At 40.5% G+C, this 288358-nt stretch overlaps 3 protein-coding genes across 3 annotated transcripts; all 3 read left to right on the top strand.

The window, feature by feature from the left end:
- Positions 1-715: 715 nt before the first annotated feature.
- mtmr9 (myotubularin related protein 9) lies at positions 716-82718 on the top strand. Its single transcript, XM_060851597.1, has 10 exons — positions 716-935; positions 3414-3522; positions 11343-11468; positions 15615-15788; positions 42609-42826; positions 47597-47758; positions 58820-58961; positions 59728-59948; positions 68153-68304; positions 79850-82718. The coding sequence occupies exons 1-10, from the start codon at positions 754-756 to the stop codon at positions 79993-79995; spliced, it is 1632 nt and encodes a 543-aa protein (XP_060707580.1). The 5' UTR covers positions 716-753; the 3' UTR covers positions 79996-82718.
- A 9731-nt stretch (positions 82719-92449) lies between these two features.
- On the top strand, positions 92450-111262 carry tdh (L-threonine dehydrogenase). The gene is made up of 9 exons (XM_060821269.1): positions 92450-92482; positions 98489-98681; positions 100613-100655; positions 101313-101383; positions 101474-101623; positions 101948-102120; positions 102671-102761; positions 109132-109401; positions 110067-111262. The coding sequence occupies exons 2-9, from the start codon at positions 98498-98500 to the stop codon at positions 110204-110206; spliced, it is 1122 nt and encodes a 373-aa protein (XP_060677252.1). The 5' UTR covers positions 92450-92482; positions 98489-98497; the 3' UTR covers positions 110207-111262.
- Positions 111263-194843: 83581 nt separating this feature from the next.
- pinx1 (PIN2 (TERF1) interacting telomerase inhibitor 1) lies at positions 194844-285849 on the top strand. Its single transcript, XM_060821270.1, has 7 exons — positions 194844-194979; positions 197188-197297; positions 208284-208376; positions 209252-209324; positions 217835-217927; positions 222380-222480; positions 284939-285849. The coding sequence occupies exons 1-7, from the start codon at positions 194961-194963 to the stop codon at positions 285578-285580; spliced, it is 1131 nt and encodes a 376-aa protein (XP_060677253.1). The 5' UTR covers positions 194844-194960; the 3' UTR covers positions 285581-285849.
- Positions 285850-288358: the final 2509 nt, after the last annotated feature.

Here is a 288358-nt window from a genome sequence, read left to right on the forward strand (position 1 = left end):
TAGATTAGATTAGATTACTTGCAATGTGGAAACAGGCCCTTCGGCCCAAAAAGTCCACACCTACCTGCTGAGGCGCAATCCACCCAGACCCATTCCCCTACATTTACCCCTTCACCTAACACTACTGGCAATTTAGCATGGCCAGCATGTTAGGCCTAGAGATGATCAGACTGGAAAGACTAGACATCTCTGAGCAGAAATTTCGGGGGGGGGATGGTAAGTCATATGTGTGGTTTCTCTACCTCTTAATACCTGCAGGCATCAACCTGTCTCCTTGAGAGGAAGGGTCACTTGGAGTGAGCACAAATTTCCACATCCCCATCTTACCTTGCAATTGATGCTGAGTACCAATGGATAGAGCAATGGAGTGTAATCCATGCCAATACCTGACAAACACTGAACGTGCTGGACCTGGGTGTCCACGGCAGTCTGTTACTGCGACTAGACTGCCCATTTTCTCGAACACTTTGTGTGTTTTCTGTGGTGGGTATAAGGATGGGGGAGAGAGTGATGTAGAATGTGTTTGGCAGATTGGTTATAATTCGGCCTGCGGCAGTCTCAGTCCTTCTAACCAAACCCATTGCTAACCTTTCCCGGATGACCCAGCTCTCTGTGAGGCAGAAACGTCAATCAGAGAATTCTGACCGGAACCATGACTCGGGAAGCAGTTGTTCGGGGGTGAGACACTTCCGCCGGGTAGTTGGTCCGCGAGTTATTCTGGTCCGGGCGCTCTGTTTTCTGGGAGGGACGACGATGGAGTTCGCGGAATTGATTAAGACTCCGCGGGTGGACAATGTGGTTCTTCACCGGCCTTTCCTGCCGCGGGTGGAGGGCACTCTGTGTCTGACCGGGCACCACCTGATCCTCTCCTCCCGCCAGGATAACAGTGAGGAGCTTTGGCTGCTACACAGCAACATCGACGCCATCGAGAAAAGGTGAGTTAGCCTGGAGCTCGGGTTCGAGCAGCGGAGGCTGTGAGGGAGGGAAGCAACCGGACCTCGCCCCGAACAGACGGACGTCACCTCATTTGTACGGTTTATGTCTCAACAGATTTGACGACGAGCCCACAGACGTTTATAGCTTATAAATAAATTATTAAGTCAATCAAACTAGCGGGCATAAGGTTAGGGTGATAGGGGAAAGATATAAAAGAGAGCAACTTTTTCACGCAGAGGGTGGTGCATGTATGAACTGAGCTGCCAGAGGAAGTGGTGGAGGCTGGTACAATTACAACATTTTAAAAGGCATCTGGAAGAGTATATGAATAAGAAGGGTTTGGAGAGATATAGGCCAGGTGCTGGCAGGTGGGACTAGAGTGGGATATCTGCTAGAGTGGGATATCTGGTTGGTATGGACAAGTTGGACTGAAGGGTCCGTTTCCATGCTGTACATCTCTATGACTGTGACTGTATCCCCGTGTCCAGTTCTTTGGATCAGTTTAGGCGCTTGTCCTACTTCCTTGGGTTTTTCTAGAGGTTTCACCCTTATTACTAACATTCAGTTTTGCGCTCAGCTCCAATGAAAATGTTGTAACTCCTGTGTCTCCTTCAACTGTAATGTCCTGTTTTTTGAATATTGACCAGGAATCTGCCAGTGCAAGTTGTTTTTGAGGTTAAGCGACTTTCAAAAAGTCTCTCACATTACTTGCACACATTTGTCTTTTGTTTGAACTATGCACGTTTAAGAGTGGGAATCGTAGAATCCCTACACTCTGGAAGCATATTGTTCAGCCCATTGAGACCACACCAACCCTCCAAACAGCATCCCAAACCAGACCCATCCTTTCTATATAACCCTGCATTTCCCATGGCTAATCCACTTAGTCTGCACATCCCTGGACAACTTAGCATGGAGATCTTTAGACTGTGGGAGGAATTTGATTTGTGTATTTTCACCGGCAGATGTCTTTGTTCACTCCTTTCACATTCATTAATCCTCACCTGCTGCCTATATCAAGCAAAATTGCTATAGTTGTCAACTATGAGATTAATTAAATCCATTGTCAACTTCTAGAAGTTCAATAAATATTTGCCAATTTAAAAGGGAAGTTAAGGTGTAAATAGCTGATTGGAACTGCTCAAATTGGGATTAAGAGTGATGTGATTGTAGGTGCAATTTGTTAAAATAATGTAGAAAATCCTGTTTTATATCAGTGGAGGTTACTTTGCTTTTTGATTTTGCCATCTGTAGATAAATGGTGTTCACATCAACATGGCTGCTAGAAACAGTGGGAGCCGTATTTCAATTGATTTTGTTTCCATGTCTCTTTAGTCCTTACTTCCTAAAGTTGTTAAACTGTCACTTGTCTGATGAAAGGTCACTGGACTCAAAACCTGACTCTGCAATCTCTCCTTAGTTGCTGCCAGACCTGAGTTTCTCCTGTAATTTCTGTTTTTTCGTTCATTTCCAGCATCCATAGTTCTTGCTTTTATGTAGTATTACTAAGTTTATGTAGATTAATTTGAAAGCATAACACCTGTAGAAAGAAATAGGGACAATAGAAGTGACCAAGAGTTTGCAAAGATCATTGAGGCTGAAATTGGGTAATAGCATAGAAAACTCTAAGCAAAGAGAGTTGCAAGGTACATTCAGTGCAGATGGTTGTTGGACAAGGCACCCTTTTTAAACTTTTACGTGAGCTATGTCATGAAATGTCACTTAGTTAATTATACTTTTTAAAAAAAAAGTCAGTGTTGCAAAGCAATACTACACCAACATAGTCCATGGAGGAGGGCTCAGCAATTTGCAATGATCAGAAGGATTCTTCACCTTATGAATGACTAATCTTGAAATTTATGCAAGTGCATTTCAATAAGTGTTACCTTGAGATCTACTCCCCAGATGTTCCACAAGTCTCTTTTGGTGGCAGACCCATAGGTTTCTTTCTTGGATCAGTAAACTTGTCTCCAAAATAAAAGAAATAATTAAGCAGCCTAAATCTCAATCTTTCTGAATCTTAATTTAAACCATGATATTATGAAAGCAGCTTTGGGCAATCAGTTATTCGAGAAGGAGAAAATAAATCATAATTCTCTTCATTTGAGTTATTGCAAAAAAAGTAACTGCTAGCCTAACTTGTCATTTTGCAGGAAATGCTGCATCTCAGGACTGAACAATTAAAAATAACTTAAGCTCTGTCTCTGCAGTGTTAGACACCATCTGACAGTGAAATATTCCATCTTTGAAGAGAAATCAGCAACAGGACCCATTCTATTGTACACAGTGCAAACTCCTTTTGGTTACTATTGTGCGATGAACATTAGCTCTTGATAAACCTGACTGAAGCAATCTTGAATTCTAGGCAAGAGGAGGCATTAACACAAAAAAAGCCATTTTTCGAATGTGCAAAAAATATTTAAAACTTAGGCATAAATACCACTATTGTTAAATATGTTGTAATTCTTTAATTCCAGGTTTGTGGGAACATTGGGTACAATTACAATTAAATGTAAGGATCTGCGTATCATTCACTTGGACATTCCTGGCATGGAAGAATGTTTAAATATCGCAAGCTCAATTGAGGTGAGATTTTTTTTCTTGATCAGTCACTTTCCAAGTTATTATAGATTGGTTTTGGAAAACATTTGATTTAGTACTGAGGATCAGATGTGGAATGGATTAGATTCAAGGTGAATGAATTTTTTTTTGGCCGTGAATTGCTTCTGTTCTAACTTCACACACCCTTGCTGTAGCTTTGATTTGGCCTTCTGGGCAATAATAATTATAATGGCTAGTCCAAATTTATTTTGAACACATCAGAAAATTTATTGAGATGCTGAAACTTGTTTCTGTTGAATTGTTACAGCCTGTAGAGATAATTATGACTTTCAAATCTGGGTCCAAATTCAGCGAACCAATAACAACCTCTCGAACTTTAACTTTTTTAGTTGTTTTTTTTGTATAGTATTGAAGGTACTTATTCAATCCTATCACACAGCTGATTGTGTAATCTTACTCTTTTCCAGCTGTTTCTCTGCTGTTAGTCATTATAAGATGATCGTGCATGGTAGAACATAGAACATTACAGCGCAGTACAGGCCCTTCAGCCTTCAAGGTTGCGCTGACCTTTGAAATCAGTCTGAAGCCTATCTGTCCTACACTATTCCATTTTCATTCATATGTTTATCCAATATCCTTAAAGTGGGCGAGTCTACTACTGTTGCAGGCAGTGCATTCCACACTCCTACTCTGAGTAAAGAAATTGCCTCTGACATCTGTTCAATAGCTATTACCCCTCAATTTAAAGCTATGTCCCCTGCTGGCCATCACCATCCGAGGAAAAAGGCTCTCACTCTCCACCCTATCTAACCCTTTGCTTATCTTGTATGTCTCAATTAAGTCACCTGTCAACCTCCTTCTGTCTCATGAAAACAGCTTCAAGTCCCTCACCCTTTCCTCATAAGACCTTCCCTCCATACCAGGCAACATCCTAGTAAATCGCCTCTGAACCCTTTCTAAAGCTTCCACATCCTTCCTATAATGTAGCGACCAGAACTGTACGCAATACTCCCAAGTGTGGCCGCACCAGAGTTTTGTACAGCTGCAGCATGACCTCATGGTTCTGAAACTCAATCCCTCTATCAATTAAAGTTGACATGCTGCATGCCTTCTTAACAACTTTATCAACCTGGGTGATAGTTTTCAGGAATCTGTATTAATGCATGTGAGATCTCTCTGCTCATCTACACTACCAAGAATCTTACCATTAGCCCAGTACTCTTTGTTCCTGTTGCTCTTTCCAAAATGAATTACTTCATACTTTTCCGCATTAAACTCCATTTGCCACCTCTGAGCCTAGCTCTTCAGCTTATATATGTCCCTCTGTAACCTGCAACATCCTTCAGCACTATCGACAACTCAACCGACCTTAGTGTCACCCGCAAATTTACTAACCCATCCTTCTATGCCCTCATCTGGGTCACGTACAAAAATGACAACAGTAGTGGCCCCAAAACAGATCCTTGCAGTAGTCACTATTAACTGAACTCTAGGATGAACATTTCCCATCAACCACCACCCTCTATCATCTTTCAGCTAGCCAATTTCTGACCGTTAAATCACCCTCAATCCCATGCCTCTGTATTTTCTGCGATAGCCTACTGTGGGAACCTTAACAAATGCTGTACTGAAATCCAGATAGACCACATCAACCGCTTTATCCTCATCTTTGCTTGGTCACCATTTCAAAGAACTCGGTAAAGTTTGTGAGGCATGACCTACCCTTCACAAATCCATGTTGACTGTCTCTAGTCAACTTATTCCTCCCTAGATGATTATAAATCCGATCTCTTATAACCTTTTCCAACGCTTTACCCACAACTGAAGTTAGGCTCGGTGTCTATAATTACCAGGGATGTCTATACTCCCCCTTGTGAACAAAGGGACAATATTTGCTATCCTCCAGTCTTATATTCCTGTAGACAATGATGACATAAAGATCAAAGCCAAAGGCTGTACAATCTCCTCCCTGGTTTCCCAGAGAATCCTAGGATAAATCCCATCCAGCCCAGGGAACTTAGCAATTCTGTAAAGTGTGAAAATAGATAACATCTCCTCATTGTGAACCTCAAGCCAAAACCAGTGTAGTAGTCTGTATCTCAGTATTCTGCTTGGCAACATTGATTTTTTCCAGTGTGAATACTGATGACAAATCTTCATTTTGCACTTCCCTTATGTCCTCTGACTCCACACACAACTTCCCACTACTATCCTTGATTGGCCCTAATCTTTCTCTAGTCGTTCTTTTATTCCTGATGTACCTGTAGAAAGCTTTAGGGTTTTCCTTGATCCTATCTGCCAACGACTTCTCATGTCCCCTCCTGGCTCCTCTTAGCTGTCTCTTCAGGTCTTTCCTGGATAACCTGTAACTCTCAAGTGTCCTAACTGAGCCTTTGCATCTTATCCCAGCGTAAGCCGCCTCCTTCCACTTGACAAGTGATTCAACTTATTTAGTAATCCACAGCTCCCTCGCTCGACCCACTTCCTTCCTGTCTGACAGGCACATACTTATCAGGGACACGCAGTAGCTGTTCCTTGAATAAGCTCCATATTTCAATTGTTCCCATCCCCTGCAGTTTCCTTCCCAGTCCTATGCACCCTAAATTTTGCCTAATGGACATAATAATTGCCTTTTTGCCCTGCGTTATATACCTATCCCTTTGCATCGTTCCAAGTAAACATAACTGAATTGTGGTCACTATCACCAAAGTGTTCACCTGGCTGGGTTCATTACCTAGTACCAAATCCAATGTGGCCTCGCCCTTGTTGGCTTGATTACATACTGTCAGGAAACCATCCTGCATACATTGGCCAAGAGCTGACCCATCTAAAATACTTGAACTATAATATTTCCAGTCAATATTTGGAAAGTTGAAGTCTCCCATAACATCTACCCTGTTACTCTCGCTCCTATCTAGAATTATCTTTGCTATCCTTTCCACTACATCTCTGAAACTGGAGGCATACAGAAAACTCTTAACAGGGTCACCTCTCCTTTCCTGTTCTTATCTCAGTCCATACTACCTCAGTAGACGTGTCCTGAAACATCCTTTCTGCCACTGTAACAATGCCACACTTCCCCCTCTTTTACCATCTTCTTTCTTCCTACTGAACCATCTGAATCCCAGAACCCCTAACAACCATTCCTGTCTCTGCTCTCTATGTTTTTGGAATGGGCACAACATTGAAGTCCCAGGTATCAACCCATGCTGCATGTTCACCCACCTTATTCCGGATGCTCCTGGCATTGAAGTAGACACACTTCAAACCACCTTACTATTTGCCAGTGAACTCTTGCAACATTGAAACATCATTTCTGACCTCACTACACTCAACATGATGAACACTGGAACGACAATTTAAGTTCCCATCCACCTGCTGAATTAGTTTAAATCCTCCTGAAGAGCATTAGCAAATCCACCCCTCCGCCCTCCCCCAACCCAGCAGGATATTGGTACCCCTGTCGTTCAGGTGTAGACGAACCTGTTATTAGAGGCCACACCTACCCCAAAATGAGCACCAATTATCCAGGTATCTGAGATCCTCCCTCCTGCGATATCCCTGTAGCCACGTGTTCAACTCTTCTCTCTTCCTATTCCTTGCCTCACTAGCATGTGGCACGGCAACAAACCAGAGATAAGAACTCTGTTTGTTCGAGCACTAAGCTTCCACCCTAACTCCCTGAATTTCTGCCTTAAACCCACATCCCTTTTTCTACTTAGGTCATTGGTGCCTATGTGGACCACGACTTGGGGCTGCTCCCCCTCCCCCTCAAGCATTCCTAAAACACAGTCCAAGACATCATGAACCCTGGCACCGGGGAGGCAGCACACCAACCGTGAGAGACTCTTGTTCCCACAGAACCTCCTGTCTGTTCCCCTAACTACGGAGTCTCCAATGTCTAATCCTCTGCTCATCTCCCCCTTTCCCTTCTGAGCAACAGGGACAGACTGTGTGCCAGAGACATGCACCCCATGGGTTACTCCGGTAAGTCATCTCCCAATACCCACAACGATATATTTGTATTGAGGGGAATGGCCACAGGGGCTCCCTGCGCTACCTGCCGGTTCCCTTTCTGTCCCCTGACTGGAACCCATCTGCCTCTTTCTTGCTCCCTGTAACTCCTCTGAATAATTCCCTCTGCCTCCCAAATGATCTGAAGTTCATCTAGCTCTAGCTGAAGTTCCCTAGCATGTTTTTTGAGGAGGTGATGTTGGTTGCACTTCCTGCAGAGGAAGTCAGCAGGACACTCGTGGTGAATCTTGCCTCCCACATTCTGCAGGAGGAACGTTCAACTGCCCTAACTGCCATCAACCACTTTTAAATTCGGAAAGAGGCTGTATAAAAATACAAAATAGAAAAACTAGTTATCTTACCAATCCAGCGCATAGTGTTTTTTTTGGTTATAGGAGGAGGATGGTTGGAACACACTACCTAAGTAGTGTTTCGGGTAACACAACCACCCACATAGATGACTTCTCTTATTAAGCACTCCTGTGTCTGCTCCTGCTCGGTGTATGCTCCACCTATTCACGAGGTAAGTTTTTAAGTCAGTGATTCGCCTTCCCATCAGCCCCTGCTTGACATTCCTGCTCTTATCTAACCTTAATCTCATTTGAGATTTGACATTGGGCCACCATCTTGAATCATTGTTGCCCATCTGATCTGAAGGAACTTCCATTGTGATTAGACAGGAATTTCCAGCATATTGAACCAACACTGATGGAAGAATAATGTACGTCCAATTCACATGTGTTCCCTTACAGTTGCTGCCTTGTCTTTCTGTGTGGTGTAAATTGTTGGGTTTGGAGATAGTTTTAAGAGACTGTGACTTCCATGAGAGAGAAACTCCCATGTATATGAACTGAATTGCCAGAAGAAGTGATGCGGGCTGCAACATTTTAAAAGGCATCTGGATGGGTACATGAATAGGAAGTGTTTGGAGGGATATGGGCCAGGTGCTGGCAGGTTGGACTAGAGTGGGGTATCTGGTTGGTATGGACAAGTTGGACCGGAGGGTTTGTTTCCATGCTGTACATCTCTATGACTCTAAAGCAGAATTGTATTTGCCATTCTCGTGTTCAGGAAGAATTGAAATTTGTCACATCTGTTAAATTTAGAGGGTAGTTCTTGATCAGTGAAAAATCAATTAATGAAGATTTCATAACTTGCTGTTTTTTACTTGTTAAAATAAAATCCTTCTAAAGATGTTAGTTAAAGAATATCTAGAAGATAGCTAGAGAAGGGCAGCGTGTTGGCTTATAGGTTAGCACTGCTGTCTTGCAGCATTAAGGACCGGCATTCACTTCCAGTCTTGGGTCACTGTGTGGAGTTTGCACATGTTCACTGCGTTTGCATGGGTTAACTCCAGGTGCTCTGGTTTCCTCCCTCGATCAGAAGTGTCAAGTTGGGTGGATTGGCCTATCTAAAAATTGCCCTGAAGTGTTGAAGATGTGCAGTTTAGGTGGGTTGGCCATGGTAAAAATCCGATGTGGGATTATGGGTGGGGGTGGGCCCAGTTGGCATCCTCTTTGGAGTTTGGATGTAAACTCAATGGCTAAATGGCCTCTTTCTGCACTGTAAGGAATCCATGAAAAGCTAGAAATTTATCTTTTTAACCAGATGAGAGCTGGACCAAGCCTCATCCTGTGTAGTTTAATTTACTTTAAATTAATCAGTTTGGACAATGTACTAATAGAAGAACTCGTGATGTTGGCAGTGGCGCTCGGATTTGGGAACAAATATGGAGAGACTGAAGAACCGTGTAAAATACAGAATAATTGTGGAGGGTATCCTTTTAACTTTTAAATACTGTCAACTATACAGTTGCTTGCAACCTTTGCTATTTATAAAGTAAACCAAGTGCCTTTCACGCACAGCCATTGCAAAATTGGATGTCAGGTGCATTTGCAAAAAAACAACATTCATTAATTAAAATTTTGGTGAACATTTCCTGCTAAGTTATCTCTGCTTATAGAAATTCATGCAAGATACATTCACTTTTCTTTCGGAAAGAAAATCAATATTGCTTCTATATATTGATTGAAACTGAGAGGAAAATAACCTTCAGTCACTTCACAGGGATGATTGGACTGATGAACACGCACGGTGGACCATGAATACAGATTGCTTTATTTCAATGTTAAATACTATTCAGACTTGATTGAATTAAGTCATGATAGGTGCATTGTTTGCCCATTTTTCAGAACAGATCGCCACCTAGTGTAATTACTTTGACAGCTTATTCTACCGTGTATACTCGTGTATAGGTAGAGTTTTGAAGACGTTTTTTTAAACCTGAAATTAGGAGGTCAACATATACACGATGTATTATTTTTGAAGGGATGAATTTTCATCTACAAAATATGTAAAATGGGAAAGTTACCTTCCTGGCAGCTCCCAGTCCCTGGTTCTAAAACATTCCCTGTAATATGTTCAGGCAGCAGTTAACTGAAACCAACTCTGCGGATACAGTGGTCGCCCTGTACTGTCGTATCATTACAGTAATCCTGACGGCTGGCAGACTGGAAGACCCAGAACGGAGCGGTACGGCCATCAGATTAGAAAGCCAGAGCGGAGTGCAACGGCCAGGCACACTGACTCATAAATGTTTGTCTGTAATTGTGAAGAACGAGGATCAACTTATACAAGAGATATATGGAAAATACAAGATTTTTTGGTCAAAAATAAGGAGTTGACTTGTACATGAGATCGATCTATACAGGAGTATAAACAGTAAATCCTTTAAGGATTGGTTCAGGCTATCAAGAATTTCCAGTTTTGTGCATAGATTTAACTACTTCATTTGAGACAGTTTCAAAGTGTGTATGGACTTTATAATCACCACAAGTCAACTGTAAAGCTTTAACCAGTTTGGTCTCCAATTTTTAGCTGGTGTGCAAGTCACCTTCTGTGTTTGGGCCACCTTTTAAGATAATGAAGTGTCTGAATTTATTTTTCTCTAAATTGAGTTTTGGAAGATACATGCTCACTGTGGAAAGTTTATAAGGTTTGTGTTCATATTTCCTGTGTGAGTAAATTTCCTACTCATTTGAGGAGAGTGATGTATCTAAGTAACTGATGTATGGTGTATCTAACATAACACTCCAGAAATTATGGCATGCTTCATTAAGAACACATTGTTGAATAGGTTTCATGAATTTTATAGGATGTTTATTTGTGTTGGGCAGTGTCAAAACTTTTCCTGCTTGCTCATGTAGATAATCTGTTTAATATTGGTAAACTTGATTTCCTTAATATTGCCTCAACTTGGAGCTCAATAGAATTTGGTTTTGCTGTATTTTTAATGGGTTAGCAGTACCTGCAAAAGATTACAAGAATAGCTTTGGTTATTGAAGCATCAGAAGAAATCATTACACCTGTACTATTATTTTAACAGTCCCGCTTGGTGAGGAGAACACTTCTTTATTATCACGCAATGTTGTTGCATCATGTTACATTTAAGGACTTGGGCTGAAACTCATGCTGGTACTCAAGTACTAACAAAGCTGCAATATTTGACGTGCACACCTTTTGATAAGACATTAAACTTATCAGAATGTTCCATTTGGGGTGTTGGATACTACAAATGGCTCAAAAGAAATCATCACTCAGACCTTTTTCCTAATGGTTATCTTGTGACTGATTGTATGCACGTACAAGTTTGGTGCATTTTCAGTATGATGAAGATAGCCATTGGTACCATGTTACAACAGGAAGATTTGATGGTTTATCAGGGGAAATGAAGATTTTTTAAAAAAATAACTTGGCCTATAAGTTTGCTGTGATAATGGGACTGAATAATCTTGGAAGTGATCATGCTTTATTTGTTTTTCCTTGTTCAGGCTTTATCTACTTTGAATTCTACCACATTGATGTATCCTTTCTTTTATCGACCTATGTTTGAGGTCTTGGAAGATGGATGGCACTCCTTCCTTCCTGAGCATGAGTTTACTTTGCTTTCTGTGTCGGTGAGTCTAATTTTAACTATTTGCAAGTGTGGTGTCGAAATTTGTTCCAACTATTGGTATGGTTTTGAGTTCTGGCTATTTTGGCAAACGTGTAAGCAACTTGGAAAAAAAACGGAGTAATAATCTGGAATTTCAACCATCTTTATAACAGCTGAGGTAAATTAGTGTCAATTGCACTCAGGGTACAGAATTTCTAATTCATTTGGGGCAGTATATTTTTTCAGTATGTAGCAAGCCTAACAAGAAAGAGGGTGTTATTTCTGAAACAGGAGTTGAACTCAAACTTAGACTTGCGCACATGTCAGAAAATATACATTGTCAGATCAGGAACAAAGAACAGATTTGAAGATTTATTAGATTTGAAGAATTCAGTCTTGAAGAAAACCTAAAGGAGTATTGAAAGTACAGGGGTGAAATGAAAAAAGAAATTAGGAAAGCAAAAAAGTAGACATGAAAGGAGTACTAGCAGGTATTTCACAGTATTTTGCAATTGAAATGAGGTATTGAATTGGCTTGGCGGTATGGCAGCACAGTGGTTAGTACTGCTATCTCACAGCACCAGGGACCCGGGCTTGATTCCTTGGTTACCTGCCTGTGTGGATTTTGTTCATTTTGTGTCTGCATGGGTTTCCACCAGGTGCTCTGGTTTCTGGTCCAAAGATGTGCAGTTTAGGTGGATTGGCCATGCTAAATTAACCCGTAGTATCCAGGAGTGTGCAGGCTGGGTGGATTAGCCATGGTAAATGTGGAATTATGGAAATAGGGTGGGATGCTCTTCTCAATGAGGCCGATTGGCCTTTATCTGCACTGTAGGGATTCTGTGACTATGAATTAGAGACCAAAAAGGTAACTTGATTATGGATGTCATAGATGTGAACATGATTCATGATAAATATTTTCACCGAGCAATGGGAATTAGAAATTAAATGGGGTTTTATATGTGAAGACAGTAGACACTGTTGAAGTATTAAATTAATACTTTGAAATCTCTATTAGCTAGGAGAAAATGCTAAGCAGATCATGATAAAAGAGGAGATAATCCACATTTTTGAAGTTTAAAATTGATTAAACTGGAAGTTATTGGATTGACTGGAAGTTGATAAGGTTAAAAATCAAACTACACCAGGCTATAGTCTAACAGGTTTATTTGGCATTGCAAGCTTTTGGAGCTCAGCTCTTTCCTTCGGCATCGGAGGAGCTGAGCTCTGAAAGCTCGCAATTTCAAATAAACCTGTTGGACTATAACCTGTTATAGTTTGATTTTTGACCTCGTGCAACTCTAGTTCAACTCCGGCATCTCCTCATCATTGCTTAAAGTTGATGAACACAGGGATCGGATGCATTGCATCCAAGCATAAGAGTGGAAATTGCAGAGACACTCACCATAATTTTCCGGTCTTCCTTCAACTTTGGTGCCACAGGACTGGAGAATGCAAATGTTAACCCTTGTTCAATAAGAGGCATAAAGATAAGGCCAAAAACTATAGGGCAGTCAGTTTAACTTTAGTGCTGGGAAAGCTTCTCCAAACAATAATTTGAGATGAAATTAATAATCACTTGGGCAAATGTAAATTAAGAAAAGTCAGCATGGTTTGTTGAGGGCAAATTGTGTTTAATTGAATTGCTGGAATTCTTTTCAGGTGTTGATGTGGATTATGTACAATTCTGAAGGATTTTTAATCAAAGTGCTGCATTACAGACATATGAGCGAAGTTAAATTTGTGGAATAAAAGAAACATTAGCAACATTGATGCAGGAAACAAAGGGAGGGAGGTAATGGATGTTTTGGGACAAGCATAAAGTTCTTCAGGAATTAGTGTTGAGACGTTTTGCTTTTTGATAAATGCATTTATGACCTATATCTTGGTGTAAAGGGCATAATTTCAAAATTTGTGAGCTGTCTTTCACTTTAAGTATTGTGAGAAAGATTGGACAGAACCTCAAAAGGCTGCAGACAGGTTGGTGGAATAAATGCATAAGTGGCAGATAAATTTTAAAGGACTAAGGTGTGAAGTTATTTGAGTTTGTAGGAAAAACATGAAGGGGCAGTATAAAATAATTATGTGTAATTCTGAATATATTATTTTCAAGGCTGTGCAGGTAGGGAGGGACCTGGATGCATATGTGAATAAATAACAGAAGATGGCAGGATAGTTGAGAACTAAGTTTGTAAAGCATGCTGTATCCCAAGGATTTATTAATGGTGTGTGGAGTATAGAAACAATGACATTATGTTAAAGTTGTGTTGAACATTGGTTTGGCCTCAACTGGAGTATTATGTTCAGTTCTGGGTATCACAATTCAACTCAGGAAGAATAGGGAGCAATAGGTAGTGCAAGAATGTTTCCAGGAAAAAGGAACTTCAGTGAGGAAGATAATTTGGAAATGTAGGGATTGTTAGGAAAATTAAAGGTTGAAGGAAGGTTTTGATTTGACAGGTGATGAAAGTCATGAGGCATCTGACAGAGGGTTTTGGTAGAAACTTCTTTATCTGTAGAAAGGTTGAGAACCAGAAGAGACCGATTCAGATTCAGCGTTTGACAAAAAAAAAAGAAGCATGAGGTTTTTACACAATGAGCTTGATTAGATTGAATTAGATTCCCTACAGTATGGAAACAGGACCTTCAGCCCAACAAGTCCATACCGACCCTCTGAAGAGTAACCCACCCAGACCCATTCCCCAACCCTATATTTTACCCCTAACTAATGCACCCGACACCAGACAGACTCCACACAGACAGTCACCTGAGGGAATTGACCCCAGGTCCCTGGCACTGTGAGGCAGCAGTGCGAGACACTGTGCTGCTCCCTTTGTTAGGATCCGAAATGCACTGCCTCAGTGTAAGGTGACAGCTGATTCATTTGAGAGTTTCAAGAAAATTGAAATATTATCTGAAGAAAAAATTAACAGGGAGAAGGTTGGGGAATAGCATGAGGCAAATTGCTCCTTTGGAATGCCAACACAAACCCAACAGAGTGAATGTTCCACTCTGTATCTAATTTGTGATTTGCCTATTGGGTGTGATTGCAAGCATAAGGTTATAAAGGCCATTTCCTTTATTTTAAAGTATTCAATTTATAATAATTGCAGTTAAATTAAGGGAATAGGAAAATAGACCAAACAATGGTTTTAAAAAAAAGAAGTTGGTAAATTACTTGATGTATTATCAAGTTATGTAGTGTCGATTTGATTTTGAAATGTGAAGAATATTTTTGATAGATAGAACTTCTATTTTGAAAGGTAATTTGCCTTGGCTGATTTTTGTTTACCCTATATACTCAAGTGACAGTCAAATTTTTTGGACTACTTTTTAATGTTAAATTTATGGGGTCCACTATTACGTGGATACTGTTTTTGGGGGGCTGAAATTCATACCGTATCATTAGCAGAAGCGCAATTGATCTCTAAACAAATAAGGAGGGAAAAAAAGAATCATGGTAATTCTGAAAATCTGGAGCAGAACACAACTAATGGACTGGAAACAGAGTGAAACAACCAGCAGACTGGAAAGCTGGAGTGGGACGTGACAGTCAACACACTGACTCATGAATATTGATCTGTTATCTGTGAAGAACTCGAGGCAACTTTCACATGAGATATATGGAAAATTCCAGATCATTTGGCCAAAAATAGGGGATCGACCCTTATGTGAGATTGCCTATTACTTGAGTATGTATGGTACTTATTTACATCTGGTTTTAAAAATAATTTTCTTATGGAATTTGAATAGGAGCAAATGACAGGTTGGATTTTTCTATCATTTCATAAAAACACAGTGCCAAGTGTGTCAAACAAAAGTTCTACTTTAAGGGACACAACTTGTTGCTGTAGCATTTGACCAAAAGCTTGCCCAGATGGGTAGACTTGGAGGAACAAAGCAAGGTAAAGCCTCAGATTTAGGGAGGAAACCCTGGACCTTTAGGCCTTAGTGGCCATATAACATTAATTTGAAATCTAGAAATGATATTTGGTATGCATTCAATTTTGCAATTGCAAATATGGGCATTCCCCGAAATCTGGCTGGTGCATAAGTTGTCATAAAGGTCTGTTGGTAAGAATATTTTAAAAGTTGCAGGTTTTGTAACAAGTAAAGTTTAAACAGCAAGGAAGCATTTTGAATACAACAATATTTGTTTTTCTCTCAGACAGATGAATGGAGACTGAGCTATGTTAACAAAGATTTCACTGTTTGCCCCTCCTATCCTCCTATTGTCATGGTGCCAAAGTCAACTGATGATGAGATTTTGAAAAAAGTTGCTACGTTTCGTCAAGGTGGTCGCTTTCCTGTTCTCAGCTATTATCATAAAAAGAATGGAATGGTAAGCATAAAAGATGATTGCAGATTTTGGAAAGGTTAGTCTGATAATCTCCAGTTTACTATTAATTTTGTTTTATTTTTGTTGAGTTATTCTGGTTAAACCTTCCAGGTTTTGTAATGATGTGTATTATAAGGATATGTTTTAGCATTGATTTTCTACATACCTTTCATCAAGCAGGTGATAGCAGTTTTAAGTTCACATTGAAGTACATTGTTAAGTACCAGTAGATTTTCTGTTTCTACTCTTTCTCAGATTGAGATTTTCAGATCTGCACCATACTCTGGGTGAAATGTGCCTCCTAAAATCCCCTCTAAACCTCCAACATCTTATGCTAAATCTGTGCGTGCTGGTAATGGATCTCTAAACTAAGGGAAATGGGGCCTTCATAGTCATTCTATCTTATCCCCTTTATAATTTTATACAAGTTATCAGGTCCACTACCAATCCCCTCTGTTGCAAAGCAAGTAATTCTATCTGATTCAATCTTTACTCATTACTCAAAATCTCCATTCCAGCCAATATCTTTGTAAATCTCTCCTGCACCTTCATGTATGCAATCACTACTTTCCTATGATACAGCGATCACAATTCCATGCAGTTCTTCAAACTGTGGCCTACCCTGTTTCATAAAGTTCCAGCAAAACCTGCCATGTTTTGGATTCTGTTCCTGGACCAGTAAAGGCATGTCATAGAGATGTACAGCATGGAAACAGACCCTTCAGTCCAACTCATCCATGTCGACCAGATATCCCAATCCAATCAAGTCCTACCTGCAAGCATCCGGCCCATATCCCTCCAAACCCTTCCTATTCATATAGCCATCCAGATGCCTTTTAAATGTTGCAATTGTACTAGCCTCCACCAGTTCCTCTGGCAGCCCATTCCACACACATTTCCCTCTGTGTGAAAACGTTGCCCCTTTGGTCTGTTTTATATCTTTCCCCTCTCAGCCTAAATCTATGCCCTCTAGTTCTGAAGTCCCCCATACCAGGGAAAAGACCTTGTCTATTTACCCTATCCATGCCCCTCATGATTTTATAAACCTCTATAAGGTCACCCCTCAGCCTCCGACACTCCAGGGAAAACAGCCCTAGCCTATGAAAGATCTCCCTATATCTCAAATCCTCCAACCCTGACAACATCCTTGTAACTCTTTTCTGAACCCTTTCAAGTTTCACAACATCCTTCCGACCAGTATTGTACGCAATATTCCAAAAGTGGCCTAACCAATGTTCTTTACAGCTGCAACATGACCTCCCAATTCCTGTACTCAGTACTATGACCAATAAAGGAAAGCATATCAAATGCCTTCACTATGCTATCTACCTGTGACTACTTTCATGGAGCTATGAACCTGCATTCCAAAGTCTGTTTGTTCAGCAACACTCTCCAGGATCTTGCCATTATGTGTATAACCCCTACTAAGACTTGCTTTCTCAAAATGCAGCACCTCACATTTATCTAAATGCAACTCCATCTGCCGCTCCTCAGCCCATTGGCCCATCTGGTCAAGATCCTGTTGTAATCTGAGGTAATCCTTTTTGCTGTCCACTACGCCTCCAATTTAGTGTCGTCTGCAAACTTACCAACTATATTTCTTATGCTGACATCCAAATAATTTATAGAAATGACGAAATGTAGTGGACCCAGCACTAATTCTTGTGGCACTCCACTGGTCACAGGCCTCCAGTCTGAAAAACAACCCTCCACCATCGCCCTCTGTCTTCTACCTTTGATCCAGTTCTTCATCCAAATGGTGAGTTCTCCCTGTATTCCATGAGATCTAACTTTGCTAACCAGTCTCCCATGGGGTGCTTTGTCAAACACCTTACTGAAGTCCATATAGATCACATCTCTCACTCTGCCCTCATCAATCCTCTTTGTTACTTCAAAAAACTCAATCAAGTTTGTGAGACATAATTTCCCATGCACAAAGCCATGCTGACTATCCCTAATCAGTCCTTGCCTTTCCAAATACATGGAATCCTGAGAGACAGGATGTACCTGCAACAATTTGCCCACCACTGACCAGCTCACTGGTCTGTCATTCCCTGGCTTGTCCTTACCACACTTCTTAAAAGTGGCACCATGTTAGCCAACCTCCAGTCTTCAGGCACCTCACCTGTGACTATCGATGATACAAATATCTCATCAAGATACCCAGAATCGCTTCCCTAGCTTCCCACAAAGTTCTAGGGTACACCTGATGAGGTGCTGGGATTTATCCACTTTTATGTGTTTCAAGAAATCCAGCACTTCCTCCTGTGTAATATGGACGTTTTTCAAGATGTCACCATCCATTTCCCTATATTCTATATCTTCCATGTCCTTTTCCACAGTATATACTGATGCAAAATGCTCATAGAATCATAGAGATGTACAGCACGGAAATAGATCTTTCAGTCCAACTCGTCCGTGCCGACCAGGTATCCCAACCCAATCTAGTGCCACCTGCCAGCACCTGGCCCATATCTCTCCAAACCCTTCCTATTTATATACCACTCCGGATGCCTTTTAAATGTTGTAATTGTACCAGCCTCCACCACTTCCTCTGATAGCTCACTTCATATGTCTACCACCCTCGCATGAAAAAGTTGCTCCTTGAGTCTCCTTTTATCTTTCTCTTCTCCACTTATGTATTTACCATATTCAGGCTTTTCATGATTTTATAAACCTCTATAATGTTACCCCTCAGCCTCCAACGCTCCAGGGAAAACAGCCCTAGCCTATTCAACCTCTCCCTATAGCTCTAATCCTCCAACCCTGGCAACATCCTTGTAAGTCTTTTCTGAACCCTTTCAGGTTTCACAACATCTTTCCGATAGAAAGGAGAGCAGAATTGCACACAATACTCATTTAGTATCTCCCCCCATCTCCTGCAGCTCCACACAAAGGCCATCTTGCCGATCTTTGAGGGGCCTATTCTCCCCTAGTTACACTTTCGTCCTTTAATATATTTGTAAAAACCTTTTGGATTCTCCTTAACTCTATTTGCCAAAGTTATCTCATGTTTCCACGTATGGAGTCAGCTATTACGAGGGGGCATAGCTTTACATTAAGGGGTGGTAGGTATAAGACAAGAACTTAGGGGTAGATTCTTTACTCAGCGAGTCATGAGTTTATGGAATGCCCTGCCAGTAGCAGTGGTGGACTCTCCCTCTTTATGGGCATTGAAATGGGCATTGGATAGGCATATGGAGGATAGTGGGCTAGTGTAGGTTAGGTGGGCTTGGATCGGTTCAACATCAAGGGCCAAAGGGCCTGTTCTGCGCTGTATTTTTCTATGTTCTATGTCTCCTTTTTGCCCTCCTAATTTCCCTGTTAGGTATATTCCTGCTGCCTTTATACTCTTATAAGGATTCACTCGATCTATCCTGCATCTACCTGACATATACTTCCTTCTTTTTCTTAACCATACCCTTGATTTGTTTCATCATCCAGCATTCTCTATGCTCCCAGCCTTCCCTTTCACCCTAACGGGAATATACTTTCTCTGGATTCTCATTATCTCATTTCTGAAGGCTTCCCGTTTTCCAGCCGTCCCTTTACCTGTGAACATCTGCCCCCAATCAGCTTTTGAAAGTTCTTGTCTAATACTGTCAAAATTGGCCATTCTCCAATTTAGAACTTCAACTTTTAGATCTAGTCTATCCTTTTCCATCATTATTTTAAAACTATTAGAATTATGGTTGTTGGCCACAAAGTGCTTTCCCACTGACACCTCAGTCACCTGCTCTGCCTTATTTCCCAAGAGAAGGTCAAGTTTTGCACTTTTTCTAGTAGGTACACCGACATACTGAATCAGAAAATTTTCCTGTACATAGTCCAAATTCCTCACCATCTAAATCTGTAACACTATGGCAGTCCTAGGCTATGTTTGAAAAGTTAAAATCCCCTGCTATAACCACCCTATTATTCTTACAAGCTGAGATCTCCTTACAAGTTTGCTTCTCAATTTCCCTCTGACTATTAAAGGATCTACAATACAGTCCCAATAAGGTGATCATCCCTTTCTTATTTCTCAGTTTCACCCAAATAACTTCCCTGGATGTATTTCTGGGAATATCCCCCCCTCAGTACAGCTGTATTGCTATCCCTGATCAAAAAACATCTCACCCCCTCCTGTCTTGCCTCCCTTTCTGTCCTCTGTAGCATTTGTACCCTGGAACATTAAGCTGCCTGCCTCATCTATCTCTGAGCCATATTTCTGTAATTGCTATGATTTCCCAGTCCCATGTCCCTAACCATGCCTTGAGTTCATCTGTCTTTCCCGTTAGGCTCCTTGCATTGAAATAAATGCAGTTTAATTTATCAGTCCTACCTTGTTCTCTGCTTTGTCCCTGCCTGCCCTAACTGTTTGACTTGCTTCTTTTCTCATCCGTTCCAGTCTCAGATTGATTTTTTTTTCTCTCACCATCGCCTTAGGTCCCACCCACCCACCCCCCTCCAAACTCTACTAATTTAAATCCTCCCGACCCGCTCCAACAAATCTCCCTGCCAGTATATTAGTCCCCTTTCAATTTAGGTGCAATCCGTCCTCCTTGTACAGGTCACTTCTACCCCAAAATGGCTTCCAATGATCCAAAATGTGAATCCTTCTCCCATACACCAGCTCCTCAGCCATGCATTCATCTGCTCTGTCCTATTCCTGCCCTCACTAGCTTGTAGCACTGGGAGTAATCCAGATATTACTACTCTCTAGGATCTCCTTTTTAAATTCCTGCCTAACTCTCTCCAATCTCCCTTCAGAATCCCAACCGTTTCCCTTCCTATGTCATTGGTTCCAACGTGGACAATGACTTCTTGCTGGCCCCTTTCCCTCTTGAGAACATTCTGCACCCTCTCTGAGGCATCCTTGATCCTGGCACCAGGGAAGCAACACACCATTCTGATTTTTCGCTGCTGGCCACAGAAACATCTGTCTGTATCTCAGACTAGATAGTCCCCTAACACAATCAAACTGTTGGTACTTCTCATTGCATTAGAACCAGTCTCAATACCAGAAACTTGGCTGTTCGTGCTACGTTCCCATGAGAATCCATCACCTCCATACTTGTTTGAAATACGGATAGTCACAGAAGACTTCTACACTATCTGCCTACCTCTTACCTTTCCTTGAGTTAACCCATCTACGTGAGTGTAACTGCGACTTTTCTCCCTCCTATAACTGCCATTCATCACACCCCCTTGCTCTTGTCAATTCCTCATTGCCTCCAACTGTCACTCCAACCATTCCATTCGAATTAATAGCATTCGCAACCAACGGCATTTTTTGCAGATATAATCCTCAGTAACCCATAAACTCTCCCCAAGTTCCCACATCCGACAAGAAGAGCATATCACTCTACTGAGGACCATTTCTGCTTCTTCCAATCTGCTGACCCCTAGTGCAATCTTATTCCTCTGCCAAACACTGGCAGTGCAATCCAGGCACCCATCTCACTCTGTCTGAAAGATTTGGCCCCCACCTCCCCTCCAGTTTCCCCTGCTCACTTTGAACTGTGCCGTTTTTGTAGTTGATTTTTCCATCCTGGGAAAAAAACCTCTGACTATCCACCCTATCTTTGCCCCTCATAATTTTGAAGACCTCTATCAATTTGTCCCTCAGCCTCCATCTTTCCTCTGCTTTGGAATTCCCTCTGTAGATCTTTTTGCTTCTCTTTGTGCTTATGAGATGTTCCTTTTAAGCCTACCTTTCTCAGCATACACTTCGTCATATGTCCAATTATCTCCTTAAGTGGCATGTTGTCAGATTTTGTTTAGTCTTTATATGAAGTGCCATGAGATATGTTGCAGTAGGAAAGGCACAGAATAAACACAAGTTGATAGTGATGGATATCTACTGTTGTGCTGACAGCACAGATGGTGGGGTGGGGGTGGGGGGCGTGGAGAGAATGTATTTGCACAACTGAGACAAAGTTGCATGCCATATGATTGTGCCATTGCTATGATCAATCAATGTCAGGAGGAGTGTTCTGAACATTTTTAACAATTGTACCTATTGGTATTCGGAATTAGATTGGTAGTAGACTTGACGGCTAAATGAATATTTGGCCTACCTAATTGATTCTTTAACAAATGTAACTAAATGACTACTACCTGTGGAACACTGTCCCTGGAAGGCAGCAGCACAGTTGCAAAGCATTATGGTTGTATGCAATTCTTTGTTCTGCTCTGAGCAAATTGCTATCCAAGACTGAAATTTTCTTTCCTTTGCTGCCAAATCATTGCTGGGGTCAGCCATGTTAACTCAAGGAAACCTTTTTCTTTGGGTATTAATTCAGCATGTTGAAATAGGGTATGCAGAACGGGATCTTGATCAGATGGGCCACTGCGCTGAGAAGTGGCAGATGGAGTTTAATTTTGATAAATCAAGTGCTGCATTTTGGAAAGGCATATCAGGGCAGGACTTGTACATTTAGAGGTAAGGTCCTGGGGAATGTTGCTGAACAAAAATACCTTAGAGTGCAGGCTCATAGTTCCTTGAAAGTAGAGTCGCAGGTAGATAGGATAGTGAAGAATGCATTTGGTATATTTTCTTTCATTAGTCAAAGCATTGAGTGTAGGAGTTAGGAGATCATGTTGCGGCTGTACAGGACATTGGTTAGGCCACTATTGGAATATTGCATGCAATTCTGGTCTCCCAGCTGGAGGAAGGATGGTGTGAAACTTGAAAAGGTTCAGGAACGGTTTACAAAAATCTTGCCAGGATTGGAGGATTTGAGCTATAGGGAGGGGCAATTTTCCCTGAAGCATCGGAAGCTGAGGGGTGACCTTAGAGGTTTATAAAATCATAAATAGACAAGGTCTTCTCCCCAGAGTGGAGGAGTCCAAAGGGTGAGAAGGATGAGATTTGAAAGGGACCTGAATGGCAAATTTTTCCTGCAGAAGGTGGTCAGTGTATGAAATGAGGTCCTAGAGGAGGCTGGTGCAATTACAGCATTTAAAAGGCTTCTGGATTAGAATATGAATAGGAAGGGTTTAGAGGGATATGGGCCAAGTGCTGGGAAATGGGATTAGATTAATTTAGAATATCTGGTCAGCCATGAATGATTTGGACCAAAGGGTCTGTTTCCAAGCTGTATATCTCAATTAATATGAATGAAACTAAAGTAATTTAGGTATAGTAAAGGGTGTGAGCTGGATGGCTGCTGAAGTGCACAGTTATGCAACTTTACAAATTTCCTGTTGTTGCTGAGTATCTTTAATTGACTTGTCACTAAGAGTTAAACAGTTAACAGTTAAAGGGGAAAAACTGTTGTACCTTACTTGGCTAATCAGCAACTTCAAAAAGAAACAGAATGATTGTTATCTGCACCTCCAGTTGAACATTTGCACTTTTGTTCCTAGCTTGAGATAAATTGTCTGTCAGCTGTTTAGAGGCTCTTACATTTTGACAATGTAAGTCGTCACATTTCCAACCGAAAAGTCACAATTAAGTATTGTTATGAAAGTGAAAGGGGTACTGTACTTTGAGAGGCGAAGGACTTAGCAAGCACACAAAGTACTGGAGAATTACGATGTAACATTTGATCCATCAGCTAGAGTACCTAGGTTCCTATGAGACAAAAACACAATTCAAATTCGGCCAGTCAGTTTAAATTATGCCTCAAAATACCAAATTTCAATCAGGTTTGAATTTAGTATTTTGACACTATTAACACCAATGAAACAGCCTGGGGTATAAAACCAAAAATAATTGAATGGTTGGAGGAGAACTGCCAAAAGACCAACAGTTGTAGGCTCCTAGTAAGAACTCTGAGAGGTACCTGTCTAGAGAAGGAGTTTGCAAAGAGAAAAAACATCGACACCAACTTGGAGGGAAAACCTACAGAGGTAGATACACTGTAGGGCATCTGATCTAAGATTAGCCAGCTGGCTGTTTTGAATCTGAATTTTTCATTAAATATTAATTGGAGGTTTTATTGGACTAGTAGAGGGGAAGGTAAAAGATAGGTTAGAGAAAGGAGTTGTAAATAGTTATAAATTAATTATTCTCTGTTAGATTTTAAAAAGTCAAGTTGTTAATGTTAACTTTAAGTAGTGACATTTGGGAATAGTTCTTTGCCTGTCAAATTTTAGCAAATTTAAGCATGGGTTAAATTTCTTTTTCTGTGTTGTAGGTTTAAATTAGCAGGGGGAGTTTACCCCGTGTCATAAAAGTATTTCTCGAGTCATCCAGCATTAAAAACACAGACCCTTTGGTCCAACTCTTCTGTAATGACCAGACATTCCAATATACTTAGTCCCATTTGCCAACATATGCTCCATATATGTCTAAATCCTTCCTATCCATATACCCATACAGATGCCTTTCAAATGTTGCATTCTACCTGCCTGCACTTCTTTCCCTGGCAGTTCATTCCATACCCATACCATTCGCTGCATGAAAAAGTTACCCCTCAGGTCCTTTTTAAATCTTACACCTCTCAGATTAAACCTTTGGACTCCCCTACCCTGAGAAAGTGTTTGGCTATTCATCCTATCCATGCCCCCCATGATTTTGCATACTTCTGTAAGATCAACCCTCAGCCTCCAATGCCTCAGGGAGAAAAGCTCCAGCGTATTCAGCTTCTCCATATAACTCCAACCCTATATTCCCAGCAATATCCTTGTAAATCTTTTCTGCACCTTCTCAAGTTTAACAACATACTGTAGTAGAGCAATCAGAATTGTATGTAGTATTCTAAAAGTAGCCTCACCAATGTCCTTTACAGCTGCAACATGGCATTCCTATTCTCCAATAGTACGCTGACAAACATTGAGAAGTGTGTCATGCAATAGAAACCTTCTGATGTGCAGTAACTATTGAATAGCTGTTGTTCAGGAACAACATCCAATAGTTCATTTCACTGAAATGAATGGACAGCTAATCTGAGGGAATGTGATCAGCACAATGGGTCAACTCTCTATATTTCTTTGTATAGTGTCATGGATTTTAATGCCACTTGAAACTTGGCGCTCCGTTTAACAGCTTAGCCAAAGATATCTAAAGCCCTATTGGAGAATACAAATTTAATGGTTGAGCGACAGAGCAATGGGAGTATGTCAGAAGAGTAGGTGGGCCAGTTTTCCCATATTATTACACACTGATATATCACCTAAAAGTTAAAATCAGGGATTCAAAAAATGGCAACTGAAGGCTGCATCCTCTTTTGTAACTTTGACAAAGCTGCACTTTCATGCTGGATGACTCTATAAATAGGATTTCATCCATAAAATTATCGTTATTTTCCATATGTGAAAAATAAGCTGTTTAATGACTTTGTATTGTTAGCTAGTAAATTGGGAATGAATGAAGGATTTGGCATGTAAAAATGAGCAGAGATTAGCATAACAAATTGTGATAAAGATGCTTTTAATCAAATAAGTACCAATATTAATGTTACTGAGGTAAGGAAATCTATTTTCATGTCAGCTGTATAGTTCACATGGTTACTGAATGGGGAAGACCGGTTCACTGTGATGTCTGTAAATTATTAGGATTTTACATAATTTTTCTTCTCCATCAAATTTCAGGCAGAAGTTTGGATTGCACCGACTGAAGTGTTTTGAAGTAAAGGCAACAAAAAAAAAACTAGCCATAGTCATCTCAAAAACTTGCTGGCTATTGAATCATCTCTCATCTGAGTGCGTTATTATGTAGTATAATCAAATTGCAGAGTACTTGGAAGTGCTTGGTAAAATAGGGCTGAGTTAGCATGGCTTCATCAAGGGCAAGTCCATAAAATCCCTGCAGAATGGAAATGGGCCATTTGGCCCAATACATCCACGCCAAACCTCACAAGAGTATCCCATCCAGATGCATTCCCCTACCCTCTAATCTTACATTTCCCATGACTAATGCACCTAACCTACACATCCCTGAACACCATAGTCAATTTAGCATGGCCAGTTCACCTAAGCTGCACATCTTTGTGAAAATGGGAAGAAACCAGAGCACCCGGAGGAAACCCACGCAGACACTGTTAGCACAACTGCCACACAACCCAAGGCTGGCATCAAATGTAGTCCCTTGTGCTGTGAGGCAGTTGTGCTAACCACTAAGTCACTGTGCCACCCTGAAGTCATGCCTGACAAATCTATTAGAATTCTTTGAGGAGGTGACAAGCAAGTTGGATAAAGGAGAGCCAGTGGAAATGATCATTTTGAAATTCCCAGAAGACCTTTGACAAGATGTCGCACACAAGGCTGCTAAATAAGATAAGAGCCCATGGTGCTGGGGACAGGTACGTGGAAAGAGACTGGCTCACTAGCCAGGGCTTGGGTGAAGGGATCTTTTTCAGGATGTCAGCCAGTGACGAGTATAGTTCACCAAATGTTAGTGTTCAGACCTCACCAATTAATGTTGTACGTGAATGATCTAAATGAAAAAACTGGGCGTTGTCTGTAATGTTAAGGCACAGAGGCTGCAGAAGGATTTGAACAGGCTGGGAGTGTGGGCAAAGAAGTGGCAGATAAAATACAGTGTGGGAAAGTGTGAGGTGATGCACTTTGGTAGGAAGAATAGAGGAATGGATTGTTTTCAAAATTGGGAAAGGCTTTGGAAATCTGAATAACAAAGGGATTAGGATTCTCTTAAGGTTGACATGCAATTTAGCATTCATTTCAAAAAGGCTGAAATATAAAAGCAGGGATGTACAACTGAGGTCATGTAAGGCTCTGGTCAGACTAAGAAGTACTTGGAGGGACATGGGCCAAGCTCGGGGCAGATGGGTCTAGTTTCATTTTGGTATTATGGTCATCATGGATGAAGTGGACTGAAGGTTTGTTTCCATGCATTATAACTCTACGGATCTATGACTCTAATGGTGAGACGCCTTGATAAAATGGATATGGAGAAAGTATTCCCACCTGTAGGAGAGACTAGGTCCCAAGGGCACAGTCTACTAAGAGATGGCTCTTTAGAACAGAGAGGAAGAAGATCTTTAGCCAGATGGTAATGAATCTGTGGAACTCACTGCCACACAAGTCAAATCCTTAAGTATATTTGAAACAGAGGTTCTTGATCAGGAAGGATATTAAGAGTTATGAGGAGTAGGCCGGAATATGGGGTTGAGAAACATCAGTGATGATCAAACGGCAGAGCGGACTGCCACATGACCTAATTGTGCTCCTATTTCTTATGGTTTCTCTGTGCTGTGGAAACTGAGAAACGGTGTCAAGCAACTCTGGCATGCAAGGGTTCTGCAATTAATATTTTGACAGCATTGTATATATTTGTGAATATTTTTTCTGTATACTTGTTTCCTCTTTGCTCCAGTTGAAATGTTTCAAATCATTAGTTGTGAATAGTATTTTTTTCCCTTTGGTCTGAAGTGTTTTGTTCCTTTTTTAAACGGAAAAGTGGTATAGACTTTAAATTAGATAAATGTGAGATGTTGCATTTTGGAAAGGCAAATCACTGCAGAACTTCTACACTTTAGGGTAAGATCCTGGGGAACGTTGCTGAACGAAGAGACCTTGAGGTGCATGTTCCTTTCACCCTTAACCAGTGCCCTACAAGAGTGGATTTTCCATGAGGGGTAATGAGATATGTGTGAAATTATGCCTCTTTTATCCATTTGAATTTATGCCTGAACCTCATGGCAATCTCTTTAGCATATACTAGAATATAGAATTATTACATTTTCCAGAATTGGAGAAGCACTGAACAAGAGCCGTTTCCTTCCATGGGTTTTTCAACAATCATTTATATTCTTCAGGCACAGTGGGTTTAAGAATATAGAGTTGCAAAAGCAATTCAGTTTTTAGAACCATTGGAACTGAAGCCATAAAATGTAATTGAAGAAACAGAACATTGTGCCAATGGATGGATTTGTTCATAAACTAACTGAAAATGTCAAAACATGAGGAAAAATAACCCTTGCTGTTCACTAATTCATTGTTTAAACACCTGTTTTTAAATGTGTACAATGACAGAAAATGAGCATCTGTCTTTCCAGGTTGATAGCACAACCAAAATAAACCAGGAAAAAGCAGCAGGGATAAATTAGAATAAGTGCAGGATATTGAGCATAGCATAGCAGTGTATGACCTCCATGTGTTGTTTTGTTGCTTAATCTTTTATGGAGGGTTTTTGCTTCACAACTAGATTTTGTTTTTGGGAGCAAACCTCAAAAACGGTTCAAAATAAATTGAAATTAATAAGTAAATTAAAAATTCCTATGACATTACCAATTGATAAATCTGGACCTAGTTTCAGGTTTTTGATTTGCAGTTGGTCATTGAGTTATAGAGATGTACAGCACGGAAACAGACCCTTTAGTCCAATTCGTCCATGCCGACCTGATATCCTAAATTAATCTTGTCTCATTTGCTAGCACTAGGCCCATATCCTTTTAAACCCTTCCTATTCATATACCCATCCAGATGCCTTTTAAATGCTGTAATTGTACCAGCCTCAACCACTTCGACTTCCTCTGGGAGCTCATTCCATACATACACCACCCTCTGTGTGAAAACGTTTCTCCTTAGGTGCCTTTTAAATCTTTCCCCTCTCACCCTTAACCAGTGCCCTCTAGTTCTGGACTACCCCACCCCAGAGAAAATACTTTGTCTATTTATGTTACCCATGCCCCTCATAATTTTATAGACCTCTATAAGGTCACCCCTCAGTCTCTGATGCTCCACAAAAAACAGTCCCAGCCTGTTCAGCCCCTCCCTGTAGCTCAAACCCTCCAACCCTGGTAACATTTTCTGAATCCTTTCCAGTTTCTTCTGATAGGAGGGAAACCAGAATTGCACACAAGATTCCAAAAGTGGCCTAACCAATGTCCTGTACAGCTGCAACATGATCTCCCAACTCCTGTACTCGATGCTCTGACCAATCAAGGGAAGCATACCAAACACTGCCTTCATGCATCACAACTGTCTGTGACTCTATTTTCAAGGAACTACGAACGTGCACCTCAAGGTCTCTTTGTTCAGCAACGTTCCCCAGGATCTTACCCTAAAGTGTAGAAGTTCTGCCGTGATTTGCCTTTCCAAAATGCAACATCTCGCATTTGTCTAATTTAAAGTCTATGCCATTCCTCGAGTCTTTGGCCCATCTGATTATGCTCCCATTGTAGCCGCCTTCGATGTTCACTATACTTCCAAATTTGGTGTTATCTACAAACTTACTAACTATACCTCCTACATTCACATCCAAATCATATAAATATGAAAAGCAGTGGACCCAGCACTAATTCTTGTGGCACACCACTGTTACCCGGTCAGCAGTCTGAAAGGCAGCCCTCCACCATCACCCTCTGTCTACTACCGTTGAGCTAGTTCTGCATCCAAATGGCTAGTGCACACTGTATTCCATGCGATCTAACCTTGCTGACGAGTCTACCATGAGGAACTTTGTCAAATGCCTTATTGAAGTCTATGTCGATCACGTCCACTGCTCTGCCCTTATAGATCCTCTTTACTTCTTCAAAAAACCTCAGTCAAGTTTGTGAGACATAATTTCCCACATGCATCCCTAATCAGTCCTTGACTTTCCAAGTACATGTAAATCCTGTCCCTCCGGATTCCCTCCAACAATTTGCCCATCGCCGATATCAGGTTCTGGTTTATCATTCCCTGGCTTTTCCTTACCACCGTTCGCCAATGGCACAATGTTCGCCAATATCCAGTCTACCGGCACCTTACGTGTGACTATCGATGATATAAGTATCTGAGCAAAGGTCCCAGCAATCACCTCCCTAGCTTCACAGAGTTTTAGGGTAGACCTGATCAGGTCCTGGGGATTTATCCACCTTTGTGTTTTAAGACATCCAGCATCACCACCTCTGTAATATGGACATTTTTCAAGATGTCACCATTTATTTTCCCAAAGTCTATATCTTCCATGTCCTTCTCCACAGTGACACTGATGCAAAATACTCATTTAGTATCTCCCCATCTCCTGTGGTTCTACACATAAGCTGTGCTTAAACAAAGGAAACTTTGATAATTAATAATACGTCACCTTGTTTAATGGAGGTCAAATTGCACTATTTACTCACCACTTCACAAAAGATAGCATACAATCAACATTTTTGTTTCATTCTGTATGCAGGTTTGTGGGTGAAAAAAAGCTCGATATTGGAAAACAATGATCACATTCAGGAATTGTACATAGGGACTGAACACAATTCAATGTTTGGCTGGATCTGGAGAATATTGAGGCTTCAAGTTATGATTCTGGGATTTGGCACTTATGGTTTGTGTTGTTAGAGTAATCTATGTTTGTACAGCCAATGCATGATTTATTTTTTTTCATTCATGGAATTTGGCGTTACTGATTGCACCAGCATTTATTGCCCATCCTGTGAGGTGGTCGTGAGCTGCCTTCTTGATCTAGTGCAGTCCATTTAGTGTAGTTAGACCTGCAGTGCTAATGGGGAGGAAGTTCAATGATTTTAGCAGTGATAGCGAAGCAATGGTGATATATGTTCAAGTCAGAATGGTGTGTGGCTTGAATGTAAACTTTTAGGTGGTGGTGTTTCTCTCTTATTGCTACCTTTGAACTCCTCTGGTGGTTATAAGTTTGGAAGGTGGTTGAGGGTAGTCAGTGATGGCAAAGCAACTGAATATCAAGAGGCAATGGTTACATGTTCTCTGGATCGGAGTGGTCATTGTGGCACTTAACTGGTGTGAATGTTACTTGCTACTTGTCAGGTCAAACCTGAATATTGTCCAAGTCTTATTTCATTTGGACATGGGCTACTTCACCATCAGAGAAGAATGGTACTGAACTTGGCGCAACTATCAGCAGGGATCCCCATTTTTGTTCTTATGACAATGGAAATGTTATTGAAGTAGCAGAAAATGGTGACCTAATATGCTACTCTGAGGAACTCTTACACAGATGTCTGGAGCAGGGATGACTGACTTCAAACAACAACAACCATCTTTCTTTGTGTCAGGTATGACTCCAACCAGCATTGTGTCAGGTATGACTCCGATCCATTCCCATGGATTCCAGGTTTACTCATGCTTCTTGGTGCCACACTCTGATGCAACCTTAATGACCAGGACAGTCACTCTCTTCAGTTCTCTTGCCCATGTTTTAACCAAGGCACTGTTGAGATCAGGAGCTGAGTGGCATTGGCAGAACCCAAACTGAGTGTCAGTGAGCCGGTTATCGTTTGTACTTGATAGCACAATTGATGACTTCATTGCTTTGTTTTGATCAGAATTAGACTGATAAAGAATTAATTGGTTGGGTGTGTGTTGCTGGAAAAACACAACAGGTCAGGCAGCACCTGAGGAGCAGGACAATCAACATTTCGGGCCAGAGCCCTTCACTAGGAAGCCCTTTATCCAACCTCATTTTCTCCTAAGTAATTGGTCTTGTTGTTAGTGGACAGGACATAACCTGGGCAATTTGCCATATTCAAGTCAGTGTTATAACTGTGCTGAAGCAGCTAGGTTAGTGTGTAGTTCATTCAGATTCAGGGACTTAACAACTACTTTTGGAATTTTGTCAAGACCCATACCCTTCTTCATGATCAGTGCTTTCAACCTTTTAAGATTTAATATGCAGTGAATTGAATCCATTCAAGACTGACATCTGTGATGCAGGGATCTTCAAGAGGAGACAACGTTGAATCACCTACAGCACTTCTAGCTGAAAATGGAGATGGATACTTGACTTGTGCTGGCTGCCACACAGCTGAGATTGGGATATTTGTGCTGCCATCTCCTCCTGCTAGTCTAACTGTCCATCAGTCATTGTAACTAGATGTTGCAGGCGTGTAGAGCTTAAATCTGGTTGTGGAATTGCTTTGCTTTGGAAATTGTTCACTTCTTGCATTGTTTGTAATCCTATGTAGCCTCATTAAGTTTAAATCTCACTTTTTAGGCATGCTCTCCTGCTGTCTTTCAACGAGCATTGATTTCCTGCCTTGATGGTAATGGGGAATGATAGATAAGCTGTACCGAATTTATAAATTGCGATTTACTACAATTCCATTGCCATTGCTCACAGGGCCTCAGGAATGCCAGGTTTGAATCCTAGATCTGTTCAAAATTTTCCCCATGTATCGCAATGGTAGTACCATCCACAAGGACAGTGTAATGATTATCTTTTCTGATACTGTCATGCTGCTAGTTATTTTTTTCCCTCACGTTGGTTCCTTTCTCACCTGTAGCAGCTACATCCTTGGACTTGGGTAGCACAGGGCAGTATGTTACTACCAAGCCACTCTTGGAGATTTAATTCCTGCACCCAGGGTGTATATTGTGCCCTTGCCATCCTCCTGTGCTCCTGCTAGCTCTTCAGTGTGAAGAATACTAAATCTTACACAAAAATGTTGTGGATCTGACTGTAATGAGCACTGTCAGTTGTTAAATTTAAGCTAGAGACTGAGATCCAAGATGCAGTAAATAGGGTTCTTTCTGCCTAGCTAAAATGTTCCGGCTTTGTTTAATGGGCTGTATAATGGCAGTATATTAGCTGTAACTTTGCCAGTCTTCGGCGGATATGTTTAAGATATGTGGAAGTGTGTTTCAATTATTTTGGAGAAATACTTTTCTTAGCTTGTCTGTCTTGATTCAAAGTATATTGTCCATTAAAGTAATGTTTTCCTTTTATGTGTGGCTTTACAGTTCATGGAGAGTTAATGATAATTATTGTTGAATTATTCAAATTCTGTTCAATTGAGTCCAACTATCGCAGGTGTAGAAAAGGTATTATTAGTGCATTACAACATCTATTAAATGAGTCAGTGAAAATGAAAAAAGTAGCATGTGAGAAAATCTTGGAGTCCTCAAATGAAAAATTATTTTTATCTTGGCCGTGATTATTCTTTTGCCTTTTCTGTTTCTCTTTTCCTCTCAGTTCTTTCTTTAAATGTTGATGGAAAGCTTGGCAACATGGGCCTCTCATGACCTGCCCTTGTTCTTGCTCTTCATCAATTATGCCCTATCCTGTGGCTATCATTTGCACCTGCACACACGGTGAGCACTCCAGCCACACTTTGAAGCAGCAACTATGATCTAAAGTTCACAGTAAAATAAAACTTTCGGCCATGTGATAGATTGTCAAAGAGCATATGGACTAACACAGCCTCATGATTTTGCTCTGATTTTTTGAGTTTTTCACCTATCTATAGGGATTCAAGGAAGAATACAAGGAAAATAATAAAATCGATGGGAGCGTTTATTGTGTTCTGTGCACAAGGTTCCAAGTGTTTCATAAAATCTATGGTGCTAACTATCATCTCTCAGTTGAAAAACATTCAATCAATCAATCAATCAAAACAGTCCAGTTTTTATAGGTGATCCAATTTGTAACTATGCCATGTCATTCAGCAGGCTGAAACTCAATTGCTGAGCAAGACACTTACTACTGCACATGCTAAAATCATTATGGCTCCCCCTTGGTACATCTGTGATGAAGCATGACTGTGTGCACCTGCTTTAGGAGCTGGAGATGTCTTGCCTTTGACTTCAGGATGCAACATCCCTCACTGGTTATTTAGGCCAAGTCGTACAGGGTGGTGAGTGTCAATGAAATCATACAGGAGATTATTAATGTACTAAAGAAAGATCAAGCAGCTTATGTATAGTTATAGGAGAATGCAGATACCTGCAGCAGGCCAAATAATTTATGTCTGTCAAGCTTATGATGATTTAGATGGGATTTTTTATTCTGATAAGATTTTTTTAAAAAATTTGCTTGTGTGACATGGACATTGCTGGCTGCGCCAGCATTTATAGCCTTTTCCTAGTTGCCCTTGAGAAAGTGGTCCTTAGCTGCCTTCTATAACGGATGCATTCCATTTGCTGTAGGTAGGCACACAATGCTATTTGGTAGTGAATTCCAAGATTGTGACTTGGTGACAATGAAGACTGGTTGCCATGGATGAGTTAGCCCAAAGGGTCTGTTTCCCTGTTTCACATCTCTTTGACAATATGACTGTAAGAAAAGGTTATTTATTTCCAAGTCAGAATGTTGAGTAGCCTGGACGTGATCTTACAGGTGGATGTGTTCCCATTTATCTGCTGCCCTTGTCCTCCTTGATGGAAGTGGTTGTAGGAGTACAAGGTACAGTCTAATGAGCTTTAGTTAGTTTTCTGCAGTGCATCTTGTAGATAGGACACGCTACTGCCATTAAGTGTCGATGGTAGAGGGAATGGATATTTGTGGATGTGGTGCCAATCAAGCCGATTGCTTTGTCCTGATGGTATTAAGCTTCTTGTGTGCTGTAGAAGCTCAGTCATCCAGCCAAGTAAGCAATATTCCATCGGACTCCTGACTTGTGCCTTACAGATGGTTGACAGGCCCTGAGGAGTCAGGAAGCAAGTTACTTACTGCCGTATTCCAAGCCTCAGAGCTGCTTTGATAGCCACGGTATTTGTATGTTGTATCCTGTTGGTTTTCTGGTCAATGGCAAGCCCGGGCAGTTGATGGTGGGTGATTTCAGTGTTAACAATGTCATTGAATGTCATGGGCCAGTGGTTAGATTATCTCTTATTGGAAATGCTTTTTGCTTGGCATTTTTGTGGTATGAATGTTACTTGCCACTGTTGGCTCAAGACCTGTTCAGGGCTTGTTGCATTCAGATATGGACTGCTTCAGTACCTAAGGAATCATAAATCGTGATGATCATTGTGCAATCGTCAGTAAACATCTCCACATCTGACCTTATGATGGAAGGAAGCTCATTGTGGCTGAAGATGGTTGGTCTCGGGCACTGAGGAATTGCGGGCTGTTGTGGCACAGTCAGTGTATCTATCTCTGAGTCGGTAGGCCCAAGTTCCACCTACTTCAGACATGTGCCTGAACAGATGATTAAAAATATCTACCCTGAGGAGCTTCTGCAGAGATGTCCTTGAGCTGAGATGACAGACCTCCAACAACCACAACCAACTTGCTATGTGCCAGTTATGATTCCAACCAGCGGAGAGTTTTGTCCCTGATTCCACTTGACTCAAGTTTTGCTAGTGCTCCTTATCAAATGTGGATTTGATGTCAAGGGTTGTCACTGTCCCCCCTCCTGGAATTCAGCTTTTTTGTCCATGTTGAACCAAGGTGAAATGAGGTCAGGGAGGTCAGTGGCCTTGGCAGAACCCAAACTGAGTGTTAGTGACCACGCTGTCACTGAACAGATGATGCTGCTGCTTGACAGCAATGACAGTGGCACTTTTTTCGTCATTTTATGATGATCAAGGGTACACTGTCATTATCGGCTATCGAAAGCATTTTATTAGAATTGCTTTACCATGACAGTTGGCTGGCTTAATCCAACACATTTGATTGCATTTAGAAGTATGGCAACTGGCAGTTAGCTGATGGAAGCATCTGATTATTTTTATCAGATATAAGTGCTTTTTGTCTCCTTGGCAGCTGTTTTTTCAAGTACGAGTTACATAAAACAATACAGCACAGGAACAGCCCCTTCAGCCCTCCAAGCCTGCACCGCCATATTTTACCCTTCCATCTCTTACAGGATCCATATCCATCTATTCCCTTGTTAATCATATATTCGTCCAGGTGCTTCTTGAATGCTGCTATGTGTCTGCTTCCACCACCTTTTCTGGCATTGTGTTCCAGGCACTCACCACTCTCTTTCTTTGAATAAACTGCCTTCCACATCTCCGCTGCACCTTGAACCAGCGTCCCTTAGTAATTGACCCCTCCCCCCCTGGGAAAAAACCTTGTTTTCCACTCTGTCCATGTCATTCACAGTCTTATAAACTTCAATTAGCTCACCCCTCAACTTCCTGTGTTCCAGTGAAAACAAACCCAGTCCATCCGGCCTTTCTTCATAGCTTAAATCCCTCAGGCAACATACTGGTAAACCTTTTCTGTACCCTCTCCAAAACATTCACATCCTTCATGTAGTGTGGTGATCAGAAATGTATGCAATATTCCAAGTGAGGCCGAATTAAAGTTCTATAAAGCTGCAACATAACTTGTCTATCCTTATACTCAATAGCCCTTCTAATGAAGACAAGAGTGCCATTGGCCCGTTTTACTACTTTGTCTCCCTGTCCTGTCACCTTCAATGGTCTGTGGACCTGCACACCCAGAGTTCTCTGCATATCAATAGTCCGAAGAGTTCTGCTATTCACTGTATAATTTCCACCTGTACTTGACCTTCCAAAATGTATCACCTCTCGTTTATCCGGATTAAGCTCCATCTGTCATTTTTCTGCCTCCAATTGATCTGTATCCTGGTGTGTATATATATCCGTTATTACTATCTCAGTCAGAAATCAATGTAACATTCTGCAAAAAGAAACAACTTGAAATGTCTGACCTATTATCAGGCTCAGTTTGTTGTTCAGATTTTGTTCTCTCTTCTTTATAGCAATCCATACGTACAAAAATATCTTATTAAATTTCTATATAGTTGAGCATTTTTTATATATTTTTTTTAAAAAGGTTTTGTTTCCTGTGTACTTTCATCATTTTAGTGGGGTTATAGGCCCAGCTGAACAGAATGACAAATGGAAGTTTTCAGACCCAAGCTTCACTGGCACCTTTTTCTGAAGGTAAAACTAATATTAAGTGCTTTGGTCCAGCAGGTGGAGCTGTATAGTAGTAGCTGTGGCAGAAGATCGCAGGTTTCATGCGATGGTGAGATGGACCCTTTGCTACATCTTATTATTGACCAATAGTGGGACACCTGTTCAAGAGTTTCTATAATCACAAGAAAATATTGCCAGAAAGTACTAAAACTTAGTATTCCTGTTTCTGCAGGAATTGTCAATGGAGAGTACAACCACATTGGAATACATGGCTTTTGATCTTCTGTGACCTCAAAATAGCAGATTTTGAGTGTAGTGTACCATGACATTCCAGTGTAACTTGACTTCCATTTTAAAGCTGCACCTATGTTATCATTTTAATATCTCATTGATGCAAGTATTTGGGGAAGTATGATGGGGTGGGAGAGTTGACGTGATGAGGGCTGGAAGTGGAGAGGTGAGTTGAGAAGAATTGAAGGGGAAAGATCAGGAAGAATTGAAGTGGAGGGCAATGTGGTAAGTAGTTTGGCTACAAGAACAATGCATGAAATAGAAGCAGAGAGCAACTTGTGGTGGGGCTAGCTGTCTGTCTCTGCCTGTCTTAGTCAATCAGCCATCAGCATTTTGATGAGCTAATCTATCTCTCCTTTTACTGTCCTTTGCAGGAAAACACCTGACAGAATCTAAATTACAGCAAGAATAGGAGTTCAGTAAAAATGGGATTCTCATTCTGTACTTAAAGCTCAAGGTTATTCCAGGTAGCAAGACTAAGTATGCTTCTCAGATGTTATTTTTGAGTGGTTGAACAAACTCAATTGATCTGTGGTGAATTACATCTATTGTATTACTATGAGTAGGGACGTGTACCACGGATGAGTTGGTTTGGCCTCTGAGAAGCATAGACATTTATGGGTTGTGTGCCTTCCTTCTCAGTTCGGCCTGTCAAAAGCACAAGTTGTGCCTCCAAGTTTTGAACGATTTCATCTTGAGACCCTCAATTAGTCTCTCATCCAGCTGCATTTTACTGAAGTGTCAAGTTGCAGCCAAGTTCCTCGTGGTTATATTGCAATATATAATTTGAGTTGAAAAATAATATTAAACAGTTTCGGGCTTTAACAGATCGCCTTATTCTTGTCAGAGTACAGCTGAAAATTAATGATGGCAGCCACTGGGGCAATTTGAAATTATATTCATTTAGTCAGACAAGTCATAGCACCTGACTGCAGAATGGGAAACAATAACAAACCATATCAGAACTTAGGCAGGAATCAGCTGAGCAAAATGGAAACAGCTGACTAGCAGGGACTGCATACTGCAGGATAAAGGTGGGAGAGACTGGCAGAAATGACCTAGTCATCACTCACTGGAATCATGGTAACCGAAAACCAGTCTTGGAGCTAAGATGTGGAAGAACAACTGCTTGAAGGCCAGTAAGTGTAAGACAGTTTAATACATATTTTTCTTTTTGAGATTTGTGTCAATACTGTTCTATGTACTTCACCTATTTTTGAGTCTGGTCCAAAGCTGCCTTCTAATCTCTACAAGACAATGTCAATGAGACCAATAGTGCAAGCCATTTTATTAGCATGGATTTGATTTGATTTACTTGATTTTATTATTGTCACATGTACTTGGGTACAGTGAAAGGTTTTTTGTTTTGCATGCAGTACACGCAGATCATACAATGCAAAGTGCATTTGCATAATAGATCAGAGCGAGGGATGCAACATTGCTGCTGCACAAAGAGCAAGATCAACATTAAATTTAGAGGTCCATTCAGAAGTTTGTGAGATTTGTAGCTCGGGTGCTCGTTGTTGTGGTTCTGTTCGCCGAGCTGGGAATTTGTGAGGCTCCCAAGCACTGAGGATGTCACCGAGACAGGGGGCGAAACGTCTGCAACACAAATTCCCAGCTCGGCGAACAGAACCATAACAACGGGGAAGAAGCTGTTGTTGAACTTATTGGCATGTATGTTTAAGCTTTTGTATCCTCTGCCCAATGGAAGAAGCAGCAAGAAATATAGATGGAGTCAATGGATGAAAGGTTGGCTTGCTTGATGGACCCGGGCTGTGTAAAGGTTCCTAACTCTTTGTAGTTTATTATTGTCTTGGGCAGAGCAGTTACCATACCAAGCCATGTGAATTTTTAATTAAGGAGAATCCAAAGGGTTTTTACAAATACATTAAGGACAAAAGGATAAATGGGGGAGATACTAAACAAGTATTTTGCATGAGTATTTACTGTGGAAAAGGACATGGAAGGTATAGACTGTAGGGAAATAGATGGTGACATCTTGCAAAATGTTCATATTACAGAGCAGGAAATGCTGGATGTGTTGAAATGCATAAAAGTGGATAAATCCCCAGCACCTGATCAGGTGTACCCTAGAACTCTGTGGGAAGCCAGCGCAGTAATTGCTGGGCCTCTTGCAGAAATACTTGTATCATCGATAGTCACAGGTGAGGTGCAGGAAGACTGGAGGTTGGCTAACATGGTGCCACTGTTTAAGAAGAGTGGTAAGGACAAGCCAGTGAACGATAGACCAGTGAGTCTGACGTCAGTGGTGGGCAAGTTGTTGGAGGGAATCTTGAGGGACAGGATGTACATGTATTTGGAAAGGCAAGGACTGATCGGTATAATGAAGATGGCTTTGTATGTGGGAAATCATGTCTCACAAACTTGATTTGAATTTTTTGAAGAAGTAGCAAAGAATATTGATGAAAGCAGAGCGGTAGATGTGATCTATATGGACTTCAGTAAGGTATTCGACAACGTTTCCCCTTGGGAGACTGGTTAGCAAAGTTAGATCTCACGGAATACTGGGAGAACTAGCCATTTGGATACAGAACTGGATCAAAGGTAGAAGACAAAGCAAATCTTATCAGGACTTATGGTAATGGTAAGGTCCTAGGGAGTGTTGCTGAACAAAGAGACCTTGGCGTGCATGTTAATAGCTCCTTGAAAGCGGAGTCACAGGTAGATAGGACAGTGAAGAAGGCATTTGATATGCTTTTCTTTATCGGTCAGAGTATAGAATACAGGAGTTGGGAGGTCATGTTGTGGCTGGACAGGACATTGGTTAGAGCACTGTTGGAGTATTGCATGCAATTCTGGTCTCCTTCCTATTGGAAAGATGTTGTGAAACTTGAAAGTGTTCAGAAAAGATTTACAAGGATGTTGCCAGGGTTGGAGGATTTGAGCTATAGGGAGAGGCTGAACAGGCTAGGGCTGTTTTCCCTCAGCATTGGAGGCTGAGGTTTACAAAATTATAAGGGACATGGATAGGATAAGTAGACAAAGTCTTTTACCTGGGGTGGGGGAGTTCAAAACTGGAGGGCATAGGTTTAGGATGAGTGGGGAAAGATATGAGACCTGAGGGGCAACATTTTCACGCAGAGGGGTAGCACGTGTATGGAATGAGCTGCCAGAGGAAGTGGTGGAGGCTAGTACAATTGCAACATTAGAAAGGCATTTGGATGGGTAAATGAATTGGAAGGGTTTGGAGGGATATGGGCCAGAAGCTGGCAGGTGGGAGCGGATTGGGTTAGGATATCTGTTCGGCATGGACGGGTTGGACCAAAGACTCTGTTTCCATGCTGTACATCTCTATGATAGATGCACCATTCTATAAAAATGCTAAGTGTCTTTATGGACATGATGAATTTCTTTAGCCTCTTGAGGAAATAGAGGCATTGTGCTTTTTCAATGTCACATCAATGTGGATCACTAGAAATCTTACTATTCACCCAGTACTCTGCCTTCCTGTTCCTCCTTTCAAAGTGAATCACGTCACACCTTTCTGCATTAAACTCCATTCGCCACCTCTCAGTTCAGCTCTGCAGTTTACCTATATTCCTCTGTAACCTACAACACCTCTAGATAGGGTGGCACGGTGGCTCAGTGGTTAGCACTGCTGCTTCACAGCACCAGGGACCCAGGTTCAATTCCTGCCTTGGGCAACTGTGTGGAGTTTTGTACATTCTCCCAGTGTCTGCGTGGGTTTCCTCCACATGCTCCGGTTTCCTCCCACAATCCAAAGATGTGCAGATCAGGTGAATTGGTCATAGTGTTAGGTGCATGAGTCTGGGGTAAATATAGGCTAGGAGAATGTGTCTGGGTGGGTTGCTCTTTGGAGGGTCGGTGTGGACCTGTTGGGCCGAATGACCTGTTTCCACACTGTAGGGAATCTAAAAACCATTTGGCACTATCCACGATTGTACCGACCTTAGTGTTGTCTGCAAATTTACTAACCTGTCCTTCTGTGTCCTCAGCTAGGTCGTTTATAAAAATGATAAACAGCAGTGGACCCAAAACAGATCCTTGGGGTACTCCACTAGTAACTGAACCCCAAGATGAGCATTTCCCATCAATCACAACCCTGTATCTTTTTGCAGCTAGCCAATTTCTGCTCCAAATTGCTGAATTGCCTCAATCCCATGCCTCCATATTTTCTGCAATAGCCTACAATGGGGAACCTTATCAAACACCTTACTGAAATCCATGTACACCACATCAACAGTGTTACCCTCACCCGCCTGTCGGTCACCTTCGTAAATAACTCAACAAGGTTTGTGAGGCCTGACCTACACTTCACAAAACTGTGTTGACTATCCCTCATCAACTTGTTCCTTTCAAGATGATTATAAATCCTATCTCTTGAAACCTTTTCCAATACTTTGCCCACAACTGAAGTAAAGCTGAGTGGTCTATAGTTACCAGGGTTATCTGTACTCCCCTTCTTGAACAAGGGGACAACATTTCCTATCCTCCAGACTTCTGGCACTATTCATGTTGACAATGACGACATAAAGATCAAAGCTAAAGACTCTGCAATTTTCTCCCTGGCTTCCCAGAGAACCTTTGGATAAATTCCATCCAGCCCAGGGGCCTTATCTATTTTCATACTTTCCAGAATTGCTAACACCTCCTCCTTGTGAACCTCAATCCCAGCTAGTCGAGTAGGCTGTATCTCAGTGTTCCCCTCGACAATGCTGTCTTTTTCCAGTGTGGATACTGGCGGAAAATATTCATTTAGTGCTTCTCCTATCTTCTCTGACTCCACACACAACTTCCCACTACTATCCTTGATTGGCCCTTATCTTAATCTAATCCTTCTTTTATCCCTTATACCTATAGAAAGCTTTAGGGTTTTCCCTGATCTTATCTGCCACAACTTCTCATGTTCCCTCCTCGCTCACCTTAGCTCTCTCTCAGGTTTTTCCTGGCTACCTTATAACTCTTAATCACCCTTACTGAGCCTTCACATCTCATAAGTCGCCTTTTTCCTCTTGACAAAAGATTGAACTTCTTTAGTAAACAACAGCTCCTACGCTCAACAAGTTCCTCCCTGTGTGACCGGTATGTACTTATCAAGGACACACAATAGCTGTTCCTTGAATAAGCTCCACATTTCAATTGTGTCCATCATCTGCAGTTTCCTTCTGTATCCTATGCGTCCTAAATCTAGTCTAATTGGATCGTAATTGCCTTTTTCCCAGCTGTAACTCTTGCCCTGTGTTATATACCTATTTCTTTCCATCGCTAAAGTAAACATAACTGAATCATGGTCACCTACCTCAAAATCTAATTTGTTGGCCTGTCTACATACTGTGTTAGACAGTATGCACACAATGGACAAAAACTAGAGTACTTCAACTGTAGTATTCCCAGTCAATATTTGGAAAGTTGAAATCTCTAATAACAACTACCCTGACACTCTTGCTCCTATCGAGAATCACCTTTGCTATCCTTTCCTCTAAATCTTTGGAGCTATTTGAAGGCCAATAGAAATCTCCTGACAAGGTGACTTCTTTCCTGTTTCTAATCTCAGCCCATATTGCCTTAGTTGATGAGTCCTCGAACGTTATACAGTCCTTGACTAACAATGCCACACCTCCATCTCTTTTACCATCATCTCTGTTCTTACTGAAACATCAAAATCCCAAAATTTGCAGCACCATTCCTGTCCCTGCTTTTTACCCATGTCTGTGAAATGGCCACAACATTGAAATCCCAGGTACTGGCCCATGCTGTAAGTTCCCCCACCTTATTTCGAATGCTCCTGCCGTTGAAATCGACACACTTCAAACCAACCTTTTGCTTGTTGGTGCCCTTTTACAAACCTGAAACCTTATTTTACACTTCCCTATTCTCAACCTCCTCTACACTCGAACTATAATTTGGGTTCCCATTCTCCTGCTGAATTAGTTTAAACCCACCCGAAGTGCATTCCCAAATTCGTTTCTCCCCCCCAAGTTCGTTGCCATGTCGTAACACCCATCTTATATGGTACCTAGATTAAGGTTTTGTTTATGTCAGGGGATTGTCATTATTTGATTTCCCAATTTAATTATGAAACATTTTTAGGTAATGATGCGCAGTTCACAGCCATTGACTGGAACCAATGGAAGACGGTGTAAAGATGATGAAAAATTGATCAATGCCACGCTGTGGGCAGGAAAACGTGGGTATATCATTGACACTAGATCACTTAATGCTGCTCAACAAGCCAGAACCAAAGGAGGTGGTTTTGAACAGGAAGCACATTACCCTCAGTGGAGACGAATTCACAAGTCCATAGAGAGGTAAGCACAAACCACATGAGTGGCATTAACTTCTGATTTTTATACCCTTAATTCAGTCATAATTTGATGTGTTGCAAAGTCTTTATTTTTAAATTGCAATAGTTTTGATATCAGATTTACAGAATATTGACATTTTCAGTTAAAGCTTGAATCATGACAAGCTATTTCAGCATGATTCTCTAATATGCAAACATTCCCAAGATTTCCTTCACAACACATTGCCTTTTAGCTCTGGAATCTATTGAGGCTGTGTTCTTAGCTTTGTAACTCAAGCAGAGATCAAAGTTAATTCATTCATATACACACAGTATAAAGTCTGCCAGATAGCTTTCCCAGGTACTCTGTAATTGCAGAACACAGAAGCAAATGACCTTGCCGAAACCATAATTAGTTGCCCCTCTACATTTGCAACTACCTTCTTGAAACCTGTTTTTTCTGAATCATAGAATCTCTATTGTGCAGAAAGAGGCCACTTGGCCCATTGCATTTTCACCGACCCTCTAAAAAGCATCCTGCCCAGACCCCAGTGCCCAAACCTTTCCTGCATTTCTCATGACTGATCCACCTAACTGAGACATCCCTGGATACTACCAGACAATTCAGTATGGTCCAAACCACCTAACCTGTACATCTTTGGGAGGAAACCAGAGAACTCGGAGAAGATCCTTGCATACACTTGGAGAATGTCTTGGTGGAGTTTTAAGTCGTCCAAGGTGATATCGAACACATTCTCATAATTCAAGAGAAATGCTGACTCTCATCATCAAGACTCGAGAACAATTTGGCAAGGTACTTTAGACCACTAATATTGGGTAAAGAGGTGGGGTAAAATGATATCAAAGTCCAGGAAGCAGGAATATTTTGAATTGGTAGAAATGAAAAAGAAAGCCAAAAGATCCATGGCACATGGCACAGTATGCTGTGTTAAGTGGCTTTGTAATTGGTATCCAAATTTCTTAGCCTATTGCCAAAATGCCCCACATCAGATGGTTAGATTCTGTCTCGTTGAAGATGGCCATTGTCCAGCATGTGTATGGCAGTAATGTTACTTGCTGCTTAGCAACCCAGGTCTTGCTGCATAGAGTCATAGAGATGTACAGCATGGAAACAGACCCTTCGGTCCAACCTGTCCATGACGACCAGATATCCCAACCCAATCTAGTCCCACCTGCTACACCTGGCCCATATCCCTCCAAACCCTTCCTATTCAAATACCCATCCAAACACCTCTTAAATGTTGCAATTGTACCAGCCTCCACCACATCCTGTGGCAGCTCATTCCATACATGTATCACCCTCTGCGTGAAAATGTTGCCCCTTATGTCTCTTTTATATCTTTCCCCTCTTACCCTAAACCTATGCCCTCTAGTTCGGGACTCCCCGATCCCAGGGAAAAGACTTTGTGTATTTATCCTATCCATGCCCCTCCATAACTTTGTAAACCTCTATAAGGTCACCCCTCAGCCTTGGACGCTCCAGGGAAAACAGCCCCAGCCTCTTCAGCCTCTCCCTGTAGCTCCGATCCTCCAACCCTGGCAACATCCTTGTAAACCTTTTCTGAACCCTTTCAAGTTTCACAACATCTTTCCGATAGGAAGGAAACCAGAATTGCACGCAATATTCCAACAGTGGCCTAACCAATGTCCTGTACAGCCGCAACATGACCTCCCAACTCTTGTACTCAATACTCTGACCAATAAAGAAAAGCATACCACACGCCACCTTCACTATCCTATCTACCTGCGACTCCACTTTCGAGAAGCTATGAACCTGCACTCCAAAGTCTCTTTGTTCAGCAACACTCCCTAGGACCTTACCATAAAGTGTATAAGTCCTGCTAAGATTTGCTTTCCCAAAATGCAGGACCTCACATTTTTCTGAATTAAACTGCATCTGCCACTTCTCAGCCAATTGGCCCATCTAGTCCAGATCCTGTTGTAATCTGAGATAACCCTCTTCGCTGTCCACTACACCTCCAAATTTGGTGTCATCTGCAAACTTACTAACTGTGTACCTCTTATGCTCGCATCCAAATCATTTATGTAAATGACAAAACGTAGAGGGCCCAGCATCGATCCTTGTGGCACTCAACTGGTCACAGGCCTCCAGTCTGAAAAACAACACTCCACCACTACCCTTTGTCTTCTACCTTTGAGCACGTCTGTATCCAAATGGCTAGTTCTCCATGTATTCCATGAGATCTAACCTTTCTAATCAGTCTCCCATGGGGAACCTTGTTGAACGCCTTACTGAAGTCCATATAGATCACAACTGCTGCTCTGCCCTCATCGCACATTTTTGTTACTTCTTCAAAAAACTCAAATCAAGTTTGTGAGACATGATTTCCCACGCGCAAAGCCATGTTGACTATCCGGAATTCGTCCTTGCCTTTCCAAATACATGTACATCCTGTCCCTCAGGATTCCCTCCAACAACTTGCCCACCACTGAGGTCAGGCTCACCAATCTATAGTTCCTTCGCTTGTCTTTACCACCCTTCTTAAACAATGGCACCACATTTGCCAACCTCCAGTCTTCCAGTACCTCAACTGTGACTATCGATGATACAAATATCTCAGCAAGCAGCCCAGCAATAACTTCTCTAGCTTCCCACAGAGTTCTAGGGTACACCTGATCAGGTCCTGGGGATTTATCCACCTTTAACTGTTTCAAGACACCCAGCACTTCCTCCTCTGTAAAATGGGCATTTTGGTAGATGTCACCATCTATTTCCCTACAGTCTATATCTACCATATCCTTTTCCATATTCATTTCATTCAAAATATTCATTTAGTATCTCCCCCATTTTCTGTGGCTCCACACAAGGGCCGCCTTGCCCATTTTTGAGGGGCTCTATTCTCTCCCTAGTTACCCTTTTGTCCTTAACATATTTGTAAAAACCCTTTGGATTCTCCTTAATTCTGTTGCCAAAGCTATCTCATGTCCCCGTTTTGCCCTCCTGATTTCCCTCTTAAGTATACTCCTACTTTCTTTATACTCTTCTAAGGATTCACTCGATCTATCCTGTCTATACCTGACATATACTTCCTTCTTTTTCTTAACCAAACCCTCAATTTCTTTAGTCATCCAGCATTCCCTATACCTACCAGCCTTCCCTTTCACCCTGACAGGAATATACTTTCTCTGGATCCTTGTTATCTCATTTCTGAAGGCTTCCCATTTTCCAGCTGTCCCTTTACCTGCGAACATCTGCCTTCGATCAGCTTTCGAAAGTTCTTGCCTAATACCGTCAAAATTGGTCTTTCTCCAATTTAGAACTTCAACTTTTAGATCTGATCTATCCTTTTCCATCACTATTTTAAAATGAATAGAATTATGGTCGCTGGCCCCAAAGTGCTTCCCCCCCACTGACACCTCAGTCACCTGCCCTGCCTTATTTCCCAACAGTAGGTCAAGTTTTGCACCTTCTCTAGTAGGTACATCCACATACTGAATCAGAAAATTATCTTGTACACACGTAAGAAATTCCTCTCCATCTAAACCTTTAACACTATGGCAGTCCCAGTCGATGTTTGGAAAGTTAAAATCCCCTACCATAACTACTCTATTATTCTTACAGATAGCTGAGACCTCCTTACAAGTTTGTTTTTCAATTTCCCTCTGACTACTGGGGGGGGTCTATAATAGAATCCCAATAAGGTGATCATCCCTTTCTTATTTCTCAATTCCACCCAAATAACTTCTCTGGCTGTATTTCTGGGAATATCCTTCCTCAGCACAGCTGTAATGCTATCCTTTATCAAAAATACCACTCCCCCTCCTCTCTTATCTCCCTTTCTATCCTTCCAATATCATTTGTACGTTGGCAGAGGACACTAATTGTGCAAACAGTGTGAATCATCAGCCAGCCTCCTCACTTCTCACCTTTATAATTGAAAGAATGTAATTGTATTAACGTACTTTCTTTTTAATCACTTCTGTGTTCTTTCGGCTGTTCTGCCATTCACTATGATCATATATGCTCCTAAAGAGATTGTAAATTTAGTGGGAGCTGGGACTTGAAGACAAGGAATCTGTACAGGTACACTGTAATTCTTAATACTTTCCATCCTTGGCATTCTCCCTCTACCATGTGCCGTTCCTGTCTTTCCCAGTTCAAAATTACTTATAACTAATAAGTTGGCTCCAGTCAAAATGTTCCAAGCTTTTAAGAGGCGAAGGCTAGACTTGTGCTTATGAACTTGTGGTATCCTTTCTCGCATCCTGTGCTTAAGCATGCAGTCACTTAAAAGTGCATTTGGTGTTGGCTACCTACATTGGAAGCAGTCGGCACAAGCTAATGGCACATCACAATTCCTGTGCCTCTGTTTTCAGATCTTTATGAACTTTGTGATCCAAATCATGAAGAGTAAAGGGGGAAATTTGATTCCAGTCCTGTATAGAAACTGTATAAAGCCTGGGAAATCCAAGTGTGACTGAGGAAGATTTTTTTTCAAAAATGTGTGGTGTTCTTGGGGAGTGAGACTACAAATTCATGAAAGATGCATTTAAGGATCAGAGAAGTTGGTAAGAAGTAAGTATCATTCACTAAGCAAGAGATATGGGTTGAAGAGAGAAGAGGTGGTCGTGGTGGAGTACGTCATTTATTAGTGCCACAGTTATAACCTTTTTGGCTGTGGTTGATGAGGAAATTTGGACAAATACAGCAAGCGAATGGGGTTATTTCAATGCTTTCGAGAATCAAAGCCTAATAAAGGACTTTTTAGTAAGAAACAAGTATGCCTACTTATAATGGTTTTTTTTTGACCAGGTATCACATTCTTCAGGAAAGTTTAATTAAACTGGTAGAAGCTTCAAATGACCAATCCCACAACATGGATAGATGGCTCAGCAAATTGGAAGCTTCTAGCTGGCTGACCCATGTTAAAGAGATATTGACCACTGCTTGTCTGGCTGCACAGTGTATAGACAGGTAAGGAGTTGTACGAAATGGTTGGTCCTTTTCTGTTATCGTTCACAGCCTGCATCACTTCATTAGTCGAGCTATTTATTAACCTCATTCACCTGTTTCACAAAAAGTTTTGTGTAAATTTTTATGCCTCACTGGATAACACATTTGAAATCAAGCTATTCCTGAATCATCGCAAGTGAAAACATTTTAAAAGTATGAAGAATTTTCCATTTACCTGTCATCTGGGCCAGGTTGACAACACTGATCAGTACTCCACAAGAATTGCTATATATTACAAATAATTAGATTCTCAATACAGATGAACAGTTATGAACCATCAACAAATAATTCTGTTGATCTCTAACTCCTTTATAAAATCCACTTTACACAGAGACATGGCATTGGAAATCAAAACACTGGTGTTATAGGTGGTGGGAAAGACTTGGAAGGCAGTTCAAGGTTCCAATAGACAAGATTCACTTAGCTGGTGCTTCTGGCTTTTCAGGATACCTGATTCCATGATCATTATCCTCCTCCTTCTCTGCTAGATATTTTCACTTGCTTACAGGGCTGTATAGCAGGTTCATACTTGTAAATCCTCTGGTTTGCTAGTTTTGAGCCCAACTTATAAGCTGAAGGAAAAATAAACTGGCTATCTTCAGGTTTTAGTTATTTTTTACTACAGAAAACAGAGATGGCTCTGTCCTTTCAGAAGTGCTGTGGTTTCTCTGTAATCTCCCTAACCTCGAGCTGTTCAAGTAGCTGGGAGCAATTCACATAGTTGGTAGGCAGAAGGCATCTGGTCACCACTCCACAGACCAATCAGCTACTTGTTGCCAGTCAAAGTTCCATGTTGAGCATTTGGCTCCTGCTTGTCTGCAAACCAGATTTCCACCGCTGCTTAAATAAGCATCTTCACAAGCAGCACATAAAATGAGCACCAATTTAATTTTTGGAGGCGGGGGGAGGGAAGAGTTGCAGCAATCTTTGATTTTTAAAGGTCTTTTTTTCCCATCTTAGTCCACAGTCAAAAATACAGAAAATTAAAATGACACAGTCTACAACTTTTAGGGGCAGCACGGTGGCACAGTGGTTAGCACTGCTGCCTCACAGCGCCAGGGACCTGGGTTCAATTCCCGCCTCAGGCGACTGACTGTGTGGAGTTTGCACGTTCTCCCCGTGTCTGCGTGGGTTTCCTCCGGGTGCTCCGGTTTCCTCCCACAGTCCAAAGATGTGCGGGTCAGGTGAATTGGCCATGCTAAATTGCCCGTAGTGTTAGGTAGGGGGTATATGTAGGGGTATGGGTGGGTTGCGCTTCGGTGGGTCGGTGTGGACTTGTTGGGCCGAAGGGCCTGTTTCCACACTGTAAGTAATCTAATCTGTAAGTAATCTAATCTAAGTAATCTAATCTAAACTTTGTTTCCTTCAAACATTGTCTATATTGAAAACAGAGTTGGATCATTGATATGTTAGTGGAGCCATATTCAGGCAATGCACTCTTATTTGCAACAGTTTGCTACTTTTATTCAAGTTTTTTGTTAAACATGTTTTTGCCAATAACCTTACCTGTGTGGTAAAGACTTACTTCTACTGGAAATAGTAAATAAGAAAAAATGAACTCAGTTGTGATTTTGAGCCCCTCTACTGAAACTCCTCTCAACCTTCTTGCCTTTAAGGAAAGCAACTCCAGCTGGTCCAATTCTTCTCAATTTGTTCTGTTCCTTCTGTAAGGCTTTGGTGTCCTTCTTGAAGTATAATAAGCCAAATTGAATGCAGTACTTTAGTTGAAGCCTGTTGGGGCAGAATGACTAAATGAAGCCCAATTGTAACATTTTGATGTTACATTGGTGGGGAGGAAAAAGGCCTCTGAGGATCGAGAGGTTTCTTCACTGAACAAAGGAAAGACATTAATCTTTATATATCACTTTTCAGCTAGACTTAGTGTTTGAAAATGTGTTGCTGGTTAAAGCGCAGCAGGTCAGGCAGCATCCAAGGAACAGGAAATTCGACGTTTCGGGCACAAGCCCTTCATCAGGAATGTACTTAGTGTTTACAAGCCAATTGCAAACTGATAGAATGTGAATGTAATCAATCAATAACACTATCAGATCAATCATTTGACTGCATGATCAGTTGATATACAGTTATAGGTGTTGCCATAATCTGAGGATGTTGACCAGGCACCCTTATCACATGTGGTTTCCTCCCACAGTCCAAAAATGTGCAGGTCAGGTGAATTGGCCATGCTAAATTGCCCGTAGTGTTAAGTAAGTGGTAAATGTCGGGGTATGGGTGGGTTGCGCTTCGGCGGGTCGGTGTGGACTTGTTGGGCCGAAGGGCCTGTTTCCACACTGTAAGTAATCTAATCTAATCTAATATTAGATATGCACTTTCACAATGCATTTTATTCAACAGCATTCCAATGCTGACTTTTGCACCTGATATTTAATCCTCTCTGCTAACAGCTGGGGACTTCTCCCTACTGTCTAAGGCCATAATTCAATTAAATCCCTTCATGTCTTTTAGAACATAAAACAGTACAGCACAGTACAGGCCTTTTGGCCCCCGATGTTGTGCCGGACTTTTATCCTACTCTAAGATCAGACTTAATTACATTCCCTTCATTTAACCAATTTTCATGTGCCTATCCAAGAATCATTTAAATGTCCTTAATGTGTCTGATCCTCCTCCTATTGCTGACAGTGCATTCCACACACCCACCATTCTGTGTAAATAACCTACCTCTGACATCTCCCCTCCATGTTCTTCCACTTACCTTAAAATTATGTTCCCTCATGATGGACATTTCGATCATGGGAAAAAGTCTCTGTCTATCCACTTTATCATGTGTCTCAGCATCAAGTCACCTCTCATCCTTTACTCCAATGAGAAAGTCCCTAGCTCCCTCAACCTTTCTTCGTAAGACATGCCCCCCAGTCCAGGCAGCATTCTGGTAAATCTCCTCTACATCCTTTCTAAAGCTTCCACATATTTTCTATAATGAGCTGACCAGAACTGAACACAATATTCCAAGTGTGGTCTAACCAGAACTCTATAGGGCTGTAGCATAATCTCGTGGCTCGTAACTTTAATCTTCCTGCTAAAGAGAGCAAACACACCATATGTCATCTTAACAATCCTATCAACCTGGGTGACAACTTTGAAGGACCTATGGACGTAGATTCTAAGATCCCTCTATTCCTCCCCACTGCCTTTAATCCTATATTCTGCATTCAAATTTGACCTTCCAAGTTGAATGACTTCACACTTTTCTAGATTGAACTCCATCTGCCACTTATTAGCCCAGTTCTGCATCTTGTCCTAGAACCAATCCCTGCGGAACACCATTGGCCACTGAGCTCCAGGCTGAATACTTTCCATCAACTACACCCTCTATCGTTTATGGGCCAGCCAACTTTGTATTCAGGCAGGCAGGTTTCCCTGTATCCCATGCCTCCTCACTTTCTGAATGAGCCTACCATGGGGGGAACCTTATCAAACACCTTTCTAAAATCCGTTACACCACATCCACTGTTCTACCTTTATCAATGTTTTGTCACATCCTCAAATAAGGTTTGTGAGTCATGATCTGCCCCTCACAAAGTCATGCTGTGGTTTTCCAAATAATCATAAATCCCGTCTCTCAGAATCCTCTCCAGTACTTTGTCCACCACAGGCGGAAGACTTTTGCATCTAAACCTTCGTTGTTTATATATGTGTGTGTGATTACAATCTCCTGCAAGAGGGGCTTCTATCTGTGCTTTTCAAGGTGGTTCTAATGAAAACTGTCTCTCTGTGTAAGCAATGTCTACATCTTTCTTGCTTCTTAGTAAGATCCTGTGTGTTTTTTTTTTAACAAGATGCTTTGTTTTCTGGTTGCAGTAAATATGAACGCCACAATTTTCACTGGGTAAATGATTGCACCTGCTAATAATCTTTGACCATTTTTATGTCAACTAAAAACCACAGACTGCTATTATTTGTTAACTAAGAACAATAGACAGCCTTAACACTTGTCAAGGGAAGTGAAGAATAAGAGTGGAATATAAGAATAATGAAGGAAATGTTTATGCCTGGGAAGGAATGTAAAGTGGCTGTTATGATGGTAGTTTCCTTATTTAAATTTATTCTTTAGTTTCTTCATTTTTTTGCATGAATAATGCCTCGCCAACACCTGACAAAAACAAGTGTCGCAGACCTCCTTGCTTTTGTATCCTTTGCCTCTAAAGCAAAGGATCTCCTATGCTATTTTTAAGCAACCTCCTTAAATTGTCTTTCTATCTTTACATCTCTACATTGGCTTCTAATTGGCCATTTGGCTTACCTAATAGTTTAATACAAGTCTTTCACCACGAAATAAACCTTTTATTGTCTTTTTTCTAATGCATGTTATTAATGAAATGCCACAGTGATCCTTGCTGGAGCTCACTTAATTAGGATCTATATAAAATAGAACCATAGAATCATTACAGCACTGAAGTAGTCCATTAGACCCATCTTGTCTGTACTGCTCCTGCTAAGAACCAATTCACAATTTGTACCCTTTCCCCACATCCTGCACATTTTTCACTTCAGATATTTAAGGCAATTGCAAAACTTCGGACTAACTGTGGCATAGAAGGCACCCACTCTGCCCATCATGTCTATGCTGAGTGGAAAATGCATCATTTATCCTGATCTCAATTTTGAATACTTGATCCATATCAGTGGAGGTTAAAGGACTTCAGATGCAAAATCAGACACCTTTTAGAACAGTCAGAGGATGTTCCCTCAGCTGATACATAGGATGAAGGAAATGTTGGATGGGCACAAAAGACTTACAAGGATGTTGTCGGGACTGGAGGGTTTGAGTTATAGGGAGACGCTGAATTGGCTGGGGCTTTTTTTTTCCCCTGGAGTGTTGGAAACTGAGGGATGACTTTGTCGAAGTTCATAAAATCAGGAGAGGCACTGATAAAGTGAATAGCTGAGGCCTTTTTCCTAGGGTTGGGGAGTCAAAACTGGAGGGCATAAGTTGAAGGTAAGATGAGAAAGATTTGAAAGGATCTGAGGAGTAACTTCTTTTACACAGATGATAGTGTGAGGGAACGTGCTGCCAGAAGATGTGATGCAGGCAAGTATAATTACAACACTTAAAAACATTTGGATAGGTATGTGAATAGGAAAGGTTTAGAGGGAAATGGACCAAATGCTGGCAAACAGGGCTAGATCAGGTTGGGATGTCTGGTCAACATGAAAGAGTTGGTTCTAAGAGTTTGTTTTTGAGCTGTATGACTCTGTGACTGTACTTGTATTTGGAGTTTAGCAGATGTAGAGGTGATTTGATTAAAATATAAGTCCTGCGGATTTTATGGGGTAAATGCAGAGAATGTTTCCCCTTTTTGGAGAAACTAGAAGTAGGAAACATAATTTAAACATAGGACTCTCTCATTTAAGATGGAGGTGGACATTTGCTTTCTTTGACTGTTAATAATCTGGAATTCTCCTCTGTAGAGAGCTCTGAAAGTAGGACCATTGAATATTTTCAAGATTGAGTTGGATTCATCATTAACCAGACAGTGAAACATTATGTAAGGGATACCCAAGAAAGTGGAGTTGAATCTGCAGTCCCAGCTGCCAACATCTTATCAAATTGTGGAGCTTTCTGAAGAGGCTAAATTACCTATTCCTGCTTCTCATTTGTATTTCAATATAAGTGTACTATATTTAAAATGTAGCATTGTCATGGAAATCTGTCATTTACCTGGTATGTAAATATTTCTTATCATGGAATTGTTTCTTTCTTTCTTTCGTTAATTGTCACTGTGTCAAAATCCAGGGACTACTTTACTGTTAGCATGGTAAGTGTTCCGACATCAGGTGAACTGCAGGTAGTTCATCCGCAGCTTCGTAGAATTGTTGGGTAATTAAGAATGAGTAGCAAAAGCCAGCTTTGTCAGCAAAACTCGCATTTTGCACAGAGAAATAAAACAAAAGCTTTACTGATGTGTCCCAGATGATCTTGGAACTGCAGCTGTTTGGTGGGGGGGAGGGAGGAGAGGGGGCATGGCTAGAATACAGCCTACCTGTAAGGACAAAATATGTAAACCATTGTGCAGAAATACTGATGACTGTCCTGAAGTACTGTTGCACAACTGATTTTTAAAGTTGTGAATTGGATAAACAGTTGACATTGTTTATGACGAGCTCCTCAGTAGAGCTGCTTGAGTCACTCACTTTAACCACAAAGCTAAAAAGAGTGGCAAAAACAACATAACCAATGAAAATTATCTAGGAATTGGGGAAGCATAAGGAAGCATTTCTTATTCGTTCCTGGGATATAGATCATGATTAACAAAAACAGTAAATGTGAACGTCTCACCTGGACAGACAGCACTTGTTCAGATTGGATTGGAGCCCCAAAATCTTTCAGTCTTCCGAACCAGGAACCTTCATAACAGAAGCAGTCTAACAATTCTTACAGGTAGCAGCAGAGTGAAATGTTATGAAAACCACAATGGCAGCAACTGCCACATTGCATGTTTTAAAGGTCTCTATGCAACTTCTGTGCTCTGCATGCATAGGGTAAATAAGGTATTGGAGTTATAGGTAGCAGATGCGGATCTGGGATGTGAGAGCAGGGCTTGTTGGAGTGGAGATGGGACGCAGGTAATCTAGCAGCATGAGGGCAGGCATTCATCAGGTGGGGTGGAACGCAGCAGGTGGCTAGTGCTAGTTGGGTGGACATGGTGTAAGAGGGTGAACAAGGACTTAACAATGTGAGGCAAGCGGAAGGTCCCTTTGGATAAGGGCTTGTGTATCTGGGATTTGTTAACAGGACTTGTCCAAGGCGTATTTAGGCTGCCTATTGCTGCAAGGTTATTGGGAGGAAGTCAGATAACGGATGTTGGTGGCAGAGCTGGTGCACTTTGGGCAAGACCTTTGTGGATACATATTTAGCGTGATATAGCAAAGTTGTGGGGCATATGTTGAGGCTGAGGGATGGGAGTAGGCAAATGACCGTAAGACCTCTGTGGCCTTCATCTGGCATAATAGAGCAGAGCTTATTGGAAGAGGGAGGTTGAAGGTGTCACGCGTCGTGCAGGTTGTTGGGGACAGGGTGACATCCTATTCTTTAAGGGTCAAGGGCATTTGGCAAGAGCAGGTGAGGACTGGATAGCATGCATCAAAAGTAATGGGATGTGGCTGTGTCAGGTGCGTGCAGTCAGGGCAGGGGAATGGGTGTCTGATCTATGAGGGTGGGTCTAAGGTGAGGAAGAGGTTGGTGCATTTTGGACAAGGGGTATCTGGAGTGAGAGGTGTAGATGGAATACCAGCAGGCGTAAAGCTACAGAAATCATCTATGTGTCTGGTGTGAGAGACAGTGATGACAGAGGTACGTGGTGGCATGTTAAGTGAGGTTGTGTGACTAGAGATAGAGGCCAAGAGCTGGAGGTTGTGCAGTGAGACTCATTGGATAGTAAGGGTTGCATCTGGGGTATGAGTGGAGTCATTATGCATGGGGAGGAGCCAAAGGGTCAGGGTGTGGTGGTCAGGTGGATAAGTGTATGATTGTAAAGAAGCATATACAGATGTTAGGGGTTGGGTTTCATGGGGGAGCATGGAATGCCAATCTTTGGGGTGGGAGGATTGGTACAAGGGGCCAGGGCATGGCAAGGATTGGACATCAGTGGAAAAGTATCAGGTGAAGATAGAGGTGAAGACATAATATGGGCATTTGTTTGGCTTTGGAGTGGATAGATGGATAGAGGTAGGAAAAGGGGTCAGGTTTTGAGAGCAGGGAGAGATTATCAGGTGATGGAAGGGGCAACTGATTGAAGGATATTGTCAGGTGGAGATGGGATAGGAGTTGAACATCAGGAAGTAGGTGGGGGTTAATGGGATTGTTTGATTTTTTTTGGGAAGGTTGACAGTGAGATGAGGCAGGAAGTGTGTCGATTGTCAGGACATGCAGGTGTAGCAACAAGGCAGGGAGAGGGTGTGTTAAGTAATTTAGCAATAGCAGAGTTGGGATATGATGACCAAGGTTGTAGGGAAAGAGTGGTATCAGGGTGAGCAGTCAGACATTCAGGAATATTGGGCTGTGGGTTGGAGATGGAAGGACTGGATGTCATTTATGGGAGAGTGGTGGCAAGCAACAGTGGTCATTGGGCAAACATGGCAAGGGATCTTGGGATGGGGGTGATGTCAGGAGTTGGGGCGTGCAGCAATTTATGTCTGATGCGGAAGGAGATGTGTGATAGTTGGGTGGCTGATTCCAGTGAAGTGTGTGCTTGGTGCTGTCTACAAGGTGACAGGTTCGGGTGTCTGCACCCATGTAGAAAGAGGAATTTTTGGGTTTCGGCAAGGAGGTAATCGGTGTGAGTGATTGAGGAGGCTTCCTGATGCTGCATAATTACCTTTTGGAAATTTCAACTTAGTGTGAAATATTGCATTATCATTGTTGGGAGCTCACAATGTTTGGGCTTTGCACATTACTCTGAGGAACTCCTGCACCAATGTCTTTGGCAATCAAAAAACATCACCACCTCCATTGTACTTCTTTTTGAATCCCATGCAGCATTATGGAGAGTCTTCTCCTAATTCTCATTTAATTTTAATTTTGCTGGGACTGCTGGATATTCAAGAACAATCGCATTCATCTTGCCTCTTAAGTTTGGTTCTTTTGTCAATATTCGGACCAGGGCTGTCATGAGTTTTGGAACTGAGTGATCCTTTTAGATTTCAAACTGAGTATCAGTGAGCAAGTTGACTCTGAGCAAATGCCACTTGATAAAACTAATGACACTTCCTCCCTCATTTAGCTGATGACTGAGAGTAGGCTAATGGAGCAGTGTTTCGCCAGATTGGATTTGTCCTGCTTATTTTTGTTAGGACACAACCTGGGCAATTGCCACATTGGTTGGCTGCCATTGCTTTGGCTGTACTCAAACAACTGATTATTGGCTTACCTCGATCAGGAGCACAGATCATTCAGACTGTTGCTGAAAAGTTGATGGTTCTGTTGCTTTTATATTATCTAATGTTTTCAGCTCTTGATTGATATCATGTGGAGTGAATTGAGTTGGCTTAAATTTGGCCTCTGATACAGGGTACTTGTGAGGTTGGTTGAAATGTTTCAGCTTTGTGATTTACATTGATATGCTGGGCTCCTCCATCATTAAGGATAGGGATCTTTACGGAGCCTCCACCTCCTGATAGTTGTTTAATTGCCACTTCTTTGGTTGCGTGTTTCTTTGGTTATTTATCATATAAGCAGTCCTTTGTTATAGCTTCATTAGCTTAATACCTCAGTATTGGGTATGCCTGGTGCTGCTGTATATTCCTAATTGAAGTCGGGTTGATTCCCTGGCTTACTGGTAAAGGGAGAGTGAGGTATTTGATAAACTGTGATGTTACAAATTTTGGTTGAATACAGATCTGGTGGCCCAGAGTACTTCATGGATGCTGAATGTTTTGAATTGCTGGAACTGTTCTAAATTCATTCTATTTAACATGGTAATGCCATACAGCACAACAGAGGTTACCTCCAATTTTGCATTCTGGAAAATTGTTTTAGTAAAGAACCAAGGGTGTAGGAAGGCCAATTTCTAAAGAAGGCGATGGTGATGAAAATTGTGATGTATTTGGTGAGGTAACCTTTGGAGTACTGCATACAGTTCTGGGCATCCAGCTATAGGAAGGATATTATTAAACTGGAAAGAGTTCAAAAGTCATTTAGAAGGATGTTACCTGAACTGGAAGGTTTAAGTTGTAAGGAGAGGCGGGAGAGACCAGAGCTTTTTTTCCCTGGATCGTCAGAGGTTGATGAGTTTAAAAACCTTTTTAGAGGTTTCTAAGATCAGGAGAGACAGAGATAAGGTGAATAGCAAAGATCTTTTCCCCAAGGTAGGGGAATCCAAAACGAGAGGGCATAGGTGAGAGAGGAGCGATTTTTAAAACGAACGTTGAGCAACTTTTTCACACAGCGGGTGGTGCTTACATGGAACGAGCTGCCAGAGGAAGTGGTCAAGGCAGGTACAGTTACAACAGAGAACGGTATGTGAAGAGGGAAGGTTTAAAGGGATATGGGCCAAAAGTAACCAAATGAGACGAATTCAGTTTAGGAAACCTGATCAGTGTGGATGAGTTGGGCCACAAGGTCTGTTTTTGTGCTGTATGACACAACTCCATTTCCTGAATATGTGTTTTCTAAGCTGAACACTTGCCTTGATATTAAAACAAGCCAAAGAGCACAAGACATATAAAAATGAATCTTACTGCACTATATTTCACCCAGTTTTCTCAAGTATTGCAGCTGCTTAATACTGTAAGTTGATATCCAAACATGAAAAGGCTGAAATCTGCTGTGAGACAACGAAACAAAAATTATATAACTTGGTTGTTGGATTTAAATTCTTTGGGTTTAAATATTTGTATTATGCTTTAAAGGTTTGAAGTGTGCAACTATCCAACTATCCGTGCCCATCTCTCCCCTCCCAGGCGTGCTCAGTTCCAAAACCTGAGGGGATAGAATATGCTATGGGGTATTACCTTACACATACTTTGGCTATATAACAGTTAAATTTAGGTCAAGGAAAATGCATATTCACAGACTGTCAAATATTATTCTGCAGCTGGTCACTTGCCACATAAGCTGTTAGCACTGGGGTTCCTCCTGAATCAGTTACGAGTGGTTGATTTTTTTTTCCCAGAGACAGTTGTATAAATTCAGATTTCATCTATCAGAACCTTCCACTTAAAGTGATGCGGCCTTTTAATCTTTTCGAACATGCAATTTCAAGAGAGTCTTCAGAGGAAGAAAGAAAGACAACGATTGGTCTGTGGCAAATCATATTGTTGAGAACCAATGTTTTGTTCTACCTACAAACTGCATCATGAGATCTCTTTGATAATACTGCATTTCAGAAGAGATTAGTGCATTTGAAAAATGCACCACTGTTGCTACTTTTGCTTTTTGAAAAGAACCAAGTATATGCCTGTCCAATAGGTATTTTAGAAAACACATCTTTATACTAATAGTGCAAATTATACCTTTTCTAACATGTATTCACAGTGTTTATACTTTTGTTCCTGTTTCAGGGAAGGTGCATCTGTACTGGTTCATGGTGGTGAAGGGGTTGACTCCACTTTACAAGTCACTTCTCTTGCCCACATTATTCTAGATCCACAATGCAGAACAATTAATGGTTTTGAGGCCTTGATTGAACGTGAGTGGTTACAGGTTAGTAATTAAAACTAGATGACTTTCTTTTTGGCTAACAACATTATTCATTGTGAAAAGTGTTGATAAGAATCCTGAAATCATTTGTGAAATTATTTCTATTGATTGAGTTGTAATTCAGGAAATTTCAAAATAAAGCTTAAATGCAGCCATCATAAATCAGCTCTTAGGTTCAAGCTGATGTGGTCTAACTCCATGATTTTTTTTTTGGAAGAATTAAATTTGGAAGCCACATTAATATAGTCAAGTTGTCAGAGCTGTGTAAGTTAGCAACACTCGCTGATAATTTGGCTTCGGCTTTTCACCTCCAGGCAGAAATATAACACAACCCATGTTGCTGGGATTAGAGATGAAAATGAAAAGCTGGTCTATCTCCACATCAATAACTGTACATAACTGATCTCCCAATTGATTTGTTTTTTTTTGGTTTTGAAGTAGTTTACCCGTGATACAACAGTTAAAGTAAAATGATTGCAGTTGTTTCAGGTTGAGCCATTGTGCGGGAATCTTGTATCATAAAGATTTTGAAGTGAGATGATTTAGGAGATTCTGTGTAAGGCTAAATTTATTGTAGTTAATAATTTCATTTAAGACAAACTAGAATTCTGCTTGTTTTTGAGGCTAATGGTAAGTTCAATCAATTTTTAAAGTGGACACCAGTTGCTCCATATCATGGTCACTTCTGACTTTTTAAGATGTTTTTGCCTGTCACCCACTTACTCCTGTCTTGGTGAAACTTTATTTACGTTTGGTTTATTTGTTCCAGGCTGGTCATCCATTCCAGCAGCGATGTGCTCAGTCAGCCTATTCCAATTCTAAGCAGAAGAATGAAGCTCCTACATTTCTCCTCTTCCTGGATTGCTGTTGGCAGATCCAGCGCCAGTTCCCATGCTCTTTTGAATTTAATGAACAGTTTCTAATAGTGTTGTTTGAACATGCTTATGCCTCCCAATTTGGAACGTTCTTGGGCAACAATGAAAATGAAAGGTTTGTAATGCTGCCTAGATCATTAGAAAGAGATTTTTGTTTTGTTGCTCTTGTTGCTTGGGGATTCAATATTGAAGCCAGGATAATTACTTTTTATTCTGCATCATCTCTTGTTCTTTCCTGGAGTCACTTTTTCTTCTACTATGAAAGCCGGAAAGTCCATCTTTTTCCGTATTGATGATTAAACTATTAATATGTTTATTTAATTTGAGCTCATCTTTTTCTTGCAAGTCCTGTTGAAACTCATCGGTTATGTTTAGATTCACTAGTTATCATCCAGTGGTGAGATTGAATTTGTAATCATTCAGTAGGGCAGGCAGAGATTGATTATCTTTTAAAGTCTGAGACTGTAAGCAGTGTTGTGATGTTACTACTGGACAAGTCAAATCCCAAATTGAAATCTGGCTATAATAGATCATATTTTTCAGAATTTAATGTGGCAATCTTTCACTGAAGCATAAATACACAAGGCTTCACATTTAGTTTTAACAGTTAATCAGAAGATTATCACATTAGAAATAAAGATAAAGAAAGACAAACTATCCAAATACAAACTTGAAAGGGTTCAGAAAAGATTTACGAGGATTTTGCCAGGGTTGGAGGGTTTGAACTACAGGGAGAGGCTGTTTTCCTGGAGTGTTGAAGGTTGAGGGTTGACCTTAGAGAGATTTATAAAATCATGAGGGGCATGGAATGGATAAATAGAAAAGGTCTTTTTCCCTGAGTTGGGGGGAGTCTAGAACTAGAGGGCATATGTTTAGGGTGAGAGGGGAAAGTCTAAAAGGGATGTAAGGAGCAACTTTTTCATGCAAAGGGTCATGCCAGAGGAAGTGGTGGAGGCATTTAAAAGGCATCTGGATGGGTTTATGAATAGGAAGGGTTTAGAGGGATATGGGCCAAGTACTGGCAAATGAGATTAGATTAATTTGGGAAATCTGGTGTGCATTGACAAGTTGGACCAAAGGATCTGTTTCTGTGCTGTACCTCTCTATAACAGTTTGAAACATTTTGCAATAAAGTGCCAACTACTCTCAAGCACCACAACTCTAAGGTAACATAAAAATAAATTTTCCTTCCCTGCTTAATCTGTTGTTTTGACGTCACTGCTTTTTCCTCAGTTCCTGCCCTGTGAGCTGTAAAGTCTTTTCTTGAATCCTTGTACCTCCTATCTCATAAATCTTCATGAGATCTTAAACGTTCTCAGTTTGAGATAACCAGTGCAGATTTCTAACCAAACAATCTTGATCTGAAAGTTTTCACAAACTGAAACCCTTGGCAAGGTAACCTATTTCCTTAACTGCTCTGAGCAAGCTCCATTTTCTAGGGAGACACTATTCATGCATGGAGCTTCAGTGATGTCTCCTTCAAACTGAAGTCAGCATTTTTTAACTAAATGACTAAACAGACTTGTTCCTTGTAGTTTCTGCTAACCTGATGTCATAATTTTTGTTTCTCCTGCAATGTATTTAAACATTGGATGTAAGTTTGCTGTCTGAGTAGAAAGTTCATTTTGAGACATTTCGTATCATACTAGGTAACCTCATCAGTGAGCCTCCAGTGAAGCACTGGTGTTAGTGATCTGCTTTCTATTTATGTGTTTCAGTTTCCTTGGGTTGGTGATGTCATTTCCTCTTCTTTTTCTCAGAGGGTGGTAAATGTGTTGGTTGATAGCATTCTGGTTGCAATGCCATTCTCGTGGGTGTCTCTGTTTGGCTTGTCCTAGGATGGATGTGATGTCCCAGTTGAAGTGGTGTCCTTCCTCATCTTTATGTAAGGATACTAGTGAGAGTGGGTTGTGTCTTTTTGTGACTATTTGATGTTCAGATATCCTGGTGGCTAGTTTTCTGCCTATTTGTCCAATGTAGTGTTTGTTACAGTTCTTGCACAATATTTTGTAAATGACATTAGTTTTACTTGTCCACATAGGGTCTTTCAAGTTCATTAGCTGCTGTTTTAGTGTGTTGATGGTTGAGTGTCGAGGGTTTCTGGGCGTGTTTTGTCTGCTTATTCGGGTTTGTTGCTGAGAAATTGGCAGACTATGTTCATTGGGTATCAATTTTTGAATACGCTGTATAGATGATTCTGCTCTTCGTAGTTCCTCTGTGCACCTATACAGTGTATTCAAAAAGAATACGTACCCAATGAACACAGTCTGCCAATTTCACAGCAACAAACCCAAATAGGCAGACAAAACATGCCCAGAAACCCAAGCCACTCTCCCCTACATTAAAAACATCTCAGAAATAACTGCCAGACTACTCAGACCTCTTAGCACCATGGTAGCCCACAAACCCACCAACACATTAAAATAGCAGCTAATGAGTTTGAAAGACCCTGTACAGACAACAAGCAAAAGTAGTATTATTTGCAAATACCGTGCAAGAACTGTAACAAACTACATTGGACAAACAGGCAGAAAACTAACCACCAGGATACTTGAACATCAGCTAGCCACAAAAAGCCATGACCCACGCCCACTAGTATCTTTTCATACAGATGAGGAAGGACACCATTTTGACTGGGACAACACATTCATCCTAGGACAAGCCAACCAGAGACACACATGAGAATTCCTAGAAGCATGGCATTCCAACTGGAACTCTATCAACAAACACATTGACTTGGATCCCATTTACCACCCTCTGAGAAAATGACATCACCAACCCAAGGAAACCTAAACACATAAAGCGGGTCACCAACCCCAGTGCTTCACCGGAGACTCACTGATGATGCTACTCAATATGGTGACAAAACGTCTGCAAACAAACCTTCCAGCTCAGCGAGCAAACTTACACCCAGAACTTTAACCTGAGCTATAAATATTCTCAAAAGTCTTATTAAACATTCATGAATACTCCAGGAAACTTTCAGTCATATGCCTTCTGACACGTAATGGTTTAAAATCGTGGTTCCTCAAAACGTGGCCTAGTTAATTTTGAAACCCTTTCTCAAAAATAACTGAACTTGTTTACCATTGGTTTTAAAAAGTATACTTTTATACATATAATCTCACATACTTCTTCAAGTGACGTTCGTGAATTTCTAAAAATATCCAAGTTGAGATTTTTTATTACAGTTCTCTGCTTCATGTGTTATAAATGAGAGTGGTGATCAGTAGTTCTGAATTTGAAAAAAACACATTGCTCATTTCGAAGTGTGAGAGTCTCATTAATTGTTCTTGAAAGTGATGATAAGACAAGTTCTTGAGTTGCTGCACTCCATGTAGGGAAACTATTTCCATGGTGTTAAGTAGAGACTGTCAGAGTATTTTCCCAACAAGAGTGAAAGATTAAATCACAGTTTTGTGTAGCTTGAGAGAAAATTGATGTATTTCCATCTGCATATTGTATATATGATATATGTGCTTGCCTTTTATTGAGATGATTGAAGTTTAATGAGTTGGAATCAGTAGCACTGAACTACTGATTTCATTTTAGTAGCTCTCAGATTCAGAATCATTTAAAAGTTTATTGAGTGACCATTTTTCTGTAAAAGGATATATTGCGAAGATTGGGAGACCTCCAAATATAAGATCCAAAGAAAATCTGCACTTAATAGCAGTTAATTTGGGAAAAGATTGAGCAAATTCTACCATTTGGATATGTCTTATTTTGGAGTTCATTACAAATATATCGTACTATTTTAAAAGAAAGTGGTTTATTGGTTTCCAGCAGGGGGTGCAGTTTTCTTAAGATTTGAACCTGTCTGCAAAATGAATCTTTTACAAGGTCATGCCTTGCCTTTGAATTTCACATTTTTAAAACGTGTGTCATGAAATAAAATTACATTTGAAGTTAACAAATATGATCTGAGAAACATTGTCATTGTGCAGCCACATCACCGCAATGATTGGGTCACTTATTATGGCATGCAGGAGGAATAGGAAGCTGGATAAAGTTAGAGGGGTAATACAGCTAATCAAGGATAACATTGTTGCAATAGTTAGAGATGACCTTCGTCCAGGAGATAAGTATGTAGAAAAAAAATGGTGGAATAGGCACCCTATAAGTAGACGCATTGTAGGATGAAATACACTTATCTGATTCTTATCATTATATACAGTACTTACTCCTCCTTACCTGAGGAAGGATGTTCTGGCTTTGGAGGGAGTACAGCAAAGGTTTACCAGATTTGATTCCTGATATGGCAGGACTGATGTTTGAAGATAAGTGTATGAGGAGAGTTGAATTTATTAGGATTCTATTAATTGACATTCAGAATAATTGGAGTGATCTCCTATAAGTTCTGTTAGAATTTTCTAGGTTCCTAACAGAGTAAATGCAGGAAGGATGTTCCAATAACTAGAGAGTCCAGAGCCAAGGGTTGCAGTCTGAGTGTACAATGTATGCCATTTAGGACTGAAGTGAGGAGAAATTTCTTTGTCCAGAGTGGTGACCCTGTGGAGTTCTTCACAGCTGAAAACAGTTGAGGCCAAGACATTTAATGTTTTCAAGATGGAACTGGGATACTGGGTGAGCAAGTGATCAGTAGAATCACACTGAGATGTATCAGAATAGCCTGATCCTTAAAAGAAATTAATCCAGAATTAACTAAAATTCAGCAAACCATCAAAGTCATGAAAAAATAATTGCAAGAACATCTGTGAGCACAGCTCTTTTTCTTTTTGTCTGCACTCTGTTTTCATTCTGTGATTACGTTGTTGATTGAAAGGGAAAGAAAAATGAATCCAGGGAGAGTGCAGATTCTGGGAAGATGAACGAAAGATTAAGATCTGAGTTAAGGACGTTGGCATCCTTTCCTTCCTCAGATAGTCCTGAGCAAAGAGTAACATCTGGGCTAGTTTAAAAGCAAAACACCGTAGATGCTGGAAAGCTGACATAGAACAGTGCTGGAGAACCCGTTTATGGAGAAAGAAACAGGGTTCTCCTGAAGCAGATTCATTTCGGACTCTAAACGAATATTGCACCTGCACGAGGAGCGCCACTTTCTTGCATGGTTGAAACTAGGGTTCTGTTTCTGGCTCAACCCCCTGATACTCAGGCCCTCATCTCCCTGGTTTGACACTCTGGCTGTGCTCACCCTCATCAGCACTCCGGCCCTGTCCCACAGAGAGTCAGACCGAATGCTGATGGCCTGTCTGAATCGCTGCTGCTCCTGGCTGGGGCCACAACCAGACAGAGTCACTCTTCTAGCTTATCGCGACAGAGGTTTGCTGTCTCTAGCTGTTCCTCTAGTTACACATTCTATCTCAAGAAGAATGAGGGTGGACCTTCTAGTAACATGTGAAAATATGTAGGGAATAGATAAGATACAAGTAAAAAGGATGTTTCCACTAGCGGGTGAAACTCTGGCAAGACGGATTAGCCTCAAAATTAGGGGAAGCAGATTTAGGACTGAATTGAGAATGGACATCTTCTCCCAGAAGCTTCTAAATCTATGGAATTCCCTGCCCAGTGAAGTAGTTGAGGCTTTCTTAATAAATGTTTTTAAAGCTAAGATCATTTTTGTTTGAACAGCAAAGCTTTGGCTTTGATCTTTATGTAGTCATTCTGTGTAGAATAATGCCAGATGACTGGAGGATAGCAAATATTGTTCCCTTGTTCAAGAAGGGGAGTAGAGACAACCCTGGAAACTATAGACCTGTGAGCCTTACTTTAGTTGTGGGTGAAGTGTTGGAAAGGGTTACAAGAGATTGGATTTACCATAATGTAGAGAGGAATAAGTTTGGATCAGTAATTGGCTGGCTGAAAGAAGACAGAGGGTCGTAGTTGATGGGAAATATTTACCTGGAGTTCAGTTATTAGTAGGTTACAGCAAGGATCTGTTTTGGGTCCACTGGTGTTGGTCATTTATATAAATGACCTAGATGAGGGAATAGAAAGATGGGTTAGTAAATTTGTGAATGACATTAAGGTCAGTAGAGTTGTGAACAGTAATGAAGAATGTTGTAGGTTACAGAGAGACCTAGAAAAGCTGTAGAACTGGGCTGAGAGGTTTCAAATGGAGTTTAATGCAGACAAGTGTGAGGTGATTCAATTTGGAAGGAGTAACAGGAATGCAGAGTGCTTGGCTAATGGTAAGATTCTTGGCAGTGCCGATGAGCAGAGAGATTTTGGTGCCCAAGTACATAGATCATTGAAAATTCCCACCCAAGTTGAGAGGGTTGTTAAAAAGGCATTTGGTGTGTCAGCTTTTTTTGATAGAGGGATTGAGTTTCAGAACCATGAGATCATGCTGCAGCTGTATAATACTGGTGCAGTCACATTTGGATATTGCATACAGTTCTGGTCACCGCGTTATTGGGAGGATGTGGAAGCTTTGGAAAGGGTTCAGAGGAGATTTACCGGAATGTTGCCTCGTATGGAGGGAAGCTCTTATGAGGAAAGGCTGACAGACTTGAGGCTGTTTTCATTAAAGGGAAGGATGTTGAGAGGAGACTTAATAGAGACATACAAGATAATCGGAGGGTTAGATGGATTGAACAGTGAGAGCCTTTTTCCTCTGATGGTGCTGGCTAGCACAAGGGGACATAGCTTTAAATTGAGGGGTGATGGTTACAGGTCAAATGTCAGAGGTAATCTCTTTACTCAGAATAGTAGGGGTATGAAAAGCACTGCCTGCAACAGTCATAGACTCGCCAACTTTAAAGGCATTTAAATGGTCATTGGATAGGCAGATGGACAAGAGTGAAATATTGCCGGTTAGATGGACTTCAGATTGGTTCCACGGGTCGGCGCAACATTGAGGGCCAAAGGGCTTATACTGCACTGTAATGTTCTATGTTTTAAAGGAATTAAGGGTTATGGTGAGAGGGCAGGTAAGTGGAGCTGAGTTCACGAGAAAGATCAGCCATGATCTTACTGAATGAATGGCAGAGCAGGTCCGAGGGGCCAGATGGCCTACAGCTGTGATTATTATGTTTTTACAGTATGTTCTTCTGACAAGATTGCGAGAGAGGGAACTCAAGATTGGTGAGTTATTCCTGCTGTGAATTCTGGTCTCCTTCCTATCAGAAAGATGTTGTGAAACTTGAAAGAGTTCAGAAAAGATTTACAAGAATATTGTCAGGGTTGGAGGATTTGAGCAATAGGAAGAGTTTGAATAGGATAGGCTGTTTTCCCTGGAATGTCTGAGGCTGAGGGGTGACCTTTTAGAGGTTTACAAACTCACAAGGGGCATGGATAGGGTAACATGACAAAGTCTTTTCTCTGGGTTGGACCAGTCCAGAACTAGAGGGCATAGATTTAGGATGAGAGGGGAAAGATATAAAAGAAACCTAAGGGGCAACTTTTTCACTCAGAGGGTGGTGCATGTATGGAATGAGCTGCCAGAGGAAGTGGTGAAGGCTGGTCCATTTGCAACATTTAAAAGTTATCCGGATGGGTATATGAATAGGAAGGGTTTGGAGGCAAAAGGGCCAGGTGGGACTAGATTGGGTTGGGAAATCTAGTCGGCATGGACGAGTTGGATTGGAAGGGTCTGTTTCCATGCTGTACATCTCTATGACTCTAAGATTGCTGGAAGGTCTGATAATTGGACAGACTATAAAAAATGGCAGAGAAGGATTAGATGGTTAACTGTGCATGACTCAAACAGAATTTGGCTAAGCGTGACACCAAGAAGTTCTCATAACATTGGGATGAGTGAGAATGAAAGTTTCACTGTCTGAAATTGTACTGAGCTTAAAAGAAGATGCTTGTGTCCCAATCATATTCAGCTGCTTCATCAATTACAATCCCTCTATCATGGTTAGAAGTCAGGATATTGCAGAAACATGCAGTCAAGGCTAAATGCAGATTTAGACAACCTCAGGCTTAGGCTGATGAATGGCAAGTAATATTCATGCAACATCACTTCACAGCAATACCATCTTTAACAACTGAATCGCCTATCTTTACTATCTGGGGTTTGTCATTGACTAACTGGAACAACTGGAACATCCACTGATTGGAGTGGCCTCCAAAAAACTGAAGTTACAAAAATAGATTAGTTTGTTTATTCTGCAGTTATACCTGCAGTGCAACCAACACTCAAAGTTCAACATGCAGGAAAAAGTGTTCTTTCTTGATTGAAATGCCATCCTTTGAATTACACATTCATGTTCTGCACCCATTTGTCGTGACTGTACCGACGTTCCGTTGTTTTGAATATAATGAAACATTGGTAGGTTTATTTTTTCATGATAATTGTCTTGTTTTTTTGTGAACAATGGTAATCTAAAATTATTTTTCATTGTATTCTAGACGAAAACTGAAACTTCAACAGAAAACTGTATCTCTATGGTCCTGGATGAATAGACCAAAAGAACTGGAGAAGTACTTCAATCCACTATATGAAGCTAACAGCCTAGTTATTTGGCCTTCAGTGGCACCACAAAGTTTGCAGCTATGGGAAGGTGAGGAAAGGATTGTGTTCCTTTTTAACTAGAAATTCATTGATAGTTAACGTTTTTCTTTATTTCTTTTAAAAGCCCATCACTTCCATGAAAATATTCAGTGATTGTTTACCAACAAGCACTGTTTTGTTTCATAGAATTGTATCAATGTATTACTTAGATGATTATTTTTATGGAAATGCCTTATTATACTTCCAGTAGATTTGTTTTTAAGTTTACAACTATTATCCTAAATCTTGATTTAGTGGGGCAATGCACAGGATTCATCTGATTAGAGAGAGTTTCAAGTGAGAGACACTCCAGCAAACTGATAAATTTAAAAAAGTGTCAGATAAAATATAGTACTACAGCTAGAACAATATCTATTTTTATTAAATTCCCATGATTGAGTCCATTGGTTTTTAAAATGTATTTTTTTTTTGCTGTGGAACGTTGTATAGCTACATTCCATCTCCAAAACAAAAATATTTTCTTTGCTGAGGGCATTCTTCTGAAAAGTACACTGACAGCTTGAAGCATTTTATAAAGAAATAGCAGCAATGAGTTGTTATAATGCAGTTCTTCAATCTTAGAGGAGATCATAATGAGACATTTGGGAGTGTGTCCCTCAGCCAGTGTAATACCCATTTTTTTTTAATTCACTCATGGGATGTGAGCATTGCTGACGAGCAAGCATTTATTGCACATCCCTAGTTGGCCTTGAGAAGGTAGTGATGTGCAGCTTTCTTGAACTGCTGCAATGCATGGTCTGTAGGTAGACCCACTATGCCATCAAGGAGGAATTCTATGATTTTGACCTAGCAACAGAGAAGGAACAAGTCAAGATGGTGATTGGAGGAGAATGTGAAAATGGTAGTGTTCCCAAATATCTGCTGCCCTTGTCCAACTAGATGGAAGGAGTTGTGGGAAGGTCCTGTCTCAGGATTTTTGGCAGTTTTCTGCAGTGCATCCTGTAGGTGGTACACACTGCTGATATTGAGTGTTAGCTGTGGAGAAATTGGATGTTTGTGAATGTGATGCCAATCAGCAGACTGCTTTGTTCTGGATGGTGTTTCTTGAGTGTTGTTGGAGCTATTGGCAAATAGGGATTCTTCCATCTCATTCCTGCCTTGTGCTTTGTGGACAGGGTTTGGGGAGTTGGGAGGTGAAGTATTTGTTGCAGTATTCCTCGCTTCTGACCTGCTCATACAGACACTATTTATGTGGCAAGTCAGGTTGAGGTTTTGGTCAATGTTTACCCCCAGTATGTTGTTCGTGGAAGAATTCGGTGATGGTAATGCCAAGACGTGGTGGTTAGATTTTATTGTCTTTTATTGGAGATGGTCATTGCTTGACATTTATGTGCTGAAAATGTTACTTGTCAGCCCAAGCTTGGATATTGTCCAGGTCTTGTTGCACTTGATCATGGACTGCTTCAGTATCTGAAGAGTTGCAAATGGTGCTGAATATTTTACAATCGTCAGAGAACATTCCCACTGCTGACCTTATGATGAAGCAGCTGAAGATAGTTGGGCCTTGGACACTATTTGTAGCTTCTCCTGCAGAGATGTCCCGGACCTGACATGACTGACCTCCAATAACCACAAATATCTTGTTTGTCATGTGTGACTCCAACCAGTGAAGAATTTGCACCCTGATTCGCATTACTTCAGAGTTGCTACGGATCTTTGATGTTGCACTTAGTCAAATGTGGTCATGATATCAAAGGCTATTCCTCTCACCTCACCTGTGAAATTTCGCTCTTTTGCCCATGTTTGAACCAAGGTTGTAATGAGGTCAGGAGCTGAAACTTGGCAGAACCCAAACTGGGCCTCACTGAGGAGGTTATTGCTGAGCAGATGCAGCTTGGAAGCGCTATTGATGACACCTTCCATAACTTGATTGCTGATCGAGCGCATACTCTAGGTGCAGTAATTGGTCAAGATTGATTTGTCCTCATTTTTATGTCCAGGACATAACTGGAGAATGTTTCCACATTGTTGTCTATATGCCACTGTTGCACAGAATCAGCTTGGCTGGGGTGCAGCAGGTTCTGGAGCACAAGGCTTCAATGCTATTGTCAGAATGTTGTCAGGGCCCAAAGTTTTTGCATTATCCTGTGCTGCAAACTGTGTTTGTTATCATGTGGAGTGAATTGGCTGAAGAACTGCATCTTTTGATGCTAGAGTCAGTTGGAGGAGGATTGTTGCAAATGCTTCAACATTATCTTTTACACTGATGCGTTGGGCTCTTCCATCATTGAGGAAGGGGATATTTGTGGAACCACCTCTTGCAGTGAGTTGTTTGATTGTCCTCCACCGCTCACGACCAAAAATGACAGGACTGCAGAGCTTCGATCTACTTGTTTGATCACTTATGCTGTTTGGTCGACATGAGATCCTGTTTGGTAGCTTAACCATATTGACACGTCAGTTTTGGGAATGCCTGGTGCTAGGCTTCATTGAACTAGGGTTGATCCCCTAGCTTGATGGCAATGGTAGAAAGGGGAAAACTGCCAAGCCATGAGGTTAGAGTCCTACTCTGCTGCTGATGGTGGCCCACGGGTCTTATGGACGCCCAGTTTTGTGTTGCTACGTCAGATGTGAAGAGTTGAGAGGTGGAATTACACTTTTACAATATAAATCATAGGCTAACGAATTGGGTTTAGATTGTAAAGGTTAAAGGAAAGATAGGGTCAAAGAACAGCTAATTTCTGATGCTATGGATGAAAGAACAAGCAGCATCTATGATTGAGCATTTTTAATATAATTAATTTTGAAACTTGAGTTTAAATCATCAGCTGATTCACAGGAGCATTATAAAACCGTATAGCCATTAAGGCTTTCCAGGTGCCCAAATCTTAGTTGAGCAGTTGGTTTTAAAGCGTGACTGAAGTAAATAATGGATATAGGGTTGGAATTCTAGAGTTTTGAGCACAGAGCCACAGCTGAGTCCACCAAAGATGGAGTTATTAAAATTGGTGATTCTCAGGAGTCGAGAATTAGAGTGCAGATGTCTCTGAGCTTGCATGGTTGGAGAAGAGAGTTGTCAGGTAAAACTCAAGAGGATATGAATTGAGGTAAGTATTTGAATCATGTTTGAATCAGGTCTAAAAAAGGCACAAAGTATGTTGAGCATAGTTGGTGAAGTAGAAGCACAGATTGCTCTGAAGGTATGGTGCAATAACTGATCATCATCTCGAACTTGGTTATGTTGAGCATTCCAAATGACAAAATATTCAGGAAAATAAAGTAGGAAAAGGGTATATGCAGTGCAGTGTTGATCAAGGATTCTGTTATACCACTGAGACATAAGAATAATGTAAACATGGGGGCAAACTATCACCACCTCATTGGATTAGATTCTAAAATAAAGGGAACTCTATTCAATAAATAATAAATTTAAGATGACCAATTAATGGTAATGCCACAAAGATGAAGCATATTAAAAAGTTAAGTATAGGAAGGATAGGATCCAGGAAGTCAGGTGGTGAGCAGACAGTACCTAGCTTCTTTGCAACATCTGATGATACCCACATCGGGTGACCAGTTCTGAGGAAGGGTCAATGGATCCAAAACGTTAACTTCTGATTTCTCTTCACGAATGCTGTCAGACCTGCTGAGCTTTTCCAGCAGCCTCTGTTTTATTTCTGATTTACGGCATCTGCAGTTCTTTTGCTTTTCATTCAATATTTTCATGAACCTTTCTCAAACCTCCCAGCATACTATCACCAAGCAACAGATTCAATGAAGTGGTAATGATAGCTTGCCAGGAGCAGTACCAGACATGCTTACAAATAAGATGTCAACCTGGTGAAGCTACAATATAGAACTACTTGAGTGTCCAGCAGCATATGATAGACAAAGCCTGAAAACCAACTAATCCTATTTGAACTCTGCAGTCCTGCCACATCTCCTTATCTGTGCTGGTGGGCAATTAACCAATTCATTGGAGGATGAGGGCTCAAAAATTATCTCCATTCCAAATGATGGGATAAATAAGAACTTAGGTGCAAAAGGCAAGGCTAAAACATTCGTAGTCCCTCCAACTTAGAAGTGTTAAGTGCATGTCTCATCTTCACAGCTGCCAATATATCACTTCATATGATATCATGTAATAATTAAAGGTTGTAGGGCCTAGCAGCGTTCCAATAACCGCCTTGTGCAGCAGATCTGGCTGTGCATCTAGCCAAGCATTCCAGTGCATTTAAACTCAGCCAGATGGAAAATTACCCTGGTGTGTCCTATCCACAAAAGCAGAACAAATCCAACCGAGGTAAATTTTGCCAGGTGAGTTTACTTTGAATCATCAGCAAAGTGATGTCAGGTGGTATTGGCAGTGCTATCATCAGCACTTAACTCCAGAATAGCCTCCTTGCTGAGGCCCAGTTTGGATGCTGTTAGGTCAACTCTACCTGACTTCATTACAGTCTTGGTCCAAAGATGGATGACAAAGCTGAGCTTAAAGAACTCCTGCTTTGTGAAAGCAGGGCCTTTAGCCCATTGAGTCCACACAGACCCAACCCTGTAACCCGTTATTCCCCATGGCTCACTCATCTAGACTCCACATCCCTAGACACTATGGGCAATTTCGCATGATCAATCCACCTAACCTTGGCATCTATGGGCTGTGGGCGGAAACCGGAGCACCCGGTAGAAATCCACGCAGACACGGAACAATGTGCAAACTCCACACAGCCCAAGGCTGGAATTCAATTCGGGCCTCTGGAGTGTGAGGCAGCAGTGCTAACCACCAAACCTCTGTGCAGCCCTCAAGAGGAAGTGTGGGTGACTGCTTTTGAAATCGAGGGCAGCATTTGTCTTAGCATGCCATCAAGGAGCCTCAACAAAACTGGAGTGAACGGGAATTGAAAGGGACAGGTTCTGCTGGATGAATCCTATGTAGGTAGAGGGAAATTGACCTCCAACAGCCATACAAACTTGTCTGCTGCAGGATATCGCTGCAGGAGCACCTCAAGGTATCTATCTTTAATCACCCTGTTCAGACTTGTTTTGACACACGGCTGGAACTGGTGGAACTTGAACTCGGGCATTCTGGCTCGAATGTAGGAATGCTGCCACTGCACCACAAGTCCCTGATCAAGCAGCTGAACATATTTGTTCAGTGGTCAGGATGTGTCGTCACCAGCAAATACTGTTGAGTATCATTGGAGACTATTCAGATACCGAAACAGTCAGTATCCAAATGCAGCAAGATTTGGACAACAGTCAGGCTTGGTCTGATCATTGGGAATAACACTTGTGTCATGCAATGATCATTGCCAATAAAAGGGAAACCAGAAAAAATACAAGAGAGTAACTCACCGACTGACTCTCCAAAACCTGTCCACCATCTCCAGCGTGCAAATCAGGAGAATGATGGAATATTCTCTACTTGCTTGGATGATTGTGGCTTTAAACATGAGATTGTCCACAACAAAAAAGCCTCTCATCAGCAGTCCATCCTCAAACTTTATCATTCACTCCCTCCACCACTGACATGATAACAGCAGTCTGTACTCTCGACATGATGGTTAGAGATCTACAACAATTCACCAAGAGTCATAGAGATGTACAGCATGGAAACAGACCCTTCGGTCCAACCCGTCCATGCCGACCAGATATCCCAACCCAATCTAGTCCCACCTGCCAGCACCCGGCCCATATCCCTCCAAACCCTACCTATTCATATACCCATCCAAATGTCTCTTAACTGTTGCAATTGTACCAGCCTCAACCACATCCTCTGGCAGCTCATTCCAAACACGTACCATCCTTTGCGTGAAAACGTTGCCCTTAGGTCTCTTTTATCTTTCCCCTCTCACCCTAAACCTATGCCGTCTAGTTCTGGACTCCCCCTCACCAGGGAAAAGACTTTGTATATTTACCCTATCCATGCCCCTCCATAATTTTGTAAACCTCTATAAGGTCACCCCTCAGCCTTGGACGCTTCAGGGAAAACAGCCCCTCCCTGTAGCTCAGATCCTCCAACCCTGGCAACATCCTTCTAAATCTTTTTTGAACCCTTTCAAGTTTCACAACATCTTTCCAATAGTAAAGAGACCAGAATTGCATGCAATATTCCAACAGTGGCCTAACCAATGTCCTGGACAGCTGCAACATGACCTCCCAACTCATGTACTCAATACACTGACCAATAAAGGAAAGCATAACAAACGCTGCTTTCACTGCGACTCCACTTTCAAGGAGCTATGAACCTGCACTCCAAGGTCTCTTTGTTCAGGAGCACTCCATAGGACCTTACCATTAAGTGTATAAGTCCTGCTAAGGTTTGCTTTCCCAAAATGGAGCATCTCGCATTTATCTGAATTAAACTGCATCTGCCACTTCTCAGCCAATTGGCCCATCTGGTCCAGATCCTGTTGTAATCTGAGGTATCCCTCTTCGCTGTCCACTACACCTCCAATGTTGGTGTCATCTGCAAACTTAGCAACTGTACCTCTTGTGCTCGCATCCAAATCATTTATGTAAATGACAAAAAGTAGAGGACCCAGCACCGATCCTTGTGGCGCTCCATTGGTCACAGGCCTCCAATCTGAAAAACAACCCTCCACCACCACCCTCTGTCTTCTACCTTTGAGCAAGTTCTGTATCCAAATGGCTAGTTCTCCCTTCATTCCATGAGATCTAACCTTGCTGGTTAGTCTCCCATGGTGTTTTATTTTACCATATTATTTTGAAGTATTGTGCTTTTCTCTCAACATGTGTACATCTTTTTTTATTAAATTAATTTGGTGCACATAAAATATATGCATTAAGTTACTTCAAAGAACTTTTTAGTTTACTGCTTAAGTACATTCATACAACTCCGAGATGCTCATAGTAAATTATAAAATTGTTTGTTTGTTTGATCCAGACCACTAAATGCTTCTTAAATTCTAAAAATGAGAGTAAGTTACGATTGTAACTGCGCCTGTCCTTGTAGTACATTTGAAATAATTGATAAGAGTTGGCTGAAGGTGCTGTTTGCAGTATCCTGGTGGCTATTAAGACATATTTTTGTTTTGTTTCCCCGTTGTTGTAATGTTTTCTAAATTGCATAATCAATACAAAACTTGGTCTAAATCCTACCACTAAACCACACTGGAATCTCTAGCATTGTTCAGTTGTGATACTATTACAGCTGAATTTTATCTCTGAACGTTTGTTTGAGCTCTTAATTGACTATGGTACTTCGAAGCCTACTTTATCCAGATCCGAAAAGTGTGGCACTGGAAAAGAAGAGTAGGTCAGGCAGCATCCAAGGAGCAGGAGAATCGATGTTTCGAGCGTAAGCCCTTCAACAGGAATGTTGGGAAGAGATGGTGGTGGAAAGGGGACTTAGAGATAAATAGGAGAATGGGGGGGGGGGGAGCAGCTGGGAAGGCGATAGCTAGATGCAGGTAGGGGCTGATAGTGATAGGTTAGCATGAATAATTGAGAAGGAGGATGGGTCGGTCGGACAGTTGAAGAGAGCAGTGCTGAGTTGGAGAGATGGATCTGGGATGAGGTGGGGGTAGGGGAGACAAGGAAACTGGTGAAACCGATGTTGCCATGTGGTTGAAAGGTCCCAAGGTGGAAGATGAGGCATTCTTCCTCAGTCGTCGGGTGGCTTGGATTTGGCATTGTAGGTGGCCCAGGACTTGCATGTGCTTGACCGAGTGGGAGGGTGATTGAAAGTGGTCGGCCACAAGGCAGTGGGGTTTGGTGCATGTGTTCCAGAGATGTTCCCTGAAACATTCTGAGAGTTGGCATCCTCTTTCCCTGGTGTAAAGGAGACCACGTTGAGAGAGACATACACAGTAGATGAGGTATTTGAATGTGAAAAGATCCTTTGGGACCTTAGGGGGAAGATGTGGTTACAGGTTTTACACCTCTTGCAGTAGCAAGAGAAGGTGCCGGGATCAGAGGGCAAGTTGGTGGGGGGCATGGACCTAACAAGGGATTCACTGAGGGAATGGTCTCTACGGAATGCAGACCGATGACCGACTGCTTCAAATCTCCCTCCCACTCTGTCAAGGACATGCAAGTCCTGGGCCATCACCACTGCCAAATTCAAGCCACCCGATGACTTTAGGAAACAGGAAAAGAGAGGTCACCCTGTTGGGAGTTTGCTATCAGCTTCCGAATAGTTCCAGAGATGTAAAGGAAAGGATAGCAAAGATAATTCTGGATAGGAGCGAGAGTAACAGGGTAGTTGTTTTGGGGTTTTAACTTTCCAAATATTGACTGGAAATATTATAGTTTGAATACTCTAGATGGGTCAGTTTTTGTCCAATGGCTGCACAATGATTTCTGGACACAGTATGTAGACAGGCTGGCAAGGCCACATTGGATTTGGTACTGGGTAATGAACCTGGCCAGGTGTTAGAGTTGGGGGTAGGTGAGCACTTTGGTGATAATCACCATAATTTGATTATGTTTACTTTAGTATTGGAAAGGGATAGGTGTATAACACAAGGCATGAGTTTTATCTGGGGGAAAGGCAATTATGATGAGATAAGGCAAGATTTAGGATGCATGGAGTGGGAAGGAAACTGCAGATGATGGGCACAACTGAAACGTGGAGCTTATTCAAGGAACAGCTACTGCGTATCCTTGATAAGTATGTGCCTGTCAGGCAGGGAGGAAGTGGTTGAGCGCAGGAGCCGTGGTTTACTAAAGAAGTTGAATCTCTTGTCAAGAGGAAGAAGGCGGCTTATGTTCAGATGAAATGTATTGGCTCAGTTAGGGCACTTAAGAGTTACAGGTTAAACAGGAAAGACCTGAAGAGAGAGCTAAGAGGAGCCAGTAGGAGACATGAAAAGTCATGGGCAGATAGGATTAAGGAAAACCCTAAATCTTTCTATAGCTATATTAGAAATAAAAGAATGGCTAGAGGAAGATTCGGGCCAATCAAGAATAGTAGTGGGAAGTTGTGCACGGAGTCCGAGGACATAGGGGAAGCACTAAATGAAGATTTTTTTTGTCAGTATTCACACTGGAAAAAGACAATGTTGTTGAGGAGAATACTGAGGTACAAGCTATGAGACTAGACTGGATCCAGGTCCACAAGGAGGAGGTGTTAGCAATTCTGGCAAGTGTGAAAATAAATAGTCCACTGGACCACATGGGATTTATCCTGGAATTCTCTGGGAAGCCAGGAAGGAGATTAGAGCGCCTTTGGCTTTGATCTTTATGTCGTCATTGTCTACAGGATTAGTGCCAAAAGACTGGAGGATAGCAAATGTTGTCCCCTTGCTCAAGATAGGGAGTAGAGACGACCCTGGTAATTATAGACCAGTAAACCTTACTTTGGTTGTGGGTAAAGTTTTGGGAAAGGAAATAAAAATGAGAATTTATAATCATCTACAGAAGAATAAGTTGATTAGGGATAGTCAACATGGTTTGTGAAGGGTAGGTTGTGCCTCACAAACCTTTATTGAGTTCTTCGGGGAGGTAACCAAACAGGTGGATGATGGTAAAGTGGTTGATGTGGTCTATGTGGATTTCAGTAAGGTTTTTGATAAGGTTCCCCATGGTGGGATTTTGCAGAAAATACTGAGGCATGGGTTTGGGGGCAATTTTAGTGGTTTGGAACAGACATTGACAAGCTGGAAAAAGACAGAGTGGTGGTTGATGGAATTAGATTAGATTCCCTACAGTGTGGAAACAGGCCCTTCAGCCCAACCAGCCCACACCAACCCTCTGAAGAGTAACCCACCCAGACCCATTTCCCTCTGACTAATGCACCTAACACTATGGGCAATTTAGCATGGCCAATTCACCTGACCCCCACATCTTTGTGACTGTGGAAGGAAACCCATGCAGACACTGGGAGAATGTGCAAACTCCACACAGGCAGTTACCCGAGGCTGGAATCGAACCTGGGACCCTGGTGCTGTGAGGCAGCAGTGCTAACCACTGAACCACCATGCCACCCTCAACATGTTCATCCTGGAGTTCAGTTACTAGTAGTGTACTACAAGGATCTGTTTCGGGGCCATTGCTGTTTGACATTTTTATATAAGACCTGGATAAGGGTGTGGCAAAATGGTTTAGTAAATTTGTGGATGACGCTAAGATCAGTACAGTTGTGGATATTTCTGATGGATGTTGTCGGTTACAGAGGGACATAGATAAGCTGCAGAGCTGGGCTGAGAAGTGGCAAATGGTGTTTAATGCAGAAAAGTGTGTGGTGATCCCCTTTGGAAGGAGCAACAGGAACAAAGAGTACTGGGCTAATGGTAAGATTCTTGGTAGTGTAGATGAGCAGAGAGATGTCGCTGTCCATGTACATAGATCTCTGAAAATCGCCACCCAAGTTGATAGGGTTGTTAAGAAGGCACATGGTATGTTAGCTTTAATTGGTTGAGGGATTGAGTTTCAGAGCCACGAGGTAATGCTGCAGCTGTCCAAAACTTTGGTGCAGCAGCAGTTGGAATATTGCATTACAGGAAGGATGTGAAAGCTTTGGAAGAGGTGAAGTGGAGATTTACTTGAATGTTCCCTGGTATTGAGGGAACGTTACAAGGAAAGGCTGAGGGACTTTGAGGCTGTTTTCAATTGTGCGAAGAAGGTTGAGGAGTGACTTAATTGAGACATACAAGATAATCAGAGGGTTAGATAGAGTGGACAGTGAGATCCTTTCTCGTTGGATGGTGATAGCTAGCACAAGGGGACATGGCTTTAAATTGAGGAGTGGTGTATGTAGGACAGATGTCAGAGGTAGTTTCATTACTCGGTAATAGGAGTGTGGAATGCACTGCCTGCAACATTAGTAGACTCGCCAACTTTAAAGGCATTTTAATGGTCATAGGATAAACACATGAATGAAAGTGGAGTAGTGTACGAGAGATAGGCTTCAGATTGGTTCCCAAGGTCGGTGCAACATCGGGGTCTGAATGGCCTGTACTGCGCTGTTATGTTCTATGGTGGAAGAGCGCCTCATCTTCCGCCTTCGGACCCTTCAACCACATGGCATTAACGTCAACTTCATCAGTTTCCTTCATCTCCTGTTTCCCCCCACCTCATCGCAGATCCAACTGTCCAGTTCGGCACTGCCCGCTTGAACTGTTCTACCTGAACATCTTCCTTCCCACCTATCCGCTCCACCCTCCCCTAAAACCTATCACTATAACCCCCCCACCTCATCTAGCTATCGCCTACCCAGCCAAGTCCCCACACTCTTACTTATCTCTCATCCACTTTTCCTCCCCACGTTCCTGATGAAGGGCTTATGTCCGAAATGGCGACTCTCCTGCTCCTCATATGCTGCCTGACCTGTTGTGCTTTTCCAGCGCTACACATATTTCCAGCATCTGCAGTCCTCACTTCCTCCTACTTTATCCAGATACAGTGCAACCCATATGTATCATTAAAGCACATTCTCAAATCGTATTTCTTAGAAAAGATAAATAACTTATTGACTTGACCAGGATTTATCCCTTTCATATTTTATTGTATTTTCTATTTGTATTATATTTCAACAATTATATTTTCCCATTGAAAATACTGTAATACTTTAAACCAAAGGTTGGAAAGAATGCTTTATATGTCTTGAAAACTACTTTTTTTTTAATTAAAAGGTGTGTTTCTCCGATGGAACCGTTCCTTAAAATACTTAAATGAGGCCTGGGATGAAATAACTCACATCGTTGAATATAATAAGGATCTACAGGCAAAAGTAAATGCACTTCGACGACAGCTAGCTGAACTGCAAACAGAAGACTAAGATTTGAAAGCCCTTGACAGCAATCTTTGAATCATTACATTTACTACATTTAGAAGTAATAATTTGGATATGATGTGCATGTCTTAAACCCTGAGTACCTCTACAATAAGACCCTTTCGATGAATTCTGGTTATTGGTAACGTTCATAATGTAGATGATGTCTTGATTGATTTTTTGTAGAAGAGTATTTACAGGTATGGTTTTAAAGTAAAATCATTTGTGCAAACTTTGGAGCTGACCATCCTGTGGAGTAAATGTGGTTTGGCCTTTTTTTTGCTTAGGTTAAGTATTGCACAGATCATATGAAAATTTCTTTGAATTACCTTTCCTGTACACTTCACATCAGACTGTTCTGTTTGGCTTTTTAAGCATATGTCAACATATAGCTTTAACTGGTTAGACAATGACATCAAAATTGTTGATTGTGCAATTTAAAGCAATTATGAGTACTGTAAAGTCTGAATATTTGGGTAAGAAAATTATTGATTTTAGAATATACCTCATCAGTTATTAAACTGGTTGATGGTCCTGCACTTTGATAGAAATAACTTTCCTAAGAAGTTTCCTAATTTGACTAGTAGCAGTCGAAATTTTTTCATATGGAAATAATCCATCTCAACCTGTTACAAACAAAGGTCACTGCAAGCACAGCCAAATAGTTGTGTACGTCTACTCATGCCAAATTTCAAAATTTAAAGCCTTAGAACACTCAACTTAACAGTCCACTTCCTGAAATAAGAAAGAGCTCAAATTAAATTCTGATTCTGTTGAGATGTATTTTGCAAGTAAGATCTTTTATTGCTACATGTGTGAATTGTAAATGATTTGTAATTGGTTTCAGGTGAATTTATAACAAAGTTAAATTAAATGGTTCGATCATTTTCATATGTGAAGACAGTCAGCAGCCAAAATAGCTCCTAATCTGGAAAGCAGATAATGTTACATTTTTCTAGCGCACAGTTATTAGCAGTTTAAAAAAATACAGAAACTATGCCTCCTGAGAATATTAAACATGGTTCAGCAAATAAACAAGACCTCTATATGCATCTAATCTGAGATTTTGGACTTCTAGTATCATTGCCTGCACCTATTGAAGAATATACTTTACCTTTATCAACCTTTGTATTGTCTGGTTGTAACAGTGCTGTATGAAACCCATTTCTATATTTTCTTTAAATATATTCAAAGGAATTGTGACCATATCAAACAGAGTATATTTTCAAGATCTAACGGAGCTGGAGATTTATTTCATTTAAATGTTTCTGATTAGGAGGTTCAGTTTAAAATGTTGCCAATTTGTGGCTGGTAGCAAAATAGAACAGTTTCCAGTCTTCGTTTGAAGTAGCACTTTATATCATTGCATCAGAAGATATTCCTGTTGAAACTTGAGCTTGCTTGCTCCTCTTGTGTTCAAGGGCATTGTTTATGACGTACGCTAACATTTGAAGTGAGCTTAAGTAAATGTCACTGATGCTGCAGAGCAGTGTTAACAACAAGTTAATGTCACTCACGAATAATCTTCAGTTATGCAAATGCTTGTACAGCTATCCTAATACTAGATCTTTATATGATCATACCGACTTTTAAAAAGTATTTATATTTCACACTACATTTAATTCTTTTCTTTTCAAATGTAACAAATGAACAAAATTAATGAAATAAAAGTTTACCTTGATGGTTTTAAAGTTTGTATTGGATAACACGCAACCTACATACTTGAGGCCTTCTGAGTCAGTGAAGTAATTGAATGTTTCTATTGTGCTTAAAAGATGGATGTCATTATCTGGTTTAATCAAGTGAGTGCCTTTTACTCTTGTTCTTGCCCCCAAATCCCACTTCACCTTGCAGATGAGAAAAGATTTTATCCTCTTGTCAGCCATTCCATATGTCAGATTTTTGGGTATACGTATTTTTAACACCAGTCATCTGCTCTTTATTCCAGAGGTGGTTGTGATTGTTGCTGGCAGAATTTTGTGACACACCAAATTAATTCTTTTAACAAAGTAGGATCACATTCTTCAGCTAAGCTTCATCAAATCTAGGGTATAGTTTGCCAATGCTAAGGACACCTTTCTTTGAAGCAGATAGCATGAATGTTAGATTTCTGGCTTGTTGCAAAAAAATTCTCTTTGCATTCTACCAAGTTGTCCTTTTTTCTATTTTCTGTGTTGTTGGTAGGGTTAGCTTGGTGTCAATGGGATGTATATGGAAGCAAGGAATTACTTTTTCACTTTCCATGGACTGGAAAAAAAATTATATTAGAATGTTGCGCTGTCATAATGCTTTGAAAAATTATTCTAAGCTTGGTAATGGTGTTAAATCATTCTATATTGCAGTCATGTGCTGTCATTCCTTTGTGCTAAACTATACTGCCTTCAATCTATTCAATTATGTGAACCAAATGTTTTTGTGTATATTTAAAAACTAGTTAAAACTTTCCAAGATACTCAAGTGCATGTTTTCTTAATTACTATCAAAATTGTAAACTTCAGACAGTGAAGTTCAGGAATCATGAGAAGTGCTGTGAGCTGCTGTAATTCAGTATGTGCTGTAGAAGTAGTTTATTGCATATGTTGGCTTGAATTTTGTACTTGGAATGACACCAAACTGGAGATTACATGGAGCCTATCTGCTGCATTCATTAGCACTTGTATTTTGCAAAGGCACCATGCATTGTTCTAAATGACTTTTTGAAATAATAAATTTAAAATTATGTTCTTGAATTGTGTTTATATGTGATTACTTTTAAAGATTATACAGTTATAAAATAGACGCAGCTTAGAAGGAAAGTGTTCAACTGACCTAGTTGATGGAAACTCTTGCAAAAGCAACGAAGCTCAATCTACTTACCATCCTAACTAGACCATTCAGCCCATCAAGTCTCCTCTGCCATTCTGACAATTCATGGCTAATCTAGCAATTCTCAAGTCCACTTTCCAACCTTGTCCCCATAATCCTTCATTCCCAATTAAGTATCTGTTTATCTTAGCCTTGAATATACTTAACAACCCAGCCTTGTCTTTCCTCCATGGTAAAGAATTCCACAGATTCACTGTCCACAAAGAAGATATTCATCCTTGTCAGTTTTAAATAGGTAAGCCCTCATTCTGAGTTTGTGCTCTGCAATCTTAAGAGTACAAGTCCAATCTATTCAACATCTCATTAGACAGTCCCTCCATTCTCACAAAAAGCCTCATGAATCTTCTCTGGGCTGTCTCCAAAACCAGTAAATCTCCCTTTTCATAAGGAGCCCAAAGCTATACAGAGTATTCCTCTTGTGGTCCAACTAGTATGGATTTAATAGCTCCTCCATATTTTCATACTTCACTTCCTTTGCAATAAAGACAGATATTCCCTGCTGAAATTTTATATTTTTGAGGACTTCTGTGCTGTAACTTTATCAAATTTTCATATACCAATTTTTCTGTAATAACTTGAGCTGCCTATATCCTTTAGCAGGTTCTCTGAATTATCCTCACCCCTCACCTACTTATTCTTGTCATCCGCAAACTTACTTATATTAGATTTGCTTTACTCATCCAAATAATTGTTGCATATTATAAATCATTGTATCCCCAGAACTAACCTGTGTGGCACTCCACTAGTTGGAGGTTGCCATCCTGAAAATGCCCCACTTATCCCAACTCTATTTTCTATTAGGTAGCCAATCCTCTGTCCATGCTAACAGAATACCTATGACCCCATAAGCTCTTATCAAATAAGACCATAAGACTCGGCCCATCAAGTTCACTCTGCTATTCAATCATGGTTGATGGGCATTTCAACGCCACTTACCCGCACTCTCCCCGTAATCGTGAAATTAAGAATTTATCAATCCCTGCCTTGAAGACATTTCCTGGACTCTACTGCGCTCCATGGCAATGAATTCCACAGGCCCGCCACTCTCTAGCTGAAAAAATGTCTCCTCATTTCCATTTTAAATTGACACCCTCCAGTTCGAAGGCTGTGCCCATGGGTCCTAATATCCCCACCTGACAGAAACAAATTCCCAGCATCCATCATTTCTAAGCCCTGCATTACTTTGGAAGTTTCTATTGCATCTCCCCTCAACCTTCTAACCTTGAATAAATACAATATCGGAATCCTCAGCTGTTCATCATATGATCGGCCTATCATTCTAGGGATCATCTGTGCAAATCTCTGCTGGACACGCTCCAGTGTCAGTATGTCCTTCCTGACGTGTGGGACCCAAAACTGGACACAGCATTCTAAATGGGTCTAACCAGAGCTTTATAAAGTCTCAGTAGCACGTTGCTGCTTTTACATTAAATGACAACATTATGTTTGCTTTAACCACGGACTCAACCTGCAAGTCAACCTTTAGAGAATCCTGGACTAGCACTCCTAGATGGCTTTGTAATTTAGCTTTATGAATTTTCTCACTGTTTAGAAAGTAGTCCATGCCTGTATCCTTTTTTCCAAAGTGCAAGACCTCTTATTTGCTCACATTGAATTTCATCAGCCATTTCTTGGACCACTCTCCTAAACTGTCTAAATCTTTCTGCAGTCTCCCCACCACCTCAGAACTACCTGCCTGTCCACCCAACTTGGTATCATTGGAAAACTTTGCCAGAATGCCCCCAGTTCCTTTATCCAGATCATTAATATATAAAGTGAACAGATGCGGCCCCAACACTGAACCCAGCGGGACACCACTTGTCTCTAGCTGCCATTCCGAAAAAGAAATAGCTTAATGTGTGTACCATATCAAATACCTTATTAAAAAACCAAAAGACATTACATCTGCTGTCCTTAGTCTATCCAACCAGCTTTCTCCTCAAAGAGGTCTAAAAGATTTGTTGGGTATGGATTCCCCTTCAGGATCCTGATCATATTATGTATTTCTAAGTGCTCTTTTATTACATACTTTAAACTCTAATACTTTCCCATTTATTTCCACATGCTTCTCTAATTGCTTTCTAAAAGCTTCAATTCCATTGGCCTCCACTACAGCTTCAGGAAGTGCACTTGAGATCCGAACCACTTTGTTTCTTTTGAGACAAATCATCATGACGTTGTTTCCTGTTAATCACCTTAAATTGGTGTTTTCTGGTTCTGGTTGTGCCAATGGAGCCAGTCTTTCTGTCTGCTTTGTTTATACCCCTAATTTTGAACGCCGAATCCTTGTTTGAAGGATGTTACATCTTGCCTTGTTCTGACAGGACCATTCTTTTCTTTTAGGTGTACAGTAACATTCCTGAATTCCTTACAAATCATTTCACAAAGATAAGGTCAGATGAAGGCAAGTCAGACCATCAAGTTCAGGGTTGTCCATTGTGCAGTCCTGGGGCCACATGTCCTGAACCCTAGTCATCTGGCCTTCAAAATCAAGGTAACTGATTCCTATTTCTGTATTTATTGTGTGTTGGTCTATCGTATTTGAATTTTTAGAGCTAGCCTAACACTGTAGTCATATTCTTGAACAATTACAAGTCTTTTTTTTAGTTTATTTCGAAGCAATGGTTTTCTTTAATAAAGTCAAGCATTGAAATGTTTGTACTGTTAGCATATATATGTTTGCAGGTATGTAATGTGATCTTTTAGAGCTTCTACAAAGGGTTTTTCAGCTAAAAGTTGTTTTTGTTATTTGAGACATTGCTCACTTTGGAGAACATACAAGAACTAATTTTAGTTGAAAAGTAATTGTTTTAGTAAATGTTTAAAGTAATGTTTTTTGAAGAAATGAACAATGTTAATATAGTCAAACATGTGCAAATTATTGGGGAGATGGACAATGCTGGCCTGACTGCTAAGCCCATATCTTATGAATGAGTGGAAAAAAGAAATTATAGCATTGTTTAAACCCATCTTATTTAAAAATGAATATTGTAATAGAAGCATGTTAAGGTACTTGGATATCGCAGAGAGTGCTGCATATTGCAGACATGCCATTGAAGCTTTTCATCTCGATTGCAAATGTGCTAATCTCAAATGGAACAACGTTTTACGTCTGCATGAAAATTGGATGCTAATTGGTTGGGAAGTGGATTCTGATAGAGGCATTGCTACAGAGAAACATTAAATGCCAAGCTTTTGTTTAAATTGAAATCAGCAAGTTGTCTGGTCAAGGAACTGCTTTGGGAATGCTGACACCATCACAACCATACCCCCCACCCCCACCCCATACGTACACACACACTTTGAACGATTACCTTGGATTGGATATTAATGTAATTCTAAGAACAACTAGGTATTCTTAAAATTCTGTCCCAATGAGTGCAAGACAAAAAGCTCAGACACCATCTCCCCCTCTTCTTCAACAATACCCGAGAACTGTATTTCCAAGTGACTATTTGAAATCCGGCAGTCAGATGAAATCATTTTTTTTAAAGTGTAGAGGCTCATTAAATGCTTTGGTATGTGACAACATTCAGTGTATTATACATTTTTAAATAAACTGAAACATTATATAAATTAAGGAAATATTATTTGGACTATCTTAATCATTCTGCTTCCAAGTTGAAAGCATCCTATTTATGTAAGTGAGCAATTCTTTGTCCCATTTTTTCAATTCTGTTATATTTAACATTTTAAGTCTTCAGTTATTACTTTCATGAATAAAAGTAAACATTTAAGAGCTATAGGACAATAAAGTCCAATATTTTATGACAAATTATTACAGGAAAACAATTTTCTTTATCTATATTTTTTTCTTCTTGGGTTGTCCACATTAATCTGTGTAATTAATCTTTGCCCTGGTTTCCAGGAATTATTGTGAAAAGATTGCATTCCTTTCTGTGATTGAGAGTCAAGTGAATTTGGCTAAAGTTTGCTTGAATTTCAGATGGTCATTACTGAGTACATGGATACAAATGCTGCTGGCAATTTATTGACCCATCCTGGATATTACCTGTCTTCCTGTGAAGTGGCGGTTCTATACTTGGTTCAATATTACCTTGATATTGAGGGTAACAATTTCTAATGACCTTGTTTCCATTGAGAAGGATCATGTAGGTGTGGATAGTTTGTAATATACTTGAACAACTTAGCATTGACAGGGAGGTGATGGTGCTTTTTATCCACTCAAAAGTGGATAAATACCAAGGCCCAGATGAGATGTATCCTAGGCTACAATGGGTGGAAGGGAGGATTTGCAAGCTCTAGCATTCGTTTTTAAATCCTGTCTGGCCACAAGGAGGGATGGCAGAGGACTGGAGACTGGTTCATGTGGTATCATTATTAAAGAAGGGTGATAAGGATAAACTAGCAAACTATGGTGAGTGTAGCATCTGTGATAGGGAAGCTATTGGAATAAATTGTCAGCACAGCTTTGTGAGTATAAAAGATTGAGTCGAATTTTTTGATGAGGTGACTTAAGTGTGTGGATGAGGGTAGTGTAATTTGTATAGTAGTCCATTTGTACATTGGTAACTTTTTTTCATGGCAGACTTATCAAGATGTTAAGAGCCCATGGGATCCCGGGCAATTTGGCAAATTGGATTCAAAATAGCTTCATAGCAAGAAACACAATTGTAGGCTGTTTTTGTGACTGGAAACCTTTTGTTCAGTGTCATAGCATAGGATTCAGTGTTAGGTTTGTTGTGTACATGAATGATTTCAACTTGAATGGAGGATGTGGGATCAATAAGTTCATAGATGACATAAAAATTGGTGCTGTGGTAAATAATGAAGATGAAAGCCTGAGAGTACAGGATGGGTTGAAAGGATGGGCTGGTCAGTAGCAAATGGAATTTAATCCTGAGACATAAGAAGGGGGTGACATTACTTCGAGAGTACTAAGGGAGATAACCTCCTTGAATACCTCCAAGGAGGTTATCTGGTGGAAGGTGGAATTGAGAAATAAGAAAGGGATGATCACCTTATTGGGATTGTACTATAGATTCCCAATTGTCAGCAGAATATTGAGAAACATATTTGTCAGGAAATTTCATTTAACTGAAAGAATAATCAGGTAATTATGGTGGGGGATTTTAACTTTCCAAACACAACCTGGGACTGCCGTAGTTTTAAGGGCTTGAATAGAGAGGAATTTGTGTGTACAAGAACATTTTCTATTTCCATATGTGGATGCAAAACTTGACCTATTCTTGGGAAATAAGGTCAAGGTGTCAGTGGGAGAGAGCACTTTGGTGCCAGTGGCCATAATTCTATTAGTTTTAAAATAGTGATGGAAAAGGATAGACCAGAGCAAAGCCAATTTTGACATTATTAGGCAAGAACTTTCAAAGGTTGATTGGGGGCGAATGTTGACCAGTAAAGGGGCAGCTGGAAAACTGGAAGCTTTCAAAAATGAGATAATGATCCAGAGACAGCATGTTCCTGTTAAGGCGAAAGGCAAGGCTGATGGGCATATCGAATGCTGGATAAATAGAGAAATGAAGGTTTTGGTTAAGAAAAAGAAGGAAGCATATGTCAGGTATAGACAGCAGAGATCAAATGAATTCTTAAAGTATACAGGCAATAAGAGTATGGAGGAAATCAGGATGACAAAAAGCAGACATGAGATAACTTTGGCAAATAGGGTTAGGAGAATACGAAAAGATTTTATAAATACATTTAAGGACAAAAGGGTAACTAGGGAAACAATAGGGCCTCTCAAAGATCAACAAGGCACCCTATGTGTGGAAATGCAGGAGATGGGGCAGATGCTAAACAAGTATTTTGTATTAGTGTTCACTTTGGAGAAGGACACGGAACATAGAGAATGTGGGGAAATAGATAGTGACATCTTGAAAGCTGTCCATTTTACAGAGGTGATGCTGGATGTAAAGCATAAAACCGCAGGACCTGATCAGGTGTACCCTAGAACACTGTGGAAAGCTAGGGAAGTGATTGCTGAGTCCCTTGCTGAGATGTTTGTATTGTCAATGGTCACAATGAGGTGCCGGAAGGCTAGAGGTTGGCTAACGTGGTGCCACTATATAAGAAAGATGGTAAGGAAAAGCTAGGAAACTATAGACTGGTGAGCCTGACGTCAGTGGTGGGCAAGTTATTGGAAAGAATCCTGAGGGACAGGATTTACATGTATTTGGAAAGGCAAGGATTGATTAAGGATAGTCACCATGGCTTTGTATGTGGGAAATTGTGTCTCACTAACATAATTGAGATTTTTCACAAAGTAAAGAAGACAATTGATGAGGGCAGAGTGGTGGACGTGATCTATATGGACTTCAGTAAAACCTTTGACAAGGTTCCCCATGATAGACTGGTTAGCAAGGTTAAAACACACAATACAGGGAGAACTAGCCATTTGGATTCAGAACTGGGTTGAAGGTAGAAGGCAGAGGATGATGGTGGAGCATTATTTTTCAGATTGGAGGTCTATAACTAGTCGTGTGCCACAGGATCGGTGCTGGGTCCATTGGTTTTCATCATTTATATAAATGATTTGGATGTGAACATAGGAGGTATAGTTAATACATTTGCAGATGACACCAAAATTGGAGGTGTAGTGGATAGCGAAGAATAAGATGGGCTAATGGGCCAAGGAATGGCAGGTGGAGTTTAATTCCGATAAATGTGAGGTGCTGCATTTTGGAAAGGCAAAATGAGGGCAGGACTTATACACTTAATAGTAAGGTCCTGGGGAGTATTGCTGAACAAAGGGACCTTGGAGTGTGGGTGCATATCTCCTTGAAAGTAGAGTCACAGGTAGACAGGATAGTGAAGAAGGCATTTGGTATGCTTTCCATTATTGGTCAGAGCATTGAGTATAGGAATTGGGAGGTCATGTACAGGACATTGATTAGGCCACTTTTGGAATATTGTGTGCAATTCTGGTTTCCCCCCCCCCCGCCTTATCAGAAGCATGTTGTGAAACTTGAAAAGTTCAGAGAAGACTTATAAGGATGCTCCAGCATTGGAGGCTTTGAGCTGTAGGGAAGGCTGAATAGGCTGGGGCTGTTTTCCCTATAGCATCAGCAGCTGAGATGTGGCCTTTATTAAATAATGAGGGGTATGGATAGGGTTAATAGACAAGGTCATTTCCCTGGAGTGGAGGAGTCCAGAACTAGAGGGCATAGGTTTAGGGTGAGAGGAGAAATATTGAAAAGGGAGCTAAAGGGCAACTTTTTCATGCAAAAGGTGGTGGAATGCAAGTATGGAATGAGCTTCCAGAGGAAGTGGTGGAGGCTGGTACAATTGCAATATTTGAAAGGCATCTGGATGGGTGTATGAATAGGAAGGGTTGAGAGAGAGATGGGCCAAGTGCTGGCAAATGGGACTACATGAATTTAGGATATCTGGTCAGTATGGATGAGTTGGACCAAAGGGTCTGTTTCCGTGATGTACATCTCTATGATTTCATAACGCTATAATTAAAACCTTTAAACTAACAAAGATCAGAAAATTTTGAACTTGAGTGAACTAGACCCAGAACTACTGTGTTGACGTCTGTTCATGATCTTTTATATGTGTTTAAGATTAATTGGCTTGAATCAGACCACTACTGATGATCAATTATTATTGTTTTCTCATGTCTGCTTCTGGATTCAACCCAACATCAGGAATATCCTTCCTACATCTAACCTCTCGAGTTAGAACTGTATAGGCTCCTATGAAATTTCCCCCTCACTCTTCTAAACTCTGATTAAAAAAAAACCTGTCTGATTCAATCTCTCCTCATTCAAAGTCCTGTCAACTGAGGAATCAATTTGGTAAACTTTCACTCATTCCCACTATAACAAGAACATCTTCCTCAAATAAGGAGACCAAAACCGCATATTCTATGTATGGTCTCGCCAATGCCTTGTTTAACTACAATAAGACATCCTTCTTTCTGTACTCGACTCTTCTTGCTATAAAGACTAACATACAATGTGCCTTTTTCACTGTCTGCTGCACCCATTCACTTGTTTCAGCAACTGGTGCAGGAACTCACTCAGGGCTCATTGAACATTCCTCTTTCTCAATTTATATCTATTCAAATAATAATGTTTCCTATTTTCCTACCAAAGTGGATAACCTCTCATTTATCCACGTTATCCTGCATCTGGCATGCATTTGCCTACTGAAACATGTCCAAATCACACTGAAGCATCTCTGCCTCCTCCTCACAGGTCACTCTTCCATCATGTATGCAGTTTTGCCTGCCATTCAGAAAGAGAATAGTTTATTCCTACTCTGTTATCTGACTGCTAACTAATTTTCTATCCATCTCAATGCACTGCCCTCAATCCCATGCACTTTAATTTTACTTTATTTTATGTGGGACTTCATTGAAAACCTTGTAAAGTCAAAATAAACCACATCCACTGGCTTTCCCAATCAACTCCAATTACAGCCTCAAAGAATTCCAAAAAATTATTAAGCACAATTTTCCTAATTTGTAAATCTATTATGACTGTGTCTAATTCTACCTGTTTTCTTAGTGCTCTGCTGTAAAATCATTGATAATGAACTCTCGTATCTTTCTCACAGACTGATGTCAGACTCACTGGTCCATAGTTCCCTGTTTTCTCTCAACTTCCTCCTTTAAATAGTGTGTTAAATTAGCTACCCTCCAATCTGTAAGAACTTTTCCAGGTACTAAAGAATCTTGGGAAATGACCATCATTACGTCCATATTTCTCTGGCTCCTTCCTTCAGTACTTTGGATGCAGATTATCTGGACCTGGGGATTCATGAGCCTTCAGTCCTAATTTGTTCAACACAAGTTCTGTACTAATGTAGATTTGCTCCAGTTCCTTCCTCTTTCTAAACCCTGTTTTTCCACATTATTTCTGGTATATTATTTGAGCCTTACTTTGCTGTTTTCACAATGAAATATAAGTTTAATTCATAACTTTGTTCCCCATTATAAATTCCTGTGTGACTGCAAAGGTCCTACCTTGGGTAAAGATTGTAAAAGTTTTCTTTCTAGCTTTTATGATGTTTTAATCACTTCGTACGCCTACATACTAACTTTTGTGACCCACTGTACGTTGGAATTGTGTGTAAATTTTGTTGCTAGAAGGGCAGTTTTCTGGTGCGTTAGGTCAAGTTGATAAAGTTTGGGCATCCACAACCTCGCCGACAGCCAGAGCCTGGCCTCTGGCAGGGAAAGAGGAAGCCAAAGTGGCATTGCTCTGCCAGAGGGAGGATGGAGGCAATAAGTCATAATTAAACATGTTGTTTTAACTCGCCATCTGCTTTGAGTGACACTGATAACAGTAACGACGTGCTACAGTTTACCCTAGAAATGGAACTTCTTAGTTGTGTTTCAGACAAAGGGAAGAGAAGCATTTATCTCCGAAGTACCCATCTGTCTTTCGACCCCTACCCGGGAAAGCCGACGCCACGTGGGGGCCGGGAAGCCGGTCCGCGGTTCCTGCAAGCTGATTGGTGGTTGCGAGACAGAAACAGGCGAGGCTCTTCCCGATGGACCAATGGGCCGGGAGGCAGGGCACTACCAACCAATCGCGGGCAGGTGTTGGCCCCGCCTCCAAACCCGTCCTATAAAAGAGTAGCGCGGAGCGGCTGATGCAATCAGATTGGGGCCAGACAGTTCGTGGTCGAGGCGTCTAAGGTAGGGCTTGATGTTCCCGGGCACGGGCTGTAGGCCGCCCCGCCACCAACTGCTTTAAGCATGCGCTTAGCTAGGCCGGGCAGGGCAGTGCCACTGTGATTTCCTCTTTCCCTGCCAGAGGCCATTGCCACTGAGCGGGAGGTAATACCTTTCACGTCCCGTTGGCGGTGGGATCGGCTCTGGCTGCGGGCGGGGTGTGGACGCGCAAACTTTATGTCGCAGCCTCGCCTGCCCACAGGCGGGTGTCTGTCTCACTGTGGTAATCTCTCGCAGTGTTTTAGACATCTTACGTGCCTGTACGTAATGTACATTCAGGGTTATTTGCCTCTCAGTGTTCTGTAATTTGTGGGACCTTCTTCAGAATCTGTTTCTCCCCAGCTGAATGAGAACAGATGTGAAAGGGTACTGCAGCTTCAAGAACCCCTTCCGATTAATTTCATCCCCAATGTTATAGCTGTTGGGTTTTTAAAAGCGGAAACCCATGATGTGATTCTGCCCTTTCGTTAGTTGAACTACCTCAGTGAGAAGACAGGACAAACGTTGCTCTCTTTGTCATTGAGAATGATTTTTCTGTGAGTGTCCGTCAGTCTCTCCTTTCTAAGCGTAAGACAGGGAGCGCGCATCCGTTCCAGTGATCGAAGTGGAACAAGGAAGTAATAATGAAATTATGTTTGATCTGGATTTCAAAAACCTAAAATTTTAAGAGGAAGTAACTATTGTGCCCGAGGAAAGGAATTAAGTAGTATAAGTGGCTGAAGGTCATCCTCAACATAAATATGATTCAGAGAATTAAGAACAGAGAAGATTACCTGAAGTGACACTACAATGGCAAAGAAGGGGAAAAAAGTTTACATCTAGTTGTAATAATAAATGTGTGTACTGGCAAACAGTTTCGTTTTTATTCTGTAAATGTCAAAAAGGCGATTTCCAAACTTTCCCATTAACCCATGAATTTTACCATCTAATATTGAACACTTAAGAAATTTATAGAGATGTTTTCTCAAACAATCAAAATTAATTTGGTTCACAGCTGTTTATAAATATTTTAATTCTGCTGAATTGGTTTCTCGGTTTGACAGTACAAGGGCATCTGCACTAAGTTCCAGGGAATAACATTTAGTTTGTGTAATCTGTGTTTGCAATTTAAAAATTGGACTTTAGATATCATTCCACGAACTTGAATATTTCTGATATTGATTGTTTCATGACCAGAAATTATGCTGTTGGTTGTTTTGGTTCCCAAGTTCTGGAATTCCCCTCCCTAATCGCCCCTCTACCCTGTTTTCCTCCTTTAAACACTCCTTGAAAATGCTATGTATTTAACCAAGCTTTGGTCATCTGACCTATTAATGATGTTTTTAATTATCGGTGTATGTGAATGTCCAAGTTTTTTTTTGGACCATCACTGTTTCTGAATTTAAACTACTTTGGAAGTGATCTTTTGTTCTCTATCAATCTTCCCAATTTGATTGGGCAGACATTAAGATTTTTCCAGTTATGTTAGGACCAAGAATAAAAGTCGTACAATAATTGTCAAAAATCCAATAAAGGATTTAGGAGATTATATCTTTGCCCAGAAAGTGATTAGAATGTAGATTGCACGAACACACATGACTTTCTGAGGCCAACAACTGATGTCTTCAAAGTGAAGTTAATTAAATAGATGAGGAAGAAGGGTTGTATGGAGGATAGTTAAAAAGAAACCAAAAGAACTGCAGATCAACTGCTATAGGTCAAAAACAAAAACAAGAATTGCTGGAATAGCTCAGCAGGAGTGGCAGCACCTGTGATGAGAAATCAGACTTAGTGTTTCAACTCCAGCAATAGATGAACGGCTTTTGCCCGAAACATTGATTTTCCTGCTCCTCGGATGCTGCCTGAACCGCTGTGCTTTTCCAGCACCACTCTAATCCAGAATCTGGTTTCCAGCATCTGCAGTCATTGTTTTTAACCTAATAGTTAAACAGGGTAAGGTGTGGAAGAAACATTTACCCCAGTTAGCTTTTGTCAGTGTTAGTGGCATTTATTGTGTTAATTATGTGAAATTTGCAAATTATTTCCAAACAAAGTCACTTACTTTAGAGTTTCAATTAAGACTCTTATTTTCCTTTGCAGACTTAGATTCAGGTTTGCATTGATATTTTATGCACTCAACTGAGGTCTCCAAATAGTTGTTGTATTTAAAGAAGATCTTCAAATTAAGTAATAAATACCCAGTAGAGTAGTAATAGAAATATTTGGTGTACATTTGCAGAACTGACCCATCCTTTGTGTTCCTCCACTTAGAAGCTCTTCATCCCTCACGATCTTTTTTAACCATTTGATGGGAAGCCTAATTTGTGATCTAACTTCATATTTGCTCTGCTCCATCTCTGCTTTCTCTGCATAGAAGCTGTCAGAGCTGCTGAGTTTCTCCACCAATTTCTGTTATTGTTTCAGCTTTCCGGTCAATGCATTTCTTTGTTCAAAATTTTTTAACTCTGTATACCTTAAATATTTTGGCTAAGGAAAATTAATCACTCAGAATTAAAATTAACATTGATTCATCTATTGTGGAAGAATGTTCCACCTTTCAAATGTAGAAGTGGCTTGTCCTTGAAAGGGCTGAGTTAAATTATTGAACTCTTGACCCCTATTTTTAAGTTGCCTCACCAACAAAAATAGGGTAGATATTATTCATCAAATCAACTTCCTAAGTTCCAGGGAATAACATTTAGTTTGTGTAATCTATGTTTGCAATTTAAAAATTGGACTTTAGATATCATTCCACAAACTTGAATATTTCTGATACTGATTGTTTCATGACCAGAAATTATGCTGTTGGTTGTTTTGGTTCCCGAGTTCTGGAATTCCCCTCCCTAATCGCCCCTCTACCCTGTTTTCCTCCTTTAAACACTCCTTGAAAATGCTATGTATTTAACCAAGCTTTGGTCATCTGACCTATTAATGATGATGTTTTTAATTATCGGTGTATGTGAATGTCCAAGTTTTTTTTTGGACCATCACTGTTTCTGAATTTAAACTACTTTGGAAGTGATCTTTTGTTCTCTGTTTCAGTCCAGACGAGATGACCTCCCATTTCCCTACATTAAAATCCACGAGCATGAATTTGCGAATTTCTTTCATTTATGTTATTAATATGCTCTCAATAGCACTGCTCACAACACTTGGCAGTGGGCATGCGCAAGTAACTCCCAAATTCAAATTGTCTTGGGTAACTTGGCAGAGGCAATCAATGCTGCCCAGCCAGCACTGTACATATTCCAGGAGAGAAGTAAAGCACGGTGGGCGGCACGGTGGCACAGTGGTTAGCACTGCTGCCTCACAGCGCCTGTAGACCCGGGTTCAATTCCCGACTCAGGCGACTGACTGTGTGGAGTTTGCACGTTCTCCCCGTGTCTGCGTGGGTTTCCTCCGGGTGCTCCGGTTTCCTCACACAGTCACAAAGATGTGCGGGTCAGGTGAATTGGCCAAGCTAAATTGCCCATAGTGTTAGGTAAGGGGTAAATGTAGGGGTATGGGTGGGTTGCGCTTCGGCGGGTCGGTGTGGACTTGTTGGGCCGAAGGGCCTGTTTCCACACTGTAAGTCTAATCTAATCAATGAAAGTACTACAGGTGCCAACATCTCCACAGAGTAGAACATTTTATGGCATCGCTATAGGGGCAAGCATTTTACACAACTGGTGCTGTTTCTACAGGATAATTTGATTTACAACTGATGGGGGAATTCAAGAAGTGCAAAATGCACGCACATTTCTGAAACGTTATGTTGTAGATTTGTCCTTTTAGCTGATAAATGGAGCAGAGAGGGTACTGAATGGTGTTTGGAGTAGACAACTGGATAACAGCAAGTTTAATTTATCTGACCTCTTGCCTTGTAGTTTTTCCCTAGAGCAATGAATCTCTGGGGGAGAGGTTTTATGCTACTAAATGTTTACAAATTTGTGAAATCTGAATGTTTTATAAAATAGCTGTGTAATGGGTCCTCAGAAGAGAACTTGGTCTACATTGTCAAGTTCCAACTACATAACTGAAAAACTTTTAGCCTATCTTGTCTCAGTACCAAATTACTCCAATTAAATCTCAGTTTTTTGGCAGCAGATAAGACCTTTTATTATAGAGCAATGAAAAGTGTGACACTGTTTGCAGACTACTAATAAGGCAATAGTTGGTACAGCAGTTAGTATGATATGTTAACTTGGTAAAATTCAGAAATCTGTGCTTTCTGGTAGTGTCTTTTGGCATACCAACCCCTTAGTCACCAAAAATGTTTTACAATGGTAGGGATTGGGGATTAATCCTATTTTAGGTAATGGGTAGTAAGGAATATGTATGAGCATTGAATTTGTGGTGAATTGCCGGTCTTGGCCAAAAGTTCTTCCAGATCTTAGTGATTTGTGTGTTTTAGTCATATATGGGGAAAGCAAACTGCTATGTTTTTGAAGTCATTTTGTGATTGCTCGGATGTTCTTTGTGCGTTATTGGCTAAGATTACTTGCTTGAATTCTGATTCGTGAACCATACTTTATGATCGATACTTGATGTCACCAAAAGTGTTGACCAGCTTCCGATTGGATTTGTCTTGTGGATATTGTTGATCAGCTACCATTACAGCAAATAAAAACGAAGTAGTCCGGTGAGGAGCAACAGAATGTTTTGTGCACTTTGGTATAAGGTAATATTATTTGCGAGATTGGAATTTTTGGTCAGATTGGATTAGATTAGATTACTTACAGTGTGGAAACTGACCCTTTGGCCCAACAAGTCCACACCGACCCGCAACCCACCCAGACCCATTCCCCTAACACTATGGGCAATTTAACATGGCCAATTTACCTAACCTGCACATTTATGGACTGTGGGAGGAAACCAGAGCACCCGGAGGAAACCCACGCAGGCACGGAGAGAATGTGCAAACTCCACACAGTCAGTTGCCCGAGGCGGGAGTTGAACCCAGGTCTCTGGCGCTGTGAGGCAGCAGTGCTAACTACTGTGCCACCATGCCGCCCAATGTTGCACATAACTTGTTTTGTTTGTTCAGCTTATTTTAGGTACAGTGTGTTTCAGAGTAATTTGTTCCACAGACATCAGCATGCATAAGCAAATAACATCTGGAAGCATTTGCTGAAAGCATTGATGGTTAACAATTTTAAAATTTTAAAGAAAGAGGGCATCTTGCAGTGGTGCAGTCAGTGTCAGACAATTGATGTAGATGTTTTACTTGCCATCACAGTTTTAAAGGCATTGTTCTCTATATGCACCCTTTTTTGAATTGTTAGTTGGATATACATAGCATGCAGACAATATTGTTTCTATCTTTTGTTTTTGTTTTTTGCATTGTAATCAGTAATTTTCCTCAATCAGCATGAACTTACCAATGTTTTACCCTTTGTAATTTTTCTCAATCCAGCTGGCTATATCCTTTACACTGAATTTACTACTGGTAAAGATGTTGATATGACGTCAGTGTTGTACTTGTCAAGTGGTGGATTGTAAACACATCAACTAAGATATTTGTTTTTACATATTCATGAAGGAATGAGAATTGGATGGATTCCTGGAATAATCCAAGGAGCAATCAATAGTACCAACAAATAATGTGCATTGAAACTTGAAGGTCAAAGGACATAATTTGTTTTAAACCAAATGAGTATCTAAGTTTAGAAATTATAAACATTAAATATAATATATCCAATGGGAAATTCTTTAGCCAGGAGTGCTGAGAACGAGGAATATGCAAATATAACATAGCTGTGAAGATACATGCCACTCCTGAATTTCAGGGAAGATAAGTGAACAAAGTAAGTTTTATTGGAAGGATCTGCTGACCAAAGAAGAGGAATGGAGTAAGGCTGATGTGTGAAATGGCATGAGTTATTTCTAGAATGATCTCTTTCTCTTTTGTAGACTGTTTAAGCATGTCAATAAAGCTTCATTTAAAATTACTGAATATGTTTTGGAGTATTACTTTAACTGCCTACTTGAACTCGCATCTTTTATTCTCAGACGTGAAGAATGCCAGTTTTCAGGAATTTGGCCAAGACTGCTAAAAAAGTGCTACTGAGCAATGGTTGTAGTTGCCAGATTCCTGCTGTGTCAGTCAGACTGATGAGCTGCTCTCCAAGGCAAATAAATGCAGATGCAAGCTTTCACTCTGTATCTTTTGCTGAATCGGATCATCCCCGTGTTCTTATCACAGGTATGTGGTGTTTTAAATTTGATTTCATTTCAATACTTAGAATAAAGAAGCCTATATAAAATTAGACACTAGTATTACCTTAAATTTTAATCTTTGATTTGGAGGAGAAAGAAAACAACTTACTATCTTGCTAACTATTAAAACATGGTATGTGCAATAGGTACAGGTTTTCCAGCCCAGGTTTGTGTTTTACTTCATTTCTGTGCATTCTTTCTGTATTGCCCCTATGAAGCTAGTTATCATCTTTTGGATATGGTTTTATAGATAACCCCACTGCGCTTTCGTTCTGTCTCTCTTCCCAACCCACCGCATTCCAAACACCATGCTCAATTTTTGTTCTTGAAACACGAGTTGCAGCTGTGAATAATAACAGTGTATTTGATTACAATATTTAGCATGATCATATCTGATGTCCTCCTTTTAAATGCCAAACCACACGTGCTTGAGTCACTTTGAAATCAGAATCCAGCTAACATTTTTAACTCTATCCAAGAGTTAAAGAGGCCCATGTCAGCTACAGCTGAATACAACTAATACAATGTAGTCTGCATATCCAATATAAAATTCTCAATCATCAGAGGCGCTACTGTTGTCTCCAGTATTGGAAGACTTGAGATTTTAGATCCCAGATATTCAAGTTCATTCTAATAAATTGTATTCACACTACATTGTAAAATTATACAAAAAAAAAACAAATGAAGTAAATAGGTTACAGGAAATCACTCCAGATCAGAGAAATGAAATTTACTGCACAATAGTCTGTCTTATCTGATACAGCAAAATGATGAGGTTGTAGCTGTGTACATCTTTCTACATCGGTGAATTGTTTACAAAAATCTACCGATTGTCTTGGAACAATTCAGTTATGAATATATTTGTTCACATAAATACTTGTAGCTATATAATAAATCTCAAAAGTAAAAGCAGGAGTAAATAGTAAAACTCTTAGAATTTGCTCTGTCACTCAATATGATTGTGGCTAATTTTCACCCTCTTTGTTGCCCTTTCCCCAAACCAAAAAGTATTTCAGGTTTAAGTCTAAAAAATAATGAAGCTTCTGCAGCCTCTCAAGCAGAGAATTTCAAGAATTCTAACCAAATATCTCATACCCTGTATCCTGAGATTGTGTCCCCAAATTCTAGGTTTCTTAGCCAGAGAAACATTTTGTTTCCAATGTTCATGCTATCAAATCCCTTCAGAGATTTGTATTTAAGTAAAGTCACTTCTCATTCTTAACTCCAGTATGGGCCCAATTTGCTCAGCCTTGTAAAGAACAACTCTCATTTCAGGTACCAATCTAACAGGCCTCTCCTGCACCACCTCAAGTGCAAGTATATGAAAATTAAATATGCAATTTAGTTGTCAGAATTTAAATATCAAACCAAAACTGCATTTAGTTTTCCAGATAGTTCTCGCCAATGCCCTGCCCAGTTGTAGAAAGACTTCTGTATTCTTATTCCAATCTCGTTGCAATAATAAGGCTAACACACACTTATCTTCCGAATTGCTGCATGCACCTCTGCTAAATTGGTGTTCGTTGTGCGAGTGAGCAAACCTCTTCAGACATCAGTATTTGAGTGTCGTGCATCAAAGTAAATCAGCTTTCTATTCTCATGCCTAAATATGTTACGTCATGCAGCCTGTTGAATTGTATATTTTGTTTGTGTACTGTTTGTATAAATCAACTTTCATTTTGCACACTGTGCAACTAATGTCATATTAATCGTGCTTTATAGTCATTCTTGCGGTTTTCCAATCTATCAAGATTAACAATTGTTGTGCCTGACCTGTATTTTTTGAATTCTTACCTGAAGGATGAACTGATCTTGCCACAATAGCTGCATATGGATTTATTCCAAGCAAGCAAAACTGTTAGTGAAAGTTAAATGCGTTGTTTTAAATTTTGTGCTAATAAGCTTTCTGTGTTTCAGGTGGCTTAGGACAGCTTGGTGTAGGGCTTGCTAACTTGTTAAGGTATGTGAGTAAAGTTTGAAATATAGAAAGTTCACGCAATTCAAATGATAAATGTGCAGCAATTTATGTACTTGACAAGACTGCAAATAAGTTTCCCACTCAGATGGAATAGTCTGTACCTTTTCAGATGTTTGGAATCTGTCAAACCAACAGAAGATCAGAAAACGTTAAACTTAAATGAACTAGACCCAGAACCAGTTGTGTTGGTGTTTTTCCATGCTCTTTCAAGATTAATTAGCCTGAATCAGACCATTACTGATAATGAATAATCTTTATCTTTTCATACCAGTTGGTCTTGTAAACTGTCTAAAGCTTTCACATTAAGGAAAGCATGCCAAATTTTTATGATGCCTATTCAAATGGAACCTTTTACTTAATTTCTGTGGCTAATTTGTATAGATTCTAGATTTTATTGATGTGCCCATAAAGTGAGCAAGAAAAACATTTTGAGAAAGCGCAAGTTTTTTTTGGATTAGTCATGTATACATAGAATGGGCTGGGAGCAGAGCTTTTAGAAAATAGGTTACAAGGTTTAGATAAAGGATCTGGATCGGTGCAGGTTTGGAGGGCCGAAGGGCCTGTTCTTGGGCTGTAATTTTGTTTGTTCATATACCTCGGTTAAACATCTTAACAAGAATATATTGATTCTTTCAACAGAAATCGCTTTGGTAAAAACAACGTAATTCTCTCTGACATCAGGAAACCCCCAGATCATGTGTTCCACAGTGGTAAGTGCTCAGACTTTAAAAACAGAAACACGTTTTTTTTTTAAAGAGACATTCACATTATTTTTAACAAATCACATCTTGCTTATTTAGGACCATGTATATATTCTGACATCTTGGATTATAAGAATCTGCGTGAAATTGTCGTCAACAATCGTATCACTTGGCTAATTCACTACAGTGCTCTGCTGAGTGCAGTTGGGGAAGCAAATGTCCCTCTAGCACGCAATGTCAATATAACCGGTGAGGAATGTGCAACAATTATATTCCATTTATATATTTAGCTGAATTTGACCTCTGTTTGAAATTTTAACTTGGAAAATAATGCACCAAGGTGCATTTTAAATGTTTTGTTTGCAAGTATAAATTTGAGCTATACTTTTTCTACAAAAGCAAATCTATTTTTGCAAATGAAGGCTTTAGTTGGTCATTTTATAAGTGACATATTTAATTGAGGTGTTTTAAAGTTCTTCCAACATATTTTTGTTTTGTTTCATTCATGAATTGTACTGAACAAATCTCTCAATGTGTTTTTGAAGTTTTACATGTAACATTATCTATTAACAGGTCTGCATAATATTCTGGATATTGCTGCGGAACATAACCTTCGCCTGTTTGTTCCCAGCACAATTGGTGCATTTGGATCAACTTCTCCCAGAAACCCAACTCCTGATCTGTGTGTACAGAGACCTAGAACAATCTATGGCGTCTCCAAAGTGCATGCTGAGCTTATGGGTGAGGTATGTATCTCAGTGCTCTGTATCTTCAAAACTCTCTTCCCTATAAAATCCATTCCAGTTTAATAAGAATTTATTTTTCAAATATTTAAATCAAGAATATGCTTGATTTAATAAATGGCCTGAGAATGAACAAGTATTTGTTCAATTTTAATTATTCTGATGTGATTCACCATAAATCCTCCTTTGTTGACTTTTAAGTTATCTTTTTTTTGTAACTTCTTCCTCCAGAATATCTCTCACCTTCCATTTGATCCCTGTTCCAGGCAAATTGTTAATTCTATTTACAGAGTCTGCACAGCTGATGTATCATTGTGAATGCAACTTATTTTGTTTGGGAGCAATTATTTGCTACTGTGGCTACTCCAAAGAGAAGTATTGAGTCACTCCCTTTTATATTTGTATCTGCAGAGAACCAGCAAAATCAAAACAAGTTTGATTAAATCCTGTCAGCTTGCACTAAAAATTACTTATATAATTATGCAACAATATCAGTGGTAGAGCAGAATTTTTTTTCTGTGCTGAATTTAAATGTATACTGTTTGCTCAATAGTATTACCATCACAAGTACGGCATGGATTTTCGATGTCTGAGGTATCCTGGCATAATTTCTGCAGACACCCAACCAGGTGGCGGCACAACAGGTATATCAGCTTTCTTTTGTGATCTTTACACAATGAACAATATTGCTTTAATACAATACTTGTTATGCATCATGTAAAGACATATTTAGTGCAGGTTTATGAACATCTGACTTATGAATGCTCATATTTACAAATGTGATGCCATGCATGATTGTAATTTTAAAGATTTGGTGTACGAACATTTCCTGTACTTAGAAACAGCTGCCCTCCATTGGGTTCCAACTTCTGCACAATTCAAACGGATCCAGAACACAACCTGTTCACAATCCAGGAACTGCCTGTGGTGGAGAACTGTGGTGTGGAAAAAGCCATCGTATATCGGAATTCTCAGCCAATACAGTTTTAGCTGTCCTGCATTCTGCATTGCATTTAAATCTAGACTCCATTGTAGCAGCATATTTACGAGAATGCCTCCGCTGATCTCAATTGTTATAGCTGATGCTTTGTTATTTTAAGAAGGATTTGTGCTAAAACGTCAGATCAGGAGCAATCTTTGAAAAAAAAACATAAAGCATGTGGAGGACTTGTTCATTTAGGGAACTGCATGTGATTTCAAATAATTAGGAAACCTGATGTGGCTTTTTGTTTTTCAGTATCTGGTCATCAACTGTCCCTCTCATGTACTGCTTCATCTTATCTGAACACAACCAGTGTATCTTGAGCAATTCCTTCCTTGAATTGATAGCTCTGATGTATAACTTCTTGGCTCCTCCTATTTATCTTTTGTGCTGCTCTTTTTCAGGTCATTTATAGTGGTTGATTTGCATGTACTTTGTGGAGTTTAATGCTGGCTGAGTAACATCTTTCAGTTCAACGTCAGGAAAAACTAAAGCAACTATTTCAGCTAACACTACAAATATTTTGTGTCACTGAGTTCACCTAACTTCTATTCCAAGCTATGTACCTGAGCTGAAGCAAAACTGTTGCTTTCTTGAAATTCTTTCCTACCTTTTTTAAGGTGAAAATAGCATATTCTGTTCAGTAGTAAACATCTTCTCTAAATGTTTGTGTCAACCTGTCTGCTTCTAAAACATTTTGTATTTGCCATCGTTAATCAGAGATTCGACTACACTACAAAATGTAAGAACATAACAACAAGAAGCATTTATGTGGTGTATTTTAAAGTAACAGAACATCAGTGCATGTCACATTTAAAGCAAAACTGGACATTGAACCAAATAAAGTAACATTTGAGCAGATGACCAACAGGCTCGGCAGAGGCAGGTTTTGAGGACTCAAAGCAGAAAATGAATTGAGATGACATAAAGAGAGATTTCTAGAACTTAAAATTTGTTCAGCTGAGAGTGTGGCCACCAACAGTGGGAGAATTAAACTTGGGGTGCTCAATGCCAAAGTTAAGCATGCGTTTTTGGGGCTGAGGAATAAGACCATATAAATATTTGAAAACAAATATGTGGACTTTAAAATCAAGGTTTTGCTTATCAGGATCCCACTTTAGGACTGCAAACAAAGGCATGATGTGTGAACAAGACTTGATGTAAATAAGCACACAGCAGCAGACATTTGAATGACCACATTTACACAGGGTACATGATGGGACACTGGCCAAAAGTGCATTGGAATTTTCAAGAATAGATGTAACAGAAAGATTGTTCACGGATTTTAGCAGTGGATCGACTGAGACAGGCAGAGGCAGATTCTGACCAGGTTCAGAAGGTGGATGTGATCTTAATGCGTGGATATGTGGTTAGAGTCCCATATTGTTTGCAGTCTTGGTGTTACCAAGATCATTGAATCTCAAGTGACAGCGAAAGAGGTGGTGGGGTCAGTAGCTAGTTTGAAGTGGAGACCAAATCTTGACATCTTTGATCTTTTCAATATTTCATTGTAGGAATTTTTTAACTTAATCAGTACTGGTTATTGGGCAAGCAGTCTGACAGAGTTTAGTAATTGTGGAGAAGTACTAGTGAAGCAGAACTGGCTGTGATTAACAGATGTCTGAAAAGTATTACAAGCTCATTGGTGACATCGCTACGGGAAGAGGACTAAGAATTGGTTATTTTTTTGGCGACGCTTAAGGTAGCTGCAAGAGTGAAAATGAGCTATTTCAGTTGCTTCAATAATAATTGGATAAAACTGGAACTAGACAGAGTGCTTTCCCAACCAGCAGGATGATGATGATGGAGAGGTGCTGGAAACAAAAGGTGTGGTCATCCTTGTCAAAGTCTGCAGGCTGATCAAGGAGGGCTGAAAGGGAAAGGTTACTATGGTCACAATTGCATTGGATACCACTTGTGACTTTTTCATGAACTATTTCAGCACTGGGATAGGAACAAAAACTAGATGGAAGGAATTGAAACAAAGAAATCCAGGAAATGTGGGTATTTGAGAGGTGACAACACTCTCGCAAATGAAGATAGGGTACGGGATTGTAGTTTCTGTGATCGTTTTATTTCTGAAGAGATAATAACAACAACAATAATAACATCTAAATAAAGAAAAGGATAATATCTGAATAGTGAATTGTTGGCAAAATCAGCTAATGAGAGGACCAGCAAATAAGAAAGATGAAAAGCAGTTTAGTGGGAATCGAATCAAAGGAGTCAAAAATGGGCATGAAGAGCTGGGTATGAAAACTCCCAGATCACTGTTCCACGTGTTTTTGTGCATTTGACATAAAACTTGACATTTTATGTTTTCCTGAACTTTCTCTGCTGTCTCCCTAAAGTTCTGTTTCTCCCCATCGAATCCTGTTCTTATCTTTTGACTCCAGCTCTTTCTGCAAACATTGTGTTTCCTTTTTGCATTGTGACCATCAGGTAAATAGATTTAGAAACTGTATAAACTTTTGTGGAGTGGCAGGAAAGTCCTGTAACAATAAAGGCTCTGTATATAAATTAAAATAATGTAGCCAAAGTTTACAGTGGTCAGATTGTGTTGATTTGTACAGTATGGCATGGCAAAAAGAAACACAACATTTGAAACTTAAGGAAATAGGATCCTTTGCAATTAAGTCCCAAAATAAACCAGCACGTACACACTACCTCCTGAAACCGCTCTATTACCGTCAAGTAATTTTAGACTGTTTTCACTGTCTACATCGGACATAGTTGATAATCTGTACTTAGATAAATCAAACCCATGAGAGCTTTAGCAATTAACTAACTACAAACAAATAATGCAGTGTTTATGTTTTAAATTTTAATAGCACTAATAATTGATTTAACATTGAATTCAGCAGGGACCCTATAATTCTATGAAGTCCAGAAAATACATTCTGAAAATAGTCTGTTTAGTTTCTGTGATAAACTACGAAATGAATTTGCTTCAAATAAATATTGCAGATAAACATTCACAGTTATAAATGACTTGTACTTAGCACCTATAACTCGGAGAATCATCCAGGGCAATTCACTACCAGAATAAAGAATACTTCTGAGGAGACAGCACCTAACAAAAACTGAAAAATCAAGTAAAAAGCAGTAGTTACGATAATTGTATTCTGAAAGTGTTATTCTTCAGTATTTGCCTGAATTCCTTTGTGAAACTTGCATAAATTGTTAGGCTGTCAAAATGCTCTTGAGTATTAGAGCCAATCATGGTTGTTACTGAAATCTGCCTTAATTTACTTATGAGCAGTGTTTGTAGATTATTTGAGAGTTTCAGGAATCCTGATTGAGAACATTTGGTATTGTTTCCAGACTAAGATTAATTTGGCACAGATTGAAGGTTTTTTTCCTGATCTGTTGCTAAAAATTTAGTAACAACATCCAGTTGTTTGACATCCTTTTTATCACTCCTTAAGCATAAATCAGCAGGCCCTAAATGAGAGGATGGATTTGTAGGGCAAAGGCATGGACCAAAGCATCTGGGTGTAGATTTGCTCGCTGAGCTGCAAGGTTTGTTTTCAGACATTTTGTCACCATACTAGGTAAAATCTTCAGTGACCCTCCGGATGAAGCACTGGTGGTGTAGCCTGCTTTTTGTTTATATGTTTGGGTTTCCTTGGGTTGGTGATGTCATTTTCTGTTCTTTTTCTCAGTGATAAATGGGATCCAAGTCATTATGTTTATTGATTAGCGTTCCGGTTGGAATGCCATGCTTCTAGGAATTCTCATCTGTTTCACTGTTTGGCTTGTCCTAGGATGAATGTGTTGTCCCAGTCGAAATGGTGTTCTTCCTCATCTGTGTGTAAGGGTACTAGTAAGAGTGGGTCATGTCTTTTTGTGGCTGATTTAATGTTCATATTTCCTGGTGGCTAGTTTTCTGCCTGTTTGTCCAATATATTGTTTGTTACAGTTCTTGCAAGGTATTTTGTAAATGACACTAGTTTTGCTTGTTGTCTGTACAGGGTCATTTAAGTTCATTCGCTGCCTTTTTCATGTGTTGGTGGGTTTGTGGGCTACCATGATGCCAAGGGGTCTGAGTAGTCTGGCAGTCATTTCTGAGATGTTTTTGATGTAGGGGAGAACGGCTAGGGTTTCTGGGTGTGTTTTCTCTGCTTGTTTGGATTTGTTGCTGAGAAATCGGTGAATTGTGTTCGTTGGGTACCCATTCTTTTTTGAATACACTGTGTATAGGTGATTTTCCTCTGCTCTTCATAGTTCCTCTGCTCTGCAGTGTGTAGTGGCTTGTTGAAATAATGCAGCTTCATTTGTGGATGTTGGGATGATTGCTTCTGTAGTTCAATATTTGGTCTGCATGTGTTGTTTTCCTGTAGACACTGGTTTGAAGTTCCCCATTGGCTGGTTGCTCTACTGCAACATCTATGAATGGCAGTTTGTTGTTGTTTTCCTCCTCTTTAGTGAATTTTATGCCAGTAAGGGTATTATTGATGGTATTGAAGGTTCCCTCTAATTTGTTTTATTTAGTGATGACAAAGGTGTCATCCACGTAGTGGACCCAAGGATTGGGTTGGATGGTTGGCAGAGCTATTTGTTCGAGTCTCTGCATTACTGCTTCTGCTAAGAATCCATGGGTGTTCTGTTGGTTTTGTCTTGTAGGTTTTGTTGTTGAGGGTGAAGTGGGTAGTAAGGCACAGGTCCACTAGCTTGATGATATTCTCCTTGTTGATGAAGTGGGTGGTGTTTGGTGTATATGTCTTTGGTACTTCGAATAGTGTGGTCAGTGTTTCCTTGGCTACGTTGATGTTGATGGATGTGAATAAGGTGGTTTCGCCAAAGGAGACTATTATTTCATCCTTTTCTATCTTCGTGTCTTTGGTCTTCAGGAATTCTTGGGTGGAGTGAAAGGAGTGGCATGAGTCTTCTACTAAGTGTTTTAGTCTTTATTGCAGCTCCTTGGCCAGTCTGTAAGTTGGTGTTCCAAGTAGCGAGTCTGTGGGAGGGTCCTGGTTTATGAATTTTGGGGAAACACTTGTTATAAGAATTGTTAAAGCCAGCTACATCACCAGTGCTTTATTCAGAGGCTCACTGAAGATGTTACCCAGTATGGTGATGAAATGCCTGAAAACAAACCTTCCAGCTAAGCAAGCAAACCTACGTCCAGAACCTCAACCTGAGCTAGAAATTTTCTCAAAACTTGCTAACCAAAGCATTTTTACAAAGTTGTATGAAAGAAGAGGCAAAGTGAATTTGCTGGAAGGTAGAGGCATATTGGGGATGGAGAGGGGGAAATCTTTTGCAATATGACTTCTACCCATTCCATAATCCATATTTAGTGCACATGAAGGTGATTAGACAGCACAATGGAAAACGTTAAATTTAAATTCCTTCAAAATCTAACAAAAGCTGAGTAACATATTAAAATAATGGTGAATTGAAGCAATAGCAAACATTATTTAGTTCCAAGTTTACAAATTGACAAACGATGTCAAGAAGGCATATTAGAATTTATTTGTGGATAGCCACATTAGGTTGAGGGGTGACCTTATCGAGGTTTATAAAATCATGAGGGGCATGGATGGGTAAATAGACAAGGTCTTTTCCCTGGGGTGGGGAGTTCACAACTAGAGGTCATAGGTTTACGGTGAGAGGGGAAAGATTTAAAAGGGATCTGAGGGGCAACTTTTTCACGCAGAGTGTATGTGTATGGAATGAGCTATCGGAAGAAGTGGTGGAGGCTGGGACATTTTACAACATTTAAAAGGCATCTGGATAGGTATATGAATAGGAAGGGTTTAGATGCATATGGGCTAAGTGCTGGCAAATGGGACCAGATTAATTTAGGATATCTGGTTGGGATGGGCCAAAGGGTCTGTTTCCATGCTGTGCATCTCTGACCCTGCTAATTGTGAAGCTTCAAAGCTCAAATGTTTCTTCAGATTATATGTCCACGTAACCAAGATGACCAACTGCAATGGTAACACTGCAAATCTTTTCACAGTTTAACTGAAGAATGAAAGCTTTCATGCTACATTCGACCATTAGATGTTTGCTTTTTTTTTCAGATTATGCAGTCCAAATTTTCCATGACGCTGTAAAGACAGGAAAGTTTGAATGTTACCTGAAGCCTGATACAAGGCTTCCCATGATGTACATTGACGACTGCCTACGTGCAACATTGGAAATCCTGGAAGCACCAGCGGAACAGCTCACCATGAGAACCTATAATATCAGTGCTATGAGCTTCACTCCTGAAGAGCTGGTGGCTGAGGTTCGAAAGCACTTGACTGACCTTGAGATCACCTATAAAGTTGATGAAATGCGCCAGGCAATTGGTAAGTGATGTGTAACAATCAGTATTGTGTGGTGTAGAGTTTGCAGATCCAACTGGTACATAATTCTGATTACACTCTACATTTTGGTTGATTTGTATTCATCCCTGGAAGGTATATTTTGACCTTGTGATGCACTGTATTCAAAATGAACTTTATTCCGTTTAATTTATGAATGAATTAATAAGTCAGGCAACTGCCAGTGTGACTTTTCACTCAATCCATTTTGAAGAATCCTCACAGATCTAATCAACAGTAACTTTTGAAGAAATGAAACTACACCCTTATAAAATTAAAATTCAGAGCCAGAGAAAATGTTTTGCAGTGATTATGAATTATCATAAAATGTAAAAGTTTGCTGAGATATGAACGTGCCAGCTCCAACAATTTTTCAGCTATGTTTGTAGATGTAGATGTAGGTAGATGTAGATCTAGGTTCAGGTAGATGTAGCTACTGGATTTTAATGCTGAGTCTGTTATCAAGGTACAAGTTGATATGTAGTCTGACAGATACTCTGGATTTTGTCCATGAAGGTGACTTGTCATGTATTTAAGAATAATCATCTGCAATGATGGAAAACCTTGGACAAGCTTCCTTATCCACAATTGCGGCTCGTAGAAATGTTCAAAGCTTTTCTCAAGTTTACCATTTGTCTGTCTGTTTTTAGCTGATAGTTGGCCAATGGAATTCGATGACCACAACGCTCGTCAAGACTGGGGCTGGAAGCATGAATATGATCTTTCTGAGCTGGTCTGCACAATGCTAAATTTTTATACAACTGATAACCGGCTGATGCAAACAAATTAAAGAAAAATGAAAGATTTTTTGAAGGACCAGAATCTACAAGGGGATCCAATGTATATAAGAACATCATTAGATGACAAAATTTAGATCACTTTTGAATAAATAGTCATTTTTCTCTACTTGAACCAGGTTGACTACTATGGCTCGCTGTGTACCTTGTGCAGCAAGAATATAAAATGTAATGGTTGATGGTAACCTGAAGAAGTGTTTGGTCTAGATGAAGAGTGATGTTACAAAGGGCTGCCAACATACAGGGCAGAGTATTTCATTTGAACTATTATTTATTTATAAATTTTCAGTTCTGAATTTTATTCTTGATAAAATGTGTACTTTGTGCAAAGATGAGAAGGAAAGAGTAAATGTTCACTTCATCTTTTAAAAATTATTATTAGAGCCTTAAAATATTCTTCAGTACTCAAGTTAAAAATGGAGGTAGCTGAAGGTTATTTAATAATGTAGTTGAATAAGTTGTGTAATAAGCTGTATTCTACTTGCAGTTTATTTAATCTGAAGAATTTTGTTTTGTAGACTATTTCTGTTTCTGTAAAGAATTAATGCAGTTTATCTCAAAACATCCATCGTCTGATCAAACACTGTACGCTATGAAAGGTGATTAATCTTGGCGTAAATGTTTTTGGATATTGTGCAAACATTTGTTTTGCATTTCTGACTTCTTTTCATGCTATAGCACTTCATTAAAAGCTACATTTTCATAAGGTTAGAGCGGCCTCCAATGTTTTGGCATAATTGTGCAAATTCTATAATTTATAATAAGGAAAACCAAACTGATGTCAGTATAGTGATGGATGGTCAAAAGATGAAAAAGCAATTCCATTACTTTTATGCATTTTTTTTAAATGAGTATGTGTGTCTTTAAAAGTTCTTGATGGCTACTTTATTGCAAAACGTGTCTACTTTTTTTTATATATCGAGCAAAAATTTTGCTTTAAGTTTCAGATTTTTGCGTTTGAAGGTTTTATTGGACTTGATGTCTTGCAAATAATCTTTTTTCCTCAATTTGAGTATTTAAAAAAAATAAAAGAGCATTCAAAATCCAAATATATTTGCAAGTTTATTCTTTTGCCAAATCATGCTTTTCACTGTTTATTACCATCAAATTTGAAAGAGTTCGAGAAAGTGAAAGTGGAAAGTGTGATTTCAGTGAATCTCAACTGTAAGTGTAGCTCATTTATTGAGGTAATGGAGAAAAGCATCAAATTCAAGAATTGGTGAAAATGTTAGGTTTACACTGCAGTATTTTCTGATCTTACACTCTCAGTAACAGGACAATTTGTAGTTTCCCCACTCCAGTATTATCTGAGTTCCAACTACATGTACAGTCTTAACAGAAGTATCAATTAGAGAGTCTCTCTTGTGATTTAAGATCAAATTAAGGATGGGAAGGAAGTTCTTAAGGCAGCAGGTACACATCAAACACATTGTAACACATGGAAATACAAGAAACTTCCATTTGAAATCATATCTGCACCTACTTTATTCCACCATGCCATGATCAGATTTTGAGTAGATTGAAAGAAGTCCAGTGTTACCAAGATGATTGGTTGGTTCAGTTGTATACCTTAAGAATGCCGCTTTACTTTTTATATTAAGAAGAAATCAGGAAGGCAAAGAAGGAGTCTGAGATAGCATTGGCAGATACGGTTAAGGATAATCCAAAGAGATTCTACAAATACATTGAGAGCAAGAGGGTAACTACAGAGAAGGTAGGGCCTCTTAAAGATCAAGGAATTGTCTTTGTGTTGAACACCAGGAGATGGGAGAGATACTAAATGTTTTGCATCAATTTGTACTGTGGAGAAAGAAATGGAGTCTAGAGAATGCAGAGATATAAACCTTGATGTTTTAAAAACAGTTTACATTACAGAAGAGGATTTTTAGGGTGTCTTCGAGAATATAAAGGCACATAAATCTCCGGGAGCTGATCTAATCTATCCTAGAATGTTGTGGGAAGTAAGGGAGGAAGTTATGAGATCCCTTGCAGAAATATTTGCATAATCTGTAACTACGGGTGAGTTGCCTGATGAGGGGAGGGTGTCTAATGTGCCTTTGCTTAAGAAGGGTTGTAAGGAGAAACCGGGAACTGTAGACCTGTGAGTCTGACTTAGGTGTGGGTAAATTTTTTGAGGTGATTTTAAAAAGTAGGATTTATGCTCATTTAAAGAGGCAAAAAATGATTAGGGATAGTCAGCATGGTTCTTTGAGGAAGTTGCCAAAATGATCATTGATAGCAGAGCAGTAGGTGTTGATTTGGATTTTAGTAAAACCTTCTGCAAAGTTCTGCATGGTAGACTAATTAGTAAAGTTAGGTCACATGGGTTTCAGGGTGAGCTTACCAATTGAATACATAATTGAGTTAATGGCAGGAGACAGAGGTTGGTGGTGGACGGTTGCTTTCCGGACTGGAGGTCTGTCACCAATGGTGTTCCACAGGTGTCCTGCATCCACTTTTGTTTGTCATTTTATATAAATGATTTGGATGAGAATGTAGAAGGCATGGTTAGTATGTTTGCAGATGATACCAAAATCGGTGACCTAGTAGACCGTGAAGAAGGTTTTCTAAGGGTGCAAAGGGATTTTGATCAAATGGGTCAATGGGCTGGAAAATGACATCGAGTTCAATCTGGATAAATGCAAGGTATTGCATTTTGGTACAACAAACAAGAGTAGGGCTTATACAATTAATGGTAGGGCCTTGGGTAGTGTTGTAGAACAATGGGACTTCGGGTTACAGGTACATAATTCTTTGAAATTTGCATTACATATAGAGAGAGTTGTTAAAAGGTGTTTGGTACCCTTGCCTTCGTTGCTCAGTCCTTTGAGTATAGCAGTTGAGACGTCATGTTGAGATTGTACAGGCCTCTTCTGGAATATTGCGCCCAATTCTGGTTGCCCAGTTATGGAAAAGATTATTAAGCTGGAGATGGTTCAGAAGAGATTTACCAGGATGTTGTCAGGTGTGGAAGGTTTGAGTTATAAAGAAAGACTGGATAGACTAGACCTTTTTCACTGGAGAGTAGGAGGTTGAGAGGCAATCTGACAGAAGTTTATAAAATAATGAGAGATATAGATAGAGTTAATGGTAGTTGTCTTTACCCTAGTATGGAAGATTTCAAGACTAAGGGGCACATTAAGGTGAGAGGAAAGAGATTTTAAAAAAGGCATGAGAGGCAAATCTTTTACACAGGATGGTTGCCATGTAATGAACTTCCTGAGGTATTGGTGGATGTGGGTCCAATCATGACATTTAAAAGACATTTGGATGGATACATGAATAGGAAAGGTTTGGAGGAATGTGGGCCAGGACCAGGCAGGTAGGACTAGTTTGGGATTCTGCTCATCATGGACTGTTGAACTGAAAGATCTGTTTCCATTCTGTATGACCGTATGAGTTAGAGCGGCATGATCGCTCAAGTGGTTAGCACTGCTGCCTCACAGCACCAACGATCCGGGTTCAAATCCAGCCTCGGACGACTGTGTGGAGTTTGCATGTGCTCCCCGTGGCTGTGTGGGTTTCCTCCGGGTGTTCCGGTTTCCTCCTCGTCCAAAGATGTGCAGGTTAGGTGAATCGGCCATGCTAAATTGCCCGTAGTGTCCAGAGATGCGTGGATTAGGTGCAATAGTTATTGGTTAGGAGTATATATAGAATAATAGGGTTAGGGAATGCGTCTGGATGCGTTACTGTTCGGAGGGTTGGTGTGGATTTGTTGGGCTGATGGGACTGTTCCACACTGTAGGGATAATATATCCAAAAACAAAGGTGAATTTTAAAATCCTCCTATTAATATTTTGGCCATGCCTTTGATCTTAAGGGACTACAGAAGTCACTTTCAAAAGTAAAAATGATAACTGAGATACCAGCAGCTAGAAATGTAAACCAAACTATGATCATTTTTTGAGCTTGCTAAATTACTATGGTAGGTTTGACCCAAATTTTCCAACCATTCTCAAGTGATAATACATTTATTATGACAAAACAAGAATTAGAATTGGAAAGAACAATATGAAAGAGCCTTTACCCAAGACAAAGATGCTTTATTTAATTGAGAAATCCTAATTTATTTTGACCCGAAGTTACTGTTGTAACACTGTTTGGAGCGGGAACAGTCATTTCTCACTCATGGTGAAGAGAAGCCAATTTACGTCCAGATCATTAAAGCAGAACTGAACCAAACACAGATTGACAAAGAAATTCTAGGAACTATTTTTGGGCATTACACCATGCCAGTGATACCTAGATGGTCAGGAATTTACCCTTTTAACAGGTTGCATACCATTGACCACAATATTTGGGCCTCATACAGGGTACTTTCTCTAGCAAGCTACTCTTATACAGAGATGGGCAATATTATCAGCTCATACTTCCGTAATCAAGTATTGGCAGCCAAATTTTCTTGGGCATGCTGATGGACTTTTTAGATTACCTTTGCCAAATGAATGATGAGAAACAGTCCTTGTAGATGTTTTCTATCTCAGACAAGTAGAGAAGACTCTAGTAATGGCAGAACAAATTAAGACATACACAAGAGGTGATCCATTGGTATCAAAATTGAAATATTTTGTGGCAAGAAGATAGGAATAACCCAGAGCTGAAGTTATATGTCACGTGAATCTAGAACAATCCATACAAGCAGGATGTCTCCTATGGGAGTGATGGTCAACATTCCACCACAGCTCAGGAAACATGTTAAATAAAGTACAGAAAATTCACTGTAACATTGTCAGAATGAAGTTAAAGCCAATGGAAGAAACAAATCCCTGAGGTTCAAACAGAAATCAATTTCATCCAGAATATTTTATTGACTGTTGTGATGTCATGATATCTTGCTTCCTGTGGAGTGAATGCGTCCATAATAAATCTGCCATTCAAAACTGGCTTCCTGGTGCTTATTGAAACATAACTTACACCTGGTAAATGGTAGATAAGCTTTGGGAAAACAGGAAGCGAGTTACTGCAAAATTTCCAGCCTCTGGCCTGTTAGTCACAGTACATCTATGGCTGGTCTGGTTCAGTTTCTGGTCAACAGTAACCACCCAGGATATTGATATTGGAGGATTAAGAGATGTCAATGCAATTTATTATCAAGGGGAAATAGTTGGAATTCTCTCCAATAGAAATTGACCCTCCTCAAATTAATTAGATTACTCTAGATTGTGTCCTTTTCTATAACCAACCTAAACGTTATGATACTAGATCACTGCTTCTTCAATGGTCCCTTACTGACTCTAGACCCGCTTGACCAAACTTATTTCTCAGAAATCGATGCAACAGTAGGTCTCTTCCTCATGTAATTAGAAACATAATGACCTAGAAAATTCCTCTGCACATACTTCAGAAAAGTTTTCCCCTCTTAGTTGTTTATACTCGTAGCATATGTTAAGATGCAGAACCTGTTCTGAAGATTGGTCAGTGGATACGAAACATTAACTCTGCTTTCTCTGCACAAATCCTGCCAGACCTGATGAATTTCGCCTGTTATATTTGTTTTTGTTTCATATCTTCAGAATCCACAGTCCTTTGTTTTACTTTAGTGTTGAAGTCTCTGCCACGTCTCTTCCAGGTATGGCCACATTGAAGAACTTCTGCTCATCTCTCCAACAGGATTTCACTTCTCGTCTTTTTTCCTATTCACCATCATTACTTTCATTATCACTCCTTGTTTTTGACAAAGCATTTGCCAAAACTCGCTTTCACAGTCATATTTCGTTCCTCAGTGACTGATTCCAGCTCAGGTTCACCCCATTTGGATTCCAGCTGCAGTTTTGAATCACGGGTATCTCCTTGACATCAAACATTCCTCGGACAGACATTCTTGCCTCATCTTGAAATCCACACTCAGTGCCATGTGCCAAGATATGCACATTCTCAACCTCTCTCTCTCCATCCTCATGCTAATTCATAGTTGTTCTGCCCCCCAAGTTCTACTTCATTCTCTGACTCAATCGACAATCTAACAAGAAACATTTTCTCTTCCTTTCAGATATTTAGGAACAGTTCTGAAGAAGATTCACAAAACAGTTAACTCTCGTTATCTCCATAGATACTGCTGAGTTTTGGCAATGCTTTCTGTTGTACCCTATTGCATTCCCTCTTACTCTTATCTCATTTAATACTTGATTATTCCTTAATCTAGTGCTAACTAATCCTTGTGTTCTGCTTCCTCTTCCTCATGCTATACACTGGTTCTCATCCTTTTGCCAAGTTGGTTTAGACCCTCCCAACAGCACTAGGAAACTGTCCTGTGATATTAAACTTTGCTGTATTTAGGTGCAACCTGTCATGTCTAAACAGGTTCCATCTCTCAAAACCAGTCCTAATGCCTTGGGAATCTAAAGCCCAATTTTCTGCATCAGTACACTAGCAATGCATTCAATTGTCATATCCAATTTCATATGCCTGGGCATGTGTCTCCGGGACTGGATTGGAGATTATTATCTTTGAGATCCTGCTTGCTAATTTCTTTCTTCAAGCAAGATTTCACTATTTTTCTATTGTTGCCATTGGTACCTACATGGGCAACAATCATCAACTATGGAACTATTTTATGTCATAAAATTTTTCTTTCTCAAATTTCTGCATCCCAAACTCCCTGCCTTCACTAACCGCACCAGCCACACACCCCCCCCCCCACCCCAACCCTACCCTAACCTCCTACCCCACAAACTTAACTCTTGATCTGTGCCCTGAGGGATCTATAATGCTCAACAGTACCAGTTCGAGTGCAAGGTGCAGTCAAGGAACTTCTGCGATAGCAGCTTTCTCCTTCTTGATTGCCTGCTGATCACTCATTTCCTCCCTAGTTTCATGCCATTAAACTATTGATTTGTAATATCCAGAAATCTGTTATCTGTGAAACCTTCAGTTTTGAGAATGCACCATCATGACATTAGCTGCCAGTCAATGACACTTCATGCTCATCGCAAATTCCAATGTGGAGCAGGATGGGCCTGAGATTCTTTACCATTCCTCTGTTTAACAGACTATTAACTGATTAGATATAAAAATTGTAGCACTTGAATAAAGATTCAGGAGCTACTCACCAATCAGCTGATGTGACTTCATTTTATAGAAATTAACTGAGTATTTTACTCAACTCTTATTATCTGTATGTCTTATATTTTTAGTTCACTCAAAAATTCATAGTCCTTTAATCTCACAATTCCTTACAGAATCATAGAACCATTTTAATTGGAACCCCATGTGATTAATTAGTTTAATACAAATTGTATTTAAATGTGTTATCAAATGTATTTCTGGTAATTAATTGATCCAATCTCATTTTATAGTTTATTAACTTACCTTAAATGTAAATTTTACCAAATATTCATTTCAGAAGTTGCCTTGTCTTTCTGATACGTTTGTTCCTCTCACCACTTCTGTTCCATTCTCAAGCCTTGCTGTTCTTGACTATTTCACTCCTGGGCCTTGCTGTCTCTGACTATTTCACTCTTTCGTCTTGCTCCAAAATTTTACTTCCCATACTGTGGTTAGCATCTGGAATACAAACCAGTGGCAAATTGTCATTGTTTCCAAAAGGATAATTATCTGAAAATAAGCATTTACAGGGTTACTGGGAAAAGGTAGAAGAGTGCGACCAGATGAATGGCTTTGCAGAATGCTAATCGGACATGAGTTGAGGAGCAGTGAAATTCAGACTATAAGCACATCGGTCATGATCATTATTGTATGGCAGAGCAGGAACATTCCAGAAAGGTGCCCCAATGAAATGAATTCCACTGTATTATAAATTAGAAGGTAAACAAATTAGCCAGTGTTCCTTTTTCTGAATCTCCCTTGAACAGTGATTTGACTTATTTGTGTATAAGTTGTTGGTAATCAACTTAAGGCTGCTCAAAGCACTTGCAAAGAGTAGACACTTACAAAACAACTTTCACAATCTCAAGAGGGAACCTCAAGCCCGCATAGAGAATGGCTGGGAATATGGCTGGGAATCTCTTCATGCAGCGAAATATGGGTAAAATATTACTGGCAGCAAGCTTTTGCATTAAAATTGGTCTTCCTTAGCCACTGCAGAATCTCAATTTGCTTAAGTGCAGAGGTATCACTTTTGCCCATCAAGGGCAAAATTCAAGCAGAAAGGTGACAGGCATGCCACCTGTGTCACTCCATCCAATCTTTAGTAATGCTCCTGTTTAGAAGGCAGAAGCCTCCTGCAATTTTCTTGATTAACTCTTAAATACCGTATATACTCGAGTACTGGTCAAAGTTTTTTGACTACTTTTTAAGGTTAAATTTATGGGGTCGACGACTACATGGATAATACTTTTGAGTGGCTGAAATTCATGCCTTTCAATATATTACGGTAATCCTGAAAACTCAGAGCGGGGCGCAACAGCCAACACACTGACTCATAAATGTGATCTGTTTTCTGTGAAGAACTAGGGTTGACTTTTACATGAGATTTATGGAAAATTCCAGATTTTTTTGGCCAAAAATAGGGGGCGACTTTCACATGAGATCAGCCATTACTCGAGTATATACGGCATGCAAAATAGCCAAATCACATTTACACGTGGAATTTGTGAATGCCATCCAGCTGTATTATAGAAATAAAAATAAAAAGTTTGAGTTCACAGTGAAATAGTGGATTCTCCCATTGGTTCAACAAAAAAAAATCAATCCACAGTACAGATGATGTCATCTCATGTGACATTAGACTAAGTCTCACTTTTGTTACAACATGGGGTAAACCCTCCTGCTTAATTTAAACCAGCAACACAGAAAAGATTTATCCTATGCAGTAATCTGTGAAAATTCACGAGGCCAAGAACTATTTACAGTAAAAATTAACTATTTATTTCTTAAAGTATAACAGAGAATAATTAACTAACAACTATTTACACCTCCTTCCTCTAACCTATCTTTTATCTTTTCTTCTATAATTAAGATTGACCAAAATTTCAAGTTTTCCAAGCTAGCCAGACGTCAAATCTTCTCTTCCTCGATCTTTGTTTCTTCTTCTTAGGGATTTCTGTTTCACAGGTCACTGATCAATCGAAGTACCTTTAAGAGAGTTATTTTTCAGACAGTGTTTACAAATTGGTGGCTTGGTATTTCTCCTCCCAACTGTTCAATTTTCCCTGGCCTTATACCCCCCAAAGCACTGAATTGTGCTATTCACTTTTAAGATTGTCAATATACTAAATACAAACTTGATTGGAACTTGGTACTTTTTTGGGATATAATTTAAACTGATTGGTCTAATTCAAATCTCTTTTGTCATTTCCAGGCAACCAGCTAATCAAGTTGTTCGGCTAAATGTTACGTTATATCTTTGTTGATGTAATGGTGCTGTGAAGTAGTTCTGCTAGCTTTTAACTTTCTTAAAGGTACAGTACACCCACATCTTCATAACACCTTCCCCCTTAAGAAAAAAAATGAACAATCAAAATCAAAAGATGACTACATTTTTCCTTCTTTTTTAAACACATTACCCTAACATACAGATACCTTTAACATAAGTCTACCTTAACTTCTTCTCGTATACCCATATATATACATATAAAAAACATTAAAAAAAATACAAGTCTCACCTAAACTTTATCAGTTAAATCTGCAATAACTCATCTGCGATTACATTTTTATGACCTGCAACATGTATGATTTTTAAAGTAAAAGTCTGTAACATAAGACCCCAACGAAATAGTCTCACATTCTTGTCCTTAAAGCGTTCTAAGAATGTAAGCGGATTGTGATCCGTGTACCCAACCATCTCCGACACATTGTTCATAGCATACACATTAAAATGTATGGCCAGTACCAAATTCATTCAATCATGGAGTGTTTCCTTTGGTGGATGTTGATCTTCGAAAGATAACCAACTGGCATTTCAATCCCATCCACATCTTCCTGTAGGAATACAGCTCTAACTACCATCATCAATGGCAACTTTAAAAGGTTTTGAAAATTTTGGTGTAGCTAAAACTGGTTTGGCGGTTAATATTGATTTCAAATGGTAAAATGCTTTCTGGCATGGTTTTGTCCACCGAAACATTGTTCTTCTTCAGCAAATCAGTTAATGGTTTTGCTAAACTAAGCTACTTAAGTTTAGAACAAACTTCCAATAGAATCTGCTGAGTCCCAAGAATCGAAGCACCTCTTTCTTAGAGGTTGATAATGGAAATTCCTCGATGGCCTTTATCTTTGAGTTCCATGGGGTCAACCTTCCATGACTAATGTTATGACCCAAGAACATCACCTCTGCTTTTGCGAATTCAGTTTTATTTACGTTTGTCTCCAGTTTTGCTTCTCATAGTCATTCAATTGCCACTCTGCCAACTGTACCATGTGATTTTTCCAGGACTTACTAAAGATCACTACATCGTCCAAATAGACTGCACAGTTTGTTAAGCCAGCCATAATTCTGTTCCTGAGTCTTTGGAATGTGGCAGGTATGTGCTTCATTCTAAAGTGCATAACTTTAAACTGATATAGCCCATTTGGGATTACAAACACAGAAATTTCTTTCACCATCTCTGATAAAGGTACCTGCAAGTAACCACACATTAATTCCAACTTGGTGATGTAACTGGTTTGTCTGACTCTTATGATACAGTCCTCCAATCTCTGAATTGAATATGCGTCTGATTTTGTAACGGCATTGACCTTCCAATAATCCACATAGAATCGTTGAGTCCCATCTGGGGCCTCTCACATCAGACCCCCAAAGCATCAGATCGTGTCATTGGCTTTTAAGATTGTCAATATACTAAATGCTAATTTGATTGGAATTTGGTATTTTTGGGGGGTATAATTTAAACTGATTGGCCTAACTGAATCTATTTTGTCGTTTCCAGGCAACCAAGTTATTGAGCTGTTCGACCAAATGTTATATTTTATCTTGTTGATGTAATGCTGCTGTCAGATAGTTTTGCTAGCTTTTAACTTTCTTAAAGGTCCAGTACACCCACAGCTTCATAACACTCTGCATAACTGATCGTAAATAGTGCATATGAAGTCAGTGTTGGAGGAATGGAGGCCTTGGCTATGTGCGCTGCTCACTTCTGAAATGTCGGACGACAGGAACTTCTCCATTTGAGTCCAAGGTCTTTTCTTCCCATGTATTGAGATTGATCTTGTAAACTCTGAGATTGTATTTCTGTTTTTTTTATGTTTAGGTTTCTGTGCTCAGTCTACCTTCGGTGTGCAGGAATTATACATGTGAATCACATTACAATGCTGAGCTCTGATAACTATGGTTGCAAGAAAGCAGCATTTGCAGAACTGTGTTATTGGGAATTTTTCTCCTTGTAGAGGTAACATCTGGCGATGGAGGAGGCCAAGGACCTGCATGTTCTTGGCGGAGTGGGAGGGGGAGTTAAAGTGTTCAGCCACGGGGCGGTTGGGTTAGTTGGTGCGGGTGTCCCAGAGGTGTTCTCTGAAATGTTCCGCAAGTAGGCGGCCTGTCTCCCCAATGTAGAGGAGGCCACATTGGATGCAGCGGATGCAGTAAATGATGTGTGTGGAGGTGCAGGTGAATTTGTTACAGATATGGAAGGATCCCTTGGGGCCTTGGAGGGAAGTAAGGGGGAGGTGTGGGCGCAAGTTTTGCATTTCTTGCGGTTGCAGCGGAGGTGCCAGGAGTGGAGGTTGGGTTGGTGGGGGGTGTGGACCTGACGAGGAAGTCGTGGAGGGAGTGGTCTTTCCGGAACGCTGATAGGGGAGGGGAGGGAAATATATCCTTGGTGGTGGAGTCTGTTTGGAGGTGGCAGAAATGACGAAGGATGATACTAGGTATGTGGAGGTTGGTGGGGTGGTAGGTGAGGACCAGTGGGGTTCTGTCCTGGAGGCGATTGGAGGGCCGGGGTTCAAGGGCAGAGGAGGGGAAGTGGAGGAGATGCGGTGGAGAGCATTGTCAACCATGTCTGAGGGGAAATTGCGACATTGAAACCCCCTACCCAGAGTACATTTTGTCCCCTTGCCATCCTAAGTGCTTCCTCAGTAGCATTGAAAGTGGAGAAGTGAGTCAGAGATCTGCTATTATCAGGTGGTGAGGCTGGTGCATGTCTGATGCCAACCTCCATGGATGGGATTGGAAATGTTATTGTCTGCTGGCCAAGATGGAGGCTCAGAGGAGCAAGTAATGAGTTGCAGCTGCCAGGTACCCACTCTGACTTTCATGTCAGTATTTGTTGCTATCTAGTTTCTTTCTGTCACATGGGAGAATAGAAAACACAATACAAATGAAGTGAGATGTGTAATAATGAGATATTAGTGCATGCAAAAAAACCTCTTGCTGATCACTAACAAGGTTCTCATGTTACCATTAAAACCTCAGGTGCAAAATCACACTTATTTTTCACTGAAATAAGAATTTCATTTTTTCCAAACGTGCTATACTTCCTAACAGACTCACCGTTGCCTATAGGAGAATTCAGCCATGTGTCCTTGTTGGTTCGGTGAAACTTGCCACACTCTGAGGTAATGAGCTGGCCATTTGAGTTTGCTCTGCCAATACCTAAGCATTCTCATCCTCCTCTCCATGTATTAGAATCTGTGACTATTGAAATCATCAAGAATAATGAGCTTGTCCTGACAAGGTATTCATTTATTAAATTATATTCAATTATCTTGCTGAGGTCATTACATCAAGCTTGTCTGACCTCATTTGTATGTCTCACTGGGTTCTGAGACAGTCAAAACATAATTAAAGAGCAAGAGCTCAATCAACTATTCCAATAAGAAGGGAATCAAGTTTGCGTGCTAGTTCAGATCATGCCTGTTTGAGGCTGATTTTTGGATATGCCAATTTGATAGAATCTATAACCTGTACCAACCGCAAGCTAGGTCTCCTCAGCAAGCCTTTTTTTCCCTTGGAATGATTATATCAATGTTGAAGCTGCCCAGCATTCTGGCTAAGAGAACTGTCTGTATCTTTCTGAAAAACTGACATCCCATGATCTGAGCATTACATTAGAAATATTGTTCTTACATTTTGACCAAATCAACGGATGACTACCCAGGAGCTAGTGGTTCATGGTTAGCGCTGCTGCCTCACAACACAAGTTTGGTTCCACCGTCAGGCGACTGTCTGTGTGGAGTTTGCACATTCTCCCGCTGTGAGATTAGGTTTCCTCCCATAGTCCAAAAGATGTGCAGGTTAAGCGAATTGGCTGTGCTAAATTGACCAACGAGCCCAGGGATGTGCAGCCTAAGTAGATTACCCATGGGAAATGCAGAGTTACAGGGATAGAGTGGGTCTGGGTAGGATGCTCTTCGGAGGGTCAGTGTGGACTCAATGGTTTGAATGGCCTGCTTTCACACGATAGGGATTCAATGATTCTATATGAGTCGAAACCTGACATAGGCTGGGAGACCAAGCTGTGTTTCATGTTCCTTTCGTTCTCCTTCACCAGACTGAGGGCAGCACTGTAGCTGTGAAGTTCAGCTTAGGACAATGTAAACTCATCATCTGATACAATCTGTGACGAATGACTGTCTGCTTGTGGCAGCCTGTGTATAAAGCTAAACCTGGATATTGCCAGTAGGCTCTATTTGTCCCCATCACCATAGGTGAGCCTATTGTGGTTAATGACTTTGTCTATGCAAAACCTCTGCCTCCCTCACCTAAGGCAATAGTACTACACTACTGCAATGCACATGATAAGCAAATGAAAGGGTGCAGGTTTGATTTTGAAATAATATTTTTTCTAGATGAGCTGCTGAGATGGTCAAATCTTGAATTACCCTTAACATCCTCATTCAGTCCTTTGCCACTATTTGCGATCTTCCACACGGTCAGCCAACATATACTTAATCGGCCAACACGTAGAAGTCAAAGCTACCTTCTTCAAGGTAATTAATTTCTTGCCAATTAAGGGTGATAAACCCCACCAACCAGGAACTCATTTAGAGGTGTGAAACAGTTCTAAACAGGGAGTAGCACATGAAGCTAGGCAGAAGCAGCTTGATGATGAGAACTTATTTGAGATGCTGATCATATAGAATGTCTTGTAGACCTCATCATCATTCCAGTTCTTCCTAACCCAGTGATCCCCTGTTTATGAAATAATGACAGTATATTTCACAGAGTGATACCAATTGATTTCCAGATAACAAAAGTGGTGACTGAGGCTATGTTGTAAACATGGATCATCATCTAGTACTTAGTCACTGTGATATATTTTCAGTGATTATGCAAGTTTCAAACAATTTGATTAGAATGCCAAATGAAGGTCAGCTAAATGGTATCAGACCTCCAGTTTCCAACTTAAAATTGAGATTGCTCAACTAGTGTTTGCAATAGATATAGTACCAAACAGCAGTTCCCACAACATTAGGAAGAGTAATACACCCGCAGTGAGACACTAACTTTATTCAATTTTTCTTTCTGAAATTCCCTGATCTTGATTCTGGGGCAGCAACTTTATAATTTCCAAGTTTCATTATTAACATGGTCATCGAGCGTATGTTTTGTTTGCATTGTGCTGCATTTTAATTACTCAAAACCTCCCTTTGTGACCAAACGTTTCATCACTGACCTAATATTTCCCATGTAACTTCGTAAGATATTTTGTTTTGTACTACTCTTGTGAAGCACTTTTGGACATTTTATTATGTCAAATATGCTGTACAAATATAAGTTATTGCTGATATTGATTGGGTAAATGTTTCTACCTTATGAGCTGTCATTACATTCTGATCAGTCCTAGTCAGGAGATGTGTAAAGGAAAATTCTCACAAATAAAATTTCATCACAGTGCGAAGGGTTGCTTCCTGTTAAATCAGCACACAGGAAATGTGCAATATTGTGGTCATGTACTTAAATAACAAAAACATGTTGTGTTCTGTTCGCCGAGCTGGGAATTTGTGTTGCAGACATTTTGTCCCCTGTCTAGGTGACATCCTCAGTGCTTAGGAGCCTCCTGTGAAGCGCTACCATTGCAAATCAAGACCACTCAACTCGTCCGTTCCTATTTGTGTTGATGCCATAATTATAAGATATACCCCACCTGAGTATTACCTGAAGTTCAACTGCAAAAGTATTTATATACTGTTAACATTTTTTCCAATTCAGGAGACTTTGCTAATGATTATGCTGGTAAGGAGAGCGTACACACGGATGAAAGGGGGCCTGAGTTCAATCCCTACTCTGATCAAGTATCTGGTCTCAACTGGGAGATTATGCGATATTACAAACAGCTATCATCCCCCAAAAATTGTGAAAGGTAAGTTAAAATCTAATTTTAATGCCTATCCCATGTCCCATTCTGATGGTGTCTGTGTCATAGTCGGTCAAACAGATTAAGGCTGGTTGTAGTATCCTGCGAAAAAGAGAATGGAAGACAAGAATTCATACAGGATCCTTTCCTTTATAACCAAGACCTGGAATATCAGAGCAAAGACGTGATACTGGAGTTTATAAAATAGCACCATCTTACAGTTCCAGTCATCACAAGATTGGTAGCTGTGATCACATGGGAGGTTAGAGAAGAAATTTATAAGGATGTTTCCAGGAATGGAGAACTTTAGCTTTGAGAAGAGATGAGATACGGTCAGTTTGTTTTATTCAGAGGCTGGGACCGCAGGTGGGTGCAGATTCAATCAAAATGTGAAATGAGTGGACTGGATGGAGTGAATAGGAAGGAGCTATTTCCCTTAAATTAGAGATCAACTACTCATGAGTATAAATTTAAAATAATTTGTGGAAGGAGGAGCAGAAAAGAACTCTTTTACCTAAATGGCAGTATCTGGAACTCCTGGTTTGATAGGATGGTCGAGGCAGAAACCCTTCAATATATACTCCAGTGTCAAAACTACAGCGCTAAGGATAAAGAGCTAGAAGATGGATTTAGGCCGAATAATTCCATCTGAGCTAGCACAGATAAAATGGGCCAAATGATCTCTTCTGTGCCATAGATCTTTCCATGTCTCCAAACTTTTAATAGCAGCCTGCTGATCTAGACAAGATGCTTCTCTGCCAACATCAGCAAGATCTTGAAAATTGAAACCCTAATTACCTGTACCTGCTATCATTGTGCTACTGCTGCTTTTAAATCCATTGTTGTATTTTAAGATTTTTGCACCAGTGGCATTTCCATCAGCGCTGATAGTGGGCCTGTCTTGGTGATGGAAATTCTGCATGGAGCTTGCTGAACTTCAAGAACAAGATCTGAAGGAGAGGGTAAAATTCACACACTGCCAGAACTCTGTCTGAAGAAGAAAATCCTGGCCTCAGTGTCTGAGTTCACACGGTCAACTTGGGCAGATATTAAAGGGATCCTGACACCCATAGAATCACAAGAAGGTGCAGTTTTTAATAGGTTAAAAAGGAAAAATATCAAACAAGAAAAGATCAGTAATAATACATTTCATCCAAAGCAGAGATGATTAATGTATTTTATTAATGGTTTTTGGTAAGTTGTATTTGTTCACTGCATGTATTTACATAACACACAAAACAAAAAAATGCAGAAATTCACCAAGGCTCCATAGATAGCACCGTGACTACTATCTAGAGGGACAAAGGCTGCAGATACATGGCAAAATCACCAATTGCAAGTTCCCCTTTTAGCTGCTCATCATCCTGACTTGCAAGTATGTTACCATTCTTCCACTATCACTGGATTAAAATTCCCTCCGTAATGGTGTTTGAATCTACCTAAAGCACATGCACTGCAGTCGTTCCAGAAGGTAATTCACTACCACTTTTTGAGAGCAACTAGGAATGGACAATAAATGATAGCTTAGCCAGTAACACCCACATCCCATAAATAAATGAAAACCTCACCACATACAATTATCAAGGTTACTTGCCTTCTTTACTCCCCCAAAAGAGAGGCAATTATATTTGTGCCACATTTCATTCAGGAGTAGCCTGCTACTATTTCCCCATATGAAGTCACTCATTGGTTTGCCACAATTCACACAGTTCTAAATTTATACTGTCACAAAGTTAATCCTATTACAAGGTTGCTGTGCCCTTGGGTTTTTTCAAACAGGGGGTAATTGGCCATGCTCCAACTAGGCTGGGTTTGAAAGGTTTATTGGGGCCCTTTTTGTTTACCCCTAACAGATAATTCCTCCGGCCAAAGGCTTTCATGTCTTTAAAACAAACAGTATAGTTTGGGGGAGGGGGGAGGTGCGAGGCCAGCTCTCTGACTGTGTGGGTCAGTTCAGTTCAGGGGTTAGTTGAGTCAGGGCCTCAATTGAAACTGGAAATTCTCTCTCCCTCCTTCTGACTTCATAAGCTGTAAGCTCTTTGTGTCATTTTTACTCTTTGTAAAGAGTAAAAGGGGTCTGTTTATTAGGACTGTTGCAAGTATTTTGGAACAGCATCATTAAGTTGGGAGAACCTGTTGCATTTGGATAGGATAAGTTATTTGAATATTCTATTTTTTTTCTGGTTCATTGTGTTTCATTCCATAATTTTGTAAATAAATTATGTTTGTTTAAAACTCAGCAGTCTGACCAGCTAATTCACTCTGGGAATATCTACTGTACACTTAACTGAAACAAATAGCACAGCCTGGGCTACCTGCTTAAAAATGTTTTGAGGAGTTGGACCTGGTCCATAACAATAATATTGAAAATGTGATGGTTTAAACTAACTTAGCAAAGTAGTGGAAACTGGAAGAGAATTTTAGAAAGTAATTTCAGGCTGCACAAAATGCTAGGAGAAGCACCAGCATTAAAATAGAGAATAGTAAGTTAATAGTGGAATTGAAGTAAGGGAAAAACTAATGAAGCCAAATTTGGGATTAATTTGCATGTATGTGGATGCGTGAAATATTGCTAATAAGATTAAGGAGTTACGGACTCAGTTTGCCTTGTGGGACAAAAAGGTCTGGGTGCTAAATATTCCTGGTTGCAAGTTGTCCAGAAAATTGTTTCTCACTGGGATAGTGCATTGGAAATTGAGCCCATATATTCTTGGAGTTATTATAAAAGTTAAAGATTTTCTAAAGTATGCAGATTTCCTCATTTATCTGTCTTTCAGACTCAGATATTTAGAAAACACTTTCTGTACTGAACAAGAATAACTTTATGACAAGTTCTTAAACCCTAGCTATGAATGAACAGTTATAACCGTCATCATATAACACTACTAATTAAAACTCTCAACCCCTTATAAATACCCCCTTACACAAACATACAGGGTAAAATAGATTATTTCCAGAGGAAAAAATCTAGAAAGATAGTTCAGTAGTCTTTGTTTCCAAATTCTGTTGTTGAGATGATCTTTCTGACTCTTCTACTGGCCAGCATGTGTCCAAGTACTTCCATTGGTTAGTGAGAGACACAGTGGAGCAGATTCACTTATATGAAGACTCTGATTTATCAATTAAAAGTCACAGCTTACAACAACTGTTGCAGAAAAGATAAACTGCTTTTTCTTTAGGTTTAAAGTTAGTGTTTTGTTTACTGCAGAGAACAGAGATCCCTCCTGATCTGGAGAAGAACTGAATAGTTATCTCCTTTCAGGAACTTGCTCCCATCTCCAAACAGTTCAGAAAATCTCAATGTTTTCTATAAGCATGTCAATAGTAAAAGAAAGCTAAAAGTCAAAGTAGAACTGATTAGGACAAATAAGAGATTTGCCCATAGAGGCAAGAGGTATGACTGAGGTGTTAAATTAATACTTTGTATCTGTGTTTACCTACAAAGCAAATGGTGTCCAAGTCAAGGTGAAAGCAGAGGAAACTCAGTTACTATATGTGTTTAAAATGGTTAAGGAGGAGGTACATAGGCTGTTGATATTTAAAATTGATAAGCCATCAAGGCCAGATGAGATGTTCCCAAGAATATTAACGTGGAAATTCCAGAGACACAGGCGATAATCTTTCAAACTTCCCAAAATTCAGAGTTGTACCATAAGATTGGAAAACTGCAAAAACTATAACCTTGTTAAAAAGAATGTTGTAAAGATAAGCTTTGCAATGACAGTTTAACTTCAGTGGCGGGGAAACTTCTAGATACAATTGTTCATAATAGAATTAATAGTCACATGGAAACTATGGGTTCATTTGAAAGAGACAGCATGGGCTTGTTAAAGGAATATCATGTCTAAGTAGCTTGCTGTAATTTTTTGAAAAGATAACAGAAAGGGTTGATAAAGGGAAGGTTGTTAATGAGGTGTATGTGGATTTCCAAAAGACAGTTCAATACAGTGCCACACAACAGACTTGGGAAGAAAGGGATCAATTGTGGAACAAAAGAAATGTTAGCTACATTGATATAAACTTGGCTGAGTAATCAGAAACAGATAAATTAGTGAATATTTTTTGGGTTGGGGAGAGTTTTGCTTTCGAGTTTCTCAGTGATCAGTCTAAGGACCTTTGCATTTCCTGACATAAATGATTTTGATCTTCTGATATAGTGGGCAACTTCAAAGTTTACAGGCAGCATAAATGCGGAAGAATTGTAAACTGTGAGAATGACAATATAGAACCTCAAATGGACATTGACACATTGGTGGAGTGGTTGTACATGTGGCAAAATAAGTTGAATGTGGAAAAAGTGTGAGGTGACACGCTTAGATTCAAAGAATAAGAATCTGGGTGTACATGTATATAGGTCATTAAAGCTAGCAGGACAGGTAGGGAGAGTTGTTAATAAAGCATACAATATTCTAGTTTTCATGAATAGGACAATATGGTACAAGAATATCTTATGATGAAACTATATATTGCACTGATTAGACCTCAGCTGGAGTACTGTGTACAGATCTCGGTGCCACATGAATACATTGTAGAGTGCAAAAGAGGTTTACAACAGTTTTCCAGGGATGAGATACTTTTGTTATGAAGGTGGATTAGAGAAATTGGGACTATTTTTCTTAGAAAGGAGAAGGCTAAGAAGAGTTGATGGAAGTTTTCAATTCATTAAGGGTTTGGACAGAGTAGATAAAAGGAGTGAAGTTTACAGGGCATAGTTTTAAAGTGTTATGCAAAAGAAGCAAATGAGAGGGGAGGAAAGAATGTTTTCTCAAAATTAATATTTAGTGTCTTTAATTGTGGTGGATGTGGATTCAATTGAGGTATTCAAGAGAGAAAATACATATGATTGGCACAATTAAAATGCCCAGAGAGTTGGTGCAGATATGATGAGCTGAATGCCCTCCTTCTGTACCATAACAATTTTGTGGATTCTGTTTTTGCTGAAAAAGACACGTTTTGTTGAAGTTTTGGGATTGCATTCATGAGGAAAATTCACAAAAATACAAATTTGAGGGGAAAAAAGCTGTATGAGAAAGGTCTTACCACAGGGAATGCATCTGACAGATTGCCAGACTTTGGTTAAATTTTAAACCAAATAGATTAACTGTGATTGTAGAATTGATGTAAATAAAACTGTTTTGTTGAGTTGAACCAGGCACAGTGTGTACCTATTATTTCTCCCTGTAAAGTATAGTGCCTCATATATTAACAAATGTAGCATCTATCAAGTTTGAAGTTATAGTTAACATTAAAGAGGGGCTGTGACGAAATCCCACAAGAATCTAATAAATATATAGACTGGGAATAATGCTGAGGATATCTCAAAACAGTGTGGGTAGGCAAATGAATATTGTGATATAAATTTAAGAAAGAACATGGTAATAAACAAGTAACCAGCAAGTTGATATGACCAGCAGCCATTGTCAGTAGCCATCAAACATGAAAGTAGCAAATATAAACCTTCTACTCAAGGGGTTCAAACTCAAGGTCATCAGGAAGAGTCAGCATGGTTTTGTGAAGGGGAACTCATGTTTAACAAATTTATTGGAAATCTTTGAAGGAGTAACTTGTACAGTGGGAAAAGGGAAGCTCGTAGACATACTATACTTGGATTTCCCAAAGGCATTTGACAAGTTTCCATAAAAAGGCATGCAAAGTTGATGCTCATTGTGTCAAGAAGCATGCTCTGGCATGAATACGAAATTTTCTTTCTGGCTGTAATCAGAAAGTATGCGTGAGTAGGTAAAATGAAACAAAGGATGATGGATGAGTGAAACAATTGTTGGAACAACTTAGCAAGTCTGGCAGCATTTGTGAAGAGAAAGCAGAATTAATTTTTTGGGTCTGGGGGCCCTTCTTTTGAAATCTGCTATCTCTCCACAGATGCTGCTACACCTACTGAGTTTCACCAGCAGTTAGTTTCTGTTTTTGATGCATGAATAGATCTTTTTCAGGTTGGCAGAATGTGATGAGTAATGTCCCACAGAGATCTGTGCAGAGACCTCAACTTTTTTTTTATAATTTACATCAATGCATGGTAACTAAAGTTGCAAATGAGACAAAAATAGGTCAGGTAGAATGTTGCCAAGATGCCATATCAATGATCCAGACTGACACATATAGGATAACAATGTTCAATGTCAAGTTGTTCATTTTGGCAGGAAGAATAAAAATGCAGAGTATTATTTAAATGGTGATCAACTGCATTATTCTGAGGTGGAAAGGGATCTTGTCCAGGAGTCACAAAAATGCAGATACAGCATGTAGTCAAGAAAGTTGATGGAATGCTATCCTTGATTGCAAGACGAATTGAGCATAAAAATAAGGTTGTTACTCATTAGTTATACAAGGCTTCAGTGAGGCCACATTTTGAGCACTGTGCTGTTTTGGTCATCTTAGTTCAGAGGTGCTTTAGTAGATTGGTATGTGGAATAAGTGGTCTGTCCTCTGATGAAAAATTGGATAAGCTGAGCTTGTTTTCACTTTGGTTTAGAAGAGGAGGGAGTGGTTTAATTGATGTTTATAAGATCTTAAATGGTCTTGACAAGGTGGATGTGGCAAAAACATTTACTCTTGTGGGTGAGTCCAGAAGTAGGGAAGACTGTTTTAAAATTATGGGTTTGGTCTTTAAATAGATGAGGGGATTTTTTTTTTCTCTCTCTCAGATTTATGTGGCTTTAGTACTTTCTGCCTCAAAATGTGTTTGAGGTAGGGTCACTACATATTTTAAAGACAGAGGCAGATGGATTCATTGATTTTTCTCCTGGTGCAAGATTAGTACTTTTGTATAAATGAACACAAAACCACAATATTAGGGCAGGGGAGGTCAGACACAAAGATACTTTGCACCTCTTTCCAGGGCCGTTGGTGCATTCCTTGTACTCTTGGTCCTCAAGGAACCCTCAAAGAATAGAAAATATTATTTAGGATGACCTCATATTGCAAATTGGTTCCATCCTGCAAATTTCTCTTGCTCAATAAAATCAAAAGCTCATTTGAATCATGAACTTTTTTTAAAATTTGAATTCACCAGTAAGGAAAAGAATGGATGATTTAAAGACATTTGGATAGGTATATGAATAGGAAAGTTTTGGAGGGATATGTTCCAGGTGGGACTAGTTTAGTTTGGGATGATGTTCGGCATTGACTGATTAGGCTGAAGTCAAGATTAGAGTGGTGCTGGAAATGCACAGTAGATCAGGCAACATCAAAGGAGCAGGAAAATCGCTGTTTTGGGCAGGAGTCTTTCCTGATGAAGAGTTCCGCCTAAATGCCGATTTTCCTGCTCCTCGGATGCTGCCTGACCTGCTGTGCATTTCCAGCACCACTCTAATCTTGACTCAAATTTCCAGCATCTGCAGTCCTCACTTTCACCTGATTAGACTGAAGTGTCTATTTCCATGCTATATGACTTTATGACTTGAATTTATATATCTCCTTACACAACATCAAGTTATTCAAAATACTTTACAATCAGTTAAGTGGTTTGAAGTTCAGTTATGGTGTAATAAATGAAATGCAGCAGCTGTTTTGTGCACAGAATGTCACACAATTGTCACTTGAGAAAATAAATCTGTTGACCTTACTTGGTCTGACCTACATGTGACTGCGGATCCACAGCAATATGGTTGACTCTTAACTGTCCTGTCCTAGGGATTGAAACAAATGTTGACCAAGCCAGTGATGCCAGGAGAATGAACACAAATTTTAAAAATGTTAGTTGTGAGATAAATATTGACTATGACACTGAGAGACTTCCTTTGCTTTTCTTTGAATTATGTCCTGATTCTTTTTCATCCATCTGGAAGAGATTATGGGATCTTAGCTTCTCAATATGGTATCTCCAACAGTATAAGATACCCTCAGCGCTACAGTGGAATGCTACTAAACCAATTTGCCCTTATTACCAAAGGGGACATATTGTGCCCAGGAAGGGTTAGGAAAATAACTATCTACAACAAAAGAGAAATTTGTTAGTTAAAAGGAATCATTGAATTCCACTTCCCTCTGAAGTGTGAACAAGTTTTAGAGAAAAGTGTCTGGACTATGTTGACAGACAATATTGACAAATTATTGAATTTTCTGAAATAATTATTTTATTTATCTTCATTTGTGTTTCAGCTGTTCACCTTGTTTGGTAAGATGACATGAGCTTTCTACTGCCGTATTTTTTGATGTACAGATTAAACACTATGTCTGAATGATGAGGTTCATCAAATATTGACCTGCTGGCAAAAAACATGTTCAAAATCAGCTATGCCAGCCTTTCATCATTCCTCAGAGTAGAGGCTGGGCTGCAAATGGGAGGAACATGAATAAAGGTGACAGAACAGTCCCTGAAATCTGTTATTTTGTTCTAAGTTCTGAAGGATCTCTCCAGCTCCTCCTACATCTAAATTCTAGTAACCTTCTTGGTTGAGCAGAGTAGTCAACACATCAACTGATTTTCCTGAGTGCCAAAGATGCCATTTTGATAGACTTTGAGCATCCAAGATTTGTCATAGAAAGCGCTTCTTTCGAAATCCCAGCAAGTTGTTCTTTATTTCTCAAGAACAATGCACACCGCCAGTCCTGCAGTGACTACCATATCAGCTGCATAAGAACCTGTTTGAGTTCTAGACTTATTTGTCAGTTGATACAAGATTCATTGGGAAATAATGTTGAGTTTCACAAAATAGATTGCAGAGACTTGAAAATGCACAAATTGACCTTCCTGCCTTCTGAGTGTTTCTTTTCCCCTCCTTCTTCAGAAACTCGGCTGACTGCTTTGAGAATTCATTTATATCATTTTTTCCAGTGACTGTGCACAACGTTTAGCAGAAGTTTGTTCCCACTATGTCATATAGTTCTTTCTCATTTAGGATTTGCGCCTTTAGAGTCGAAGAGTCATTATTCCACTAAGGTTTAGAGAGATAAAAGCAGAAAATGCTGGAGAAGAGGTCAGAGAAAAACTCAGATTTGAAACATTAATTCTATTTTTTCTCTCTCTCCAGAGATACTGCTGGTCCTCCTGAACCCCCCCCCACCCCAGCATTTTCTGTTTTGATTTCACATTTCCAGTATCTGCAGTACTTTAGAGGAACTTCACCAGGAACATACCATATGAATCCATATGAAAGTAATAGCAATGAGCTATTTTTGGTATCCAAAGTTAATTGGAAACATTAAAGAAATTAGATTACTTACATGTGAAATTAGATTACTTACAGTGTGGAAACAGGCCCTTCGGCCCAACAAGTCCACACCAACCTGCCGAAGCCCAACCCACCTATACCCCTACACCTAACACTATGGGCAATTTAGCATGGCCAATACACCTGACCTGCACATCTTTGGACTGTGGGAGGAAACCAGAGCACCCGGAGGAAACCCACGCAGACACGGGGAGAATGTGCAAACTCCACACAGTCAGTCGCCTGAAGTAGGAGTCTCTGGCACTGTGAGGCAGCAGTGCTAACCACTGTGCCACCGTGCCGCCCATAGAGTTGGTGAAAACTTGAGAACTATGTCTCAGACTGAGAAATAATCCAACCATAGTCAAAATACAAAAGAAAACACAGGCCGATGTATATGATAGGAACATAGGAACAGGAGGAGGCCTCCCAGCTCATTGAGCCTGCCCCACCATTCTAGACAATTGCTGATTATATCCTCAATGTCATTTTTCTGCACTATCTCCAAACCCCCTTAATATTGTTAGTCTCCTTATACCTTCTACCATACTTTTAATTTCTGTCTTGAACCTGGTCAATGCTTGAGCTTCCACAGCCCTCTAGGGTAAAAAAAAACTCTTCCTTATTACAGACTTAAATGCCATGTCCTTTATCCTGAGATTACATCTCCTGGTTCCAGAATTAGCAGCCACAGGAGACATCCAATCTATATTCATCTTATCATGCCCTTTAAGAATTTTGTAAGTTTTAGTGAGACCACTCTCATTTCTTGAAACTCCAGAATATGACCCACTTTTTCTCAATCTCTCCTCATTCAACAATCCTGCAATCACAGGAATTAACCTGAGGTACTCACTGTATGGCAAGTATACAGTTTTGATATGGAGATCAAAACTGTACATAATACTCCAAATGAGGTCTCACCAAAACTCTGTACAACTGCAGCAAGACATCTGTTTTTTTGTACTCAAATCCCCTTCAAATGAATGTCATTTTTTAAAATGAATTGCACATGACATGTGGACAACACTGGCTGGCCCAGCATTCATCATCTTTCCTAGTTGCTCTTGAGAAGCTGGTGGTGAGCTGCCTTCATGAACCGTTGCAATCCATGTAGTGAGGGTAGACATACAGAAGGAATTCCAGGATTTTGATCCAGTGATAGTGAAGAAACAGCAACCTATTTCAAATTCAGGATGCTGAGGTTATAGAGTCACAGAGATGTACAGCATAGAAACAGACCCTTCAGTCCAACTTGCCCATGCTGACCAGATATCCCAACCCAATCTATTCCCACCTGACAGCATCTGGCCCATATCCCTCCAACCATTCCTATTTATATACCCATCCAGATGCTTTTTAAGTGTTGCAATTGTACTAGCCTCCACCACTTCCTCTGTCAGCTCATTCCATACATGCACCACTCTCTACGTGAAAAAGTTGCCCCTTTGGTTTCTTTTACATCTTTCCCCTCTCACCCTAAACCTATGCCCTGTAGTTCTGAACTCCCCACCCCAGGGAAAAGACCTTGTCTATTTATCCTATGTATTCCCCTCATGATTTTATAAACCTCTATAAGGTAACCTCTCAGCCTCCAACGCTCCAGGGAAAACAGCCCTAGCCGATTCAACCTCAAATCCTCCAACTCTGGCAACATCCTTGTAAACCTTTCAAGTTTCATATGGAAGGAGCTCAGAATTGCACGCAATAATCCAAAGGTGACCTAACCAATGTCCCATACAGTTGCAACATGATCTCCCAACTCCTGTACTCAATAGTCTGACCAATCATGCTTGCCTCAGAACAGAAGAGACTGAACGATGACATGACTGAGGTCTACAAACTTGTGAGGGGTAGAGATAGAGTAGACAGGAGGAACATGTTTCCCTTGGCAAAGAATTGAGAACGCAGGGATCATAGATTCAAGTGAAGTGATAGAAAGATTTAAGGGGATGTGAGGAAAAACATTTTTTATGCAGAGGGTGTAACATAATTTCTACAGTTCTATGCAAGTGGATTGGTGGGAAACTTGCAGATGGTGGTGTTCCCACGTATCTGCTGCTCTTGTCCTTCTCAATAGAAGTTGTCATGGGTTTAGAATGTGTTGTTTAAGGAGCATTGGTGAATTTCTGCAGAGTTGCCTGCAGATGATACATAAATTTGCCTTCTTAATTGCTTGCACATGCATGCTGGCTTTTAGCTTCGCATGATCAAGGACACCCTAGTACCCTTGAACTCCTGCACTTTCCAACCTCACACCATTTAATACATATACTACATTTCTACCATAAGAATAGCTTGAAATTATTCACTTTGCATGTTCAAGTCATTTTGAAGCCGCCTTGCACCTTCTTGAAACAGGCGAGTAGTAAGGGAGGCCCCTGGGGTCGTGTTCAGAAATCAGTTTTCTATTTTGAAAATGGAACAGGGTGCTGGTTCCTCAGAGGAGTACAGTCAGAGACATGTTTCTGGCATTGAGAGCAGCTTGCCCATACAGGAAGAGCAATAGTGATAAGCTGCTATAATCTTACCAAGCCATAGGGCTGACTCTCTCTTGGAAGAGAAATTTGGTAGTGGTTTAACTTGAAGGTAATCATGTCTCAAATGAGGAGAGAAGTTGAGAAGGAGAACTTCTCATGGTAAGCTCAACCAGTGTGGGTATTAAAACCATACTGTTGGCATCACTCTGAGTGCAAGCAGCCTTCAAGCCAACTGAGCTATTTGATTCCTATCATGGATTAATTGGTTAGGGGAACTATTGGTTGTATCTGTGGCCATTAACGTGACTCCAGGATGGTATGTTGCCTCTCTCTGCCAAGGTTCAGGATATCGCAGAGAAGCTGCTGAGGGGGAAGGTGAACAGCTAGAAGCTGTGGCCTACATTGGTACCAACTTAATTAGGTAGGAAGAAGGATATGGTTCTGCAATCCAACCTTAGGGACCATTTTAAAATTTAGCAAACAGTCCTCAAATACAGTAATTTCCTGATAAATCTCAGTGCCATTTGCATGTGAGTAACAGAATAGGAACATAAGTCAGATTAATGCATAGCTAGAAAAATGGACAACCACCTGATGAAGGAGCAGTGTTCCGAAAGCTAGTGCTTCCAAATAAAGCTGTTGAACTATAACCTGGTGTTGTGTGATTTTTAATTTGGAAAAATGGTGCAAGACGAAGGGATTAAAATTCTGAGGACACTGAGATAAGGTCTGGAAAGATAGCACCTGTATGATCCAGATAGGTTGCATCTGAACAGAACTGGAACAGAGTTCCTTGTTTTGTTGGTGCCATTGGGAGGGCTCTAAACCAACTTTTCATGGGTATGGGAATGACGAAAGTTTAAAGGAGAGTTCACAAAATACTTTGGAAGACAACTAGCACTAGCATAGAGAATCGTAAGATAATCAGTGAAGTCAGAGTAAGGGAGAAAGAAATGAATTCTAAAATAAAATTACTATGCATGTATGTGAATGCATGGATTGTTGTAAATAAGACTGGGAGTTATAGGCACAGATTGCCACATGGGAATATGATGCTCGGGTGATACCAGAAACCTGGCTTAAGGAGGGCAAGACTGGGTGTGAAATATTCTTAGACACAAGGTGTTCAGAAAAGATAGAAAGAAACTAATGTAATATGAAATACTAACAAAAATGTGATGCACAACCTCTTCACATTAAAAAACTCGATATATTGGTTCATGTCATGAGCATGCATCCTCCTCATTCCAAGGGGGTATCGTAGAAAAGCAGAAAGTGAAATTAAATTTGGAAAATATCCTTACTACCTTTGCACTTTCACGAAGGCTTATGCTAATGGAAAAGGTATTGAGCAGGAAAGCTTTGGCTTTTTGCAGATCCTCTTTTACAGTCGATCTCTAACAACAGCATTTTCTGCTGCTGGTCGGTTTCACTACTGAGAAGCTTCCCCCACCACGTGATCACATGTATAATGCCTAACCTCTTCGGCCTATTCATCTTCAACTCCTCATCAGTGACTTCCTGCCATTATTAGGTCAAAAGTGGAGATGTTCACGAATGATTGCACAATGTTTAGCTGCATTTGTGACTCCTCAGATACTGATGCTGTCCATGTTCAAATGCAGCAAGGCCTGGACAATATCCAAGTTTAGGTGACAAGTAGCAAGCAACATATACTGCACACAAGTGCCAGACAATTACCATCTCCAACAGTAGAGAAAATAATCATTGACCCTTGACATTGAATGGCATTACCATTGCTGAATCCCCACTATCAATATTATGAGGGCTACTAATGACTAGAATCTGAACTAGTGTTGGGGATGGAAAACATAGCAGTCCAATTTAGAAGTGAAATGCTTCATACAATGAGTATATTGGTTACAATCATTTAACAATTAGCAAACTGTTAATTGCAGGATAATGAGCAAGCAAGGCACGTTGCCCAGTCTGGATCTTCAGTCACGTAATGTCTGGATAGTGTCGATTAGTAGCTGATAAGCAGGTGTTCGTATACAATAGGTCCTTGTAAAGAGAAGAATAGCCCCATGCAAGGAAATAATTCATTTATCAGGTATCAGTACAGCTGCAAGGCCAACCATCTTAGCTGGGCATGGGAAACATAGGCTTTTATCAAGTAGACACTAAGATGAGATTCAAAATGGTTTCCAGACAAAATGACTGCTGTGAATCTCCCACAACTAGAACACTTATTTAAGTACTGTAGCTACAACATCAGGTCAGAGGCTTGGAATTCTGCAGTGAGTAACTCACCTCCTTACTCCCCAAAGGCACAAGTCAACAGTGTGATGAAATATTCCCACTTTCCTGGGGAATGTGTCTCCAAAGTACTCAAGAAGCTTGACAATATGCAGAACAAGGCAACCACTTGATTGGCACTACATCCATGAACATTCACTTCATCCACCACGTTCGCTCAGTAGCACCACAGAAATTCATCAATTTGGACAAATCTTCCAAATTTGTGACAACTACTACCTATAGGGACAAGGGCAGCAGATGGCAGACTAATACCTGTACCTTCAAGTTCCCTGCAAACCACTCACCACCTTGACTTGGATATGTAACATTGATCCTTCACTATTGCTGAGTCAAAATCCTGGAACATTTTTCGTGACAGCATTGTGGGTGTATCTATACTGAATGGATTGCAGTGGTTCAAGAATGCAGTTCACCACCACTTTGTCAAGGCCAACTGGGGAAGGGCAATAAACGCTAACTTGGCCAACCACGTCCACATTCCTTGAATGGATTAAAAATGCATGCTTCTATGTCTTTAAATTGCGACTATAACTGCATAGGAAATGGGAAAAAGCAAAAGAGAAGACATGGTCCTTGAGGCACTCCTTTCATCCTTAATCTGAGCCTGCCAGTCACTATCTCAGAAAGTGGCATTGTATACCAAGGTTAATCTCGAGCCAGGATCTGCATATCCTGAATCATCAGGCATGGATGGGCTGCAACCAGGCAAGAGGAAGGGATGATTCATTTATCAGCTCACTATTGGATGAAGTTGTAGGCAAGTTCTGCGACAGGATCTTAGGTGATTAATGCAGTGGGATACAGGACAGTACTGAAGGGATGCAATGAAGATGCTGGATACATTGACACCCTTGCCAGACAACCTTTTGGCAGTCAGGGAACATGTAGGAGCCCGACTGCAACTTGGCAGAAAGGACTGCAACTTGCAGCTGAATACTTGGTCTTTGTTGAGTGATAAATTAATCCATTCAATGAAACTGTGAATGTCCAAGTTTGGAATTTAGATGACACATCATCCAGCAGGACTGAATGACTTCATAACAGCAGCATTTCAGGTGTTACCAGCACATTCTGATCACACCCTAGAGACACTGTTCTCAGAATGGGTGCTGATCAAATTGTGCTGTGAGTGACTACAAATGCAACACAACACACTGAGTACTCTACTTTGGATTTCATAGCCATATGGTTACATAGAAAATTTACAGGCATATTCAGCCAGATTGAAAACTCTGTTCTGTGATGGCTACTTCATGTAATTTGACTGGCTGAATGTATATCAGAATTCCCAACAACAACAGACATGTCCATTCCTATAAAAAGCAATTGGATGGAGCCAGTGCAATTGTGATATTCATTGTATTGCATTTGTTAATTTTACTTTCATACTTACTTCAATAATTAATAAGGGAGTGAGACCTTAAAGCAGAATCTTAAGGTCTAAAGACAACATTCAATTCCGAAACAATGATATGTTAACACTTTATATACGAACAATCTCTGTAGGAAATTTGATTCCTGTTTTGCCATGAGGTATAATATTCAATATTTTAATTTGCTTGTCTAAGTCTGTGCTAACAGCAATGTTTTCATGGTTGACATTACTGCAGCTGAACGATAGCCAAAATGAGAGTGGGCAGGGCTGTATTCGCCACTTTCTATTGCACAAGCTGTAGGGTTGGTGCAGTTTGTTACTATTCTTGAATTGTGTCCAACACATCCTGTGTTTTCATATGTCTTAATTTAGAACGATAAGCTGTCAGAACTGAGCAGACTATTTAAAGTTTAGATAAATGATATCTATGTTTATAATACTGGCATTAAATGTATGTTTTAATAGGTGATTTATTTTTAATCAGATCGATCATTGATAATAAACTAACACAATTTCAGTTTCTGCCTTATGAAAGCACCCATAACAGATTTGTATGGACCTTCTTGTCAGATTAAGTGAATAGCTGAAGGTCAAAGGCAGTATGCACGCAATTCAGGATAGTAATTCAGTAACACCAGTGAATCATCCTATCTTTCCTGACAAATCCAGAGCCTGCTTACCTCAACAAAACAAGCAAATGTTGCTAACTCATTGCCAATTACATCAGCAGTGGTTCACTATGTTTCAGAATAAGTTGTACAAGTGGAACTGAATAGAACAATATGTGAAAGCTGTTCCAAGTATGTTTAATGGTTTCTACAGATTGCCGCAAAGATGCTTACGACAGAGGTGGAGATTACATAACTACTTCAGCACTAAGGTACGTATGGATTCTCCAAACATACCACTTTTCAGACAAAAAGAAAAAAGTTGCATGAACCATGATTTGCAGTTACAAGTTACCCAATATACATCGTCAAAAAGAAAATTACCATGAAAAACTGAACCATGTGAAAACTCTTTCACATCTGTCAGTGTTGCACATGTATTGCATTCTGGTCTTTAGACCTCTTAATGACATGCTTACATGTTTCCATTAACAGTTCATCTGGTATCTGCTCATTTGTACACTGATGTTCCTTCTCCAGAAAATGTGATTCTAGTTTTGAGTGCTGCTGCCATTGTAACTGACATTCCTGATCCACTTCCAATGCTGGGAATGATGGTTCTCTGGGTCTGAATACTTTCTGTTCTCTGCTGAGATCATATCTTCTTGATCATCCATCTCCAACTGAAGAATAGCTTCTCTCATTTTAGGTAATAGTTGTAGTAATGACAAAAAATCTGTCCTTTCATTTTCGCCAGATAAAATCAAGGTGAGAACTTTTGAACACACATTGACCTCCTTCCTAAAGTTCTGAGCATTCCCCATTCAGCTGAGACTGCATGATCCTGTGTGGACCAGGTCTGGTGTTGTGGTCTTCAGAACTGGCCCTGAGGGGAAAGAAATCCATCTCTGCATCACCCCATCCAACAAGACCTCCAGGTCTCTGTCCACAAAGTGGGGCAGTGATTTTCTCCTTGCTGTCATGTATGGAGCAAATAGCAGGAACCATGTAGAGCAGCTCCGGATTGAGAATGCTTGTCCAGATGCTCAATGGACTGTAAAATATGTTGCAGGCGCAAGGGATACTGGTCAATTCTAGGATATCCTAGTGGCAAATTGTTCCAGGAATGTCATGTGGTAAGCTGGGGCTAGAATCAGATATGAGGGATGTCATTGGGGTGGGTAATTTGTGAGATGAGTTTGGTAAGATATGATTAAGTCCCTTCTTTCCAGATCCTCCAATATCTCTTTCAGGCTGAACTTGAGGGTAGCTGGAACATTTCTGAGTAGATACTGAACTGAGCTCACACTTTCATCTACTCAAAATGATAATCACCAGGACTACATTCAAGATCTGTTAAAAAAAATTGTAATCTTCTATGATTTATGTTGGTGGTCACTGCTGAGAAACACTGCAAATCTTTTCTGACATATTTAGAGTGAGTTAGAATCATAAAATCTCTACTTTGTGGAAGCAGGACATTCAGCCCATCGAATCCATACTGACCCGCAAAAGGGAATCCCATTTAGACTCACCATAGCACTCTAACCCTGTATTTTCCATGGCTAATCCATCTAGCCTGCACTTCCCTGGACATGCTAGGCAATTTAGCATGGTCAATCCGCCTAATCTGCACACCTTTGGACTATGAGAGGAAACTGGATTACCTGGAGGAAACCCACACAGATATGGGGAGAATGTACAAATTCCATATAGACAGTCATCTCAGAGTGGAATTAAACCCAGGTCCCTGTCACTATGGGGCAATAGTGCTAACCATTAAGCAACCATGCCGGTTAGTGGTTCAAGATTTAGATTTGAATCAAATAAGATGAATCTTGCTTAACCTTATCATTTGGCACTTCAGATCATCATTCTTCCCTTTGCATTAGGCTCTCAGATTCATTGATCCACATGAAGTGAGTATCATTTCATCATAAATTCTCAACTTTAACCTTTGAAGGCTTCATCTTAGCTCACCATCTTGAGAAAAGTGGCAAGAAAAAGCCAGGTAACTACAGACCAGTGAGTCTGATGTCAGTGGTGGGTATGTTGTTGAAGGGAATTCCGAGAGACAGGATTTACATGCGTTTAAAGAGACAAGGACTTTGTGCATGCAAATCATGTCTCACAAACTTGATTGAGTTCTTTGAGGGCAGAGCAGTAAATGTTGTCGACATGGACTTTAGCAAGGTCATCAACAAAGGTCCACATGGCAATCTGGTTAGTAAAGTTTGATCATATAGGATCCAGGGAAAGCTAGCCAGATGGATACAAATTGGCTGAATGGTAGCACACAGAGGGTGGTGGTAGCGGATTGTTTTTTGGACTGGAGGCTTTTCAGTGTCTGCTGTTGATGCAGGGTCTGCTGTTGTTTGTCATTTACATAAACAATTTGGATGAGGATATGGGAAGGATGGTTAGTAAGTTTGCAGATGACACCAAAATTGATGGTATAGTGGACAGTGAAAAAGGTTGTGTAAGAGCACTGTACAACAGGATTTTGATCAGCTAGACCAATAGGCTGAGGAATGGGCAATGGAGTTTAATTTAGATAAATGTGAGGTGTTGCATTTGGTAAGATAAACCAGAGCAAGACTTACACAGTAAATGGTAAGGGCCTGAGAGAGTTGTTGAACAGAGAGACCTAGGGGGTTAGGTACATAGTTCTTGAAATCTGTGTCACACATAGACAGGATGGTGAAGAAGGCTGCTATCTTGGTTAGAGCATTGAGTTCCTGTATAGAAGTTGGGATGTCATATTGCAACTGCACAGGACATTGGTGAGGCCACTTTTGGCATACAGTTCTAGTTGCCCTGCATAGGAAGGTCGTTATTAAATTGGAAAAGGTGCAGAAAAGATTTACAAAGATGTTACTTGGACTGGAGCGTTTGAGTTATAGGGGCAGGCTGGATTAGCTGGAACATTTTTCTTTAGATCATAGAAGATTAAAGCCTGACATTATAGAGGTTTATAAAACCATGAGAGGCATGGATAAGGTGAATAGGGTTGGGGATTTTAAAACTAGAGGGCATAGGTTTAAGGTGAGAGGAGATAAATTTAAATGGGACCTGAGGGGCAACCTTTTTCACACAGAGGGTGATGCATATATGGAATGAACTGCAAAAAGAAGTGATAGATGCAGGTACAGTTAAGACATTTATAAGACATTTGGACAGGTCCAGGAATAGGAAAGGTTTAAAAGGATAAGTATGGGCCAAATGCATGTAAATGAGACTAGTTTAGTTTGCAAAACCTGTTCAGCATATTCAAATTGAAACAAAAGTGTTTTTCAGTGCTGTATGACTGACTCTACGACTTCACACAGATCTGTGAATCTCATGATTGTGCATTTCCAGATAGACACCTTGTGCACTTTCACTTGATCCTCTCCCTCTGTAGTCATTCTAACAGTCACAAATCATTTTGTGGTCAGGATCGGGATTCCCGGAAGGTATGTTGCATCCCTGGTACCAGGATCCCAGATGTCTCCAATCAGATGTATTAGTTTCTAAAAAGGGGAGGGCGAACAGCCAGAAATCATGTTACGTATTGGTACTAATGATATAGCCAGGAAAAGGATCGAGGATATAAAAAGTGATTTCAGGGAGTTAGAATGCAAGCTGCAAAGCAGGACGAATAGAGTAGTGTTCTCTAGTTTACTACCAGTGCCACGAGGTAGCAAGGCGAGGAACAGGGAGCGGGCGCAGCTTAACATGTGGCTGCGTAGCTGGTGTAGGAGGGAGGGCTTCAGATATGTAGATAATTGGGATGCCTTCTGGGGAAGGTGGGACCTATACAAGAAGGACGGGTTGCATCTGAACTGGAAGGGGACTAATATCCTGGGTGGAAGGTTTTCTCGAGTAGTTCGAGAGGGTTTAAACCAGTATGCCAGTGGGGTGGGAACCTGAGCTGTACAACGGAGATGAGAATTGATGCAGATGAGACAATAGCAAGAGGTAGACCAGCTAGTGGGAAGGATTTTCCTGGGAAGGAAGCAAGGGATCAGTTAAAGTGTGTTTGCTTTAATGCAAGGAGTATCAGGAATAAAAGTGATGAACTTAGAGCATAGATCAGTATCTGGTGCTATGATGTTGTGGCCATAATAGAGACATGGGTTTCTCAGGCGCAGGAATGGTTGCTGGATGTTCCAGGGTTTAGAGCATTTAAAAAGAATAGGGAGGGGGGGGGGAAAGAGGAGGGGGTGTAGCACTACTAATCAGAGAGGGTATCACAGCTACAGAAGTTCCACTGTATAGGAAAATCTGCCTATCGAGTCAGTATGGGTGGAAATTAGGAACAGCAAGGGAGCAGTCACCTCCTTAGGGGTTTACTACAGGCCCCCCAATAGCAGCAGGGAGATGGAAGAAAGCATAGGTCGGCAGATTTTGGAAAAGTGTGGACGTAGTAGGGTTGTTGTAATGGGTGACTTTAACTTTCCCAATATTGATTGGAACCTCCTTCGAGCAGAAGATTTGAATGGAGCTGTTTTTGTAAGGTGTGTTCAGGAGGGTTTCCTAACTCAGTACGTTGACAGGCCGACGAGGGGAGAGGCCATTCTAGACTTGGTGCTTGGAAACGAGCCGGGGCAGGTATCAGATCTTGTGGTGGGAGAGCATTTTGGTGATAGTGACCACAACTGCCTCACATTCTACATAGCTATGGAGAAGGAGAGGATTAGGCAAAATGGGAGGATATTTAAGTGGGGAAGAGAAAACTATGATTCGATTAGGCATGAGTTAGGAAGCATGGATTGGGAGCAATTGTTCCATGGTAAAGGCACTATAGACATGTGGAGACTGCTTAAGGAACAGTTGTTGCAAGTGATGAATAAATATGTCCCTCTGAGACAGGCAAGAAGTGGTAAGATAAAGGAACCTTGGATGACGAGAGCGGTGGAGCTTCTTGTCAAAAGGAAGAAGGTAGCTTACATAAGGTGGAGGAAGCTAGGATCAAGGTCAGCTCTGGAGGATTACAGGGAGGCGAGGAAGGAGCTCAAAAATGGTCTGAGGAGAGCCAGGAGGGGGCACGAGAAAGGCTTGGCAGAATGGATTAGGGAGAACACAAAGGCATTTTACACTTATGTGAGGAATAAGAGAATGGTCAAAGAAGGAGTAGGGCCGATCAGGGATAGCATAGGGAATTTGTGTGTGGAGTCTGAAGAGGTAGGGGAAGCCCTAAATGAGTTTTTTGCTTCTGTCTTTACGAAAGAAACGAACTTTGTAGTGAATGAAACCTTTGAAGAGCAGGTGTGCATGTTGGAATGGATAGAGATAGAGGAAGCTGATGTGCTGAAAATTTTGTCAAACATTAAGATTGACAAGTCGCCACGCTCAGACCAGCTTTGTCCTCGGCTGCTTTGGGAAATGAGAAATGCAATTGCTTCGCCACTTGCGAAGATCTTTGCATCCTCGCTCTCCACTGGAGTCGTACCTGAGGACTGGAGAGAGGCAAATGTAATTCCTCTCTTCAAGAAAGGAAATAGGGAAATCCCCGGCAATTACAGACCAGTAAGTCTCACGTCTGTCGTCTACAAGGTGTTAGAAAGGATTCTGAGGGATAGGATTTATGACAAGCTGGAAGAGCATGGCTTGATTAAATGCAGTCAACACGGCTTTGTGAGGGGCAGGTCATGCCTCACAAACCTTATTGAGTTCTTTGATGATGTGACTAGAAAAGTTGATGAGGGTTGAGCTGTGGTTGTGGTGTATATGGACTTCAGCAAGGCATTTGATAAGGTTCCCCATGGTAGGCTCGGCTCATTCACAAGATCAGAAGGAATGGGATACAGAGGAACTTAGCTGTCTGGATACAGAATTGGCTGGCCAACAGAAGACAGCGAGTGGTAGTAGAAGAAAAATATTCTGCCTGGAAGTCTGTGGTGACTGGTGTTCCACAGGGATCTGTCCTTGGGCCTCTACTGTTTGGAATTTTTATTAATGATTTTGATGAGGGGATTGAAGGATGGATCAGCAAGTTTGCAGACAACACAAAGGTTGGAGATGTCGTTGACAGTATAGAGGGCTGTTGTAGGCTGCGGCGGGACATTGACAGAATGTACAGATGGGTTGAGAGGTGGCAAATGCGAAGTGATGCATTTTGGAAGGTCGAATTTGAAAGCTGAGTACAGGATTAAGGATAGGATTCTTGGCAGTGTGGAGGAACAGAAGGATCTTGGTGTGCAGGTACATAGATCCCTTAAAATGGCCACCCTAGTGGACAGGGTTGTTAAGAAAGCAAACTGAATCAATGCAGTTTAAATGTAACAGACTTTCAGAGTCTGACAGTCATGGAAAAAAGAAATCAGTGGTCCCAACAGTTTTGGCTTTCATTAACGGGGGATTGCGTTTAAGAGTGGTGACATCTTGTTGTATCTCTATAAAACTTTGGTGAGACCGCACTTGGAATACTGTGTCCAGTTCTGGTCGCCCTATTACAGGAAAGATGTGGATGCTTTGGAGAGGGTTCAGAGGAGGTTTACCAGGATGCTGCCTGGACTGGAGGGCTTATCTTATGAAGAGAGGTTGACTGAGCTCGGACTTTTTTCATTGGAGAAAAGGAGGAGGAGAGGGGACCTAATTGAGGTATACAAGACAATCAGAGGCATAAATAGAGTCAATAACCAGAGACTATTTCCAAGGGCAGCAATGACTAACATGAGGGGTCATAGTTTTAAGCTGGTTGGAGGAAATTATAGAGGGGATGTCAGAGGCGGGTTCTTTACACAGAGAGTTGTGAGAGCATGAAATGCATTGCCAGCAGCAGTTGTGGAAGCAAGGTCATTGGGGACATTTAAGAGACTGCTGGTCATGCATATGGTCACAGAAATTTGAGGGTGCATACATGAGGATCAGTGGTCGGTACAACATCGTGGGCTGAAGGGCCTGTTCTGTGCTGTACTGTTCTATGTTCTATGTTCTATTTGGTGATAGCAACCTGTTCTGTGGTGAAATTATAAGATTCATTGGGTGTTGTCTCTCAGCAGACATGTTTATGAGCTGACTTTGCTTCTTTCTGGCTGAATACTTGCAAACATAATAATTCTGCTTCTTCCAGTTACAGTACTACTTTATTCATGCTGGACAAGGTTTTCTTCTGTGTGATGTCCTCCACAGCAACCATTGCATTAAACAGCTACATAATAGTCCATGGAGTTTGTCATTTGTGCCATGTTCTCCTTGGGTTTTTGTACTGCATCTCATCATACTTACTTTATGTCTTGTGTATTCGCAGCTGAATCAATGCAGTTTAAATGTAACAGATTTTCAGAGTCTGACAGTCATGGAAAAAAGAAATCAGTGGTCCCAACAGCCATATTATCAAATCAAAAATATTCCTCTGGAGTTGTAACTGGCATTGTAGGTTTTGTATGTTCAGGAACTAGCAGTAAAAGCAATAACAGTCAGCTTTTGTTTGATAAGGAAATGTAAGGCATAGCCAATGCTTCAGGCAGTCAAACAAGTGGTGACCATAATTACATCTATGATTGGGTTTCTTACATATAGTGGGTATGGGTGACCACCCTGTCTGTGTGGCTGTGCGGGATTGGATTGTGTTATTGGCCGGTATAGTGATGGTTAATGCCAAGACATTGTAGACTGTCAGCCTATGAATCCTGGCATTATTTAACACAATTACAGAGGAAGTGTTGAAGACATAGAGAGAAAATAGTTAATGAGTAAAGCACTGCATTTTAATTTGAATTCATCCAATATCTGTAAATTGTCTGAGACTTTTATCACTTTTTAGGTTAACTGATCCCTGGCAGAAAAATAACCTCTCATTACACACCCAGAATCAATTGAGGTCTCTTCTTCAAAGAACCAAATTTCACAAATAAACTGGTGGTACTGGAATACAAAAACTACTTGAGAGCTTCAGAGAAGGGCAAAGAATCTTGACTTGAGATGGGAAGGGATCTTTCAGTCAATAATCCTTACTGTTTCTATACGTGCCATGAAAACATTGCCTTGCACCTACATTTATTTCCCTTCCTCAATACACTGAGATGTCCACTAATGGTCACTCAATAGATAGGCAAAGAAAAACATAAACACAGTCAAATACAATGGAGGAAAGAGAAAGGCTGGCAATGTATGCAAAGAAAAAAAGGTTAAAACACAAAAGCATAATAGAACATGAGGATCGTGTGAAGATCGCACAAGACAGATAAACACGACATATGACTGCTGCTCTCCTGATTGGAGTAGCTACATGTAGCAGAAGGAGATAACTGTGCTCATACATCAAAACAGACAGTTAATAAAGTTGACTGAAAGATGACACAGACAGCACATCCTCTGCTTATTGGATATTGCTACATGAGATCAACTAGCAATATTGAAGTAGAAATTTGATATGCACAATACCAAATTACAACGGTTCACATGCCTTCAGAAAGGGAAGATCTAACTAAACCTCTCAACTCTCTGAGGAGCTAACACTCCAAGAGAATGTGGAAAGTATAATTGTGCAGTTTAACTTATAATTTGACAAGATTTCACAAAAAAATTCTACTAGTTAAGTTCAAAGCTGTGAGAACTCAGAGTAAATCTGTGAATGAATAAAAATGGATGGAGTGTAGAAAATAATAGAAGTTGCTGAAGAGCTATATGAAAATAGGAATAAAGTACTAAATGGAAGAACCCAGAAATGTGTGCATGGAGTAGTGGCACTTAGAGGACAGTGAAGGTAAATTTGTAACATTGCTTTCAAATAAATTGCAAAAATAGCACAAGGATTCCAACAAGCCTACTTAAGGCAGATGCCATAAAGTAACATTTTACATCTAGTGGGTAGATTCTTGGGACCATATCTTATGGACTTAGCCCTGACCAACTGGCTGGACAACTGCCAGACTATGAACCCAATTCCCGATAGACGGTTTCCCAGAGTCATGGAATAAGCACACTGCATTCCCCAACTAGTTATGGAGAGCAGGCTGGATGACACATCCATTCTATCAAAGGAAAAATTCTAACTAAATGGAACAGTTTTTGAGTTGCAGAGCTCACCATTACTATGGCAGCACGGTGGCACTGTGGTTAGTGCTGCGACTGACTGTGTGGAGTTTGCATGTTCTCCCCGTGTCTGCATGGGTTTCCTCCGGGTGCTCCGGTTTCCTCCCACAATCCAAAGATGTGCAGGTCAGGTGAAATGACCAGCTAAATTGCCTGTAGTATTAGGTAAGGGGTAAATGTATGGGTGGGTGGCGGGTCGGTGTGGACTTGTTGGGCCGAAGGGCCTATTTCCACACTGTAAGTAATCTAATCTACTTGGATTTTAAGGGTGCAGCAACTGTAGGAATGGAGAGGCAACCAAGAGAGATAGCTTCCAGGGTCTCCTACTATTACTTACTAAAGGTTTTGTTGCATGATCTGAAGGACTACGGTGAAGTGAGCTCACCCAAGGAGGGGAGAAAGAGGGCAAACTGTCAAACAAAACAGGAGTGAATGAAAATGGTCAAAGAAATTAGCAATAGGAGTGTATTCCCTCCAATCTGGAGACAGTGCTTTGAGAATCTAAGGACTAAAGAGTGCAGCAGAAATTTACAAGGATGTTGCCAGAGTGCAAGGGTCTGAGTTATAGGGAGAGGTTGGATAAGCTAGGTCTTAGAGTGTAGGAGACTGAAGGGGGAATCTTATAGAAGTGTATAAGATCATGAGAAGCATGGATAGAATCTTTTTCCCAGGGATGGGGAATCAAAAACTAGAAGGCATCAGAATAAAAGGGAAATTGAGGGACAATGCTCTTACACAGAGTGTAGTATGCATATGGAATGAGCTGCCAGTGGAAGTGGTTGAGGCAGGTGCATTAACAACATTTAAAAGGCATTTGGACAAATACATGGATAGGAAAGGGTTAGAAGGATATGGGCCAAGCGCAGAGAAATGGGGTTAGTGTTGGTGGACAGTTTGGTCAGCATGGACCAGTTTGAGCCAAAGGGCCTGTCTCTTTGCTGGAGGACTCTATGAGTCTATGATCCAGGACATCGGGATCTCTGGGAATAATCAGTTGTGCAGCAATTTCAAGTGAGAAGATCTACATTCTCCTGCACAGCACCTCCCACATCTGCACAACTTGATAAGAGGCAAAGACTCCACTTAATGGGTTTATTGGCCTTCCAGTAACAGGCATTTTGGATGCATTTGGTGGTGTATGCTTACTTGGAGACTGCAGGTGTCATAACTCACCATTTCAGCCTTAGCCTTTTGAGGCATTGGTACTTAAGCATATCAAGAGAACTAACCCTCAACTTTTACTCTATGTAGTGTGGATGGAAAGGCGTTAATGTCACCTCCCTCCAGTGGATTTTGCTTTCCATCTCATTTAATTGGTGGAGGGGGATTTAACCAAGGAGAAGGCCATGGCTGTTCTGTTGGCACAGAATGCTGCTTCTGCTTTTGCATCACATTAGTGCCTGGTATAGCTGCATTTATCCTATAAAGTGGTGATGGTTTGACAGTGGGCAACTGCAACTAAAACCGAATGAAATGCAAAACAGCTGACGTGCCTGCCAATAAGTTGACAATCATCTGACAAGCAGTGATAAATGTTTAAAATGTGTTTTGAACAACTGGCTCTTCAACGCTGTGGATGGATCTCTTCAGTGTAGCCGATCACAGCTTTCCCGACTTGTCAGTTTTACCAAAGCAGCTCTTCCAGTGTACACTCGTCTAGCTGACCATAGAGAGGATAAAGTTCAAAATTACACAACACCAGGTTATAATGCAACAGGCTTATTTGGAAGTACTAGCTTTTGGAGAGCTGTTCCTTCATCAGGTAGCTACCTGATGAAAACCTGTTGGACTGTAACCTGGTGTTATGTGATTTTTAACTTTGTCCGCCCCAGTCCAACACCGGCACTTCCACATCTTAGAGGGGATAGACATAAGGCAGAATCTTGTGCGTCCTCCATAATGGAGGGAAGTTTAATGTGGCATCGCTCAAAATACCATCCCATTTTCATTCCGATTAAGTCTGTGCTGGTCAAGTCCATGGATGGTTTTAATCCCCACTAAAGAGCCTCATCTCACTGACACTGGTAAAATATCTGTTACGGGCAAATGGCTGATAACAAGCAACTCTGGTACTTTTTTCTTCAGGGTCCCATGAGTGGGGCTGGGGGTCTGTTCCTTTTTTAAAACACTTATTCTCTGTTTGAGGGAATTGGCAGCAGGAACAGGAAGCTGCTGAGAGCCACTCAAATTTCTGCTCTTCCTGTCAATCTTCCTCCTGTGACTCCCAAACCCTGACTCTCTTCTTCCATAACTCACTCAGTCCTCGATCCCCCTTTGATCCAGGAGTGTATTACCTTCAGTAGCCACAGCCTCTCCAGTGATACTGATCAGTGTAGCAGAGCCACAAGCCTATGATTAGGCAGCAGCTCTTGGTCAGCAGCACCTCTGCTCCTGGATTCCTAGATCCTGAATTGTAACCGATTGGCACAAGATGCAGCAGACCTTCCTGAAAAGAGGCATGGTGAGCGTCTTACCATTTCTCTGACTGTGTTGATAAAGTGTGGTGCTGGAAAAAGCTCAGCAGGTCAGGGAGCATCTACAGAGCAAGAGAATTGATGTTTTGGAGTTAACCCTTCATCAGGACTGGAGAGAGAGACGGGGACTAAGAAATAAAAGTGGGTGGCACGGTGGCACAGTGGTTAGCACTGCTGCCTCACAGCGCCAGTGACCCAAGTTCAATTCCTGCCTCAGGCGACTCTATGTGAGGAGTTTGTACATTCTCCCCGTGTCTGCGTGGGTTTCCTTCGGGTGCTCCGGTTGCCTCCCACAATCCAAAAATGTGCAGGTTAGGTAGATTGGCCGTGCTAAATTGCCCATAGTGTTAGGTGAAGGGGTGGTTGTGGAGGAGTGGGTCTGGGTGGGTTGCACTTCGGCGGGTCGGTGTGGACTTGTTGGGCTGAGGGGTCTGTTTCCACACTGTAAGTAATCTAATCTAAAAAAGGGAGAGGGTGTAGCTAGAGCAAAGATAGATGGGATGGCGATAGGTGGGTGAAGGGAGGAGGTGATTGTAAAAGGTCAGTGGGAAGTGTGGAGCTGATAGGTGGGAAAGAAGATGGATGGGTAGGTCAGATCAAGAGGGCGGAGCCCAATTGAAGGGTTGGATCTGAGATGGGGTGGGGTGAGGAGGTTTGGAAACTGGTGAATTCAGTGTTGAGGCTGTGCGGTTGCAAGCTCCCGAGGTGGAAGACAAGGTGTTTCTCTTCCAGTTGGCAGGTGGCTTTGTTTAGGCAGTAGAGGAGGGTCAGAATACATATGTTGTGGGGGAGTGGGATGGGGAATTGAAATGGATGGCTACAGGAAGGTAGTGTTGCTTGTTGCATATGGACTAAGAGATGTTCCCTGAACTGTTCCATGAGTTTGCGCTGGATCTCTGCAGTGTAGAGGAGACCACATTGAGAGCAATGGATTCAGTAAATGAGATTCAAAGATGTGCAAGTAATTCTCTGCTAGATGTGGAATGATCATTTAGGGCCTTGGAAGAGGTGAGGGGTACAGTGTGGGCATAGGGCTTGCACCTCTTACAGCTGCAGGGAAAGGTGCCAGGTGTAGAGATGGGGTTGGTGGGAAGTGTGGACCTAAGAAGGGAGCCACAGGCAAGGAAACCGACAGAATGCAGATGGAGGTGGAGAGGCAAATATATTTTTGGTGGTGGGTCTGACTGTGGGTGGTGAAAATGGCAGAGGATGATATGCTGGATTTGGAGATTAGTGGGCTGGAATGTGAGAACCAGGGCGTTTCTATCCTTTCCCCCAAGCCCACTCCCCTTCCCATATTTATTTCTCAGCTCCCTTCCCCCTCCCCAGTCCTGATGAACGATTCAGCCTGTGACTTCTCCAGCATCTGCAGTCCTCACTATCTCTCTTTCTCCAACTGTTGTCTACGAGACTCAGAACACAGCATGGAACACGTGCATTTTGAAGGAAATGGAAAAGAAGGAACTCTTCACTAAAAAGGGTCTTAAATAAATTTTTAATTGATATCAATTGATTTAACATGAGAAATAAGTAGCTTCTGAAATGGGTGTATTTTAAGGTTTTTCTACATGATACACTAACATTGCTTCTTCATCCAAAGTTAATTTGTAACAGATGTCACAAGACTATTTTAACTCTCTTCAAAAACAAAATTTGTTCTCTACTATTTTGAGTTCAAGGACAAATTTAAAACCATCATTGACATCAAGCATGTCTTTAACAACTTTTAAAAGACACATAAAATGTTTAGCTTGACAAATGCAATTTAAATACTCTGTATTTGGAATCTGTAGTAACCCTTTGTAAAATATTTTTGACACTATCACCTGATCATTTTACACGAATACGGAATCAGTCATAAGTGGTCAGTCTGATTCATTTTAAAAATTACGCAAATGACAAAAGGTTAATTTGATACGGCCAGAAGTACTTATCATTTTAACACTATGTTTAACCATTCGATAAGCAGCGGTTATCTGCACAAGCCTGTTCTAGCGTCTATTAAGTGCAGTGACATGGAGTAACACTGCTAGCTATGCATTTATTCTAGACAGATATGTCACAAATACATTTTGCACTTGCATGCTTGGATGCATGTCGTTGCCTAGGACCTTTCAGCTAGGGTGCACTGAGAGACAACAGTAATACCTTTGTGTTTCACAAAGAATATGGTATGATTCAAGAGTATGCACTGTTGAATATGCTTGCAAATATTCAAATTTCAATGTCTGCATATGTGATTACAAACTTTAGGAATAAAGTATATTTTTGGAAATCCTGCAAAAAATGTGTTTCTGTTGAAAGAACACAAACTTGAAATATTAACTCTGTTTCACTCTCCACAAATACTGTCTTTGTGGTTTTTAATTTTTATTTTGGATTTAAAGCATCTTCAGTATTTTATTTGTGTCACAACATTAAAACTAATTTCTTGGATGGGCAATGAACACTTTTAAATTGCAATTTTACCCTTGCCTGACATTTAGCATACTTTTGGGGGAGTGGCATTGCTAATCAGAGATAGTATAACAGCTGCCAAAAGGGAAGTCATTGAGGAGGGTTTGTCTACAGAGTCAGTATGAGTGGAAGTCAGAAACAGGAAAGGAGCCGTCACTTTATTGGGAGTTTTCTGAACCCCTGCCCCCCTTGCAGTAACAACAGAGACACAGAGGAGCAGATTAGAATGCAGATTTTGAAAAGGTGCAGAGGTACCAGGGTTGTTGTCATGGGTGAATTTAACTTCCCTAACATTAATAGGAATCTCCTTGCGCAAATAATTTGGATGGAGCAGATTTTGTAAGGTGTGTCCAAGAAGGATTACTGATTCAGTATGTAGATAGGCTGACTAGAGGGGAAGCTATATTGGATTTGGTGCATGGCAACGAGCCAGGCCAGGTGTCAGATCTCTTTGGGAAAGCATTTCAGTGATGTGACCACAACTCTGTGACTTTCACAATTGTCATGGAGAGGGATAGAAGCAGATGATATGGGAAAGTACTTAATTGGTGGAGGGGGAATTACGCTATTGGGCAGAAACTGTAGAGCATAAATTGGGAGCAGATATTCTCAGGGAAATGCACAACAGAATTGGCTGACCCATAGAGGACAGACGGTGATAATTGATGTACAGTATTCAGCCTGGAGCTCGGTGAGCAGTGCTGTTCTGCAGGGATCTGTAAATGTCTCGGAAGCGGGGGTTCCACTTAGTAAATTTGCCAATGACACAAAGGTTGGTGGAGTTGTGGATAGAATGGAAGGCTTTGTAGATTGCAGCGGGACATTGACAGGATGCAGAACTAGGCTGAGAAGTGACAGATGGAGTTCAACCTGGAAACATGTAAAGCGATTCATTTTGGAAGGTTGGATTTGTATGCAGATTCCAGGGTTAAAGGGAGGATTTTTTGCTTTGTGGAGGAACAAAGGGATCTTGGGGTCATCGTCCAGAGATCCCTCAAAATTGCCTCCCATGTTGATAGGGTTGTTAAGAAGGCGTATGGTGTATTGGCTTTCATGAGCAGGGGGATTAAGTTTAAGAGCCACGACGTTATGTTGCAGCTCTATAAAGTCTTGGTTAGACCTGGAATACTGTGTTCAGTTATGGTCCCTTACTATTGGAAGGATGTGGAAGCTTTAGAGAGGGTGCAGATGAGTTTTACCATGATGCTGCCTGGACTGGAGGGCATGTCTTATGAAGAAAGGTTGAGGGAGCTAGGGCATTTCTCATTGGAGCAAAGAAGGACTAGAGGAGACTTGATAGAGCTGCACAAAATAATGAGAGGCATAGACAGAGTGGATAGCCAGAGACTTTTTCCCAGGGTGGAAATGGGTCTCACAAGGGGACATAATTTTAAGGTGATTGGAGGAAGATTCATAAGACCATAAGACATAGGAGTGGAAGTAAGGCCATTCGGCCCACTGAGTCCACTCCGCCATTCAATCATGACATCAGGGAAGATGTCAGAGGTAAGTTCTTCATACAGAGAGTGGAGAGTGAGTGGAATGCACTGCCAGCAGTGGGTAGTAGAGTCAGATACATTAGGGACATTTAAGCAAATCTTGGATAGGCACATGGATGATAGTAAAATGTAGGATGCTTGGATTAGTTTGATCTTAGAGTAGGATAAAAGGTCGGCACCACATCGAGAGCTGAAAGGCCTGTACTGTTCTATGTTCTTTTACCAATGCACATCCAAACTGGTATTCTGTAATGTGACAGGATTAGTTAATGGCCTCAGTAAAAACATCCCCAGGAAGCAGTGACTATGATACATTTGAATTTTACGTTTGGTTTGGAATGGAGAAGATTGTACCGCAGACTAGTATTTTAAACTGAAATAAACCAACTATGTGCTCATGAAAGTTGTGCTAGTTGAAGTGAACTGGATATTGTGGCTATTAGCCGAGGGAACAGATCAATAGAGAATAAAGAAACACTATTAAGACATTTAAATGGATAAATTAGAAAAAGTAAATTCCAAAATTAAAGAAAGATTCTAAGCAAAGAACCCACCATTCATGGCGCACTAAAGGAGTCAAGGAAGGGATTAACATTTGGGAGAAATCATATAATTGCACAAAGATGACTGACAGGTCAGATGACTGGACAGACTATAAAGACCAAATCATTGGTCAGACCACATTTGGACTATTATGTTTAATTCTGGGCACCTTTTCAAAGGAGATTTACAACAATGATACCAGGAATGAGGGATTTTAGATACAAGGAAAGATTAGATAAATTGGGCTTATTGGCCTTGGAACATCAAAGATTAAGAGGTAACCTTATTGAGATGTTCAGAAATATGAACAATCTTGACAGGGTAAAGAAGGATATTCTGTTTCTACTTGTTGGTACGTTAGTGACAAGGAGTCACAATTTCATGATTGTCAGCAAGAGAGTGTGGAGTGAGATGATGAGAAACGTCTTTACTCAGACAGTTGTTGGGATTTGGAATCTACTGTCTGGAAGAGCGGTAGAGAGGGATTCCAGAAGAAATTTCAAAAGAGGACCAGATTTTTGAAAGTGATGAACTTAGAGACCTTAGGGAGATAGGGCTTTGGAATGGGACTAGCTGAGTAGTTCTGTTGAGAGCCAATACAGACATGATGAGTTGAATGGCCTCCTTCTGTATTGTAAAATTCTATGACATTATGAATAACTTGAAAATTAATCAGGAGAAAGAAATTAGAATACTTGAAGAGGCTAGCTAATAATGTATAAACAGATACAAGCATTTCCACAGGTACTCAGGAAGGAAAAGAGGAAGTAAATGAGTGTTGGTCATGGAAAAAGTGAGATAATAGTAGGTAATAGAGAAATAATGGTGGATGAAATGAAAAGATATTTTGCTTTTACCTTCACTAAATGATATAAAAAGCATCTGGTAATAGATGTCCAGTGACGACACATTATTTCAAGCATTAGATTAGCACTAACCACATTGCCAATTGCTTCCTGTTATTTCTCAAAGGAATGTTGATCAAGGAACACTTCTAATGGTGGAGGGAATTGTGGTCTGCTTTCGTGCTGAACGTCATCTATATTTCACTGGTGGGACTTGCAACAAGAAAGCAATAGCCTCACCAGCTTCCTTACTCTAAGATACCACGACACTGAGTTGTCCAACTCAGAAGAAGGTAGACCACGGGAGGAGGTAAACCTTTATAAGTATGCAGATCTATGTTGGTATGTAAATGCGATGTCAGTGTCATGTATTAGGGAGTCTGCTAGAAGGTTGGAATGAATAGAGCTCAGAAGAGAGCTCCTCTACCGTACCACCATGTACACGCTGTTGATAAACAGTGTTTAATGAAATGTTGATGTTTGAAGCCTGTGCTAAAACAAAGAGCTCCATCTTGAGGTGTGGAGATCCTAAATGAGTAGATGAAAGAAGCAATAATCAATATGTTAACAATTCCTAAAGTAGAAAAGTTACCTAGTGCAGTTGAGATACAGAGTCAAAAAGTTTGGCACTGGAAAAGTACAGCAGGTCAGGCAGCATCTGAGGAGCAGGAGAGTTGACATTTCGGGCATAAGCCCTTCATCAGGAATTTGGAGGGGAAAGGGGGTAAATTGCTGAAGGATGTAAGGTCAGAAATATTGGAAAGTCAGCCAAAATTTTCAATCTTCATTTCATCAGAGAACTGGAGTATTCAAATAATAACCCCATTCAGATACAAGGATAGAAATAATTTCAGCATTACCAGCCATTCAGCCGAACATAGATGACAGAGTAATTCTTCAAGACAGTAATCTATAATAAAGTGAATTGATATTTGGAAAAGTACCGTCTCATGAATGATGATCACCATGAATTTAATAGAGGTAAATTTATGAAGGCCAAAGTTGACTGAATCTTTTATAAGGACTTTCAAAGGATCATGTGAAACACTATTTAGCAAAATTGAAGTCCCATATGGAATTAAAAGGGAGTTGCACTGGACATTGTTTAAGTTACTGAAAATAGAGGGCAGTGGTGCACAGTTGTTTTTCAGACTGGAAGAAAATAAAAGGGTGTCCTCCAGAGATTGGTATTAATGCTACTCTATTTTTATATATGTCTAATAAACAAATATACATATGCGTGACATGGACTTGGTAACATGGGGCATAATTCCAGATGTTTTCTGATGATGTGAAACTCAATATTATGCTGAACAATTAAGAATACATTAACAGATATTTAAGAGGACATAGCCAGACTGGTGAAACAGGCAGCTATGTGATAATTATAAGTTATTCCAGAGAAAAAGGAAGTGCTGTATTTTGGGAGGGAGAAGCAATGTAAACAAAACAAAGTAATTACTCCAAATTTCAAAAGGGCTACTGGCACATGTAGATGGGGTCAGTGATGTTGCTTCACTACAACACAACTTTCATTGGCAGCATGCATTTGTACACGTATTTGTGCACTTTAAAGACATTGTTAAACTGTCTGCTCATTTAAAAGATAGTCTCCCGCATCTAGTGACACAGACAGCTCATTACATTGCTACAAGGACTATTCAGATTCTGGCAAACTTTACTGTGATTTTGAAGGATAACACCTTTCAAAGTTCTAAATTTCATATTGAAATGTTTTTATTAATGATCACATTCGAAGTTTAAATGTCTGCGCACTTCATAGAAGAGGGAATGTTGAGAGGAGATTTGTTAGATGTGTAAACAAAGGATACAAATTTAATGTGGTGGTTAAAAAACATAGCATTAGCAAGATAGGGAAATTTATTTGTAACCCTGCATGTTATAGTCTGGAATTCAGTGCCTGAAAGGATATGGAAGTATGTTCAGCAGAAGCATCCAAAGGAAACTGGATAAATATTTAAATTGAAAGTATTTTGGGAGAATGTAATTAAATGCCTACTTTTGTCAAAGACACAAGATGATTTTGAATTGTATTACATCTTTCATATTATTCATATTCCATGATATGTAACTTCAAAATGGTGACAGTGTGTTTTGGAATGCGTAACACTGGCATTCACAGCACTGGTCTCCTTTCTAAAATACTGGTGCAGAAATGGTGTGTTGAAAAGTGTGAGATTAGTCACTTGATGCACATGAATTGGAATTATTCTGTATAACTGCCTAGAAATATTTGCATTCACAATCAGAACTATCAGCCTTGCATTCTTCAATACTTAACAGAGAATTTGATTTCCTAGTTTTTGTGTGTGTGTGTGTGTGTGTGTGTGTGTGTGTGTGTGTGTGTGTGTGAGAGAGAGAGAAAGAAAGGGAGGGGAAAGGCTGGTGGGAGATAGTGAGTGGATAAGGATGAGAAGACCATAAGATATAAGTGCAAAATTAAGCTATTTCACCCATCAAGCCTGCTCCACTATTCACTGAGTCATAGAGTTATAGAGATGTACAGCATGGAAACAGAACCTTCAGTTCAACTCATTCATGCTGACCAGATGAATTAACCTAAACTAGTCCCACTTGCGAGCACCTGGCCCATATCCCTCCAAACACTTCCTATTCATATACCCATCTCGATGCCTTTTAAATGTTGCAATTGTACCAGCCTGCACCACTTCATCTGGCAGCCCATCCCATACACGCGCCACCCTCTGTATGAAGATGTTGCCCCTTAGGTCTCTTTTATATCTTTCCCCTCTCACCCCAAACCTATGCCCATCTAATTCTGGACTCCCCCGACCCATGGAAAGGATTTTGTCTATATTCCCTACCCATACCCCTCATGATTTTATAAACCTCTATAAGGTCACCCCTCAGCCTCCAACACTGCAGAGAAAACAGCCTTAGCCTATTCAACCGATCCATATACCTCAAATCCTCCAACCCTGGCAACATCCTTGTAAATGTTTTCTGAACCCTTTCAAGTTTCCCAATATCCTTCCTATAGGAAGGAGACCAGAACTGCACGCAATATTCCAGAAGTGGCGTCTTGTACAGCTGCAACATGACCTTCCACTTCCTATACTCAATACTCTGACCAATCAAGTAAAGCATACCAAATGCTTTCTTCACTATCCTATCTACCTGCGGCGCTACTTTCAAGGAGCTATGAACCTGCACTCCAAGGTCTCTTTGTTGGGCAACACTCCTTAAGACCTTACTATTAAGTATATAAGTCCTGCTAAGATTTGCTTTCCCAAAATGCAACACCTCGCATTTATCTAAATTAAACTCCATCTGCCATTCCTCAGCCCATTGGCCCATTGGCCCATCAGATTAAGATCACATTGTCATCTGAGTTAACCTTTGGCACAGTGGTTAGCACTGCTGCCTCACAGCGCCAGAGACCTGGGGTTCAATTCCCGCCTCAGGCAACTCTCAGTGTGGACTTTGCACATACTCCCTGTGTCTGCGTTGGTTTCCTCCGGGTGCTCCAGTTTCGTCCCACAATCCAAAAATGTGCAGGTTAGGTGAATTGGCCATGCTAAATTGCCCGTAGTGTTAGGTGAATGGGTAAATGTAGGGGAATTGGTCTGGGTGGTTGTGATTCGGGGGGTCGGCGTGGACTTGTTGGGCCGAAGGGCCTGTTTCCACACTGTAAGTAATCTAATCTTCTTCGCTGTCCACTACATCTCCAATTTTGGTGTCATCTGCAAACTTACTAACTATACCACCTGTGTTCACATCTAAATCATTTATATAAATGACGATAAGTAGTGGACCTAGCACTGATCCTTGTGGCACTCCACTAGTCACAGGCCTCCAGTCTGAAAAGCAACCCTTCACCACCACCCTCTTGTCTTCTACCTTTGAGTCAGCTCTGTATTCAAATGGCTGGTGCTCCCTGTAGTCCATGAGATGTAACCTTGCTTACCAATCTCCCATGGGGAACCTTGTCAAATGCCTTACTGAAGTCCATATAGATCACATCCACTGCTCTGTCCTCATTAATCCTCTTTGTTACTTCTTCAAAAAACTTAATCGAGTTTGTGAGACATGATTTCTTTTACAAAAAGCCATGTTGACTCTCCCTGATCAGTCCTTGCCTTTCCCAATACATGTACATCCATCACTCAGGATTCCCTCCAGCAACTTGCCCACCACCGATGTCAGATTCACTGCTCTACAGTTCCGCGGCTTTTCCTTATCACCCTGCACAATGGATGACATATATGTATGGTTTAGTTAAGAATTATTGTTTAATTAGAACAATTGTGTTTGTTCTGTTTGTCCTCTTTGAGACCTAGGTTTTCATTTTCATTATGAGTTTGGTCTGTGATCCCTGTTTTGTCCTCATCTGTGATTGTGATAGAGAACAAAATTAGCAAAATGACTCCTTCTGCCCAGATAATAAATCATAGATTCATAGAGCTCCTGTGCAGATGGAGAGCCATATTTCCAGTTTCCTGTGGGATCTTCCTCAACAGTAGATCAAAACTACAAAAGATATCTTGAAGCTCTACGGTATCTATTGCGCATTGTTCAACATAATTAGATTGTTGTACTATAGTTTGTGTCTGCTCTACGAAAGTAGATTAAGATGCAGAAAGTGTTTTGACCTGGTAGATCAACAGAGTTCTAGGGTACACCTGATCAGGTCCTGGGGATTTATCCACCTTTATGCATTTCAAGACATCCAGCACTTCCTCCTCTGTAATATGGATATTTTTCAAGATGTCACCATCAATTTCCCTACATTCTATATTTTCCATGTCCTTCTCCACAGTAAACACCAATGCAAAATACTCGTTTAATATCTCCTCCATCTCCTGTGGTCCCCTCATGGTTGATATGTTTCTCTGGCATATTATCCTGCTTTCTCTGGGTAACTCGTGATCCCATTACTAATCAAGAACGTATCTATCTCGGTCTTAAAAACATTCAATGACTTGGCCTCCACAGCCATCTGTGGTGGTGAGTTCTACAGATTCACCATCCTCTGGTTGAAGAAATTCCTCTTCATTTCTAAAGGATTGTCCCTTCACTCTGAGTCTGTGCTGTTGGTTTCTAGTACTCCTACTTGTGGACACATCTTCTCCATATCCATTCCATCTAGGCCTCTCAGTGTTCTGTAAGTTTCAATGAGATCCCCCTCGCCCTTCATTCTTTTAACTCCATTGAGTACTGGCTCAGAATTCTAAACCATTTCCTTCCTCAGATACTGGTCCCAAAACTACTCACAATATTCTAAAGGCAGTCTGATTAAAACCTTTTACAGTCTCAGCAGTATATCCCTACTTTTGTATTCTAGCCCTCTCATAAAGAATGCTAACATCGCATTTGCCTTCTTAACTGCTAACTGAAGCTGTATGTTAACCTTAAGACAATGATGAACTAGGACTCCTTGTGCTTCAGATTTCTGAAGCCTTTACCCGTTCAGAAAATTGTCTGTGCCTCTATTCTTCCCACCACAATGCATAACTGCACACTTTCCCATATTGTATTCCATTGTAGTCCTATGAGAGTTAGATTTACAAGTACAAGAGAAATTAATTTGCATTTATACATCATTTTACTAGCTCAGATCCAAAACATTGTGTGTTTAAATGGAATCAGCATTATGCTGGTAAACAAAACAGTGATTTCATGTGAATCAGATCCCATGATACTGATGAGATAGAAAAATACAGTTAATTTCCTTTGGTAGTTTTGGTTGGAGAAAGAATGCTGTTCAGGACATGTGGCAAATTCCCCGGCTAAATTCAAAGAGTCATAGAGTTATAAAGCATGGAAACAGACCCTTCGGTCCAACCATAATCCCAAATGCTGACCATAATCCCAAACGCTGACCATAATCCCAAACTAAACTAGTTCTACCTGCCTATACTTCCAGGCTGCTCTCCTTCCAAACATTTCTTATTCATATACTTTTAAACATTGTAACCATATTCACATCTGTTGCTTCCTGTGGACACACATGTGTAAAAAACTTACGCCTTATTTTCTTTTTAAACCTTTCTCTTTTCACCTTAAAAATATGCCCCCTAGTCTTACAATACCCCATCATAGGGAAAAGACACCTGCCATCACCCTATCTATACCACTTATGATTTTAAAAACCTCTATATCAATCTCCTACGCTCCAGTGAAAAATGTCCCAGCCTATCCAGCCTCTCTCTACAAGTAAAACCTTCCATTCTTGGCAACATCCTGGTATTGAATAGTCTTGGAATTGCTACATCCATTTGAATAGGCCCAATAGGCGCATAACTAGCATCTCCTTCAAAATATGAAGCTTCGAATAATGCAATATTCCCATTGCACTGCATTGACACAGCAGTCCAGATTACATGCTTTTGTCTGGTTCAGAGGTAAGATGGCTGCCATCAGGCTCACGCTGGCTCTTTGCTTCTTCTTAGCAAAGCCTTTGATTTAATATATCAAATTATTTATTTTGATTTAACAAAGGAGCAAGAGTAGAAGATTCAGCACCTCAGACCTTCTCTGCTGTTTTAGATCATGGCTTCATTATTTTTTTTAATTACAGAAATTAAAAGGCAGCCTAATATTCCTGTATTTATATGTATACTTCCATAAAATGAATGAAAACATTCAAGTGCCCACACATCTTCTCAAAGTAAAGGAAATATCTGAAATAGATGTTTATAATCATCAAGAGTGATGTAGTTTGCACTTAACTGGCATTTAACTTTCAATGCAACATGACCAAATATTTAGACTATAATATTATGTAAAATAAATGAATGCCTGCGTCGGACTGGGGTGTACAAAGTTAAAAATCACACAACACCAGGTTATAGTCCAACAGGTTTAATTGGAAGCACCTGATGAAGGAGTGGCGCTCCGAAAGCTAGTGCCTCCAATTAAACCTGTTGGACTATAACCTGGTGTTGAGTGATTTTTAACTGTTAACAAGAGGCATGTCAAGGCTGTTTGGTTGGATATCATTATCTGCTTGTGGGAAAAACATACAATAGATCTCAGTCGCCATCCACTGGTCATTTTACTCCACGCGGTAAAGAAAATAAATCAAGACTTTTAAAATCTTTAAATTCAAGAACCTTCTTTTGTACTATAACAAATACACTTAGGCAATGCAACTGAATTGAAGAGATACTGAAGAAAATATTCATGTGCAGCAGCTCAAAAATCTATTCACAGAGCATTTAATACAAGCAAAGTTGCTCCATTCAGTTTGTGTGATTTGAAAAAGGGATTAGAAGAGTCACAGGACCCAAAGCAGTAACCCTGCTTCTCTCAACAAACGTTGCCAAACCTGATAAACTTGTAAAGCAGTTTCTGATTTTGATTGGTATAAAAGGTTGTGTCAAAGGAATGTCAAATATGATGGACTATTATTACATTTTATTTATTGTTAGATAGTAATTATTATTCCATTGTATTTACCACTCAGAAACAGGTCAACTGTCCCAAAACGTTAATCCTGGTGTTTATTCTCCACATGAGGCACCCTTCATCTCACCCTGTCAAAACACCCGCATATTTGAAACTCTGTCCCATTGCTGCTGACTTCATCACTCTCCCTGCCAATAATCTGAGATGAAACAAATCTCTTAACAGGATAAGCTTCCAAGCTCCTATTTGTTTTGACACTAAGATTTCTTATCTCTATGTTGATAAAATATCCTAACTTCACCTGAGTCTCAAAAAGCATTTGTTATCTCTAGACTTGACAATTTAACTGCATCACTGACTGGATTCCCTTATTTTATCCTCCATCTCCTTGAAGAGATCTAAAATTCTACTTAACTGAGTCCTAGTTTCCTATCACTCTTGTGCTCATTGATCTATATTGACTCTCAGTCAAAGAACACCTCATCTCTAAATTTTCATCTTTGTTTTCAAACCTCTCCGTGGTCTCACTTCTATAATCTCCTCCAGTACCACAACACTAAGATATTTGTGGTTCTCAAATTCTGCTCTGAGGATCCACAATTTTAATTCTTTAATTTCTTTTAAATCATAATGTCTCCACCTGTGCTTTCAATTGCCTACATCCAAAACTCTTCTTCTAAGACACTAAAACAGGCCTACTTGACAAAGCTTTTAGTCAGGGAGGCAAAAGTGAGGATTGCAGATGCTGGAACCAGAGTTTAGATCAGAGTGGTGCTGGAAAAGCACAGTAGGTCAGGCAGCATCCGAGGAACAGGAAATCGATGTTTTAGCCAAAAGCCCTTCATCAGGAATAAAGGCAGGAAACCTCCAGGGCGGAGAGATAAATAATGTGGGGGGGGCTGGGGAGAAGGCAGCAAAGAGTACAATAGGTGAATGGGCATGGGGATGGAAGTGATAGGTCAGAGAGGAGTTTGGGGAAGGTAGCAAAGAGTACAATAGGTGAATAGGGGAGGGTGGAGCGGACAGATGGAAGGGAGATTGGTAGGTAGGACAGGTCACGAGGACAATTGCAGAGCTGGAAGGTTAGAACGGGCGGCACGGTGGCAAAAAAAGGGCGGCACGGTGGCACAGTGGTTAGCACTGCTGCCTCACAGCACCAGGGACCTGGGTTCAATTCCCGCCTCAGGCGACTGACTGTGTGGAGTTTGCACGTTCTCCCCGTGTCTGCGTGGGTTTCCTCCGGGTGCTCCGGTTTCCTCCCACAGTCCAAAGATGTGCGGGTCAGGTGAATTGGCCATGCTAAATTGCCCGTAGTGTTAGGTAAGGGGTATATGTAGGGGTATGGGTGGGTTGCACTTCGGTGGGTTGGTGTGGACTTGTTGGGCCGAAGGGCCTGTTTCCACACTGTAAGTAATCTAAAAAAAAACTGTGGTAAGGTGGAGAGGGGAAATGAGGAAACTGGTGAAGTCCACATTGATGTCCTGGGGTTGAAGTGTTCCGAGGTGGAAGATGAGGCTCAATTGTTTTAAGTGGGTTTACTGGCTTTTACAGAATCGATTGAATGTAAACTAGGTGACATTACATGTCAGCACTCTGTTATTGTAGTTAGTCTTCCCCCAGGTGCAGAACACATACTTGGCATTGATTACATGACCAATTGCAAACTACTTTTGATCCAGTGAATGCCTGCATATGGCAACTATCTCCAGTCAGCAACATCACACCCATCATTTTAACGGGCAGTTATGCTAATCAAATCAGCATAATAGACTTTTGGTTTAATCCCCTGACAGTAACCAAGGATCCCGTTATGAGAGGCGTGATTGTGAAACACAAAGGGGTAACAGTGAGGGGGAGGTCTAGGGGGAATGGGGGGAAGTGGCCAGGGTCATTGGCAGTCTGTCACAGCAAGGAGTGCTGCGACATACTAATAATGCTCCAGTTTGGCCAGTCAGGAAACCAGATGGTTCATGGCATTTAACCGCTGATTATCGGGAACTTCGTAAAGTCACCCCTCTGACTGCACCAACAGCAGCTACCAGCCCAGCCACAATAATGAAGCTAGTCCCGCAATTGAAGTACTTCACAGGACTTAATATTAGTAATGGTTTTTGGTTCATACCCTTAAATCAGTCCTGCCAGTACAAATTCATGTTTACCTTCCAGGAACAACAGTATATCTGAACTTGTCTACCCCAAAAGTTCCATAAGTCAACCTTGATTTTCCATAGATGATTAGACAAGGGACTAGAAAGGTTTTCCCAGCCTGACTGCCTAATACAATATGTAGATAATCTATTTCTATAGACAGAAATAAAGGAGGAGCACATTCCACTCCTAAATGAATTACTCAATCTGTTACACAGGCAAGGATGCAAAAGAAATACAAAAAAGGCACAGATTCAACAGTCTAGGATTATGTACTTGGGGACGATAGGTACCCATGGGAAAAGGGAGCCAGATTGAAAGTGAATAGGGACCATAAAACGACTCCGACACCCCAAGGATGTTGGTGCATTTCGATCTTTCCCACAATTAGTGGGATACTGCAGGAATTGCATTGATGGGTTTACTACCAAAGAAGCCCCACTCTCAGAGTTATTGAAAAGGAATGTTGTCTGGAATTGGACGTCTCAACACACAGAGACAGTAACTAATTTAAAACATGCCCTCGCAACAGCACCCACCTTATTAGTTCCGAACCCTGACTTGCCATATGCCTTAGAATTTGCAGCCACAGACCAGATGATAGCTTCTGTTTTACTACAAGAGTGGCACAGTAGGTAAGGCCCAGTGGCCTACACCTCCAGGGTCCTACAGCCTGTGGAGCAAGGGTTTTCCATGTGCAAACAATACCTCCTTAGTCTTTTGGGCAGTTCAGTACTTCGATTATATAATTGGTTTAAACCCACTGACCATACTAACCGAACACACCCCAATCCAGCTCCTGCTGGATGGCTGAATCAAAAACAACTCAGTGAGCCAGATTCAAAGAATTATAGAATCCCTACAGTGTGTAAACAGGCCATTCGATCCAATAAGTCCACAATAACCCTTCGAACAGTAACCTTCCCACAACCATTCCTCAACCCTATATTTACACCTAACCTACACATTGTGGGAGGAAACTGGAGCACCCAGAGGAAACCCACACAGACATGGGGAGAATGTGCAAACTCCATCACAGCCCGAGGCTGGAATTAAACCTGGGTCCCTGGCGCTGTGAGGCAGTAGTGCTAACTACTGAGCCACCATGCTTCATGATGGACTCTACTGCTTCAAGGTTGGGACATCATGGTCAAATGTACCAAAGTGCCCACCTTTCTAGCTGATAACCAAAATTTTGGAGGAGACCCATACGACTGCAAAATCATAGCACTAAACACCCCACCAGCCCTATTATACCTAAACAGCAGGAAAAACAGTTAGGGATGAGACAAGAGGATCACCAGGCAGACACAGTCATCAGAATTTATATAGATGGATCTTCCACCATGAAGGACGACAGTCAGATCACCGGCTGTGGGACATCCAAGACCAACACTCAAGAACAGCCACTAATTGAACTAACCTTAAAATTACTCAGCTATCTAAGTGCCCAAATAGCAGAACTGGCAGCTGTAGCCTATGTAGGCAGCCATCCCAATCTGTTCCCTTCACCCACAGATAAATATTCAGATAGCATGTATGTGTGCAGCAGTCTTACTGAATTCTTATCACTCTGGGAAGCTAGAGGTTTTACTTCTGCCGATGGGAAACCCCGACCATCAGATCCCTTATTTAAGTATGTACTGCAAGCTGCCAGTAGAAAGAAATATGGCATAATTAAAATTAGAAGCCACAACAAAATATCCCCAGAAGGTAATTGCAGAGCAGATGAATTAGTCAAAAGAGGTTCTCATGTAGGTGAATTTTGGCAGCCACCCATAGGTGAACACAATCACCATAAGCCAGACAACATAGAGGACTCCAGGCAAGCATAACACCATGATGATTCCTTAAAACAAATTGTGCAAGGGGTTTATCCAGACATTTATGCCAAATGGAAAGGTTCTTTGCAAGTCAGGGATGGGATAGTTCTAAAAGCAGGAGTCTATGTACTCCTGATGCAAGACAGGAACCAAACCATCCATCCGTACCATGAAAGGCATCGGCACCAGGAAATAGAGTCTACTACAGAACAATTAAAAGAACTGTGTTGGTTGCCCAAATTACACAACAATGTAGCACACTATACAGGAAACTGTCTGGTGCGTGCCCAAAACAATCCAGACAGATACACCAGAAGAGGCGAATTAAGGCACACCCATCCAGTAGAAGGGCCCTGAACAAATCTATAAATTGACTGTATAGGTCCCTGCCACTATATGAGAATGGATATGTCTATATCCTAGTCAGCATAGACACTTTCACAAAATGTGTCAAGGCTTTTCTTGTTAAATACAGCCAAAACAATCGCACAAATTCTGATGCAACAAGTATTACAAGACTACCCCGCAATATTGAGTTAGATCAGGAAACTTATTTCACCAACCGAGTCATGCAGAACGAGGTGACTATGCTTGGTATCAAGCAGAAATTCCGCATTGCATACCATCCCAAATCTAGTGAGATCATGGAAACCGCACCCTAAAAAGGATGATTAGAAAGACAGTGCAGCAGAATAATAAAACCTGAGATACAGTACTTCCATTTAGCTTTATGACAGTATGAAACACTGTCTCCTGATCTACAGGGTATATCTCCCATATCCTGATGACAGCCTGACCCGTGAAAGGAGTCGATTACCTGTTCAGTCTCAACCTCACAGAACCTGCATTCACGGCCCTCACCTATAAAAAAGTGGTACAGCAGCTCACCAAGAATATAAAAGCCACTCAGTTAGCAGCAACTGTCAGGTTAGGAACTAAAAGGAAAGTAAGGCTTACTTCAATAGTAAAGTCAACCTTGTCGAATACCCCACATATATATATGGTGGATGACACTGCCCTGGAACAAATGACAAGACTAAGAATACTCCCAGACACATCCTCTCAGTCAGACTGCTCTCCCTGACGAAACTTATACTCTCTCATCATTGCCAGCGACTGCAGCTTCAACATCCAAGGGACCTCTGGACGTTTTAAATGACTCAATGAAAGATCATCTAATGAATTGGAATGATTTGCTAGTAACTAACATTACAGACATGTTACACACTCCCTTCAGGCTATACCTGACACAAATCCCCAATAACCCCCGACAGACAGGGAAATTGGACATCTCTGAGTCACTATGACTCAGACCCCTAATGACATATCCGCACTAAGGACATTTGACGTTACAAAAAGGCTAGAATGGACTACGGAGAAACAGACTAACTCAGACTACCAAACAGTAATTCTGGCTGTCACCACTAGAGGGAATGACAGGACATAAACATGGGAACCAGGAGGATTCAATGTTGCCACGCTCCCAGAGACTGAGGATTCACAACACACTGATGAGACTCTGTTGGGTGCATATTTGACAGGGGAGAGTGGCTAAGGTTTCTGAACGCGTTTTGTCTGCTAGTTTGGGTTTGCTGCTGTGAAATCGGCAAACTGTGTTCATTGGGTACCCGTTCTTTTTGAATACACTGTATAGGTGATTTTTCTCTGTTCTGCATAGTTCTTCTGTGCTGCAGTGTGTGATGGCTCATGAAATAATGTTCTAATGCAACTCTGTTTGTGGGTGTTGGGATGTAGTTCAGTATTTGGTCTGTGTGTGTTGTTTTCCTGTACACACTGGTTTGAATGTCCCCATTGGCTGTTCGCTCAACTGCAACATTTAGGAATGGCAGTATGTTGTTGTTTTCTTCCTCTTCAGTGAATTTTCTGCCAGTAAGGCATCAGACAGGCAGTCGCACCAACATTAAGCAGGGAAAAGGAAGGATCCACACTTTATCAACAGACACATTGAGTTGGATCCTATTTAGCACCCCCTGAGAGAAAAAAAACAGGAAATTACTTCACCACAGGAAATGACATCATCAATGCAAGGAAGCCTAAACACATAAATAAAAATCGGGCCAGAGGCTCATGATGATGATATTACCTAGTATGGTGATGAAGCATCTGAAAACAAACCTTCCAGCTCAGTGAGCAAACTTACATCCAGAACCTTAACCTGAACGACAAACCTTCTCAAAACTCGCTAACACCTATGGGCGCAATATGCTAAAACTGGCCCGAAAATGGGAAACCAATGCTGTCCGATAGAGCGCTATCTGCAATGAACTTGAAAGACCCTATGCAGACAACAAGCAAAGTAATGTCATTTACAAAATTCCTTGCAAGAACTGTAACAAAAACTACATTGGACAAACAGGCAGAAAACTAGCCACCAGGATACATGAACATCGACTGGTCACAAAAAGCCATGACCCACTGTCACTAATACCTTTTCATACAGATGAGGAAGGACACCACTTCGAATGGGACAACACATTCAGAGAGGTGAGCCAAACAGAGACAAATGTAAGAATTCCTAGAAGCATGGCACTCCAACCGGAACTCTATCAACAAACACATTGACTTGGATCCTATTTACCATCCCCTGAGAAAAAGAACAGGAAATGACATCACCACAGCAAATGACATTATCAACCCAAGGAAACCTAAACACTTAAATAAAAAGTGGCCCATATCACCAGTGCTTCATTGATGATGTTAACTAGTATGGTGACCAAACATCTGAAAATGAACCTTGCAGCTCAGCGAGCAAACTTACATCCAGAATCTTAACCTGAGCTACAAATCTTCTCAAAACTTGCTTTAGGGATGGTATTAGGACTCCCAATAATCAGACAACAGAATTGGACTAAAGCTGTTCGAAGTAGAAGTAATGGTGGTAATCAGAGTCACATGTCTGAGAGGGGGTCAGTTGCAGACGTGATAGTGACAGGATATATTGAATCTAAAAGGAAGGTTTCTCACGCGATGAAACAAAGGAAATGGTTAAAGTGTGTATGCTTTCATGCAAGAAGTGTCTGAAATAAGAGTGACGAACTTAGAGCATGGATCAGTACTTGGGACTACGATGTTGTTGCCATAACGGAGACATGGGTTTCACTGGGGCAGGAATGGTTGCTTGATGTTCCAGGGTTTAGGACATTTAAAAAGAACAGGGAGCGTGAAAAAAGAGGAGGGGGTGTAGCATTGCTAATCAGAGAGTGCGTCACAGCAACAGAAATGAAGGTTGTTGAGGAAGGTTTGTTTACTGAGTCAGTATGGATGGAAGTTAGGAACAGCAAGGAAACAGCCACTGCATTGGGGTTTTTCTACAGACTACCTCATAGCAGTAGAGAGACTGAAGATCTCATAGGCGGGCAGATTCTGGAAAAATGCAAAAGTAGCAAGGTTGTGGTTATGGGTGATTTCAACTTTCCCAATATCGACTGGAACCTCCTAAGTGTAGATGGTTTGAATGGAGCCAATTTTGTCAGCTGTGTTCAGGAGGGTTTCCTTACTCAGTATGTCGACAGACTGACGAGGGGAGAAGCCATTTTGAATTTGGTGCTCGGCAATGAGCCAGGACAGGTGTCAGATCTCACAGTGGGAGAGCACTTTGGTGATAGTGATCACAACTGCCTCACATTTAGCATAGCCCTGGAAAGTAAAAGAAGCAATTACCGAGGGAAGATATTCAATTGTGGAAAAGGAAATTATGATGCTATCAGACAAGAGTTGGGAAGTATAGACTGGGAGCAATTGTTCCACAGAAACGGCACAGCAGACATGTGGAGACTGTTTAAGGAGCAGTTGGTGCAAGTGATGCACAAATTTGTTCCTCTGAGACAGGTAAGAAGAGGTAAGGTTAAGGAACCTTGGATGACGAGAACAGAGGAACTTCTCATCAAAAGGAAGAAGACAGCTTGTGTAAAGTGGAGAAAGCAAGGATCTAGCACAGCTTTAGAGGATTACAGGCTTGCTAGAAAGGAGCTCAGAAATGGACTGAGGAGAGCCAGGAGGGTGCAAGAAAAAGGCTTAGCAAGAAGGATTAGGGAGAATCCAAAGGCTTTTTACTCATACGTGAGGAATAAAAGAATGATCAGGAAGAAGGTAGGGCCAACCAGGGATAGCGGGGGGAACTTGTGCGTGGAGTCTGAGCAGATAGGAGAAGCTCTAAATGAGTTTTGTTTGGTTTTCACCGGGGAAAGGGAACTTGTTATAAATGAAAATTTAGAGGAGCTGGGATACAGTCTTAACCAGATCAAGATTGATGAAGTTAATGTGCTAGAAATTTTGGAAAACATTAAGATTGATAAGTCCCCAGGGCCAGACCAGATTTACCTGAGGCTGCTCCAGGAAGTGAGAAAGGAGGTTGCTGAGCCACTGATGAGGATATTTGCCTCCTCACTCTCCACGGGAGTCGTACTGGAGGATTGGAAGAAGTCGAATGTTGTTCTTCTTTTCAAGAAGGGTAATAAGGAAATCGCTGGCAATTACAGACCAATCAGTCTTACGTCTGTGGTCAGCAAGGTTTTGGAAAGAATTCTGACGGATAGGATTTATGACTATTTGGCAAATCATAGTGTGATTAAGGGCAGTCAGCATGGCTTTGTGAGGGGTAGGTCATGCCTCACAAATCTTATTGAGTTCTTTGAGGAGGTATCAAGACAGGTCGACGATGGTCGAGCAGTAGATGTGGTGTATATGGACTTCAGCAAGGCATTTGATAAGGTTCCCCATGGTAGGCTCATTCATAAAGTCAGGAAGTATGGGATACAGGGAGATTTGGCTATCTGGATCCAGAATTGGCTGGCTGATAGAAGGCAGAGAGTCGTTGTAGATGGAATGTATTCTGCCTGGTGGACAGTGTTGAGTGGGGTCCCGCAGGGCTCCGTACTTAGGCGTCTGCTCTTTGTAGTTTTTGTAAATGACTTGGATGATGAGGTTGAGAGGTGGGTTAATAAATTTGCAGATGACACAAAGGTTGGATGTGTCGTCGATAGTATAGAGGGCTACTGCAGGCTGCAGCGCGACAAAGGATGCAGAGCTGGGCTGAGAAATGGAGTTCAACCTGGATAAATGCGAACTGATGCATTTTGGAAGGTCGAACTCGAATGCTGAATATAGGATTAAAGACAGGATTCTTGGCAGTGTGGAGGAACCGAAGGATCTGGGTGTGCAAGTACATAGATTCGTCAAAGTTGCCATATAAGTGGATAGGAGAAATTGAGGTCTGCAGATGCTGGAGATCAGAGCTGACAATGTGTTGCTGGAAAAGTGCAACAGGTCAGGCAGCATCCAAGGAACAGGAAATTCGACGTTTTGGGTATAAGCCCTTCTTTCAGGAATGAGGAAAGTGTGTCCAGCAGGCTAAGATAAAAGGTAGGGAGGAGGGACTTGGGGGAGGAGCGATGGAGATGCCATAGGAGGAAGGAGATCAAGGTGAGGGTGATAGGCCAGAGTGGGGTGGGGGCGGAGAGGTCAGGAAGAAGATTGCATGTTAGGAAGGCGGTGCTGAGTTTGAGGGATTCGACTGAGACAAGGTGGGGGGAGGGGAAGTGAGGAAACTGGAGAAATCTGAGTTCATCCCTTGTGGTTGGAGGGCTCCCAGGCGGAAGATGAGGCACTCTTCCTCCAACCGTCATGTTGTTATGGTCTGGCAATGGAGGAGTCCAAGGACCTGCATGTCCTTGGTGGAGTGGGAAGGGGAGTTAAAGTGTTGAGCCACGGGGTGGTTGGGTTGGTTGGTCCGGGTGTCCCAGAGGTGTTCCCTGAAACGTTCCGCAAGTAGGCGGCCTGTCTCCCCAATGTAGAGGAGGCCACATCGGGTGCAACGGATGCAATAGATGATGTGTGTGGAGGTGCAGGTGAATTTGTGGTGGATATGGAAGGATCCCTTGGGGCCTTGGAGAGAAGTAAGGGAGGAGGTTTGAGTGCAAGTTTTGCATTTCTTGCGGTTGCAGGGGAAGGTGCCGGGAGTGGAGGTTGGGTTGGTGGGGGGTGTGGACCTGACGAGGGAGTCACGGAGGGAGTGATCTTTTCGAAATGCTGATAGGGGAGGGGAGGGAAATATATCCTTGGTGGTGGGGTCCATTTGGAGGTGGCAGAAATGATGGCGGATGATACGCTGTTTATGGAGATTGGTGGGGTGGTAGGTGAGAACCAGTGGGGTTCTGTCCTGGTGGCGGTTGGAGGGGCGGGGCTCAAGGGTGGAGGAGCGGGAAGTGGAGGAGATGTGGTGGAGGGCATCATCGATCACGTCTGGGGGGAATCTGAGGTCCTTGAAGAAGGAGGCCATCTGGGCTGTACGGTATTGGAACTGGTCCTCCTGGGAGCAGATGCGGTGGAGACGAAGAAATTGGGAATATGGGATGGCGTTTTTACAGGGGGCAGGGTGGGAGGAGGTTTAGTCTAGGTAGCTGTGGGAGTCAGTTGGTTTATAGTAGATGTCCGTGTTGATTCGGTCGCCCGAGATAGATTGAAAGGTCTAGGAAGGGGAGGGAGGAGTCTGAGATGGTTCAGGTGAATTTGAGGTCGGGGTGGAAGGTGTTGGTAAAGTGGATGAACTGTTCAACCTCCTCGTGGGAGCACGAGGCAGCGCCAATACAGTCATGCACATACTGCCAATGTAGTGGAGGAAAAGGTGGGGTGGGAAGGGGAGTTAAAGTGTTGAGCCACGGGGTGGTTGGGTTGGTTGGTCCGGGTGTCCCAGAGGTGTTCCCTGAAACGTTCCGCAAGGTGGGAAGGGGAGTTAAAGGGGAGCCAGTGTAGTTGTGGAAGATGGACTGTTCCACATATCCTACGAAGAGGCAGGCATAGCTGGGGCATATGCAGGTGCCCATGGCTACTCCTTTGGTTTGGAGGATTGGAAAGAGAAGTTGTTCAGGGTGAGGACCAGTTCAGTCAGTCGAAGGAGGGTGTCAGTGGAAGGGTACTGGTTGGTATGGCGGGAAAGGAAGAAGCAAAGGGCTTTAAGTCCTTCATGATGGGGGATGGAGGTGTACAGGGACTGGATATCCATGGTGAAGATAAGGCGTTGGGGATTAGATTACTTACAGTGTGGAAACAGGCCCTTCGGCCCAACAAGTCCACACCAACCCGCCGAAGCGCAACTCACCCATACCCCTACATTTACCCCTTACCTAACACTATGGGCAATTTAGCATGGCCAATTCACCTGACCCGCACATCTTTGGACTGTGGGAGGAAACCGGAGCACCCGGAGGAAACCCACGCAGACACGGGGAGAACGTGCAAACTCCACACAGTCAGTCGCCTGAGTTGGGAATTGAACCCGGGTCTCAGGCGCTGTGAGGCAGCAGTGCTAACCACTGTGCCACCGTGCCGCCAACGGGACTGGGGAAGCAAAAATCATGGAGGAGGTGGAGGGCGTGGGTGGTGTCCCGAACATAGGTGGGGAGTTCTTGGACTAAGGGGGACAGGACCGTGTCGAGGTATGCAGAGATGAGTTCGGTGGGGCAGGAGCAGGCTGAGACAATGGTTCGGCCGGGGCAGTCAGGTTTATGGATTTTGAGCAGGAGATAGAAACGGTCGGTGCAGGGTTGTGGGACTATGAGGTTGGAGGCGGTGGATGGGAGATCCCCTGAGGTGATGAGGTTATGGATGGTGTGGGAGATGATAGTTTGGTGGTGGGAGGTGGGGTCATGGTCAAGGGGGCAGTAGGAGGAGGTATCCGCGAGCTGGCGTTTGGCCTCAGCGGTGTAAGGTCAGTGCACCAAACTACTCCGCGCCTCCCTTGTCTGCCGGTTTGATGGTGAGGTTGGAGTTGGAGCGGAGGGAGTGGAGGGCTGCACGTTCCGAGGGTGAGAGGTTGGAGCGGGTAAGAGGGGTGGACAGGTTGAGGCAGTTAATGTCGCGGCAGCAGTTGGCTATAAAGAGATCGAGGGCGGGTAAGAGGCCATGACGGAGCGTCCAGGTGGATGGGGTATGTGAGAAGGGTCGGCAGAGGGTGGGTGAGAATCTTGGTTGAAGAAGTAGGCACGGAGGCGAAGGCGGCGGAAGAATTGTTCAATGTCTCGCCGCGTGTTGAACTCGTTAATCCCAGAGCGTGGGAAATGAAGGTGAGGCCTCTGCTGAGGACTGATCTTTCATCCTCAGAGAGGGGGAGGTCTGGAGGGATGTTGAAAACACGGCAGGGCTGGGAGCTAGGACCTGCTGTGGGGCAGGAGCTGGGAGTGGGGGCGGGGTTATGCGCGGGGGAGGGGACGGAGATCGGCGTGGGGCGGGGTTAGGTGTGGTGTCGGAGATCGGCATGGGGGCGGAGATCGGCGTGGGGCGTTTTGGTCGTGAAGGTTAGTGATGTCACTGGGGCGGAAGTGGCTGCAGCGACGGCAACCCAAGGGGCAGAAGTGGCTGTGGCGACGAAAGAAACCCTGTTATTCCTGATAGCCGTGCGGGTCTTCCTGGTGATCGTGGAGGTGGTTGTCTGGGCGGCGATCGCGGAGGCTGCGAAGTTGGTGGGGGTGGAAGTGACTTCATGGTCGGCGGCGGCGGTTGTTGCTGCGGGCGCTGTAGCGGCCGCGTGGTTAATGGCGCCGGACTGATTTCGGAGGCCGATGGAAGATCCTGGAACAGTTGAGGAACCCAGAGTGTTGGGGTAAGTACATGAAAGTTTTGGTACTTACTGTCTTTAATTTCTGATATGGCTAGGAAGAACTGTTTGTTTAGTGTATGGATTCTTCTGTGGATGAAGAACAGTAGAGGTCCTTTGCAAGTCTGTGAGAGTGTTGTCCTGAGCTGGGGCAGGTCTAATTGCAGGAAATGTAGGTAGCGACGAATGGCTGCAAGGGTGGAGCGGAAGATCCAGAGGGAGGTCTGTAGCTGGAGGCTTCGGATTTGTTGTAGGTACTGGTTGTCCTGGTTGTTTAGGGTTGTTAAGAAAGCATATGGTATTTTGGCTTTCATCAACAGGGGGATAGAGTTTAAGAGCCGTGAGGTTTTGCTGCAGCCCTACAAGTCCCTGATGAGGCCACACTTGGAATATTGTGACCAGTTCTGGTCATCCTACTATAGGAAAGATACAGAAGCTTTGGAGACTGTGTAAAGAAGGTTTACCAGGATGCTGACTGGACTGGAGGGCTTGCCTTATGAAGAAAGGTTGAATAGGCTCAGACTTTGCTCTCTGGAGAGAAGGAGGAAGAGAGGAGACCTGATAGAGGGGTACAAAATAATGAGAGGAATAGATAGAGTCAATAGCCAGAGACTTTTCCCCAGGGCAGGATTGACTGGTACGAAAAGCCATCGTTTGAAGATATTAGGAGGAAGGTATAAAGGAGACATCACAGGTAGGTTTTTTACACACAGAGTTGTGAATGCATAGAATGCGTTACCAGCGGCGGTGATGGAAGCAGAGTCATTGTGACATTTAAGCGACTGCTGGACAGGCACATGCAGAGCAGTGAGTTGAGGGGTGTGTAGGTTGTTACTATATTTTACATTAGGATTAAATCTCAGCACAACATCATGGGCCTGTTCTGTGCTGTACTTTTCTATGTTCTATAGGCACTATTTAGGACCGTCTATGGATAGGATATGACGGCACCTTACCGTACACAGTAGAGAAAGAAGGCAAGCTCATAGGCACCACTTAGGATGAGTGTCAACAAACTCACACAGTGATAACATGCCTTTACCCAATTTATTTAAATGAACACGCACGGTGTGGCTTCAAAACAAACACCAGGCTGAATTGCGCCATAGATGCTCACAATCTGGACACCGACATAACCCAGGGTAGCCTACCGGGGAGAAGGGGAATACTGCCTCACAATCCTCACTTCACACATATCAGTATGGGACAGTCCAATGTCATGTCACCAACACCACCTTCTGTATTAGGTTACATATGCCTGACAGTATAGGCCTAACTCAGCTGATAAATATACATAAAAGGGAGATGGTGGAGTTCTAGGGGAATATCTGGAGGAGTATAACACTGGTCTCCAGCCTCTGCCGGAGGAGTTACATCAGATTTGAACCCGGTTGGCCACAGGCTGTAGAATCTTCATCAAGGTCATACAACAGCCCAATAATGCCAAAGAGCGAATAAAGGAATTAAAGTAATGACTTGGTGGGAGGATTTCTGTGACTGGGGCTCCAACATACAAATCCATCCCTGGATCCATCTTGTGTCACATCTGTACTTGCTGATTCTGGTTATGCTGGCATACCTCACATTCTCACATTCTGTTAAATTTTCCTGGTGAAGAATGAACTGTCAAACAAGTTGGACCTAGAGACCTTACTCAACTTATGGTCTCCCCGAGCTTATTAAATGCTATAGTGACATTGTAAACGTTTGTTTAAGACTAGTATTAGTTACCACTGTTTGCACAAAACGTTCCCCGGATCTTTAATGTTTCTTCAATTTTACATCATGGACTTTTTTTGTGGTTTTATAACATTTGTTTTAGACTTTATTTTCCATTTCTTGTTATGAACTTTTTTTGTATTTCTCATTTCTCCAACGTCTTATTTATTTTAGTTTACCATGTTTGCTTGCTCTTAGTTAAGTGTGATTTTTCTCATTTGCTATCTGTAAAAGTTTAGTTGTTTAAGTATATATCCTGCTTTGTTTGAGTCTAAATGATTGTGTAATCACCACAAGGAGATTGGTCTCTGATTATGTGATCTATCACACTTTGCATTTAGGGTCAAAAGGAGGGACTGTGGCTGGACAGGCTGATGAATTTAACAAGAATGGACAATGACTAAGGCATGCTGGGAAACTAAGTCAAGCCTAGACCAAAATGAATGTGCTAATAAACATACTACAGAATCCAGACTGCAGCTACTAACAGACAGTTTGCAACCAACCTGGTAGCTGCAGACCCTACAATACACATCCAAATTTGGGTTTGAATAGAGTCAATGGAATGTCATCCTCAGGGTGATCAGAAACATTGGGGTGAGCACCAGACATGGGGGCACCTCAAACCCTTATTTGCAGGAGGCTATGTGTGCCCAGCACCTCCAGGAATTGATACCAAAAGATCACTCTGCCATCGACATGCTAATGCCTGGTTGGGTCTGATTGATCAGGGTGATAGAGCCGCAATCCATTGGTGAACAGTGAAGACCCTCCCAAAAGGGTGCGTAGGTTGTTTGGGTATAAGAATTGTAGCAACACTAGTCAGCGCGGTAACTTGAGAATAACCACTGAGAACATCGGGAGAAGACCAGATGACATCACCATGTTGAGCACGGTCAAGATCTTGTGTGGTGGTATATGATCATCCAGTTAAAGCACAAGATAGATTTGTAGTGTAAATTGTTAATTTTGTTGTGATTAATTGTGTCAAATAAATATTATTTATTATTATTAAGAGTCGAATCATAGTTCTTTTGCTAGATGTAAGAGTTAAAATACACTGTGGCTAGGCGTGGCAGTTTCTAACCATTCTCTGGATAAAAACATTTTCCTTGACTTCCTTAATGAATTTGTTTGTGCATAACTTATATTTTAGCCTCTAGTTTATTTATGCAATTAGTGCAACACATCTTCTCTGTGCCTACTCGACATCATTTTACATAATTTTAAAGACCTTCTTTTGTTTTCTCTTTTTGAGAGAAGAAGAGGACTAGCCTGTTTTATCTTTTCTAATAGTTGTAAACTCTCAGTTCTGGTACAATTCATTTCTGAGACAAAGGTTTCAAAATTGTGTCTAGCTGATTTTTAAAAATCAATGTATTGTCAACTCACCAGAGACACAACATTTTGCCAGTCAGTTCTGGTGACATTAGAGACACCACATGTATTATGGAGCAACTTCATTGAGTGCTTGAAAAAAGCTGTAACTCTGAACGAGCAATCAAGCAACCTCATTCAATGAAACCTTTCCAGAATATGTTTCAATATGGTGGGTATCTGTTGAGATGAAACAATGACTATTTATTGATAAAAGCTAATAAACCATGTGTACAGCCTGATATTAATATGAAAACAGAATGGTTGTTGGAGCTTGGTCATTTCAGTTGCAGGACATCTCTGCAGGAATTCCTCAGGGTAGTATCCTTGGCTCAAAAACTTCAGCTATTTTATCAATGACGTTCCCTCAATTATAATGTCAAAATTGGGGATTTTTGGTGATGATTGTACAAGATGCACCAATTGTGACTATTCAGATACTGAAGCAGTTCGTGTCTGTTTGCAGCAGGGTCTAGACAATGTTTAGCCTTGGGCTTCTCAATGGGAAGTTACATTCATGCTACACAACTGCCAGGAAATGACTATCTCTTACATTTCAAGCTTCATTGAAGAATTCCTACCTCCTGCTGGACCTATTTATCTTATCCAGTTTAGTTTCTGGTCAATGGTAACTTCTGGGATGTTGATAAGAGGGTCTCAACATCGGTAATGAAATTGAATATCAAGAGGAGAGGGTTGTGTTCTCTGTTGTTGGAGTTAATCCTTGTCTTAGCCTTGTGTGTCTAATAGCTCAAGCCTGAATGTGGCCATGCTACATTTGGATGGGATTGCTTCAGGATCTGAAGAGTCATGAATGGTGCTGGATATTGCAAAATCATCAGTGAACATTCCCAGTTCTGACCTTATAATGAAGAGAAGGAAGCAGTTGATGTTGTTTGAGCCCAGGCAGACTCGTCATTCTCACCTCACTTCTGAATTTCAGCTCTTTTGTTCATGTTTCGACAAGAATTGCAATGAGATCAGGAATAGGGTGGCTCTGGCAGAACCCAAACTGAACAAGTGAGAGCAGGTTATTCCTCTTCAAGTGCTGCTTGATAAGTGTCGACTGCAAATTCCATCATGTTGCTGATGATTGAAAGTACACAAATTTGACAATAATTGGGCAAGTTGAACTTGTCTTGCATTATGTGTACTGGAAATACCTGGGCATTTTTCCACAATGTTAAGTAGATTCAGTGTCGTAACTGTACTCGAACAGGTATGCTAGTGGCACAGCTGATTATGGAGCATAAATCTCAGTACTATTGTCTCCACCAGTTTTATCATCTCATATGATGTGAATAGATTTGGGTTGGTTGACAACTTGAAAGTGCTTGTTGCAGACCTCAGGAGGAGGCTAAGATGGATCATCCACTTGGTACTTATGGCTAAAGATATTTGCAAATATTTAAGTCTTGTCTTTTGTGCTGATATGCTGCATATCCAGTTATTGAGAATGGAGATAATTGTGGAGCATGTACCATCTGTTGGTTCTTTAATTGTCAAACACCATTCATAACTCAATGTACAGGAATGCATTGCTTAGATCTGACCCATTAGTTGGGTAAATTGAAGAGCTTTATTCATCGCTTGTTGCTTCTACTGTTTGGCATGCAAAAGTCCCTATGTTGTAGTTTCACTAGTGCTGCATCTAGTATAGACTTTTGCACGCTTCACTGAACCAGTGCTGATCTCCTAAGGTTGATGTAATTACAGAGTGGGGGATATGTTGGGCCATGAAGTTATAGATTGCTGTTGAATATAATTCTGCTGCAATTGATGGTACACAGGTGCCTCTTGGATGGCTAGTTTTGCATCGTTAGATCCATTCAAAGTCTGTCCCATTCAGCAGGGTGCTTGTGACATACAATATGATGAAGGGTATCCTCATGAGAAGATTAGATGTTGTCTCCACAAGAACTATGTGATGGTCACTTCTTCTGATACTGTAATGGATGAATGCATCTGCAATAGACCAATTGAGAAGAATGAAGTTAAGTACATTTTTCCATTACCTGTGTTTCCCTTCCCTTCCCTTACATTCTTCCTTTGCCTGTGGTTCCCTTCCCAATATGCACAGACCCAGTCTAGCAATTGTGTCTTTTCGGTATTGGTTGGTAGTGATACTGCCAAGTTACTCTTGGTGATGGACATTGATTTCCCAACCCAGAGTACATTGCCACCCCTTAGTGCATAAACTATGAGGAAGCACTGATTCATCAACCATGGGAGAATGGTAAGTGGTAATCAACAAGAGACTTCCTGACCCGATGCCAATATGTTTCATGGGGTCCAGAGTCAATGCTATGATTACCATAGTCACTCCTTCATCTTTGGTGCATTTGTCTTAACAATTGACAGAATATACCAGAGATGGTGATGGTGGTGCCTGAAACATCACAAGGTATGTTCCAGGAGTATGGTTATCTTTGAGACAACTCTTCCAATTTTGACATATGATATTGGTAAGGAGGAATATGCAGGGTTGGCAGCTGGAAAGACAGAGGCTGCCACTGTCTGATAGATTAGATTCCCTCCAGCATGGAAACAGGCCCTTCAGCCCAACAAGTCCATACTGACCCTCCGAAAAGTAACCCATCCTGACTTATTCCCCTACCCTATTTTTACCATTGACTAATGCACCTAATACAATGGGCAATTTTAGTGTGGCCAATTTACCTGGCCTGCACCTCTTTTGGATTGTGGGAGGAAACGGGAGCACCTGGAGGAAACCCACACAGACAGAGGAAAATGTGCAAACTCCACACAGACAGTAGCCCAAGGTGGCAGGTTCCTGGCACTGTGAGGCATCAGTACTAACCACTGAACCACAATGCCGAGCCACTGTAGTTACTGTAACAATATACAGGACAGTAACTGAAAGTTGGAAACCTACCTGATTAGCATTGGGGAACACCGGGATCCAGCTTGCAAGAAATTAGATGTAAAAGGCCTCATGGCATCATTTGATGCAAACCATCAGGGAATCCCCAATTTCCTGACCAATATAAGTATTCCTCAACCAGCATTGCAGTAACAAATTGAGGTTGGATTTTGTGACCACAACCTTAAAAAATGTAACCTGTGGTATGGATTCACTCTTCCAAAAATTAGTTTGTGTCTTGTACCAAGTCAATGGGAACTCCAGCTGTCTAGCAACAGTGATGTCTTAAGTCAGGCTAACCTGCCAATCACTTCATGAATACTCACAAAAAGTAAATCAGCAAGTAAAATGTACTGATGATTCTTTACTTTTATATTTATTTACAAAGAACAAAATAATTGCGATATTTAAAGATGAAGTACAAGTACAAAGCATTTTGCTATTTTAAAGCTATGATTCTAACAATGTAAGAACTGACATTATAGAAACATAAGATTAGCTTTTCAGGATCATATAGTTTCTTCAGAAATTATGACTTATCACACTTAAAAGTCCAATTTTATAACATTGCTTAACATTTGAGTTCAGTGATTTGATTACAGACTATCCAGCTTTGTAACAGGCCACCCTATGGCCAGTACACAATCACAGACAGCACCTGTATTTCCACTTTCAACTGTGCAAATTTAGATTCCAAAATATTGCTCTGAGCTTCTGGGAGTAATAATGATAAATGCTGACAATTATAGAATCATAGAGTCATTGAGGTGTACAGCATGTAAACAGACCCTTGGGTCCAACTTGTCCATGCTGACCAGATATCCCAACCCAATCTAGTCCCACCTGCCAGCACCCGGCCAATATCTCTCCAAACCCTTCCTATTCATATCCCCATCCAGATGGTTTTTAAACGTTGCAATTGTACTAGCCTCCACCACTTCCTCCGGCAGCTCATTCCATACACGTACCACGCTCTGCGTGAAAAAGTTGCCCTTGAGGTCTCTTTTATATCTTTCCCCTTTCACCCTAATTCTCTAGTTCTGGACTCCCCAGCCCAGGGAGAGACTTTGTCTATTTATCCTATCCATGCCCCAGATGATTTTATAAACCACTATAAAATCATCCCTCAGCCTCCGATGCTCCAGGGAAAACAGTGTCAGTCTATTCAACCTCTCCTTATAGCTCAAATTCTCCAACCTTGACAATATCCTTGTAAATCTTTTCTTAAACCTTTCAAGTTTCACAACATCCTACCATACAAAAGAGACCAGAATTGCACACAACATTCCTAACAGCAGCCTAATCAATGTCCTGTGCAGCCGCAACATGACCTCACAACTCCTGCACTCAATACTCTGACCAATAAAGGAAAACATACCAAACGCCTTTTTCACTATCCTATCTACCTGCAGCTCCACTTTCAAGGAATTATGAATTGCACTCCAAGGTCTCTTTGTTCAACAATATTCCTTAGGATCTTACCATTAAGTGTATAAGTCCTGCTCAGGTTTGTTTTTCCAAAATGCAGCACCTCACATTTATCTGACATAAACTCCATCTGCCACTCCTCAGCCAACTGGCCCATCTGGTCAAGATCCTGTTGTAATCTGAAGTAATCTTTTTTGCTGTCCATTTCACCTCTAATGTTGGTGTCATCTGCAAATTTAGTAACTATGCCTCTTATGCTCACATCCAAATCATTTATATAAATGACGCAAAGTAGTGGACCCAGCACCGATCCTTGAGGCATTCCACTGGTCACAGGCCTCCAGTCTGAAAAAAACCCTCCACCACCACCCTCTGTCTTCTACCTTTGAGCCAGGTCTGTATCCAAATGCTTAGTTCTCCCTGTATTCCACGAGATCTAACCTTGGCTAACCAGTCTCCCATGGGGAACCTTGTCAAACACCTTACTGAAGGCCATATAGATCACGTCCACAACTCTGCCCTCATCAATCCTCTTTGTTACTTCTTCAAAAAACTCAATCAAGTTTGTGAGATATGATTTCCCACGCACAAAGCCATGTTGACTATCCCTAATCAGTCTTTGCCTTTCCAAATACATGTACATCCTGTCCCTCAGGATTCCCTCCAACAATTTAACCACCACTGACGTCAGGTTCACTGGTCTATATTCCCTGGCTTGTCCTTACCACCTTTCTTAAACAGTGGCACCATCTTAGCCAACCTCCAGTCTTCCAGCACTTCACCTGTGACTATCGATTATACAAATATTTCAGCAAGAGGCCCAGCAATCACTTCTCTAGCTTCCCACAGAGTTCTAGGGTACACCTGATCAGGTCCTGGGGATTTATCCACTTTTATGCATTTCAAAACATCTAGCTTCCTCTATAATACGAACAGTTTTCAACATGTCACAATCTATTTTCCTACTTTCTATATCTTCTATGTCCTTTTCCACAGTAAACACTGATGCAAAATACTCGTTTAGTATCTTCCCCACCTACTGTGGCTCCACACAAAGGCCACCTTGCTGATCTTTGAGGGGCCCTATTCTCTCCAGAGTTACCCTTTTGTCCTTAGTGTACTTGTAAAAACTTTCTGGATTCTTCTTAACCGTATTTGCAAAAGCTATCTCATGTTCCTTTTTTGCCCTCCTGATTTCCCTCTTAAGTATCCTCCTACTGGCTTTATACACTTCTAAGGATTCATTCGATCTATCTTGGCTATACCTGACATATGCTTCCATCTTTTTCTTAACCAAACCCTCAATTTTTTTAGTCATCCAGCATTCCCTACACCTATCAGCCTTTCCTTTTACCCTAACGGGAATATACTGTTTCTGGACTCCTGTGATCTAATTTCTGAAGCCTTCCCATTTCTCAGCCATCCCTTTACTTGCGAACATCTGCGCCCAATCGGCTTTTGAAAGTTCTTGTCGAATACCGTCAAAATTAGCCTTCCTCCAATTTAGAACTTCAACTTTTAGATATGCTTTCCATCACTATTTTAAAACTAATAGAATTATGGTCGCTGGCCCCAAAGTGCTCCCGCACTGACTCCTCAGTCACCTGCCCTGCCTTATTTTCCAAGAGTAGGTCAAGTTTTGCACCTTTTCAGTAGGTACATCCACATACTGAATCAGAAAAGTTTTACTGTCATTGCTGATGAAAGCTTCAGCCCACTGCCCAACCATGCCATTACTTTGTGATGAAGGGCATGTGATTTATATATATTCATAAGACCATAAGACATAGGAGTGGAAGTAAGGCCATTCGGCCCATCGAGTCCACTCCACCATTCAATCATGGCTGATGGGCATTTCAACTCCACTTACCAGCGTTCTCCCCGTAGCCCTTAATTCCTCGAGACACCAAGAATCTATCAATCTTGGCCTTGAAGACATTTAGCGTCCCGGCCTCCACTGCACTCCGTGGCAATGAATTCCACAGGCCGACCACTCTCTGGCTGAAGAAATGTCTCCGCATTTCTGTTCTGAATTGACCCCCTCTAATTCTAAGGCTGTGTCCACGGGTCCTAGTCTCCTCGCCTAACGGAAACAATTTCCTAGCGTCCACCCTTTCCAAGCCATGTATTATCTTGTACGTCTCTATTAAGTCTCCCCTTAATCTTCTAAACTCCAATGAATACAATCCCAGGATCCTCAGCCATTCCTCATATGTTAGACCTGCCATTCCAGGGATCATCCGTGTGAATCTCTGCTGGACACGTTCCAGTGCCAGTATGTCCTTCCTGAGGTGTGGGGACCAAAACTGGACACAGTACTCCAAATGGGGCCTAACCAGAGCTTTATAAAGTCTTAGTAGCACATCTCTGCTTTTATATTCCAACCCTCTTGAGATAAGAGACAACATTGCATTCGCTTTCTTAATCACGGACTCAACCTGCATGTTTACCTTTAGAGAATCCTCGACTAGCACTCCCAGATCCCTTTGTGCTTTGGCTTTACTAATTTTCTCACCATTTAGAAAGTAGTCTATGCTGTTATTCTTTTTGCCAAAGTGCAAGACCTCGCTCTTGCTTACGTTAAATTCCATCAGCCATTTCCTGGACCACTCTCCCAACCTGTCTAGATACTTCTGTAGCCTCCCCACTTCCTCAGTACTACGTGCCTGTCCACCTAACTTTGTATCATCGGCAAACTTCGCTAGAATGCCCCCAGTCCCCTCATCCAAATCATTAATATATAATGCGAATAGCTGTGGCCCCAACACTGAACCCTGCGGGACACCGCTTGTCACCGGCTGCCATTCTGAAAAAGAACCTTTTATCCCAACTCTCTGCCTTCTGTTAGACAGCCAATCCTCAATCCATCCCAGCAGCGCACCTCGAACACCATGGGCCCTCACCTTGCTCAGCAGCCTCCCGTGTGGCACCTTATCAAAGGCCTTTTGAAAGTCTAGATAGACCACATCCACTGGGTTTCCCTGGTCTAACCTACTTGTTACCTCTTCAAAAAATTCCAACAGGTTTGTCAGGCATGACCTCCCCTTACTAAATCCATGCTGACTTGTTCTAATCAGACTCTGCTCTTCCAAGAATTTAGAAACCTCATCCTTAATGATCGATTCTAGAATTTTACCAACAACCGAGGTTAAGCTGATTGGCCTATAATTTTCCATCTTTTGTCTTGATCCTTTCTTGAACAAGGGGGTTACAACAGCCATTTTCCAATCATCCGGGACCTTTCCTGACTCCAGTGACTCTTGAAAGATCGCAACCAATGCCTCTGCTATTTCCTCAGCCACCTCTCTCAGAACTCTAGGGTGTATCCCATCGGGGCCAGGAGATTTATCAATTTTAAGACTTTTTAACTTTTCTAGCACTATCTCTTTCGTAACGGCAACCATACTCAATTCAGCCCCGTGACTCCCTTTAATTTTTGGGATATTACTCATGTCTTCCACTGTGAAAACTGACGCAAAGTACTTGTTAAGTTCTCCTGCTATTTCCTTATCTCCCATCACTAGGCTTCCTGCATCAGTTTGAAGTGGCCCAATGTCTACTTTTGCCTGTTGTTTGTTTCTTATGTATTGAAAGAAACTTTTACTATCATTTCTAATATTACTGGCTAGCCTACCTTCATATTTGATCCTCTCATTTCTTATTACACTCTTTGTTATCCTCTGTTTGTTTTTGTATCCTTCCCAATCTTCCGATTTCCCGCTGTTCTTAGCCACTTTATAGGATCTCTCTTTTTCTTTAATATATTTCCTGACTTCCTTTGTCAGCCATGGTTGTCTAATCCCTCCCCGGATAATCTTTCTTTTCTTGGGGATGAACCTCTGTACAGTGTCCTCAATTATACCCACAAACTCCTGCCATTTTTGCTCTACTGTCTTCCAGGTTAGCCTCTGCTTCCAGTCTATTTTTGTCAGTTCCTCTCTCATGCCCTCATAATTACCTTTATTTAACTGTAACACCATTACATCCAATTTTGCCTTCTCTCTTTCAAACTCCACACTGAACTCTACCATATTATGATCGCTACTTCCTAAGGGTTCCCTTACTTTAAGATCTTTTATAGAGTCTGGTTCATTGCAAAGCACTAGGTCCAGAATAGCCTGCTCCCTTGTGGGCTCCATGATAAGCTGTTCCAAAAAGCCATCCTGTAAGCATTCCATGAATTCCCATTCTTTGGATCCACTAGCAACATTATTTACCCAGTCCACCTGCATATTGAAGTCTCCCATGATCAATGTGACCTTGCCTTTCTGACATGCCTTCTCTATTTCCCGGTACATGTTGTGTCCCTGGTCCTGACCACTGTTAGGAGGTCTATACACAACTCCAATTATGGTTTTTTTGCCTTTGTGGTTCCTCAATTCCACCCACACAGACTCCACATCATCCGACGCTATGTCATTCAATACCATTGATTTAATTTTGTTCTTAACTAACAAGGCAACCCCATCCCCTCTGCCCCCCTCTCTGTCTTTTCAATAAGTTGAAAAACCATGGAGGTTTAACTGCCAGTCCTGACCCCCCTGTAACCAAGTCTCTGTGATGCCTACCACATCATAATCATTCACTATTATCTGTTCATCAGCTTTGTTATGAATGCTACGAGCATTCAGGTAAAGTGCCTTAATGCTAACTTTCTTATCATTAGAGATGTTGGAAGTCATATGATGTCCTAAGCTATCCTTGCTTTTTTCTGCATTCTCAGTCTGCCTCAATTTTAAATCCGCCTGGACACATACTATCCTGCTGTTTATCTTTCCATTTAATGCCATACTCCCATATTCATATCATTCATTTTTGAGTTTGGATTTTAAACAAATGGCATTTGAATTTTAGTCTGTGGCGATGATTTAATGATTGTCAGTATTTCTGGACCCATGACTTTAAAAAAAAATCAGTATGATTGTGAGTGTTCTTGACATGATAATGGGAATTTATTTTCTTTGTGAGAGTTTTACGATTGGATTGACTAAAAATTGAAGACCATCAGTTTCTCTCAGTTAGAAAAATCAAACCCATGGCTTGGGAAACCATTGTTTTCAATTTGCAAAAGTATTGTGGTTAGATGTATGAAACAGCTTTTCTTAGCTCGTTCTGTAAACTTAGGGAACAGGTTACCTCACTGTAGAGATTTGAGTTGAAAGATCCAGGCCAGATGTGTTTGGATAGCACTCTGATCGGGTTATTTAAAATTTAAGCTCAGTTTGTATCTAATCACAAAAAAGGCTATCAATCTCTCCAAACTAGGAATTGAGAGAAACAGGGATGTCAAATCTAAAAATGTGAGAGAAGGGAATTCTGTGTAGTGTGAGTACTCTCTAATGTGGGTGGTGTTGGGATCGATGGGATTGTACGTTGTCCCATGCATTCTGAAACCTGTTAAGTGTTATAGCTTGATTTATTTGATTTTATCTTCATTTCTATTGTGTAATAAATTCCTGTTTTATTGTTAAAATCAAAGCTGAGGCATTGTGTGCTTGTAATCAGTGAAAAATCACCTTGCTAACTAAAACCAAACAAAATCTGATCTGTCAAGATAGATTTCGGTCTGGTATCTGACTCAAATTTGCTATTTGAAAATGTGGCAATTATATTCCTGCATTACAACATGACTATACCTCATAAGGATGTATTTAATTGGATCTAAAGTGCTCTGTGACATCCTTACGTTGTGAAAGGCAGAAGGTTAAGACAAATTATTTATTTTGTTTTTTTTCCTTTAACGGTAATAACTTTCCTAGACTACTATTCTCACTGTCCCCATCACCTGACAGGCTGACTTTGTTACATGGATCAATTTGTGCATTGTGGAAAACACCAAGAAAAGATCTCACCTCCAAACTGCATGTTACTCTGCTGGTTCTTGCCAGCAATACCTCCATAAGACTACAAGACCATAAGAAATAGGAACAGGAGGCAATTCGGCCATTTGAGCCTGCTCCATCATTTACTAGGATCATAGCTAATCCAACATCCCTCACGTCCACTTGCCCATCCTTTCCCCATAACCCTTGATACCCTTAATGGTCAAGAGTCTATCCACCTTAGTCTTAAATATACCTTGAAGACTCTGCCTCCACAGCTCTCTGTGGCATCTGATGCCCATCTTAATGGGGCAGCTACTCTTCTGCATGCTCAGTTGTGTGAACAACTAGGATGAGCCAGAGAATAGCATGCAAGTTAGGCAAAGGCAGACATAGGTAATACGCTGACTGGGTCGTGAAAATGAGCTATTAGTTTAATAAGACTCCTGGGACGAGGGTGTCACTGGCAGGCCAACATTTATTGTCCATTCCTAGTTGCACTCAAAAAAGTGGTGGTGAGCTATCTCTTAAACTGACGCATGGCACATGCTGTAGGAGAGCCACAATCCGATTAGGGAGTGAAATTCAGGATTTGACTCAGTTACACTGAGGAACAATGATATATGTCCGAGTTAAGATGGTGAGTGGCTTCAAGAGGAACTTACAGGCCAATGGGGTGTTCAGATGCAACTGTTGACCTGATTCTTCTTTTCTTCTTGATGGAAATGGTTGTGGGTTTGGAAGGTACTATCTAAGACTTTTTCGTGAATTTAAGCATTGTATTTTGTGAATAGTACACACTGACGCCTCTCAGAAATGGTGGTAGAGACTGGGTTTTTGTGGATATAGTGTCAATCATATATTGACCGGTTGTTGGTACAGAGTTCTTTAGGACAACCAACAAATCAAATGTCATATACAAAATACCCTGCAAGGATGACAACAAACACTATATTGAACAGACAGGCAGAAACTAGCCATCAGGATACACGAGCACGAATTAGCCACCAAAAGACATGACCAATTATCCCTAGTGTCCTTACACACAAAGAAGGACACCACTTCGACTGGGACAACACATCCTAGAACCGTCTAATCAGAGACACGCACAGGAATTTATAGAGGCTTGGCATTCAAATCAGAACTCCATCAATAAACACATCGATTTGAACCCTAACTTCTGAGAAAAAGATTAGGAAATGATATCACTCACCTTAACAGATCAAGACACATAAATAGAAAACAAGATGGAACACCAAAGCATCATTGGAGGCTCACTGATGATGTTACTTAGCTCAGAGATGATGGTGGCGAAACATCTGAGAACAAACTTAACAGCTCAGCAAGCAAACTTACAACCTGAACCTCAACCTGAGGTATACATCTTCTCAAAAATTGCAATGAGTTACATTACTACAGTTTTCTTAGCCTTTGAGGTGCTGTTGTAGCCACTGTATATCTGTGATGAGACCAGTTGAGGTTCTAGTCAACTGTAATGTCAGAATGTTGATAGTGAAGGATTTAGTGATGGCAATACCATTTAATAACAAAGGGTTGTAGTTAGATTTTTCGAACTGGAGATGGTCATTGCCTGGCAATCGTGTAGCACAAATGTTACTTTCTTGCCCCCTTTCAGCCAATCCTGGATATTGTCAAGGTCTTGTTGCATTTGGACATGGACAGCTTCAGGATCTGAGGAGTCACGAGTAGTACTGAACACTGTGCAATCATCACCAAACATCCCTACTTCTGACCTTATGGGGCAGAGAAGGTTATTGATGAAGCAGCTGAAGATGGTTGAACTTGGAACATTATCCTGAGTTATCCTGGACGAACAAAGAACAAAAATAGGATATAAGGTTGTTAAGTGTATGGTATTAGGCAGCAATTAATATTTTAAAATGACCTAAAAAAAACTAATAATGGTCAACTGAACCATTTGTGATTAAATAGGGGAAGAGAAGGTGTAAGCTAAAAACATTTTGGGGAAAGAAAACTGAGTGTAGGAGAGGGGAGGTCCATAGGTACTATACTATTGACTAAGTAAGTTAAGTTGCTCTATATAACATTGTGGCCAGAAACTGGACTTACATGCACAGTCGACATCACAGTATTTTAGAAGTCGATGGCCTAATGGTTTTATCGCTAGACTGTTAATCTAGAGCCACAAGTAATGTTTTAGGGATCAGAATTTGAATCCCCCCCATGGCAGATGGTCAAATTTTAATTCAGTATAAAAAGTCTGGAATTAAGAGTGTAATGACAGCTATGAAATCATTATCGATTCTCAGAAAACCCCATCTGGTTCACGAATGCCTTTTACAGAAGGAAGCTGCCATCTTAGTCTGGACTATATGTGACTCCAGACTCCCAACAATACAGTTGACTCTAAACTGCCTTCTGGGATGGGCAATTAATACTGTCCACCCACCAATGCCCTCATCCAGTGAATGAATTTTAAGAAATGTTAACATTACAATCTAGCTTTTAGCAGTGTGGCACCATCAGTCTTGTACAAAGATGCCCACTGAGACATTGCATGCTTTTGGCATTGATTTTCTTTTTATATTTATATCATTCTGGCACTACCTACAGGTGAATCTCAGATGTCCAGTAACAGTGAATATATCAAGCAGACTAAGCAGCCAGTCAGGAGAAAGTGGGACTGTAGATGCTGGAGATCAGAGTCCAGAGTGTGGTGCTGGAAAAGCACAGCAGGTCAGGCAGCATGAAGGGGCAGGAGGATTGAAGATTTGGGCAAAAGCCCTTCATCAGGAAAGTTTAGGCAGCATCCAAGGCAGCATCCTTGGGAAGGCAGCATACACATGAAATAAAAGTAGAAGTTGAAGTGAAATAATGGAATGGAGGGAATCTAGCTTCTCTTCTTTTCTGTCTTATTATCAACAATCCATTAGTTGTCTATTCCTGATGAAGGGCTTTTGCCCAAAATGTCGATTTTCCTGCTCCTTGGATGCTGCCTGACCTGCTGTGCTTTTCCAGCACCACTCTAATCTATACTCTGGTTTCCAGTATCTGCTGTCCTTGTTTTTACCTTTACCTTCACTCCACCCCATGGTCTCACAGAATGAATATTATTCGTTGCTGCTCCTAGTTGTGATGGCTACTGGACTTGAAAGATTAACTCTGCTTCCTCTCACGGATACTACCAGACCTGCTGAGATTCTCAAGCAATTTCTGTTTTTCTTAATTTCAGATCTCCAGCATCTGTAGTTCTTTGTTTAATGTAATGGTGTTGAGAATGCTTTCTCTAATTCCCATTCGTTTTTAAAAAAAACTTAAGATATTTAAAATATTGGCATATTTGATTGAATTCTGCGTTTGGCTGGTTATAAAATTCGAAAAGTCAGTCAATTGAATCACACACAACATTTATAAAACTCCCAACATGCAGCTCCAGCTGGAAGCCGGAGCATGCGCAATCACCGCACTTTGCCCACGCCACAGGTCGGGCATGCGCAGTCTCATCGCTGGCCTACCGGTCTGTCGTTGCTTTACATTCCGAGGCAAGGAAACGATTGATTCGAGACAAAGTGGTGCATTTCCGACAAACTCGTGGTTATTCAATTTGTGGTGGCGATGGCGATGCTGGCAGAACGTGAGTATAGGACTGGCACGTGCACCGTTTTAGAAGGTCCCCCGGAATTACTGGTCTGGGTCTGGGTGAGGGTATTCATTACAGTGTCTCACTGAAAAGTGCATTTGTACAGCACATTTTACAATCCCAGCATGTCCCAAAATGCTTCATAGCCCATGGAGTTCTTTTTCTCATCCGAATGGTGTCGTTATGTAAGAAATCCGTACAGCAAAATACCACAAACTGCAATGTTGTCTGACAGTTTTTAATTTTTGCTGCCATTTGAGGGATTAATACTATAGGCCAGCGTATTGTTCACTTTCTGCTTTCTGAAATAGTGCTGTGGAATGTTTTACGTTATCAGAGGGAAGACAGAGTCTTGGTTTAACATCCCATCAAAAAGGTAGCAACTCCCACTTGCTAGCATTATCCTGAACCACACACAAACCATCTAGCCAGCTGAGTTTGGTGAGGGGGGAAGCTTGTGAGCTGACAGGAGTTAAATATGAAAAGCCAGGAATTTTATGACCTGGTTTGGGTGGGCAGTTGTTAAATTGAGATGCTCAATTAATAGTGTGAAAATGATTGGTTAAATAAGCCTCCATAGGCTTAGCTATGTTGAGAACATATAAAAAGAGGTAAGCACTTAGTATTAGCTGGTGAAATTTGCATTGATGCCATTAATGAGGTGGAAGATGAGGTTCTTCTTCCAGGTGTCAGGGGGTTAGGGAGTGGCAATGGAGGAAGCTCAGGACCTGCATGTCCTTGGTGGAGTGGGAGTGGGAGTGGGAGGGGGGAGTTGAAGCATTTGGCCCTGGGGTGGTAGGTTTGGTAGGAGCAGGTGTCCCAGAGATTTTCTTTGAAGTGCTCTACAAGGATCCTGTCACCCCATTGTAGAGGAGACTGCATTGTGAGCAACAGATACGGTAAATGACGTGTGGAATTGTAGGTGAAACTTTGAATATGGAAGGCTCCTTTGGGGCTTTGGGCAGAGGTGGTGGTGGTTGGCGGGAGTGTGAGTACAGATTTTGCTATTCCTCCGGTGGCAGTGAAAGGTGCCGGGAGGGGAGGGAGGGTTAGTGGGGGATGTGGACCTGATGAGGGAGTTGCGGAGATAAGCTTTTTTTCCCCAGGGTGAAGAATTGAATAACAAGAGGTCATGCTTTCAGCATGAGAGGAGAAAAGTTTAAGGGGGATACACACGGCAATTACTTTACATAGAGGGTGGTAGGTGCTTGGAACATGTTGCCAGTAGAGGCAGGCATGGTAGATTCATTTAAGTTGCGTCTGGACAGATGCATGAGTAGGTGGGGAGCAGAGCGATACAGATGCTTAGGAATTGGGCGATAGGTTTAGACAGTGGATTTGGATTGGCTCAGGCTTGGAGGGCTGAAGGTCCTGTTCCTGGGCTGTAAATTTTTGTTCTTTGTACTTTTTATTAGCTGTTGCATTGACTACATGACAATGTTTGGGACACAATTTAGTTAGTAATTATACAAAAATCACTTCAGTACAGGATATAATGATACCACTGTGCTTTGTTCCAAATACTTAGGCATTAAATGTGTCAAAAATTAGTTATGTTTAAAAATAACAGTCTCAGGTGCACCAATTGAAAACTGAGTGAAAGTGTTAAAGAATTAATTGACTCTGATGCCCTCATCTCCAACAGATATGCGCAACCAGATTTATAATCCTGCAATTTGTGTAACACTGTTCAGTACATTTTGAGCTGAAACAAGAAATGTGAAGCTAAATCTGTTGTCCACAGCAAATGTCTTTTGAAGAGAAAAAGCAAAAAGTACATTCAGATGTGCAAAATAAGTTGCTTCTTTCTAACCTACTTGCCTTCACTTTTCTCCTCTTTTTTTCCTCCAATCCCTTCCCTTGACATCCAGGAGATAATGAGGATTGCAAATGCTGGAGAAGTTAGAGTCGATGAAGTGTGGTGCTGGAAAAGGCATAGCAGTTCAGGTCAGGCAGCAACTGAGGAGCAAGACAGTCGATTTGGGCTTAACCCTTCATCAGGTTCTGACCTGCTATGCTTTTTGCAGTGCTACACTTTGTTGACTTTTCCTTGATATCCCACTTATTATCTTGTTTGACTTATACTTGGGGACTTGTGTGGAGTGACAGATGTGGGACTAATGTCTCTGGTGTAAGTGTAACAGGAACGGAATTTGCAAGACCAGATGGAATATCATTCGGGTTTCCTTTTTTATTTTGTAGCCCGTAGAAAGCAGAAGTGGTCTGTGGATCCAAGGAACAACACCTGGAGCAATGATGAGTCCAGATTTGGGCAGAAGATGTTGGAAAAAATGGGGTGGTCGAAAGGAAAGGTGAAAGCAGAGTGAAATGTGTGAATTATGAATAATTTGTTTAGTTTTTATTAGAATGTTTGAGGATGATTTTTTAAAAAAATTATCCACCTTCTCAGATACAGTTTGTCCTGATTTGCTCTGTCTAAACTCCCTCTAATTTTGAACATCTTGAATAAAATCTCCCTTTTGCCTTCTCTGCTCTAAACAGAACAATCATACATGTAGATGAAAGTTTGTACCATTGGCACCTAGTCAAAAATACTGTATTGTGGATATTGGAAATTGTAATAAGAGCAAAAAATGCTAGAAATGTTTAACAGGCCTTGCAGCATCTGTGGAGAGAAGGAGCAAAGTTAATATTTCCAGTTCATTACAGCGCTTACTACTCATCCCTTATTATTCATGAGACGTGGTGGTGAACTGCCTTCATGACCAGCTGCAAACTATTTAGTGTAAATAGACCCACAAATTCATTTGGGAAGGAGTTCCAGGACTTTGGCTCAACAACAATGAAGGAACAGTGATACATTTCCAAGTCAGGAAGGCACATTCCTTGGTGGAGAACTTGCAGGTTGTGGAGTTCCCACGTACCCATTGTCCTCTCATGAGTTTGGAATATGCTGTAATCTTTGATTTTCTGCAGTTCATCTTGAATATAGTACATATTGCTGCTACTGAGCATCAAAGGTAGAAAGTATGAATGTTTGTAGAGGTAGTACTATTAAGTGGGTTGCTTTGCCCTGAATTATGTCAAAATTTTGTTGGAGCTGCATACCTACAGAAAAGTAGGGAGTAATCCATCACACTCCTGATTTGTGCTTTGTGGACAGGCTTTGGAGAGTAAGAAAGTGAGTTATTTGCTGCTATTTTCTGAGCTCATTGAATATACAAGATTCTTCAAGGGTTGACAGGATACATGCTAAGAGGATGTTTCACCTCTTCACCAGAAGGTGAAGTCTCAGAATTGAGGGGTGCAAATTAAAGACTGAGGAGAGGAGGAATTTTTCTCAAAGGGTTGAGAGTCTTTAGAAATTCTAGCCACGGACGCACGTAGGGGCAGTGTTCTTGTGTATATTTCACAGGCTGAAATAGGTAGAATTCTTGATAGAGGAGGAATCAAGGGGTATTGCAAAAGGGCAGGAAAGTAGATGTGAGACGTGAAGGATCAGCCTATCTAAAATCTGAGCAGACTCCAGGGGCTGTAACTACAAGGACAGATCATATGGCAAGTCCAGTTCAGTTTCTGGCCCATAGTAGCCCAAGGATGTTGATAGTGTGGGATTCAGCGATTGTACTGCCTTAGAATGTCAAGGGAAGATGGTTTGATGCTCTCTTGCTGGAGAAGATCATTGCTTGGCACATGTTACCTGCCACTTGCCCAGCTAGGTATTGTCAGAATCAGCAAATGTGGAAGAAATTAGAAATAATACATGTTTAGGTAAGTACAGAGGCTGGTAAGCTGGATGTGTTAGTGCTTGAAGTAAAGAGAGGAAAGAAGAAAATGGTAGGTCTGTGATAGGGTGACAGGCAGGTGGTTTTAAGTAGCAAAGGATCACAGTACAAATAAGGGTAAGTAATGAGACAGGAAAAGAAGCAAAAGATAGGTCTAGAGCAAGGAAAATGACAAAAACAGAATAATTTCTAATAGGTGCTTTCTTTCAAAAGAGGAAGCATCTGACAATTAAAATCTGTTGAGTCCAGGAAGCTGTGAAGTACCTAACAGGTGTTTTTCTTTAAGCTTCTGGTTCCGTCATTCGCAAAAATCTCTTTACACCTTTACATCCTTCGTGAAGTATCCAATGTGATTTTCTAGCTGAAACCTAAATAACTGTTTGGAAAGGTTACATAACACAGACATAGGAGCAGGAGTTGGCCATTCGACCCCTTACGTCTGCTGCACCATTTTAGATCATGATTGTTGTCTACTTCAATGTTATTTTCTGTGCTATTCCCATGACCTCTTTGTTTCAGTAATTTGCTGCTGTTTAAAACATGAACATTCCTGTTTGATTCCTTTTAAACAGCATTCCAACTTGCCCTCTCTCAGTTCAATGTTAATGTTTGTGCACACACCAGTTTTTCTTTTACCCCTCTTGAAATCGTATCAATTATAGAGTCGGAGATGTACAGCATGGAAACAGACCCTTCGGTCCAACCTGTCCATGCTGACCAGATATCCCAACCCAATCTAGTCCCACCTGCCAGCACCCAGCCCATATCCCTCCAAGTCCTTCCCATTCATATCCCCATCCAAATGCCTCTTAAATGCTGCAATTGTACCAGCCTCCACCACCACCTCCGGCAGTTCATTCCACACACGTACCACCCTCTGCGTGAAAAAGTTGCCCCTCAGGTCTACTTCATATCTTCCCCTTCTCACCCTAAACCTATGCCCTCTAGTCTGGACTCTGTGACCCAAGGGAAAAGACTTTGTCTATTTATCCTATCCATGCCCTCATAATTTTGTAACCCTCTATAATGTCACCCCATAGCCTCTGACCCTCCAGCGAAAACAGACCCAGCCTGTTCAGCCTCTCCCTATAGCTCAAACCTCATCCTCTTGAATACCTCAATTAAATTTCCCCTGAACCTTCTCTGTTCTGAGGCGAACAATCCCAGCTTCTGAGAGTCTGTCTCCATAACTGAAATCCCTCATTGCTGGTTATTTTTTGACTGATTTCTTTTGCGGGTTCTCCAAGAGTGGCACAACCCAGAAACACACTACTCTCAGTGAGGCCTAACCAGTGATTTATAATAGCTTAATTCTTGGTGTAACTTTTTCCAGTTTGCATGAGGTTTTGGGTACTTGTGTAGGTGCTTGGCTTAATGATTGTCAAGCCTTTTCTCTCTCCCAGTTTTTTCCTGTACCCCCTGGAGGTGTTAACTCAGATTAAAATCAAGAGCTTCCCCTAATTTAGGTCCACCCTTTGCCAATGAGGTGAGGCTCAATTGGGAGCCATCAAGATTCCCTATCAATATCCTGGGAGCTATCATTGACCAGAAACGCAAGTAGACTTGTCACATAAGTACTGCGGCTCCAGGAGCAGGTCAGAGGCTGGGAATACTACCAAGAAACTCACCACCTGATTCCCCCAAGCCTATTCACCATCTACAAGGCACAAATCTGGAATGTGATGGAATACTCTCCACTTGCCTGGATGGGTGCAGTTCTAGCAAAAAGCTTGACACCATCCAGGATAAAGCAGGCCACTTGACTGACATCACGTCCACCAACATCCTTTCCCTTGATCACCAGTGCATAGTAGCAGCAACTGTACTGTCTGCAGGGTGCACTGCAGAAGGCACCTTCCAAACATTCAAACATTTCCAAGTAGAAGGGCAAGGGCAGCAGACAACATGGGAAGAGCACCCCCTACAAGTTCCCCTCCAAGCCACTCACTGTCCTGACTTGGAAACAGATCTCTGTTCCTTCACTGTCACTGGGTCAGGATCCTGGAATTCCCTCCCTAACAGCATTGTGGGTCTGCATGCAGCACATGGACTGCAACACTTTGAGAAGGCAGCTCACCATCACCTTCTCAAGACCAAGTAGGGATGGGCAATAAATGCTGACTCAAACAGCGCAACCCAGTATCCATGAATGAATTAAAAAAGTATAATGCTGAGTCCCAATATTCATGCTGGAATCTCAAGCCTTTGAGTTCACTTGGGATCAGAGGTTAAAAGTGTAGGACTCCCAAACCCTTCAGTTGGGTTGCTGAGGCACTAAGGAACAGGGGAAGGGGATAGTATCCTGTAATGTAGTGCTTCTCAAAGTAGGGGTCGGGACCCAATGTGGGCTGAAAGTTTGGGGTAGTGAACTCTGAAGCATTAGCAGCTGCAGTAGGGCTCTAATGAAGTTGTAATAGCTGTACTCTGCTGTAACAACATTCGCTCTCAGAGCCTGCAAAGCCCATACTCTCAGCACCCAGTGAAGGCTTGCAACAATTTTCAAGTCTTGAAATTGAGTAACAGTGGGGAAAAAGTTTGGAAAGGCTCTGCTACATTATGTGTGAGTATACACACCTCCATGTGGGTGGGTGAGTGTATCGGGTGGAGGTGTACGTGTGTGTGTGAGAGAGAGAATGAATGTGTGTGTGAGTGAGTGATTGAGTGTGTCTGTGTGTGTGTGTGAGAGAGAGTGACGGGGAGGGAGTGTGTGTGTGTGTGTGTGTGTGTGTGTTAGTTAGGGTGGGGTGGGTCGCTCTCTCTCCAGAAAGACATTTGGGACTCTGTTTAGTTGGTCACTGAAAGGAAACTTATGAATTCTTATGAAATTTGAGTTCTTATGAAAGTATGAGGAGGGTAGTGATAGTTGGTGGAACGCACAGACACATGACATAAAATTGTACGCATCTCAGTGTGAAGTGATGCCTTCTGGTAGGAAGAACAAGAGGCAATACAAAATTGTAAAGACGGTACAGAATCAGAGGCACCTGGGAATTTACGAGTACAGGTACATTTTTGAAGGTGGCATAGAAACACATGAATTAGTTGTGGGCCATTCAGCCCTTCTAGCCTGCTTCATCATTCAATAAGGTCATAGCTGAAGTGTTTGTGCCCTCAACTTCACAACCTCATTAATGCTTGACTCAATTGTTTGTGAAGAATATCTCTGCCTTCAAAATGTTCAATGACCTTACTTCAGGTGCTCTGTGTGGAATTTCAAAGACGCATGACTCTCCTTATCCCCATCTAAAATGGGAGACCGCTTATTTTTAAACTGTGTCCCCTGGTTCTTATCTCCCCCACAAGGGGAAATGTCCATTCAGCAAATCCATTTCATGTCTTCAAAAAAGCATTCCAACCCCAAAAAATATCAGAAGAAATCATTAAAACTGGAAATTATGTCACACTTTAGAAAACGCTGGGGTGGCCTCAGCTGGAGTACAGTGTCCAGTCTGGACAACTTGCTTTAGAAAGGATGTGAAGGGATGAGAGGGTACAGAAAAGATTTACAAGAAGGATTCCAGGGATGAGGGACTTGTACAAACCAATTATTTTAATGTTTCTATTTTTTTTGATTGTGAACTGAAATGGGAATAAGACTAATTTAAAAGCCAAGTCTTGTTGAAAGGTTACTGCACTTTTTAAAAGCAAGTAACCTGCCACACATTGGAAGTGCTGTTTACACAGCTGCTTGTTTGAGCAGTGGAGAGAGCATAGTTACAGGTAAGCTAGAGTCTGGGAGTGTGCATGAACGGAGATTTGGCTGGCAACCAGTCACTGATGACACTGTGGAATAGTGGTGAGTTAGCAATGACAAGGCCTCCAGCCTGGCAACAACTATGTGGTTGGCTGCCAAAGAAACAGCTCACAAAATGTGAACGTTCGGCTCCGAGGCTATCAACTCTCTGGAAGCAAGGAGCTGTGTTTTTGCCCTACAGTAAAATACATCTCAAGCCTGAAGATAGCCAGTTTCTCTCTCATGTATCAACTTAGGATGAGAGGTTGAAAGTGTCGGACTCTCAAATCCATCAGCTGGGTTGCTGAGGCAATGAAGCAATTTTAGTAAGGGGCAGAGGAGGAGGGTAATATCCTGTAATGCAGTGCTGTGACTTTTAATCAGTAAGTTAGGGACCTTTTATAAGTATGAACCAGTCATCCTGTGCCCTGAAAACGAGTATCTGGAGAAATAACATTCTGATCAGCAAAAGTATCATCTCAGCAAAGGCCCACTGAACTGCCTTCCTAGCCTTTTCCTCTGCCCACATTTTTCCCTGTCTACCTTTTTTTTGTATGCAGAGGGTAGTTTATAAGGGCCTTTAGCGTTTTTAACTAGTTGAGCTGTACGTTGATGGTTCGTAATTATTTATTTATAATTAATAGTAACCCTTGTTAAGTGCAAAAACCTGGTCCATGCTTACTGACAATTTGGAAGTTTTGCATACTTTAAAAGCTTTCTAACTTTTGAGATGACTCCAGGAAGAGTGGAGCTTGTATTTCCAATGCTCACTAACCCAGTGAGGTGTAACAGACTTCAATTACAATGATAGATTGGAGAGGCTAAGGGCTATTGTCCTTAGAAGAGATTAAGAGGAACTTTGATAGATGGAAATCTGGGCAGAGCAGATAGGGACAAACTGTTCCAGGGTGGGGGACTGAGACGTAGATGGCACTGATTTAAGGGAATTGGCAAAAGAAATGAGAGTGAAATGAGGACAAAATGTTTGGCACAATGGGTGACTAGATGTGGAATGTACTACCTGAGAGGGTGGTGGAGGCAGATGCGATTATCCTTTCAAAAGGGAACTGAATAATTATCTGAAGAGAATAAAAGAAGACAAGCTACAGCAACAGGGAATGAACTGGCAATCCTTGTAAATCTTTTCTGAACCCTTTCACAACATCCTTCTGAAAAGAAGACCAGAATTGCAAGCAATATTCCAAAAGTTGCCTAACCAATGTCCTGTACAGAGAGCTGGCACTGACATGGCAGGCTGAGTGGCCTCCTCCTATGCTGTGGCCCTTCCCTGATTCGATGACCAATCTCCAGCCCCCTCCACGTTCTCACTGTCCGAGTCCCACCTGCTTCCCATCCATTAAATAAGTGTTGCTTCAACTCATGTTCAAAGGTTTTGTTCTAGTAAGATATATGACAGGGGGACAGACGTAGACCATTTGGTTCATCAAGTCTGCTTTGCAGTTCAACCAGATCCTGGCTGATCTGTTTGCACGATGAATTCCACATTCCCATCTATTCCCCAGTAACCTTTGATTCTCTTGCCTCCTAAGAATATATCTCTGCCTTAAAAATATTTAATGGTTCTGTAGTCACCTTGAGGTAGATTTCCAAAGCTGATTTATCCTCAGGAAAAAAAAATTCTCCTCTTGGTTCTGAAAGGCAGACCCCCTAGTTCTCTAGTTCTGGGCTTACCTGCAAGTGGAAACATCTATTCCATGCCTATCTTGTCAAGATCATTCAGGATTGTATAAATTTCAATTAAGTCACCCCTCACTCTTTTAAACCCCATGTGGAAACAAACTCTGTCCAACCTATTTTCACAAGACAATTTGATAGTTCCAGATATCAGTTTAGTAAACCTTCTCTGAAATGTCAAAGTGTGGGGTGCTGGAAAAGCATAGCCGGTCAGGCAACATCTAACGAGCAGGAGAATTGACTCTCTGCTTGTTAGATGCTGCATCACTGGTTGTGCTTTTCCAGCACCACACTCTTCGACTCTGATCTCCAGCAACTGCAGTCCTCACTTTCTCCCTTCTCTGAATTGTTTCTAATGCTTTTAGTCCTTCGTTTAATATTTGAGATGTGGTCTCACCAACGCCTGGTATGATTGAAGTATGCCATCTTTTATTTCACGTTCAGTTTTTTTCATAATCTTCTCAATCACTTGCTGTAGCTGCATATTAATTTTTTGGATTGGAACATCTGGAGTCTTCACTTCTGAATTCTGCAGTCATTCTCCATTTATGTATTTTTTTTATTCTTCACACCAAAGGGGACAATTCACATTTTTCATCATTGTACTCTTATCAGCCATGAAACCTATCTATACCCATCTGCGGTCTCCTTATATTATCTTGTATTATGTGTCTATCTTGTTCTGTGAAGTTAGCTATTACATCTTTGCTTCCCTGATTGAAGTCATTGATGTAAATTGTAAAAAAAAAAGAGACCCATGCAGAGCTCCACTCATTATATTCTGGTAATCAGACAAAGATCATTTATGCCTACTGTATTTTTTTGCCAGCCAGCAAATCTTTCCATTCATGTTATGCCCAGTAGCATGATTTTGTTATTTTTTCACAGTAACTTTTTGAAATGGCATTTCATCAATTGATTTCTAGAAATTCTTGTACAATAAGAAGGCTCCCTTTTCATTCGGAACACATTAGTCTTTCAAAGTCTTGAACTGGCTAAACATGATTTCCTTTAACAAACTATTCTGACTCTTGTTGATTACCTCGTTTTCTAAGTACACAGCTTTAATCTCTTTAATTTTCAATTCTAATAATCTCATGATAGGCATCAAGTTAACTGGCCTATAGTTTTCCTTTTTTCTGCCTCCTCCTTTCTTGAATAGAGGGTTTATATTTCCTCTGAGTTGAGTGGAACTTTTTCCTGAATCAAGGGAAATTAGCACAACCAAATCTTATAGATCATTAGGCACCTCTTTTCAGATCCTCATCATTTGTCTGGATCCCTTCATGCTTCAAACTCTTGGTTGTTAAATTTCATTCATTGTGAATCTTCCTGTATCTGTTTTTATTCATTTAATTGTTTTTATAAATTTCCAAGGTCACTGTAGTGTAACTTTATAATTTTACACTGGAAAGTTAAAACCAAGTTATTAATGTACATCAGAGAGAACAGTAGCCCAATTAACAATCTCTACACCACTATATACTTTTCACTTAGATCTATTTTTTGAGTCAGTTTTATATACATGCTGCTGCAGTCTTTTCTTCACATGGCATTTGACTTTACAAATCAGTCTATTGAGTGGGACTTTCTCAAACCCTTTTTGAAAGCTGTACTACATATTACCATACCCTACTTTTGTAGCTTCAAATAACTCAAACCGTATAGCTGAAGGCAATTTTTCTTTCACTTGCTGATGATAGTCAAGTGACAATAAATTTTTGTCTTGAGATTATTGCTTCTAAAAGTTTTTCCAGCATAATCTTTAGGCTGGTGTATTGTGTTTATTCTTCTCCTTATTTTTGAACAGGACTAACATTTGTAATCCTCTAGTTTCATAATTCCTATATCTAAACGAGATTGGAAAGCTGTTATCAGAGCTTCTATCTCTGCCCTTTACTCAGGCCAATGACTTTTCCTTTTTGACTGTCAATCTTTTAAATTTTTGCTCTTTATTTCATCTTCTTAGTGTCTTTACTTTGATTTTGACATTGGCAATATTTTCTTCTCCAGTGAAGATGAATGCAAAGTCTCTCTTTGTGCTTTTCTTCGCTATAAAATCCTTTTGTTAATCCCTAATTATTCCCACCCTTACTTTGTCTCTGCCTACTATTTATATTTTAAAACTATACTTTTGGGTTCCATTTTGTTAGAATCAAATAATCCCTACAGTGTAGAAAGAGGCCATTTGGCCCACTGCGTTTGCACTGACCCTCCAAAGAACATCTCTCAGACTCACCTTATTCCCGTAATCCTGCATTTCCATGCTTATTCCACCTAGCCTACACATCTCTGAACACCAAGGGCAATTTAGCACAGACAATCCACCTACCTGTGCATGTTTGAACTGTGGGAGGAAACCCATGCAAACACAAGGACAATGTGCAGACTTCATAGACTCAACTAATGCCGGAATTGAATCCGGATTCCCAGTGCTGTGAGGCAGCATTGCTAACCACTGAGCCACTATGTTGCCAAAAATATAAATCTCATATATACTGATTTTTTTCCCTCCTTTTTTTTCCTGGTTCTCTATTGCATTTTCTGTGTTCAGCTTGGTACTATATTGCATTCCAAGTCTGCAGTACGTCAGAAGCTTTCTTTTTCTGTTTAATTTCAATCTATGTAACCTCAGTCATTGAGACCTCTAACTTAAATGTGTTTCCTTGCCTTTTCTGTGGTGAACCAATCCTTTTTTGAAGAAATTATATCACTTGTTTCGTGTTTTATTTGTCACGCTTTGATTCCAATTCACCTGCCAGCCTTGATCCCTTTTTTTTCTCTAAAATTAGCTGTCCTTGATTTGAGTATTTTAAAATTTTAATTGTTTCTTGACCTTTTCAAAACCTGCTTTAAACCTTATGATATGCACTGTTTTCAAGGCGCTTCCGTCTAAAATATTCTCTGCTTGGCTCCTAGAATCAGCAACAGTTAAGTTGCTAAAATCTTAAACTGAACAGGACAAAAAGGAGAGCTTTATCATTTGAGAGAAAATCAAAAGTAAACAATGTAAATAAGTTGCTTACATTACAGAGACGCACAACATGCAAACAGGCCCTTCAGTCCAACTTGTCCATACCCTAACCTAATCTAATCCCACTTGCTAGCACTTGACCCGTACTGTCTAAATCCTTCATATTCATGTACCCATCCACATGCCTTTTAAATCCTGTAATTGTAGCCTCCTCCACCACTTCCTCTGGCAGCTTATTCCGTACACGCACCACCCTTTGCATGAAAAGTTGCCCCTTAAGTCCCTTTTAAATTCCACACACATCCCTCACCCTATACCTCTGCCTTCTAGATCTGGACTACCCTCCCCAAAGAAAAGACCTTGTCTAATTACCCTGTCCATTCCTCTTGTGATTTTATAAACCTCTATTAAGGTCATTGCTCAGCTTCTGACTCTCCAGGGAAAACAGCCCTAGTGAAGAAAATAAAACTACAGTTATTTGAATGTTAAAATATGTTTCTTGTGCTTTTGAGAACAAAATCGTCTTCCACACCTCCATGTTCCTCTGCTCAGTGTATGAAATCAAATCTATCTACATAGAAGAATTATTTGTGATTGAAGTGGAGTTTAAAAATTGAATTGAAATATTTTTATAATAAATTACTAGAAATTAAATCTTAACATCAAGATAGGAATTATGCATCATGAAATTAAAATAGATTTTTTTGAAAGTAATCAGGTGCCTTTGTAAAATTGTTCCGACATTGTGAAACCTCACTTATATGGAACTTGTGGATTGCTGTATATTTCACTGATATATCCTTGTGACAAATTAATGTGAGTATGAAAAATAATTATTCATTTGTGCAAGCTAAATAAGATGATCATTAGGGCTGGAAACTGATTCAGTGAGCGATTTTTGTGTTAAGAGTCTGAAGTTTTTGACTTGTTGGGTAATCTGAGAAGAGGCAAAATGGTAAAATTGTCTGGAGATAGTTATGATATACTGAGGGCGATTGCCTTGATTTTACTGGCAAACGCTAATCTCCCTTACAATTGAAATCAACCTAGTATTAGTGAATGAGGAAGGTAGGTTACTAAAGCTACTTTTGAACTGTTAACTTAATTTGCGTCCCTAATTAATTAGTTTTTTTTTCTTTCTTGTTCCTAGGGTCTTGGGGCTCATGAACAGGGGTCTACAGAAAACATTAAAGTTCAAATAAAGAACAACACAGTGGGCCTGGGAGCAACAAAAGATCATGAGGTGATTTTCATAGCAATATTAAGTTATCCGTAGAATCCCAATAGTCTGGCAGCAGACCATTCAGTCCATGAGTCTACACTGACCCTCTGAACCGTCTCCTGCCCAGACCCACTCCCTGCACCACCACCCCCCCCCCCCCACCCCCCCCCCCCCCCCATGACCCTGCATTTCCCATGGCTAACACTTAACCTACACATCCCTGAACACCATGGGCAATTTTAGCATGGCAATCCACCTAACCTGTACATCTTTGGATTGTGGATGGAAACTAGAGCACCCGGAGGAAACCCACGCAGGCACTGGGAGAACATGGAAGCTCCATACAGACAGTCTCCCATGGGTGGAATTGAATTTGGGTCCCTGCCACTGAGGCAGCAATGCGACCCAAGTTGTTGCCGAGATTCCAATATGCTACACAACTGAGAACTCATAAATGTCTTGAATGTATTCAAGTAATTAATGTCTTTGATCTTGCATGAGCTTGTTTATTGCCCAAGACTGAAAAATTGCTGATGCTATCGGTAGTGGTTACCAATGCAAATCAATTGCAGGTTCTGTATTCGTAGGACAGATGTCCTATGTTGTCCCCTGTTTATAAAAGAACCATTTCCAGTGCTTTGTTTTTATTCAGATTTCAATACCTTTGATATTTTGCAATTATCTGAAAGAAAAATAGTGGTTCTGGTTTCATTCTTTAATCTAATCTAGATTTTGGTGAAATATTTCACCAGAGATATTGTTCTTTTCCCCTTTCAGATGCTGATTAAGTTGTTTTGTACTTTGTATGTTTTGTTTTCAAATCTTAAGTTTTGACTATGAATATTTTCTGATAAAAGCAATGAAGTTTCAATGGAGATCTATTTTATTTTTGATAGGACAACTGGATTGCACACCAGGATGAGTTTAATCAGCTTTTGTCTGAGCTCAATGCCTGCCACAAACAGAATGGTCAGTATTTAATTTAGTCCATCTTGATGATACAGTAAAAGTCACTGAGTAATAACTCAGCTAGAATGAGGCCCAAAGGTCACCATTTCCTCCTTCCTAAGTGAATGATATGATTGAGGCAAAATTTTGTATATTCTCTGGTTATACTCAAAATAGACATTTCTTATGTTGCTTTTGAACAGAATTACTGATTAAACCTTTTTCTGGAATGAAAAGTTGGTTTATCTTATAAAAGTCAATATGTTTATTATTCTTAAATGTGTCCAAATTCTGCTTCGCCTATTGATCTTTCTGTTGCCGTTGCAAACCATGCACTACACCTCAGTACACTGTTCCCAATATTCTAGCCTCTTGAACAATCCTCCCAAACAGCGCAGTTTCCATTTCTCAGTACTGGTTTACACGTTTCCAGTTTGTCTACTATCTACATTCATTCTGATATGTTTACTTCCCATTTCTTTCTTCATTTCAACTTCTTTTGTTCTTTGGCGAAAGAGAGCCACTGTTCTTAACCAGATCTGGCAATGTGCAACTGTAGTCCCTCACCATGCAGTTCAATCTTCAGGATTTTTGGAATCAGTTGTACTGAACGGCTGAACAAAATTACTTCTACTAGTTCAAGTAGGATCTAAAACTAGTTTCTGAGGGCAACTTGTGGGCATTACTGGCAAGTTCCCCATCTTGTAAATGTGAAATGGAGATCAAATGTATATTATAGTTCACCTGAACATTTAAAAGTGGTGAGGGCCAATGATATGATTGGTTTCCTTTTGGAAATAATAGAACTTGAGCTTAATGATATTAGTAATCAACATTGTAATAGAAACTCAATTTGCCTTATTCTTAATCTTGAATTGGTGCCTCTGCATTGGTATTGTATGTAAAAGTATTTCCTGTCATGGAATATATCACTTCTAACTTCAGTGCTCCTTTGTTTGATCTGATCCTACTCTTGACAGGTGTAGCATATGTCTGGCATTACATTTGTTTTACTGATATCGAAGTGTTAACAATTTTAAGTTACAAAGTGCTTGTTTAGATTTGTATTGTGCACATGAAAAAATACTACTAACTTTTCCAGGTGAGTATTGATGTATTGGTTCCTTTATATTTGTCCAAACCCTCTGATCACAAAATGACGAGCAACACTAGATTTCCCCATATCTTTCACTATACCACAGCTTATAGAGGAAAGTAACTATAAACCTGCTTTTGCTGTTGGGTGAAGAATATGAACCACTTCTGGTTCATTTCCCTTTATACAGTTTCTAGGCCACAATGGCTCAAATTTCACAGTCAGCCGCACAGCAACTGCACTCGCTGTTGCCCTTGAGAAAGCTACCCCAACATTTTAGTGATCTTTGTGGTATAGATCTTGATGTTGTTGGAATTTGCTGCTAAACCAAGAAGCTTAAACTATCCAACAACATATTATCAATTGGCATGTAATTATGTTGGTTTTCTGTGGGAATATTTTAATCAGGAAGTAAAATAGACTGAACTTGTTTAATTAAAAACTTACAGGAAGAAAAGATAAATGATTAGAACAAAGATATAATTTGTAATATCATAAACTTCAAAAATTATTTTTCATCAGAATGGAGCAATTTAACATTTCTTAGCATGAAATTTGTGGCTGAGGCTCAGCAACTATGATAATAGTATGCTCTTCAAAACCTGAGTACTTCTCATTCACAAAGGTTCACCTTTTCCAAAAGTGTTCAAAGCAGTCTAATAAAAGACTTGGGAGCTTCAACTGTGCACACTATGTTGAAACACAATTCTTGAGGTTTGACACTAGAGGGCACTGTTGTGTAACCTCTATTGGTTTTCATGATTAAACTGGCACATTTTATAGAATCTGGATTAGAGTGGTGCTGGAAAAGCACAGCAGTTCAGGCAGCATCCAAGGAGCAGGAAAATTGACGTTTCGGGCAAAAGCCCTTCATCAGGACTATTCCTGATGAAGGACTTTTGCCTGAAACGTCAATTATCCTGCTCCTTGGATGCTGCCTGAACTGCTGTGCTTTTCCAGCACCACTCTAATCCAGAATCTGGTTTCCAGCATCTGCAGTCATTATTTTAACATTTTATAGAATGTTTGCTTGAGAAAGCAGAAACCAGGAACTAGATTTTCACTATCAAGGTGAGTATATCCAGCCGAGGTTAGGTAGGAGAATTGAGCACAGCATAGTTGGTGGCTTTGAGCCTGTTTACCACTGAAGAAGAGCATAGGTGTCCACAGGGGAGTGCAGCAGTGGGCTAGTCAGAAGACTCACTTCTTTGTTTCAAAGCCTGTAAGGCTCTTTAGTCCTCACCCATAATGACTCACCACCACTCTCCACCTGCTCCACAACCACTCTTATCCTGTATGAAAACAGTGCTAACTCATGCTCTTTCTTCCCCCTCATGTCAACTCTATATTGACTCAACCAGTATCTACATGGGATAATCCCTGGAAACAGATAAGAAAAGAAACAGGCTATGTCACATAGCCTATGTCATAAACAATTGATAGTTTCGAGTCCGGGGGAGGAGAGAGAAAAACTTCCATATTCCAAGCTCTTTAATTTAATGGGGTTAATATCATAAAAACAGGCAAACTTTTATGTATGCTGCATCAAAGACAGCTAATTCTTGAATAATTTTTTAAAATGTGTATCAACCTGTAAATTAAGAACTGCGCACAGTTGTGACATTTGAAACCCAGCCAAGCATTCATAATGGTACAACAGTCCTTGGGGGAAAATGCCAGCAAAGAGCACCTTTTTGAAGCTGTAAGATCAGATGATACTTTTTTTCTTAACTTGTACCATATAGCCTTCAAACAAAGCTGTTAAACAGAGAGTTTTTATTAACTGTGACTTTTATTTTACAAGTTTAAAGGGCATTTAAAACTATTTTAGGTCATGGTTGTTACAAAGACCATGTCTTCAAGAGAGTTTGTCTTTCCCATAAATTTATGATTCCTACAGTGGGAGTTACAACTGAAGAACTGCATTGGACTCAGTATTATCTCTGACATGCTGTCCACAGGTACGACTCCTGAGAGTATTTCTTGCACTTAGTGTTTAATTTCAGATTTCCAGTTTCTGCGGAACTTTGTTTTTATTTTGTTGAGCTTTTTGTATTGTTGGCATTGCAACCATCAAGGCATGTGGAGACTAATCCGTCGCATTCCTGATGAAGCCTTGTATGGAGTGGGCAAGTTTTGGGAATTTGGGTGGCAAGAGTTCTCAGTCTCTGAGCTACTTTTATAGTACTGGTGTTTATAAATGAACTGTAACAGGGGATTGAACAATGTGGATTGTCATGAGATTGATAGAATCGCACAAGAAATCCTGTGAGGCCTATTTTGATGTTGGGAGCAACTTTCTGCATCCTTGACATCTCTGCTAAGCAATGAAGCATGTTTCTCACTAGGCAGTGGCGTATTGCCTATTAAGGTGGGATTATTACACATTAAGGACATTATTAATGACGCATATCGCTTCATTTATATGCAGCTTTCTCACTTAGCAAATATGCGAAATGAATTGGATACCAAAAATTCTTAATGTAGAAGACAGATAACATTATCTTTTTGGGTAGGCCGTGAACCTTCTCCTGCTAAGGTATCTGATCTTCCCTTTCTGTATGCTGTCTGTAGCTTTTTGACCAGTGTCACTGCATGTTTTTAACAAAGTGATGAGCCGTATGAGAACAGCCATCAGTGACTCTGTCCAGGTTTTGTTCTTTCCTTAACAATCTGTTGTCACTTCTCAAGGATCTCATTATAAAACTACATGTACCCATGAGATTCAGTTACTGCATGCCTGAAGACCAATGGACATGCACCAGCGAATATTGGATATACCAGGCAGCCTGTCCATCAGCTGGAATGCACTGGCTTATAGAAAGGGTCCATTGCCAGTTTGTGTTGCTGCTTCATGCAGAGAATGGAGATCATTCAGTGTGGACCAAGCAATCAGTTCCATGAACAAAACAGTAATGCACATCATGATAAACTCTCCAGCGGGTGTTTTCACTGTTACCTGTGAAGTACAGTTGGCTGCTTTTGGTAGAGAACGATTATTTAAAGGTACATGCTCGTGAAAATGTACAGGAATGCTTAATCATTGAGAAGGATGGAATGCTACATGTACCAGACAAGCAGTGCACATGCTCCCATAGTATTATACACTTTATTCCTGAATAAAGTAAGTGTGCTGCCATCAAATTTCGAGACAATCTGCTCTCTGATGGAAAGGAGAAGGAACAATTTCAAAGACCCCCATTTTGCAGTTTTGGCTGCAGCTTGCTGCCAATGTTTTCATGGATTAAAGTGCAAATAAACTGCGAATTCCGTCATGCTGCTGAATAAAAATTCAAGCTGGGTGTAGATTCAAAAGATTGATGGTTTGTTTATAGCCGTTCATTTATTGGTGCTTTCTAACTATGGCAAAAGATTGGCTGGCCAAAGGCAAAAAAGTATTTGTGCAATGTAATTTTATAATCCCTATGCATCAACAGACGTAACTACCCATGGCTTAAGCCAGATCCTGGGTTAGCTAGCAAAGGGAGGTTAGATCTACTTTGACTATGTTCTGAATTAATCTTGTTCCTTTACAACTAATTATGCTAGCAGTCCTTTGTATCCACATATTAATCACTAGGAACTGAAACAGTGTGAGGAAATGTACCATAGCATTAAAAGGACCTCAGCCTTTAAGTAGTTCTTGTTTATTTAAAAGTTATTTCAAAAGACAAGAAAATGTTTGATTTGTCAGTATTCTCATTATTTCTGAGGAATAAATCTGTTTTGGTATTTAGAAGTTACTTTTTTTAAACATACTCTTCCAACACTTGATATGATTCATCACATTTTGACATTTCTGGATGTCTTCACTATCTGGAGCAGATGCTTCTTAAATAAGACATTGTATTATATATTCTTTATGTCCTGTCTTCATTATTTGCCAATGTAAAAGGTTAGGAATCCATTTCTTATTCTGGTTTCATTCCTGCCATCTGTATTGCATTCAAAGTTAGATTATGGATGTAGTGGGAAATTCGCTGGTGCTCTTTGAGAGGCATCTTACATTGCCATGAAATATTTTCTTTTTCATGCTGACCAATATTCCGACTCAGGCGACTGACTGTGTGGAGTTTGCACGTTCTCCCCGTGTCTACGTGGGTTTCCTCCGGGTGCTCCGGTTTCCTCCCACAGTCACAAAGATGTGCAGGTCAGGTGAATTGGCCAAGCTAAATTGCCCGTAGTGTTAGGTAAGGGGTAAATGTAGGGGTATGGGTGGGTTGCGCTTCGGCGGGTCGGTGTGGACTTGTTGGGCCGAAGGGCCTGTTTCCACACTGTAAGTCTAATCTAATCTAAGTCTAATCTAATCTAATCTAATCTAATATGCAAGAAGGGAGGATAATATGTTATGACATTTTAGAGGAAGTGGAACATGGTGGAAATGGAACTGTGTCCTGTAGATTTTATGTTGCAACCAGTTTTAAAGAGCACCATTACTCGTGCAGACTTCAACGGAGTGTTGCTGATGGATTCAAGAAAGAAACTGACAGCATCTTCATTTTTTTTCATATTTAACATCTTGCACCATATGGTATCTGAAGTGAACAGAAAATACAAGAAACTGGGTAGCAAGAAGGCCAAATGGTATTTCTTGAACCTGGCTCTATGTTCAATTTGTTTATGATTATTACAATTCTACCATTCCACCCAATCCTTTTATCCCATTACTTTGTTAGACTCCTTGACTGAACATTCACAAAATTGTGATGGAGAGTTATGAAGAAATCCTAATTCTTTGAGAGAAGACATTTCTCCTATTCTCAGTCCTAAATATCTGATCCTTTACGCAGTGACCAATGTCACATTAATTTAGCTTTCACTTGCCAGGACCTCTCGGGCCCATATGTGGCAGTAACTTCAGGAACCAGGAAACAGTGCTGCAAATGACGGAGGCACACCAAACGCCTTGCATGGACCAATTGCACATCTAAGAGGGAATGTTGCTTGAGACTACGTTCCCTAGTTCTAGCCTTTCCATGTGTAAAGAAGTTTCTGTTTTAAAATGATCACTTCTCAATCTTTGAAAATTAACCCGTGCAAAATAGGAACCAGGAATGTTTCAGCCTCTATAAATAATGTGTCACATCAATGTAAGCCAGAAGTGAGTTTTTAAGCAAAACAGGGAAAGATGGGAGAGGAGGATAGAACAACTGGGAAGGTCTGATAGGGTGGAAAATGCCTGTGATCAAAGAAGAGAAGGGAAGATGGTGAAAGACAAAAAGAGATGGTATTGGGCACCGAGAGAATCAAAAGATGTGCAAAAGTGTAAACTGGAAGAAAGTCAGCTGTAGTCAAGATATTGGGGACGGGTTTATGAAATTGTTGAGCTCTGTGTTTAATTCTGCAAGGTTGTAAAGTGCCAAGTCATTAATTGAAGTGATCCTTCAGCTTGCTTTATTAGAATAGTATGGGAGGTCAAGGACGCTAAGTCAAGAGTGGTAATGGGCAGAACATTAAAATAACAGGTGACTAGAAATTCAGCAGCAAAGGTGATCTGCAAAATAATTATCTAGTCTGCATTTGGACTCCCCACTGTAGAGAGTCTGCATTGTGAGGAGTGAATGCAGTTCTTAAAAGAAATACAAGAAAGTTGCTGTTTCACATGGAAGGAGTGTCCATTCAAGTGGAAGAGAGTCTGCATTCTTCCAGCACCAAAGAAAATTTTGGGGAATGTCAGGTCTCATTGCTTCAGATTTTGATTTTGTTGAATATTCAAAAATTTAAGTAATATTACTTTTTCTTTCTGTCTTAATTCCATTTTTTTCCTCACCTATTTATTTTTGCTTTCTAATTTTATAATTGAAATGTTTAAACTTTGGTTTTTATTGTTTGGTTTGTACGTTGCCTCAATGTGGATTCTTCACTGTGAGGAAACAATGTTATTAGTCTTGTTTTACAGATACCATAACCCCCTTTTTTTTTATCTTTTTGGTCTCCCAATGACTTATTTTATTGCTCAAAAGCATGTGAAAAATTTATCTGCAACTGCCAGATTAGTGAACAGCAGAAACATAATTTTTACCATTGTCCCAGATTTTGCAATCAATGTTTTCATTTTTTTTTTGGAAGTTTAAGAATTCTGTTGAGTTACTTCAGTGTGGATTGACATTTTAATCAATTCTCTGTTGAGATTTACAACTGTTGTTTAACTTGTTACTGTTCCAAAGTCATTCGTTGACTAACTTTGAATAACTTTGCATTTTATATATGCAGTGTGTTCAGGCATATGTTTTATCTAATTCTGTATTTGGAAATATTCCAGAAACCAAATTTAAACAGATTTTATTTTTACTAAATCAGCTTTCCTGCAGTCATCTGAGCAAGCATTTATGGTATGGGTTAATTTTTTAGATTCTTTTCAGCAGTATTGATGTCAAATATGTGAGTTACTTTTGTGTTTGTAACCTTTGAAAGACTTACATCATCAGATTTGTTACTATTTGTATCTTCCAATTGACATTGAAAGGCATCCCTGCTTATTTCATTTTAAAAATCATTTGAATTAAGTGTAGAATGTTAATTTATAATTGACTACAAAAGAATGAGTACAGCAAAAAGAATATTTTTGCAAACAAAGGGTTAAATATGATCTATAAGGTGTTTAAAACCAAACAGATAACCGACATCAAAAAATCCAGTATCATTATTCATGAATTTGAAATGGCTCACTGAAATCATATTTCCTGAACCTTGCTTGGAAATCTTGCTCTTACTAATCCTGAATGTTGACATGTATAAGTTAATCTAGTTTACAATTTATTAGCAAGTATGTCCATTATAACAGCACTTCTACACTGATGATCAAAATGGAGTGGGAGTGAAATAGTATGTTTAGTTCCCCAAGCACTGATTACAAGTAAATAAAAGTTTTCTTTCACAAAATTACTGACAGAGATTAGTGTACTGTTACAAAACTATTTTTGAACTTTCTACTGGTTAGAACTAAGGTAGACCAGCAGAAGACAGAATTAGGAGGTGGAGAAGTTAATTTTTTTTTGTTTAACCCTTCTTAAGGACTGGGGGTGGGTGTAAGGGGAACTGCAGATAAAGGGGGGGAGTGGGTGGGGTGGCGGTAGGTGAGGTAGGAATAGGTGAATACAAGTAGAGGGTATGACCTGGTTGACTGATGGGAAGAATGAATCTGGTTGGTAGCTGGAAGGAAGGGTCAATTAGAGGAATGGAAGGGAGAGAGAGCGCGGCTGGAAAGGGAGTCAGGAAATGGGAATGGAAGTTATGGTTGAAATTGATCAATAACACTTAATGTTATCCTATTTCATTGCAACCTGTAAGGCTGGTAATTGGTTAAATGCTCACAAATTATAATTCTGAGTGCCCCCTATAGTATTGCCTCAATTAGTACCATTATTGCATCAATCAACTCTACAGTAGATAATTTTAATCCTTTTTAAATATTAAGGACTCTTGTTTTTAACAGGTTCATCAGTGGCTGAGGATAAAACTGCATTTAGTCTTGAAGAGAAATCTAAATCTTCCAAGAAACGAGTTCACTACCAGAAATTTACCAAAGGTGAGGTGTAACAAAAAACACTGGAGGTGCTGGAAATCTATTTGAAAATGCTGATTAATCCTCATCAGGGCCAGCTGCATCTGTGGAGGGAAACAGTGTTAATGTTTCAACAATGAGTTTCAAATATCGATATCTTTGGTGGTGTGATATTTCCTAATTAAGCAGCAGATTTGTAACTTTTATATATCTAGGATGATATGTGTCAGTGTAACTTATGGACAAGTTATGAATATTTGTAGTTGCTGTTTTATAGGAGCAGATCATGGTTACTATTTCCAGAATACTCGGGTAAAATGTTTACCTCATTGCACACCTCTTTAAGTCTAGTAATTATTGAAATGTTGCCATTCTGGACATTTTGAATATTTAACAATCGGCTCGAGAGTGTCTTGACTTGTGGTTTAAAAGTTGAAAGAATGCTTTTGGATAAGACTATGCAATTTCAAATGCTACTCATTAAAATACATATTGTTAGTTAACATTTATTATTCCATTTATAGGTAAAATGTATACCTAACCTAACTTGGGTATTATTTAAAATTTTAGCTTGTGAAGTAGATGATTTATGTTTGGTCTTGCAACAGATTTGAATTTGCAGGAAGTGTGATACACTCTACTTCAAGACATTTTGCTGAAATAATTATTTTTCCTCAACGCCCATGGTAGGATACCTTAATTCGCATGAAGGAAGCAGATGAATTTAAAGCGGTAATACCGTTGCAGAATGGTTTAATTAAGAATTATTGTGTAATTAGAACAATAATTAATTATTGTTCTGTTGGTCCTCTTTGAGACCTAGGTTTTCATTTTCAAATTGACATTGGTCTGTGATCCTGGTTTTGTCCTCATCTGTGATCGTGATGACAATAGAGAACAAAATTAGCAAAATGACTCCTTCAGCCCAGATAATAAGTCATAGATTCATAGACTCCCCCTGTGCAGATGAAGAGCCATATTTCCAGTTACTCATGGGATCTTTCTCAACAGTAGATCAAAACTAGAAAAGATAACTTGAGGCTCGAGGGTATCGATTGTGCATTGTTAAACATAATTAGATTGTTGTATTATAGTTTGTGCCTGCTCCACAAAAGTAGATTAAGATGCAGAAAATGTTTTGACCTGATAGATCCCGTTGTCATAGGACAGTTGTTGTACATTTCCCCATTAAGATATGTAGGCATCTTGCAAATGAGCGTATTGTTCTGGTTACTTCCTAATTCTGCTGGAATCAGTGCTGGTGTGAGCTAGCCTCTAAGATATTTGCAGATGCGGCAATGCTAATATTCTGTCCTGCAACGTAAGAAATTGAGCGTGGATATTGTGGCATTGGTGAATCGTAGAATCCCTACATTGTGGAAACAGGCCATTCAGCCCATTGAGTCCACACTGACCCTCCGAAAAGCATTCCACTCAGACCCACTCCCCAGCCCTACCTCCCATGACCAATCCACTTAGCCTGTGCATCTTTGGACTATGGGAGGAAACTCCCACTAGACAATGGTGGAATGTGGAAATTCCACAGATAATTGCCTAAAAGTGGAATCGCAGCCAGGACCCTGGCTCTGTGAAGCAGCAGTGCTAACCATTGAGTCACGGCTTTCAATGGTTAGCACTGCTCAGATGTTTAATAATTGTTACGTACAAACTCTAGGCTCTCGTATGCCTCATGAATGTAGACTAACATCAAGCTATTTGTTTACTTCATTAGTTGTTTACAACTTAAGGTAAAAATCACACAACATCAGGTTATAGTCCAACAGGTTTATTTGGAAGCACACTAGCTTTCGGAGCGACGCTCCTTCATTAGGTGATAGTGAAGGGCTCGATAGCAAAAATTTGCAGTGTGATGTAACTGAAATTATACATTTGAAAAATTGATTGTCTGTTAAGCCTTTCATCTGTTAGAATACAGTGATAGTTTCACTTCTTTCATGTGTAAATCGCAAAACCTTTTTGTTAAAGTTGCATTCTCGGGTTAGCTGCTAACAATGGTGATAGCTAGACAATATGTTGAAGGTGTTAGACCCTGTGTTCTCTGACTATGACCTGATGTTTAGATTTGATTCTAATCTAAAAAGTGAGATAACAGGGTTTTACATAGACTCATGCAATTTTTGAGCTCAGAGTTCTACATGAATGTATGCAGCTTTTGAGCAAAGTGCAATGTAACTCTGCAAGTACAAATTCACTCCACAAAATATGTGTACATGTGAGTCTTTGTCTCTGTGTGTGTCTGTCTGGGGAGGGGGTTGTGTGTGTGTGTGTGCGCGCATGTGGTGAGTGCAGAGTGTCTTAAGTCTGTGAGGGGGTGAGTGTGTGGGTGTCTGTGTGCGCATCTGTGTGTACCTGTGTGTATGTGTGTGTAGGAATATCTGTGTGTGTATGTGTAGTGCAATGGTGGTCACCTGTAATGTGACCTGGGGCGGCACAGTGGTTAGCACTGCTGCCTCGCAGCGCCTGAGACCCAGGTTCAATTCCCGCCTCAGGCGACTGACTGTGTGGAATTTGCACGTTCTCCCCGTGTCTGCATGGGTTTCCTTCGGGTGCTCCGGTTTTCTCCCACAGTCCAAAGATGTGCAGGTCAGGTAAATTGGCCACGATAAACTGCCCGTAGTGTTAGGTAAGGGGTAAATGTAGGGGTATGGGTGTTGCGCTTCGGCGGGTCCGTGTGGACTTGTTGGGCCGAAGGGCCTGTTTCCACACTGTAATCTAATCTAATGAACCCACGGTCCTGGTTGAGACCCTCCGTATGGGTACTGAACTTAGCTATCAGCCTCTGCTGCCTGTCCCAAGCCCTCCACTATCACCTCATGAAGGACCGTTGCTCCGAAAGCTAGTATGCTTCCAATTAAACCTGTTGGACTATAACCTGGTGTTGTGTGATTTTTAATTTTGTACACTCCAGTCCAACACCGGCATCTCCAAATCATGTTTACAAATTAAGTGATCCTGAGGTAAAATGAAGTATTAGAACTTTATTCAATCAAATTTTCTTCAATGATGAATAATCTTAAAGTCTTCTAACCTCACACAACATTGTAAAATGCCAGTAAAAGGAAAGAGTGGGTTGGGGCTGACAGTGAAATTTGAAGTGGCAATCAACTGATTCAACATTCTGTTGGGGGGTAGAACCTGTCTCCTTATACTTTGACTCCTAAGGCCCTCTGAAGTGGTCCAGTAACAACAGGGCTACAGTGTTCCAAGGAGAATGTCACATTGAGGGGAATGGTGACAATAAAGGAATGACAATAAGTGCAGCATTGAAGTAGTGTTGCCCAAATCCTAAGCACACTTTTAAAATAAGTTATCAAAGTAGACATTGCAGTGTGGAAGATTCCAACTTTTTGAGATTTTGTTTGCTAGATTTTAAATTGGGAGAGGTTACTAAAATGCTGGGAGATCAGCTATTTGAGCAAATACTTTTCACATCTGGCATAGCTGAGTCCAAAGGTTTTGCGTATTGTGAGAAACTAAAGTTGGTTCCTTGAATCTTAATAATGATATCTAATTTGTAAAAGATGTTGGCTTCTATCCCTTTTGCCCAAATCCTACTTGTTAGTTTCTGTTTTGCCTCTGTATTATTTTAGAACCAAATCGTAAAAAATATGAGCATGAGAAATCATTTGGTTTCATTTTGCAATTTTACATATATTGTCTTTTGAAGCCAATATCCTTTCCTTAAACCTTGACTCTTATTGCATGTCATAATTGCTACAAATATCTCTGATTCAAAAATACTTGTTTTGCAATGAACCATGCTGGTTCATTTGGGAGCTTCTCAAAAATCAGTGATAATTATAGATGATATCTTGGTTTTGTGAATGTCAAGCTTAGGGTTTAGAAGTCTAATACAACTAAATGTTGATACAAGATTTTTCTAATTATTTACTGAGTAGGTGAATACATTTGTACCTCATCGTGATGAGAGCAATTTTTTTTACATCCAGCAAGTCTTTGTTTTCTGTTACAACATTGCAAAACTCCCTTGTGCTCAGGATGGCATGGTTCTGTACCAGTACTTTAAACAGCCCTTTGTGTCATCTAGAGCAGTAGCCCTTTTGATCATCCCTTCTCTCTACCCCATTAGCAAGATCAAAAGTTCCATATCATCCAGCAAATATCAGGGGATATACTGATTACAAATACAATGCCTTTTTGGAGTATTTGCAACCTGTTATATTTAAAGTTATATTGGAATAATGTGATGGTCTTGTCCAAATTTTAAAGTTTTTGTTTGGTAAAGAATTTGACAGTTAAATGAGTTGATTGGAGTCTACTTAGTCCTAGACCTAAACATCATATTTTACCAAAAATGTTCAGTTAAGTTAATGATGATTGTCTGACTTGGAAGTGACCTAATTAATTTAGGCCTTTTTAATGTGTTTCTGTATGGTTTCTACTTGGCTTTGACATTTTATAAATACATGTATTGTTTAAATGTTTGGATTGAAGGAAAGGATCTCTCTTCTCGTAGTGCGATAGACCTTGCCTGCATTTTTGGAAAACGTGGCAAACAGGTCAAAAGATCCAGAGGTCAGGAAGAGCAAGCGATGGTAAGATGTATTGGTTTTTGACACTTAGTTGTTAATGTACTAATTTCCCTTCCTCCACTGCATTTTATTCAGAGACCAGATAATATTCTACAGATTGTTTCACTGGCTAAGTAAATATTCCTGTTTGTCCTGAAGTGCATGTTAAATTCAGTGTAGAAAAGTAATGATAAAGCAAATTCTGATAGGTGGTTTCCATTGGTTGGTGAAATGGGAGTGAGAGTACAAGTTTAAGATAATGAATTTTAGAGGGAAGAAAGCTTTTATGGAGATTTTGCAGCAAACTGTGGCTGGAGCAATACATACATTTTATCGAGGAATGAATTGTTGCTTGAGGATGTTTAAAGAGCATGGAGAGCAAGAGATTAAATTCATGAAGGGCAAAACCATTTGTGCAGAATTGATAGCCTGAGTTGTTTGTTTCAGTGCTGTTCTGTCACACCCAATAGATGTTGGGCCATTTTCCACTTTTCTTTTTAAAAGGAAATCTAGCTTTTATTTTATGGAAATAAGCTTGCTGCTTGTCGAAGACTTATTTATTTGTATTAAGTACAAATGACTGCTTCTGTGTCTCAACAGAAACAAAAATAGAACCATCTGCAAACTTCTCAAAGCTGATTGGATAAATTGAAAAGTAGTGAATTTTAAAATTGCAATTGCTCCCTCCTGAGATGCACGTCTGAGGCAGTGTTCAGTCTGTCAGATTTTGCATGCTTGTTGCTCTCGTATTCAAATAGAATAAACCAATGCAAAGTACAATTCTATCAGTTCCTAACAAGCTGAACTTCTTGAAACCCATGTTTTGTTTTTCCACTTGGTCCAGACACCATTTCCTTCCTTTCTCAGTTAAGTTTCCTGATGTGGTCTTATCACTGGAGAAAATAACGTCCGATAGACAGGAGCTTAGAACAGACCACACTCGAGCTTTATAACTAAACAATATGTTCCTGAAGGAGAATTATGACTGGAGAGGTGGGGGGACACTGGGGATCTCATGTTAATTTTAATTAGACTGAATCCTTAAAATTAATAATTTTTCATTGTGATAATTTATGGCTCAATATATACACAGTGCATATGTTTGCTCTGGGCTGTTTTGAGAATTTGAGAAATTCAACCAATCTGACTTATTAAAATGTTTCAACGGAGTATTATCTCTAGTCGATGTTAAAGCAGTACTGACATTTTAAGGAAGAATTGGATCCAGCTGCATAACATATGAATGACAAAGTTTGATTGTTCTGGTTAAATATACAATGTTTATATAAAAGGCTAAACTTTACACTCCCCTGCAGGTGGTTTTAAGGGCAGTGGTGGGGAGGATTTGCAAAATCCAGCAAATGTCTTTCCATCATCCACCTGTCAGCCCCAGACCTGTCTGAAATTTTGAGTGGTGGAGTAAGCATCAGACAACCTGCCTGGTCTTGGCCAATTTGCAGAAGCTTAACCATTGTGGTATTTGATCCATGGCAGGAGGAAGCCATACTACACAAAAAGCCCAGCAGCTTTAGCTTTATTTTTGGGCAATTAACAGTCTAGGAACATTTTTCACAGGGTCCCTCGGCCTGGCAGAGGCCATGTTCCCCCCTCCACTGACCACGTCAGACTTTATTGCCTCCTTTAACCCACCCTCTTGCATCTCAGACCCAGGTTCCCAACTCTCTTATCCACATTGCCTGCCAGCACAGCCTGGTGATATCCTGGATTTACCACTGAGTTCTGGCTGCTCTTCATTGGGAGTAGCTGTAGTTCCAGCAGTTGTGACTGCTACTGCTCGTCCATTACTTGGATTATGGAGGTGCTGATCTTCAGATTGATTGGCAGTTCTCGAAGGCTGGACTTCCTCCTGAGATAAGGCTAAGTCTCGTCTTAAAACAATTAATGCTGCTCTGAGTTAGGTTGCTATGCAGCATGTTGTCAAGCTCGCCACTGAACTTGTTTGGAGTGTGGGTAGGGGTGCAGGGACCACAGCATCCTGTAAAATCCAGCCCATTCTACTGTACTAAGGCTGGTAATGTATTGCATTATCTAGTATGATTAGAATTTCAGTAGCCAAAGTTGATTGTTATTGCAGCAAAGTGCATTGATCCAGATTGAATCAAGTTCTCAGTGTGTAAATTGACTGTGGGATTTTCTTTTAACATGTAACACTAAGCTTTATTTTGTTCATTCCCATGATCTGTTGTAAACTTATCATAGAATAGCTACTTAGCTAACCAATCAGAACCGGGGCAGGGAATCCTCTCAATATGTTACTATAGTGACCTAGTTTTAAGCAGCCAAAATATCCTTCATGTTACTTTATTGGACAATGGGTCTTTGATTCTTAAAATACAGTATAAAATTTCCTAATTCTTTGTTATGGTACAGTAATTCTCACTTGAAGTACCTTCTTTAAACATTATTTTGTTAACATAACTTTTTATTGTGAGCAAAATTAGGTGCATGGTATTGGGGCAAAGTACTAACTTGGATTGAAAGTTGGTTGGCTGACAGGAAACAAAGAGTAGTGATAAACGGCTCCATTTCGGAATGGCAGACAGTGACCAGGGGGGTACCGCAGGGATCAGTGTTGGGACCGCAGCTTTTTACAATATATATTAATGATATAAAAATGGTATTAGTAATAACACTAACAAATTTGCTGATGATACTAAGCTGGGTGGCAGGGTGAAATGTGAGGAGGATGTTAAGAGATTACAGGGTGACCTGGACAGGTTAGGTGAGTGGTCAGATGCAGTTTAATGTGGATAAATGTGTGGTTATCCACTTTGGTGGCAAGAACAGGAAGGCAGATTACTACCTAAATGAAATCAATTTAGGTAAAGGGGCAGTACAAAGAGATCTGGGTGTTCTTGTACACCAGTCAATGAAGGTAAGCATGCAGGTACAGCAGGTAGTGAAGAAGGCTAATAGCATGCAGGCCTTCATAGCAAGAGGGATTGAGTATAGAAGCAAAGAGGTTCTTCTGCAGCTGTACAGGGCCCTGGTGAGACCACAACTGGAGTACTGTGTGCAGTTCTCATCTCCAAATTTGAGGAAAGACATTCTGGCTATTGAGGGAGTGCAGCATAGGTTCACGAGGTCAATTCCTGGAATGACGGGACTACCTTACGCTGAAAGACTGGAGCAACTGGGCTTGTATACCTTTGAGTTTAGAAGACTAAGAGGGGATCTGATTGAGACGTATAAGATTATTAAAGGATTGGACACTCTGGAGGCAGGAAGCATGTTTCCTCTGATGGGTGAGTGTCGAACCAGAGGACACAGCTTAAAAATACAGGGTAGACCATTTCGGACAGAGAGGAGGAGAAACTTCTTCACCCAGAGAGTGGTGGCTGTGTGGAATGCTCTGCCCCAGAGGGCAGTAGAGGCCCAGTTTCTGGATTCATTTAAGAAAGAGTTGGATTGATCTCTCAAGGATAGTGGAATCAAGGGTTATGGAGATAAGGCAGGAACAAGATACTGATTTAAGGATGATCAGCCATGATCATATTGAATGATGGTGCAGGCTCGAAGGGCTGAATAGCCTACTCCTGCACCTATAGTCTATTGTTTCCTTTTAAATATGTAATCATACTTCCATTTCCAGTTTAATGACTTTGCACCTTGCTGGTTGCCACTTCCCAGAATTTATCTCCTCGAGCCTATTGTGTTCCTGCCCTTGGTTGTCCGCCACCCTGGCTTTTCTTCCCTCTGGCATTGTCTTCCAGTCATCTCCACATAAAGCCTTGCTTCTGTGATCTCCCCAGCATTGCTTCCCTTGGCTGTTAGCCCGGTCTCGCATCTCACCCTCTCCTTACCTTCGGCTACTCCCTTTTATTGTTGAAGCACCTTTCTGAACTTGTACTGAAGGGCGCCATCTGGTGGAAATTTGGCCAATGCTGGGACTGTGCAGTTTTCTGCACTGACTAAATCCTGCCACTAGATGGAACTTGGTTAGTCTAAAAATACTGGCGAGTGTATGAACATAATTTTAAAATATTGTGTGGAGCGTATATTGTTTATTTCCTATTTAACTTTCAAAATAATGTATAACTTATTTCAGTTAGAAATGTATAATGTTATACTGACATGGTACAGAGTTTCAACCTGAGCATGCTTTTCTTTAAAAAGTATCCACAGGGATGTAACTGACTTTAACACTGATGCCTTGGGAATCAGGTTCACTTAGTCATTTCACTTGAGATTGTGATTTTAAGGAAGGCAGCTACAATTTATTGAACAGTATGACTTTATTTACTATGATTGTGCTTATATTGCTAACACTGTAATCTACTCGTGCAAGCTGCTGCTGCTTTTTCAGAATAATTTTCATAAAGTTTTGGAAGGTAATATTGTTTTGATAAAGATCTACAATTTAATTATTCATCTTGCTTTATTTTAATAGTAGGTTTCACCTGCTTGATGTCCCCATCACCACTACTATTTTCATTTTAAGTGGTGCAAATGCAGGAACTTACTTTCAACTATGCAATTGATTTACTCTGTCAGTGTGGGATACTAAAAACATAAATGTCTCAATGGCATGAATTCTCACTGTATTAGATTACCTGAAAACTTGTAATGCAGTGATTTTAAGTAATGACATAGTTGAGGGTCAAAATGGAATTTATAAAAGTTTCAGAAGATTTATAGTATGTACGAATGTGTTCAAATTTTCTATGAAATTTGGGCTTCTGTATTGATTATCCCCATTAACTTTTGAAGATGAAATTTCCTTCATTTGTAATTGTTCGTTTATTTAATCGATCAATTAGAATGTTCAGGTACTGAAATACTGTGGTTACTGATACACTGGTTTCAACATATTCTAGTCACTGGTTTTACAGTGAACATTGATCCAAAGTTAAACAATAGGCTCTTGCAAGATGAAGGTGTAACTAACTTTGCAAAATGTAAACCATTAATTTTTGCTTCACTTGACTCCCTTAAAGTTTGAGAACTTGGCCCATTTTGTATGGGATCTTGATGCTGTCCAGCGCTATGCCCATTTTGACTGCTGTTGATGGGCAAATGAATTAGTGGATTTTTCACCTGAGAGCCATTTGGTTAACCGCCACCTAAACATTTTATTCTTAAACCGATCCCCTTGCAAACACACAAGGCCATCGTTACCAAGGGCAATTATTGACTCTCCATTGCCACTGCTCTTGTGAGATTGGTAAACTCGGCAGAGCCTTCAGGCAAACAAAGATAATTTTCTAAGAATTGTGTTCTAAGGGTCACTGGACCCAAAATGTTAACTCTGATCTCTTTTCACAGATGCTGAACTTTTCCAGCAACTTCTGTTTTTTTTTCCCTGATATACAGTATCTGCAGTTCTTTAAGGTTTTTATTATTTTCTAATGCCTATTTAAGCAAAAATATCCCTGGTTTATGTGAAAGGTACAGATGTTCAACAAAACCTTTGTTTTAATAAAATGACAGGCTGTAAAGGTGGGCCCATCTTAACTGGCACAGGAAATCTCCACTTCAGCCATTATTGTTAATATCAACCAATGCACACCGATTTGAAGAGACATTCTCTTTAAATGGTTATTTATGATATTCTTGTAGAGCAGTTTTTAAATTCAATAACCGGTATGACTGAAACAAAAGAGACAGAAACAGTTATGCTAATGAAATTTTTATTTCTATAACTCTTATGTTGTGTGATTATACGGATTTCCTATTTATGGGAAGAAAAGTTATTACTGTTGTCAGAAATTTTGAGTTTCGATGAAAAAATGGATAAAGCCATTTATACTGCGCAAAATATTGGAAAACGGCATGTCATAAATAGAGAATTCAGCGTAACTTAACTAGTTCCTAACGCATTAGTCTTAAGTTTTTTTTTTGAAAAGATCTTTCATTCTATCTACTTTCTTTGCATTTGTATTGCTGTATAATTAAGTCCAAGGATGGAAAAACTATGAATGTAAAATTGAGACAGGATTTTAAACCAAGGACAATAAAGAAATTGCAATATGAGTGGCTTGGACAGGAATATAGAATAGTACATCTCAGGAACAAGCCCACCAGGTCTATGTCGACCATGATGCCATTGTAAACCAATCCCATCTTCTTGCACATGATCCATATTCCTCCATTCCCTGTCTGTTCATGTCTGTCTAAATGCCTCTTAAACTTTGCTAATATATCTACTACTTCTATCACCCCCTCCCCACCAGCAGCATGCTTTTGGCATCTATGAACCTCTGCATAAAACAAGTCGCCTTGTGCACCTCCCAGCCCACCTTAGACCTATGATCCCTAATATTTGGCATTTCTACTTTAGGGAAAAGACTCTGACTATCCATCCCATTCATGCTTTTCATAATTCTGTTGACTTTTATGAGGTCTCCCCTCAGCCTCCATGCCCTATCAAAAACAATCCAAATTCGTCCAACCTCTCCTTACAGGTGCTATACCCCAATTCGGGCAACATTCTGGCAAACCTCTTTTTGCACCCTGTTCAGAACACCTTTCCTATTGTGTGGTGACCAGAGCTGCACACAGTACTCTAAATGTGGCCTGACTAAAATTTTATACAGCTGCAACATGAAGGCAAACAAGCCGTACATTTTCTTTACCAAATTATTCATCGTGTTGTCACTTGCTATGGGCTTGCATCTAAGATTCCAATATCAATCAAAACTCCTTAAGTTTCTGCCATTTATTGTATACTTTCCTATTGCATTTGACCCCCCCCCCCCCCCAAGTGCATTACGTCAAACTTGCCTGAATTAACCTCCATCAATAAAATTTCCACCCAGTTTCCAACTGATCATTTTCCTGCTGTATCTTTTGATAACCTCTCTATCAACAACTCCACCAATTTTTCGTATCATCTGCAAACTTAGAAACCATCTATATTTGTATTCAAATCATTTTTGTATATATGTATGCTACACAAAAACATCAGAGTTCTCTGATGTTTGTGGAACACTACTTGTCACAGACTACAGTCAGAAAAACACCCTCCTCAAATACACTCTGGCTTCTATGACCAAGCCAATTTTGTATCCATCCTACCAACTCACTGTGGATCCAATGCAGCATTTTATTCTGCCCTAGCTGACCATGAGAGACTTAGTCAAATGATTTAGTAAAGTCCATGTAGACAATATCCGCTGCCCTACACACTCAAGTCAACACTTCCTCAAAAGCTGAAATTAAATTTGAGAGAAGCCTTCCCCCACACACAGCCCTGCTGACTATTCCTAATATGTCCTTTGTTTTCCAAATCCTGTTGCTAAGAATCTTCTCCAATAATTTCCCAACCACTGATGTAAGGTTTACCGGCTTATAATTCCCTGAATCATCCCTGTCGCCCTCCTTGAACAATGTTGTCTATTCTTCTGTTTTGTGGGATATTTCCTGAGGTTAAAGAGGATACAAAGATCTCTGTCAATGTCCCAGAAATCGCCTCCCTTACCTCCCGCAGTGTCCTGGGATATACTCAGTGAAGCCCTGGGGACTTGCCATTTTTGTTTTTTTTTAAAACCCCCACACCACCATTTTAATATCAACATACTCCAGAATATCAGCATACCACTCAATAATCTTTGCATCATTCATGTCCTTCTTGCTAAAAACCAATGTGGAATATTCATTAAGGACTTCATCCACTTGTGGCTGTATTCCTAAATTCCCTCATTTGTTCTTGAGTGGATCTGCTGTTTCCCTAGTAAGCCTCTGGCTTCTCATATCCATAGGAACAATTTCCACATGGCTAAGATTACCATGAAGGGCTCTCCTCTAACTTTTCTCTTGCCTGAGGCGTGGCGAGATGACCCTTTGGTCTTCTGGAACTATGATGACTTTACCTTTTCAATGTTGGACAGGCCTTTGGAAGTTAGTTGCTGCAGGAATCTCAGTCTCTGACCTGCTCTGACAGCCATGGTACTTATATTGCTAGTCCAGTTCAGTTTTGGATCAATGGTAACTCCATTTTAATAGTGAGGGATTCTGTGATGGTAATACTGTTGAATGTCATTATGTAGTTATCAGTAAACAGCCCGCTTAATAATTTTATGCTGGAGGAAAGATCGTTGTGAAACGGCAGAAAATGGGTTGGGCCCAAGATGCTGTCCTGAGAAACTCCAGCAGTGATATCTTGGAGTTGAGATGACTGACCTCAAACAAGCTTAGTCTAAGGCATGACTTATCCAGTAGATAGGAATCGGGGTAACACATCAACATCTGGAGGTTCATCCATGACTTGGCTAAGTTCCTGCACTATGGATTTGATATCTGTCTGTGTCTGATGGTGTTCTCTGGTGATGGCCTCAATTCTGATTGAGTTGTTGCTTTTCGACTTTTTTTCATAAGCACCCCAATGTTCTCTGCACTGAAGAAAATCTAGATACTAGTTTTAAGTTGTAAGCCCAACACTGCACCTAGGAACTTGCTTGGACTTTATTCAAATGGATTTTAGTGCATTCACATTATTCTCTCTTGGGTTTCTCATGTACCAAGAGAGCAGACCACTTTGTTTCAATGACAGCTTCTATCACTGTGATGTTAGCCTTGGATCAATCAACATTTCTCTGCTTTTGCTTCTCGTATGTTGAGGTTGCAGTGCTATAAATGGGTGTCTCCAAGTATGTTCCATTTCACCGTTACACTTCTGAGAATGCTGTATCGTGTCTGTACAATCAAGTTGCAGGCTATGTCTTATGGTCAGGGCCAATCTTGTGTAGAAATTCCCTGAAAGGGATTGTGCTGATAAATGTAAAGACCCTCACTGAATTGGTTTTTCACTTCTGCAGTGGAGCAGTGTTAAATTTTCATATGGTTAACTGACTATCTTTGAGTTGAGAGGCATATCAAAGATGAAGGGGACATGTTCTGACCCATCTTTGAGGGATTCTGTGAGCTAGAGTAGCGAGTTCCTTGCTGTTTCATTTCCTCAGAACTTTAGCCTGCCTGATAAACATGCAATGCTTTTCTTTAGTAATCCACGCCTGGTGAGCCTGTGGCAGTGTTCAGCCTGTTATGCTCCACACTGATCAGTCTGTCTTTCACACGTTGTTGCATTTCACTTGCCAGACCTTTGCACATAGTCTTAGAATCATAGAGATGTACAGCACGGAAACAGACCCTTCAATCCAACTCGCCCATGCCGACCAGATATCCCAGATGTCAATCTAGTACAACCTGCCAACACCTGGCCCATATCCCTTTAAACCCTTCCTATTCATATATCCATCCAGATGCCTTTTTAAATGTTGCAATTGTTCTAACCACCACCACTTCCTCTGGCAGCTCATTCCATACACATACCACTTTCTGCGCGAAAAGGTTGCCCCTTGGGTCTCTTCTACATCTTTCCCCTCTCACCCTAAACCTATGCGTTCTGGTTCTGGACTCTTTTTCCCCCCCCCCCCCCCCCAAGGGAAAAGACTTGTCTATTTATCCAATCCATACTCTGAGGTTTTATAAACCTCTATCCCCTCCGTCTCTGATGCTCCAGGGAAAACAACCCTAGCCTATTCAACCACTCCCTACAGCTCAAATCCTCCAACTCTAGCAATGTCCTTGTAAATCTTTTCTGAACCCTTTCAAGTTTCACAACACCTTTCCGACAGGAAGGAGACCAGAATTGCATGCAGTATTCCAACAGTGGCCTAACCAATGTCCTGTACAGCTGCAACATGACCTCCCAATCCCTGTACTAAATACTCTTGACCAATAAAGGAAATCAAACATTGCCTTCACTATTTTATCTACCTGCGACTCCACTTTCAGGGAGCTGCGAACTTGAACTCCAAGGTCTCTTTGTTCATCAACACTCCCTAAGACCTTACCATTAAGTGTATAAGTCCTCCTAAGATTTGCAGCACCTTACATTTATCTAAATTAAGCTCCATCTGTCACTTCTCAGCCTATTGGCCCATTATACTCTGAGGTAACCTTCGCTGTCCACTAGACCTCCAATTTTGGTGTCATCTGCAAACTTACTAACACTGCCTGTTATGTTCACATCCAAATCATTTCAATAAATGATGAAAAGTAGTGGACCCAGTACCAATCCTTGTGGCACTCCACTGGTCACAGGCCTCCAGTCTCCACCACCACCCTCTGTTTTCTACCTTTAAGCCAGTTCTGTATCAAATAGCTAGTTCTCCCTGTATTCCATGAGATCTAACCTTGCTAACCAGCCTCCAATGGGGAGCCTTGTTGGGCGCCTTGCTGAAACTCTGCCACCATCAATCCTCTTCGTTACTACTACAAAAAACTCAATCAAGTTTGTGAGACATGATTTCCCACGCCCAAAGCCATGTTGACTATCCCTAATCAGTCGTTGCTTTTCCAAATACATGTACGTCCTGTCTCTCAGGATTCCCTCCAACAACTTGCCCACCACTGACATCAGGCTCACTGGTCTATAGCTCCCTGGTTTCTCCTTACCACCTTTCTTAAACAGTGGCACCATATTAACCAACCTCCAGTCTTCAGCAACTCATCTGTGACTATTGATGATACAAATATCTTAGTAAGAAGCCCAGCAATCACTTCCCTAGCTTTCCACAGAGTCCTGGGGTACACCTGATCAGGTCCTGGGGATTTATCCACTTCTTTGCATTTCAAGACATCCAGTACTTCCTCTGTTGTAATAGAGACATTTTTCAACATGTCACCATCTATTTTCCTACGTTTTATCTCTTCCATGTCCTTTTCCACCATAAATGCTGATGCAGAATACTTATTTAGTATCTCCCCCATATCTTGCGGTGCCACCCAAAGGCCGCCTTGCTCATCTTTGAGGGGCCCTATTCTCTCCCTAGTTACCCTTTTGTCTTAATGTATTTGTAAAAACCCTTTGGCCTCTCCTTCACTTTATTTGCCAAAGCTATCTCATGTCCCGTTTGTGCCCTCCTGATTTCTCTCTAGTGTACTCTTACTGCCTTTATACTCTTCTAAGGATTCACTCCATCCAACCTGATATATGCTTCCTTCTTTTTCTTAACCTAACCCTCAATTTCTTTAGTCATCCAGCATTCCCTATATCTATCAACCTTTCCTTTCATCCTAACAGGAATATACCTTCTCTGGACTCTCGTCATCTCATTTCTGAAGGCTTCCCATTATCCAGCTGTTCCTTTTTTACCTACAAATATCTGCCCCCAGTCAGCTTTTAAAAGTTCTTGTCTAATACCGTCAAATTCCTCCAAGTTCGAACTTCAGCTTTTAGATCCGGTCTATCTTTTTCCATCACTATTTTTAAACTGCAGTGGAGCTTAACAAAGCCCCAAGGAGCAAACAACTTGGGCCAAATCACCGCCAAAATACTGCCACAACTGTCCAATTAAAAGTGGAGTTTCCTCGGTTTTCAGATGTAGATCAGTCATCCACTGAGAATAATTGTACTAGAAAGAATTGAATCAAAAAACAAATGGCATCTAAAGCACCATAGATGACCCTGGCTTGGTTGCAGAGTTTACCGGAAATAAGACTTATTTAGACATCGTTCCTCATGGGCTCCATTCCAGATTTCAAGTTTATTCCTTGCACACATGCTGACAGATACCAAAAGTATAAAATTTTGGTAGTATGGACAGAGGGGAAAACACTGGGGAGGAAGTTTAGTGGCTCCTGTCCATTGGTTTGCTGAGGTGATACTTTTGCTGATCAGATGTTGTTTCTTCTCTCCTTACTTGGAATGGACAAACAAAATTAGTGGAAATGTAGACACCCCCATACCCAAACATCAAACCAGTATCTGAGTCATTTCTGAGTCCAGTTTGCAGGCATGGGCTTCCAACCTGGGATGAAAAATTCAAACCTCAGTTTATTATGCTGCGCAGAATGGAGGAGTGAGAAACACACATGTAAGAATTCCTCCAAGTGTGGTGGTGTCTCCTTGTTTAAAGCATGCATTCCATGTGGTCATACCCAGTATATCTCTGGATTGATGCTTATTAGTAGTTAAAATATCAAAAAATGTAATTTTATTTCTAGGCTGATGTCATCAAAACTGGACCTCATTTTAAAATTAAAAGTGACGGCCAAATGAAAACCAGCAAAAAAGATGAAGGTTTAGCTAGTAGCTGGGCAAACTACTGTTGACAGCATAACCATGGGAAGTCTCCACCTGCTTTTATTTAAAATACATCTGATTTAATTAAATATTGAATATCTAGGGCAAATACCAAGAAGGAAATCTTCCTGAATGTTTTGGTTCATTCTCCATATTTGGTATGATGAATTTCATTGTCAATTTTATGGTTGTGAACAGCAGAGGGAGCCATTTCCATAACCCAAAGTTTTAATGAGATGCAAGATGATGACTTTTGACATTCTTCAATTTAAATACATAACTTGGCTGTTTTCCTTTCTGCTCTATCAATAATTTTTTTCAGAAAGAAAATTATTGATAACTGTATGTTGTAACTTGCTGTCTAATTCAAACTGCATTTTTGTTATAATTGCTTGAATTTGGAAGTAATGCTAACCATAAAACAGCAAATCAAAATGTTAGAGCTAAACTGCTCATGTTTTTGAAAGTCAAAACTTGAAATTTCCACTCTAGGCTAATTTATTTCCATACTGCTTTGCTTCAGTACACCTGGATTGAGGTTTTAAATAAAAAAAAACTGACCACGTGCTCATCCCTGATGAAGGGCTTCTGCCTGAAACGTCGATTTTCCCGCTTCTCGGATGCTGCTTGACCTGCTGAGCTTTTCTAGCACCACTCTAATCATGTCATGCATCTCCATGTTGTCCAAGGGATTGTACTAGAAGTGAGATTGTCTTGATGTCAAGTGAGGGTAGTGTGTGCTACAGGGATTCCATTAGCCTGATTTGTACTTGTGGCTGGTGGTGCAAGATATTGGAATAGCTTCTCGAACAGCTTCGCAGCAATGAGTTGTTACATTTTAAGTGTAGGAAGAACGAGAAGGGAAGAAGCAGAATAATTTGGATTCTCCATCCTTCTGCCAAATCCCTGCTATTGAACTGAATGGCAATGCCAGGTGTTGTCAAATTACGCATGCAGCGCTTAAATAGTGTTTAAAATTTGAAATGGGACCCTCACACGACCTAAGTGAAATTGGTCAAAATGTTTATGAACAGGATCGCAAAATAAATCATTTAAAATGTTCTCATTTGTGAGAATTGGGTGGAAGAAAAGGAGTGCTTATAATAGATCAGTTATCAAGTTTAACATTTTTATAAAGTTAGTAGCCAGTATCAGCAATAAATTTAAACTATACATGAAATAGCTGCCAGAAAACAAGCATATAATTACCATAAATACCTATTTATAGGACTCCTACCTGATAACTTCAGCCTGTGATCCTGCCACAACAGGCACATAATTCCTTTTGTATCTTCTCAAACAAAAAGCATATAAATTCTAAGCCTTTCAGTTGGTAGAAAAAAGTACACAGTCTTCATGATATTAATTTCGGTCCATATTTTGAATCTTTGTCTTTGTACTATTTCTGCAGTCTTCATGCAAGCCCAGTTAAAGCTTAAAAAATGTAGACAAGATGATGGGTTAGTAACAAGTATGAGATTTGCAACTTGAGCAGTAATGGTTAGCAAGTACTTTTGTGATCTAAAAAGCCAAATGGAGTAATTAAATGGTCACTCGGTTTTGTTTTCAATCGATTTGCTGCGTTTAAAACTTGCAGACCAAATGTTGAAAGCTTGAGGGTTTTTTAAGCTTATTGTGGTAACTCATTCTGTTTCAGCTTGTATTTTATCTGAACTTTTCTCTTTTACTGTGCTTTGTTTCTGCTTGTGACTTAATGCAGTCATCGCTCTCGTTGAATTAGTAACATTAACTCCCTCTCATGTTTTCTTGTTGGTCAGCAAAGTGTAGTGAGCAAATGGTTTCAAATAATTCACTCCATTTGTGTTAATAGCACGAGGAGCCAGACCGGGACCTTTTTTGTTTTTGGTTTCTTCTCTTTGTAGTACAATTATTCTCAGTGGATGACTGATCTACATCTGAAAACCTTGGAAACACCACTTTTAATCGGACAGTTGTGGCAGTTTTTTGGCGGTGATTTGGCCCAGGTTGTTTGCTCCTTGGGGCTTTGTTAAGCTCCACTGCAGAGCTGAAGGGAGAGGCTTTGATTTATTGGCAGCCCTTTGTTCCGTCAGTTTAGCCGACCAGAAAGCAGAGTTGGCTGTAACACGTCGCTGTTAGAGACTGAACATTAGCTGAAATAAACCATCCTGCTCCCTGTGAAAAATGTCCTGTGATTGGTTAATTAATCAGTCAAAGGGGAATGACATGGCGCTTGGCTTGAGGGACTAGTCTGCTGAGGTAACCCAGCTTATTGATAAATGGTCTGGTCCAGAATTCATATATCACAAATTCTTAGTAAATTTTTTTACCAGAGTTTTTGCGTGAAGGCAGATTGAAAATGGTGCTTTCTCCTTTTTGTTTGCTGTGGTTATTAAACCGCATCTGCATTGAACAGTAGTTACAACAATAATTGACACCGCAATACTTCCAGTGCACTAGTTTTCAAAGCTTATGCATTTGTTTGTGTTGGATATGGCAGCAGCTAAACCAGCGTACTTTTCTTGTGAGCACAGTCTTTATTTGCGAATCATATTGAAGTGTGTGAAAATGAGGCAGTAATATGTAAGTATTTAAAGTCACAATTTTGAAGATCGTGCTGTCCAACCACAGGACTGTCTGGCCGATCACACTCCTGTGGATAAGTTCAATTGTGCTGGTTTCTGAGCTGGGATATAAATGAGGTTTGTAAATATTAAAACATTTGAAATATTGATTGAGATTTTGTAGAAGTAACAAAGAGGATTGATGATAGCAGAGCGGTGGACGTGATCTTCATGGACTTCAATAAGGCATTCAACAAGGTTTGTCATGGTAGACTAGTTGGCAAGCATGGAATACAGGGAGAATTAGCCATTTGGATACAGAACTGAAGGTAGAAGACAGAGGGTGGTGATGAAGGGTTGCTTTTCGGAATGGAGTGTGCCACGAGGATCGATACCAGGTTCACTGCTTTTTGTCACTTTATATAAATGATTTGGATGTGAACGTAGGTATAGTTGGTTTGCAGATTACACAGAAATTGGTAGGTGAACAGAAAAGAAGGTTACCTCCTGAGTACGACAGGATTTTGATCAGATAGAATGGTGGTTCGAGGAGTGGCAAATGGAGTTTAATTTAGATAAACGTGAGATGCTGCATTTTGGAAAGGCAAATCAGGGCAGGATTTACACGTGTAATGCTAAGGTCCTGAGGAGTGTTGCCGAACGAAGAGACCTTGGAATGCAGGTTCAAAGCTTCATAAAAGTAGAATGGCAGGTAGATAGGATAATGAAGGTGTTTGGTATGCTTTACTTTATTGGTCAGAGTATTGAGTACAGGAGTTGGGAGGTCATATTGCGGCTCTACAGGACATTGATTCAGCCATTTTTGGAATACTGTGTGCAATTCTGGTTCCTCTGCTATAGGAAGGATGATGTGAAACTTGAAAGGGTTCAGAACAGATTTACAAGGATATTGCTAGGGTTGGAGGGCTTGGGCTATAGGGAGAGCCTGAATAGGCTGGAGCTGTTTTTCTGAGGCTGAAGGGTAACCTTGGTAGAGGTTTATAAAATAATGAGAGTCATGGATAAATAGTCAGGTTCTTTTTCCTGGAATGGGTGAGTCCAAAACTGGGGGGCGCATAGGTTTAGGGTGATACTTGCTCACACAGGGAGTAGTGAGTGTATGGAATGAGTTGCCAGAGGAAGTAGTAGAGGCTAGTACAATTCCAACATGATTTTACGAATAGGAGGGGTTTAGAGGAATATGGGCCAAATGCTGGCAAAAAAGGACTAGATTTAATTAGAATGTTAGTTGGCATGGATGAGTTGGACTGAAGGGCCTTTTTAATGCTGTACAGCTCTGACTCTATAAAACTGAAAATTTACTGTAATAAACGTATGTAAAGTCATGTGATTTGGGAAGAGACCTTACTTCCTGTGTCCCTTTCAGCTCCATTTTTGGAGGAGGTAGAAAGTAATTTATGCATATTGTTGTGTAATGCTGTTTCATGCAGATGGAGTTAACATTTTAAAATTACATTTAATCTGACTGAGATTGATTTATGTTTTGTCCAAACATTGTCAGATACTTTTATATCTCAAATTCGGTTTAAGATGTTTAAATAAAATGCTTGCTTTGCTAAGTAGTTGTGCTTCAGTGTGATGCAGTTCAATGTGTTGTAATTAGATTTTCCCAACATGTATATTGGATTTCCTAAACCTTAAAAAGTTATCATTTTGGAGAGAAATGTTCATTGTTTTTAATTGCTGGAATTAAAAAAAAAAGCATGGATCCACAAAGTACAGTAATACAAATTAGTTGTACTGGATTCAGAGAACCTGTGGGGTTGAGGCTGGGACAGGAAGCAAAGTGGTCAGTGAACGTTGTGTTAGCTCACCATCTTTAATCCACTCAATGGCTGTTTTATCCTGAAGATGTGATTGGGTGTTGATGTGATTGAGTTAATTGGATCAATTTAGCTGCCTGGAGGTGGCCAATCTTTCAGATTTAGAAAGGCCAGCACGCCAGGTAGATCCAGAGGCTGTCAAAAATTGCCTGTCTCAGAACCACTCTGCCCGACCCCAGTAGAGATGTTCAAGCTTTCCACTGTTGGCCCAGCTGCAAAAGCTATTTTTCAATTACATGTTTGAAAAGAGTGGAGAAGATGCTCTTACTTTCAAGTTGGAAGGCCTCCTATTGGTCTGCCAGCTTGTGGAATTGCACAGTGAAACTGCCCTATGGCAAAGAATTGGTTCTTGGAGCACGTGAGCACACATTGCAGTCCACTGATGATGGGATTTAAAAGCTGCAAAGGAAAATCCAACCCCACTGGGAATCTTAATGGATTCATGAAAACTTCTTCAGAATTTTAAGCTGCACACTTGAGTTGTATGTTTTCTGCCAAGCTAGGAAAGGTGTCTTCCATCTGCATAGTATCCAAATTAAAATTTTAATTTATTCTAAATGTTTGGTTTAGAACTGAGAAATTGCTCATTCCACATATTTCTTCTGGTTTTTATTTTGAGGCAGATTTTTTTGTTCAATGGCTGGTGGAAATTCAGTGTAGGAGTGGGCACAAAGTCTTGACCCTGGGGACTGCTTATAGTTTGAGATCCTGAAACCAAGTATTTTGAATGAAACAAGGATAGAAATGTGTTAAAAATAAGTTGGATTATATTTCTGTCACACTAATTTGTCAAAATAATAATACAAGGAAGCTGGTCTGAAAACAATGATGAAATTATACCTGTTGCAAAATAAATGTTTTTTAAAAAAGTTAGAGCTATTGGGTCACTCAATCCTTAGCTCACATTTCCAACAACTTAATATTATTCAAAGATAAATTGATTTTTAGCCACTAGTGAAATAATAAATGGTAGCAATAGAAGTTATCAAATGTACTGTAGACAGGTCAAACTGACATTTGTTACACTATAATGATTTTTAGGATTGCAATTACGGAAGCACAATAATAAAACTACTTGACATGAAATTGTGCTTTGTAGTAACAGCAGTTTTCTAATTGCTACTTAGGAATTCCCCTGAATTGTGTTTTAGTGAATATACTAGTATCTGTGATGTAAAAAGGATTACCGTTCAGGGCAAAAGAAATTTTTCAAAATGAAACTTGACCCTATTCTTGAGCTTCATTATAGTGAACAGTTCACATATGTTCAAGGTACTATCTTTCAGCAGTGTGGGAGCTTTGATGCAATGGCTAGTTCAGTTGAGCTCAATTTTTAAAATTACCATGTTTAACTAAAGCCATTTCTCTTTTATTTTTTGAAAAAATCTTGGCCCAGATTTTCCAATGGCTGGACTGTGATTTTGGTAGCCTTGATGGGAGTTGACCATAGGGAGGTTGTGGAATCCCCATTACAGCAGACTCCAAAGGAATTGCCCAGGAAATTGAGTCTACTGCGCAATTCCTTTAAGTGTGGAATACCCTGAAAGTATTCATTTAAATCTGATCATTCAGCAGGTTCCACTACTGTTAAGTAAATTGTTACTCTGAAAAGATTAGACTGTTGAAAATCTAGTCAAACTGCTGAACATAAAGCACAGAACAATACAGCACAATATGGCACTTTAGCCCTTGATGTTGTCGACCTTTTATCCTTCCCTAAGATCAAGCTAACCTACATACTCTTCATTGTACCAACTTCCATGTGCCTATCCAAGTCGCTTAAATGTCCCTAATGTATCTACCACCGCTGACAGTGCATTCCACATACCCACCACTCTGTGTAAAGAACCTACCTCTGACATCTCTTAAATCTTCCTCCAATCACCTTAAAATTTTCTCCCCTCGATGGCTATTTTCGCTCTGGGAAAAAGTTTCTGGCTAGTCACTCTATCCCTTTCATCATCTTGTCGACCTCTATCACATCACCTCTTATCCTTCTTCGCTCCAAGGAGGAAAAGCCTTAGCTCCCTCAAACTTTCTTCATAAGACATGCCCTCCAGTCCAGGCAGCATCCCTCTGCACACTCTCCCGAGCTTCCACATCCTTCCATAAGGTGACCAGAACTGAATACTATATTCCAAGTGTGGTCTAAATAGAGCTGCAGCATAACTTCATGGCTTTTAAACTCTGTTCCCCTGCTAATGAAAGCCAACACATCATACACCTTAACAACCCTATCAACCTGGGTGGCAACTTTTAACAATTAAACTGACCTCTCCGCAACACAAACCTCCACAATAACAGCTTTTCACAGACCCCACATACTGTCCGGCATATGATCTGATAGACCCTCTCTAGGCCCGTGACCTGACACCCCTGTCTCCCCTACTGGATCTGACCTATGCCTTCTCCTGTCACCAGAACCCAACAACCCTTACCCTGTTGCCAGACCTGATATCTGTCCCCTCCCACCCATGACCATGGCATCTACACTCCCAACTCCTAAACTCAGATTTGCCTTATATAATTAACTTTCACAGGAGCTGTCAACGTAGCTGTCTGTCGTGCTGGACCTTGAAATCACAAAAGACTGCAATGAAGAAAAGAGCATAGTTTGCCTTCTCCTGACTCTGTTTTGTGCTAAGGGACCCACCAGAATGAAATTCTGGTTCTGCACTTTTGAAAGAGCCCCAACTGGAATCTCCTGTCAGAAATGAGCTACTCATTCATTACATACGAATTGTCATCCTGCTCCTTTTTATGTGATTGCCCTCGGAAAATCTGGCCCTATATGTTGTGCCTCTTTTTATGTCATGCACTTTAAACTAAAAGTGATTAATTGTTCAAAAACTCATAACCTAAAAATACTATTTTAAAAACATTTTATAGCTGACTTAGGTTAGTTTTTTTTGAAACTGTGAGTCTCTAAAGGAACAGCTTTGTTTAACATAACAAATATTAGAAATGCAGTTTAAAGCTGTAAAAGAAATTAGATGGATAGAAGATGAAAAGCAAAGAAAGAAAGGTTTGCAAATATAAACCACATTTCATGACCTCTAGACATTCCTAAGAGTGCTTTAGGGATGATGAAATGTTGCAAGTGTAGTTGTATTTGTAATGTAGGACCAGTTGTAGCCAATTTACATATTGCAAATTCCTATGAACAACAGTAGTGATAATGTCAAATTAAATTTTTTGTGATGTTGGTTGAGGATAAATATTGTCCCAGAAGTTGATGGTGGCTCATTTGCTCTGGTTACAGCCTGAACTTTTGTGTTTAAGTTTTAGTGAAATTTGAATCCCTTGATCCTGAATCTAAGAGTGCTCTCGTGTCTGTGGTGTCGCTCCTGATAGTAGTATGGACATTGAATAAAACCTGCTTTTCAATATAGAAACATTAGTACTGTATTATCTATGTCATTCAATAAGTTTGATAATTTTGCCAAGAATTTTGACTTATTGTGTTCTTAGAGATGTGCAAAAGATTGAGAAATCATTCCCTCAAAGATTGAGGCCATTTACTTAGTTGCTAACCAAGCCAAATTTTCCTTCATGTTTCCCTCCATCGGTTTACTTCTCCCTAAATAGTTTCACTAGGCTGTATGTTCAGTGCTTTGAGTTGTTGACAGTTTGGGAAACAGGTCTTCTAAAATCAAGATCCCTGGCTAAACAGGGAGAAATCAGAGTTATACAGCATGGAAGCAGACCCTCCAGTCCAACCAGTCCACAGTGACCATTTCTTAAACTAAACTAGTCCCACCTGCCTGTACTTGGCTCCTATCCCTCTGAACCATTCCTATTCATGAACTTATCCAAATGTCTTTTAAACATTGTAACTGTACCTGCATCCACCACTTCTTCTGGCCATTCATTCCAACATGAACAACCATGTAAAAGAAAAATTGCCCCACATTGTCTTTTTTTAAATCTTTCTCCTCCCCTTTAAAAATATGCTCCCTAGTTATGAACTCTGCTGCCCTGGAGAAAAGACCCTTGTTATTTATCTACTCTATGTTCCTCATGATTTTATAAACCTCAGTAAGGTTCTCCCTCAACCTCCTATGCTTCAGTGAAAAAAGTATACTTTCATATCTCAAACTCTCCATTCCCAGCAACATCCTGGTAAATCTTTTTTGAATCCTCTCCAGTTTAATAGTCTTCTTCCTATAACAGGATTACCAGAACTGCACACAGTATTCCAGAAGAGGCCTGTATAACCCCAACCTGATGTCCCAACTCCTGTACTCAAAGACCTAAGCAATGAAGGCAAGCATGTGAAACACCTTAACTACCCTGCATACCCCGGAACACACATTTCAAAGAATAATGTACCTGAGCCCCTAGGCTGCTCTTTTCTATAACACTACCCAGGTCCCTACGATTAATTTCATAAGTCCTGTTATTATTTGTATTCCCAAAATGCAGTACCTCCAGTTATCCAAATTAAATTCCATCTGCCATTTGTCTGCCCATTAACCCAATTGATTAAACCTCATTTTGTAATCTTAAATAAACTTCTTCACTGTCCACTAAATCACCAATTTGATGTCACCTTTGAACTTACTAACCATGCTTCCTGCATCCTCATCCAAATCATATATATAAGTGACAAACAAAGTGTTAAACCTGTGGAACACCACTAGTCACAGGACTCAGTCTGAAAAACAACCCACCATCACCACTCTATCTCCTACTATAAAGCCAAGAGAGGATGTTTCCATTTGCAGGTGAAACTAGGACAAGAGGGTAGGGCCTCAAAATTAGGGGGAGCAGATTTAGGACTGAATTGAGAAGAAGCTGCTTCACCCAGAGGGTTGTGATTCTATGGAATTCCCTGCCCTGAGAAGTAGTAGATGCTACTTCAGTAAACATTTTTAAAGCAAAGGTAGATTTTTTTTTGGAACAATTTAAAGGATACGATGAGGAAGCGGGTAAATGGAGCTGAGTCAATGAAAAGATCAGCCATGATCTTATTGAATGGCAGAGCAGGCTTCAAGGGCCAGTGGCTTACTCCTCCTAGTTGTTATGTTGATTTTTAAAAAATTCAGTCAAGTTTGTTAGATATGATTTTTCTTGCACAAAACCATGCTGACTCACTGTAATCAATCCTTGCCTCTTCAAATGCAGGTCAATCTTATTTTTCAGAATCACTTTCAACAGCTTACCCTCTACCAATATCAAAGTTAAAAATCTCACAACACCAGGTTATAGTCTAGGTTTAATTGGAAGCACTAGCTTTCGGAGCACCGCTCCTTTGTCAGGTGGTTGTGGAAGACACAATTGTAAGACACAGAATTTATAGCAAAAGTTTACAGTGTGATGTAATTGAAATTATACATTGAAAAATACCTTAATTCTTTATGGAGTCTTTCATCTGTTAGAATATCATGATAGTTTCACTTCTTTCATATGTAAATCACAAAACTTTGTTTAAAACGTTACATTCTCAGGTTACCTGTAAACAGTTGGTGTCAGCCAGATAATATGTTGAAGGTGTTAGCCCCCTGTGAAGGTGTTAGCATGTGAATAATGTTGACTGATTCTAATCTAACATGGATTCATGCAGTTTTTGAGCGAAGTACAAAGTAACTCTGCAAGTACAAATTCACCCCACAAACGTATATGTATGTGTGCAAGTAGGTTTTGTCCTCTGGATTCAAGGCGAGAAGTCACTGTTAAAACTACATGGTGATATCAATAAGTTTCATCCCACTTTCAAACTCACCATGGACTACTCTCGACTGTCTGTCTCATTCTTGGACACATTGCACCACACTCTACTGCAAACCCACAGACAACCTCAATGCTACACTTCTCCAGCTTCCACTCAAAACATATTAAAATAGCCATTCCCTGTGGACAAGCCCTACATGTACACCAGATCTGTTCAGCTGAGGAGGAACATGACGGGCACCTGGAAGTATTCAGTGATGCCCTCATAAGAACTGGGTTTGATGCTCAACTCGTCGACCGCCAGTTCTGACGTGCCACAGCAAGGATCTGCCTGACCTGCTGTGCTTTTCCAACACCACTCTAATCTAGCCTCTTGTTTCCAGCATCTGCAGTCCTTGTTTTTACCGAAGGAACTGTAATGACCTCCTCAGGAGACAGACACATGCTGCAACCGACAGGGTACACTTTGTTGTCCAGTACTTCCCAGGAGCTGAAAAACCACGCCATGTTCTTCGTGACCTGCAACAAATTATCAAAGAGGATGAGCATCTCACCAAGATCTTCCCCCACATCTCCACTACTCGTCTTTAAACAACTGCCAAACATGAAACAGATCATTGTTCGTAGCAAGCTGCCCGGCTTTCAGGACAACTCCATACAACCCTGTCACAGTAGGCGCTGCAAGACGTGTCAGAGTGTGGACATGGATACCACCATTACATGTGGGGACACCTCCCACCATGTTTGTGGCAGGTACTCGTGAGACTTAGCCAGCATTGTCTATCATATACGTTGCAGGCAAGGATGCCCTGAGGCATGGTACATTGGGGAAACCAAGCAAAGATTACGGCAATGGATGAATGGGCACCACACAACAATCAACAAACAGGAGTGTTCCCTCCCAGTTGGGGAACACCTCAGCTGTCCAGGACATTCAACCTCAGACCTTTTGGATGACCATCCTTCAAGGCGGACTTCGGGACGGGCAACAATGGAAAGTGGCTGCGCAGAGGCTGATAGCTAAGTTCCATACCCATAGGGAGGGCCTCAACCGGGATCTTGGGCTCATGTCACACTACAGGTGACCACCATTGCACAATACGTACACACATGCCTACACACGCACGCTCACTCACACTCTCAAGGCACACATGCGCATGCTCGCTCTCTCTCACACTCTCTCACACTCTCTCACACTCTCTCACACTCTCTCACACTCTCTCTCACTCTCTCTCACTCTCTCTCACTCTCTCTCACTCTCTCTCACTCTCTCTCACTCTCTCTCACTCTCTCTCACTCTCTCTCACTCTCTCTCACTCTCTCTCACTCTCTCTCACTCTCTCTCACTCTCTCTCACTCTCTCTCACTCTCTCTCACTCTCTCTCACTCTCTCTCACTCTCTCTCACTCTCTCTCACTCTCTCTCACTCTCTCTCACTCTCTCTCACTCTCTCTCACTCTCTCTCACACTCTCTCTCACACTCTCTCTCACACTCTCTCTCACACTCTCTCTCACACTCTCTCTCACACTCTCTCTCACACTCTCTCTCACACTCTCTCTCACACTCTCTCTCACACTCTCTCTCACACTCTCTCTCACACTCTCTCTCACTCTCTCTCACTCTCTCTCACTCTCTCTCACTCTCTCTCACTCACTCTCTCTCTCTCTCTCTCTCTCACTCTCTCTCTCTCACTCTCTCTCTCACTCTCTCTCTCACTCTCTCACACACACACACTCTCTCACACACACTCACACACGTTTGTGGGGTGAATTTGTACTTGCAGAGTTGCATTGTACTTTGCTCAAAAACTGCATGAATCCATGTAAGGCTCTGTTAACTCACTTTTTTGATTTGAATCAGTCTAAACATTATGGCACAGACAGGGAACACAGGGCTAACACCTTCAACATATTTTCTGGCTAATGCCAATTGTTACAGTTGACCTGAGAATGTAACTTTTTAAACAAAGTTTTGTGATTTACATATGAAAGAAGTCAAACTATGATGGTAACCAAACAGATGAAAGACTCAACAAACAATCAAGGTATTTTTCAATGTATAATTTCAGTTACATCACACTGTAAACTTTTGCTATAATTCCATGTCTTACAATTGTGTCCTCAACAACCACCTGATGAAGGAGCGGCGCTCCGGAAGCTAGTATTTCCAACTCAACCTGTTGGACTATAACCTGGTGTTGTGATTCTTAACTTTGTACACCCCAGTCCAACACCAGCATCTCCAAACCATGTCTATCAATGTCAGATTTTCAGATCTGTCGTTTCCAGGCTTCTCTTTTACAGCCTTTGTTAAGCAAGGCCGCACCAGTAGATACCCTCCAGTACTTATAGATTATGTTTATAGATTATGCAAATATTTCTGCTAGGTGGTCTGGAAGTTTCTCTCTAACTTCGCACAATGTCCTGGAATACAGTTGATCAGGTCCTGGAGGTTTATCTACCTCATCTTTTTTAAGATGTCCAGCATTTTCTCTTCTATAATATGAACTGTTTTCAAAACCATCAATATTTGTTTTCTAGAGTTGTCTAGCCTCCATTTCTTTCTCAACAATAAAAACTGACATGAAATATTAATAGCACACTCATTCTCCTGATGTTCAACACAAAGACAATTTTGTTGATCTTAGTGGGTCCTACTTTCTCTCTCTCTCTCTCTCTCTAGTTGCTCTCTTGCTCTTAATAGATTTAGTCTTTTTGGATCATCTTTAACATTATCTGCCAAAGCTATCTCATATATCCTCTGGCCTTCCTGATTTCCTCAAGATTGACCCGACACTCTTTTTACTGTCTAACAGGTTGTTGGTCTCAGTTGTCTATATCTAATTGGTTATTTTATTTATCCTTGATTAGAGCTTCAATGTCTCTATTCATCCATTGTTCCCTAATCATACCTGGAATGGTATGATGTTGGGTTCCTAAATCGGATTTAATTCCCAGTACAATCAAACCCAGATTCCTGAAACATGCCCGAAACATCGATTCTCCTGTTCCTTTGATGCTGCCTGACCTGCTGCGCTTTTCCAGCAACAAATTTTTAAGCTCTGATCTCCATCATTTGCAGTCCTCACTTTCTCCCAATCAAACCCAAGTCCTATTTCCTATAAAAGCAAAACATCTCTTTCTTTATCCTTTTTATTGATCATCCTTTCCTCTTGCTTGAGATATTTGTATCATCGATAGTAGCAGGTGAGGCTGGAGGTTGGCTATTGCGGTGCCACTATTAAAGAAAGGTGGTAAGGAAAAGCCAGGGAGGTATGGACCGGTGAGCCTGACGTTGGTGGTGGGCAAGTTGTTGGAGGAAATCCTGAGGGGCGGGGTATACATGTATTTGGAAAAGCAAGAATTGATTAGGGATAGTCAACATGACTTTGTGCGTGGGAAATAATGTCTCACGAACTTGATTGAGTTTTCTTTTGAAGTAACAAAGAGGATTGATGAGGGCAGAGTGGTAGACGTGATCAAAATGGACCTTAGTGAGGCGTTCAACAAGGTTCCCCATGGGAGACTGTTTAGCATGGTTAGCTCTCGTGGAATACAGGGAGAACTAGCCATTTGGATACAGACTGGCTCAAAGGTAGAAGACAGGGTGGTGGGGGTTTGTTTTTCAGACTGGAGGTCTGTGATTAGTTGAGTTCCACAGGGATCGGTGATGGGTCCACTACTTTTCATCATACATATAAATGATTTGGATGTGAGCATAAGATGGATAGTACAATTGCAACATTTAAAAGTCATCTTGATGGGTATATGAATAGGAGAAAGTGAGAATTGCAGATGCTGGAGATCAGAACTGAAAATGTGTTGCTGGAAAAGCGCAGCAGGTCAGGCAGCATCCAAAGAGCAGGAGAATCAATGTTTCAAGCATGAGCCCTTCTTCAGATTCCTTCCTTGAAGAAGCTCTCTTCCTCCCTCTACAAGGATTTCAGTGAGTCCCTCTCTCACTGCACACCCTAGGTCATCTCCTCTGCCCAGAAGCTCTTCAGCCAAGTTCTCAAACAGACTCGCTACCACAGCCACATCTCCTTCCTCAGCACCTGTCTACGGAACCAACTAATCCCGCACGGACTCCAGACTCCGTTCAGACCAACAAAATTTGGACCCAACCAGGACAATCAGTACCTACAAAAAATCCGAAGCCTCCAGCAACAGACCTCCCTCCAGATCCTCCGCTCGATTCCTGAAGAAGAGCTCATGCCCGAAACGTAGATTCTCCTGCTCTTTGGATGCTGCCTGACCTGCTGCATTTTCCAGCAACACATTTTCAGAGTATATGAATAGGTGGGGTTTGGAGGGATTTGGGCCAGGTGCTGACAGGTGGGACTCGATTGGGTTGGGATATCTGGTCATGTGAGCATAAGTTGACAGATGACACCAAAATTGGAGGTGTGGTGGACAATGAAGAAGGTTACTTCCGAATACAACGGGGTCTTGATCAGATGGGCCAATTGGCTGAGAAGAGGCAGATGGAGTTTAATTTAGACAAATGTGACGTGCTGCATTTTGGGAAAGCAAATCTTAGCAGGACTTATACACTTAATGGTAAGGTCCTAGGGAGTGTTGCTGAACAAAGAGACCTTGGAGTGCAGATTCATAGCTCCTTGAAAGTGGAGTCGCAGGTAGATAGGATAGTGAAGAAGGCATTTGGTATGCTTTCCTTTATTGGTTAGAGTATAGAGTAATGGAGTTGGGAGGCCATGTTGCAGCAGTACAGGACATTGGTTAAGCCACCTTTGGAATATTGTGTGCAATTCTGGTCTCCTTCCTATCGGAAAGATGTTGTGAAACTTGAAAGGATTCGGAAGAGACTTACAAGGATGTTGCTAGGGTTGGAGAATTTGAGCAATAGGGAGAGGTTGAATAGGTGGAGGCTGTTTTCCCTGGAGTGTTGGAGGCTGAGGGGTGACCTGATAGAAGTTTATTAATTCATGAGGGGTATGGATAGGGTAAATAGACAAGGTCTTTTCCCTGGGGTGGGGGAGTCCAGAGCTAGAGGGCATAGGTTTAGGGTGAGAAGGGAAGGATATAAAAGAGACCGAAGGGCAACCTTTTCATGCAGAGGGTGGTGCATGTGTGGAATGATCTGCTGGAGGAAGTGGTGGAGGCTAGTACAATTGCAACATTTAAAAGTCATCTTGATGGATAGATGAATAGGAGGGTTTTGGAGGGATATGGGCTGGGTGTTGGCAGGTGGGACTCTATTGGGTTGGGATATCTGGTCAGCATGGACGTGTTGGAGCAAAGGGTCAGTTTCTGTGCTGTACCCTAACCTAATCTCGTGCCATTTGCTAGCACTTAGTCCATATCCCTCTAAACCCTTCCTATTCATGTGCGCATCCAGATGGCTTTTAAATGTTACAATTGCACCAGCCTTCACCACTTCCTTCAAAGTGTTTTTATCTTTTTTTTGGTGACTGTGGCATATGATGATCTGGTGTAGCAATGTCTCAAACAACAATTCGATAACTGATCCATACATTTTAATAATTTAACATTTATGTAGACCCTTTCTGTCAAATCCCATTAGGAAACATTTTAATGCTGTAGTCTTGTTAAAAGTTAATGAATTCCACTATATCTAGTTAAAAGTTTTTTGGTGTCACAGGAATCGTCCACACAGCTTGATAGGTAACTTGTGTCTTATCAAAATGAATGTAATTAATCAGCTGAAAGTGGTGAGTTAGGTTTAGATGTAATGGGCAACAAGGCTATAAGTTATGGTTTTTTTGACAACCAAATAGATAAATAATATCCTCACTGTCTCACAGCAGGAATTTCAAACTTTTGTTGTAACCTGTTAGGCTGAGTAACTTGCAATAAAAACAGAAATTCTAGTGAAACTCAGCATCTGTGGGGAGAAAACAGAGTTAATGTTTCAAATCCAGTGACTCTTCATCAGAAAACACCACAACCAGCAGGATGTAAAAATGACCTGGACATTCTAGTTGCCTGCCATTTCAACTCACCAATGTGTTTCTACACTGGCATATCTGTCACACGCCTGCCTGCTGCATTATTCCAATGAGCCTCAGCACCACCTATAAGATCAGCATCTGATATTCTGCTTTGGGACCCTGCTGTCTCGAGGGCTCAACACTGAGTTCATTAATTTTAGGGCCTGATTCCGAGCTCCCATGTTGTTCTGTCATGACGTGAGTTGCTTTCAACAGAGCAAACCAGTTGTTGTTATGACTGTTTCACTTTCTCTTCTGTCCTGGCCTACAATCAAGAACCTTTCATCTGTATACCCCTTTCATATCTCTCTTTCTGTCTGGACTCTGTGTCCACCTATTTGCTCCCCCCACCTGCCGAATTCTGATGAAACATTCACCAGACTTGAAATAATCATTGTTTTCTCCCTACGGATACTGCCAGACCTGAGTTGCCAGCAATTTCTGTTTTTGTTTTGGATCACCAGCATCTGCAGTGAACTCTGATTTTGTTTTGCTAGCAGTGAAATTTTGGGTTTTCTTAAGTGGAAATTTTAAAAGTATCTACTAATTTTGTTATTTCTCTTCATTCTGGACCTCCTACAGCAACATGACTCCTCTCTTCCTATTGGTCTCCGCTACCAAAAGCCTCCAGCACTTCATCATTTCTCTTTTTCCTGTTCCTTCATTTTTTGTAGGTGCTTTGTGTAACCTGTACCTATGTAGGCAGTTAGCACGCTTTCTGATGGGTGTAACGCACCTTAGGAGAAGCAGACATCCTTTGGGAGGAGCAGACTATCAGTACCTCATAATATCAATGCATATTGTATGGCCCCCAGCTGTGTACTTGTAAGGTGCATGCCCCACTGAGGCCACAGGTGCACTTGTGTGCTGCCTGCTGCAATGGTAATGGGTAGATTGTGTTTTGTGACGAGCCTGCATCCAAAAATGAACTTGAACAAATTTTTGGCATTAAATATTTTGACAGCACCATGGATAGATTGCCAATAACAGAACATATTTTCCATCTCATTAAAATAATTTACACCTTTCAGATTTAATATTAAAGCTATCAATGATTAACTTGTGAAGCTGATTCATTAGTTCCAATTGTTTCCTGGTGGGCAGTATTGTTCAGTTGTTCCGAACATTCAGAACTCTTCGAACTGGGGTGGAGGCAGGCCACCCTCGATCCCAAGGCACTGCCTAAGGAGAAGAAGACGGTTCTGACTATCATAAGTAGTAACTGTCATTTAATAGAGTTTACATGATGATGGAAGAATTTGATCTGAAATATCTTGACATTAACAAGCCAAATGGTCAAGATCACATTTTGCTTATGAATTGTATTATGTCATTTCCAATTAGTAAAATGTTTGTCTTGCTGCATTATGAATTTTAGTGCACAGCAATGCATCACATTAATGAATAGTTTGGAATTGGAACTAAAATGTTTGGTCTCTGCTCCCATGACCCAGTAGGCTTATTTACTGTGTCAATCAGACTGAAAAATTACTGTCTCGATCCCCAGTCTAGGCTGAATTATCTGATCTCTTCTGTTACTGACAAAGGTGCCACAAATGGGTGTGCGTGGTACTCCCATCCTCTGTGTTTATGCATCCAGGAATTTTCTTTCTTCCTTGTCAAATACCTCTTCTGTTCAACAATTGGTAATTCTATAAAGTTCAAATCTATCAAGGCTGGAATATTATTCCTTATTTATTCTTTAGGTCTAAGCTTATTGTTACCTTATGCCTACACTACTTCCTTTCTATATCCCTGCTATTGTGAAAATAAAACTCATTGCATAGTCTCATCGTATGATTTAATTTGTAAACTCTTTTACTGCTCTATCTCTTTATTGCCTTTTAATTTTCAAGCTTTTGAAGCCCAATTGCCCGTAATTGGATTTAAAGTGAATCTGTTAATTTTATTTTTGTCTCTGTCAAGCATTTTCTTTAATTTTTTGCCATTTAATTTTGATATCAAAACATTGTTGGGAGTTATGTATAATTTCCGGATGAAGCCCTGCCAGTGAGATAAGTTGATAGCAACTAGTCATAAAATTGACAGTTGAATTTACATTTTAGAGATGTTTGCTTCCAGATGTTATCAATGTTTGCCGTAATTGGATAGCAGTGATTAGACTATTAATGAAATAATAGAGTTATCAGAACAATTGAAGTACTTTGAGAAAGCATGGGGTTTCTCTGCATCCTAGTTACTGTACTGAGATCAATGGAACACGTTGGCTGCAGATGTAAATTCCCTCTGATTAATTGCTGTTTTGCATTCCATACTCTGCGAATTACATCTTAGATATATAGGAGGTATAAGTTGAGTTTTTAAAAAAAAGACCGAGGAGGATGGGATTATTATTCATAAAAGCAGTATTTGAAAATATGACAAATTTTAATGGGATTGGTCCAGCATCATAATTGCATACTAAAATACTGATTAAAATGAAATTAATTTTAATTTCTGTAATTGTATTAAGATGGTTTCTTAGCGAATAAAAAGAATAGACTGACTCTCTGTTAGTGGAACAGAGGCAGCATATTGGCAGTGTTTTAACTATGGAAATTATATGTAAAGTAACATGCTATGATACATAAATACGAACATTTCAAGTTAGGGGCAGGTGTAGTTCACTCCGTTTCATAATGTCATGCCTGATTTGAGTATTCTCAATTCCTGTCTAGATTTTTTTTTAGATTACTTAGTGTGGAAACAGGCCCTTCGGCCCAACAAGTCCACACCGACCCGCCGAAGCGCAACCCACCCATACCCCTACATTTACCCCTTACCTAACACTACGGGCAATTTAGCATGGCCAATTCACCTGACCCGCACATCTTTGTGACTGTGGGAGGAAACCGGAGCACCCGGAGGAAACCCACGCAGACACGGGGAGAACGTGCAAACTCCACACAGTCAGTCGCCTGAGTCGGGAATTGAACCCGGGTCTCTGGTGCTGTGAGGCAGCAGTGCTAACCACTGTGCCACCGTGCCACCTCGATAACCTTTCACCCCAGGCTTATTCGGAATCTATCTACTTTTGCTTTGAAAATATTCAGAGATTTCCTCAAAAAGGCAGCGAAAGCAGTGTTCCAGAGACGCTCAACCCTCAGGGGAGGAATATTCTTTATCTTAAATGGACCACACCTTATTTTTAAATGGTGACCCCTAATTCTAGATTATCCCACAATCGAAACATCCCTTCCACGTTGTCTGTCAAAACCCCTCAGGATCTTTTATATTTCAGTCAAGTTATTACTAAGCACAAATGGTACAATTGTTGTATGAAAAGAGTTAATCTTAACGTGTATTGTGCACTTGGAAGTCTGTTAATCTGCATTTTATATCATGACCTTCCAGAAAGCATTTGAAATTTTTAATGCAATAACAAACATTGTAATACTGATTGGTGTGCTTATGGCCTTACTGTTAATAACAGTCAAGCAATTTTTTTCTGAATTGGATAGGTTATGAATTCTCCAAATTCTTGTTCATGAAGAAAGGACAGTAGCTAAGTATGATGGACTATATCTATGCTTCATTTAATTTATTATTTTTGGTGTGTAAATTAAAATGTGCCATTGTTTTAAATGTTTACTTGTTCGCTACATTTGCTCTTGAATTTTGTCTTTTAAATTTGAAATGAAGTCTTGCTGCACTGCAGATTTTAGGCAAAGAACAAATATGAATACTTGACAGTTCATTTTGTCTGGGACATATACATTATCAGTTCCAGGCTGTTGAAACAAAACTTGGTACATATGTATGGAGAAAGTGTGATGGTAGTTCATTCTGATTAAAACTTTTTAGTTTGATTCTCAAGTCAGGAAAACCTGAAAGTTTTGCATAAACAGTTTTTTATTAGACCCAAACCAAATTGGAACAATTTAGCTGTTTAATTTGTTTATTTTGAGCCAGCATGTCACCCATATTGAATGTTTTTGAAGTATGTTTCTACAATTGATTCAATAATTGTCTAATTCTGATGTCCTGCACGCCCCCAAATTTAAATTTATCCATTGATAACCATGTCTTTAGTTGCCTAGTTCCCATCCTGTACCCCTACTCCTTGCTACCTCCACTAATTATCTTTAAAATCATCCTTAAAACATACACCTTTGATCATGCTTTCGATTGTCTGACCTAATATCATTTGTCTGGCTTGGTATCATATTTTGTTTGGTGCCTTGGGATATTTCATTACATTATAGGTTTCAAAAATAAATGAGTTATTGCCCTTAAAATAAAAGGACAATTCTATTTTTTTAGGTATGTTTTGTATTTTGACAATTTCTTCAGTATATTTCTTCGGACTCTTTCCAAGATTGTTGCTGCCACACTCTTTATTGCCATTGTACCTTGCTCTAAAAATAGAAATTAAAGGGACGCATCAGTCAAGGTGGCAGCTTAACAAAGGTAGCTGAACAAAATGTAAAACCACAATTTTATAGCATCTTAATAATTAAACCTCATTGATGTTTCATCATTTGAAGTGCATGGAAAATTGTCATCTGATTTATCAAATTATAAGACACCTTTGCCTCAGTCAGAATATTAAGGTGCTTATGTTAAAATTTTCAGACTAATTTTATGCCATGTTTCAGTCACTCTTAAATTTTAGCAGTAATTTAGTTTAGGCAAATTTATGGGAGTTGGGAATATAAATGAGAGCACAAGCAAAATCCATTTGAATGCTGGAATAATATGGCATTTTATTTCCACAAGAATCAGTTCCTCTATGGTTTTGATTTCATGTTCGGAATGATTCTGGAGATGTAAAATGTTTGGGGAATTTCTTGACTTGTCCTTAAAGTTAATGTGTTTGCATGCCTTTAGCCAACGTTCCTCTTTGCCTTTATTCCTGCTTGGCACTCAGTCCTTTATTTCTCAATATAAGAAAAAGTGAGATGCTATGCTGTACACAAGAGGTGCTTTAGAGATACAAATTGTTGTTAAGAATGTCCACAAAGTCCTGATATCCTTCTCTGAAATTTTCAAATGCAACATTTAACATTTAAATCTAAAGCACTGCTTGTGAAGATGCTTTCAACTATTGAAAAGATTTATCATTTTCAATAAAATTTAATGTTTGTAATTTAGCTGCATTGTTTGGCTCAATGTCCAAACAATTTTCTGTTGCTCAAGGAATTAATGCAAATTCAGTTCTTCTATAACACGTGTTGCTTCAATGTGAATTGGCTTTAACATGATTCAAGATTTTTTTCTTTGTAGAACATGAACTTTCCTTACCTATATTGGCTATAACCTGATTCTGGCCCCACTAGTATAAGTGGCATGGCTATTGTGCAATTTTCTTACCGTGAGACCGCACAAGAACGGGCCTATTGTGTTCTATCAGAACTGTCTCTATTCTAGCTCAAGGATCCACAATCTTTTAACACAATACTATTTTCTCAGCAATCTCCTCAAAAATGTAATCTAATTTACTCCACTTAATTACAAGTTTGTTAAATATACCATTAATAAGCTTTTCAAAACAATCATTTGCAATTAATGAAACAGTTTAACCAGTGATGTAGTGGCTGTCTTCAATTTAAAGTAAATTGTGTGGACTGTTTGCATTGCTGTTGGTGAACAGGCACTGGAAGCAAGAACCATTTTTGACAACCAATACTTCTTATGTTAATTGGACTGCAAACTTTCTGACACACATTGATTACTCTGGACCTCCACTGCTTAGCTTCTGTAACCTGTAATCACTGTTTGAATGGTGTAACTTAGTTACAGGATTCAGAAGGAATGCTCACCAATCACTGTTGCCAAGGGTCACTGTTGACGTGACTTTATTTTCTGGCAGTTGTATTAGGGCTACCTATTCAAGCTCAGAGCACAGTTTAAAGAGACAGTCAGTTTTTTTTGGTGCAGCTTCAATGTTTGAATCCAAATAGAATCGTATTTCAGTTGTTAACATTGTCATCTGTCAGTTTTCCAAGATGTTGTTTACAGTGCTTATTTTACATGTTCCTTTAATCCAGAATTTTAAATTGATTTCTGTTTACTTGCTATAGTCTGTTCGCTGTCACTTTGACCAAACCTGGGAGGTTGTTCACAAAGTATGTCTCTGACTCATTTGGTTCATTGGTAGGTTTAAACTCGCTTGTTGAACAGTACAATCACCTCAATATAAATTTCATTGAACAGTGACTGGTACTTTTTATGCAGTTAAAGATGAGATGGATTAGACTAAGAATTACCAAAAGAAAGAAATGGAATTTTTAGACAATCTTCAGATGATTGAGGCTTTTATTTTTGCTGAAAACCTACAGGACACTTTCCAAGCACTCACTCAATTTCCCTACAATCTAGCTTTTCTCTTGTTAGTCATTAAATTTATATCAGGACTGATCAGACAGTGAGCGTGGATTTGCAGCTTTATTGAGAGGCAAGTTAACAAATTTGAATGCAAATTTTGGGCAAACAGTTGTATCTTTATAACTGGGTAAAGATCAAAACAGGAGGAATTTGTGGTCGCATGGGTACTCTTAACCTTTTGAAGTGCGAGGAGCCTATGGTTTCCATAGAAATCTCAGTACAATAGACCAATGCATTGATAATCTTCTCAGATGTAATAGACTTCACTCTTCATTCTGGAAAATTTAAGTGGTATTTAATGCTGGACAAAGATCAGTGGTCTCGCCCAGTGAGAGCACTGTATTGCCTCTTTCAGTGAAGGCCATTGAATCAGTCAGGCACTTAATGAGGGATTATAATGCCCTCTGGGTACAACCATCCTATCAGAGGATGGTACCTATTCATTGCTTGACATTACCATTGAAGGAATAGCAGAAGCTGCTCTGTTGTCCTTAGCGAAAACCCAAGTTTGCTAAGGAATGCAGTCACCATGTTCATTGGTGGAAAACATATCCTGGAGTGTGTTTAAGGACAGTGGGTTGGCTTGAAGCAGGTCTCCTCTGTCCGAATACTGGGTCTGTTATTTAGTCACTGGGTGCCTTTGACACCTATTTCTAAATTTCCCACGTTGCAATATCCTGTCTACCACTGGGTGACTGTCAACAGGCATCAATCACTCAGCGGGTTGGTTAGCTCAGACTGGGTTGGTGGCTGGTTTGCAATACAGAGCAATGCCAACAATATGAAAAAATCCCCTACCATCTGAGGCTTCTCCTTCCCAGCCTCTCTCTTCGCCTTAGTGTGCTGACCTTCAGGCTAAATCACCAGCATTTGCCTCTTTCTAATGAGAGAACATCCCTGTGGTCTGCTAAGATTACAGCAACTTTACTTTTACTCTTTAACTACCCACAAAAGGAACTCTGTTAGCGGTGGACTGGGAAGGCCATCAGTAAGTCCTGTTGTTCCAGACTAAATTGGGGCAGAGCATGGAAAGTGGTGGGGTCCCTTCCTACCTCCGCTTGCTTCTGTGCAGGGGATTAATTTGTTTTTAAAAATCATTTGCTCATGAGAGGTGACCATCACTGGCTGGGCCAGCATTTATTGCCTGTCTCCAGTTGCTATTGAGAAAGTAATGGTGACCTGTCTTCCTGAACAGCTACAATCCATGTGCTGAAGATAGACCAACAATGCTGATGGGGATGGAATTCCACGCTTTTGACCCAGTGACATAGAAGGAATGGTGATATGTTTCCAAGTCAGGGTGTTAAGTGGTATTCTGTTAATTACCACAAGCTAGTCATACAACATGGAAACAGACCCTTCAGTCCAACTCATCCATGCTAACTAGACATCCCAATCTTAGCTAATTCCATTTGTCAGCATTTGGCCCATATTCCTCTGAACGCTATCTATTTATATACTCATCCATGTGCCTTTTAACTGTTGTAATTGTACCAGCCTCGACCACTTCTTCTGGCAGCTTGTTCCATTTCCTCTGCATGAAAAGTTAACCCTCAGGTCCTTTTTTAAAACTTTCTCCTTTCACCTTAAATTTATGTGCTCTGGTTTTGGACTCTCCTATCCTAGGAAGAAGAAGACTTGGATATTCACCCTATCCATGCCCCTCCATGATTTTATAAACCTCTATCAGCTACCTTTAATTTGGCTACTTATTAAGAAATCTCTCAGACAAATACTGAAATAGTTATTGCATATAACAACCAAAATAAGGCCCCTCTAGTAAACAAGTTAAGCCTCACAACTCAACCTTGCTATTATCCGTTTAATAGTGGATTTTAGCTATCTGGACTTAGTCCAGGGTTTGGTACTTGTGCAGTAGTGTTCTGGTACTGAAGAAGTTGAATTCTTACAGAATTTCTGTATTGTGAAGTTTCTGATGTGGCATTATTGATTCTTTATATTTGTTCATCCTTAACATTGATTAAATTATCTGGAGTCATCAAGCCTGCAGCTTGCTGCCTTATCAGAAGTAGCTTTCCTATTCCTTGTTACATTTGGCATTAACTGTCTGTTCAAAACACAACTTTGCTGCAATTTAACCCCTTTCCCTTAAGGCATCTTCTGCAGGCATTGCCCATTTGTCATAAGGCAGCAGATTATCAAGTAGTGTTACCTTCTCTGTCCCAGGAAACAATTTGTTTATGTTGCCTCAATGACTCCTTCCTGCAAAGGTTAATTAACATGTTGCTTTTAATTCCTTTTTAAGTTTATCCTTAGACGTTTCACCTTAAACAATTTATTCTGGAAAGAGTTATTGCTGACTCCTTCAATCTCTGAACAGTCATAAAGTCGTACAGCACAGAAGCAGATCCCTTGGTCCAACTTGTCCATGACAACCAAGTTTTCGAACTAAACTGATCTCACTTGCCTGTGTTTGTTAAAGTTTTGAAGTTTACAGTATCCCAGTGGCAAGGAGGGGAACTTGCAGGTAATGGTGTTCCCAAGCAGCTGCTGCCCTTTGCCTTTCTAGATAGCAGTTATGGGTTTGGAAGCTGCTAAGGAGCCTGGGTCAATTTCTACAGTGCTGCTACAATGTGATGGAGGGACTGCATCTTTGTGGATATAATAAAGTGGTCCATTTTGTTCTGATTGGTGTCAAGCATCTTGAATGCTGTTGAAACTGTATTTATCCAGGCAACTGGGGAATATTCCATTTTCTGTAATGGCATAAGTAGGTAATGGATAGACTTTGGGGAATCAGGATGTGAATTCCGTATTGCAAAATTCCTATCACCTGACTAGTTTTTGTAACCAGAATACTTTGGTTTCTGGTCAGTGGTAATGTGCGATTCAAAAATAGTGATACCATTGAAAGTCAAGACATAATAGTTAAATTCTCATTGCCTGGAAATTATCTAGGCTTGGGCTGACATTATCCAGATATTGTTGCATTTGGAAATGGATTGCTTTAGTATACGAAGTGTTTCAAATGATGTTGAACACTTCGGTCATTAGCTCGGACTTTATGATGGAGGGAAGGTCATTGAAGCAGCTGAAGGTGTTAGGCTAAGGACAGTATCCTGAGGAACTCTTAGAGTTTCCCTGAAGCTGAGATAACTGACCTCCAACAACCACCAGCATCTTCCTTTGTGCCAGATATGACTCCAACCACAAAATGTCTTTTGTTCGACACATGGTGGTTACGAGGAAGAGTCCTGTTGGACTCAAAGCATTAACTCTGTTTTTCTCTCTACAGATTCTGCTAACTTCATAGATCCCTATAGTGCAGAAAGGTGCCACTTGGCCCATCAAGTGTGCATCAACCTTGGGAAGAGCATGCTATCAGACTTACTCACCCCAACATTTCCCTATAACCCTGCATTTACCACAGCTAATCCATCTAGTCTGCATATCCCTGGACGCAACAGAGCAATTTAGCACTGCCAGTCTACCTAACCTGCACATCTTTGGACTGTGGGAGGAAAACCAAGCACCCGGCAGAAAACCATGCAGACACTGGGAGAAAGTCACCCAAGACTGGAATTGAACCCGGTCCCTGGCGCTGAAAGGCAGCAGTGCTGAGCACTGTGCTATCGCCCTTCCTCCAACACTTCGTATTTTTATGTCATATCTCTAGCATCCACAGAATTGTGCTTTTGTTTTAATGGATACTGGTTGGCATGCGGGGTGTATGAGTGCTGAGTGGGCTTGAATTGACATTAAGTTGGCAGAGGAGCTATAAGGCAACAGTGGATGAATAGGGGCATGAGTTGGTACCAAGTTGGCATGGGGCCCCCAATTTCAGCCCCATAGTTTACCAAGCCACTTATTTGTGCATCACATTTTTGGCTTATGTGGCACAAGTCTTAAAATTCAAAGCATCTATATATAACGAAAGCAAACATTGACCAACTTGATCCTCTTTGAACCATTTTCAGCCAGTTCTCAATTTGAACAGTACCATTTCTTCTCAATTTCAGCAACAATGGTACATTAACTATTTTACAGCCGTGTAATGTTATGCGCTTGTTGAGGGTTGTTGCTTCTGTCTCTATTTTATCAAACCAGCTCTTCAGTTTTCTCTAGCAGTTGGTCCATATTCTCTTCAATTATGTTAACCTTCATCTAATGTTGACTGTCACTTCGGTGTTAGAAATTTGTGTTCAAACCTCATTCTGCGGATTGAGCACAAAATCAAGGCTGACATTTTCTGCAGTATTAAGGCCATGCCGCACAATTTATGGTTCTGTCTTTCTAATGAGATGTTAAATTGATGAAATTAAGCAGTTGACATTAATGATTGGGTGGAAAATTAGACCACTCATTTAGAATGGTACAGCTTATCCATCAAGTTGTATCCTGACTTGAGTCACCATATCTTAACAATGAGTGGCAACAGAGAAGGAAAGAAGAGAAAGCAGATTCTGCACTTTGGATTTCATTACCTTGTGAGCATCCTACATGCCCAAAATTGCTAGAGATGATAAGTCAGCATGTTCAGTCATTTGAAGACCCGAGACACAAACTGCTGAGCCTGAGTAGGTGCCATCTTCAAATCAAAGGACAACTGCCTCTGAAAATGTCAGTTAAACTTATCATGTGTTGTTGCACGGTTTGAGAACATTAAATGATTAATTTCATTGGTCCTGTCATGAATTTCAGATTTTGTATTAATAGTATAGCTTGAGGTGAAAAGGTGACTTGGCAGCAATACGGGGTTTGGTTATTTCCTTGAAATGAAAAGTTCTTTCGAAAGACAGATGAAAATCCCAGTAGTTTTTTTTACTGCATTGAATGACAGGACAACAACAGTTGCTGTATGTATCTGGATATGGCTTTGTTTAATTATAGAATCTGCTTATCAAAATGAGAGGGGAGAATACTGGGAAATGTTGTTTTCTTCTCCTCCCAGTTTAGATCTGTGTTATTCTTTACCCAGGATGCCCCCTCCCTTATGTTCCTTCATTGTTCCTGACACTATAAAATACAATTCCAGGTTCAAGGGAGCTCTATATATAATTTACTTCTCTGTTTGCACATTGTGTTCAAAGTAACAAACCCCCAGTAATTCAAAATTTTATGCTGCTATATGTGACTTCTCATGTAGTCCTGACATAATCTGATGTTGGGGCATTTCTTTTGGTCCATATCTCTCAATTGCGAAAATTGTTAATATCGATTACTGAGTATTAGTGATTCTACCAGAAACAAAATCCAGTTTGCAGTATTATCTGCCCTTAATAGGGCAAAACAGAATTTAAAACATCCCATGTGGTCCATAACGTACAAAGTGTTTATAAAGTATTCAAAATCCAATAAATAAATATAGTAAATAATTTATAGAAATCAGAGTGAACCAATATATTTATGATTTACATACATTCTGAGAGATGAGGCTGAATCATTATACCTCAAAATTGTTGTGGACTGGCAGAAGAGAGAGTCTACAGATTAATAGATCCATAGAATCGTAGAGATGTACAGCACAGAAACAGACTCTTCGGTCACACTTGTCCATACCGACCAGATATCCCGAACTAATCTAGTCCCACCTGCCAGCACCCGACCCATATCCCTCCAAACCTTTTCTATTTATACTCATCCAGATGCCTTTTAAATTTTGCAATTGTACTAGCCTCCACCGCTTCCTCTGGCAGCTCATTCCATACACGTACCAACGTCTGCATGCAAAGTTCGTTCTCTTTTATATCCTTCCCCTCTCACCCTAAATCTATGCCGTCTAGTTCTAGACTCCCCAACCCCAGGGAACAGACTTTGTCTATTTATTCTATCCATGCCCCTCATAATTTTATAAACCTCTATAAGGTCACACCTCAGTCTCCAATGCTCCAGGGAAAACAGCCCTAGCTACTCAACCTGTCCCTAGAACTCAATCCTCCAACCCTAACAACATCCTTGTAAATCTTTTCTAAACGGTTGGGGCTGTTCTCCTTGGACAAAAAGTTAAAATGAGATCTGATATTGGTTTTCAAACTCATGGGTGGGTTAGGTTGAGGAGAAAGGAATGAACTATTCCCATTTGTAAATGGAGCAAAAATGAGAGGACATTCATTTGATGTGATTTGCAATAGAAGCAAAAGGGCCCTTCATTTTAAAAGAGGAGTCAAAAAAGTTAGTTAGCTTAATATCTGTTATTAGTAAAATGTTAGACTCTGTTATGAAGGATGTAATAGCATTTATAAAGACATAGTATAATCCAGCAGAGTCAACATAGCTTTACAAAGGGGAAATCACAGGAACATAGGTAGGTCATTCAGCCCTTGAGCCTGCTCCACCTTTCAATAAGATCATGGCTGATCTGTGGTCTAACTCCTTGGGTCCATATTTCAATAAAAAAAAGTCTTTCTCAGATTTAAATATAACAATTGAATTAGCACTGACTGTCGTTTAGATTAGATTAGATTACTTAGTGTGGAAACAGGCCCTTCGGCCCAACAAGTCCACACCGACCCGCCGAAGCGCAACCCACCCATACCCCTACATTTACCCCTTACCTAACACTACGGGCAATTTAGCATAGCCAATTCACCTGACCCGCACATCTTTGGACTGTGGGAGGAAACCGGAGCACCCGGAGGAAACCCACGCAGACACGGGGAGAACATGCAAACTCCACACAGTCAGTCGCCTGAGGCGGGAATTGAACTCGGGTCCCTGGCGCTGTGAGGCAGCAGTGCTAACCACTGTGCCACCGTGCCGCCCACTTCCAAACCTTCACTACTCCTTGCATATAGAAGTGCTTTCTAACATCTTTTCTGCTTAGCATGGCCCTAATTCTTAGACTATGCTCCCTGGTTCAAGAATCTTCAACCAGTAGAAATAGTTTACCTTTATCCTTTCTTTCCCTGTTAATGTCTTAGAAAATCTCAATTAGATCACTCCTTAACCTACTAAATTCCAGAGAATAAACACCTAAATCATGCTTGATAAATTTATTGGAACTTGGAGGTAATGAGCATGATAGATAACTTGTTTTGGTACCCTTACCCAAGATATATTGACATTGGAGGCAGTCAGGATAAGGTTCACGAGGCTGAGCCCAAGCTGGTTACAATCATTTTCAAGCTTCACGTTTATTTATGTTCAGATATTTGTTTCTTGTGCTGATTACATTCTTTTACAAGGGATGGTATTCCAGAGCTCAGGGCCTAGGTAACTTAATGTGCAGCTACCAGTGATGGAATTAAAATAAGGGATGCACAGGAAATCTGAATTAAAGGAGTGGAAGATAAGTTGAGGCTTGAGGAGATTAGAGATAGGACTGAGACTATGGAGAGATTGAAAACAAGATTCAAATTTTAAAATAAAGATTTTGTTTTTTGTTTATTTATGGGATGAAGGCATCACTGGCCAGGTCACCATTTATTGCCCATCCCTAATTGCCCCAGAGGGCGGTTAAGAGTGAATCACATTGCTGTGGGTCTGGAGTCACATGCAGGCCAGACCAGGTAAGGATGGCAGTCTCTGTGCCTAAAGGACATCAGTGAATCAGATGGGTTTTTTCAACAATTGAAAATGGATTCATGATCATCATTAGATCCTTAATTCCAGAATTCTATTTAATTCAAATTCCATCTGCCATGGTGAGATTTAATCCCAGGTTCCCAGAACATTAGCTGGGTCTCTGAATTAACAGTCTGACAATAATATCACTCGGCCATTGCCTCCCCAACATTTTTGATTCTGAACTAATGAAGGTCAGTGAGAACAAGAGTGATAGAGGGTTGTGAACTAAAATATGGACAGCATATTGTTCAAATTTGAGGGTAGAATATGCTTGACCAGCGGGAGGGGAGGTTTCCCTGCTTGGTGGGGGGCAGGGTGGCAGCAGCATAAGTCTTTAATGGACCCCCTGTGCCCGTTTTGAAGGCTCTTCTCCCCCCACCCCCCCAAACCCACCCAATCCTGCTCAAATAGAATCACCTCTCCACTATCATAACAGTTTTCTGGGGTTTGGCCTTGGTGAGTCTCTACCCCCACTACCTTTATGCTTGGCTCTATGAATGGTGACATTTTAGATTGCAAACCATTCCACTAGTGGCATATCTGGGACCGCCTACTCTCCGTTTATACTTCTCCATCAATGGGAGTGGAAAACCAAGCATTGTGGCGTGTGTCAACTGAGAGGGGACAATCTCAAGATCTATAAATTGTTTTTTGAAAAACAATAGCTCTGCAGAATGTACCAAAGACTTTTTAAAATGGGCGGCATGGTGGCTCAGTGGTTAGCACTGCTGCCTCACAGCACCAGGGACTCAGGTTCGATTCTGGCCTTGAGCAACTGTGTCTGTGTGGAGTTTGCACATTCTTCCCGTGTCTGTGTGGGTTTTCTCCTACAGTCCAAAGATGTGCAGGTCAGGTGAATTGGCCATGCTAAATTGCCCATAGTGGTAGGTGCATTAGTCAGAAGAAATAGGTCTGGGTGGGTTACTCTTCAGAGGGCCGGAGGGCCTGTTTCCACACTGTAGAGAATCTAATCTAAATTAAGCATTTCCGGTTTTTTCACATTCTTTCTAATGGAATAATTATGATTGAAAGGAAGTGTCCAAATGCGGGAGAACAGACCACATTTTGGAAATTTACACCAGATTAGTCAATATTAAGGTTAGCAATTACAGATTAAATTATCTGATTGGTTGTTTCATCTGTCCGAAGGTTCCATCCAAAACAGTGATGAGGAAAAGATCATTGAAGTAGTACCTCCTTGCATAGTGCTAGATGCTGGACAAATTAACCTTTCTCCTTGTGATTTTGGAAGCTGATTGACAAGATGCATATTCTTGGAATTTGCTGTTTTTATTTTGTGATCAGTAACTGGTGCTTCTAACAGTAGGAATATAGTCTTAGTCGGACAACGGAGCCAAAGATATTGTTGTTGATTTCTTTAAAGTTTGCAGCAACCTTCATGTACAACATAATGTAATGTTTTTTTTTGAACTTGCAAAGTTTAAATGGTTTATCAGTATCCCACTCCCCTGTGTACACTTTTGAGAGCTGGAAACCTCCCAAGGGATTAATCCTATTCAAAACAATCTAAAGTGACCTTTCAAATACATTTTGTCAGTAGGAGAGTTTATATGTTTAATCCTAGAGAGGAAGGGGTCATTTTTCATTTTCTTGCTTGGTTCTCAGAGATAAGCTTTTTAAAAATGCACATCAGCTTTATCAGGCTTTCCTCCCTCCTGTGAGTTAAAGTCTAGGAGCAGTCAAGTGCTAATTGATCTGCTGTTTAACCCTGTTTTTTCCAAAGTCAATAAGATGTTGTCTGATGCACACTTCTCTGCAGCTTAGGAGGACTCAAATGTCCATTAGTTGATTATAGAATTAATTCTCGTTTTTTTTTAAGCATTTTGTCTGATTAATACATAACATGCAGACATATATTGTTAATGTCTCACATGGACAATTTAATGTCAGCAGAATTGTCTGAAAGATTTTAACATGTTTTAACAATTCGAATGTACCTAGCTGGTACAGATTTTTGAACTGAAAAGAGGCAAAGGTTCTCAAACTAGACCCACCAAAAATCGATCAACTGCTACCACTGTACCACAAGAGACTTGGAGTCATACAGCATGGAAACACACCCTTCGGTCCAACTCATCTGTGCCAATCAGACGTCTCAATCTGACTTAGTCCCATTTATAGGGTCATAGTGATGTGCATTGTGGAAACAGAACCTTTGGTCCAGCTCGTCTATGCCAACTTTACATCCTAAGTTAATCTAGTCCCATTTGCGAGCATTTAGCCCATATCCTCCTCAAATCCTTCTTAATTATGTACCCATTCAGAGGTCTTTTAAATGTTGTAGTTGTATCACTTTCCATCACTTCCTCTGGTAGCTCATTCCATACATGCACCCATCCTCTGCATGAAAGTGTTTCACCTTGGGTCCCTTTTTAAATCTTTCCCCCTCACCTAAACTTATGCCCTCTGTTTTTGGACTGCCATAAAAGTGGAAAAGGTCTTGTTTGTTCTCCCTATTCATGCCCCTCATGATTTTATAAAACTCTAGAAGGTCACCCCTCAGCCTCTGACACTCCAGGGAAAATAGTCCTAGCCTATTCAGCCTCTCCCTGTAGCTCAAACCCTCCAATCCTGGTAATGTCTTTGTAAATCTTTTCTGAACCTTTCAAGTTTCACAACATCTTTCTGGGAGACTATTTGACCCATATCCCTCTTAAACCCTTATTTGTAAACCCATCCCTCCAGATGCTTTTTAACCATCGTAATTGTGTACCTGTCTCCTCCACTTCCTCTGGTAGCTTATTCTATACATATACCACTCTGCATGAAAGTGTTATCCCTCAACCTTTTTAAATCTTCCCCCGTCATCTTGAACCAAAATCCAGTTTTGGACTCCTTTATCCTTGGGAAAAGACTTTGGCTATTCACCCTACCCATGACCCTCATGATTGTATAAATCTCTAAGATCACTCTTCCACCTCTAATGCTCTAGGGGTTGAAAACCATCCAACCAGCTTCTCCCTATAGCACAAACCTTCAACCTTTGGTAACATCCTTGTAAATCTTTTTTTGTTTAACAGCTATTTCTAACAGGCCACTTTAACTCTGTGGAAAGTCCACCTGGTCATCAAAGACAGGATCTGTGCTGAGAGCAGTCTCTTATTTCAGGCTTTCCTGCAGCAGTTCTTGCAGTTGAGAACCATTATCATTCATAAGATATTTAGTGTTCATAATGTGAGCCTAGATCATCAAACTACACAGAGTTATACACACCTAAAATATGCATCTTGTTTATTTCATGTTATGTGTGAGCTGTTTGACCCATTGCTTTTATTGCTTCAGTGCTTTTTTTTTTGACCTGTTATTCTAGGAATAATATTTTCAACTCTGATGGGTAATGTGAATTATGGACTTGTGACTGGCGATCATATTTCGGTTGGTATTCTGCAATAATCAGCATGTGAATGATTGATTCTAAATTTTATGTTACAGGTTGTTGAGTTTAGCTATTGAAAAATATGGTGCTGTTCTGTCTGTTATAGTGCACTATTTCTCCAGAATGCCAACTTTCATGGACCTGTTCATTTCCCAGAAGTCTATTCATGTTGGAGGTTGTATACAAAACAGCTCAATGCTGTGCATTAATTGGTATTGAGGTTATACCACTGGGATAACTGGCAACTAAGTTACTACCCTAGTGTCAAATTGCTTTACAAAGAATGAAAATGTTGCATCACAGTACCTGGCTGTGCAGTCCAACTAGGTTATGCTGGTATTTGTCTTGCACATGAACCTTCTTGAATTATACCTTGTCAAAGTTATTTTATCTCTCTTTTTTTCCATATTTACTTATCTAGCTTACCCTTAAATGTACTTATACTAATCACCATTCTCACCACTCTTGGTAAAGATATTTCTTTTCGAATAATTTGGTCCTTTTATATTTTGACTACCAATTACTGATTATAGCTTTATTTATCATTGCCCAAGAACTTGCGTGCTCAGAAGATCTAATCACCACATTGCGTTTCCTGTTCACCAGGACCTGTTGACAATCCGTTGCATTTGCTATCTGTACTATACAGAGCGATCCTGTGCAAGTTTCTGCCTGTCTTAGGGATGATGTTGAAGATTAGATTAGATTCCCTACAGTGTTGAAACAGGCCTTTTGGCCCAACAAGTCCACACCGACCCTCTGAAGAATAATCCACCCCCCTTTGACTAATGCACCTAACAACTATGTTCAATTTAGCATGGCCAATTCACCTGACCTGCACATCTTTGGAATGTGGGAGGGAACCAGGTTACCCAGAGGAAACCCATGCAGACACTGGGAGAACGTGCAAACTCACCACACAGTCACCCGAGGCTGGAATCGAACCTGGGACCCTGGAGCTGTGAGGTAGCAGTGCTAACCACTGAGCCACTGTGCCTCGCTGTTAGCGAGATTTTCTGGATGCACTTTATGACAGTGCTTTTTTTATATTTGGGGGTCAATGTTTAAAGGATTGTGGATAGTGGTTCTTTTCAAAAGACCAAGATACCTGCTATGTTCCTTCTAGTTTGTTTTCTCCTGCATGGACCTCCATGCATGGCAGTGACTTGCAAATATGAAATCAATGCTGGGGCATTGTCAGCCCCCTGACTGGCATGAGTGGATCCTTTGGCTGTGTAGCTCAGAGGGAATGTTAGGTGCCTGAACTGATTTTCTTTTAAGGTAAAATGATTAAAATGACAGTAAGCATTTTTAAATTAAAAATACTTAGCTTTAAGAATGTAATTTTCACTAAGATTGATAGCTGCTGGATTTGCTGGATGCCACATATCTGGGCTTATGGCTACAACAGCTGTCCCGATTGTGGTGGTGGTAAAAATTTCAGTCTGTCGAGAGAGCATGCGCGAGAGAAGCTTTCTAGCTTCTTTTCTGCCTTTTAGGAAGCCCTTCAAGAGAGTCTGTGTGATATCTGAAACACAAATCTAACTTTACTTATGGAAAGTTTCTGAATTTTCAAAAGTTCCAGTGACAACTGCCTGTTTTTAGTGGAACTAGTCCGTGTACTATAATGCCAACTGCAAGCCACTTGAACATTTCACACCCTTTCCTTTTTTTTTCAAGAACTAACCATTAATGTTCAACTTCTTCCAAAATTAATTTTGCAGAGAAAGGTATTTCTTTAATTGTGTAGGTTATTTAGAAGGATAAATATTTATACTTGCATGTATCGAACTCTGCTAAATAGCTTTGCATCCTTGTCAAAAGGTCTGGTTCTATTACAAATCAATGTTTATTTAGAAAAAGCTTGGTTGATGGACCTTGTTTATTCTCAACCAAAATTAAATAAAGTATATATCTGGCTTCATCAGTAAATGGGTGATGCGTTTATAATTATGTTGTGCCTGGAGGGTAGTGGGATGAGAGAAAGACTCATCCAAACTCTGTCTTAACAGCTTAATATACTTTTTCTGGCACATAGGTAAAATTTCCCTTTAATTAACCTGCAGCAGAAAACCCTTTTTGCAAACAGGCCAGGCATTCTAGCAAAATGTCTTGCCTATTGATTTTTCACAAACTTCAAAACAAGTAAATTGCAGAACATCAGACCAACAACCTTTTTCAACCTGGTACACCAGCAATTTCCAAGGGCAGGTACAGAAAGCAGCAAATACTGAAGTCTCAAAATTGTAATTGAGCAGTAAATTGAAACATTATATTGTATGAAACTAGCAGCTCCTGACCATTGATGAAAAGACTGAGGGGTGATGTGCTTTTTTTTAAATTTAAAGCACGCTTGCATTTTCTCTCCCTATTGGTTTGTCAAGACATTCAGAATGGGGAAGTAGTAGTAAACTCAGGCTGTTCTGAAGATAAATGGAGACTTTCTTTATGGAAATCTAGCAAACAGGAGGGTTGCTGCAGCCACATGAATTTCATTGTAGTTGGTCCTGCTGTACTATACTGGTGTGGACTTGAGAAATGCTAGGAGGACCAGGGAAGATGGCATTCAGTAATCACCCATGTGGAATAGAAACTGTGCAAACTAGTTCCGGAGTGGGAATTATTGCTTTTTGGGCCAGAGAAAGCAGGTGCAATCTAGAATAACAGTTGAAGTCCACTACTGAAAACAGAACTTCAGTCAAATGTGGGGTATCTTGCTACTGTTCCTAGATTGAAAGCAAGTTTAATCCTATTCAAATTAACAATTTGGTTTAGAGGATTTGAATCTTGGGAAAAATCTTGTTTCCAGTGTGAAATTTAATTTAGTATTCATTTCATGTGAATTTCAAATGTCTTGTCTTCTCCTCAGCCTACCTCTTGTTGCCCCTGAGCAAGGTGTGTACATTATGGTTTCGAACATTATCGTGTTCTGGTGGTTGTATTTTTCTGTTTTTGCTGCATTCCTCAGAATCCTGTACTGCAATGTTAATTTTTAATTTATAAAAGTAGTGTTATGAAATAGGCACTTCAATGATTATTTGCAGCATGGATGAGATGGTAAAATATAGAATTGTTTAAAATAAACCACACCTGGTTGTTTTGATTATGATTACATTTTTAGTTGTTACTTTGGATTGTTTCATATGTTTAGCCCTTATGTGGTTTACAAATCATCTCATCACTCCTTGCCTGCAGATATTTGTGAAGTATGGAAATGTGCAATTTCAAATAATGTCATGTGGTCTTGTATTTAGTTTTATTTGATGGAGCCTGGTGATTGCATTTGTTTCTGTTGATAGTGTGAGCTATTTGGTAACTGATATTACAGGAGTAAAACAGCAACAAGAAATAGAACATAGAAAAGTACAGCACAAAACAGGCCCTTTGGCCCACAATGTTGTGCCAAGGTTTAATCCTTATGTAAAATATAATAACTTAAACCTACACACACTTCAACTCACTGCTGTCCATGTGTATGTCCAGCAGTCGCTTAAATGTCCCTAATGACTCTGCTTCCACCACCACCGCTGGCAACGCATTCCATGCATTCACAACTCTCTGCGTAAAGAACCTATCTCTGACGTCTTCTTTATACCTTCCTCTTAATATCTTCAAACTATGACTCCTCGGACCAGTCCATCCTGCCCTGGGGAAAAGTATGACACGAAAGTCGGTGGAGTTGTGGATAGTGAGGAAGGAAGTGGTAGGTTACAGCGGGATATAGATAAGTTGCAGAGCTGGGCGGAAATGTGGCAAATGGAATTCAATGTAGCTAAGTGCGAAGTCGTTCACTTTGGTAGGAATAACAAGATGATGGATTACTGGGCTAATGGTAGGCTACTTGGTAGTGTGGATGAGCAGAGGGATCTTGGTGTCTATGTACACAGATCTCTGAAAGTTGCCACCCAGGTAAATAGTGCTGTGAGGAAGGCATATGGTGTACTGGGCTTTATTGGCAGAGGAATTGAGTTCCGGAGTCCTGAGGTCATGTTGCAGTTGTATAAGACTCTGGTGAGGCCTCATCTGGAGTATTGTGTGCAGTTTTGGTCGCCATACTATAGGAAGGATGTGGAAGCTTTAGAACGAGTGCAGAGGAGGTTTACCAGGATGTTGCCTGGAATGGTAGGAAAATCTTATGAGGAAAGGCTGAGGCACTTGGGGCTGTTCTCATTGGAGAAGAGAAGGTTTAGGGGAGATCTGATAGAAGTGTATAAGATGATTAGGGGTTTAGATAGGGTAGATACTAAGAACCTTTTACCGCTAATGGAGTCAGGTGTTACTAGGGGACATAGCTTTAAATTAAGGGGTGGTAGGTATAGGACAGATGTTAGGGGTAGATTCTTCACACAGCGGGTTGTGAGTTCATGGAATGCCCTGCCCGTATCAGTGGTGAACTCTCCTCCTTTATGTTCATTTAAGCGGGCATTGGATAGGCATTTGGAAGTTATTGGGCTAGTATAGGTTAGGTAGGACTCGGTCGGCGCAACATCGAGGGCCGAAGGGCCTGTACTGCGCTGTATCCTTCTATGTTCTATGTTCTATGTTCTATCTAGCGATTTACTCTATCTATTCCACTCATTATCTTGTATACATGTGAGATGGATGTCTTCTGTTTCGAGCATAATATGTCAAACTCTTGCAAGAAATATTTGGAATCAGCAGTTTTTGAAGGATGAAAGCACAGGAAGAATATGTTGGTAATGATAGCCAGTGATTTTAATTTCCTTTTTTTAACTAGCAAATAAAGCTTCCTTCTACATACAACATAGATTTTAGCAGTTCGTCTTATTTGTCACCACATAGGTTGGCTTGTGACGACAAAGGAAATGTTGTTATTATCTGGATATGTTGTCTGTTGGAGTTTTTGGTTCGCCAATTTAAATATTTCAATAAATACTATTTGACACATTTAAACCAATATCTGTGGCTTTGAAAGGAAAGGAAGTTACAATCAAAAACCTGCTTTCTGTTGCTGTTGAAGATATTTAGCCTTCACTTCAAACCAACTAAAATTACGTAAAGTACAACTACTATTAACTCAATCTATACCCCTCTTTATTTGATAAATTACTATAAGGTTGCCTCTCAACCTCCCATGCTCCAGTGAAAGAAGTCCAATTCAGCCCAACTGTTCCATGCTGATGTTTGTTTTTCAGAGCCCTTTCTCCACTGCACTTAATCCAAACAGCATATTCCTTTTGTTCACTTAACCCCTTCAACGTATTCCTTTATGCATCATATGTTTATTTTGCCTCCCCTTAAATATAGCTCTACTACTCAAATCACCTGTTACTTGTGGTGGCAAACTTCACTTTCTAACCATTCTCTGGATAAAGAACATTTCTGTGGAAATCCCTGTTGGGATTATTTGTGTCTTCGTATGCTTTTTTTTTCTTATACTGTAGACTTTCTCTTCCACAGTGGAAACCACTTTTCTACCCCAATCATTTCAAATTCTTTTATCATTTTAAAGACCTGTACCAAGTCACTTCAGTCGTCTTAAGGTCTCAGCTTGTCAATCACTCCAGATGTGTAAAATCTCTCAGTTCTGCTGTCATCCTTGTCAATCATTTTTCACCTTCTTCCATAGCTTTTCTTAAAATGTATAATCCAGAAAAACCTGATCTAAATGAGAAATCTCAAATTAATTACAGATCATGATTTTCATGGGTCTTTTCTTCTGGTCATCACTAATATGAAACCAGAGTCTTGTCACTCTCCAATAAGATATGAACATGTAGCTCACTTTCTAGCCCTTTCTAAATAACTAATTAGATTAGATTAGATTCCGACAGTATGGGAACAGGCCCTTCGCCCCAACAAGTCCACACTGACCCTCCAAAGAGTAACCCACCTAGACTCCTTGTCCTACCCTATATTTACCTCTGACAATGCACCTAATGCTATGGACAATTTAGCATGGCCACTTCACCAGACCTGCACATCTTTGGATTGTGGGAGGAAACCGGAGCACCTGGAAGAAACCACTAATGTCCAATGTGAATTCATAACTAATATTCCAAACAAAGTTAACAATTTTTAAGACAAAATTCAAATTATACAAGCATGATAAAATGGTACAAAATTCATCTTAAGTACAAACCTAATTAGATTGGTGCTAAATTAGATCAGTGCTAAATGACGGAAATAGTGACTGGGTCTGTTCCCAATCTCTGGTCATATCTTTGGCCAAATTTAATGTATCACAATATAATGATGACCCCATTTCTGTAAAGTTCATGTTCATTATAGAAAGTAGTGGCAACATGCAAATTGCAGCTTGATCTTTCACAGCAGTTCCATTCGTAAGCATCCTTTTGCTTTCTGTAGTCACTTTTTATCCAGTTCAAACATCTGCTTCCTAATCTACCTTTTTACTATCATCCAGACTGATTGCTGAAGTGCAATCAAAAGCTTTGCTGGAATCTGTGAAATGTTACACATATGCTGTCAAGGAAATCTATAATTTTCTCCTTTACTTGTAGTAAATTTGTCAGGTAAGAGCCTCCTCAACTTCAAAGTCATCACTTTTTAGTGTGATGACCTTAATCAGCTTATTGCCATCCTTTTTAGGATGAATTTTTAAATACTTGAAATTTAAGCCAATTCAGTTGCCTTTTTTTAAGGATGTTTGTGTACCTTTTTTTTGATTGCGTTTGATCCTGATGATTCCTTAAAATGACAACAAGAACATGACTTGGTTTCACTGGCCAATTTTTTTTCTTTCTGAGGTTCACTTCGCCATGATACCTGTCTAACTTCCTCAGATCATTAGTGACTATCCTTTTTGAAATTTCCAGTTTGGGTAAGTGTGTGATGAAAAACGAATGCAGCTCTGTTAGAGGTGGATGCAGGCAAGGGCCATAGAGCTATACAGCATGGAAACTGATCCTTCGGTCTAGTTAGTCATGCTGACCATAATCCCAAACTAAACTCATCCTACCTGCCTGTTGCTAGCCCATATCCCTCCAAATCTTTCCTATTCATGTACTTCACCCAATGTCTTTTAAATGTTATAAGTGTTCCCACATCCACCACGTCCTCTGGAAGTTCATTCCACAAACACAAACCACCTTCCGTCTTTTTTTCAAAAAAAGCCTTTTTTGTTTACATCTCGCGCTCTCGTTCTCACCCACCTTAAAATATACCCCCCCCCCCCGCCCCAGTCTTGAAATCTCCCACGCTAGGGAAAGTACAACTGCCACTAACTCTTTCTATATCCCACATTATGTTATAAACTACCTTTCAAGTTGCTGCTCAACCACCAACGCTCCTGTGAAAAAAGTCCCAGACTATTTAGCCTTTTTTTATATAACTCAAACCTTCCATACCCGGTAATTCTCATCTGACCCCTCTCCAGCTTAATAATATCCTTCCTGTAGCTGGGCAACTAGAGCTGGACATTGTACAGCAGAAGGGGCCTCACAAATGTCCTATATAACTTCAATGTGATATAATGAATAAGGCAATGTAATGCTTATTAAAATGTATCCATCTTCATAGCAAAGTAAGAGGCAAAATGATAGCAGTACAGAAGACTTAAAAAAAAAATACATCAGTAATGGAACTCAACAGATTTAATATCAGTTCTCTTTAAAATGGTAATGGAGAAAATGACTGGGGCTTAAGTTAAAGCCAAAACTTTAGAATTTGAAGATTTGCAGAGTATTCGAATAAGTTAGTGAGGAAATGTAATATTTTAAAGTTACCCAGATTCCAGCAGTTGTGCATTTGAATTTGAAAATAGAAATGCCACTCCATTATCTAAGGAGAAAGGAGACACCAAGTAATTATGTACATCTTCATTATCGGATCAGCTGTGAGGAAATTGCAGGAATGTTTGAGGTCGTGGCTGAGCACTTGGACAGTTATCATCTGATTCCAGAGATGTTTGAAGGTTAACGGTATCTGACTGCGTTAGTTGAATTTTTAGCAGTAATTAGTGTATAGGGGGATTGTCTATGGATTCTGTGTGTGTGAACTTGCAGAAGATATACATTGATCTTCAGCTCAAAACATTACTAGTAAACATTAGCATACCTAATACGAAATGGAAGTGTTGGTGATTTGATGAGAGCTAGAAGACAGTACAAGAATAATGGGTTTATTCGCTGATTGTAACATGGTGTTCCACAGGGATCTGCTTTTGGGTTCGACTTTATACTATTTACATTAATGATTTTGAATTGTATGACTTAATAGCTTGATCTTGTTTGTCCAAGTTTACTGATAAATTGAAACACAACAGTTTTTTTTGACTGAAAGTAGGAAATCACAAATTGCCATAGACTGTATTAGCAAAGAGATTCTTGGTGTTTTTTTTTGTCCTGCTCTTCTAAATACAATAAGACCAGTAGAGCCCTGTAACTATGGTGGTTAAAGCTCATTATTTTAACATGGACCTTTCTTAGTCAATGCATTATTTATTTAAAGGAAACTCCTGTTTGTACTTGTAGAATATTTAGCCTTTACATTTCAAACAATAATGAATACTTGTTTTGTGATTCTTTTTGAATCTCTCAATGTTGTACTTACAAAATAATTTATTCCCTCCTCCTAAGAACAGGTAGACCAAATTGCAAACAGTAGCCTGGAGAAAAGGAAAGAGTCTCACACCCAGTCTCATGCTGTGGGTGGGTAGGTGGGGAGTGTTTGGTCTTTTATAAACATCATCACCATATCTTCACTGATCACTAGTACCAGCAGACACCATTTTTGTTGATCTCTCCATGGCCTTGTCCTGCTTCTGCAGCAACTGCCATTCCCAGTAGGAAGGTATTTTGGATGGTAGGGTTTCTCACTCTGCCACCTGAAGAATTGACAGGGAACTACCTATTTATCACAGCAGTTTTACATTCCATGTGTGTCAATTGCCTATAATTGAGACTACTACTTCTATCTGAGGAGGGAGGCCTGTCTTAAGAGATGTACCAGCTGGTCTCATTGGGCACTAGTTTTGTTCTCCGAGCAATGGTCACTCCTCAAAACTGATGCTGTTGGGACTATAAAGCTAGCAGCCAATCAGACTAGTTGATTGTATGCCACATCTGTAAGGTAAGGCTGACACAGCTGGATTCTGGATTAGAGGTGCTGGAAAAGCACAGCAGTTCAGGCAGCATCAGAGGAGCAGTAAAATCGACGTTTCGGGCAAAAGCCCTTCACACAGCTGGATCAGAAGCAGAACCACAAGATTATTTTGGGAATGTGACTTCAGGTTAATCTGGGCAATCAACAAAACTTAGCTGGCTAACCCAGTCAGGGGAAAGTGGGGCTGTGAAGGATCAGTTTTGAGAGGATCGGGGGTGAAGTTTGAAGGGGTGTGAGGTCTTGTGGGAGTTGTCTCCTTTTGGTGTTGGGCAGCTCTGAGCTCATGCTCTGCTTCCCTCCCCTCCTTCTCCTGTCTCACTTTCAGCACAGGTAATTAATGTTGCTGGGGTACCAATCCATTAATTGGCCAAATAGAACCATAGGAAGTCTAAAAATGGGTGGACCATTCAACACCTCAATTGCTCCCTGTAAAGTAGGCAACAAGCCTGAGCCCAAAGCCTTCAGAGTTGCAGGTGGGGGACTTTAAAATGTCATACTCTCCCAGACTGCGGTGTATTCCTTTTGATGTCTGAAATTCTGTTCCTACTTCACACTTGGTAGAAGAGTCTTCTGTATTCTGCTGTTACTACTAGGTAAAAACAATGACCGGAGATGCTGGAAACCAGATTCTGGATTAGTGGTGCTGGAAGAGCACAGCAGTTCAGGCAGCATCTGAGGAGCAGTAAAATCGACGTTTCAGGCAAAAGCCCTTCATCAGGAATAAAGCTTTATTCCTGATGAAAGGCTTTTGCCCAAAACGTCAATTTTACTGCACCTCGGATGCTGCCTGAACTGCTGTGCTGTTACTACTAGTTTAGTTTTAAGCTGTTCATTAAAACCCCTCTGTTGACCAAGACAGACTTCTTTGTGTCTCAGGTTCAGATTGAGCTATGAGATATAGGTTTGATATTTTGGCTTACTATTCTTAATCTATTTATTTTAATTGTGGTAGAAAAAAACTGAACTTTTTATTTGCTCTGAACAATTTCAACCTCTTAATGTTTTGCGAATGTAATAACCATGCAGAATGTGGTTATTGCTTTGAACCAAGATTGTTGTTTTTAATTGTCTGTAGAGCTATGAAACAAGATGCTTCAAACTGTGCTTAATCAAATAGTTTATGGAAAGCAAGGACAGCAGCAACCCATTTATATAATGATGTAAAAATTATTTTACCCCAACTTCTTCAGAGAGGCATAATTAAAAAGGTATTGGATTGAAGTTGTTTAAGGAAGCAGAGCTTTGAAAATATTATAGCCTAGAATACATTCGTACATTAATGATCCCCATGGTTGCAGTGAAACTTTGAAGATTATAGTTTAAGTATTTAATGATTGTGAACTTAATTTATAATAGTCACAATATTCCATGGCCCGCTTTTGTTTGTTTAAAACAAACTCTCAACTGTTCCCTGATAACTTAAAATATTCCATATTCATCTGCCAGGAATTTGTTTGACTAGAGGGAGGTGTCCCCTACCTGTCTCCATGCCCTGCTAGCTCTGTGCTTAGTGGAGCGTAAATCCCAGCATTCCCATAAATTCAGGTGCATGCTACTGGAGTTACTATATCAGAGATCAAAACAACTACTGTTGTGTAACTAATGCTAAAGAGCTTTTTTGGCTTTTGTTCCATTTCTGGATCATGCAACTATTATGGGATGTGGTAAACAAATCACCAGTAGTTGATTCTTATAAAGCCTTTCCTGATCTTTATCCCTGAAAAGATAGTTAGCTTTTTTTGAGAGCACATTACGCGTAATCAAGCTTTTCTACTTTAAGATATAAACTTGAATTATTTTCAAGCAGCGGTTTGCAGTTGAATAATGTGAACAGTACTGATAAAGAACAGCTTGGCCATAACATTTCTGCAGTGCTGCGCAAAATTAGTAATTTAATAACATTATTTTGACCATCATGGCTTTGCAATGCTCTATTACTGTTGGAAGTTAGTACAACACTGGATGGCATGGTGACTCGCACTCTGAGATTAGTATTGCTGCCTCACATCTTATTGACCTGAGTTTGGTTGCAGCCTACCTGCGTTGAGATTGCACATTCTCTGTGTCTTCATGGGTTTCTGCCTGGTCCTCTGGCTTCCTCCTACAATTCAAAGATGTACAGATTAGGTGGATTTGCCATGTTAAATTGCCCTTAGTGTCCAGGCATATACAAGCTATGTGGATTAGAGATGGGAAATGCAGGGTTACAGGGGTGGATCTGGGTTGGATGCTCTTCGGATGGTTGTTATCTACTCCATGGCTGAATAGACTGCTTCCATGCTCAGAGATTCTATAATTCTGTGATTTTTTTTTAGTGAAAACAATCATGTAATATGCCTAGATCAGATTTGAAGTGTGCATATCATCTATGAACCTTGCATATTTAGAAAAATAATGCTGCTTATATGTCTGTGTCTATAAGTTCAGAAAAGGCAAGAGTTTACTTTAGAAATAGGTCTGTCGTTAGGTAATTATTTTGGCAAGTTACTGCCTTTGCTTCTGGACACAAGTTGAACTTGCAAGGAAATGTGGTCAATGCATTCTGGCTATAGAGCTGGATTTGATTAAGACTTGGCTTAGTAGGGCACTGATATTTAAACCATTTCTTAGAAATTAAAAGAAAATGACAATGGGAATAAAATGGTACGAAAATCTCCTGTGGCGATGTCCTGAGGTTAAAATAATTGATTAGCAAAGAGGAAGACAGCTATGCCTTAAACCTGTGCAGCATCTCCTGTGTGTCTCCCCCCAATCATAAAAAATCAATCTATCAATCTTTCCAGGGTTCTTTTGGTATCATGGTTTATCAAATGCAATCTATATTACAGGCAACTTCCTGGAATTTCTGTATTCTGTTCAAGGCTTTAATAATGGTCCTGGAGAAATTCAAACTGGCCGCTTATAAACTGGTTATTCGTTGAAGGTGGTCAGGTTATTGTAATCATGTTAATTACATCTATCATTGAACATAGAACAGTGCTGGTTTATCAAATGCAATCTATATTACAGGCAACTTCCTGGAATTTCTGTATTCTGTTCAAGGCTTTAATAATGGTCCTGGAGAAATTCAAACTGGCCGCTTATAAACTGGTTATTCGTTGAAGGTGGTCAGGTTATTGTAATCATGTTAATTACATCTATCATTGAACATAGAACAGTGCAGGCCTTTGGGCCCTTGATGTTGTCAAAATTTTATCCTACTCTTAAGATCAAACTATCCTAATACCCTTCATTTTACTATCATCCATGTGCCTATCCAAGAGCTGCTTAAATATCTTAATGTATCTGACTCTACTACCACTACTGGCAGTGTATTCCATGCACCCACCACTCTCTGCCATCTCCCCTAAACATTTCTCCAATCACCTTAAGGTTATGTCTCCTTGTGATAGCCATTTCTGCCCTGGGAAAAAGTGTCTGACTGTTCATTATCTATGCCTCTCATCATCTTGTTCATTTCGATCAAGTCACCTCTTATCCTTCTTCACTTCAATGAGAAAAGCCCTAGCTTCCTCAACTTTTCTTTATATGACATGCCCTCCTGTCCAGGCAGCATTCTGGTAAATCTCATTTACAGATGTTTGAGTGTTGGTCTTTTAGGACGGTAATTGACTGGGTTATATTCATTTAAAAATGTGACATGGTGACTGAAAAGGTAAGAGGATTTAATGTTTTCGACATTAAATATTTTAAGATATATAAATACTGAAACTTTAGGAAATTACCATATCTTATTATATCTCTTACATCTTCCAATCATTTCTTATTGGGCATTTATCAAAAACAACAACTATCAAACTGGGAATCAAATTCTGACATTCAACACCCTTTGGGGTGACAAAAAGCAATCACCTTAAATCTGTGTCCCTTGATAATTTACCTCTCTGCAAGTTCCTCATCATTTTGCACGCATCACTTAAGTTGCCCCTCAGCTTCCTCTTGTTCTAAGGAAAAGAACCCTCTCCTAGCTTTGCTCATGGGTGAAATTTTCAAGTCTAGCAACATTCTTCTAAATCACCAGTCTATAGAATTATGTCCTTCCTATAATGTGACCAGAATTGTACATGAAACTCCAGCTGTGGCTTAACTAATGACTTCTGTGGTTCCTGCATTTGTATTTGATACCTTGCATCGTGAAGTAAAGCATCCTTATGTCTTTACCACTTTATGTCCATGTTATGCCACCATCAGGGACCTGTGAACATGCATTCAAAGGTCTCTAACTTCTGCTATCTCCCTCAGTACCTTCCAATTCCCCTTTTTTTGTTGGATCCTCCCCAACTGCATAATCTTGCACTCTGGATTGAATTCTATTTGCCATTTTTCTGTCCAGTCAACTAATTGAGTGATACATTATTGCAGTCAGCAGCCTTTTCAAAACTTAGCTATAAGACCATTTTTCTGGATTCTTTAAATTTCCCAAATATGCCTTCCACATTCAAGACTAAATCATTAATAAATGTCACAAACATCAAGTAATAAAATACTGAGCCCTGTGAATCACACTGGAATCTGCTCTTGCAAATGGAAAACAAACTGTTAACGATTACTCTTTTTCTTGTCACTGAGCCAGCATTGGATCCAGTTTGCCATGTTCCCCGTGTCCTCATCTGCAACATGGGATCTTGTCAGATACCTTATCAAAATCCATGTAGCAAACGTCTACTGCACGATCCTCATGAATCCTCCTTGTTATTTCCTCCAAAAATTCAATTAATCTAACTGAGCTACTGCCTTGCAGTCCTGCCAACCAATCCAGCTGGTTTGAGTGATGGCCATGCTGGACCTACAGGCAGTTTGTGAACAGGAGGAGTGAATGGAGCTAAGTTTGGGGTATTGGCAGGTTTTGACTGGCTAGACAACCCAGTAATGAAGGTGGTCAGGCAAGTTTAAAAGTAGGAGAGCATGACCTTGGGGAAAGATGGGGAATACTTCTGGTTGGCACATGGGACACTCAAAGCAGGCATGTGAGTCATTTAAGTACCTCAGTTGACCCAGGGCCAGGTAAGCATCCAAATGTCTCCAGATTCTCCCCCGTACTCAAATCAGTACTGAGCTTTAGGAAGTACAAAAGTTCACAACTTGCAAGCCAAAGGAAAATTCCTCCCTTTATGTTCTTTTGGATCTTCCGTCAGCTTCAGTCATGTTAAATGTACTTGGTGATTCATTACAATTACTTACTGTGGAATTTTTCATCCAAAAGTAAGAGATGAAGGTGTACTTGGTGAATGCGTACTCGATATATTATTACCAAACCAGACAGCAAGTCTGGAATCCATCCAGATTGGTTCCATTGTACTTATGGTTGAAGCCGAAGTACTGTACATATTTCCTGGAGCCAAACGTTCTGTCTTTACAAGAATATTTTATAAACTTTCAGGACTTGTGACTTCAGTCGTGCTTGTGTCTGCTTCAGCTTCTGTTCCTACCCTCCCAGAAATTTGTGGTTTTTTCTAATACTGAACAGTTTGCTTCAGTAAAATAATTCAGACTGTGTACAGTTTTTGCTGATATTCCTGATATCCTGATTCGCTCGTATCACTGTGCATAACTTATTTCAATCTCCTGATCTTGATGTTTGATAATCCCCTCAATATTTTAATACAGATTAGTGTTCATCTAAAATTATGTTCTGACAATTGAATGAAAAATTGAAGTTTAGATCTTACCTTTTTTTAGGAATGAATCCTATCTAAAACCTTAACCCTAGTTATCTTTTAATGTTAAGATAAACCAAAGTGTTTAAAGCTGAGGCCTATTCTTTGTGAGTGGCCATGGTAACTAGAGCAAAATTCTCTGATCAAATGTATTTTTGTGGCTATATTTACTTGTTGTAGGGTAATAGCATTTTTTTATGCATGTGCCACTGCTTCTCTTCCCCCCCCCCCCCCCCCCCCCCACCCCCTCCAATCATGCAGTGCACCATGCCCTTGTGAGCTACTCAACTTTGGGAACCACTGTTTGTTGGCTTTACTTGCTGGTAGATCTAAAGAAGACAAGTAAAATTTGCATAGTTTGGAGATGCAAGATGTGATTTAATGTTTTTCTCTTTGCCTATCTTTTCTCCCACCCCAGGAGCTTGAATTTTAACATTGTTCTCTATTCCGCATAAAGTGGGTAGCACAGTGGCACAGTGGTTAGCACTACTGCCTCATAGCACCAGAGACCTGGGTTCAATTCCTGCCTCAGGCAATTGTCTGTGTGGAGTTTGCGCATTCTCCTCGTGTCTGCGTGGGTTTTCTCCCACAGTCCAAAGATGTGCAAGTGAGGTGAATTGGCCATGCTAAATTGCCCATGCTAAATTGCCTGTAGTATTGGGTGAAGGGGTAAATATAGGGGAATGGGTCTGGGTGGGTTGCTGTTCGGAGGGTTGGTGTGGACTTGTTGGGCCGAAGGGCCTGTTTCCACACTGTAAGTAATCTAATCTAATCAAAGTGATATTTAAATTTGCGTTCTTAACCTGTAACCCTGCAAACTCTGCCAAAATTGCAAGAGCTGCCACACAGACTATTTGAGCAAAACCTGAAGTCGTCTTATTCAATGATTCATCCCTTACACCTGATACTGCATATTGCTCCTTCACCATTCCTGGTATGTCTTATGACACCACCAAGCCCATCAGAGATGGCAACACAGTCATTATATAGTCAGAAGGAAATGGTTCTCAGAGTCCTCAATACTGAGTTGGGATGCCTTAATTGAGGCCAATCACAGAAAAGAAAAGGTCCTGATTATACTGTTTGTTGGTTTCCCTTAACTGATTAATCACTGTTCCATGTGGACCACCACTTGGAAAAAGCACAGAGGGCAATGAGAATTGGATTATAGCTTGCAATATCTCTGCTGACCAAATTCACTAAGTCTTGAAAGTTGTAGCTGCCATACAGGGCCAGCAACAGGTGGTTAGACAACAACAAGCAGCAAAAATCTACTTGATTTTGTCCTTACCAGTCGTCCATCCTGAATTATCCAGAGAGTAATGGTTTTTCCAACAAACGATTATTTCATGGCCATTATTAGGCACTTAATTCCAGATATTGTTAATTTCATTTAAATTCCACCATCTGCTGTAGAGGGATTCAAACCTGGAACATTGTTTGGGTCACTGATCTGATAATCTAGTGATCATACCATGAGGCCATCACTTCCTGTTCAGCTGCTTCATCAATAACATTCCTTCCATCATTAGACTGGATGTGGAGACATTCATTGGTTGCACATGAGCAGTTGTGGCAAAGGTTCTTCTCTCAATTTTGGTGTTAGAGGAAAATGTTAGACCTCACTGTCACTCTAGAAAATTTGGGAGACCAAATATAGATTGGATAATTAGTTTCTGACCATCTTGCAAAGTATGACCCTGAACTCAGGTTATTTACCACATTAATTCTGTGTACCTTTCCACTCTGACTGCTCTCAGTCTCCTATGTCCTTCCAGTTAAGCTCAGAGAAAGCTTGACAGCATCTCATTGATACTTTAGAACCTTGTAGACTCAATATTAAGTTCACTAGTTTCAGATCATAATTATTTCTCCATACTTTGTATTGCAATTATTCTGCAGTTCCCATTGGCCTTTATTTCTTGACTGAATTCTATCTCTTTTTTTCAATTTGCAACCATTCTTCCTTTTAATTATTTTGATCACTCCAACCTTCCATCTGACCGTAGACTTTTCTGTTTGTTTCTTTTATTCCCTCCTCCACTAATTCTGAACTTAAAATTTATTACATCGATATCTTCTGATTTTGGCAAAAGTTCAGTAACCTAAGACATTAAGTTTTCCTCTCTGCACATGCTGTGCCAAATCTGAGATATATATTTATGGAATTTATTGTTTATATTATATATTTATGCACTAGACTTGTGTATTACTGATTTTACTAAATATAAATAACAGATTCTTGAGCAAGTGATTTTTGTATGTGAGGTGTTGAACCTTTAGGTATCCTAAATATTGCTTTAAGCATATTAAATCTTGTGGCAGTTATGGTTTATATTCATAATTTGTTCATTGATATTCATAGAAGTATGTTTTAATGATTATATGTTTGTGTTGAAATTTCAGAGTGACACCTGTTTCACGCCTGACAATGACCCAGAAGTTCCTGGTGACTCAGAGCTCAAAGTTGAAATAAATACTGTGACCAGTTCTCTTACAATGCAGGAGTACTTTGCCAATAGGATGGCAAAACTGAAAAAACCTAAAGCAAAGCATGAGGTCCATCAAGTTTGTGCTACTCAAGACCTTGCAGGAGATGATATGAGTTCATTTAAAGAAGTAAAAAGGAAGAGAAAGAAATGTAGCAGAGGAGATGCCAACAGGGTTTGCAATCTTGACAAACAGCCCATAGACTCAAAGCAAGCCAAAAGTGGCAAATGTGTGGAGATAAATAATGATCTGATTGAAGATAGCTTGGTTAAGGAAAATTGCCAAAGTAAAAAGTTGTCCAGAAAAAATAGTGCAAAACTTTTGGTGTCATTCGATCAGAAGGTTTATCCTTTAGAAGAAGTTAAATCAAAGATTCCATTTGAACAGTACTCAATGGTCAATGAGTCATCAGAGATGCACAATGAACAGGAATGCAGAGAGGATCAGAACAAACAGAAGAAGATGAAGAAGGTGCCATATTTGACTAATGAGATTTCTCAATCTTGTCATGATTCAACAGAAAGAAGGAAGAAGAAAATAAAGAAACAGAAGAATTGAGGCTTGCAGAAACTGTGCACATTTCTTATTGAAAACCTTCCAAATGATGAATTATTTTACAAGCAACATGTATTTAAACTTCTTTATCAAACAATGATCTTAATGCAACTGCTGTTCTTAATTAAGCATAAGCAGCGAGATTGATTATTGAGAACGGAATGGTTAAGCAATGTGTTTAAAACCAAGTTATAACAATTTCTCTTAAATGCATAAAATGAATTTTGTAAATATATTTTGGATATGGAGAACTGACCATTCACTCATTTACTCAGTTTGCAATTTCAGAAACAATTGCCTTTTCTAATTATTATTCTACATTTTTACTTCTGGAGCAAATGTTTTTGAAGCAAGAGGTCCAAAAAGCCTCTCCCAATTAAATTTGGCCTAAAACCTATTTAGTTTTTTTTTAAAAATTTATCCTTGGCATGCGGACTCTGCTGACTGATCTATCATTTATTGCCCATTAGAGTCATAGAATCCCTACTGTGTGGTAACAGGCCATTTGGCCTAACTAGGCCACACCGATCCTCCGAAGCGTAACCCACCTCTACACTATTATCCTATATTTACCCCTAACTAATGCACCTAACCTACACATTCCTGAACACTATGGGCAATTTATCATGTTCAGTTCACCTAATCTGCACACCTTTTTGAATTGTGGGAGGAAACCCACGCAGACATGCAGAGAATGTGCAAACTCCACACAGACAGTTGTAGGAAACTGGAATTGAACCCATTCCCCACTTGCCTTTGAGAAAGTGATGGTGAGCTGCCCTCTTGAACTGCAGCAGTGTAGATATACCCACAATATCATTTAGGGAGGATATTCCAGGACTTTAACCCAGCTGTACTGAAGGAACAGTGATATATTTCAAAATCAGGGCGGAGAATGGCTTGAAGGGGAACCTGCAGGTGTTGGTGTTACCATAGGTTTGGAAGGTGCTGTCCTAAGGAGCTTTGGTAAATGTCTGCAGTGCATGTTATATATGGTACACATTGCTCCGACTGAAAATCAGTGTGGAGGAAGTGAATGTTTGTGGATGTGGTGCAAAGCACATTTTTCTTCCTGGATGATGTCAAGTTGTTTGAGTGTTGTTGGAGCAGCACTCAGCCAGGTAAATGGCGGGTATTCCATCATACTTCTGATATGTGCTTTTTTAACAAGCATTAGAGTCATAGAGATGTACAGCATGCAAAGTGACCCTTCAGTCCAACTCGTCCATGACGAACTGATGTCCCAACCTAATCTAGTCCCATTTGCCAGCACTTGCCCCACATCCCTCCAAACCCTGCCCCTTAGGTCCCTTTATATCTTTCCCCTCTCACCCTAAATCTCTGCCTTCTAATTCTGGACTCCCCACCAACCCCCCCCCCCCCCCCCAGGGAAAAGACTTTGTGTATTTTTCCTATCCGTGCCCCTCATGATTTTATAAACCTCTAGGTGTCAGGAAATCAGTTACTCACTGCAGATTTCCTAACCTGACTTGTTCTAGTAGCCAAACTATTTATATGCTATTCCAGTTCAGCTCTAGAAATGGTAACCCCCTAAAATATTGATAATGAGGGAATTCAGTGATGGTATTGCCATTGACCATCTTGGTTAGATTTTCTGTTGTGGGACTTATCACTGCTAGAGGTCAAAATCCTGGAATTCACTTCCGGAAGGCATTATGGGTCTGTCCACAGCATGTGGACTGCAGCCATTCAAGATGGTAGCCCACCACTGCCACCATCATCACCTTGTCGAGGACAACTGGGCAGTAATTGCTGGCCAGCGAGCAACGTCTGTGAGAATTAAAAAAGTTAAAAGATTTCTTGCAGCAAATCAAGAAAAAAAAAGAAGCAAAATATAGCGGATGCAATATTAGGACCATTCTAGAAAAAGAGGGTTGGCGGAGTCCAGAACTAGAGGGCATAGGTTGAGGGAAAGATTTAAAAGTGATTTAAGGGGCAACATTTTCATATAGAGGATAGTGCATGTTGTTACAGTCACAGATTCCAGGCCAAGGTTATTAAAGGTTAATAAAGGTATTTATTAAAGATGAGGCTGCATGTCATGATGGATCATGTGCTGCTTTGCTTGGCCCTAATTCATTTACCACTTTGGATAAATAACTATTGCCGAAATCTTTGAAAGAGCTTGCAAGTTTCTGTGGTGATGGGTTACACCCTCAACTTGATCAATTGAAAATCCCACCTGCGATTCATCTAATAAAGATCAGAATATCCAGATTCAATCTGTGGTGTGCAGGTGGAAAGCACAAAAATGGTATGGTGTCATCTTAATTTTAAATTTCACTTTAAATTAGTTTCGCATTATTGGGTGGCACAGTGGTTAGCACTGCTGCCTCCCAGCGCCAGAGATCCGGGTTCAATTCTCGCTTCAGACAACTGACTGTGTGGAGTTTGCAAATTCTCCCCGTGTCTGCATAGGTTTCCTCCTACAGTCCAAAAATGTGCAGGTTAAGTGAATTGACCATGCTAAATTGCCTGTTGTGTTAGGTGAAGGGGTAAATGTAGGGGAACGGGTCTGGGTGGATTGCACTTCGGCGTGGTCAGTGTGGACTTGCTGGGCCAAATGGCCTGTTTCCACACTGTAAGTAATCTAATCTAATCATCATTATTTGTTAAGATTAGCTCAGAGAATTAAATTTACTGGCATGACGCATAGTTGACGCACATTGATTACAGGAGAATTAGGGGCATTTCTTGTGATGGGATATATATTGTTGTGTTTTGGATATATATTTTAATAGCCATTGCTGTAGTCACTAT

This window comes from Hemiscyllium ocellatum, chromosome 3, assembly GCF_020745735.1.
Source record: "Hemiscyllium ocellatum isolate sHemOce1 chromosome 3, sHemOce1.pat.X.cur, whole genome shotgun sequence".
Classification (NCBI taxonomy): Eukaryota; Metazoa; Chordata; class Chondrichthyes; order Orectolobiformes; family Hemiscylliidae; genus Hemiscyllium; species Hemiscyllium ocellatum.

Bases quoted from the DNA above. Each gene is read 5' to 3' on its own strand.
- mtmr9 (XM_060851597.1), top strand. From the start codon at position 754: ATGGAGTTCGCGGAATTGATTAAGACTCCGCGGGTGGACAATGTGGTT. The intron at 15,789-42,608 runs GTAAGCATAAAA...AAACATTTTTAG, and splicing joins ATCATAAAAAGAATGGAATG to GTAATGATGCGCAGTTCACA. The intron at 59,949-68,152 runs GTTTGTAATGCT...ATTGTATTCTAG, and splicing joins GGCAACAATGAAAATGAAAG to ACGAAAACTGAAACTTCAAC.
- tdh (XM_060821269.1), top strand. From the start codon at position 98,498: ATGCCAGTTTTCAGGAATTTGGCCAAGACTGCTAAAAAAGTGCTACTG. The intron at 101,624-101,947 runs GTGAGGAATGTG...ATCTATTAACAG, and splicing joins ACGCAATGTCAATATAACCG to GTCTGCATAATATTCTGGAT. The intron at 109,402-110,066 runs GTAAGTGATGTG...GTCTGTTTTTAG, and splicing joins TGAAATGCGCCAGGCAATTG to CTGATAGTTGGCCAATGGAA.
- pinx1 (XM_060821270.1), top strand. The intron at 209,325-217,834 runs GTCAGTATTTAA...TGTTTTTAACAG, and splicing joins TGCCTGCCACAAACAGAATG to GTTCATCAGTGGCTGAGGAT. The intron at 222,481-284,938 runs GTAAGATGTATT...TTGAAATTTCAG, and splicing joins GTCAGGAAGAGCAAGCGATG to AGTGACACCTGTTTCACGCC.